Here is a 287,434-nt window from a genome sequence, read left to right as displayed (position 1 = left end):
ACTACGCTCATAAAACTCTTTCTTTGTGACAGGTACACCATTATACACTTAATTTATCAGCCGGACAGTTCACCACTGACAATAGGTCAGTCAAGCCCTACGCCATATCTCCATGCAAGAGGAGCAAGTGGTCACAACCCACCGATTTTTCAACTGCAACACGAATGCAACATTTTTTTTTCTTTATTAATGGGTTAACTTCCTTTAAAAATAATAATTCCAAAAATATCAGTATATAATGGCGCTTAATTGTAAAGATGTCTTCAAGCATTGGTATTCTCACCCATCACAATTCGTTATAGCAGAAATTTGGTCGCAAGAGTCCCATGCCGAGGTTGGACATCATCATTCATGACAAAAATGCGAGAAAAGCAGTTGGTAGAAATCCGCCAGCAAGCTGATCCAAGCGAAGCGTATCGGAGCTGGCTCGTAGACAGCAAAAGCCTCCCTTAAGATGGCAGCCATGCCGTCACTCACCTGGAAATAAAGGTGAGGGTTTGTCGTCTAGAATCAGCTTGTTTTGCAGACTCTTGTCGCAAAAGACAGATAAGCTAAGATTGTTGCAGCTTTTTCAAACTCGCTCCTTATTGCCAGTCTATGTCAGGAGATTACATGTTTGGCAACGACTAATGAATGTGTGTGTGTGTGTGCGCACGCGTGTGTATGCGAGTGTGTGAGTGAGTGAGTATGCGCGCGTGTGCGTAAATGAATGGAACTAAGGACAAGCCTTACTGATTATTCATTTCATTAAACACAAGGGCAATCATACGGCTCTCACATGAACAGTGAGGGGGTAAGAGTTTATGAGAGAGTGAATGACAGCAAGTAATGAAGAGAAAGGGGGAGGGGCTTATAGGTGAGTTGGGGAAAGGCAGGAAGCTAACGACATGCTATATTCCTCCTTCAGAACCTCCCTGTCGGCTAACGACATACTATAATATAAACTTTCTTCAGCTCCTCACTGTCAGCTCGCAGAGAGCGGATCTGAGAGCAGGCAGCGAATAAACACCTCCGAGGCCACTCCCATGTGCGTCAAACGAGTCGATTGTTCCTCCCCCAACCTCTCCACACCCTCTCCATCCCCACCTCACCCCCATCTCGTTCATGACGGAACTCAGAAAGTCAAGAAAGGACCCTTCCCTGTGGTCTAAACATAAGCAGCAACAAAGATTTATTGCCTCCTTCAGAGATTATGGCAGAAATTACTTGTTAGGTGCCCACAGAAGCCGCGCGAAATGGGTGGTAATGGTTGTAAACGACATCCGGGTATGCGAGAGGAAGTGAGGGTAGCAACGCGTATCAGTGGGGCAGAGTCTGTCACGGCCATTCCCATAGTACCTAATAACAGCTGTTGTTGTTGTTGTTGTTGTTGTTGTTGTTGTTGTTGTTGTTGTTGTTGGTTATTGTTTATTTATTTTTTTGTTTTGTTAAGTGCTTAGATTGGACAATGGTCTGTGCGCTGAAAGCGGAACAGAAGAACTATAGTCAGTGAGTCGCGTTTTTTCTCTGCGGCTTTCCACCCTTACAACTTTTGAAAAATTAATCATTAAACGATGGTTAATGAGACTTTGGAGGTCGTATGTTCGAGGCCGATCGTTCCTATGAACAGAAAACACTATCTGTCCACGCAGTAAACCTCCATGCTCACCCAGCAGACATGGCCACCTGATGTATAAGGAGAGTAACAGGATTCGGGAAGGAACTGGCTATGTTCAGCCTTACAATATAATAATTAGACACGGTGAACCACTCACAGTTCTGTATCCCGAAGCTCTGCGAATGTCACCTTTTTGCAAACATTTTTCCTTTTTCTTCAATTTATTGCAGTCGCGAATATTGTGTGTGAGTAAACAATTTTCCATTGATCGGAACGCTTTTTAAGTTCGGACCGTTGCAAGCAGACGACGAGCGATTGTGTGTTGCCGATGAGGACCATCATCGAACAAAGGTGATAGAAATGTCCTCGGTGTCCATGAGTCAACAGATCATAGCCGTGCCGAGAGAGGACGGTGACCAACTGAGCGCGTGCTGAAGTACCGAACGGACTGGTGTAACTGGATCAAGCCCACTACGTGGTCCGGTCACGTGGTCAGATCTAGGCTAGTGACGCGTCCCTAGGCAAGGCTGACATCGATCTGCCGTTGACACCATGGTGACAGCGTCTTCCTGTGTGTTGAGACCGGGCCTGCACATGTCCGCATCCAGCTTCTCTCACCTGCACCGCCAGTGGGGGACCTTTTGTGTCGTCTTGTTCTTCAGGGGCCGCAGGTATGAAGAGAGGTTAAGTCGTTGTCCTGGGGCAGCATGGGACATCAAAGACGAGGGTCTTGTTCTCGAAGTTATAAAGATGTCCTGGGACAAATAAAACATGAAGTAGTGTCCAAGAGGTCTTGGCATCGCGTTGTTATTACCAGAAACAAACCAAAAGGTTTATTCAATAAAGAATTCGTTCGTTCGTTCGTTCGTTCGTTCGTTCGTTCGTTCGTTGTTGGTTCGTTGTTTTTACCAAAATAAGCCTTTTTGACATGAGTTTCTCAATTTGCCATAGAGGAACGACTTACTCTCACTTCATAACTACTGCTCCATGTCAGGGTCATTCAATCGACTTGTTTTCAAAATCAAGCAGAGCTTGGACAACATTTAAGACAACAAAGGGACACCAGTTCATCAGATCTGAACGATAAACAGAATATATTAATTTTAATGACACATAAATAGTCATGAAAATATCCCGTACCGTATTTTTTCCCCTGTGGGAGACAGAGATAATTGCTGTGCGGTGTTTAGATCATCGGATATGTGTGTGTGGGTAAATACTTACAGTCCGCATGAGCGACGAGCATATTTGTGGTGAAAACCTCCGCTTTAAAAAGAAAACATCACCATCCCTTCTTTTCACACAAATGCACATGCAAACGATTCATTCTTCTGTCTGGCTGTTTGTTCAGATGCTAATGCACTTCCCTTTCCTAATTACAATGACAATCAGTTACTTTGAACATGCCAAACCTGTCATACTGTCTTGATATTGGTTTGATAATATTTTTAATTAAAGAGGGTGAGCGAGAGTGAGAGAGAGCGAAGAGAATGTTATAAAAAAAATAAAAGAGCAAAATGGAATTTAATCATTTTATATTTTAAGCATAAACAACAAACAATAATTGCGTCTAATGGTGAAAATTCTTCTTCTTCTTCTTATTTTTCTTTTATTTATTTATGTGCTCGATACTGAGGTTCACTTTATCGAATGCACAAAAATATAAAATCAACGACTAGATGTAGATGATAACAAAACATCCACTATAACAATTGCAAATATATGAATTTATTCATCAATTTTAATCTAATTTAGTCATTTCTTTCTTTCGTTCTTTCTTTCTTTCTTTCCTTTTAATTTAATGCTTACTTTTTTTTAATCCTCTATTTTAAATGAATATTTTTGCATATTAAGCGGTGTATGAAGATTTTTTAAGCCACCGATTAGAATGGTACCCCACCTGCCTGTCGTGCACCAGCCCGGCTACTGATACCCGGCTGTGATGACGTAGTCACCCAGTTCGATCGTCCCGTTCTGAGGCACGCGGACTGTGTCCTGCCTGCAGATGACAGTTGGTGCACGAGCAGCAGCCCCGCTGGTGACGGTGGTCGGTGTGGTCGGAATTCCTCTCATAACCTCTTTGGAATTGCTTACACCTGCTGTCAACCGACTCGACTCCTGTCGTCTTTCCCTCCATCGACATCTGAGCAAGTGGTTACCGGAGACACCAAAGACCCAGGTAAGGTGGAATGTACCCAGAACGACGAGCAAAGGTACCCGAAAAGCGAGGAACTTGGGTGGGCATGGAAACACGGAAGAGTAATGGTTACCCAAAAGAACGAGTTTCTACGCTCATTCCAAATATGTTTTTTTTTTCTTCATCATTCTGCGAAGGTTTGAATCGATGTTGTCATGGTAATCTTTGAAGGGCCATGTTTGTCCTCTGACCAAGGGACGTGCCTTGCCATATTCCATCACAGTAATTATGTCAGCTTATCGTTTTGTTTTCAAAGAGGTAATCAGGATCAACCTGGGGTTAGAAAGAAAAGATATTATCAGCTATGTCTGCTGGAATCGCTCGTGTATTTCTTCATTTACCAAAACAAGAGATCTGATTGTTGATGAAATGTTTAGCAGATGTTATCATATTTTAGTTAATCTGGTCTCGAAATAATCCATACATATCTTTCTTTTGAATAGTGAGTCTTTTACAATATAAATGCATATTTCAACTCTGTCCTTTTTGTTACAATAGATGATTTTCTTAATCCTGGATGTGTAATTATTTTTGCTTCTGTTAAGGCAAGCTAGTGTCCATTATTTTGTAGAGTACTTGCAGACAAAATAAATAAGAATGCTTGCATACTTTCGTATAACAAAGGAGACCAGAAGTAGACAGTTTAGTTGTAGCACAGAACAGTGCTTTTCTTACGGAAATAAAATTAGCTCTTTCTTATCAATTTTAATTGTTCAACACGAATAACACAATCAAAATTTAAAATTGGTTCTAGTTTTTTTTTTTTTTTTTTTTGGTTAATCTGCAATAATTATTGTGTACAACCTGTATGCTAATAATAACTGACCTCTGATTAATACCTGTACAAAATCAAGTCATAGACTAAGTCTAAGATTTCTTTGCCTGTCTCTTGTACAACTATTCGGGAGCATCTATGGGGAGTCCAGCAGTAGTCAGCCAGCATGGTAGTGGACATTTTCTCTGGTATCTTTTTTTCCATAGTTGCGATATTTTGATGAAAACGATGGCCATGTTCATCACTAACCATACCACAGTTGTCAGGAAAGAAATCCAGATGGGAATAAAGGAAGTGGATCTTTAGAGACATGTTGCAGCCAAGTTTCTGATATTGCATCAGCAGGTCTTCTATTAATTCCTTGTAGTTTTTTGCCCTAACATTTACGAAAAAATGTTGTAGACACTAGGTGAAAATCATTCCATGTTTGTCTCGCACCACCCTGCAAGCAGTTTGTTGAACCGGTCATCTTTGAACAGCTCTGGAATCTGATGATCCACAAAACTCATTATTTAATTTTTGCCTCGCTTTCAAGAGAATTTTTCATGCAGGTATCTGAAAACAGTGGCGAAGTCCGGTACATGGTTTTCACAATATTCTTCATCAAACCTAGTTTTTATCTACGAGTCCCATTCCTTCCTTGAGTAGCGGCTATCCAACTCAGATAAGAAACACACATTTTGTACATCCCTGCTGCAGCTCATTAAAAGGTCAACTATCTTCAAATCACCACACAGGTGCCAACTATACTTGCTATGCTCAATGGAATTCACTAGCTACGTCTCTTTCACGGGACAGCAATGCACTGGAATAGATGGAAGATGGTGTCCATTGCGCAAAAGCACAGCCTTAAGACACAGTTTCAAAGAGTCTACAAATAGTCTTCATTCTTGTAGGTCATGTGATTTATAAGATATTCATGAGGCCCTCAATATGCGGAACAGAATACTCGATTATCTTCCTTTCTGAAGAAAGATTCCAACTACTGGTGGCGCTTGAAGTATTGTGACATAATTGTGACATCTTTCTGGAAGATTTCATTGTTGTAGTCTTGGCCTTGTTCTTGGATAAGTCCAAATCATGAACGCCAGGTCATTTAGTTCTTCCTGTGTTATTCTGTGTGAGGTTGATGATGCACCACAGTGAAAATCTGGATCACTGCATTCACTGACCAGGAGAAGAACAGCTCACCCTCCTCCTTACCACCTGAACTTAAAAGAATATTCTGCTGGAGGTTCTGGAATAGGAAAGTCCCTCACCATGTGGAACTGGTCTCGATGCAGACCGAATGTTGGAGTAGACTGTTCTCGACTTCTTTTGCTTCATTATTCCACCGAAAAAAGGAGGACCAAAGTAGAAGTAACAGTTATTTGTGTGGTTGCTTAGCTATCAATAGTACTGGATAACTTTACAGTGTAAAAAATAGACATTGAACGATGGCAAGTATCTTCAAAACAAGAACCAATAAAAATATTTCATGGTCCTATTCGTGTTTAACCCACCAAGGTACTACAGATCAGGACCTTTTAATTCAGTAATAATTTCAGTGTTGACCATTGTTATATATATTTTTCATAATTACATGCATAAAGTGTCTCTACAATTATACCACGATGATATTTTATCGACCAAGGAGACTGTGTATAATAAGGAGTTGCAAAGGCTCCTGCAACACATCCAAATACAATATTTCTTAACACCTCCCAGGAGACTAACGCCAGGCAAAGAGATGTTTATCGTTGTTTACCTGACCTTGTACAATTTTTTTTTCGATGTTACTCATGTTAACCTCCCTCTGCAAGTTGCGAGAAACGAAGGGAAAATTGACTGCATTCTACAATTTATGCATCTTGCCTTTGTTTTCTTTGTTTCCTTTAACTTCTACTTTGACAAAATCGCACGCTTCTGCGATCACATAAATGTTGAATGTTGTTTTGCAGGTTCTCAGCCTTTGTCTGTGGAGAGTGGGCCTGTGTTGCATTGTCCCTTTCATTTTCCCTCGTCAGAGTTCAGGGCTCAGGTACAGATCGCCGCTGGCGGACATAAATGGTTGTATGTATGAATTGAGTGATTGGCGTGCACAGTCAAATAACAGTTTATTGATCTTCATCAAGCATGCCAAGCTGCTTAAATTTCTCGACATTAATTGTCACAAACGTGGCTTTGATGGAAGTCTGACTGCACGAGCGTATACAGTTATATGTTTGTATGAATAAATTTTATTCATGCATTTGTTAATGGTATTATGTCTGTTGGTAGGTGGGTGGAGGTGGGTAAGGTGCTCCAGTCATCACACCAGTTATAAACATGATCCTTTAACAAGCATGGTTCACGATCGACCCTGGTTTGATTTCCAGTTCTATTGGTTCCGGTTCTCAGAACTAGTGAGAGACATGAGCTTCTCTTATTGTAGTCTTCCATTGTGTTCAGATCCTAGTTGAATTCCGCGATGTCCCAGATACGTCTCCAAGCAACCGTATCTATGGTGATCACCAACGTCTACCACATATCACTTCTCATAAATCTGTATTATAATGTGCAGTCATGCGAAGTATAAACTTCAACTTCTAAATAATAAACAAGTTTAAAAATATAAAAATCATTGCCTGGACTTACGGTATAAAATGTTTGAGGTGAATGTCATAGAAAAGTGTCCTTTCAAATTTTTCTTACAAACAAGAGCACTCAACTACATTAATTATCTTCCCTTGCTATGCTGCAGGTTTGAAGTCACCAATCAGGAGCCAGTAACGTCATCACTGGTGTCAAAATGGCGCCGACAGAAGCCAGACAGCGATTCCTTGTCCGTGTTCAGAATTTCACTTTGGCAGCGAGCGGAAGTCAGTGAGGGACAGAAGAAGGACGAAGAAGAGTGTCGAGGATTACAACACAGTGTCTAGAACTCTCGCTGAGAGAACTTTCTGGGTCTGCACGGGTGTGGACCGGTGAAGGTTGTAAGATACACGTGGGGTCAGTGGAGGCTGCAGGTCAGCTCAGCTTCAGTTGCAGAGAAACCAGACAAGATGGATGACTTGCTGAAGAGCAAAGAGTTTCGGTCCAGGATGAAAAGTCTGTCACCTGGAATCAAGGTGAGCCACTTTCTGACTCAGCTACGTGTTCTGACTCACAATGTCACTCATGAGCTCACTATCTCACTGACTCAAATTCACTTTTGCTAGTTCACTATCTCAATGACTCACTGAATCATGCTCATTTTCCCTCACACTCACTAGTTCGCTGAATCGCAGAACCACACTAACTCGCACCATCTCACTGAATCATCAATTCACTGAATCAAACACTTTCATTGGTGTGAATGGCACACCTTTATACTTTTTATATATATAAACCTTTTTCTGTATCTCCTTCCATCTCTCCCTGTTTCTCTTCATTTCTGTGTAATCTGTCAACAGTTGATCTCATTTATCCAGAAAGTAGGAAGTCAAGTACTTGGAACCAATCAACAAACACATCCGCATCTGTCGTATCTAAACAATAAAGAATTATCATGAAATCAGTTGGAATGTAGTTTTAAATACAAATTTTGTTTTTAACAGAAATATTATAGACAGAAAATTACATTGAAAGAAAATGTTGGCATCTACAGGTAGAAATTAGGTCGATTTATTGCATCTCATCCACGCTTGTTAATTAAACCGTATGGCTGGGACTTAATTCGATGGCATTACCACAAAGGTCAGAGGTCCACTAGACATATAGGGTTCTGGCTTGAGCTTTGGCGTGGGCTTAAGAGGACCAGCACGCCTTCAGGTGGCAGGAGGGTAGATTTATTTGAGGAAATAGAGAGGTACACACACTCTCATGCAAGCCCGACCAGGTTGTTTGCGAACAAATACCCAGGATATCCGTTTCATGTGACGTATTGATTGAAAAGTCGGTGCTTTACAAAAGTCGAGCAGAAAACGCTGCAGTAAAAGGACCTACCCGATGGAGGTCTGCTGATGCGGACATCACCGCGTGAGATTCCAGGTACATGCACTCACTCACGCACACAGTATCAGTTTCCTTTCTGCCCGACGATGATAAAGCTTGGAGAGTTTGGGGGAGAGAAATCACATAATGCAGACAGTAATCACTGCATTTGCATTTCATGGAAGTGGAACGCAAACTCTCCTGTCAAGAAAATTGCGTTTAGGCAAACGATCGTTAAACGTTAAAACGAGCTAAAAATTGCTAACAGGTTAATGGAAGCGTTGTCGTTAACTTTCCACACAAGTTATTAATATTTTAGGACGAAAAAAAAAAACACGAGCAGATATTGAAGCAAATCCTACCATCTGACGCCATTGAAGACTGCAGCCAATGGGAGGCCTTGCTATGAACGTGATGTTATTGTGATGTCACGGGCAACAAATGAACAAATCAAAATGCTTGATAAAATGGCTGTATCTAGGTCTCATTAATTAATATTGTTTGTAATGGATTTACTCTAAGATAATGAGGATTAATGTCTTTACTGAAGAACTAAGTCCAGCGCGCCCCTAAGAAACAATTTATTTGCTGGTACAGAGTGAGACTCGAGCGAAGTCACTAACAATCTAAGATATCAAGTGAATAAAAATAAATATAAATACAACAAACATAATAATCGTTCCATATCACCAAAAAAATGCTGATTTCGATTTTCGATTAAGAGTTTAGTGACACTCAGTTGAACTTGCAGTAACCCTGGATAGTTGCTGAACATGGCTGAGTCCCTCTGAACTCAAATTTATATCAACAGTCAAGATGTCTTTATTGTACCTGTAGACAAGCCTGTGTTGGTCCTCATTGTGACAACAGGAAGACTACTTCTTTATTTGTGGTTCTTAAAAAGCATTCATCTTTGAAGTGTTTACAAAATCCCATCATGCTTAGAAGTGGAGGAGGTTGTGTCAGGTACTTGAAAACGTGTTTTATTGCTTTTTTTGTTTTTTTGTTTGATCGCTTAGCTTCGTTTTGGTCCTTCATGTTAGTCATCAAACATCCACCATTCGATTAATTCGCATAATGTTTCGGGATTGCAGCGTGCCTGTCGTCGAATTTTATTGTACCGGGATCAATGTGTAAAGGGTTAAGATGTTAAATACAGACTGTACTACCGTGGAAGAAGGTCAGAATTCAAAGAACAAAGAATGATGATTCTGGAGGAAAATTATTTCTAGTTGTGATAGCCAGACATAATCTCTGCTTGTCCGTTTGCCTAACTGCCTCTACTTACATCTGTCTGTCAGTTGACTTCTGTCCCTCTGTCTAAATAAAAAGTAACCTTGCAAGTATTGAAGACATAGGAGGATTATAAATAAAACTGTTGGTAAAAGGAGAATATTTTATAAACTGCATGTTTATTTGATAGTTTTATCATTCTGCTACTTCGTTAAAACAATGCTAAACTGTAAAATAAGTTAATGTTGATTCCTGTGTCCATACACAGAACAACTACAGGTGTATATGGGCAGAGACTCAGGCAATGGGTGGTTGAACTTTGGTTATCAACCTTTGAAATAGGCTGAGATATTTTATTTTTTAAATTAACGGACCGCAAAAGAATATTTTGATGGCTTAAAAACATGTTTTTTCATATTATGATCCATGTTATTAGTCATACAAAAATACTAATGAACTGATATGAAATGACAGATTATATTAAAATTCTAATAACATTTTCAAACAACACTATTCCCTGTATCCCTGTATGTCTACCTTTGTATCTCTCGCTCTATTTCACACACACAAAGACTCTGCAATAAAGATCTGACCAGTGTCACACATATGGACAGGCTGTTGCCTGATGAAAAACACAGCGAAACCATGATAGGCTGTGCTGGGAAAATGAACATTGATCAAATGATGATGAAGAAAGCACGGCAGGGGAAACATAGTATGTGTGGTGGAGAAAAAGAAAGATAACATGACATCGTGCTAATAAATATCATATTAGATGCTCCGTATGAGGAAAGAAGACACGATGCGCAATGATGCGACTATTTTGCGAAACGGCATGAGCAATGCGTAATAGCGAACAAGATATAACTGCCAGTTATGCTATGAACAAACATTTCAAAAATATACGATGAGACACTGAATAATAATTGAAAAGCAAACTTATTGCAAGAACACACAACATGAAGCTAAAAATAGATTAGGCCACTAGTCCTGCAATAAGTATTTAAGCTAGTCCGGTTATGCCTCCTCTCATGCTCGCAGAGAGCTGTCCTAGAAAGTGTGATGGATAGGCGAAATAGTCACTTATTTCATTACTCTTTCAGTCTGACCATACATCTAGTTTCATATCGCTACTTGATCGGTAACAGGCCCAGCTACGATTTCTCAACAGAGCCTAGTAGCAAGCAAACGACATCCAAACACCTCACGCGCAAGCTCGCTCTGCCATGTACCGGGCTTTCGCTCCGCAGAACGTCCGCATGGCGCTGCGTAGTGCACCTAGCTCGTACCATGCGCCTGAGGCATCGCTGTTCACCGACCACTCTCCAGCCGACGTATAGCTTACCCGCCTACGAGTTCAACCCATTGTGTAGCAGTGTCAAGCATCGCCAACTATCGACTTCGTGACCCTGGCCATCAAGGTGAATCACGCCCTGCTATTCAATGCCTTTTTTCCCTCCTTTGACGTCGCCCTAATCAAAACTTCTGGTCGCTATACTGTCGCGAGAACGGTCCTCGTAGGCTTTAGAGTCCTGGGCTTTTGCCGTTGCTGCCACATAGTTACACTTGCGGGGCCGCCTGGTCTATTGGCGCGCCACGAGTCAGCAGAGCTGCGTCCCAACGTGCACCATGGCGTTCCTCGAACAAAGGGAAAAATAGTTAAAAATCACTGGATTGAAAAAAAATTCAAAAGCGGCAGTGCAAATAAGCAATGAAAGCATCTCCTCTAAATGCCCATGAAGTACTAGTCCCGTAAAATTGTGTTTAAATAAAAATTACATTCGTGTCTAATAGGAGATTCACTCTTAAAAGAGAAATAGCAAAGAAATAGTGCAAAGTGCCCTTTCAGCATGATGTATATCAAGAATTCTCACAGACGCCTTCCCCTCTAAGAAAGCTTGCTCCTGACTTATAAACAGCAACGGGTGTTCGGCTAAGTGATTCGCGACGCATGATAAGAACGCAATCCACTCGTATAACTTACGTTATCTCAATAGTTCAGCGCTCTGCCTGAAGTGTGTGTTCGTAGTTTTCCAATGAGTACGCACTCGCCATAAGTAGCCTAAAAAGACTACGCCGTTAATGCCTGTACTCCTGAAAAGCGTTGCACACTGATGCTTGACAAGAGCGCGCCGCGGAAAGATAGTGCGAGAGCAAGCAAACATCAATTTTTAATTACAGATTCTCACGCATGAGTAGAGAATATTTACAAGCTCAAGATAAGCAAAAGGCTAGCTAGCGCTAAAGAACGATAGAGCAGAAAAACTCGAGTAAATTATGACACTTAGAGAAGAGACAAGTGTTTGGTCTTTTGTCTGCAGCCCCATCATGTGTTTATCAATCGCTACTGTGACCTAGCATGGAGTCTTATGCTACCAGGAATCACGTCATCGATTATGTTGAGAACTATGGCCCGCCTGCGACATTAGACCGCCATGAGGTTCGAACACGGTCAAGCTTTCTGGAGAGCGTGAGTCTTACGGTACGATACCAGAATGCTATGCCGTTACGCGATTTGTTATTATTATTTTTTTTTTGAAATTCTATTCATCGTTTGTTTCTTCCTTTGTGTGGCTTCCTTTCTTCCTTTCTGTTTCACGCCTCCTCCCATTATGTAATTAAGATTAATTGATCAGTTTCGAACGTGCATAAAGTCTTGTTCAGATTTTTGAATTTTTATTGAATTTCTTATTTTCATTTTACTTTTCCGTTATTACTTGTTAATAATATGAAAATAATAATTGAAAATTATTGTCATTTATTCATCGTTATCTGTTATTTATTCATCCATACCTGTAATTAATGTCATTTATATATTCAGATGGTAGTATCATTCATTAAGGTGTTAATGACATTTATTAATGTTGAGGTGCTAATGTCATTTATTTATGTGCTCGTATTAATGATATCATCCCTCTTTATGATTTATTAATAAATAATGATTTATTCCTCTTTACTTGATAATAACGCCATTTATTCTGATTTGCATGTTAATAATGTTATTTATTTATCCGTCCCTCTAAATCTTTTAGCTTTCCTCGCCACATCTCCTGGGGTACTTGAAGTCACGTATCATTGTTCCCCGTGATGTTGGGATGAGCCAGGGACCTCGGAAACTAACATTACCACTTTGGAACTAATTTCAGAAGAGAGACGAGGTGAGAACTCTCGCAGTCATCTCCGCGTGCATCACGTGACGCGGTCTCCCGCCTCTCCATCATCAACGAGAAGCCGCCACTGGAGCGGCGACGCGAAAACGACGTCGGCGGGTGGCCATCTCTGACGACGACGGACGCAGCGCCAGCTCCCTGTCCGTGCCGGCCTACCCCGTGACCCTTCGCTCGCCCTCCCCCAGCGCGCGAACGACGCGAAGCCTGCCGGTCACACCCTCGCCCCCGGACATCAAGACCATCGAAGAGGTACGTTGGTGTGTTGTCGTGTACACAGCTCGACCCACAAATAACAGCCTGAGAAAGCGTAAGTCGTTACCTGGGGCAGGGGGCTTAAATGAAATTTGGATGGAAGTCAAGGAATAACCTCTTGTCTCCTAGTTACGAGACATACACCTGTCTAGACCCCGTATTAGGTAAAAATATTCACACTCATCGAAATACATATAGACATATCTTTATATACAGAAAACTTTATATAATTTTATTTAAAACACAAACACACACCACTTGTGGCTGCATCACGTGTGAGTTGTTTGTGTTGTTTGGTTCACCGCTTCACCAGAGGACTCGGCGCGGTGCTGCTTTGGGCACACCATGAACGTGGCGACGCGCATGCGGAACGCGAGCGCGAGCGGCAGCAGGAGCGACTGGAGAGAATCAGACGACAGAAGAAGATGATGGCGGAGGACCGCACCATGCAGGCGCTAAAGCTGCTGGAGAAGGCGCTGGAGATGGACAGAATGTGGGTATCTTCCTTTCCCTTCCACTTTCTTTTTATTTGTTTATTTGTTTCTTTCAGTACAGCTAAACGGTCGCACAATATAAAGGCCTTGGTGTGGTTTACCGTGTCTATGGCATGGAGTGTGAAAAAGGATGTCCGTCCCTCTCCTCCTAACATATTTAAAAACAGGGTCTGTATGACAAGATATAAAGAACATTAAGCCATTCACAGACACCACAGGTACCAACAGTTCTCCAGAGAGGAGAAAACAGACAAAACAATATTTAAACTTGAGCTGGGAACAGAAGATCAAACCACCACATAAACAAATAATTTCCTTTCTCACCCCTCAATATGTGCCAAGAGGAAGCAGGGCAGACTACAGACATCTTTCAGGCTGCAAGATGCTTCCAAGGTCTGCCCCTCAGAATATTGCCTGGACCAGTCTCCGTTCAGGCTAATTTGCATGGACCGGCAGAGACTTTGCAGGTGACTGCATGTTCTGGGAAGATCATGCCTCCAAGTCAGTGGTTCTTAACCTTGTCTGAGGTACAGAACCCACAAGTTTCATATGCACATTCACTGAAACCTTCTTTAGTGTCATCACGCATTTACATAATCAGTCGGGTGTGTCATGGACCTCCGTGGCGGAGGCTCCACCGACCCCTGAGACCGACTCACCGAACCCCTAGGGTTCGATCGAACCCCGGTTAAGAACCACTGCTCCAAGTGAAAATACAATATGTCCAAATGATAAAAAAATCATCCATGGTTTGAGGTCACTTTTCCCCTTTCCTGCCCACTCATTTGTAACAGACTAATTGTTATCAGCCAGCAGGCTTGGCAACTGCACGCGCAGACCTTTGCATAATTATTATTTTTGTAGGGACCAACTAAATTATTAAACACAGGAAGACAGAACAAAACCACACACACACACAAAAGTGTTCTGCGTTTATACTCCCCTCCCTAGTGTCCTAGTACCACACAGATCCGGTAAACACCATCCCCCTAGTTGATACCATCCTATCGACGGAGGTTTGGACAGGATGTGGGGGGATCGGAGAAGCGGGGGAAGTGGGTCCACAAACAGAGCACCATCAAGAAACGCAAGAATTGTTCTTTAACAGCCAAATCGATGGTTTTATTGTCCCTTTCTTTGTCTTTAGAAAACTGAACCATTAGCTGCAACAGATACAATCGTTGGTTCTGTTCTCCTGTGTCAGCACGAGGCTTAAACACTCAGACGTCTGGCAAAAAACATTACCACGTGACCAGGGACTACAGCCGATCAATGGCGTCCCATCTCTTATTCTCATCCTGGCTTTCAAACCCCCGACCCACCTCCACCTTCCCCTTTTTTTCGCTTGACTGAGGTTTGTACAGGATAAATGTTTTTCTCTCAAGGCGTGCTGGGTTTCAGTGACTTCTAGAAAGGACATTGTCTTCCCGACGATGGCGCGTGCTCGGTTCCGGTGACGGCATTGTCTTTACAACCTTTACCGTTTTTTTACCTGAGAGGATGTGTTAGTGTCGGTTTGTAAACGCCGCAGCCACTAAACAGGGGCATTACTAGGATCGAATGCAGGTCCTGGGTGGAGGGGTGCTCGGGTAGGAGGGTGCTGACGCTTGGTATATATTCGGAGCATTGTCCGTTGGCGACATCAAGTAAGGAACTGGAACTGCTCAATGCCAATGTCCTAGCCAGACCAGTCACTTCTGCGTGCCCCGGAAGCTGCTTTGTTTAACAAAATGTATCCTGTACCTATTGATCTGTTAAAATCACATCCGCTCCTAAGGTCCATTTCTTCCCGTAAAGCTATTGCCAGCCGCCAAAGAATACAAAACACCAACACGAAAAAAATAGTTCCCTGGAGATGACTGAGAAAGACCGAAAGAACGTCGTTTATTTTAGCTTAATAAATAATTAGTTTTTATGCCAGTAGATGTGCATGCTCCTTCCTGCAACAAAAGGTCACAAGTATCAACAGGAAGTGCTAAGAGACCTGGCTTGTGAACTCAACATGTGTGTGCTTTGTTCAAATCAAGTGATCACTATTTAAAAGTCTTTTTGTCTTGCTTTTGTTTCATGCTTTGTGTTTTTTGTTCTTTTTGTCTTTGTTTTTATTGATTATTTTTTTAATTTATTTTATTTTTATTTTATTTTTTATTTGTTCTTATTCATTATTATTATTCATTATTATTATTTGTTTTATTTGTCTTTGTTTTTATTCATGGTTTTTATTTCTGTTTTGTTTCTTTGTTTTGTGTGTTTTACGAGTTGTGTGCTTTGTGTTTTGTGTGTTTGCGAGTTTTGTGTGTTTTACGCGTTTCGTGTGCTTTGTGTTTTGTATGTTCGAGTTTATTGTGTTTTCGTTCGATTTTGTTTATTATGTTTGTTGTGTGCACTATTTGGCGGCTTCCAACACTTTCAATTACTTTCTAGGGGTCAAAATGTTGTGAGACTCATTTGTTTTTGTAATTTGCTATTTCTTTTGCAGTTTCTTTTGTTTCTTTTGTTATGTTTTCGGTCAACATTTTACAGGTTGACAGCGGACAAGGAGCGCCAAGGTAAGCTGTTACAAGACAAGCTGCAGGAGATGAAAAAGAAGCGAAGCGGCAGCAGCGCCCAGATGGCGCAGCAGGACCAGCCCGTCATAGAGGACCTGGAAAAATACTGACCCCCGCCACCCGTGTCCACGCTACGGTCATCATGGCGCCGGCTAAATCTTGACCTTTGACACTTGCGGTCAAAGTTTGACATTAACGATGATAGAGGACTTCGGCGCTGGCGGTGCATCTTTAATGACTTGAAGTATTAATCCGAGCCCGCAGTGCAGTGATAGTGAGTTTGGATAAAACGCTGACCTTTGACACCTACAGACTAGCTCCACTCACCAACGAAGCTTCATTAAGATTTTTGATCGGATAGAGTTTCTTCCTCACTGCCATATTGGCTTTTCCCTTTTCTTTATATATTTTTATTTCTCTTTTATTTGTCCCCCTTTCTTTCTTTTTCTTTCCTTCATATCCTACTGACTTCTCTTTTGTTTTCTTTCTTTTATTGTTTCTTTGCTTTTGTTCTTTCGCTTGTCCTTGCTTTATTTAAATTGACAAAAAGTTGGACCGGAGAGACCGGTTGAAGACAGACATGACAGCAACACGTGACCTGATTACAGAAGGAAAAATTCACAGTTTCTACTTTTTTTTTTTTTAAAGAATTCTTTGATTCACTGTAATATTCAATGGTTGCGATTCACCTTGCTAAGAACAGCTGTTGGCGGCCATTCACCGGTAGGTAACAAAAAGTATATAAAAAAAAAAATTGTAAAGCTGCTGTCGATAATTTTTTTTTTCTGCTTTTCAGGAGAACGATTGTGAGTTGTAGATGGCGACATTGTTGTTTATAAGAACCAATGAGAGTACAGTGAGTGTAAGCATGTGTGGGATGTAAATGGGTTAAGGGGAAGGAGTCTTGCTGTCCTGTCATCTGATATTTTAACGATCGACGTCCAGCAATGAAGTGAGGGATGACGCTAGTGGCAACGGAAATCGAAGAGCCAAAGAAATGGCAGGATGGAAGGAGAGAAAGTGTCACAATGATTATACCTCATGGTTGTCACAGTTCTTGTTGTTGTTGTCACGTGGGCGGGAATTCAGTGTACTTTTGACAATAGCGCTCTCTTTATTCGCTTGTGCATTCCAGTGAGACAAAAATGTTTTATTAACTCTTTTCAATGTTGTTGTACTAAGTAAACAGTAAATAAAATAACGAGGCTTTTCTTATCAAAATAGTTTTTGTACATGCGTGTACACGTGCGCGCGTTTATGTAATATTTATTGTTTGCTATGAGGACGTTTCTTTCGCATTTCAAGTGTTTTGTTAACCCTCCGAAACTGTACTGCTGCAGCTGATAATGATGATGATGAAAATAATAATGATAATAACTGTTTTCTGTAACAAAAAATAAAGCTAATGACAATAGTAAACACTTATGTCGTATGTCCAGGTATTATTGCTTTATACTGAAAATATATAACACTCCAACTGAAAAGCGTTCTTGTGGGAAGTAGCACAGAGGTCTAGCAAGACTGGCATGAATACTGATTGACACTAAAATTTAACTAACAAACACAACCACAAACACAATCACCAAAGCAAAGGAAATGACAGCAGCGTCTCATTATTAATGAAATAAGTAGCTGTCCCTAACACCAAAAGACTTGAAAAAAATGTGATTGACTTTGCAACAAAGCAACAGGAAAAAAAAGTCAAATAGTTTATGCAAACCTTCCCGAGAAGAAGTAGGGAGGCAATGACCTGCATCTTCACAACAGTCAGTAACAAGCTCTAGAGAGCAGTGAGAGTGGTCTACACAACAGACAGACTCAATCACATCATTGTTCTCGCCACTCACCCAAGTAATGTTGAACTTCATACAGAACAACTGAATCATTCCTGTCAATCTTCATAGAAGAAATTCATTACTGCCGGCCTTATCAAAGTAATAGATCATTTTCATGACAAGACCCCAGGACAATCCATTTCAAGAACAGCAATAGTGATTGATTCCGAACAACTGTTAGAGCTTGACAAGGCTGTAACTCATCCATTATTCAAGACCTCATCACGAAAGAATTCTGGCATAAATCTACCTATCAGGCTTCTTTATTCTCGGCAACTTTAATAATTGTGATCTGGGTGAAGAATTGCCCTCCCTGCATGAACATGTTAACTGTCCCACTTGGCAAAAATTCGTCTGCGTTTTAATACCATTCAGCTACACGCGCAAAACGTAATTAAATTCTACAGATATTATATAAATGCCTTGTTCACTCCTGCTTCCATCTTTCTTGTTTAGGGACGACTGATAATGTACTGGAATAACAAATATCAAGAATCTTTGTCTTGCAACTGCTTTTTCAGACTTCCAGTAGCATTTTAGGATGAATTCCTTTTGTTCAAAGCTTAGTCTGGCTGGCATTAATTACTTCCAATGGGTTAAATCTGAAAAGCAAGAAACATAATTGCGTTGTTAAAGTGTGTATACATTTGATGGGACACCATACAGGCACTCGTTGACTTCAAAAACTTATTAGAGTTGATTTTTAAGATCATATTATAACTTCTGGTTTAAGAACATGCACGTATGTGGGTGACAAGGAGGGTGTGTGTGTGTGAAACACATGTAAAATCATAAACATATTAGGGACGAGTATCTGCACTAAATGCGGATTTTCTTAATCGAAGCAGTTCTGTTGCAAGGGTCCTGCTGGCGAGGTGAGCTAATCCTGTGCTTAGAGAACCGGTAAGAATGATAAAAATGTCTGATAAATTATTGATTCAATCACCTGATTGAACACAAGGCTGGTGCGACATTTGATAAAGATTGAGAGGAAAAAGATTTATCTTTACGTCAAACAGTTTTAATGGTCTTTCTGTCTTTCTTTCTTGCTTTCTTTCTTTGTTTCTTTGTTTGTTTCTTTGTTTGTTTCTTAGTTTCTTTGTTTGTTTATTTGTTTGTTTATTTGTTTGTTTCTTTGTTTGTTTCTTTGTTTCTTTGTTTGTTTATTTGTTTCTTTGTTTCTTTCTTTCTTTCGTTTGTTTCTTTCCCTTTTTGTTTTTTGTTTCTTTGTTTCTTTATTTGTTTGTCTTTTTCTTTGTTTGTTTCTTTCTTTATGTCTTTCTTTCTTTCTGTCTTTCGTTGCGTAGACGGCAGCTGAGGTCAACTCTACACAGAATTTGAAAGGCAATTGTCAAGTTGTCGGCGGCACACAGCTTAACTTACAAAGCAAGACCTCCAGCGGATTCATCTTGACAGGTCTTCACCTGATGAAGTAACATTCTTCATGTCAGTGCCTGCAATACTCCTGAAGTAAAATAAGGTTTAATACATCGTTCTTTCATTCTGTGTTTCTTTGCGATTGATCGTCTTGCAAAACGGTAGCAGGGACCCTAAGTGTTGATGGACTTATTTGCAACAAATCTCTGTTTAACAATGGGGGACACAAGACATTTCTTTAAAGCAGAGGGATCTTTATAAACGACAATATTCTAACCAACGAAAAGGATAAACACGAGGTTAGAATGCTATGTAGGTTGATACGAGTTATTGTAATAATGTAAGATGTAAGAAGTTAGACGTCCATATAATGGTGTTAGAGGTTAGATGTATATCAGACTAACTCTGTGCAATATTAACTGCCGTTCATGGTGTTTCCAGTGTGGCAGCTCTGGCTTATTTCTTGTTTTAATTGCTGATTTGCAAAAATAAGAAAAAAATACCGACAGACATTGTCATGCCTGGTGCCAACTGTGCTGTCTTTGGACACAGTGCATGAAAGGACAGGAAGTGCGGTCGGTCGTTACTTTCGATTCGGCAAACGATAAAAAGTCCAATCTGGAATGAGAGCAAGTCCTTGACCGTGCAGTGAATAGAGGCGACGACAGCTTCAGCATTGAAAGAACCACAGAATGTTCTGGAGAATTTACCCAGAATGCTCCTTGACAACAGATACGTGCACACGCTTGTGTGTTTTAGTCTGATTACATGATATATATTGTATTCATAATATGATGGAGTAGTTTGAGTATATGTGTGTATGGTTGTGACGTGCACACACACACACACAGAGATTACTGTGCATGACATGGCTTACTCAGTTCTAGTAAAATAACAGCTTGACTTAAAACACAGGCTCTCTCTCTCTCTCGGATGTAAGTAGTACTCCTTGGGAGTAAAAAAATAGTAAAGAACACAGAATATATGCGAAGAACATACTGAACGAAAGCGTTTTTATTCTTTGCTTACATGTGTTCATATCTTTTAATTTACTTGACTACATATGCAGCTATACGGGAGAAGGCTTGAAGAATTAATTTCCCTTTTATTTCCTGTTGTTGTTGTCTGCTGCTGTTGTCTTGTTTTTTTTCTGTCATAAACCAACCAGTGAGTGTGTGTATGTGATAATAGATAATATTTATAAAGATATGTGAGAACATGTATGGATATATTTTTAATATCTCATATGCCACTTAGAAGGTGACAGATTAAAGAATCTTGACTGATTGTAGATGATGATATATAAGACCCCGCTAGTTTACCTGTAGTGACATGTGATAGGTGCGAATTGTTGTCTTTTGTTCATATTGGATAGACCACTACAGGACAGACGACCTGGAATGTGATTCGTTAGATGCACTCAGGAAGGAACGGTTGACCTCACCAAAAAACCTGTCTAGCTAGTGTTCTAGGTATCCTAAGTTGCCACAAACAGTCCAATGCAGACGACGTGGTCAAGGGACGTAACACGTTGTGTAGCGTATTTCGCAATTCTCTGTTTCCCTCCCTTGAAGACATTTTTCAGGCTTTTGTTGGCACCGTGTGACCCAGCTTGTGGCACAGGGCTATTCTTTGTTTTGAATAATCAAAAATATGTTTCTGTTATGTTGCCAAGAACCTTTGATCCACCCAAAAATACAATATTGCCCACCGGAAGTCTCACAGTCGTGTGTCACGGACACTTCGCCGACCAGATCTTCATCAGTTTTATCGCCGATACCCTGTGTACAGTCACCGTTTCCGCTCCACGCAGCATGCATTTGTTTCCATACTCGTGGGTTGAAACCCTCGAGGTTCAAGACGAAGTTGCCTCCATACTCTCTCATGCACAGTGCTATGTACACATCCTCCAGGTGGAAGAAGGGTACATCCGGTGACACTCGCACCACACTGCGCGCCACCTGAGGGAGCTGGTGTAGGCCGGACCCGAGCAGTAGCGGGGTAGTGCGGGTGCGGGTACGACTCAAACGAGGCATACCACTTGGAAGCATTGTTGCGGATGGGCTCGATTTTGTGGAAACAGGTTCCCCCGATTGCCGTCTGCAGTTCTGTATCCTTCGTTTGTAGCAGATTGAGCAGGGTCGGAACATTCATCCACACGTCGTCGTCAACTTTGAGGAAGAATCTGTAGGACAGACACGAGTGACTGGTCAAGAAAACAGATTGAAGTGTTCTTGCGATTAAGTGACTGGACAAGAAAGAGAGAAACTTTTATAAGTTAAATGAAAATGCTCAATCAGCAGGACAAACACAAGTGATTAGTCAAAGCAAGTGACTGTTCAAGAGGACCGACAAACAAACACACAAACACACAAACAAACAAAAAATGAAAGGACAAAGAAAGAAAAAAATAGAAGAAACAAAAGAACAAAAATACAAAGGGGAAACAAACAAACAAACAAACAACAAACCAACAAACCTGATATTAGGACAATTTTTGAGCAGCCAGTGGAAGCCCGACAGCGTCTTCAGCGTCAAGTTCCCGTAGCTGTCGATGTAGTCATGCATGACGATGTCGCCATACTTAGCCTGCTCCTCCTGCACACTGCGCATGTGCCGGGCATCACGTGACCTTCCCAGCAGAAAGACGTGACGTAGTTTGGCCGCCGTGTTGTTTTGGGTGAAGGACGCCCACGTCTGGCGAATGGCCTGCCGCCTTTCCACAGCTGAGTGCGTGGTCAGCACGAGCATCACCAGGTCGAGCGTGTCATTACTTTCAGTCCTGCACACGGCATCGTTGGGTATCAGTTCCGGGAAGTCCGTCAGGAAGCATTTCCGACACTTCTCTGGACGGACGCCCTCGCCAGAGGACTGGCGCTCCCATCTTCAAGATCTCCAGGACGACCTTACTGTCGTTCTTAGGACGGTCGAAGCTGTTCGTCGACGAGGTGTTCAACAAGGATTTGAAGATCTTTAGGACGACATTACTGCCGTTCGTAGGACGAGGCTTCTTGGAGACGAAGTGTTCAACAACGAAGTGTTTTGCAGTGAAGAACGCTTGCCCCATCGGCTTCACTCTTGAGAGGAACTTCCAGCGTTCGCTCGCGCACAGATGTGTTCCTCAAAGCAGAAGGCAAGATATTCTGAAATGTTAGGACACTGGAAGAGACAGAGAGTAGCTTCAAGCTGATCTTCGGTCTGAAGTGTATCTCCAAGGGAAGATAACAGAGTGTGCCCAGGCCCAGCAGCACTAGAAACCAGCGCAGTGCTCTACCCGTTGTCGCCATCTTGTTAATGACTTGTTTAGCAGGTCATGCAGGTCAATTAGGCGCCACAGACGATTTGTATTCTCAAGAATCAATGAAGTTACCTTTTTGTTTATTCGTTACACCTGTACAATGCAGTGCAGCCTGTTATCTCGATATGACATAGTGCACCTTTCACACGAGATGTGTGCGCACACGCTGTCAAACACGTGTTTCACCAATGTGATCACACTTGTGGTTATAAAGACAGCCTGGAGAACACGACTAACCCTTATTTATTATTCATTTGGATTCACGTTCTGGTGTGCAGTCTTTTCATTAGCACGCACGTCAAGAGGTGCAGGGCTGACTTTTTCTGTTCTTAAAACTTTTAAGTATTTTCTTTTTTGAGGGAGGGTCGACTGGCCTCCATCTCTCTATGCCATGTTCCGAACGTTTTGAGTCTACATAAGCTTTTTACAGAACATTAAATGAAAATCTACATAATCGAAAGAAATTTTTGTGTGGTAATATGACTGGTGACTGGAGCCTGGTGTTCAACCCACCTCTTGTGTATTGCAACTATAGAAAAACCAAATAATTAGTTTTCAAGAAAAGTAGTCTCCAAAATTATTGAAGAGTTTAATCTAGTTACGAGATCAGCAGAGAGATGCATCCTGAAATTAAAGATTCTGTGCGGAAAAAGAATTCACTACAACAGACTGGGTTAGACGTCCTTCTTATATAAAATACATTAGCAGGGGAGGTAACATTTAACATTAGCAGGGGAGGTCAAAATGCAATATTCTGTGCTTGCCAGTCAGAAAATATTTCTAATGAAGATTTTCTTAGAACCGTTTGCAAATGCGAATCTTACATCAGGTTAATGACATAAATACTCTATATTGTTTCCTTTTTGACCTATATGTAGTAGGGGGGAAGGCGGGGGAGAGAGAAAAACATAGAAGCACAAGAACATACTTTCATATAGGTATCTACACAGAGAAAACACGCACGCACGCAGGCACTTATGACCGAATTCCCGAAGCTATACTGTGATAAAAGTGAGGACATGTATACTAAGCCCTCTCAAGATTGTGGATTAGGTCGGAGGAGATCAAGAGTTTCCTAGTTTTCCTAATCCTCAGGCCGGTGTGTCAGGTCGCCCCACAGCGGGTTAGGAACGCTCCAGGCTCAGGTCCTCGTGTCGTTGCCGCAGTTGTGTCTCAGCACTTTCTTCGGTCCACAACTGCAGCACCGCTAAAGGTGAGTACTGTATTGTGTGTTCTGTTATTGGAATAAGTGTTTCTGGATGTTGAAAGTTTGAGCGCCAACTCTGCGTAGAACTAAACAGAGTGTACACAGAGGACATGGTTCGTACATCAGGGTGAGACTTTGTCCCACCATTGTCTAAGCGAGGTTCATCCACAAGGGGTTAGTACCGCGCCTAACCCAGCATCGATGGTCCAATACCCTGCTCTACTCTCTAATCTCAACTCATGAGATTTACATGTCGTGACTCAGACACATCATCTTCCTTCACTATTCAGGGCCTGAGTAAATTGTTTATGTCTCAAATGATTCATTAGCACAATATTCTATGATCCAGAGGCATATTCTGCTCTTGTTCATTGTCGACACATCCTTGTGCGGGTCTTAAATGAGATTCATATTTTAGCGACTTGTTGTCTGTGTATCCCTCAGATCATTTGTTTTTTAATATCTATTTCATCAGTCACGTATATCACGTATTTTCAATGCTGTACATGTTTTATGCTGCTGTACTGCGTGTGTTACAGACTATCAGGGAGACCCACTTGCGGATGGCAGCCCCCCGGGGTAACTCACGGGCCGTGGCGAGGACGAGGGGGACCAGACGTAGACAGGAGGAGGGTAGAAGTAGCCTGGAGCAGCTGTTGGAGGAGATTAACAGAGGAAGACGGGCTGACGTCACAAGAATCGTTCGCCTGCTGGACAGCGGTGACCTGGGGCCACCCCACGAACTCCAGGACACAGTGAGTGAGACACAAACACCTGGCAGTATTTTCTAGGCAGATGGCGAGCTAACAAGAGACAATAGCAATGACTCTTTTTATTCCTGCCTACCTCTTCTCAGGTCCCATAACAAGTATGGGAGGAGGATGGACGGGGATTAATAAAACAGAACTGAGTAAATTAGGAAACAGCTTATAACCATTATTACCTCTCTGTTAGGTCCTTTGGAAAAATTAAATGCTGAAATCGGAGCAGAATAACAAGCAAGATGGACGTACTAGAAAGGATAAGAACATTACATCATGTCATTGTTACATGAATACATTAGACACTATAAATAAGTAAATAATATCAGCAACACCAAGGACTTCAATGACAGCAACAAAAAGGTCATTAAGGAAGGTGATCCGACCCTCAAACACAGGTACACAAACTCCACACCACGAAAGCTAAGAGGTCTTGCTGTACCAGAGGTCAAGTATTTTTGCGATAGCAGGTGAGGGTTGACACGAACTGTAGATCACCAGAAGCAGACAGCAGACCGTAAACAGGAAGCTTCAGGGTGTCCCTGGAAAGGGTTCACTGTCATCACTCATCAAATGACGAAAATCTCGAGAGGGCACGATACTACGTGAGATCTCACGTGTTTCTATGTCTCTGGGACAAGTTTTTTTAATACCATGTGTGATATAAAACCATATTTTCTCAGACCTGGTCTCATGCCAAGGACAGTGTTTTTCATGTAGAGAAGTTAGATGTTTGGTTTTGACCTAGAAGGTTAAAAACAGAGAAGAGTAATATTTTCAGGCGCAATGAATCTTCCTCTCTCTCTCTCACACACACTCCCATGGCCAGCACATGCTCGTGTTTTGCGGTCGTGTCTAATAATTAAAAACAAATAATTTATATTTCAGAGACGAGTGCCGATCCTAAACGTGGCTATTATGAATCGAAGCAGTTTGGCTGCACGAATCTTTCTTGACAGGGGAGCTAATCCTATGACTAGAGACCCGGTAAGCTTTCTTATCTTTCAAAGAAAAAAAAAAAATAATAAACTAATGATGAGATTACTAGTTTGTCACGTGTTGTAACGTTTGACAGATATTGAGAGGGGAAACAATTCTCCTGATGTCAAATGGAGAACTATACAGATTTAATGTTCGTCTTTGGTTTGTTGGTTTATTGGTTCGTTGGTTCGTTGGTTGGTTTGTTTGTTCGTTGGTTCGTTCCCTGGTTCGTACGTTGGTTCTTTCGTTGGTTGGTTGGTTGGTTGGTTGGTTTGTTCGTTGGTTTGTTCGTTTGTTTGTTCGTTCGTTCGTTCGTTCGTGTATTCGTTCGTTGTTTCGTTGGTTGGTTGGTTGGTTCGTTCTATTCTATTCTATACCCGCCAGCAAGGCCACACCGCCCTCCATGCAGCCGCCATACATGACAACTACCAGCTACTGGTCGACATGATGCAAGGATGTGACGTCAATGTGCAGGATGACGTAAGCTTAGCTCTCTCTCTCTCTCTCTCTCTCACTCGCACATAGAACTTTTGAACTTTTGAACTTTTGAACACGCGCGTGTGTGTAAACCCATATGCACGATGCACGCCCCAACATGTAGAGTTGTAGACAAATATTTATATTCATCTACTTCCTCTAACACTTTCCTAATCATTCCATAACCGCAGACTTTTTCTCTTTGTCCTCCACGGCCTATTTGGTGAGGGTGGTGGGATGGACTGTCACCTGACATAACCGCTATAAATAGCCTGTGACCTGGTCAGGCTGTCTTGTATGTTGTACATTCTTACTGCGTACCACAGTTGATGATCTGACAATTTTAAAGAATATTTTAATCACAGAGTGGCCAGACACCTTTGCACATCGCAGCCAGAAACACCTGTGTGGAGACCTGCAGCTGGTTGGTTTTCTTAGGAGCCAATCCTTACATTCCGACAAGGGTAATGCACTTGAATGTCTTCTTTTTAATTAAATCAAACCAGTCTTTTTTTTTTCAAAGACGGGGTTTCCGATACAACTTGGTGTAATTGTAAAAAGTATGTGGTTTGAGTATTTGTTTGGTGACTACTTAAAAGTTTATTTCATGTTTTATTTGTTTACTTAAAAATTATTATTTGCACCGTCTACACATTTTATGTATTATTAATGTAATCAGTTGTTTAATTAAACATAAACATCAATGCACGCATGTTCCGAATTAACTATTTAAATCTCACTATGACGCATGCGCATTATAGAGGCAGATTTCTGAGGTAAGGGGGACTTCTGGCACATGACACCGGCAGGAACATGTAATTAATGTGAGAATATGTCCTCGTCAGATTGGTCAGACTGCTAACGAGCTGACGACCTGGAACGTCATACATCAGATACTACGGGAATACTCCCCTGGTCGGTAAGAAAGGTAGACCTGCCGAGTACAGTTCTCCAACTTTTTAGCGCGTGACAAACAGTACACTGAGCGAGAAGATGAATTGTAATATGACTAGATGACTGACATAACAAATGTCCGACCAACAAAACGAATGTCTGTCACATTTTGAGATTTTGAACGACTCGCAAAAAAATGATTTACAATAAGAAATGAAGTTTACTGTCACGAGGTGATAAAAATGACCGACAGACTCACGAATATATCGATAGATGAATGAATAAATTGATAAATACTATGTTTAGTCCTCCAGTCACAGTAATGACACTCAGTCCGGGGTCTACATTCATGGCTGACGACCTCCACTTCTCCATTCAGCTCCTGCCGCAAAGTAACACGAATGAAAAATTCATCTTCCGCGCCTACACTGGTACGAGATGTAAATACTAAAGCTGCATAAAATATATACAATCTACTAACGGTTTATTGTTATGGTGTAAACAAATCACTAGAAGGTGAGAAACAGTAAACTCGATTACACGCAATGTTCAAGGGAACAAGCAGATTTAACTTTTTACAAACGATGCTGTTGTCTGATATACCTTGGGCAGGAATAAAGTTGTAAACAATTATTTATAAGATGTTTTTGAACTAGTGATCGCATAGTGATAAATCAATGTCAAACTAACATATTTTCAATCGTATAAATCCAGTGTATGTATGTCCTCGCATTCACGAGTGCAAGGGAAATAATAAGGGCACAAAGACATCCCTGACAGGAAGGTCGAACGGATTGCATCTGTCCATCCACATACACTACATATACTGTAAAACAACAACAACAACAACAACATAATAATAATAATAATAATAATAATAAAAAAACACGCATATTATTTAAGTGTCGTTGTTGTTGTTGCTAATATTACACGTGCCTACAGAGCTCAGCACCAACCTGACGTCACTGAGGACAGAGGACGAGGAGGTCTGGGGTCCGGTGACGGAGTACCGTGTGTTGCAGCAGCTGCGCGTGCATCTCGTCTTCCCGCTGCGCGACAGTCTGGAGGACTTCTGTGAGCTCGTGCTGCGGATGGTGTCAGCGGATGGAAGTAAGAGAGACCTGACCCTGGAGGTCAGGGACCTCCGCTTGGCTCCAGCGGCGCAGGTAAACTCACGACAGGCAGGTCCTGTTTGTCGTACACTGTCTTGTGTTGTATTTTTGGTATTGAAGCTGGTTTTCTGATGCTTTTGACTATATTCCTTTTTTCTATTTCGGTAAACGCGGTAATAAATTCATGGTGCATCAGTAACTCAACGTATTTTCTAAATTCAAGCGAGTCTTTCGTTTTATATCTATTGTGAAACACTCTTTTGTAATCTTTCTTCTGCAGGACCAAGATTCGGGTGTTGAAGATGAAGAATCACCTGCGGCGGACTTGGATGTTCCTTTTTCCGAAGGTCACGTGGACGCAGAGCTGGACTTGGCGGGAACTATCTTGCTGGTGTACCGTCCCATGCAACAGAAAGTAGAACTTGGTGAAGGCTGTAATAAAATAGAATCCGCTGTGGGCAATGGGGTAACACTCGGTGTGAACGAAGTCTTCAAAGGAAAAGTGAAAGGGCAACTTCAGGTTTGTAGGCCTTGTCTCTCTTCTCTCTCTCTTCTTCTTCTGTCTCTGTTTTGTCCTTCCTAGTGATCTGTTGTCCACAGGGTGCCACGACAAAGGAAATAGGAGACTGAAACTGTGAGAGTCGGTCTTTCCCGTTTGCTTGTATTGCCCTCCTATGTGTCACGTTCAAACGAGAGAAATTCGGCAGACCGTCCTCCTCTTCCTCCTCCTCCTTTGCTTGTCTGTATGAAAAGGAAAGAAGAACCTGAGATGTGCGTTTATTCTGTTTCACAGATCGAGCCAGTGTGCCAGTGCAAGACTCTCAAGCGCTGATGGAGTCTGGTGTAGTGGAGGACTGTGAGGTCCATTCTCAGACAGGCTACCACAAATTCCAGATGAACAAGGAGGATATCACTCCCGATATCGAAAGAAACCTTCGACTGACGGTGCCGAGTCCTCAAGGCTACAATGGCGGGGACCTTGCCGTGTGGTCCAGGTAATGCTGGTTTGCTGATTGGTCTCATTGTAATGAACTTGAAGCTCTTGATTTGGATGTTTCCTAATTACACCAGTTTTGATGAACGCACTGCTATCTACTTTTCCACAAAAAAATAATCCCATTATTTTTTTAAACCACACCACTACTAATCTGTCAGTAGCTGCGAGTTTAATTCATATTTGACTTATGACCTTTGGCCAAAAGTCATTTTATGTACTCTCCACATTACCGACAAACTTTGTTTCCATCAATAAAGATATGATGTTAATAAGCACTGAACGGGACGTTTGTAACTATTTTCAAAGGACGATATCAGTGGACTCGACCTCGGGGTCAGAGAGCGACGTTGAGGACGACGAAAGAGAGGCGGGGCGATGGCGCAAGGTTGAGGTCGTCAAACTACCGAGAGAGGCCAAGTGCTTCCAGATGCCCGTCGCCATTAATCAGACGTACGTGGGACTCCTGATGAAGACGACGATATTGATGACTTATTTTAGGGCTACTCAGAGCTACAACTATAACTACTAAATCTGCTACAAATTCTTCTTGTTGCTGTTATTGTTGTTATACTTCTTAATCTTCTTCTTCTCCGATTTTGTTTTCTCTTCTTCTTCCTCTTCTACTCCTTTCCTATTCTTTGTCCTCCAACACTGTAAGGACCTTCTGCTAACGCTTTTTTTTAACTTTTCTTGTTAAGGATGACAGCGATGGAGGTGACGAAGAACGTACCCGAAGAAAGGCTTCGCCGGCGAGTGGCTAAACAGTACAAGATGCGGAAAAACAAACCTGTTGTCTTCTTCGTTGCTTCCAGACCATGGCCAGGTGAATTGCATTCTCTCTCTTCATTTATTTCTTTAACTATTTCCTTCAGTTTCAGGAGTTTTTGAGCCACAGTTTCCATGATAAGAGGATCTTTCAGCTGTTGGTCTGTGGCTAAGCTATGTATTTACTTAGCCACTACTTTCTCGTTAGGGATCTCCAGCTAGGTAGCTTCCTGACTCGGGCTAAAGCTCTGTCCAGATATTTGTAGCCCTCGCTTGTTACCTACTTGTCATGTTAAGGCTTCACGACGAAGAACACCTTTGGTATTTTGTCGCTGCCTTTGTCTCACACAGGTTGGCGGGAGTGCCAGGAGCTGCTGGTGGTAGTGACGTCACCTGCACACCTGTCCAATCAGCTTCGCAAACACCTGGTGGGGGGCTTCATGGCTCTCCAGCTTAGTGGTGAGCTGTTTGTACCTAAGGTGACCTCCTTTCTAATCATGGTCGTTGGGGAAGTTCTCATCGAGCATGGGGTAAGACGTGACGAGAAACTGCGGGAAAATGTGAGATTTTAGATTAAATAAAAACAGTAGAATTTATATGTGTAGTACAGACGAGTGTAAACAAGCATCGGAACATTTAGCTTAAAATAATATCAGGAATAAAAGTGATAAGGAACGGTCGAGAATTTAGTGTAGATGAACATCAGATATTTAGTGAAAAATTATTTATATCATGTTTCCGCTGTTGTCGACTAGAGTTTTCAAAGAAAACGTCCTGATGGATAAATTATAACATTTGTGATTACATCACATGATATACATGATTGATTGATTGATTGATTGATTGATTGATTGATTGATTGATTGATTGATTGATATAGCACAGGATGACCATAGTGTAGATTGCACACAAAAAGCCCAAATTAACAATGTGCGGACATCATCTTGCAGGACAGAGAGGCCGTGCTGAGTTATCGCTATGGCATGAAATGGCCTTCCACTTCCGGTGGCGACTTCTGCAAGTTCGTGCTGCGAGGAAGACAAGAGGTTCGCGTGCGAGAGGGAGGTTTCTCTATTTCCAAGAAGATAAGGGGAAGGAATAGTCAAGACTATGTCTGGAAGGATATGGGCGTCCTCAGATTTAACCTCAGCACGGACAGACAGTCTTTGACAGGGGCTGGAACAGGATCTGAAAGTAAGCAAGAATCCCACGTGTTTACCTTTGGATTTGTTTTTGACAGAGAAACTATCTTTTTCTTCAATACAAAACTGTTGAAACAACAGCAGTATAGGCCGAGTGTCTGAACGAGAAGACCCAAAGCACCAGGAGCGCTCAGTCCAATCAACTAACTTGCTTTATTGGCGTCTTCAAATAATGGATAATGATGAAAAAAGAATACAAATTCATGCAATTATATCGAGTACGCCATTTCTTTTATTTTAGAAAGTAAATTTGACCGTGCTTGACACCAGCTTCACAAAATCTACAAAATACTACTGTATGTTGCTGCTTATAATTCAGTTGCAGACAGGATGGAGCCATTTACTGACGTCCTGCTGATGGACATCGCCAACAAAGTCCTGGCATCAGAAGCTCAGCAGCTCAGCATCCGCATGGGGCTGACCAGGTCCGAGGTGGATGCTATAGTCAGCGACGAGAGAACACGCTCTCCGGTCTTCCGGACATTCGAAGTTTGTACTTGTGTGTGAACACGTGTGCGTGCGTGTTGCTGAGTGTACGTGCAAGCATTTAGTGTGCATATATAGATATATGTATGTGTTTCTAGTTGAATTGTCTACTTAAAAATTATCAGGATCGTTTGAAGCATAACTAAAAGTTATACATCACTTCTATTACTGTGAACAGATGTTGGCAAGAGTGCGAGGAAAATGTCCGACACTTGTAGACTTTGGGACACGTCTGGTCAGTGCCTTGGTGTCCATGGAGTGGACTGACATTGTCGAATGGCTGCTGAATCAAGGAGGAATTAGAAGATGGTCCGGGTAAGCTTTGCACTTATATGTCTCATGCTTTTATTGTGATTGTAAATTCTTTTCATGAGTCTGTGCTCTCCCTTCTCGAGTTCGTTGTGCGTGATAGAAGTATGAACTAAAGAATTCTTTAAAGAGTGATAACTCAGTCAATAGCTCAGTGACAATCACAGTTTTTCAATACTCATGGACGAAGGGATGTTAAGACATGTTACAACATTTCCTATGCAAAAGTAATCCATGAGCTAAAAAGTATAAACAGATGAAAAAAAACTCGCAACAGGTTTTGGGAGGTCACCGGGTCGTGAACTCCTGACCTGCACCTGAACACAGTTCATTCTTAGCGTTTCTAATTTACAAAGCATTGGTGTTAAAATAACACGTGATTTATGGAGCATTGGTGTCAAAATACCACAAGTAATTTCACTTATAATAATGTCAGACATGGGGGATATATTATAACAGACTGTAAAATACACTGTAAAAGCCTGTCAAGTAGAAAATAAATTATACACTTCTTATTGTCCATCTGTCTGTTACAGGTTTGCCGAACTAAATAATGTAACCAAGCAGAATTGAACGGATTGCGTAAAAGGATTGTCACCTTATCGATGACTGATCAAAGTGTCTGCCTGAGTCACTTCCTAATAGTTTAAAAAAATAGTTTTCTTCACCGTCCATCGGAGACTCCTGAGTATTTTATAGCCACTACCTGATGAACTGCTCAGTATTTTACACCCATCCCGATGTTTAAAAAATCAGTTGTAAACTCGTTTTAATGCCAGGAAAACAAATAGATAAAACCTCGTTTTAATAACAAAAAAAAACCAACAACAACAACAACAACAACAAAAACCCAAAAAAACCAAAAAACAAAAACAAAAAACAAAAACAAAACCAACAAACAAAAACAAAACAGACGTGAGCTGGTTTCGACATTCTCTTTCTAGCTCATTGCTTCAAATATTTATAATCAAATTTGCCTATATTTTCTCCCTAATTATAGCCCTTGTCACATGTGGAGGCTTCACTTATTATACTGACTGCTAAAAATATTAAACAAGATGTTTACATCCTCATACTTTTCTTGCTTTTTGGTAATGTACTCTCTTGAGTAAATATAAGCAATAGAAAACACGGGGCAACGTTTTCACATCATTTCAGGGAAGTATTTATCCTTTTATTTGCAGATGATATTTTATTGATGTCAGAAACTGTAATGTGACCACAGAACTGAATATATTACATAAAGAAACATATTAAACTCTTGGTCTAGATGTTAATTTAAGAGTAATTTGTTGTTTTCCACAAAGTGTGATTCTCGACAGCGACTGAGACATGTCTGTATGAAAGTATGTAAAGGAGTGTGGTCAATACATTTAATTACATAGGTTTTAATTTGTCTATACTAGGTTGCCCCGTGCATCCCAAACCTAAATAATAAGGCGAAGAAATCATTATTTTTCATTATTGACACATTATATTAGATGGGCATTCATTCTGTGTGTGTATTTATATACAAAGAGACAGAAACTAACGCATACACATACACATACACATACACATACACATACACATACACATACACATACACATACACATACACATACACATACACATACACATACACATACACATACACATACACATACACATACACATACACATACACACACATCCACACACACAGCTCAGAAAAATTTAAATAAAATGTCTCGTTGGTCGTAGTAGTTGACAGAGATTAAGAACTTTCTGGTATTCCCTTCCCTCTTCGCTAACTCCGGTGTATCAGTCCTCCGTACAGCGGCCAACAGCGGGTCACAAAGCTCGGCTCCTCCTGTCGTCGCCGCCGTCGTCTCGCGCGTTGTCATCGATGTGCAGCTGATCAGCCGCACTGTGCATGCAGAAAGGTGAGTACAGTAGTTTACCTTCACAGAGAAATTTCTGGAATTTCTTCTTAAGATTGAATACCAGAGTAGATGACGAAGAAAAAGAAGTAAATGTGCACTGGTTCGTGTTTCGGTATAGAATGATTTTCTCCACCAATAAAGGCAGTCGTAAGGTTTTACAAACTTTTAGAAACAGGTTGTCAGATTCGGTCATTATTTAAAATAAATTTCTTTTCTCTCTTTCTCTCTCTCTCTCTCTCTCACACACACACACAGACACACTAACACACCACACCGAAGGTTTGTAGGGCCGCTTGAGGTGAGGCAGCGTTTGTCATGTGTAGATAGCAACGATAGATACCCGTTTGACAAAGTGCCTCAACCTTTTTACCTGTGCAAACAACACCCTGCCTTCCAATACCTTCCTCAATCCACCCGGTTTAAAGTCATGCTGCTCCTGGCCTGTTCGTACCAAGAGGGCTTACCTGGCAAACACCGGGTGTCCACAGCATTTCATTGTCACCTGCACTCAACTTCTATGGTCAAGAAATGTGGGCGTGCGTGCGTGCGGGTGTGGGTCTGTACGCGTCCTTGATCATATGATAACTTGATTTTGCTGTCTCTGGGGATTCAAGAGATCTTGTTTGTTGGTCTGCTAGGGTGTCATTCCGGATGTCATAGAAAAGTCAGAGTAGGTTATCTGTGTAAGCACACGCACGGTGGGTACCCACGAGGAGTTTGTGTACTGATAGTTTGATTACTTTTCCACCAGATGCATATGTTGGCGACCAGGTGAAATTCTAGGTTAGTATATTCCTCAGCTCATTACCTTGATTGTTTATATAGGTATGTTCATTCCACTCTAGGGTATGATTTTAAAAAAATGTAATTTAATAAGTTATCGTTGAGACGTAAGTTCGTCTATTTATTTATTTATCTAGGAGGTATGTGCATATCTATACATTTTTGTGTCCTCTGTATTATATATATTTGTGTCCTGTGTAGTTTATATATATATTTTTGTGTCCTCTGTCGTTTTGTTATTTGTGTACCTTTGTCCTGTGGATCTTATGTATATATGTTTGTACAACATGTATTTCAGACGTTGAGGGGGAGACCAACATTCGCCGGATGGCTGCCCCCCGGGGTAACTCACGGCCAGTGGCGGGAGTGAGGAGGACCAGACGTACCCCGGAGGAGAGTAGGAGTAGCCTGCAGCAGCTGTTGAAGGAGATAAACAAAGGTGGACGAGCTGACGTCACAGAAATCTCGCGTCTGCTGGACAGCGGCGACCTGGGGCCACTGCACGACCTCCGGGACCCTGTGAGTAAGCAACAATACTCTGTATTTTATTTTTATGTATATACTTCTGTTCTCTGGACCTTATGTCTTCATATATATATATGTGTTACTTATCGTTTACAATCATATCTTATAATTTTATGCTAAATGTCGGTCGCAGAAATTTTATTCAATATTTTTATAAACAAATGAATGGACCCAATATCATACCTTCCCAGTCCTATCACCTCCCACCTGTCGATTAGACCCTGGTCAGAACATATCTATCTACCTAAGACCTCGAAAATCACACGAGGAAGTTTATACCGTCTTGCAGTAGCAACGATCGAGTGTCTGGCGATAACAGACACAGGTTGACAAGTACTGCCAACCACTTTATATCAGGTAAAGGTTTTTAGGGGAGACAGCAGGAAGTGTACACTGCAGACTTATGTCCCAGGCTGACATTAAATTCAATGGTGAAAGCCTCGAAGGTAAAAGATATCTCACGAGATCTCGCGTTTTTATTTCATTAATAACATTTTTTTACACTCTTGTCGCCGGTCATACCTGATAAAGCTTGATTATAAAGCTCATGTCAAGCAAGGAGTTGTTGCCTGCATCTTCCTCTCTAAGACAGACTGACCTTCTAAAGATCACGAACACTATGAGTGGCTGTCATGTTGCACATCATCAACAAGCTAACAGCAACTCCTTTCAACATCACAGCCATCCCCACAAATGTCCTAACATCTAATTACGATGAAGACTTCTAGGAATACTTCCAGGAACAGATACAGAAGATAGTCGACCAAAGACGGATATCGGTGGTTGGTAAAGCTACAGTTGTGCTTCATGTATCCGGGGGCTGAGAACAGAAATAATCGAATTTTACAATCCAGTCCAATAAATTTTACACATTTAAGAAGAATAAATCGTTTATATTTCAGGGACAAGTACCTATACTAAATGTGGCTATTAAGAGTCGAAGCAATTCTGCTGCACGAGTCCTTCTGAAAAGGGGAGTTAATCCTATGCTTACAGACCTGGTAAGATCGTTTGTTATCTTTTCGTGGAAAATATATTTTATAAATTATTCATCAGAATTCACCACAGGCGAGGCTAGTGTGAGGTTTGATAAAGATATCGAGCAAAACGATTCTCCTGAAGTCAAACCGTCTACAATATATCTTCTTTCACATTCATAATATGAGAGGATGATGATAGGGTGATTGATGGATGATTGATGGGTGGTGGATAATAGATGATGGATGAGAGGCTATATAGCCGTTGATGTCATAACATAAGATTCAAGAGTGTGGTCAATGTTACCCGTAGTCACCCATGGTGCAGCAGGCACGTCGATATATGAATGCACTCGTAGAAGAATCTGGAAGGTTGAGGATAGTAGTAGGCAAGTTCTTTGCCTGAATCATGATTTTAACTTCAACACTGAGGTCAGTCTTGTAACCGCCAGCAAGGCCACACCGCCCTCCACGCAGCCGCCATACACGACAACTACCAGCTACTGGTCGACATGATGCAAGGATGTGACGTCAATGTGCAGGATGACGTAAGCTCACTCCCCCACTCACTCACTCACTCTCTCACTCACACCCATATTCTCCACATACAAACATATCCATGCACGTGCGTGTGTAAACCCATATGCATCATGCACGTCCAACACACACAAGCCTGTATATTTATCGACTGCCCTCTAAAACCTTCCAAAACATATTTTGACTTCAGTCTTTTTTCTTGTGCCCCCTCCCTCCTTTCTGATGGTGGTGGTGGTGGTTGTGGTGGAGAGGTGTACTGTCACTTGACATAGTTAATTATGTTGATATCCTGTGTCAGGCTGTCTTGTATGGCTTACCTTTACATACCTGCCATAGTTGACGGATATATAAAAACTACATTCAAAAGAAATTATTATTATTATTAATTAGGCGCTAGGAGTTGTAATTTATTTTGTTATGCTCCCAGAATGGCCAGACACCATTGCACATCGCAGCCAGAAACACCTGCGCCGAGACCTGCAACTGGTTGGTTTTCCTGGGAGCTAACCCTAACATTCCGACAAGGGTAATTTGAATGAACTTTATTTTTTTTTATAAAATCAGTGTGAAAACTGTTTTTAGAGAGAGATTTACGGGGTAAATATGTTTCATAATTTATAGTGAGAATCAAAGTATTCAAAATGGAGCTGAACAACTTCCTTGTGTCGTGATCGTAAAACAAAAACTTGTTTAAAATGTAATCTCTTTTCTTTGTTTTGTTTATTTCATATAAAAATTATTTTATTGTTATTTCTGACATGTATGTATGTAATGACCGGCAGAGAATCTGACTAATGTGAGAATTTTCTTTGTCAGATTGGTCAGACTGCTAAGGAGCTGACGACCTGGAACGTCATACATCAGATACTACGGGAATACTCCCCTGGTCGGTAAGACAGGTAGACTCAACACCTGGCTACTTATGTGAAAACATTATGTTTTCAGTATCCAAACTTTGTAGAAGACTTGTACCAGCCAACCGATCTTGTCTTTCGTGTATGGCTGTCTTTCACATCAGAGATTCAGAATGACACGCAAGAAAGTAGAGGTGAATGAAAGGAAATGTCACAAATGATAAACAAAAATACGACGGACCGACGAACTGATAGATGTATGGATATTCTGATGTAATAATGATCAATTGACGAATACACAAATTGACGAATAAACATGAATGTGATCAGTTCTCCGGTGACAACAGCGACACTCAGTGTGGGCAGTCCTTTCGTTGCTGACGACCTCCAGTTCTCTCTGCAACTCCTGCCACAGAGTAACATCAGGAGTGCAAAACTCTTCTACCGCGTCTGTACGGGTATGATTTGTAAACATATGGTGCGGACAAACCCTTAACGTGAAAAATACAATGCAGAAAACCTTGATCACATTTAAAAAAACTATTCAAGGAACAAGAGGAGCAGATACTTCTTCTTGCACTATTACTCCTTATTACTATTGTCTGAATTATCTTTGGTGGAGAAAGACAATTATTTTATTATTCTTTAAAGACTTGTCGTCCCATAAATAATAATAAAATAGCATAGATTATTTGTAAACAACAACAAACAACACAACAAACAAACAAACAACACAACACAACAAACACAACAAACAAAAACACAACAAACAACACAACAATCAAACAACAAACAACAAAACAAACAAACAACGCAACAATCAAACAACAAACAACAAACACGCAACAAACAACAAATAACAACAACAACTCGCTTGCAGAGATCAGCGCCAACCTGAGGACAGAGGACGAGGAGGTCTGGGGGCCGATGGCGGAGTACCGTCTGTTGCAGCAGCTTCGTGTGCACCTCGTCTACCCTCTGCACGAGGAGCTGGAGAAGTTCTACGAGCTCGTGTTGCGGATGGTGTCGGCAGGCGGTAGAAGGCGCGACCTGACCCTGGAGGTCAAGAAGCTCCGCTCGGCTCAAGCGGCGCAGACGAGCCCACGACAGGCAGGTCCTTTGTCTCCTATACTCTTCTCGTGCCTACCTTGAAGTGCGTTACCTAGAAGAGAAAGTCGTTCCTAAAATGCATCGAAAGCATTTGGTTCTAGAATCGCTTCTAAAAATAGATTTAACATTTAGAAACATGTCGTGCAACTCGGCCCTCATCTTTTATCTACGATTGTTCCGTGGATGTTTTCAACTGTTGTGAGAGAAAGAATTGTCAGGTCTCAGTCGCCGTTGAAACACGAGTTACTACTTGGAGCCTCGACTTCTTGCTCAATATGTCAGTTCTGTATTTTCTTGTTTGCTTAAGTATTTTAGTCTCTGTCTGTATGTATTGTATATAAATATTGTGTCTTTCTTTGCGTACTTGCATTTTTTTTGTAAAGTGCATTACGTCTTCTGTGGAGTAGAGAAATGAGACAAAACATTATTATTATCATCATCATCATTAATATAGTAAAAATAAGTTGTAGTAAAGCAACACATTTTCCAAAGTTAAGGGATGGTGTCATGTCACATCAATCGCGAAACGTGCTTTTCTAATCTTGCGAACTCGTCTGCAGGATAAAGATTCAGGTGTTGAAGACGAAGAACCAGTAGCCGACGTTGTGGAAGGTCACGTGGACGCAGAGCTGGATGTGGCGGGAGCCATCTTGCTAGTATACCGTCCCACGCAGCAGCAAGTGGAGCTTGGTGAAAGCTGCAGGAAAATAGAATCCGCCGTGAGCAATGGCATAACACTCGGTGTCAACGAAGTCTTCAAAGGAAAAGTAAAAGGACAACTTCAGGTTTGTGAGATTTTGCTTCTTCTCTCTTTCTCCTTCATCACCATCTTCCTCCAATGGACTTTGTTCACGTTGGCCACAATGACATCCTTTTATTTGTATTTTTAACTGTCCCTTAAAAAATCGTGAGAACTGATCTTATTTTTGGTTTGTAGATCGAGCCCAGTGTGCCAGTCAAAGACACTAAAGCACTCACGGGGGCTGCTGTAGTGGAGGACAGTGAGGTGCAGTCGCAGACAGGCTACCACAAATTCCAGATGGACCAGAAGGACATCACCCCCGATGTCGAAAGAAACCTTCATCTGACGGTGCCGAGTCCTCAAGGGTACACTGGCGGGAACCTGACCGTGTGGTCCAGGTAATGACGTCACGTGACGGGTGTCGGAGGAGAGATGAAGTCGGTCAGTCCTAAGAGAAGGGGATTGTAGCTTCTCTGTAGTTGGTGGACTTGAAGTTCTTGTATCGGCTTAATCATGCCAAGAGGCAGCACTTTGCTTTCAAAAATGAAAGTGTAGAATAATCACAGCACATTTTACAATATCTAACCACAGCACTATGCTCTGTTAGTACCTCAACAGAGTTGATTAGTTTCCTGTTTGACTCGCGATGACCTTTGGCCAAAAATCATTTTATGTACCTTCTACTCTAACGAAGAGCCTTGAGTGACTCCTCCAGTAAAGAGATAAGCTTCATAAGAGTCTTCATAAGCCCTGAACATGACATTTGTTACTATATTTAAAGGATGATGTCAGTGGACTCGACCTCAGGGTCAGAGAGCGAAGTTGACAACGACGAAAGAGAGGCTGGGCGATGGCGCAAGGTCGAGGTCGTCAAACTACCGAGAGAGGCCAAGTGCTTCCGGCTGCCTGTCGCCATTAATCAGACGTACGTGGGACCCCGGCGACGATGACGATGACGATGATGATGATGATGGCTACTTTGACTTATAACGATGACTAATAACACTGATGCTACTACGAATTCTTCTTGTTGCTGTTATTGTTATTATTTTTAGCAGTTTATCCATTCACTTTCATAATAAACATCTAACCCTACATTTATACCAGTCAGGAAATAAACAGGAATATTTTTTAAATTACCTTGTTGGTTAGGTATGTATATGTGATACAGACGTTACTATAAATAATCTGATTATTGCAATATATTTGTGAGTAATTAAAAGTATTTAGAAAGAAATTGATTTGTGTTTGACTATTTCTGTCTAACTTTTCATGTTAAGGATGACAGCGATGGAGGTGACGAAGAACGTACCCGAAGAAAAGCTTCGCCGGCGAGTGGCTAAACAGTACAAGATGCGGAAAAACAAACCTGTTGTCTTCTTCGTGGCATCAAGACCATGGCCAGGTGAATTGTATTCTCTCTCTTTATTTACTTTATTTATTTATTGCACTGTTACTATATTGTTTATGAAGCTTTTGAGTCGCTGTTCTCAGGATAAAACAGTGACCTTTAGTTGTTGGTCTGTAGGTAGACTAGTTATTTAATTAGCCACTAGGTTAGCTACACCTTGTCTAGCTGCTAGACTCGGGCTAAAATACTGTCTACTTATTTTTAGCCAAGACACAGGTAAGTAATTAATGTTCCTTTCTTTATTAACTTCTGTGACATAAAGTTAACTCCCGCTCACTAATCAAGTCCTTATATTTTACTAAGATGGGATGATTTCGGCATTACTTTATTTCTCGCCATGGTCATCGTGCTGTCTCCACCTTTGTCTCACACAGGTTGGCGGGAGTGCCAGGAGCTGTTGATGGTAGTGACGTCACCTGCACACCTGTCCAATCAGCTTCGCAAACACCTGGTGGGGGGCTTCATGGCTCTCCAGCTCAGCGGTGAGCTCTTCGTGCCTAAGGTGACCTCCTTTCTCATCTCAGTCGTCGGCGACGTTCTCATCGAGCATGGGGTAAGACGTGACGAGAAACTGCGGGAAAATGTGAGCTTTCAGAATAAATGAAAACAGTAGAATTGATATGAGCACTGTATTTCTATATTATAGAAAAGTGTGTAATGATTGATTGATAAAGCACAGGATGCCCGTAGTCATTGTAGATTCCACACAAAAAGCCCAAATCAACAATGTACGGACATCATCTTGCAGGACAGAGAGGCCGTGCTGAGTTATCGCTATGGCATGAAATGGCCTTCAACTTCCGGTGGCGACTTCTGCAAGTTCGTGCTGCGAGGAAGACAAGAGGTGCGCGTGCGAGAGGGAGGTTTCTCTATTTCCAAGAAGATAAAGGGAAGGAAGGGTCAAGATCAGGTGTGGAAGGACATGGGTGTCCTCAGATTTAGCCTCAGCACGGAGAGACAATCTCTAATAGGGACTGGAACAAAACCTGAAAGTAAGTAGTGATCAGTCAGCTCATGTATATTTCTTAATTTATATTTGAAGTGAGGAAGGGAAAAGGAGAAAAGAAAGATGACTAATCTGTTTATTTTTGCCTGTATTCAGTATTTTTTTACGCTGGCATGCAAAAGGTGTAGTTAGTTCACGTGACCACTTCTCGCAGCAAGCCATTGGCCATCGGACTATGATGTAGTTGAATGTCTTCCGGTTGCAGACAAGATGGCGCCGTTTACTGACGTCCTGCTGATGGACATCGCCAGCAAAGTCCTGGCCTCAGAAGCGCAGCAGCTGGGCATCCGCATGGGGCTGACCAGGTCCGAGGTGGATGCTATAGTCAGCGACGAGAGAACACGCTCTCCGGTCTTCCGGACATTCGAAGTGTGTACTTGTGTGTAGACATGTTCGTGCGTGCGTTTGTGTGTTGTTACACGTACTTGTGTGCGTTTTCGAGTGTGGCAAGGTGAAGATGTTTCTAAGTTGAAGCTTACTTACTATAAAATTATCATAATTTTAGGAACGTTACTAAAAGTTATGTATCTCATCAACTACTGTGAACAGATGTTGGCAAGAGTGCGAGGAAAATGTCCGACACTTGTAGACTTTGGGACACGTCTGGTCAGTGCCTTGGTGTCCATGGAGTGGACTGACATTGTCGAATGGCTGCTGAATCAAGGAGAAATTAGAAGATGGTCCGGGTAAGCTTTGTATTCAAATATGTGATACTTTTGTTGCAATACTAAATTCTTTTCTTATTAATAGGTTTCATAAATTTGTTGGTCGATAGGAAAAGCGTGAACAAAATAATTCTTTAAGAATCTCAGTCAATAACTGAAAAAGTGATAATCAGTTGTATACAATGTAAACACTTGTCAAGTGGAGAATAAATTATAGACACTTTATCGGTCATCTGTCTGTTGCAGATTTGATGAACTAAATGTAACCAAGCAGAAATGAATGGACCGGGTAAAAGGATTCTCAGTGACTGATGGAGAGTTGTCTTACTGACAACTTTTCTGAATTGTTTCCCTTGAACGTCGATGGTGACTTGTGGACTTTTTGAGTTTTATTACAACTGAGTTGGTTCAACATTTCAGATGTAAACTCGTTTTAACAACAGTTAGAATAGTATCGTGTTGACGACAAAGACACAGGTGAGCTGGTTTCAGACGTTAACGAATACTTAATTATGTTTTGATAATGTTAGCAAAACCTGAACGACTGATAATCTGATAATGTTTTAGACATAGAAATGAGAACTCCAGAATGATCGTGGACGTCGCATTCGAAAGAAAATTTTTTTTTGGAAAAACACACACAGGTGGGAGACATGCCTCCACAAGATTCAGCCATTTACTGAGGAGAGAAACGGCCGAGTGTTTGAAATGTTTGTATGTGAGAATGCACGCAGGTGAGGTAGAGAAAAGAGAGAGATGAACTCTCAAGGTAACATTTGATTCACCCGTGAGATGTATGAGAAAGCTACAGCACTATGATAAGTGCATCATTGTTCTTCTACATACGATGATATTCTCTCTTTTTCATTCTGGACCACATTAGGACCAAGCATCCATTGTGCTGTCCGGGAACGCTTGTTCTCTTTTGCAATATTATATTCCACAATAAAACTCGCTGGTTTTTGCTCTATTTGGGAATATGTTTTGTTGTTTTTCCGCTGTATGTGTGACCAGAACGATCTGACTTGCCAGGTGACACAAGATCAGACAGACTGGTTCGAGGCCGTGAACAGCACGATAACACTTTTTGCCAACGATTGACACCCATACCCACACCGACAGTAATTTCATTATTGACATTAGACCAGCGGTTCTCAACCTTTTACTTGTGACGCCCCTCCCCTCCTGACGAGCACCAGTACGTCCGCGACCCCCCTTAGCCAGCCAGGTCGGTGGAGGAGGGTGGAGGAGGGGGGTGGGCTTAGCTAACCTCGAACGCCGCGTCGGGGAAGTCAATGCAATTCAACAACGGAAGAACAAAGTTCGTATCTGCAAGAAGTATAACTGTTAATAAAATTTTACTAAAGCCAATTCTGCGGTGCTAATAAATATTATTTTATTGGACGCTCACTTTGATTAATGAGAAGGTTGAGCCTGCTTGCTGTTGCATAGAGAAGCGAACCTGTGTGCGATGTTCGTACCCACTGCTATTTGCAGCTCAGCCTCTGCGTCCACACGATTTCTGTATTTCGACTTCAGTGCTGCCAATGCTGAAAATCCTTGCTCACACATATACGAAGTTGAAAATGGCAGAAGAACTTTCATTGCTTTCTCAGAAAGGAGAGGATATTCACCGTTGATGCTAATCCAGAATGTTGGCACTGGTGTTGTGTGGAAGACCATTTTCAGGGATTGGTCACTCGAAAGGTCGACGAGCTGTTCTTCTTCTTCCGTGGACAACCCGCTTGTGCTAGGATCAGCCAGAAATGGATTATGAATCCAATCTTATTTAGTCACATCCATTTCAGCGAAGTAATGCTGAAACCTTTCTTGCAGTCCGTTTAGATGGGCAATAATTACATTCTTCACCTGATCAAGATTCAAGTTGTCAGCCTTGCACTTACACAAGCACGGAAACATATCAAAAATATTTTCTTGGCGTATCTTTTGCGTCCACAACGAATTTTTTCTGACGAAAGCATTCATCTTGTCAGTTGTTTGTAATATGGTGGTGTCTTTCCCTTGCAGAGAAGTATTCACAACGTTCAGCTTCTCAAATATGTTCGATAAATATGCCATTAGCAGCAGTCATCGGTAGTCCTTAAGCCCCCACCCCGCACTGTCTGGTCATGGCCTTCTGTCAGGGAACTAGAGTACTAGGACTGAGCACGTGCGAGGGCGAAAGGGTGTGAATGATGGACGTTTCCTGAATGCGTGCCTTTTAGATGTTAAAAAAAAATAGAGTGGTGTGACTGAGAGGGAGAGGGGAGTCAGCGATGAGAGATTGGGGGAGAGAGAGGGCAAAAGGCGAGAGGAGGGAGATTGGAGCTTAATTGTTGAGAGGGGGATTGTGTTTTGAGTTTTGGAAGTGAGAAGTCACTACATTTGCCGAGACAGTGTACTTGAATAGGGAGAAGAGATTTGGAGTTTGAGCCCCCTCACCACTCGCTTACACAATGTAAACTAATTTCACTAATACCGGTATAAGAAACTTTTAACAAATGACCACCTTCGCGACCCCCTTGTAGGCACGTCGCGACCCCCCCCCCAGGGGGGCGCGCCCCCCATGTTGAGAACCGCTGCATTAGACGCATGAAGTGATGGCTTGGAGTTCCTATCAGTCAACACCACATGTTACCTGCAATCATTGATCCCGGCTACAATCTGAATATACAATCAACTTACAGATGGGACATGCACATGATTGCAGATGCCGATACCGCTTACCTCCATTCCTTCTCGTCTTTTCTTGTTTAACTGATGTCCTACTCGCCTCCTTGGTTTTCTAGTTTAAGTATGAATTCGTGCAAACTTTGAATACTTGTGAACATGACTATACCTACCAGGGGTAAATAATTACAAATGGAGAACTACAACAGGGTGTAGCTTTTTTACCCTATGTTAACTCTTTATGTAATGCTCTTATGTTACTGTTGGCAGACACAACAATGTCCTTAAAAGTATTTATAAAGATGGTTAATAAACATGGATATGCTCTGCCAAACAGCTCACCCACAACGATTGCCACATCATTAGCTACAATGAAACTTTGCTATAGTTTGTAACATTATCCTCTGTAACACCAGCCTTCTCTAGTTCTCTAGTTCTCTAGTTCTCTAGTTCTCTAGCTCGCTTCTACCTTTCGTCACCGTGTTCTTGAAATTATCACTACACGATCTTCAAATTCATGATGATAGTGTTTCAGCGAGTTTTGTTCATGCCTCGTTGCGTAATGACTGGGTGTCCACCCCCTCAACAACACCACACCACTGGCTGACCTGCCTTTTCTATTCCCTCCCCTCGAATTTATTATCTAAGCAAATGAAAAGGATAAATTTGCTTTTCAGTCACATTCAGAGAGAGGAATGATAGACTCCTCCCATTTCGTCAACTACCACCTTCACACAGACACACAAACATCAAACGCCGTGAACGATCCCATCATACTTTCTTATCCGGGATTTACACACCTACCTGTAGAGTACAGCTGCCGCTCGGTCAAGTCTGAAAATTATGATCACCACTTAGAAGAACGATTCTGCGATGTGCACACCTGTAGCAGGTGGGACTACCACGTACGCAGGCAGAAAAGGGGATCCTTCAGGTAACACATTGTTTCACCTTCTCTGGTACACAATTTTATTATAAAATAACAAAAAATTTTCATGTTGAAAATCTAGGGAATTTATTTTGCAAAATATTTTTCTTCCCATAATTTCAATTAATTCATTGTAATTATTATAGTGGGTGCAGACGCCACGATTTTCACCTGCCAATTTCACTGACCAGTTGTAATTTAGTAGTTGTGAGAAGTCGGAGCAGAATGATGAGAAACCAGAGAAACTCAGCCTGTCAAGAAGATCAAAAAAAAAAAAAAAAAAAAAAAAAAAAATAGGGTTTGGGTTGGTCAGGAAAATCTAGTGCAAATGTTGATACAGTAATCATAGATGTGTAGAGCATATATCGAGTGATATAATCAGTAAGCTTTTCTGCGATTAGTGCCCATAAAACACACATAGGTGTAAAGTATACAGGTAAGTGGTTTGTTATCGTCAGTAAACTTCCATAAAGAATAGCTTTATACTTATAAATACTACACACCGAATAATAAGAACACGGATATTTTTAGGATACACGAATGTTTATGAAAAAAAAAAACCTGAAAAGGCTTGAGGATTTTTTTTCCAGTGACCAATAGGGTTCACGAACATTCAAGCAGCCTAAGCACATGAAAACACTTGGCTTTAAAAATATCCACTTAACTTAAGGAGAATATTTACAAATATGTTATCTATCACTGACGAAGCCAAACGACCGATCATCAAACCCTTTTTAGGTCCTTACTGACATACAGAGAAGCCAAAGAGAAGCCAATTCTTTATTCACATAAAAGTTCTTATATGTAATTATAAATAAATAATTTCGCCTTTTTCTTAGAGTACAAAGTCTAGCTTTAAGCCAAATCCGAAACTTAACTGAAAGTAAAACAAACTCATGTAAGTAACTCTCAATAAATATTTCTTGAGCAAACGAGTTGGAGGGAAAAAAACAACCCCAAAGAACAAAAATAAATAAATAATGAGTAACATCAGCACACAAAACGTTGATGATCTCTTATTTAAAATATTTTCACAAACACTGTGTCCTTGTCCAGTTTATCACTTCTCTAGAGCAAACATCCTCCCCTCCTTGTACTGAGAGCAAACAAAGTTACGTGCAGAAAGACAACGAAGATATGAAAACAGCAAAAACAAACAAAAAGATTTAAAAAACTCGCTGATAAGGTGCAAGGTGGGGTTTCAAGTATACATTATCTTTGCTGTGAGTGAAGCTTGTCAGACTCACGCTCCAGGAGCATCTATCTTGTCCGTGTCATGACTGTCAGTGTCAGTGTCAGGGTCAGGGGTCAGGACACAAACATTTCTTGGTGTTTACGTCCATCCTTTTCCAGTCAATCAAACATTTTTAAGCTTTCAAATACTTTTGCAAGGCTAAAATCATCATCGTCGTCGTCGTCGTCATCGTCGTCATCGTCATCACCATCATCATCATCATCGTCGTTAGCGTCGTCGTCGTCGGTTCTAGTGCGACGGGTAAATGTATTCTGTCTACAATGATAACAACAAACTATCGTTGGCCGTCGTTTTCATGATTCTTTAATGGCTTGATGAGAGGTTCTCGTGAGATGACACTGGATCGTCTCACGCGATAACTGTTACCAGGATAAGATGTGATCGGAGTTAGACATGACTGTTTTCTTCATCTTTCTCGTCGTTCGTCCGTCCGTCCGTCCGTCCCTCCGTCCGTCGTGTTATGGGGGGACTTCCCTCCTGGCAACTGATGTGGTGGAGAAAGTACTACACACGAAGCGATGTTAGTCTCGGCAACACAAGTGCTGTGGGAAGCACCCGCCAATAAATCCTCACCCTTTGATTGCACTTGACGTGAAGGACGTGGTGACAACCACGTGATCACCCTCAGCACAAAGTTATTGCCAGCCACACCAAGACCCAACCACTGAGTTTTTGGAGGTAGTTTTTTTCTTCTTTGGTCATGATGAAACATTATGACTAAACATTTTGGATAGAATTTTTTCACAATTAACATGAGTATACGCTATTAGAATTTAGATGGCTTACATAGTTTACATGTTTATTTTTACTTGTTAATATCATTGCTGACGCCATCCAACTGTGAACACACCTATTAATAATTATATACGTGTATTTGACTTGTTATTTTATATTGGAAGCACATTGTTTCCTAAAGCATGTCTTCCAGACCAGCACAACATTCAAACAATACCGTGGTTTTTAAAATAAGGAATTAATGAATTAATGAAGGTGACACACGTTTGGAATTTAGCAAATTGTTTTAGGGAGCCACACATGGCCAAACCTTCCAGTCCACAGAAAGAAGCACAAAACCACAAAATATTTTATCATTTCCTTTTCTGTGATAGTTGCCCCGTTCTTTCACGTCTTAATTTTAATATTTGTTTCATCAATTCATTCATAAATTACTAGAATCGATGCAGCTGTTCAGAATAATTTGCCTGTTCATTGTAACTAACTGCTTGATATTCTTTTTTTTTTTTTCTTTCGTCTTCTGTCACCTTTCTTTCTTCTTCAATCTTTCTTCTTAACAGCAGTTAAATAAAAGTCAGTCGAAAAGCACTCGCTGGAGAAGGTGAAATCAGTACACACCCGTTAAAGTCAAGCGAAAACCACAGTCACTTCAAACAAGAGTTGGCAACAAAATCCACACAAAACAAATAAATAAGCCACATAGACACACCCACACATAATGCTTCTCATTTACTTTCACGTCTCTTGTCTGCCCGCTCCCTCTTCCTTGTCTTTCTTTCTTTCTTACCCTCTCTCTCTCTCCTTACCTTTTCTTCGTCATAAAGTTTACGATTTAATCCTATCAGGAGAAAGCCAAGACCTGTTTACTGTAGCTACATTGTTGTTGATGTCGCAGTACACATGGCGGTGACACACACACAAACACACACACGTGCATAATATCGTGTCGACTAGTTTACTTTATTCCTTCTACTCCTCGAGGAGCTTAGGACCACAACAACACCTTGCCAAAGGACCCCGGTTTAGGGGTAGCCCCACTCTTTTGTTCATGGCGGATGTTTGAAGAAAAAAAAAACAAACATGAAGCGTCATTGAGTGTGGAATTTGAGATATTCCTCTCTGAAGTTTTTTCTGTTTTTTGTTTTTGTTCTGAATAGCGTATCCATATCACGTATTAGCTAGACATATTTAAATATTGCTTTCGAGTTTGGGTTAGGCTTAGGGTAATATTTTGGGTTAAATGTAGAGCTCGAACTAATATCCCTGGACTGCTGGCAGACGATTTTTTCCAGTTAACTACTAAAACGAGGCATGAAACAAGAAAGCTTCCGGTTTATTCACATTTCACATTAACTACTAAAACGAGGCAGGAAACAAGAAAGCTTCCGGTTTATTCACATTCTTTGTTTAGGCTCGCCGAGACTAACAGAGGATCACTTCACAGCGTTGGTCTCGGCAGACAGACAGACAGCGGTCCACCTATACACGCCATCGGGTAGAGTGCAGGCTTTTATTGTGGACAAATGAACAGACTCAAATGAGGGATGTAAAGTTTTTAAGCTTGCGACCGCGAAGAGTAGGCTAAGTGCATAGAGTCGCCACCAGGGGCTCTGTAAGGACAATCTTTACTTTTTCCTTTAAACTTTAGGAGGAAAAGTGTTGTGACCCTGACAGTCGGTGTGAATGACACCTTGCTTCAAAGCCATTTGACTTTCATTTTTGGACAGAATGAGCTGAGGAATAAATGAAATGATGGAAGTTAATGTTTGGCTGTTCTCCAATGGCGTCGGTGTCAAAAAGTTCGGGAGAGTATGTGGAATAAATATTGCTTTTTCTTGGCCTCGTCACTCTTGGAGGTAAGAAGGGTAGAGTGATCATGTGACAGTGGATCAAGTGTCGGTGTGGGTGACATGTTATCCTCACTACAACGACAGTGTGCAGCTGCGAGGATACTGGAAACCTGAAAGGTATGAAATGAGTTCTTTTTTCCCCTCTATTGTCGGATCACACAGGACCAACCTTTTTCTTCCTTTCTTTGTTTTTGTCAGACCACACCATGTCTCACCTTGGCAGGTCTCATTGTCTTTTCCTTCAACCACAAAAAATACAAACTGCCAAGAAAAACACAGAAATTAAACAAGTAAACGCAATACTCCATATCCTATATCTTTTTATTGTCCTAAGCCCCGACATTGAAGATGATCCTATCACGACCTTCTTCATGTCGTTAGACATTAAAGATACTTAGAATGGAAAGAAGAATGAAATTAGATATGGGAGGAGAAAGAAAGAAAGACAAGACACCAAACGAAAACTACAGATTTTTTGTTGAAGATGTTGAAAAACAATTATTGATATTATAAACAAATTATTTTGGCACATGGACTGTGCCATGTCCTATGTATTTTTGTAGACTTTCAGTTTTCATAACGGGAACACTGATATGCATGATTTTTTCCAGAATTGCATTACTACCACGCTTGATATTCGCCAGGATGGAAATACTAACACCTGTGAACTTTGGGCAGGAATGTCAAGAAATACTCAAATGGAGCTTCAATTAGTCTGTTAATGACAGGAACACAGTACTAATTATTTTCACTAATATCTCCAAGTTTGCTATGCGCCACTACCTGTTCTTATCGCAACGTTCGACACGTCCATGGTGCTGGATCGTTTCTCTCTGTGCGCCATGTCCATTCTCGTGGTCTCTCGTTGCTTCTACATAGATGTAGGTCTATGTATGTCTGAGGATGGTAAGGGATTCATCTTTTACTTTCTCCGTCAAAAACTCAAGTGGATGCCCTGTAAATAATTAGATGCTGATCCGATGGCTGTGCTCATCCATTTTCCCTGTACCACAGGTATTTTTAACAGGTGTGTGCGATGTTCAAGCGTGAAAGTATGTTTCATTGCATGTTAGAGATGCGAACTGCAGGTCTCCGTGTTCAGGTGGGTAGCAGACGATGGAAAGGCGAGGTGGGAAGGACGAGTCCCGTTCCATGGGGGTTCATGTGACAGACACTACAAAATATACCTAAGCAACTCCAGGTAACAATGTCTTTAATGACCAAAATTAGCATTAGGCTGGTTTCATTACACGAGCCCTCTTTATGCATTAGCATAAGGTTCCTTTTCGCGTGCGCGTGCGAGTGTGCTCCTCCGTATGTGTGCCGTATGTTCTGCAGAGTGTTGTGTGTGACACAGAGGACATTCGCATGTTAGTGTGCAAACACTCTTACGCACATCCTCATCATCATCGTCGTCATCGTCAGCTTGTCGGAAACCGTAAAAAAAGCATCAGATCAGTCTGTGAAAAAGCTCACCTGTGTAGCATAGGTGACCAGGTGGACGGGCCTTGCCTGCTACACCTACCCAGTACTCTTGAGGGTGAGGACGTAATCCTCGTTGCTGGGTCAGCGTCGGAGGGCTGATGTTTCGGTGCGGGCAGAGGAACGGTTCTCTGTCATCTGGGTTGTCGCCTGTAGCGGCACAGCTGCAATTTGTCGTCGCGTTGCTGCTGCAGTGGTCCCCTGGCGTCCTCCTCGCCATCGCCGTCGATGGTGGTGTTGCTGGCGTTGTTTCCGTTATCTCCGCCGCTGTTGCTGATGTTGTACAGTTTCCAACAGTCAAGACCGCTGTCGAGGGTTGCAGGACTGGAACTCGTACATGCCATCTTGTTTTGGGCTCCATCTAAGCTGAAGAAGTAGGAAGCGCCCTTCCCTGGGCGCAGGAACCCTCCCTTCCATGGGGTCTGCTCTGAACCTTGACCTTTTTCCGATTCGCCTCATCCTCCTTGTCCCGGCTGGAAGTCTCTTTGCTTTTCTCGAGAATCTTCTGCTTGAAACCGGTTTCAGGACAGTTCCATGCGGTTTCGATTTTCTCTGCCTCTGATGTCTTCCACGTAGGAACGAGCGTAGAGGCGGAAGAGGCGAGGGAGGAGGGGTTGGTGTCCCCCCACATGAACTTGATGACAGCGCGCTTGGCCTCATCGTTGAGGGGAGTCATGAGTGCGGCGCGTGGGCAGCTGACGTCAGATCCCAGTTCCAGTGACGCGTTTTGTTTACAGGTTGTGGTTGTGTTCATCCCGAAGACCTCATCGCCAGAGAGCGGCTGCTCCGGAGGAGAAACCCTCGCACTTCCGTTTCCGGTGCTGGACTTGTTCCCGTGTTTGTCTGAGTCGGAGATGACTGGGTGTAAAAGATCGTCTTTTCTTTTCCCGCGAGTGCTCTCTGGAGTTCGTGGCAAGATTGTTTTAAGGTCACCCCCTTGTTGCTTAGAAACGGCCCTGGACACGCCGTTTGATTGTTGTTCTCAAAGATGGATTGGCCAAGGACTACTTCTTTGGGGTTAATAGGCAGAACTTCGTCTTGAAAAGAACTGCCGACATTCAGGTATGTGTAATCCCAGGCATACTCCTGAAGACTAGGCGCTGCTTCGTCTTGGGAAACGAAAATTGTGAAAAGTTCAAGATCGCCCTCGCTTCGTCACTGTGCCTAACGGAATTTCGGATCTGCTGCCGTCCGAACTTTTGTTTCAATGAACCTTCGTGTGTCGTTCCTCCAAAGGAAGAGTGCTCGCTAATGGGTGGGTGTTGTTGCTCTCTGGAACATGTGTGTAGATTTTCGACATTTGTATCTTGGACTCATTTCAGACGTGTCGAGCAGTAGCCACCAAAGCTCAGTCGAGACGGACAGTTGACCGTTGGGTAGGTCCAGTCAGTTCGTCTTTTCTTACGAGCTGCCTGCACTGGGCAGTCCGACTGCGGCGTCTGAACAGATAGTATAGTGGGTTTGATGTTGAAGAAGTCAGACGCTCTTCTAGTCCCAGACAAACTTTGGTCAAATCTTAACCCACACGGCGGCGATCTGTTCCAAGGATTCCTCTCTTGCTTCTTGAAAGAACCATCATGGTGCGAGTATCTCTTTGGCTGCACGATCCTGTGGGTCATATTTTTCAAGGGATTGCTCCAGATGGTTTCTGAACTCTGACCTGGTGCCTGTTTATATCTTGACTCGATCAAAGGGGTGACCCAGTGCTGGAGCGGATCCTGGCTGTCAGGATTGTTGCTTTTGTACTGGCTTTGATGAGAACAGTATATTTTCTCCATTTCTCTTGATTTTCGACAATGCACCTGTTGAAAAATAACATCCTCCTTGTGATCAGGTGTGTTAGAAGAGCATGTTTGCGTGCTATCTGAGAAAGATTTTTGCCTACTGTAAACTTTGCTACACTTGTGTGATCCTTTATTGGATCTCTGCTTTATTTGTGGATCGTCTCTCAAATTTGTCTTTACCACTCGCCGCTAGTGTTATTCTTCTTCGTTTGAGCTCTGCTGCAGATGCTGGTAGCTCAGAGCTGCTCAGCGTGGGGGAATAACTCTCGCTGCAATTGGCGACCCCACCAGACTCTTCCCAGCGGTTCACTTCTCTTGTTTTTCTTGCCTTTGCAAGCATGACCAGGACCTCCCGTGGCGATGTTGTGGGCGGAGACATCCAGGTCAAGCCATCTCTGAGCGGAGGAAGGTCTCGGTGGACAGTTCACCAACTCCCGAGGACATGGGGACTCCACTCCTACTCCCCCTGCCTCACTTGCGGCGCTGGATTCGCATCCTTGCCCTGAACCACTCTCCAAGCTCACCTCGCAGGACTTGCAACTACTGCCGACGTTGGGGTACACAGAGATGTTGTCGTCAAGCTGGTTGTCCACCTCTCCTCTCGTTGTCTCTTCTTTTTCCGGTCGCTTTCCCGTTTTTGATGTCACTGACACGGAAATCGACTTCATTGGGTTCGTATCTTCTGCCGCACAGGTAGGCCAGGATCGGGTTTTCTACGGGACGGGTATGTGGCGTCAGGTGGAAGGGTCATCTCGAGAGGCTGAACTCGACTTGCGTGGAATCGCGAGATGCTGCTTGGCAGGGACAAACTGTCGACGGATTTCTCGTACTCGCTTTCGCTGCTTAAACTCACAGACTCCAGCAATGACTGCGGCGAAGGCAGGTGCCGGTAACTCTTCCTTAGAGACAGAGTGGTGGCGCTGTTAATCTTCACGCACGATACGTCCGGTCCTTCGACTAAGGGAGACTTATTGTAGCGTAAGCTATTCTGAGTGTATTGTTTATTCTCGAGGTAGTTCCCATTTGTCCTTAAAGCTTCCAAGATTGAAGGAAAAATTAATGTCATCCTTGGAGGAATCGGTGCTGAAAGTTGCTTCTCCGGCATCTGGGATGTTGAACAAAAAGCTGTGCGATTCCTCTTGAAAAAGTTGGCCTTTCTCGCAACACATGTGGTTGCAGTTGTTGTCGTGCAGGTTATTGGTGGTAATGGAGTTAGTGTTGAGGTAGTGGCGGTCCTCTTCGCTCTCATCGTCTGCAAACAGCGGGTTTTCCACACCCTGGTGATGATAGGAGCTGGTAAATGCAGCTTGCCACCACGCTCCGAACTCTGAAACACCCCCATGCTGCCTGAATGCAATTGCTCACCTGCGAGCCGTTTTGCTCTGCAGTTCAGGAAGGAGAGTCCCCACTCTCCGGCAGCGCTGATTCCCTTTTTTCTTCTCGAGGAGTCTGCATGGAGCTCGCTGCGTGCGCAGATGAACGAGCACGCGATGATGGTGCGGGAATTTTCAAGCAGTTGGTCAGGAGTGGAGAGATGCCTATAAGGCTGAAAGTATGCGCAATTGTGGCAGGTGCTGACCTCTGATCTCCTCACCCTGGCCAGGAAAATGGAACTCGCGTTGTCTCGCGTCACAGTCAGGAACAGGAACTGGAGTAGCCTCTGACCGGGCCATGTCCTCGTCTGGCGTGACCTTCCAGCAGAAACAGGATTGACAGGTGAATCATTCCGTCAGGCGACATTCCCCGGAATCTCTTCAACAGGGAGTTTGCCGCCAGAGGTCGCTCTGCTGTGTTTCTCTTTGTAAGCCTGATTCACATTTCCTCCATCCGTTGCAGCCGTGGTGCGGCCCAAACCGACGCCTTCGCAGTCAGAATTGTAGTTGTCGTTCCAGTGACTTCCCAGCATGCCCTCGCCCATGACCGACAACTCGTTCTCTGAGGTGGACGAGTGGTCTTGGGAATGCGCTCTTCTGGAGAACACGTTCTCGTCGTCAAGGACCCTGCTGCGGCGACGTCTGCATCGCCAGATGTAGGCCAGAAGGCTGACGATGCAGACAAAGACGACGAGCAGGATGAGTGGCGCCACCAGCGTCCACACCATCCCGCTCGTCACATCCACCTCCCCGCCGTTGCCGCGGTTGTTGAGGTCGTAGCGATTGTCCATCGGGGACCAGGTGACGGACGCCAGCCGAGAGAAGTATTCAGCGAGGGTTTTTTTGTTGTCGAGGCAAGACGACTCAGGTCATTGGCCATGACCTCCAGGCTACGCGTCGTCCATTTCTGTCCTGAAGCATTGGTCGGTACCTGCGTGCTGTGCCATTCACTGACGTCATAGTCGATTAAGTGCAGCTGCAGCATCCAGGTCTGTGTCAAGAGCAACCAAAAGATTACAAATATTATTTGACAATCATACATTCCTGCTTGTATTTGACTCTAGCTATTCAAAGTATGTGAGTGCGTCACCGGCCATTACCAAGATGGCGGTTAGGAAGGATGTGGCAAAAAAAAAATCTATAGATAAAAACAAAACTAAGATAGTTCTAATTAAAGTTTGTGTTATTAATCCTCCAGCATACAATAGCATTCAATAACAAGTCTGCCCTCTGCAAGTCTAGTGCAGAGGAGACTCAAAATAAATTGTTTCCGTGATGGACAAAGTCGATAAAATCTCAAGATTATCAAACATTCATAACAGACGATGTCATATACGTCTACGAAAAATAATTTTAATTGTCAGAATATATTTGTTGGTATATATCTACTTCCAAACGTGGAAATCCTTCATTAAAATGTGAATTACTGAGTACATGTACTTTCACCAACTGTCCTTTTTAATTTTACTTGGGACTGTTGTGTATGATGTAACAAATAACATTGCAGAAAACAGATATTATTTTGCTAACATGAAACAATTAAGAATCGATCATGGCAGAATTTAGGACGGCAGGGAAAGAACTTACAGTTTCAATCAGGAATCCCTGGCAGTTCAAAAGTGAAAGTCCCGGGTCATCAGGTGCTGTACAGGAGCCTCGTGACACATTCTGAAAACATCGCCACTTCCATCTGTCTGCCCTCATCGACGAGTTACATTCGTGATGGAGAACCTACAGAGGACAAGCATGACTGACTGTAAGATGATGACAGTCACAAACTTCAGTCCAGGAAGGCGTTGGAATGCTTGAAGACTGAACGCCCTTTGACCCTTACGGACACACTCAAAGTTAGATAACTGTGTCATGAAACGACAACTCCATTTGACAAAGCACACGTGAAGACCGCTCACTGTGAAAATCGCTTGGTGAAGATTTGTTTAGGGGTGAGGTGAGTGGGGTGGGGTGGAGACTACCCCAAACTCCGCTCTTGAGATGTTGCCTTTTGGCCACCAGTGGGATCACGTGGTCATCTCGGTCTAATGCACTCGTCATGCACGAGCGATCGGTCTGCTGATGGTGAACTGACATCTTCACATCTCAGTTCATAAACGCTCGAAGCCATGGACTTTGGTCAGGCGATGTATGTGTTCAGAAGTTGATGGATTTTATCAGACTTTTTAAACATTTTGTTTTCGTTGTTTTGTTTGTTTGTTTTTTGTCTTATTTTTCCACTTGTTTTAGTCTGGTGGTTTTTTGTTTGTTTGTTTTTTGCTTTATTTTTCCACTTGTTTTTGTCTGGTGGTATTTTGTTTTGTTTGTTTGTTTGTTTGTTTCTCTATTTGTTGCTAAGATCTTCGAGTGGTATTACATGTCTTTTAATAATTTTTATTAAGCTCTTTAGCTACTGTGTGAGTTGTCATTGGAGTTAGGGTTATAATCTTAGTTTGGGCTTGGGTTAGGTGTCGAGTTAGAGTTCTTGTTTACAAAGAATTGGGTAAACACGGGTACAAACAACCACATTTAGCTATGTTGATGTTGCTCAACCTCCATCTCACCTCATGGTGGGAAATCACTTCCAGGTCATATCAACCAATCAACCAACCAGCTCGTCTGTAACTTGGTGGGGCGGGTGGACCAGCATGCACCTGTCACGTGTTTTTAAGATGTGCTATATCAGGGATGCACAACCTACTGCCCGCGGGCCATATTCGGCCCGCGACGCGGGTGCCATCCGGCCCGCGAAACTTCTGCCCACAGTGCAGGAAATCGGCATGTTAGTAATAAAAAACCGAAAAAAAAACGATAAAAGGGAAGAAGAAGTATTTATCCCTACGTAGGGGCGTCTCTCAATCTTTTTTTCGATGGACGAACATTTCGATTCAGTGTTCCGACTTGGTGTCTCTTCATGCAGCCGGACATTCAGAAGTTGGTTTCGGGAAAACAACTTTAAATATCCAACTAATTACTACATAGTTAATGGTAAGTACAACTTGGTTCTAATAAAAATGGTATCTGCTCAATTTTTATTTTTTTTTTGCTATTTTTTGCGGTGAAGTGGCCCGCGACACGGCTGTCCGAAATGGATATGGCCCGCAGGCCGAAAAAGGTTGGGCATCACTGTGCTATATAGTTGAGTATGTTAGAATTGATCAAGTTTCGAGACATTTAAAAATACCCTCCTGCTTATCTCTGTGTCTCTGAAGTGTAATCACACATTTTTATTATCTATTCTCCCTTTTGTTATTTTTAAGGCCTCTGCCATCCTGTCTACAGTCGATAAAAGCGATGAAAGTCATTAAAAGTGGCATCTGTGATCTTCTACCTCCGGGTGGAATTTTTTTTTTTTTTTTACACTCATCCTCCAGGTTTATGAAACCTTTAACGATTTAAAGGTCTGGCGAGGTACACATTTTTAATAAAAATTTTAACTAATCACGAACAGAACGAGGTTTAAATCGTGAGTTCACCTTTGTACGTGCGTTTATGTGTCTGTCTTTTGTTACATGCATCCACGGTTGTTCATCCGTCCGTCCTACGTATGATGTCCCTATCTCTTTCGTCTTTCAAGTGTTGAGTCTGTGCCTTCATGAATGTGATCATACCGTACATAAATCACACGGCATTATTTTTCTTTTGATGACGATGGATGACGATGGATGATGATGGATGATGATTATTGGTAGCAGTATTAGTAATTTTTTCAGTTCTCTTGCTCAGACCACGACAACGTCGACATTCAAAAGCACGACCCTAAGGTGACCTCTTTCTGTGACCTCTTGTTGACCTCTTTCTATGTATGGCGATATTTGTCTCAAAAAAAAAAAAAAAAGAAAGAAAAAACGAAGGTGAGAACCACTCAGGTTTGGGGAAATAATATTTTGCACTAAGCTTTACCCCAAAACAATTTCTACCCTACTAGTCCTTTAAAATCGCTCCTTTGACTGCTGTATAAATACAGAGACCTGTCTGTGCCCGCGATAAAAGTAACAAGATGTTTTATGATCGTAGGCTGGCATGAAAATACCCGGAGGTGTACCAACTAGCCCTGTTATAATACACACACACACAGATGATATTGAAACATAGGCTCGAGGATATATTACAAACCTTTCAGCGAGCACCTCCCAGTGATGACATAAACAGTGAAGGCACCTTCCCAGCTAGCAAGGAACTAAGGTGGGAACATTTACATTTTCATTTTTATTTTAGTTTAAAAATATTTCGATATACATTTTTCCGATTTGATTAATTTCCTTGCATTTATTTCTATTAAATTATTTTCTGTTTTTTTTTTTTTTTTTTTTTTTTTTTGCTGGTCTACCATATTGTTAAAAAGGTTGCATTTCTCGGGGTCAAAAGGCAAACTTCAGGCTGTTGTCCGTGCAGACACCTGCTCGTGCATTTTGTCGTGACAAGGGATCGTTGAATCCCCGAGAAAATGAAAGCACGTGCCGTCAAATCCTCGTTTTCCGGCCGACCAGAATGGTCTCCGGCAACCTCTGACCTCGCTGTACGCTACTTCTGTTTGCAAGGAAGCAAAGAAGGAGAAATTTTAAAAAATTCTTCTTAGCCTTCCCTTTCTCCGATTTAAGCGTGATTGAAATTCTTAGTTTCCGTCAACATTCTGTTTACTTGACTGTCTCTAGCAACTGCTTCTGGGTGGTGATCTTCAAATATGCTTTCACGTCCTCCTGGACTTTCATAATCTTATGTAAGTTTGATTATCTTTTGGGGAGACGAACCTAGACAGCGAAAATCGGCGATCTCTCCAATTTTAAAAACCAAGCAAACGGTGAAAATCTTTTCCAGACGGTAAAAGTTTTAACTTTGATAACAAGGTTATCAATCATGACATTTGTTTGGCTACATTCTATGTTGTCTCTTCTCTCCTCTTCCAGTACTCTTCTGACCATTGAACATACTTTTATCGTTGCTCTCGACATGAGACCTCAGCCAGTCAGCTGTAATGATCGTCTGGCAGACGACAAGTTCCAACAGCAACCCTTTTCCATCGTTGAACTGAGTTCAGAGCGAATTAAGTTCTTTCTAATGACAAAAGAAACTGGAATCGACGATGGTCAATGATCCATCTGAACCAGATCATGACCGTTAAGGATCTCTCAATTAGGAGAATTTGATCCTTACCTGGAGGAGGTCTCCGAAGCTAAGTTTCAAGTATAAATGGGATCTTGTGTGAGTCGTAGGAACCTGTCGTCTGCTTAGGATGATGTTTCAGCTGACTACCTGAACTGAAGAAATCCTACTCGTAATGAAATGAACGGAAAAGAAATAAACAACATTATTTATCAATTAGCATTTACCTTTATTAAACATATATTGACAGCATTTGAAATTCAAATTTGTGCTAAGCAAGTTGGTAAATGAGAAGAAAAAAAATATTGTTAAATATTGTTAAAAATTTAAGTAAAAGAAAATCGTATACAACTGTATAATTGTGTATTGGGCACGACAGGTAAGAACAGCCATGTCAGTAGGTTGGCGGTGACCGAATCATCCAGAACCCTGCCCGAGACCTCCGGTCTAGATGAACACAGTTCACGATAACCCCAGGTTAAAGAGTCCAATCTGAGTTCTTGGCATGTGATTTAGAACAGCCTGTCCTTCAGAAAGCAAATAAATTCTAAAATGTATAGTTCTACGAGTTACAGCCTCGCAACCATTAAGCTCTCTGACACCCTTACCTCAGTGGGACCCTAGTCATGGGACCACAATGGCGACCTGACATGCTTCTTCTCATGTGTTACAATATGTGAATGTCACAATGATAAAGCAGGTATACATCGACTTGATTTTACTGGACAGAACGTGGTGAGAGGAAACGTGGTAGAGCAAAGAAATAACGCGAATATATTTTTGTATTAGTAATTAATCTGAAATGTGACTAAACCGGAAGCTTTGTAGTCTCAAGCCTCGTTTTAGCAGTTAACTGGAAAAAAAAATCCTCTACCAGCAGTCCAGTAATACAAGTTAGTGATTGAATATCGCCATACAGAACTTGCTACGCATTGCCTGTTACACGTTACATGTTACAAATTGCCCGTTACAAATTAAAGTTGGCGTTCAGGACCCGGATGTAGCTGTAAATTTGGTAAGAAGTAATAATTGCTACTTTCTGACGTTCCTGGGGTCCGTGGAGTGGCTGACGAGGCCTGCGCTGGCGATAAGCATTTCAATGGACGGCGATTGTGCGCGCGCAGTCAGGTGATCAATGACGTATAGAATGGCGACACCGGCGTCTGTGTTGTGAATGCGCGGCTCAGGTGGACTCAGGTACCAACCGCTGCTTTGGCTTCTGTTACAAACCTGTCGAGCTGTTGCGGTAAGGTCATTTATTCTTGGTCGTCTCGGTCTCGCGAGCCTAGTGACAACCTCGGAAATAACAAAAATAGAAAAAATTCGCTACAGAAAAGAATAAGATAAACAAATGCAGGTGTATGTATATCAAAGTAATGTCTGTGTACGTTTTGAGACAACGGCAACTAAACGACGGACATGATTTTATTGTCGGGGTATGTGTATCACTGTAGTCTGGTTTCTTCTCTCTTGATTTTGTTGCTGACACGATGTATGGACAGGAAAAGAAAATATTGACAACGACAGTAATTTTAGTATTTATGTAGCAAAAGTGTCGGTGAGAGGCTCAACTTAACCTTTCATAGAATAATTCAGACGACAACTACGTGCAAGGTATAAATGAGTATATATATATATAGAGAGAGAGCTCAAATAAGATATTAATACAGACAAAGCTACCTCACTGTGCCAAAGTTTGTCAGAATTTCGTGATCAGTTAAAAGCAAAATATTTTATTTTGTAGAACTTTTATCTGGATTTTCTAGAGAAACCGTATCTCGATCTGAATGGATCCATTTGATATATAAATATATTTTTGCTATATGCTTTTGAGTCGTTAAAAATTGTCATTCACTAACACGATACACACATTATCAGAAAACAACAACATTCGCAAACATTTTCCCAGTCTGAACTTTGCAAAATAACAGTTTCATGGGGGCCAGACACCGTATGATTCAAGTTTGTTCACCAATAATAGCTCAGTAATTATTTTTATTAACAGCAGTAATTATTTGTATCTCATTTGTTTAACATAAAAAATTTTCTTGACCAGATTGAAGTTTTCTCAATCAAATATATAACAAATAAATAAATTCTTAATTTTTTGTGTCTTCTAAAAATTTACATCAGGTCAGCAATGATACTTCAGTAAAATACAATATTGATATCATAGTAAAACACAACAATGATACTATAAGCTACACAGACAGCAAAACACAGTAATATATTAGAAAAATGAAGAATTATTGGCAGGATATTTTCAACTGATAAAATCAAAGGTTTCAAATTTTCCTTTGTTTTGCTTATCCTGCTTTTCAGTATCACTTCAAGAACAAACCATTCTTTCTTACATTTTTGTCAGTTCCTACACTAGAATGAAAACAAAGAAATTAGTTATGGTGGAGGAGAGAGATTTTTTTCAATGAAAGAAAGTAAGTTATTGTTTGTGGCTACAACTGCAGAAAAAATTATTTTGTTAATATCGATTTTTTGTTCTTTATGTGAAATATGTTTTCATAATTCACATCGACTTAGCAGACCGAAGCGGACCGCCTGTTTATTCCTGTTTAACAGACAAATCAGTCCAGCTTCCCGGTAATTTTAGCCTCATAAAACTTTTATTGTGCCATTGGCATTCACCTCCTAATGTGAGACAAATGTGTCTTTTGGAAGTACATCACATGGATTGAACATGCCAGGACAGTTAAGTGTCAACAAGGCTCGGCATTACAGTTTAATGTTCTGTGATTTCAGTCTGACCACGATATGATTGCATGTCAGGCTGTTCGCGACTTTATTTATTTATCCATCCCCACCCGAAGAGTTTGGGATGAGTGTGCATAGCATCTTTAATTTTGTTTTCTTGCAGATTGTAATCAGCCTTAACTCTAACCTCTAACCCTAAACCTCACCGCAACCCAGATCCTTAACCCAGACTAAACCCCAAAATTTCATTGTTGTTCGAATTATTGAAGTTTCAACTCGTTAACTCGCCAACCACCTCGATAGTGGCCCCTTGTGGCAAAAGTAGTTTTCCCAAGAGTTACTCCCCCTAGTTATGAACATTTCCCTCTTTATGTCGCCACCCTTGTCTCTCGCCCAGCATCTGTGTTGGCTGGACGGTGGCGAGGTAACAGGTTGTAACTCCAAGTGCTGTAGAGCTATGGGCCTGGTGAGAATTCTCGGTGAGAATGGGAAAATCAAATGTTTCGCTAAACTTTCTAGTTTGGCGGAGAGCACTGCAGCAGCTTTTCAGCTCTCGGATTGTTTTTCTTGCTAGAAGTACAAAGTTAGGTTGTCGTCCTCTCCACCTCAACACTGGTCCTCACACGGGCTGTTTCCCTTCTATACTTGCTATTTTCGTGTTCAAGTTTATCTTGCCAAATATGTTTTTGTCAAACATTATGCCGTTAAGAGTGCGTTCTAACTTGGTTTTGATGCTGCGCCTGTGAAGTATTATTATTATTATTATTATTATTATTATTATATTATTATTATTATTATTATTATTATTATTATTATTATTATTATTATTATTATTATTATTATTATTATTATTATTATTATTATTATTATGTCTATGTCTATGTCACACCCTCGTACGGTGAAACTGCGAGTGGCTCATTAAATCAGTCGAGGTTCCGAAGATGATCAATTTCTACTTGGATGATTGCAGCGCTCATTACTTGCTCCATGAAGTATTTTTCACACACCCTTTTCTCCCACCCTGTGATATTCAAGTGCTACAGCTTACTAGCTGCAAGTGAGGTAAATGGAATGACTTGTGTAGTGTGCTGGAACAGGGTTAGAAACAGAACAGAAAGGTTTAGCTTGACAAGTCTTGAAAATGCTTCTCACGTTTCATGGCGCCGAGGGTTTGGGCAAGAGGGTAAGGCATGACTGACAATGGCATCATGCATCACATTTGTGGCTACTGTTGTGGCTATTGTATCTATGGTACAATTTTCACTATTATATCGGCGCGAAGAAGCTGAACTCTAGAATGAACTTCAGCCGAGCACGCAACCCCGAGCTTTGTCACATCAGGACCACGAACCTTTTCAAGATCCTCAGGGTGTGCATGCTCTGTCGACGCTGCCTTTCCGACTAGAAAACTTTCTTTATTCTTGAATGAGATTCGCGCTTAGCCTTGTATAATGCCTTGCGGTCATTGAAACGACTGGGGAAAAACGCTTCAAATGCTTAGAAAAAAATGTAATTGATAAAAAAGAACAAAATCTCCTCTTCAGTCATTCCTGCACGGACTGACAGGACATCTATGGCCGTAGTGACGAAGCAAAGGGCAAGTCGAAGGCAACATGGGGAACTCAAGGAAAAGTTTCTTGTTTCCAAAGTTTAAAAAATGGTGTACAGTCCTCGCTGATGCTGTACCTCTGGAGCCTTAGTTATAAACCGGTGGCAAAGGCGAACTGGGGAAAAAGAACCACAAAGTAGTGTACCCGAGGGTATCGCTTTGTAGCTACGAAAAGAAAACAAACAACTACAACAAAAAATCCTTGAGTCTCCAGATTTGTCCCTGGGAAACTTCCTTTCGTTTTGTAAGTACTGCTTGAGGTGGCCCGGGGCACAGCCCGTTGCTAGTTAACAGTTGACTGCCTTTCTTAGGGTCACTTAAACTAGAGCATTCCCAGTGTTCCCGGTTCCTAGGGTCATTAAGGGCCATATAAACAGCAGTTCAGGTGACGTATTCAATGCCAAAGAAAAATATAATTGGGTATGATGGGAGATGGTGCGAATTCGTGAATGTGCCATTTAAATTTTAATCGGTCCTTTAGGGGAGGGGGAGGTAGAACGCCGTGCATTGAGCGACAGCCCCCAACCCTCCACCACTCTTTCCAACCATTTTTCATGTTTGCACCCGGAGTCTCTTACTTAGTCCCATTATAAGGATCCATTGATGGCATGTGGTACACTGTGAAATCTGTCAATGATTTGGCTGTCTGCTTGTGAGGCCATGAACAGACGTTGAGAGATCTTCTGTATCTCTTTCACACACACAGACACACACACACACTTTGCTGTTTTGCTCTCGCAACATGTCTTTTGTTAGCTTTACTGCTGGCACGAGAGGTGTGTACAGGTGCCACTCCGACTTGTCCTCAACATACGGGTACCTACACTAAATCAGAAAGATAAGGCGCCATCTTTATCATTTCAGTTCTTACACCATTACATCAGTAGAGTGATGTCACGTGAAAAGGGCGAGAGGACCGGGAGATGACCCTGGAATAAAATTACAAGCAAAATAATAATAATCATTATCATCGTCCTTTTCTTCACCATTGTCGTCTTCATCGTCAGTATCAATCATTATCTGGATAAAAATAGGTGAAGCTCACGGTGATTTACATAAAAAGAGGAACCAAGAGAAAAGAGGTCGCTGGAGATGATCAATGATGATGTAGGTGTAAGTACATGACCAGGGTGTATATACACCTACATTAAACATCAGGTGCATCGTTAAGTTTCACCTCATGTCAGAAGATCGATGGTCCGGCTGTTGCCTCAAAGAAGTGTCGGTCACCTATCGAGCACGTCGATCTCACGATAAGTCTCGAGTAAATATTCTTTAAAGAACTTTTTCCAACGGGCTTGTTTGCATAGCTTGGCACTTGTGTGTTCCTCCCACAGGCCGGGCATAAGTGTTGCCACACGTCAGCACATGTGTGTCAAACAGCTGGTCAACACGAGTGCGTGGATTCGCATACGTGGGTGCGTGCGCGTGTCTGTGTGTGTTTACTGAGCTGTTATTTATTCTTTATTTAAAATTATTGTATCACCAGGAAGGAGGAATCAATGTGTACGTGCGTGCGTGTAAAAGGGAAGGAGTGGAGTAAAGGTATGAAGGCAACTCGTTATCTCACCAACCTCGTCCTTTAGCCAGACTTTGTGGTAGAATAGATACAGCACAAACTTATGATTCACCTTCCCTCCTTCTGTCGCCATCATTGCCTCTCACTCAATATTCGTGAGGGATAGTGTCGAGATAATTCCCACTCCTACCTTTTTAAAAGTTTTCTTATGCAAGAGGGAGAGAGAGAAATTGAATATGACAATGACAATATTCTTTATTCGGCTAAATAACATGGGAGGACAAGTGTTAGTAATTAATCGCAACAGCAAAACAATGCAAGGATATATATGCAGTTGCAATATATGTATACAAATAATAAATCTTATATTACACCAGGTTCTAGCTAAAAGCTACTTCAAGAGCACAATATAACTGTATATCAAATATATATATCACAGTATAGGCAAGCTCAGGAAGAAGAGTCAATCTGTTAAAAATTTCTGGTAAAGATGAGCTTTAAGGTCAAGAGCTTTCTTGGAAGATTCATGTGCCTGGGTTTACCTCTAGTGCACTGGTTGGAAATTCCAAACTACTTCAAAAGATCTCTTGCCAAAGATGAAAAGGGAGAACTTTTATTTTAGAGCAGAAAGGCACGCCTCAGTTGTCTGCCCCTTTATTATACACACGGCATTTTCTGGTGTTAAAACATATCTAACAGTGAACTTATTTGCAGTTTTTTAATTTATTTTTTTATTTATTTATTTTTTTGCATTTGCGGTTTCTGTAGCGGGGGTTGTATTACAGGGTTGGGTTGCTAACCCCACGCCCAACCCTCCTCCTTCATCCTTCATCTCTCCCCCTTGCTGTTCCTTGATTTGGTAACCTCTATCCTCTTCAAGGCTATTTGCCCCATGCCTTGTAAAAAGAATATGGCTGATGCTAGTGTACCAGTAGCTTCTATTCTCATTGTTCTTGCAGGTGGGGAAAAAAGCAATGTTCATTTGAAACCAGCAGTGGGAAGATCATTGTGAAAGATCATATTATCAGGTGGGTACTTCCATCAGGACACTAAGCACTTCAAAACCTCTTATCATCATTAAAGATTTATCACCATTCATCTTTTATTAACAGCATTTATTGTGCCAGTCTCTCGCAACAAAATCCAATATCCTCAACAAGTCTAGCTACATTGACATGACAGTTTGATGACAAAGAAGATGGCCATTGGCCCTTCATGATAAAACCTAGAAGCTGTACAGAGGTGGCCCACATCCAGGTCCCTGAGAAACTACCTCATGAGAGCTGAAGTAACTGTATTTTATCCAGCAGTCACTATTTACATTGGAGGAGGTATGATTTGACCGACACAGTGCTTCAAACCCACAAAGTAGATGAAAGTCGTTTGCGAAAAATAACAAAATCGACAAAATCGATGATATCTCACGTTGCAGGCGGTTTCAGAAGAGAAAAAGAAATGAATACGACACCACCAAGGTCTGGCGCCCTCTAGATATCAGTTACTTTGGAACCAAAGCATTGTCAGGCCTGAACGACTTCGATAGCATGACTGAGATCATTAACCTCCACCTGGAGCACGACCTAGTTTAGGACAGAAACCTCACGGATTTTTTTTTTTTTTTTTTTTTTTTTTTTTACAGAAATGGGAGAAGCAGAGACTAGTCTGATTTTACGTCGTCAGAATGCAGGTTCATTTTCCTAAGAGGGGTTCTTATAAGTGTTTGAACAACTGGCCTCTTGTGAAGTTCTCCGCGGTCAGTCTCGGCGAACCAGATGACGACCTGACTTCCGGAAGAGCGAAGATGGAATTTAACGAGACTTTTGATATCAGCAATATAATAACCGTAAGTCCGTTGCTTTATTGCACTGTTAACTAAACGATTTTACAAATAAAAACTAATAATGATGAATGTCAAACGTTAGGTTCATTTACTCTCCCCACCAACCTCTACTCTCTGCTTCCAGTAGCTGTGGAAATCGCCCCGTGGCGATGACAGAGATACTCAGCACTTGTTTTGACGGGGAAGGGGAGATGAATGTAAACGGGGCAAGAGAACTAGAAGAGTTCAAAACTATTTGCTCTCATTTTTTTTATAGGAAGAGAAGAATAATTTCCCACAGGAAAACACTTAAGTCTCGCCAAAACAAGCGCTAACTGGCTGAAGTAGGCAGTTCACACCTCAAAAAAGCGGGATTTATTGCAATGTGCGCCTGAAAGATGCAGGTTACACCAGCGCACCTGCAAGCAATGCAGACTTCCCGACATCCTTTGTATCGAAAAAACAAAACCAACCTTAACAGTAAGAAACATTTAGTTGATGTAACAAAGATCAAGATCCACGAGTAAGATACCTTGTTTTGCCGTTGTTTATCACTCATCATCTTCCTCTTATTCCTTGTTGGTAATCATTCTTCCTCTTACTTCTTGTGGTTTATTCTTGGTCTTTATCTTAGTCATTGTTCATCACTTTTCGTTATCTCTTTACTCTTTGTCGCTTCTTTTCATTCTTCATCTCTCTGACTCCTTATTGTTCGTCATTCTTACTTCTCAGCGTTCATCATTCTTCCTTTAATTCTTTATTGTTCTTCTTCTTACTCTTGTCATCAGTCTTCGTGATCCTCTTACTCCTCATAATTAATCATTATGCGTCTTTTTTCTCCTCATTGTTTCTCCTAAATCTCTCCTCCTCGATGTCTCCTTCCTCTTCAACTTCTCTCCTTCTCCTGTACATATTTGTCGACTCCTCCTATCGGCTGGACATGGACTTAAGATTTCTGCTTTCAATACCTCTGTACACAGAGAACAAGTGATTGGCATCGCTGTGGTCCGTGGCAGTGAGTGTGTGACCAGTGCAAGCACTTCACAACCTCCAGAACGCTGCAGAATCTTCCTGAGGCTGACAAGGGCATCGCAACAAGAACGCAGTTCTGGACTGTTCGATGACCTTCCTGACCTTCTTGGTCTGATGACCTTAATGACCCTTGTGGAAACGAGATCGTCTCTAAGATGCGACAAATTAGTGACTCTTAGAGCTGGCATCGATGCAGAACATACAGAACATATTTAGAGAAAAAAGTGGCTCATCGACGAGAAAAAAATCAGTTAAAATAACCAGAAAACTACTGGACGTACGCGCTAACAAAAAGACTACAAAAAGATACCATGACTGTAAAACAATAGTACATAAGGCGTACTCGTGTTCTGGATGCTGCCCTTATTACCTAAAGTGTGATCAGGATTGGATAAAACACTTGTGTGGTAAAGTGTGTTCACGCATCTCACGTGCAAGATGTTACTAAGTCCTACGGAGCAAGAAGACGAATAAAGTAACTCCAGTTCTACTGTTCGTTTAAAAAAAACCCGATTAATCCTTCGAAAAAAAAAGTTCATTCCAACCCTGGAAAAACATGGCGGTCACTGGAAGTTTATACAGTTGAAGGATTTGGATTGCTGGCTTAGCTATGTAACGTCTGCGTGATGCATGCAGGCGGTGTGTGACGTTTACCGCCCGAGTGACGCTCGTTACTTTTATGACAATCGTGCAAGACTTGCAGGACCTGCTGACCGCGACCCAACAAGATGATATCAGCGGGAAGAGGGAGGCGCTGGCTTCTGATGTTGCTGGGTCTGGGCACTCTATGTTATCTACTCTTGGAGATAATCCTCAGCAAGAGGACCGGGCTGCAGCGACTCTCCGTCTCTCCCGGTGTCCTAACATTTCAGAATATCTTGCCTTCTGCTTTCTGGAACGCGTCTGAGCCCGGGCGAACGCTGGAAGTTCCTCTCAAGAGTGAAACCGATGTTGGCAAGCTTTCTTCACTGCAAAACACTTCCTTGATGAACACTTCGTTGGCAAGAAGCCTCGGCCGTCCTAAGAACGACAGTAATGTCGTCCTGACCACCTTGAAGCCGGGAGAGACATCCTCTGGCGAGGGCGTCCGTCCGGAGAAGTGTCGGAAATGCTTTCTCACCGACTTTCCGGAACTGATTACCAACGACGCCGTGTGCAAGACTGAAAGTAATGACACGCTCGACCTGGTGATGCTCGTGCTGACCACGCACTCAGCTGTAGAAAGGCGGCAGGCCATTCGCCAGACGTGGGCGTCCTTCACCCAGAACAACACGGCGACCAAACTACGTCACGTCTTTCTGCTGGGAAGGTCACGTGATGCCCGGCACATGCGCAGTGTGCAGGAGGAGCAGCTAAGTATGGCGACATCGTCATGCATGACTACATCGACAGCTACGGGAACTTGACGCTCAAGACGCTGTCGGGCTTCCACTGGCTGCTCAAACATTGTCCTAATATCAGGTTCGTTTGTTTGTTTGTTTGTTTGTTTGTTTGTTTGTTTGTTTGTTTGTTTGTTTGTTTCCCCTTTGTATTTTTGTTGTTTTGTTTCTAATATTTTTTTTGTTTCTTTATCCTTTAATTTTTTTTTTTGGTTTGTGTGTTTGTGTGTGTGTTTGTTTGTTTTGTTTGTTTGTTTGTTTGTTTGTTTGTTGTCCCTCTTGAACAGTCACTTGCTTTGACTAATCACTTGTGTTCATCCTGCTGACTCATCTTTTACAAACAAAAAACTTTTTTTTTAACTGACGAATTACTTGTTTTGATTGTATTAAACTAAACTATTTGACCTTTTGACGAGTCACGTGTCTGTCCTACAGATTCTTCCTCAAAATTGACGACGACATGTGGGTGAATGTCCCGGCCCTACTTAACCTGCTGCAGAAGGAAGAGAAGAACCTGCAGACTGCAGTCGGAGGTAACTGTCGCTCTCAAGCGGAACCCATCCGCCATGCCAGTTCCAAGTGGTATGCCTCCTTTAAGTCGTACCCGCAGCCGCTCTACCCCGGGTACTGCTCGGGCACAGCGTATACCAGCTCCCTCAACGTGGCGCGCAGTGTAGTGCGGGTGTCACCGGATGTACCCTTCTTCCACCTGGAGGACGTGTACGTGTCCCTGTGCATCAGAGAGCTCGGGGGCAACTTTGTCTTGAAACCTCTTCCGGGTTTCTACCACGCTCATGCAGAAGCATGCGTACTGCGTGCACCGGAAACGGTAACGGTGCACGAGGTGTCGGCAAAGCGGCTGCTGGACATCTGGTCAGCCAAGTGTCCGTGACACGATTGACAGATATTTTCTCAGCGAGTGTCAGTGACACGATCTTTTGCTCACAAAGAAAGAATGGTTTGATGAGAGCTGACAGCCTACCTTCAGCTGCAGTTTATGATTTTTGTTGTGATGTTGGTGATGGTGATGGGGATGAGGAGGAAGGAGAGGAAGGGAGTTGTTCTTGGTGGGTAATTCAGATTTTTACATAATTTTTGGATGACGGATGACTTGCAATGAATATTTGTAAAGAACCCTTACCAGGGAGGCTCACTTGTTGTCTGCATGTGAATGGGTTGAACTTTTGATTTCATCTGTCATATTTATTCCACAAATCATGACTGTATATGCATATGCCCCCGCATGTTTACTTCAAGGAATTATGTGAATGTAGGTAGTATGCAATTTTTTCATCTGACACGATTGTATTTACTGTAATTTGTTTCTCTGGTATGCAATGTTATGATGTCACTGAAATAAGATGGTGTATAGATATATATTTTTTTTTAATTCTGCAAGAGAAAAACAAAGGGCGTGAACTCTGCTGCTGCAGACGCTCTTGTCAAACGAGGTTACCTCCCTTGCCATGGAAAAATGATTTTTCTGATCTTGTCTCCCTTCTCTTGAATAATGTAGTCCCTTACAGAACCTGATGTTAGGGGGGATGTGATCTTTCTGTGATTGACTGCCTACCACCGCTCCCTCTCATGTAAATGTGATGCTAGTGAAACCTTTGTTTCCTTAAATGTTTTATAAGTTTCAAGAAAACAAAAATGTCTCGAGAGCACTTAACTAGTGTTGAACTATTTGCATTGAGATTTTCTTCCTCAACCATTGAGTAGATGTCATTTTAAACTATAAATTATTGGTTGAGATTATCAAGATTATTAAGTTTGGAGTTAATATGCAACAATATTCCTTCGACGCAGCAACAAGACAAGAAATGAAACTGTTTTGTGAACATTTGTAGTCAAGCTTGAAGCAAAGTGGGTTTTCCTGTGAAATAAATTTTTATTTGCTAAAATATTCTTAGCAAGATATTGCTCATAAAGGGCATAGAGAGCGATGGCTGGTTAGTGATAACTTATAGACTCCAATACCACCCAGTTTGTTGTGCCTCGTTGTGAATGATGTTCCAGAATGCATTCACATCGAGATTTGCGATTCCCTAAAAACCTATTTTAAAAGGTGGATATTTTCCCTTTGAACTATTTGGGAAAGAGACCTTGCTTTAAAACTTCTAGCGATGTTTTATTTATGCATAAAACCCTAAGCTTTATTCAGATTATGGCAGATGCAATGCAAAGAACAGATTTTGATTCCACATTTTTGAAGTTTATTCACAGCTGTGTGGCGGCGTGCATGAATCATCCACATTGTACGAGTGGGAGATACATGCGATTCTTTACTGCTTCTACTGTGCAATCAAAGGGTGTACATATCTCAGCTGATTTAATTAACACCGCCATTTTGTCCTACATACTGTGATTATTGTTTTCTCGGTGATTTGCCTTTTTTTTTCCTTTGCGCTCTCGTTGTCATATGTTGCTCAGTCACAAGGGGTAATTGGTGTTTTACTCCGATCCAGCAACGGTCTATATCATGGCAAGGCAGCTAACCCTGTAAACAGATGCCACATGTAGAGAAAGAACAGTATGCCCGAGACGAGAGCTGAACCCAGGACAGTCAACCCTCCTGTATTGGTGACAGGGGCTAACCGGACCGCCCCGGTGACAATGGGACTTAGTTGTCATTATCCTTTTATGCTGTAATTACTATGCAATTACCGCTTCCAGTCTTTAACATAAATATATTTTTACTAAGATATTTTACAGAGCAGTTTTTGTTGATGAAGAGAAAGCTGGGCAGAGTCCAGGTGCACAGCAGACTGTTAGGCGCTAGCTGAATGGTTAACAAGAACCAGTAGGCTAAAATGGCTTTTCTTCAAGAGGATTTTATCTGCTTGGCATGAACTCTCCAGCTAGCACCTAGCGTCTTGTTGTGCATCCAGCCCCAGGTTTTTAACCTTCATCCAAAGTCGGTGTAAGAACAGTTTCTTTTGCTACCGGTAATTCGATATTTTCATTGCTCGTCCAAAACCTACAGCCTGCCATTGTAGCGCCAGTGCTGACCCCACCCCCTTGTCCCCCAGATCTTGCACGTGCTCTCGCGGTTGCGTCTGTGTGCGTGAGTAGGAGGCGAATGACTGCAATGGTATAAATAATTTACGAAGCCTCGCAAATCCATCATGTGTCTCTACTATAAAAGTAAAAGACAATGTGCCTGCATTAAAAATAACGACGTACGGAGATCTCGTGTTCTTCCTGCCGATCATTTCCATGTCGGATTAGTCCACTCCTCAGTCAAGGGGTGGTAAGTTCCTGCGGCATCTGTGCCAGTCTTGTGACATTTAATGACCTTCAAAGACTGTTCATGACCTGTTAACGACCTCTATGCACTGGCCTTGCACGGTGTACCTAACTATTCGGTCGTCAGAAATACCGCCAAGAACTCGGATGTAACCGCAACCTGACCTTCTTGTACTGAAACGTGGACATCATGACCTGCTCTTACCTTAGGGAACCTGACGAGCACAAGCTATGACACCGTAGTGCACTTCCATTCTTGATCTTCGTGAACACCATGGGGATTCTTTCTTTGTTTTGGAGGGATTTTTTATGGACATAAACAAATTCTTCTTGTTCATATTAAAAGATGAGAATAAACTTTGACTTTTTTCATTAGAAATTTAAAAGTAGAAAAGGACTGGGTGAGTTTGTTTTTGTTATTGGTATTTGTATATGTGAATGATGTAATGTTATAATAAAGAAATATATACTAATATACATAACACATATGAAACATATAACATACAAATCCTTAGTGTATGCCCTGTCCTTAATCTCTGTAGCAGCTTCATCCCGCTGACGGTGCCAACACACGCCTGAACAATCCTACCGTTGAGTATGTAAGCCTAGTTCGTGAGCTGTTCATTAAAGACAATAAGATTTTACAGGACCCCAGAGATACTTGCGAAGACTGCACTGAGTAAAGCATTAATACGAGGCTTTGCGTAGCTAAAGACAATTGACGAGGTTCTCGGGATTCACGAGATTTTCGTGAGATGAGACTCTTGGAGCCAAGTTGCAGTGGAAGGAAATAGTCACTTACAAGAGTGATGTTCATGTTCTCCACAAGTTTTGAAACGAGTTTTGTTCACACTGACTTAAGTCACTACGCATGCGCGAGCAAACGCGGATTTTAGCTTTACGAAACTTGACCTTGAACGTTTATTCTGCTTGATCATTCCTTCCAAAATAAAAGCGAACATCAAAATCTTATTCCTAACCCAAACTAAAATACAAAACTTAATGCTCAAACCCCCAACTCTATTTTAATTACAGATGTCCACATAACACGTTAAACACACACACACAAGCTCTCCAGAAAAAAAGAGTGAAAACAAAGTATGTATGCCAAAGAATTTTTTTTAATTCGATTGAAAAACGAATCTGGAACGTTCAGACTGAAAAACCACTCCCCTTAGCAGCTACACGATGGCAGCTTCAGCAAAAGGCAATACGAATACACACACACACAACCATGCATGCGACTTCGATTTGGAATTTCAGACTTTATGTCACATGACTTAAGATATTCTGACAATAATGTAAGACCTGCCCTACATGTCTCATCAACGAAGAGGATACGTTTCATATTATATTATTCTGTCCATGTCTGAAAGATCTAAGAAAAAGTTTCATTCCCAAAATGGTTTACATTAGACCGAATAACTTTAAACTGCTGATGTCAACAACAACAACAAAAAAAATGAAAAAATACTCTCTAACCTTGCCACGTTTTTATATTTAGCGACAAAACTGTTCTACGCTAAAGATATTTTTCATCTATTGTGTATTAAATATTTGTCCTGTAATGTGTTGTATGCTAATCTTTTTGAATGGACCCAAAGAGCTCACAAAATAAACCATTCATAGACAAACAGACATAGTCTTATGTCATTTGTTTTTAGAAGATGTTCTTACTTAGATGACCAATTTATCTGTTTTATCATTTGTTGTGGATGAGTGATTGTAAAATTAATGTACTTTTATTATTGACAAACTCTGGCTGTGTATTCTTTCCACAAGGGTAAATAAATATTGTTGATGTCATTATCAAACAGATCTTCTCACATTCGTCACCCGTTGCCAAAAAAATGTAGACAGCTTTTGAATTAATGCGTTTGTTTGTCTTATTTGTTTGTTTGCTTGCTTGCTTGCTTGAACTACATGCACGGAAAGAAAGAATGCAACACATTTAGTTACAAATTAGATGAAACTAGTTAATGAAGACCAGAATTTTATTTACTCACTAATAAGCTCTCGGGTTACTTTGGTCTTTTTCTCATGTCCTCGTTCTTTTTTTTTGGCGTTTCCTCCACGGATTTGAAGCTGTTAAATGGCTAAAGAAAATACCTTCGACATTTTGGATACACATTGTTTGACATGACATGTTTGACATAGGCAATGTTGCTAGATAACATTATAACAATCATGATCAAATTACAATGTTCCCGTTAATATCATTTTCCTGAATAAAACAGTTCTACTCCACATAATCGACATTGGATTACATTATTAAAACTTTCTTTTAAAGACATTTCTAGCAAGGGCCCATTTTTCTGTCCACATCTAAATGCAAATGCTAGTCCACCTATTTCAATTTTTTCCCCAAAGAAAACGAAACGAGACAAAACAAAAGCGCTCTCTTTAGATACGACCTGCAAGAAAATGCTTTTTTCGTGTTAGCGATGAAAACGGAGACTTAATCCTCAATGTTATTACTGAAAGCAGTTGGGCATGAGTGCCGTGGTCGACCTCTTACAGCTTTAATTACAGCAGCCACGTGCCACCCGGTGTTCACTCACACAGTCCCTTCAGGCTCCCCCGACCCCTGGTAACTGATACACACTCATGCACTCTCCTTCGCTGTTGCTTGTTTTCTCTATAACCCTACCCAAAGTTCACATGAAAGAGAGTCTCTGCCAGACGATGAAACTCACTTACAACCCCATGTGTACCCTTCCAGTCCTGTTTCTTTGAAACAAACTTCTTTTTTCTTATATTATTCTCCTCCTCCAAAAAAAAAAAAAAATGCATTAGCCACACAAATCGAGACTCTCGCCATCTTCAGGTAATGCTATAAGGTGTCCACAGGGCATCCATGAGCAATAAATTAAGAATCCTTTTCTTAAACACCGCCTTCTGATTCTTTATTCCCTCCGCGTGACCCTACCATTACAATAAAACCTGAGGTAATTTATCTACAATTACCACATTTATCAAGATGGAGAAACGAAGTTGGTGTGCCCCCACCACACCTCTAATCCAACTTTCTCCCTCCTCCAAAATAAAAGCGCTCATAATGCAAATATAATTGTGCACGTCACACGACGCAGCGGGGAAGGGAGTGAGAGAAGAATGTATAGTGATGGAGAGCAGGCACGCAGCCTCAAGAGCCAGCCAGAGACGGAGGGTGGGTGGGGTGGCAGCTTTGATCTGTAAGAGAAACCACTATGGTCTGCTAATGTATTGTGGGGAGCGGTAATTGTCGGCTCAAAGGAATAACAACGGGCTTTGGGGAGAAGGCGACTGTTTCACGTTGAGAACACGAATGTTTCATTTGGACGATAGAGATTGGGCAACGGCTTTCTTCGGTGTGGTCAGGGGTCTTTCTTTCTCTCTCCTAATAGAGAAGAGAAATGCAGAACACAGCCCACACTAAGTCTATTAAAAGTTTATATGAGATTCGCGGGTATTAAGCAAAGCTTGATGATGTTTCACATGCACGGAATCGTGAGCCAAGCTTAGAGTCAACGACAAAATGGCAAGTAAAAAAATATGATTCTCAAAGACGAACATGAAAACAACTCCAAGAATTACAACAAAAAAAAAAAAAAAAAAAAAAAAAGAAAAGACAAACGTGAGGGTAAGATAAATTTCCCAGAAACGATACCGAAAACCTTCAATGCAAATATAAAAATTCAGTAATCTTACAACAATATGCATAGCGATTTGTTGTTTGTGCGCAATAAACATAAATGCAATGATTTTGCACTAAAACTTCATGCACTGATCTTGTAACAAGCATGCTTGCAATAATCGTGCACAAAGCATGCTTGTAATAATCGTTTAACAACCACTGCAACTATCATGCAAGTATCGGACAAAGACTAAAAGCCTTTCTTAACATAACAAACATGGACAAACCTTAGAACGATTCTGACAAAGTTTTGATACGACTGTCCTGTAAGCACTTTGATATTACTGTCATGCAAACACTTTGTCACACTTGATCACATGTTTGTCTTTATGTGTCCAGTTAAGAATGACCTTAACAAACATGAAACATGGTATAAACACATCATCCAATAACTAATTCCAGAGTTACAACCTTGGCAAAGTTTTAGTACTTAGACCCTGTGGGGCCGCGTCTGATTTAGTGAGCAGCGTTACCTACCTACAAATTATATTATGTCTGTTTATATCCATATAAATAGTGTAATTCCTACACGACACTGTGACAGTAACTATATATATATATAGTCTTCATTCTGCTTTACAGGTGAAAATGTCCATTATTTTGCCACATGATTTACATAACATGTAAAAAAACAATCAGCCTGTAAGATTTTAACCACGGTAAGACAAATGTATGGAGCACCTGTCTGGCAAAGGGATGCTTGGACACAATGACACACCAACGTGTTTTGTACACTTAAATGGCCTGACAACACACATCAACATGTTTTGTATGTCTAAACAACATCCATCATAACGACGGTGTTTCCACCTTTTCTCAATTCCCTTTTCGGTACATAGGTAAAAAACAAAGCAACCACCAAAATTATTTTTCTTTTTGGCTACGCTCCCCTCAAACATTGCTATCATTATATGATTAATAATCAGACACGGTATAGTGCTTGGACAGAATAATTAGCCACAATGCTATGAGTTGAAGTTGATGTTGATGTTGAAAGTGTATGGCCAGGAGAGTGACAGTCAAACATCAGTGACAAAGGTTCAAGGATATTTCTGTAGTGCAATGCTAATTCGTCTCCAACTGTCACCCTCTACGACACTACTGGGTTCATAGGTCAACATGCTCATAATCAAGACTATACGACTATCCAAACTCTACCGCAAACAAACGCAGACAGACGGACAGACAAACGGAGAGACAAAGGAACAAATCTATATTTCAAAAAACAACTAAGTTCATTGCACGTAAGGGCAGTCTCACACGGTCCGAGAAAGTCAAAGAAGGCAAGTGGTTAGGGTGGATGTAAACTAGTCTGAGGCTGCACGAAAAATCTGACCCCATTTTAAGGTCAAGTGACGAAGCAACGAAGACCAAACCATCTTGTTTGATTTTTCGGGAGGTCAAAGGTAATAAATACTTTTGCTGCAGATCCTACATTCCCTTTGACTACCAGCTTCATTCTATTCATATGAACCCTGTGAAGGGCGCTTAATGAAGCACTCAGAGGGACGCGGGCTGGGACCAAGTCTACAGAACACAGCTCACGGGCCCGCTGCATGATTAAGGTTCATGCAGTCAGCTACACCAAAAATAAAATAAGTCAAGCACTCTACCTCGCTACAGGTAAACCATCGAGACCACGGTTTATTGTCGTGCTATGAACACGACGATTGGCCTGTAGTGGAATCATGAAACCGTATATAATGGAGTACAAGTCCCCAGAGACCATCGCTTAGCCTCTTGTGAAATGGTAAACTTTCTGCGACCCCACTGGAAGCCATTATCCTGAACCGCAGTTGGTCAAGAACGGCCTGTACTAAAATTCTTGAAGCCAGCAGTATATTTACCAGAAATTTTCTGCTTGGTCACTTTCTTATTTATTTCGGCAGAAGTCGTTGATCACCACTCCTAAAACCAGATTAAAGCCAATAAGACAAAGACCCCCAGAAGCATTAAAGTATTCGATTTTAAACCTCCGTCAACGCGAGAGCTCTTCCCGTTCGTGTTGACAGCGAAATCGGCAGCTCATTCTCAAAAGCTTCGTTCTAGCATTTAACGCGCAAGCTTTGTCTACCAGCAGTCCATTCAATGTAGAGTCCAAGTTGGGGGAGGGGTCATCTAGCTAGCGGTGTACGTGTGGTGCGTGTAGTAAGTGCTGGTGAGGAAAGAGGTGCGTGCTGGTGTGAGCCGAGGCGGCCGTGTGCTTCATGTGGCTGACCGTCTCGATCACCACGCCCGCCGCCCTCACTTTCTGCAAGCTGTGGTCGGAGGGATACTGTTCCTGCACCCGCGCCAGGTTGTTCTCCGCCGTCATCTCGGGGTTGAGCGCCACGGAGGGACGGAACGAGTCGGACAGCTGCTGCCTCCACATCTCCATCAAGTGCTGCAGCATGGCTTTGGAAGACTGCAGGCCTTGCCGGTTCTCCGACGACGCCAGCCGCTCCTCCAGCCGCGCGGCGAGCGTCTCCTTAGCCTCTGCCTGCATCTTCTGCTCCAGCTGCGCCTGTTTCTCCGTCAGCTCTTCATCTGAGCTGGAGGAGGGACTGTCCTCCAACGCCATACGGCTGGCAATAGAATTATGCCGCCCACTAGTGGCGTTTGAGACCGACTTGCGCGGCGCGGCCATGTTGTGGATCCCTGTCATCTACTCTTACCTAACTCACCGACGCGTCTTCGGTCGAAACCTTCCCTGCCTTTTATTATCGGGTTATTATTATCGTTACGACGAGTGAAAAGATGAATTCCACAAAATGTCTCTTCGCACTCCTCGTCACTATCAATGTAATGGATCTCCAAGATCCGCGTGAAGCAAACTAGGATCCACCTATAGTAATACCAGACTTACGGATCTTGAGTAGCCGTCCTTGTTCACACTGACGCCAACACACTGCTGAAGATTTTTATGCTCAAGCAGGCGCTCGTCCTGTGAAAAATTCTGCTGTTTGTTGTTTTTGTTGTTGTGATGAGTGAAAATATTTACTTGTCCTTCAGCGATAGCTACAGACACGCCCGTAATGCCAGCAGACAGAAATCTTTCTCAGCCGCCTCAAGGGGAGAGAAGATCCCCGGAGATGGCAGAACCTGAAATCAGATTTAGGCGTGACGTCAGTTACTCCAGCGATTAACGTAAAATATTTCATGACGACACAAAAATGACGTTCACGCTCAAAGTAGGTTAAAGGTCAGACAATAGGCAACAAGAGCAATAACTCACTCACATCAACGTTTATCGTTTCCACGAAAGATTTGTTTCAACGCAATATCTTCTGTGTCACCATAACCAGAAAAAAAAAAGAAAACAAATAAATACAACAAAAGCAACAACAAAGGAAAGAAAGAACGAAAAAAAACACGGAAAGAACACAAGAAAAAAGAAAGAAATAAAACAAAAATCAAACGAAACAAAAATGAAAGAAAGCAAAAAACATATTTATATGAATCGAGCATATCATTGACCATTGATTTAAAAAGGCAGTAGCAAAATTATACACAGAACAAATATTAAAAGAATTTAACATACAACACAAATAATTTAAAACAATACAAGTCATGCAAACTCAGACACGCACAAATATAAAATGATATACGTAATAAATTAAATGAAGGAAAGAAAAAGCAACAAGAGAGAAAGATAGGCAGGCAAACCAGTTCTGGATGCTCCTATTTCCGTTAACAAAAACGACGAACATGCTAGTTCAAAAAGTCTTCAATGTATTCAATGCACAATATCGAGAAAAAAGTCTCAGCTTCTAAGTCGGGCAAAAAAAAAAGTCCCAGTCTTAGTCACTATGGTAACAATCAGCGGTGATGTATAAACAGCACGTTGTTGTATAAACATCGTCAGTCGTTGACACTCATCGTCTGAGCCTTTGTCAGCAGCAATCCCACTGGATGGACAAACGGACTGATGGTTTAAGCCAGTCTATATATACAGACTGAATAACAGTATCCTGTGTACATTGTACTGTAGAGACTGGACTGCGACTATTGAAACTTTAACAGACGTGCACTTTACCTTGTTACCTACTTCCTGCAAATATTACATAACATTATCTCTTCATTTGTCGACTCTGAATGTATGTTTTTCTTTTCCATTTTTTTTCTTTCTTCCTTCGTCTCTGGACGTCAATTCAAATGTTAATTGGCAAGTCAATTTCATCTCCCTTCTAATTTTTTTATTTTCCCTCCTTCGTTTGTTCCTTATTTCGTTTATCCTTCCACTCATTCTTTCTGTAACAATCACTATTTTAAAACAAACAGAATGCCTTCCCACTGCACGTGCACCAACAGTCACCTACCAAGTGCTGCTCCATGTCTGCATCATGTCGCTGACGTCGTCAAGGTTCACCAATCCAGCTGGTAATAGATGGCGTCCAGTTACCCAGGGCTGGCCATGTGGATAGGGTTAAATGCAGTCCACACAACCTCCACTTTGTCCTTCCACGCCTTTTCTCGAGCAAAAACTCTCCTCTGTCCATCCGACCGCTCGCCTGGACTTAATTTTGGTTTTCCCCTTGGTCCGAAGGTCGTCTGATAAACGTCTGCAACTGAGAGCTCTCCGCAGAACTTCCCCCGTAAATCCTCAACGCATTAACTTTTTTTTAAGAGACAGAGAGACAAACATCTGACTTCGCAGAGCTCGTGTGGGTGACTGCGCACGCGCTTGCTGCCGGGCGACGTGCACAGACGATCTTCACGCCACGTGAACACAATCGATGCTGGGGCGAGCTGGCGCTGGGCCGTGATGACATACGTCACCAGTGTACGATGAGGGCAATTCACTCATTTTTGTCTTCATTTGCCAGGCCAGACATTTCCCCAAATTCCCTTCTTTGAAGCCTGGATCGTCATGCTTCGATTGCTTTGCAATCTCCTCCGTGAATATCTCTTGTACCTGATGACCTCCTGCTGTCTCTGGTTGTCTTCTCCCACTTCCACTCATTGTTTAATACAGTTTGCAAACAGAAATTCTGTATTTGTCTCTCACGCTGCAGTTTTGTTCAATCACAATGGCTGCACTAGCTGTTCAGCATGAGCAGGAGTTTGAAGATGAATACAAACAGGACTCCATTGCGATATAGTATGTAGTCATGTTTCATGACAATATGTCCACAGCACACTAAAATTTTCCAGTTCCACTGTTTTAGCGATCACTTTACAAATTCCTGATATGAGCTCCCAATATTGGCTGTTCCTCTATTGCTATCATTTACAACCGGACACCTGAAGTCTCTTTTCATTTATGAGCGCTCGAGCCATTGTTCATTCATCTTCGCCATGTGCTGAACTCGTCCACAACACATCCTTGTCGTTAAGGGAATTGTTGAAAGTTTGATGGCAATATTTGCTCTTTCCTTTCAAATAGCTTTATGAGGGCTCTCGACGCAATGACATACGGTATTAGATATATATAGAGAGAGAGATTTGTAGAGTGCGCTGGGTTTTAGCTCGGAGAGAGTAAAAAATAAACTAGTTCTGAGGTATTGAAATAATTTTCTGCTTTGTTTCTTCATGATGATGGTGATGGATGAATGATGGATGAATGAATGAATAGAAGATGAATGGACGGATGGATGGAGGATGGATGGTGGATGATGGATGATGATGATGATGATGACGATGATGATGACTTTACTATAATAAAATATCTGTCTTCTCTTTGTTGTACAAGTGTGTGAGCGCCGGTTAGCGTACCTTCTTGCCCACATACAAAGCGAGGGTTGCTGGGATACAGCTCCTCTCTGGAGACTCCATCATCCGTAGATCCGCAGCTGATTAAAAGAGAAAAAAAAAGGATGTTTGGCCAAGTCTGCCCCTGAGGTCGATGCCAGTCAAGGCGTTGGGATAACCAGCAGGCTTAAAGCAAACAACACGAACGTCTGATCGAAAATTCCCGAACTGCATGTTGTCACACTGCATTATACATGAACAAGTCTGACATTGTGTGGAGTAATGAAATCTTGTACAACTCCATCGACGACTGTGATGAGAAACAGCCAACTTCACCATGACTTACATCTGGTATTTACAACCTTGCAAAAACTCCTACTTTACACATTTATCTGCAATTTTTGATTGATAAGATCGTGAATTATAACTAAAAAAATAAGAGGCTCGAAGGCCGGGGGGTGGTTAATAAACAGTTAAAAAATGAAAGTCACAAATGTGCTTAAGTGGCTTTGCTTGATACGAATCTCAGGTTACCACATTGTATTGAAATAGAAGCCTGGATCGCCAGAGTTTTCATTGTCCCCGACACTCTTTGATGATGTTCACGTTTGAATGAGGAAAGCAGGCAGCCATAACTCCCACAGAAGCCGCTAGGAAAGATCTGTCGTAGTCGCGCCGATGAAATATTAATGTCCAGAATAGGGTGAGGAAAAAAAAAAAACCACCAGCCGGTTATCGCTTGTTGTCGTTGTGCAACAAAGAGACCCTTCTTCGAAAGGATGCTGGCTAGCACATGCTGTATATGGCGAGATCACAGCGATGATGTGGACTAGCAAGATGGCGGCGATTGTGTCTGCGTGACTCGTTCTCGCTACCCCGCCCCCCTTATCCTCGATTGTGGAGATCAACGGTAAAGTTCTCTCTACTTTGTGAGTCTTTGGAGACCTCAGCCAGCTATGTTTATCAGCCGTGGCCAGAACTTTTTACTGGCGCTGAGTGGAATGGAGCTTTAGCCGATACAGGTTGGTTGTGACGTCAAGCCGATATCAGCCTCGTTTTCGATTCCCACTCGCATCTCTGTATCATACTCGCCAGCTCAAATGAATGTTTTAGTGAGACGGAATGTAACAAACGACTCTGTTTGACTAGTGTCTACTCCACTTCTCTAATTTGACGAGCTGGACTGTGTAAGATATGTTCTAATTATTTCCTAGATTGAACAGACCAAGTGGTAGTTAATTTAATTCTTTCGCCCACCCGACTTCCTTGTTTTAGAAAAGCACATGACACTCTAGACATGAGACTTTTGTCCAAGTTACCTTTCAAACATCTTACATACAGGGCCGTGACTTAGGGGCAGGCGGAAGCGAGTTTATTTTAATTTGTAAAAGTTTCATCTTAGGGGTGTGTATCCCCGCGCTATTGACGAACGTTACAAATAAATTAATCGTAGGCTCTATGTTAGATACGTAAATGTTGTATGCAGCGTGCTGTCAATGATAAAAGACGAGATATCCTGAGGAAAAAGTGACTTTAGATCCCAATAAAACCGTGTGATCGTGCGTGAGGGCCCGCACAGCTTGTTAGAATCCAATCTTTCTGCCTCACTTTGGAATAACGCCATTTATTATGATTTTCTCGGGGGCGGCCAAGACGGGCCTGAGAAATCTTACATATTTCGTCGTATATATTCAAGCCCAATCAGTGTTTTCATTTTTATTTGCTAACTGTGTATATAAATTCTTAGAACTTTTGACTATATGTTAGTTCGAGGTATCCACGAAAGACTCTAGTCCGCCCGGCATGGAAGGTCACTTAAAATGGCCGGCCCGTAAGATACCACCAAACAATTGTGAGCTGATGTTTTAACGTGCGTAAAAATCTAGATGCTGAGTTAGACGGGAAATTGAGAGAAAAAAAGGCATTATTGGGGGCTTAGTTTTTTGTTCTCATAGAGGATGGTGGCGGAGTGGCGTGGCTAGTCCTTGCAGATAAACCACTTAAGCCCGCAGTTATGGTTGAGTACAGGTACCGAGGGGTTTCCTATATTATTGCTATGTTTGGTTTGGAAAGGGCTATCAGTGGGTTAGGTCATGCCCCAGGGTTTCCCTTTCCGCCCACTTATTCTTAATTTTGTATTTTATATTTTTTGTTACCCCGTGTATTGAAGGCGCGACATCTCGGGTGGGTGCAGGTCGTGAAATGCTTCAGCATATACAACTGTTACCTCTCCGGTCAACATACGTAGAAATTTACACCGTTGGCAAGCGTCGAACTGGTCGACGGCACTTCGTGGGGGGGTGGGGAGGAGAATAGTGGGGAAGAGGGAGATGGGATTAGGTGAATGAGGGTCAAGGGAAGGATGGGAGGGGGAGAGTAAGGAAGGAGGGAGGGAGGGAAGGGGGATGAGGGTTAAATTGAAGATGGGAGAAGACCAGAGGGGGAGGGGGATAGGGTGGGGGGGGGAGGTGGAGGAGAAAGAAGGGAGGGAGGATTGAGAGGGGAAGGGTGATATAGGGGGTTAGGGAGGGAGGGGGAGTGGACGAGGAGCGGGTATTGTTAAGAGGGGAGAATCAAGTAAAAAAGTAAACTGTGGAGGGGAGAGGAGAGGGGTGAGTGGGGGGTGGGGGATGGGTGGGGGGGTGGATGGAGGGATAGATAAACATAGGGAGAGAGGAAGAGGTGAGTGGGGGGGATAGAGATAAGGGGTTGGAGAGGTGGTAGGGGTGTACAGAGAGGATAGTTGAGGGGGGGAGTGGGGAGAGCGAGTTTGAGAGTGAAGGACATTTGTGTTGTGAGGAGGAAAAGTGTGTTTGGGTTGTTGGAGTGTGTTATTAGGATGAATGACCGGGTTTTTAGTTTATAGGTTGTTATGTAGCTGGTGGTGGGGGTGTGTAGAGGGGTTTTGTTGTGGGGGTGATTTTAGGGTCCAAGGGGATGGAGGGGGGGGAGGTGAATTGGAGAGAGGGTAGATGGAAGGTTGTAAGGAGGTGGTTATAATGGGGGAGTTGGGAGGGGGGGGAGGTGAGAGGTGAATTAGTCGGGGTGGAGGGATGGGAGAGAGGTGGTGAGAGAAGAGGGGAGTGGAGTAAAGGGAGGAGAGAGGAAGAAAGAGGATGGGGGTAGAGTAAAGGTGGGGGTTAGGTGGAGGATGAGGGGGGGGGGTGGTGGAGGGTGGGTGGCACATAAGGCAGAATGGTGGAGTGAGAGGATGTATGGGAGAGAGTTTATGGGGGTGATAGGTGAAGGTTAGGTCGGGAGTAATTTTTTCTGTGGTAGGAGGATATGTTATGGTGGAGTGTGAGTGAGGGGGAGATGAATTGTGGAGTGGAAGAGAGAGAGGTGAATGTGAAAGAAGGAACAAGAGAAATAGGATAGGTTAGGAAGTAGGGAGGAGGATGGAGAGAAGTGTGTGTGTTTAGATTAGAGGAAGAGATAAGTGTGATGTCGAGGAGGGTGGAAATAAAGGGTGAGGAGGGGGATGACCGGGGGGGGGGATGGAGGGGTGATGGGTGGAAAAGTGAGGGGTAGTTTAGGGCTAAGAGTTGGGGTTGGGATTAGGAGGGGAGTGGGGGAGGGGTGGTGGATGAGAGGGGGGGTGAGGGGGGAGAGGTGGAGTGGAGGGGGGATTGGGGGTGGTAAGGAGGAGGAGGGGGGGTGGAGTAAGGGGGGGTGTGTAGGGGGAGTGGGGGAGCGGGGGTAAGTGGTTAGTGTGAGTACATTGAAGGTTACGCCTTCAGTAAACTGATTAAAGGGTCGTGTCAACATGTAATAAACCCTTTAACAGCCTGAGGAAGATTTTTTTTTTAATTGTATTTATCGTCTACCACATTAACTACGTTATGGATGAAACGTGTGCGTGGATTTATGATTGATTTGCACAGTATTACCATAACATCATAAAGTCTGTCTAAAGTTTTAATCAGCCATCCGTGACACACGCACTGAATCTCTAGTTTTCAAGCTTTGGTCATACCACGGATGTCTATAGGAGATATTACTTCGTGGTCATACTTTGTACACTTCTTTTGTTTTACATCCTGATACAGATGACAGTATCTACCCTCTCTGACCTTAGACAGCCTTGCGATCGTCGCGGATGAACGAGTGACCTAGGAGCGGGTGGCTAACACTCAACATTCAGAAAAAAATAGCGAGAGAGCGAAACTCGGTGTTGGCTCCTTTCCTTTCGGGTAGAAAGCGGTTCTGCCTAGAATACTGTAGTCTGTACTCATGATTCCGAAAAATAAAACCCAAGTTCCTGCCTAGTGTAGTTCCAAATCCTGCAGACCTTGTATGAGACAGCAAGTTGTAAAAAGTTTGCTTGATGACAGCTCACACCCGGCGTCATATCAATCACACACCCAAAGCGCTTATGGCTCATGGATCACCTGCATGATGTTGAAAAAGTTTCTGTGTAAAGTTTGAAGCAGGTGATCTAAGATTAAAAAGAGGTAAAATTAAGATCAGTACATAAATATTAGTAATTGGTCCTTTTTCTTTAAATAAAACTTTTGTTTACATACCTCTTCGAGTGTTTGCAAATGCTTGAAGTCTTGGTGTGAAGGGATGAATATGTTGCACCTTAAGTGAAAAAAAGTTGATACCTAATGCACATTAAAAACCTGAGCAAAACTCATAAACGTGCCAGAGAGAAGCCATTCGATCCACAGCTAACAATTAACGCACTGAGGACATAAAACAGTCTTTTGTGGACTCGAGGTCGGCTAAGTGCGGGTGTGTAGTAGGATCGGGGAAGTTGGGGGGAACACAACGCAAAGAATCAAGCAGCACACCCGACATTTAATTAGTTGAACATGCTCCTTGCGAACTACCGGCCTCTTCCTCAGAACAAAGAGGAGTGGACTGACTGGCGCCGTGGACATGTCCTACCGATGGTCCGGTTGCAATGATTTTGCTTTGGCTGGTGAGGCAAATGAGTTCGACTGATGATCACCGTGATGTTGGCTTCGTTGTAGCCGTACAGACCTGAGCAGGACCCCTAATTGATTGGATTTACTACAAGCCATGTTAGACTGCCATGGAATTTTCATCACTAGAAAAAGATGCATGTACTAACAGATTAGTAGGCCAGCAAGGACTGTCTTATTTACGGTTTGACGTTCACATGTACTTTATATTTTGCAATGCATATGCTCTTAATTATACTAAATATGTATATATTAATCTGAACTCTTTCAAGAGATTATAAATTATCTCTGGTACACTTCACTGTCTAGTTTTATATATACATACTATAAATACGTGTCAGCTGTCCTATTTCTGTGTAATCATTCCTTTGAAACCGACCTGCCAAAACTGGAGTAGGTTTTTTTCTATTTCTTGAAATTTTGTTTGGATGTGTGTGGTCACCTTACAAGTATATGTCCTCAATTGCAGATACACGCACAATCTCTTTCACACACACACAAAAGCATCGACCTTCAAATCAATCTTCCAAATTTTTTTAATATCCATTTCATCCTCAACACAAACTAAGGATGAAGAATGCAATTTTCTCAGATTACAGCAACATGCAAGCAACGTGTGTGCGTGCGTGCACACACACTATACAATTTCTAAGTACTACTATAGATGTTGCCCAACATATGTCTACCCAGACTGCCATTATCGCTTTACAAAGAGTTCTCACTGAAAGCTCGGCATGCTGCTGGTCATTTACTGGAGGCCTCATGATGCTTAATAAACTGAACTTTTTTAAAACAAAGTATCCATCTGCTTGAAGACTTCACACTTCTATCTTATTAATGTGACCCATCAAATAAATCTTGTCACGAGTACCGATATATTTAGTTTAAATGGTGGATATGGCATAAATGTTGTAATGATGTGAGCTTTGATATGTATCTGTAAAGTACAAAGGCGTTTTTAATGCATTCGTTCTGCATGATGTGTCTAGAAAAAAAATCTACAAAATAGCTCTTTGAACATATACATATCACATGGGAGGCCAGCCATGCCCTATACCTTATACTTTAAGAGTATCAAAGGTTTTTTTTTTCCTCTCTAAGGTCCTTCAAAATGGAGACAGATTACCACCACAGTAATAATAAACATAATAATTGAATAGATTTTGTCAGGCCAACAGGAAAATGAAAGCAAACGAATCAACAGCTACGGATATGCAGTAGATACAGCAGCACTATTATAGTTTGGCAGGCAAGTCATGCTGGGGATAGCAGGTTGGGTAAAAGAAATGCAGTCCTCTCAAATCACAAACCAATAGACTTTCATTATTTAATTTTTTTTTTACAGGAAAGCGCTCAAAACTTAATCAACTTGTGTGATGCTCTCTTGAACCTAATTCATTTAACATAAAAATTGGAAAACAAAATTAAACTGAAGATCTGTTCTCCCAATTTTTGATGAACTTTAAAAAAAAAAAATAATTAGGTGGGTTTTTATTTTGAGGGAAGGAGGTTCGGTCCGTTTTGGTTAGTTTGGCCGTTTTTTTTTTTTTGTTTGTTGTGGAGAGGGGGGGGGAGGGCTTTTTTTGCTACAGAATGTTCTCCAATGCTGTTCGTAATCCTAAACCTCACCTATACCAAGTTGCTAGGTGGACAGACCATGTTACTAAGATGTTATCACTAGATTGCCATTCATTACAAACACATCGTGTCAGCTGCCCTATTTCTCTGGAATAGATCTTTACATTCCCGCTAAACACTACCTAATAAGTTAATACACAGTGACAGTACTGTCAGATTGTTCTCTAACAAGCTCTGCTGCATAATGGTTATGTACAATGTGTACCTAATTCCAAAAGGTACAATATATTCACATAATAAAGAAAATTAAACCACAGTTGTAATTAGATACATCAAGGATCTCTGAGACTTCTCACATCTTAATGAAATATACAGAAACATAGAAACAATAAACACAAGTATGGTGATGGATGTTTGTAGTAGTTGGTGTCACACTTAACACTCTCATCATCATGGCACATCAAAAATCTAAGGACATATGCTATTTTACAGTTATATCTACACAGATTTGTTCTAAAATCAATGGTAGATGGTGGGAAATCAGTGCAGTTTGTCAATTTAACCTGAAATAAAAATCACAGAAAAGTAAACTTCAAAGCCATTGATAAAGGAAGAGCAAACCTTTAATCAAGAGGTTGCAGTGTGCCACCATATTTTCCTCTCTCTCTCCCCCTCTTCTGTCATCTTTAAGTACAATGTAGCATATCTCTATACATGATTACTGATTCAATTTTCAGCAAAGCAAAGCTTTAACAAATTTGCCACAGTCTTCAATCTGACTTCAGTACAGATGTCAAATCCAATAATGTTACAAAGACAGTATTTGGACTGCACCTCAAAACCGATCTATTCCTGGGACTAAGACATACATGAGACAATATGACAAGTATTTAAACTTCTAAAATCCCAAGTGGCTGATATCAAGCAGTCCATCAAAAATGCACAAGTTGAGGGTTAAAAAATAAAATCAAACAAAAAAACAAACCCTCAGCTCACACTTTACAGCAAGCGAAGTACGGAACACCACAGTCATGCTAGCTACCCATAATAAATTCCTAGGCAGCCTCTTAAAACAAGCATAACATTAACAAGGTGAAAAGACAGCTGTAGCTATCAATTTAAGTATATGATATACAGACATGAAAGTTTGAAATAAGCAAAAGGCTTGGGCAACCTGATACGCATTTACTCTTGTGACTATCTGTATAATGTGTTATTCAGGATTAGATTAATGCTGGAGTCATGATAGTATCATTTCCCTCATTTGCATATGTCATGTAAAGAATGAAAAATAATTGAAAGCTCATATAAGGTATATACATCTATCTTTCCAGTAAACTTAACGGCTGCACATTACTTTGCAGCCATCTTGTTCTTTAAGACTCTGACATAAGCTGTACATCACTGATGTATATATTACTGTACAATTCACACACACTCACTTTAGGGGGGAAAAAGTTCTACATTTAAAAAAATGTTTGCAAGTCCAGGCAACTGTATATTGTAATGCTTCAAAACTTTACTAATCAAGCTGCTATGGTTTTTTTTTTTTTAAACATCAGTTACGATCACTCAGTTGACTAGAGACATACAGGCAAAGAGTGAAACAGTTCTTAAGACTTAAAGGAGCGAGCTCAGTGGAATTGTGCAGAATGTCTATCACAGTTACATTAAGTGAGGAAGACTGGCAATATTCAGTGTCCTCTGAACAGCAGGACATCAACATATTAGTGCAGTCTCACCAGTATATCCATTTTGGATTTACAGAGAACACACCTGACAGTGTTCCCAACATTTTGTCTAAACACTTGCATTTAATGCACCTACTGTAGCTTTGAAGTTGCTCTGGAATGTTGGGATGTTAGTAGCCATGAAACCATGAATCTGTTTTCATTTGAAAGAGATCAGTACATTACTATTACGGCATTGTCATTTTATTTATAGGAATTTACCTGTACAAGAAAAAAAACATGAAGTGATATGTACAATTTGAAAACATTAAAAGAATAAAGTTAAGAAATTGAAAATGGAAATAGAATACACACTTTAAACTACTGTCATGATTTTACTACAGATATTCAATGCAATTAACAATCATCTATATCTTTCAGAGTAACCCTTTGAATTTTTTTTCTTCTAGTAAACTGACCGAAGTTAATGACAAAATGTCAGTTAGAAAAAAAAAGTCAACATCGCTATTCATTAACCTGACAGCAGTGATATCCATATAATATGTTAATGCTTCCAGAACTAGAATGGTTTTAGCATGATCTTGTCAAAAATTCTTCTTAGAAATCACTTCTACAACTTGATATGGATTAGGCTGGCACAAGGAGAAAAAAATCTACAACACAGGCTCACATTATTTACAACACTCATTATGTGCGTTTGATGGACGGTAAAACAGCATCTGCCATCTCAAAGTCCAGTGCAGAAGAATTTTAATGGCTTATTTTAAATCAGGATTATATGCAATAATTTTGAACAAAAGATATGTTTCCATGAGCCTTTCGCAAAGTTAAACAGTGGAATATTTATGCATACACATTCACTTTCTCTCTCAACTTATAAAAGATTATGTTTAACACCAGTTAATTTTTCAACCAAAAATTGATTCTTAGCTGTGCACCTTTTGAACAAGCACGACCTCTTTTGCATGTTAACAATACCTATTTTACAAAGTATAGATCAAGTTTAATACACATTGGCAAATGCAATATAAAACTTATTTCCTGTTATGTGTAACACCAACATAATTATTACTTTATAAAACAGTCAAAGAAAAGTGTATGCCACAAGACCATAACTGTTTGCAAAGCCAGAATCAAAAACTTCCCAGATAAGGACAATGAAAATGGAAGACCTTGAAGGAATTTATTTCAAATCTACTGACAGATGTTCTTTCTTTCTTCATTTCATCTTGTGCACTGCTTATCACACATAAAATAATCAAGATGCTAGGAATTTCCTTTTAAATGTATGCTTTACAAAGTGATGCTGAAAATAATTCATAACTGCATCCACACTACCACTGAGGATCTGCCAGCAGAATGGGCTGGCTTCACACAAGGCAGGAGCTCCGTTGAACAGATTTTAAAATGTCACATCCTGTCAAAAAAAAAAAAATCTACAGCACCAGCAAGTTCTCTTCCACAGCTTGCTCAAATTTAGAAAAGGCTGTGGCGCTTGATGTGAAAATTCAACAATGGGGACTGACTCGTTCAAGTCATCACTGTTGTACAAGAGCTAAATGAGCATAGTGCTACTGAAAAACCAAATGGGAGCTTTCATCACACAATAGATGTTCCCATCACTAGTATTGTTTACTTTTCTGTTTAGGGAGGTTGAGGGTGGGAAACATCAAATGAGAAACTTTTCACAACCATCATATCACCCATTTCATCGGTGGGAGGCCCACATGCAACCTATGCTTTGCAGATTACATTGAGCTAATGCAGGTACCAGCAGCAAACTGCAAGATCTTATCAGTAGACTGACAGTTTGAACACACGTGGAATGAAGATCAGCACTAACAAGAACAAAAGTCATGGTCCACAGCAATGGCAAGGATCTACTGGAATGGAATACAGTTTGAGAAGGTGAACCGCAAAGTATTTGAGTGTCACCATTTCCAAAGATTGCAGACATCTGTACAACTCATGATTTTAATCCTGATGTGAAATGTGGACTCTGCTTGCTGATACAAAGTGCAGGCATTTGAGAACAAGCACCTGAGGAAGCTGCTCCAGATCTCACAAAGGGAAAATAAAACCAAGGACTCTGTACAGAGCACGGCTGCCACACCTCTAGGACACCAGAAACAGTAGTCAAGAGGTGCAAGCTGGTCTAGTTCAGCCATGTGATCCGGCATGACGCTCTGTCTGTCTATAATCATCCTTCAGGTTACCTTCGAGAGGTGGATAGGGGTGCGGTGTCAATGCTGAGGTGGACAGAGTAGTAACTGGTTGGCAGACATAAAAGAATGGACTGGTTGTTCCATGCAGGACCTACCCACAAGACAGGCCAAACTGGAATATCTTGCCAACTGCTGCTGCCATTCATTTGTTCAACCCGACAACAAGTCTCAGCACTGACAGAACACAAAACTCCAATTAACTAACCAGTATCAGCAAACCAACATAGCTGTTCATCAACTGGTACCATTCAAGCGACAATGAATGAAATATTAATTAAAAGATCTATAGTCTAAAACAATCGATTCATACAATTTAATGTAGTGTGAAATATCCATGAATATAAATTTTCAATAATCAAAACAATTAGTTTCAGCAACTTACCAGAAGAAAATGTACTTGTGAATTGTGAACAGTACACAGCTTAACGAACAACTTTTAATAATCAGTTTAGCCTGGAACCACAAAGAGGCAGCTACATAGCCTGTAATTTCAGTGTTTTGGCAGCACAATGACTTTTCCACTTTCTGTAAGCACTCTCCCCACAGCTACACAAAAGTCAATGAAAGCAGTTCTCTCCCTCCCATCCACACTGGCCTTTTCAACAATTCCATACCAACCATATACATAAATCTCTGGACTGCTGGCAGTCTGCCTTTCACGAAGCTGTAGGCTGCCAGGTCTGTGTGAATCATCTACCAGTTTACTATCCAGAACCACAAAATTTTTAAAGTCAACAGTATACTTGCATAATAGTTCGTTACTTAGTTACTTTTACTTTCTTTTTTGGGGGTAAAAGTTGTCAACTTCTCATCACTTAAAGCCAATACATTGAAAACAAACATAAAACTTGTGCTTTTGTGCCTTGAATTTAGTCAACATGAGAGATCACTTCAACTGCTCTTCTTCTTCATGCTCAGGGCTTTTGCTTACACAAAACATTGCGTACAGTACGCATTAAAAGTTCGGAGGACCCCTTCAATTTTCGTCAATGGGGTCCCCTTCAAATTTGGGTGAAGAACAGGGACCCCTTAAAAATCTGAAGAAGGGGTCCCTGGGACCCCAAAGAATTTAGCCTTAGCAGAAGCCCTGATGCTGATAGTTAAACCAGAAGTATACGTGGAAATTTGGCCTTGTTCTATAAGTTAATGTTGAAACTTTGTAGGCAGTCCAGAGATATACGGTCCATGGCACCAACAAAAAACACTCATCATCAGCTCTCTGCCACTCCGTGAATGCACACACATTCTACGAAAAAACAGTCATACACAGCCACAGAATAAAACTGATTGAAATTTTAACTTTGATATTAAAATGCTTATAGATGGTACATGGCTACCTACTTTGAAATGTCACACACTTCTGTTCTCTCTAATCTTAAATATATAATCCTTTATTAACATCCACTTCAACCAAATGCTTTTAACTTCTAGTTTTTTTAACAGTCCAAATATTTAAAATACAGTTAGAAGAACACTTGAGAAAGAGAAAACCACTATTACTTTGTGTAGTGGTATATAAGATACTTATTTTGCAATATAAATGTTTCCCCAAAATGTGCTGCTTAATAGAAATCATCAGAATAGATTGCAAGTAATGTTAAATTTTCTTACATGCCTGTTGCAGATTTCTTTTTTCGGATACGTCACCTAAAACTTGACAAACAACATGCAACATTTTTCTGGTGTCCTATTAAGTCATATTCAGATCCTCTTCTGGTAGGATTCCAATATAAATCCTGCCCTCTTGTCTCAAGTACCATTCATCTGGATTAGTAAATAATATACTCTGGAAAATACCAACCAACAGTAAGTAATAAGATGGATTTAAAGTCGGATGTATGGATATATATATATGCAGCTGTAAAAACCAGCCATAGCAATAATTGTAAGGACACAAATATCTTTTAAAAAAAGTAAAATCCCTTTATTTCACCTAAAACATACTTCAGCTATATCTTAATTAGCATGCTCCTCTTAGAATGCTACCTTCTTCCCACCAGGAACTGGTATAAAATGTAGATACTAACAACCAAAGAAAGCTTCCAATTTACATCTCTAAAAAAACAGCAAAACCTTACAAGTATCCAACTTCTGCTGGCCACAAGTGAGGTAAAACAACAAACAGAGAATACCATAACAACCTATGACTTTTAATGTGTATATATGTCTAGCACCTGTTTGCCTATGCATGTGATGCGATGCTGTTATATTAAAATATTTAGAGATCTTATTATTTCCAACACTTACCATTGTACATTACATCACGACTATTTACAGTTTCAAGAAATGGTGAAAATAACAAAATATTGAGCTTCACTTCATACCTGCTCATCTATCCCTCAAGTTTTGATGTTCAGCCTTTATTGCTGTTCTGATTCTTCCTTGGTTTGTTTATTCTTATCATCTGAAAGAGACAAACTTAAAATATGCCCCAGTCGGAAACCAACTGCAAATTATAAATACATAATTTTTTTGTAAACACATTAGAAAAGGAATCTCCATCAAATATTTTATGCACTAATACACATTGTAATTTGAAAATAATACAAGGCACCTACAAGCTGAGGATGCAGGTCAAATATTTTTAAGAAGTTGCTGGTTAAAATAAGCAATGGTGCTTGTTTTCCATATTTAAAGCTGACTACAAATTTGTGGGAACAAAATACTGTATATGTTTAAAAGGAGCAAAAGAAGGCAATCAAAACCAGAACTTATTAAAGTCCTATCATCTGTGACAACTTCAGTTTTTTGCTTTAGCTGCCTTTATTTATCCTAATGACCAAAAATACATACTAGAATATGTGCCAAGTTTTGCACAATAAATTCTTCAGCATTTCTGAAATTTAATTATGAATTTGGAAATTATGCTGCAAGAATATATTTCAAACAAATTAATGTCTTCTATATCATGTGACTCACCAGATGGAGGTGTGGTTAGTTCTGACCCTGCCTGAGAGGGGTTCTCTTCGAATTTCCTTTTATCATCTTCTAATATATTTTTCATTCTTCCAGATGGATCATTCGCATCTGTCTTGCTCTTATCATCTACGAAGAAAATAAAAGGAAATTTTTATGCTAAAAAGAAGGAAACAGAATCAGCTGACTACTTCTCCCTTCTTAACACTGGCTCAATGACATTAATAAAATATCCACAATGCAACAGAGCTACCTATCTGCCACAAACAGATGACATGGTGCATTGTTTATGAGTAAGAATCATGCGTGCCTGATTCAGCCTGTTTTGTCCACAGAAGTCAGTGGGCATGTACAAACATAAGACAGTAAGAATGAGAATGACATTATTTTTATTAAAAAGTGTGGAATGCTCTGGAAGGGTAGTTCACCACCTGGCAAGAGCTGAAAGAGTCACCAAGTAAAATTATGTGGAAAGAGAAACTCTACCTTCCTAAGAAGGCGTGGTGAATATAACCTTTTCTCATGTTTGCTGAATATTTGTAAACAACTTTTTATGTTGTAAATAATTTCTCTGGAACAAAAGGTGTTTTAAAAATTAGTATTAAGACAGTCTCTAATCATATGTCATCTTGTCAAAAATATAGTTTGCATTAAGATGAAGGTGAGCCAGAGTCAATTTGTCAATCAGCCCACAGAAAGACTGACCAACCTGAGAGTAGATATATGCAAGGCCATCCAACCCCCAAGGGAATTTATTGATTCAAACCACCCACAGAACATAACAGCTGAACAAGACCTGAACCGTTGGAAAGGATTCATTTTTTATTCTTCTTTCTTTTGGTATATGAATGTATTTTATGAGCATTAAGTGATAATTTAAGGCTGAACGTTTAGCACTGGTTAGATTATTCAAAGGGCAGTGTTTTGGAAAGAGGTCAAGTGCTTGCTTCCAATGGTGTCACAAAAGTAGACTCAAGATTCAGCAACATCTCATTTGCTCACATTGATTGCAGCCTTCAGTAACTAGACATTACATCAATCTTTGTGTACTTTTTTTTAAAAAAAAATTTAAGCAAAAATTTACAATGCATTTTAGTGACAAACATATGGAGAGTACTATGTTCTGTCAACTGGTCATCAATTTTTGAGATTAATTCAATACATAATTGTAATATCACCTGTTTCCACAAGTGATGTTAGTTGTGACAAAACTGATGATTCATGACTAAATTTCAGCTAAAGATAAAGAATAGTGGACGTGATTATCAAAAGATATGTGAAAGACAATTTGAGACAGATAGAATGTGACAGCATGATTTAAGCAGGCACTATTATCCAAGTCTGTACCATAGCACTAAATTGTCATTCTTACCGATGTCCTGTGTCATGAGATGCCCACCATGCAAAATTCAACAAAGTACTTTTTTTTAAATAAAATATTTTAGAAGAACATGCATAATCTATGCGGAATAAAAAATAAAGTTCTTTACCATGCTCACCTCTACTCTTCTCCAGGAATGTCACTACTTGCTCCATTGATGATGACACGTTAGTCATCTGCTGCATGCTATTCTCCAAGCGAGATGTGAGGTCATTAAGTTCTAGGTTAAGAATTTTCACGGATATGTTGAGAGCTGTCAATGATGCATTCAAGGTCTGGAAATAAACCATCCAGTTCTGTTCATGAAAACGCTATGAGAATGACATAAACAAGGCCTAGAAAGACAACATTATGGCAATCTAGATAATTAAATATAAATACACCATATGAAAATATTTTAAAGGATAAAGTGAGTGTGCCACGTGTCTCCATGTAAGTATGCACCTCTACTTCTGACCTCTGTGTTTAACTCAATGCTCAGAACACTGGCTTGCTGCAGCTGGTGATGTACCTAGCTGAGGATGAGCACCCAATTTCTAATTTGATAATGGCACAGGGGAAGTAAATATTGCATTTTAAAGATAAATCCCTTTTCTAATAGTTATTTCCCTTTGTTTAAAAATTTAATGATAGCGCATCTGCTCTTTTTTCAAATGTAATTCTTCTTGTGGTGAAGAAAGCAAAACATATCCCGAAGTAGCAATGTTCCATGAAGTTTCTGACATTTTGGTGTAACAAAGAATTACAGTCATCTTTATTCCCTTTGGGATGATTTAAGTTTACTAAAGTGACTTAATAATGGGACAATTTTACATACAAAGTTTCACTTAAATGCATGCAACAGCAAATCTATAATAATCCACAATACATCTACACCCTTATTTTAATAAAAATTGAAAACTTACAATAACATAATTTTTCAACAAATTTCCTTGGCTTTCCAATGAACTTTTTTCCATCACTGCACAAGCTTTTTATACCCTCAAAAAAAAAAAAGTTTCCGGCTGAGTAGTGAGTCATCTGTGCACCACTTCCTTCAGTTCTTGGTTTGAGATGAATTGACAACCCCTTAATGTAAAGAGGTGAGATCAGGGCTATATGCATGGCGAGCCAATGTCTCAAACTGTGTTTTTGGAGGGTCTCAACAGTATAGGCAGCAGCATGCAGAAGTGTATCGTCGTCAGCCAGATGTCTGCCTAGTCAGCACCTGGTGTTCAAGAGACCGGAAGTGTATCACCATGAGCCAGGTGTGTCAGCCTCATCGACACTTGCTTATTTGGGGTACAGATACTGTATCATCGTCAGCCTGGCATGTTGGCCCAGTCAACCCCAGCAGTCCCAGATTAGAGTATTTAAGGGAGTGTATATGTGCGTGTAAGTGTGATCATGTCTGGACTTCACCGACGGTAAATGAGAATTTGGGAATTACTGAAGTAACTTTTGTTTATAGAGATGGGATGACTGGAAGACTGAGAGTCATCTATGACAATGGTGTGCTGCTATTTATGGTTTGCACTCATTTACATTTATTGATTTGAGTTAGGTGAACTTTACTGCCCTATCCTAAAATAAATACAAGCTTCTGAAAAATATAGAATTGTAAGCCCACGTACAAATCTTTGTAATCTGTTGAAAGGACACGTTTGGGACGCAGTGTGCTGTCTGTGACTTGTGTGTTGTCCCCAACACAGCAGTAATAAGATGGAAACCATGCCAAGAGATGTGCATGAAAACATAATTGTTCCCAACAGACATACAAATGCAGGTAAATACTGCCTCCCGATTGTATTTAAAAAGAAGTTACAGGTAATCTGATGAGTGGATCTTCTAAAAGAACAGATCACGGCCAAGTTAAAAAATGATTTCTACAAAATTTGATAATAAAAGCATGCATTTAAAATTATACTTTTGTGACAATAATTTTTCCTACATTTTGTAAATAGACAAAACAAAGATGGAGACAAGTAAATATTTTGCATGAAAGGAAGGTGATTGCTATAAGTTCTCATATCAGCAGGTGCACATGCACACACACACACATATAAAAAAACACTATCAATTACTAACAATAGTTTAAGGACCATAACAATGTCCAACTCACATCAATGTCTTGGAAAGCTTCAGTCCTGAAGACAAGAAAGTCCTGGTGATCACGTTTCAGTTCAGAAAGAATACTGCTCTCATTTTGCATTCCCTCAACATTGTTACTGTTGACGGCAGTTCCATTTTTAAACTGAGAAATAACCTGAATACAGATGTACAAATTAGCACCCTCTTGCAACTAGTGTAGGACCAGATAAAATTTTACAGTAATTGCAAATGGGAATTTGAAAGAAACCACAAAATCTAAAGCAGATTAATAATTTTATGTTACATGCCTGACTTGCCTGGCTCAAGAAAAAATCAAAATGAAACAGTGATACCAAAGAAAATATCAGCCAACAAAATCTCAGCAACGCAGAACAAGGTTACCTCATCTAAGGACACCAGATGTTTTTCTACATTCATCACTCGAGCAGCCAGCTGTGAATTCTCTCCACCTTCCTGTGAACTGCCTTCTTGTGACTTTTTGAAAAAAAACAAACAACACTGCAGATATACTTAGGATTTTGTTAATCAGCACATAAGCCAAAGGTACCCTCCTTTTTAACTATGCAAGTCCCATTATAATCCAATATGGCATACTACGTTTCGGATGAAGATATGCTTATGACACAAGCACATACAAATTTGGTTAAAAGGGCATGGAAGCCATGGCAGTGTGTTACAGACCTGGTCTTACTAATATGTATGCCAAGGCAAAGAATATTCTCTAGGAAAATAGTATCTCTGACAAATCAAAGAGTATTTTAGGGCACAACATGACGCACGACACAGCTACCAATTATACACTCCTCTGACATGCATCAGTTCAGTGACTAGCATATGTTAAAGTACCATGGGTAAATCTAAATGACTAACTGTGACTTGAGGTTTTTTATTTTATTCCTTTTGCTTTAAAGACATATTGGCATACAAGCCATTCCAAAATTGTATAAAATATGGCAAAACCCATATGGTTAACCAGTAACTAGTATTGTGATTAACCCTGAACACATTTACAGGAAGTCAATAGATTGGCAATAATTAAAAATGTTCAAGTACATCCATTGATCAAATTAAAATTTTCTTTGTAGTCAGTATCACAAATAAATTACCACTTCCATCTCTTGTAAACAACAAGTGCTCATGTTCTAGAAGTGTCTTGTGACTAATATGCCAGAAAGCAAAACAAAGTACATCTACAGAGAGTAAGAGAATACCTGTTGTTGATTGCTGGGGGTAATGGAATGCAATGACTGACTGATATTTTGTACTGCTGCAGTTAGGTTCTTCAGCTGCTCTTGCAAATTTGTTGCAACTTTATCTATGACATCCACATGCGCCTTAGAAATATTAAAACAAAATCTTATATTGTCATAGTCTACATATTACACATGATAACAGAACAACATTTGTATGGAATAATGAATGTTTTCAATGACACCTAAGTCACTCCTGCTGCAAATTCTGCTAAGAACAATCCCTAAATTAATTTGAATTTTTTAAAATATAAGCTAAGATTAATTACTATTGCTGTAAAACAGTAGCTCATGTCTGTTGACAACTATCCAATGGGAAGTTTGTTTCGATATGATGTCGCATTCAGTTAAAAACTCAAACAACCATGGAGGAGAGGCATGTGAAAAAAACCAGGTTGAAAAATACTAATGGTACAATGACAGATATGTTATGCCTGAGCTAAAATAGGAAGAAAACAACAAGTGAAAGATATGGAATCACTGCCAGTGAGTATATAATCATGTTGCAAACAAGCCCAAGGAAAGCTGTATGACTGAGTTTTTAAATTTACTCCTTCCCTATAAATCAATTGAATTGAGTGAATATGGACTTTAAGGGCACAATTCTGGGGAGAAAAGATTGCACACTCACTATAAATTTAGTACCAGGATAAAGAAATAATACTTGATATAGATGAAATGCATTCTTAATTTAATGAGTAAGATACATACCTCAAGTGAACTGTACCTAGCCATTACTTGTTCAAAATTCTGCATCAATGTAGTATTTAGCTGGGATATCAGGTTCTGCAAGATCAGTAGATGAAATCATGTCAAAAAAACATTACAATCTGACAAAGCTTACTACAAAACAAAATATTTCAAATCAGCTTTCTCAACATGATCCAAATAATAATGAAGCACACTCATATAGCAAACATCCCAGCCCAATGAACAAGCTCATGGTGCTGTACAAGTAATGATAATAGGGAAATAAAAACTAACTAATGCCGCAAATGCTCCTATTCACACCACTGTTAATGGATCAAAAAAAGATCCATATTTGGACCAAATACCTGGTCCTTATAAAAATGCATTTTGGAAAGAAAAAAGATATACGGCATTAACATAAAAACTGTCTTTCCCTGCAGAAATTTGTCAAACACTACCAAATAAACAAAACTGTTAACTTTCAATATGTGATGGTGCTTAGAACAAAGCAGACAAAATACATTTACAGCAAACTTAGGGAAAAAGAATGTCTCACCTGAGTGACATCTGACATGGTTGTTAAGACCCCCTCTTTTCCAATAACATTCTAAGTGAAAAAAATAAAGATATATACAAATATATCACAGCAATATTCTGAAGCAAACTGTAATAATTAATAATGCTACCTTTTTAAGAGTTGGGTGAAGACAATTAATAAAATGTAGAACAAATAGGAAAATAAACTCACGTAAGTGACTGTCAGGAATCACTATTTTACCCCTTGAATGCGTAGTATGAATGGTATGCTTAGTATGCAAGCGCGTTAAACAATTAGTGTGGGCCATGAAATCCATGCAGTAGCAGGTGTTTAGGATGTTCACGGGGAGTTCACAACACGACTTCATTTAGTGAGCGAAGTTAGCTCATTCCCTACAAGATCACCGGGAACTATTGTGGAGTGGAACTACTGAGAAATAAACTACCGTGGAGTATTCAAATCTGTTGGGGAGTCTGAGTGCTTTCCCTTTCCTGCAAACAAACTCAAGGGAATTTGCCATCACGAGGGTGCGTTGGTGTGACCGGCATCACTGGCTTTCCCCACATGGGTATAAGATGAGGAGCTTGTCTTCCTCTCATCTTCCCCAGCAAGGGGTACCTCTTCAGCTGAGGAGCAATGAATTTTCAGCGACTGGGTGTGAGATTACCTGTACCAGCATTTTAGTGGAATAAGTGTCAGTGTGATTTTCAAGTAATTGGAAGTGTGCATAAGAGTACTGTGGAACGTAAGTGCGTTTTTCCAACCTCCTATATGAGTTAACATGTGATAACTGGTTAGCGAATACAAATCCACCACTGTAAATTGTGTTTTCTCTTGACTTGTATTAAGGGTGTATGAGATAAAGTGAACTACAATGAGTGTAAGAGTGAATCTCCATTATTTTGCTTTCTCCTTGATTGGTTAAACTGGAGAATACTCGCTATGTTGTGTATTATGACCAGTGCTTTTTTTTTTTGTCATCCTATGAGCTAGGGGAGGAAGGTCAGCTTTGAAAGAATAAACAAAGCAAGCAGAATCACATGGATGTTAATAATAAACAAATAAACCCATTGGCAGGTCATTGTCTCTTGTTGAAAGAACATCGTTGATGTTGTGTGTGTATTAGTACTGTGTGCATTACATTTATGGCAGTGACCAAGAACTATGCAGGGAAAACCAAACCTAAGAGCATGAACTAATGACATGAATACTAATGCCACAGGCAGTCATCAGAGTATATCCAAAACACACACAAACCTAAAATTTCAGCAGAATAGTAAGACTGTAGTTAAAAAAGAAATAAACTTTGTTCAAAATAAATATATGAAAAGTTGTAGACAAATAATCAGCACCATTTAGTGCCATTCCATACCATCAATACAGTGGCTTTAGGCATACATCAGATGAGTGATACGCTAACAAACTATTTCGCCAAAATTTAGTGTGCTCATGCCCCATACCAGAGTGTCAGGGATGAACCATCTTGTAATTCTATCTTATAAGGTGCTTTTCTTAGACAATATAAAACAAGAACTTATTCTGGTGGTGGGGGAACTTGAAAATTAGGGATAAATTAGTCTTGTAATACTCAGGCTGAAAGGGCTAACTCTTTGAGTCCAGGCCGAACAAACATGCCTCGTCCCTTCACCAACTATTAAGTATAGACTGCACACCTGTGCCCATCATATTCAACAATTTTTTACTACAAAACTATGTAAACAGAAAGGGACAAAACCCAAGCATTTAGCTAGGTGAATCACATTTAAATAGTTAGATCCTTGAACATAAGAACAGTAAGATGTAAATTTGAAGATTTTAATTTTTCTGGAGGTACCTTTCTTTTAAAAAACAATGGCAACATGAGTGTATACGCAATGACAGCAAATGATTTTTGACCATTTCTAACCTACTTCTCTTAAAGTTGTTCTTCATCATCATAAGTTATGTTTGTTTATTTCTACATTGTGTATGACCATTAAAATCTTACAGGATTAGACATTGCAGTTATCATCAAATTGTATTTAAGACTGAATCGAAATTTTTCTTTTGGAAACACTGTTTAAAATACTTAATTTCCTTTGGATTTACAATAAAAGCATTATTCCACAATGGAATAAGGTACGAACTGATTCTTTCTTCTAACTCTGAACTTTAGTTATAATTTTTTCTTATTGTCATGGCTAGTTTATGTGATTTTTTTTTAAAAATCCTTTGTGTACCTGAGTATCAGAATCAAAAGTCAAGGCCTGGACTCAAAATGTTAATACATTTGTCTTACCTCAGCTTTCAAAAGCCTCTTATTTAGGTCATCAATCTGTTTAGAGGTTGCGTCTTTTGCAGATTTTAGCTGCTCCATATCAGTCTTCATTCTTGATACCTCACTTCCAATATCTGCTACAGTCTGAAAAGTTCAGTAAGAAAAATCATTACTAAATATCATACTATGGCAAACAGATTCCATGGTCTAATAAAGCTAAGGCTGCAAAACGAAACAGGTTTACTGTTCTTGTGCGCAAAATATGTGGAAGGTCAAGCGGGGGGTACAAACTGTAGAAGACCACTAATACATTGTTAAAAAGAAACTACCAGGGTTCAGTGTGTTAAAAGCTACAGCCAAACTGTTGCTCTCATGTGTAACATTTTAAGAGTGATGCATTACCTCTTGACCAGATGCATTCAAGTATAAGCACCATATTTATTAATATATTGGAGTTTTGAAATGCCACTTGCCAGTGGCATCTCTGGCTGTCTTTTACTGTCAGTACATTGATAACAAACCAAGAGCAAGAATCTAACAGGTTATTATATTGTCCAAAATGTTCGCATTCTGGTGCAGATACATATAATATATATACGCAAATAACTCCAATACAAGGTTCTCATAAGCTAAAGGTATAATAATCCCAAAATTAAATCTCACTTTTTCCAGCCCAGATGCTTCAATGGAGTGACTTTCTGCAGCAAGTCCATCATGATCAGAAGCTTGATTTTTCAACTGTGTATTTGACGCTGTTAAAGACTCAATCTGTAAATGGTGAAAAAAGATTTTGTTTGCAAAAGATTTCAGATCCCACCACACATTAGCATGCACACAGACACACACCAGTATGTAGATGTCAAAAGCTTGATTGCACCCACACACAAAAACACTGCATTGTAATTTGCCACTAACCTGTTTCTTCATATCCTCAATGCTCTTGTTTAGTGCAATTAGCCCATACTTCCCAGTTGACAAGTCCTGCACAGATTTATTGAATGCCAGAAGCTTGGAGTGAAAAAGCTGCAGCTCATCTGGAGTGCCCGCATTTTTGTTTTCTACTGCAAAAATAGCACATCAATATATAATCTAACATTTCATGCTTTCCATTTTATACTCTACACCAGGGATGCCCAACCTACGACGAGGTGCCATCCGGCCCACGAAACTTCTGCCCACAGTGCAGGAAATCGGCATGTTAGTAATTAAAAAAAAACTGAAGAAAAACGAAAAAAGGGAAGAAGAAGTATTTATCCCTACGTAGGGGCGTTTCCAATCTTTTTTTCGATGGACGAACATTTCGATTCAGTGCTCCGACTTGGTGTCTCTATGATGAGGCCGGACATTCCGAAGTTGGTTTCGGGAAAACAACTTCAAATATCCCACTAATTACTACATAATTAATGGTAAGTACAACTTGTTTCTAATAAAAAGTGGTATCAGCTCTATTTTTTTTTTTTTCTTTTTTGTATTTTTGCAGTGAAGTGGCCCGCGACACGGCTGTCCGAAATGGATATGGCCCGCGACACGGCTGTCCGAAATGGATATGGCCCGCAGGCCGAAAAAGGTTGGGCATCACTGCTCTACACCCTTCTTCTCTTTCAATCTTTGACAAAAAAAACAAAAACAAAAAAAAAAACGAATGGCCATCAAAATCTATCACTGAATCTTTTATTTACAATAACAGCATCAACTTGAGTTGCTAAAATGGTACACTTAGCCTAAAGTTTCACACTATAGCTCAGTGGTTCTTAACCGGGGTTCGATCGAACCCTAGGGGTTCGGTGAGTCGGTCTCAGGGGTTCGGTGGAGCCTCCGCCACGGAGGTCAAGACACACCTGCAATTCATGATGACACTAAAGAAGGGTTCAGTGAACTCTAAGGAACTCTAAGGACTCTACCTTAGAGGGCTAAATGGTAAAAAGCGCTCAGTTGCTTATTTTACCCCTTGTAAATAAAGAATTGTAATTGTAAGTGCAAGTGCCACTCAAGAATTTTTGTTTCTTGTTTGAAGAGAAGAAACTTCAATAGGTTAACCCACATAATTTTTCAGTGGGTAACCAGAATAAAACATTGTCAAATAGAACTGCTCAAAACTGGGAAGTCTAAACTATAATTAAATGAACAGAGTGCTATCTACAAGACAGTGTCTTCAAACGTACAGTTTAGAAATGTGTTCAAGCTTCTAAAATTTCTACAATGAACTAAGAAGGCAATATCTTGGAGCCAAACTGCATCATAAGGACAGAGTAAATGGGTCCTGTACAAGTGATAGATTAACATGAAATACTGATAAAATTAATATGACTGATGTTTTCTGTATTAAAAAATGTTGTCACTATATTAATTACTAAGGTAGTTAACACAAAACGATGCTTAGAGATTTATCAAATGCAAATATTTTTGTTGTAGTAATTGAAGACAATAAGTAAATATGGCATGTCTAAGCCATATGTTTGTTCTACCAGTTCCACATGGCTGACACACTAATTCCAGAAAACTGGATTTCTGGGTTCTGTAGCCTCACCCTTCAGCTAATATCAATTTGTTAAGAGCAACTAAAGTAATCACATATTTACAGCACAAAGAGGAAAAACTGTTATATCTGCTGCTATTTTATATCCTTTAAAGGCAAAGCCCATTTCAGAACACAAAAGTAATTCAGTAAATGCTCATCTGTTTTATACACACACACATAAGCACTTGAGTGTGACAGCATTTAAAACCAATGCAAATCCACACCGTTTGTCTGATCTTCCCCAAATCTATTTAAGGCCCAATTCATTAAGCAAAAATAGCTATTCACTTTTCATATTCATTAACTCTGAGCTTCAATAATGCCTTTGCTTAGCTCAATGCAATTGCAAAATAAAGTATCCCCTGGTTATCCCTGCTACCTAATGCAAGCCTTTCTTGCAGGCTGCTGAAGTCGCGCTTTAGCTCCAGATGCATCCAGATGAGACTGGCAGAAGCTACTAAGCAAGTAGCCAAGATGATAAAGAACATCAGTACAGAACATGTGTTACAGCATGAAGTCCCTGACCATCTGTTACAAAAAAAGTAAAATAAACTCAGAATGAAACATTTGTGTATTTTATATCTCTAATAGAACTACAACTTGATTCACAGCATAAAGCTATTAAAACACAAAATATTTGTATTCTAAATTCATATTTCCATTTATCATATTATTACATTGTGTGCACTTCTAACTGTGACATTGTTATTACTACATCAGGGTATTTAAATTTGTTTTCATCTCTCAATCTCATGTTTTCACTTAGCTACATATATACAGATTCTTGCATTTTAAAGTGGGTGACAGAGAAAAAGAGAAGACAGAGAAAGAGTGTGTGTGTAAAAGAGAAAAAATATCAACTGCTCCCTAAGCAAATTCTAATTTATTTAAATTTTGATTGTACTTGTAGCTCTTGACTAAAAAATATGGATGGAAGAGTAGTCAAAGAAAAGAGACTGACAGTGTGTGTGTTGTTTACTATTTAATCTAAATGAAGTAAATGGACGTATTTATGTTTTTGTTTCGCTGTTCTATTGAGCACGATTATTGTACTAACTCGTTGTGTGTGTATATATATCAATTACCTTTTCCCCAATCTGTGTCCCTCCAAAACCCTGAACTCTTCCACTTCGGACGAGTCCGAGTCGTTTGATCGTAACAGTTCATGCCCGCTGTGTTTTCTGCGAGGAAGCTTGCCGTTGCCAACCAAAGCGTCCAGTTGGCGACGTTTTTTCATCTTTTTGGCCGGTTTGAACTCGACATTTGTACGTTGAGATGCATCTGGTTTCCCTTTGTGCTCGGTAGACAAAGTCGCGAAATCAATTACGCCATTCATCTGGTCAGATGTCAAATGACAACGTCTACATCCTTTACGTAAACGGTGTTGCGACTTGCCATCAAACCGGAAGTTGTCGCATTTGCGTGTCTGTGTCACGGAGGATGATGTAAACTATGCTAGCCACGAAATTTTTCAGTTCAAATTCTTGACAGTTATTAATTTAATATTTTTATGAAAATGCATCTATTTGACACGTGTTATACAAAGAAATATGAATCGCGAACTACCCACCCAACCCCCGGTTTGGAGTTCCTTCCCTTGCATGTAGCAAAACCCACTCAACCACAGATAACCTTTATTTATATTCTGTATAATGTGTTCTAATAACACTGGCACCAATCGTAAATTATACATTTAATCATCTACCACAGCTTAATTCAACAGTTAAAAAATTTCAAATGTTTGTGTGAACATGACACTTTGTAATACCTGCAATGAAGGAACATTAACCTGGGGTTGTCGCTAAAGATGCTATGTCTTAACTAAGTTCTGAGAAGTGACACATTTGCAGTTGAAAAGACAATTCACTGCACAAAGTATATGTCTTCAAATGAATGTCTAAATTAAGTAAATTATTTAGAGAAATCCACATTACTGTCCTGCTGACTCAAAGGAACATGTCACCATGAATGTTTGCATCGAGAATTAAATCTCAGCTCAGAGAATTGCATTATCACTTTTGGAAAATTACTGCTTCAAAATCATAAACCTTTTTTTCTTTGTCCAAAACTATCTCTAGATGTCACTGCCATTTTTCTGTCAAAATGTTGATGAAATTATTGTGTTAACATGCACCTATACTAACTTCCTGCTATTGACAATTTGATTGGGATGCTATATAATAAGCTATTGGCATTAACAATTAAAGTAGTATGCTAAAATATAATTCTGAAACCCTAAATTAAGTTGTTGTGTAGATAGTTACTTTCCATTACTGGATTAGTATGTGAATGTGTAAAGTCACTAAGACTAAAATGAAATGATGGTGTACAGATGTAATACCATGACAGCTACACTAAACAGCAGGTTGAAATGCTGGTAGTACCATCAGCCATCACAGAACTGTATTCATACAGAATCATGTTTCCATGTTATTTTCAAACCAATGCAATTTTATAAATAAAATGAGGTGAAGTCATGGTTCTAAGTACCGTTTGTCCAAGCAGGAATATGGACTATGTTGGCAGGAAGATCATATGGCTAGTGTATACTGCTCTGGAGCTTATTTATTTTTCGTGTTTATTTTCTCATCGTTAAGATGTTGCCTGTGGCTTCAAAGGAAGGGGTAGAGAAGTCCATTATGCAGAGCAAATTGTGACAACCTCTCCTTCCACAGTAAGACCCACATCTTCAACATCAATGTGAAAGCTGTCCTACTGTATGGTTCTGAAACCTGGAGAGTGACAAACACCATCAACAGCAAGCTCCAGACGTTTACCAACCGATGACTACGCCATATTCTGGAAATAAGATGGCCTGAAAAGATCTTCAACAGCAGCCTGTGAAAAAGAACCAATCAGAATGCCACTAGCCAAGACATCACAAAGCACAATTGGGGCTGGATAGACACACTTTGCGCAAACCAGCTTACACCATTTCCAGGCAGGCACCTGACTAGAACCCTAAGGGAAACAGGATAGTTGAGAGACCAAAGCAGACTTGGAAAGAACAGTAAAGAGAGAGGTAAAGGAAGTCGGAACCACATGAGCCCAACTGAGGGGTGCTGCCCAAAAACCAGGTCCACTGCGAGGTGTTGTTGCAGCTTTATGCTCCTCGAGGAGTAACAAGGAATAAACTAACTCTCCTACTCAGAGAAAACTTGGAATTCATAATTTTAGAGGGTACACCATGAGATCAGAAAGGGAGCAGGGAAGGGGAAATGGAAAGCAAAAGCTAGTCAAATGGCAGCTTGCACCATTGGAATTTTTTTGTTGATCACTTCACTAGAAGTGGGCAGTCGTTTCTTTCATCCCCCTCACTCTTTTCTTCGATTTGCTCTGCATAAACGCATGATGTGCTGACCCAGCTAGTCACAAGGAAACAAAGTGCATATCATTGCCAACATACACAGCCAATGTATAACGCAGACACTGTAAAAAGGCACCTTTTAGATATACCTGTTTGTTATGAACCTTCTGCTGGTGATTTTTTTTCTATTTTTATCTGTCTCCTTTGTTTAAGCAAGCACAACATATGATTTATGTCAATGTGGAACTTACATGAATTCAGCTGATCTCTGAGGTCTTTAATCTGCTGGAGTGACCAGAATGTGACAAGGCCAAGTATGATGATGGATGCTACCAGTATCACAGTGATAACAACTTTCAGCACATTCCATACTGAGCATGAGTTGTCTTCTGCATGTCTGGACACACGCTTCCTGTTTTTGATATATGGACACAACAAAAATCACATACCCTTAAGTTTAATGTCACTTGATAAACTACATACAATTTTTTAAATCTCTGTGGTGCCTTATTCTAACATATGTAATTTTTCCTGTCAATGTTAGATAGATAAGACATAAAAGAGTTTTCAAACATTAACTAAAATATCATTAACATTACCCAAACAAATTTTCCACTCATTCCAAAATAACGACGAAGAGTGTTAGTACTATTGAAGCTAAAGGATGATTACGTCACACAACATGTCAAATAAATTTCCTATCTGTAGATCTGTCTCATCCTAGTCTACGCATGTCATCCGGGGGAAGAATGATAAGCATTCCCATTTTTACAGAGACAGCTACAGGAATTTTATCTGTGTTCTCTTTTTCTGTAGGTAATGCGCGGAGAGCCTGGCTGTAGTTGGAATACTGCGTTATAAAAAGCGTACATTATTTTTTTAAATGTCATTTTCAAAGGGTTGAGTAAATTTGTTTTCCAAAATAACGTCTCTCGAAATACGTGACAAACTTTTTATCTACAGCAACAGAAGAGTTGCCGTGCTCAAAGAAAGAAAGAAAACAGTATCTTGCATAATAAACAAAAAGTTTGCTTTTGCCAGGCATTTTGTTGACTTACATTTTCTGCCTTTTCCCTCTGAGAGGCGGAAGCTTGAGGTCCGGTACGGTATCGCTATCAGAATCTGAAAAAAGCAGATTAGCATAATCCTGGGACGACCTTTTGCCATTTTTGGGGTTCACTTTTGACATGTCTCTACTCCAACGTAATACTTGGTAATCACTCTTTGATCTTGCTCATGAATTCCACCACGTAGCACTCCTCAAAGTTTTCCTTAAGTTGCTGTGACGTCAAGGGAGATATTATTGTAATGTATTGAAAAAAAAAACTCAACAGTTTGTTTCTGTCACAGTTTACATAATAACTAAATTAACTGTAAGAATTAAAGTATCGATCTTAATTATTAACATGATTTTATTTTGTGAGTGACATATGTGTGCAAATGCACTTGCCCTTGCTTTAGTTTATTGTGTTCTCCCTACGTATAGTCTAAGGGGAGGGTACTCTAGTATGTTTCCATAATTTATCTGCTACGATGAGAATGTGTCCAGCAAATCGTGTACTCGTGTGTTCTTTTCTTCGTGTTTCATGGCCAACTATTTCAATTACATGTTTTTACACCAACCAGTGTACCTTTTTCATATGTTTAGCAATAAATTTGCTGCAATCAAGATTAGTTTTCCTCTATGTATGTAGTTCAATCGCGTGATTTAAAAAAAAAAATAAACGTTTTCTTGCAATACGTCTATATCATGAATATTGTATCAACAACGAAAATAAAACAATAGTAGACTACGTTATTGCATATATTACTGCGTGCTCCTTTATTGCTTGTCTCGATTGCTTGATTTTTTTTTTTAATTAGATGTTTATTGTACTCTTAAGATCAGTGTAGTCCTCTTCGGTTGTATATAATAATTATTAAAATAATAATCATTTTAGTAGTAGTAGTATTTGTAAAGCGCCTTTCCAAAACTTTGCTCAGAGCGCTTTGTATTTATCATGTAAAAATTGAATTTGATCGGCTGTACTGTAATGCTACGGTGGGTTCACTCTAATGTATATGTGACACAATCTAGCTTAATTTATGTTTTAATTATTGAATTCATGTACCCGAGCTCACGTTCGCGCTTGCATCAGTTTTGAAACTAGACGGCTCTTCCTCTCTAAACTAAATACTCAGGATACATGGTCATCAATCTGCAGTGGAAATGTGCGATGTTTGTGCCTCAGCTGACGAAAATAACTAAATAAACCACTTTAAACGACAAACCTTTCCCACATATCATTCGTGCATCTAATTGCAGAAAGGTCGATAAGTCCAAGGCGTATTTGCCAGGACTGTCTCAGTAAGGATTCAAGATCAGTAAACGAGCTATGATTAATTCGTATTCCTAGAGAAGGCCAGGAAGAAAACAATTAAAATTGATTGATTAAATTCCAGAAGCTTATGCCATGAGACGTCCACAGAGCAACTGGTCAAGTTATTGCGCTGTGGTCAGTTATAAGATGGCTCTCCGGTGATTGCTTTGAGATACTGTGACGTCTTAGGATGTGTCCGGTTGGCAAGACATCATTCCAACGCTGGGGGGATGACCTGTCGACTTCAGCCGGCTAATTGTCAGTGGTGCTGGGAATTAACGTGTCTGTCAAGATACAGTTTAAGGTACCGTTGGGTAGTGTAGTGCACTAGATACGGTTTTGCAGTGTTCTGTATGCAGTTCTTTAAGATATTAGAATAAAACGCTTCAATTAGTCTTTGTAAATCTTGCAAAGAATCGAGGGACAAACTGTACACTATTCAAATTAATGCCGGCGTTCAATATAGCTGAAAGGTCTGAAAGATCTTTCCAGAGTCATTATCTCAGTCTGCAGACGCAGACATCACAGAATTCCTTTATTAGATAAATTATACAAATGTAAAATAATTGTATAAAAGTCCCTGAGGGTTTTTTTCAAACTGTGTCTTCTTTGCAACTATTTCACTCTGCATAGGCTCGATCAAAGCGTAACAAATGTGACTCACGAGTGACCGATGAAAAAGCCATTCTGCCTCTCGATCGTTTCATCTCACTTGGAAGTAGACCGAGAATGTCTTACTTTGACACAAATATTACAAAGAGTTCAACTAATTAATGTGTCACTTTATTTCAAATCATCGAAAAGGACAACATAATATAAAGCATCCAATGTCAAAAACATCATATCCCAGTTGACAGTTTAAATGAGCAGTCTAAAATGTCTGATTTTTATAACACACAAGTGCGAATGTTGAAGTGCACATGCTTACTTGAGAATTCAATACCTTTTGCTTATTTATTTATTTATTTTCAAAGTAGCTAGTCAAATGGGCTCGCAAGAAGAGCGGCTGATCGAGGGATGAAATACTAGCAAAAACAACGCAGTTATTCACTTGCTCATGCAATGAGATTATGGCACATGCAGATTTATTATTATTCGTGCTGAATACTTGGTTCAATGGAAGTTAATTTTATTTTAGCAACCCTGTTTTCTTAGTTTAAGTGACTTATACATTGGCAATTCAATCGATTATTAGGAGAGATTTGTAGGAAAATTATTGCCAGGCTAAAGATAAACCGTTTACCGACAGACCAACAACCAAAGAACTGTATGTAAATCCATTACATCCTTAACTAGAATATATCTGTAAAGGGTTGTCTTAGTTTGATCACTTGATTTCAGACAAACGGAAGGCCCGATCTCTTTCTTCAAAATGTTAATCGTCATAAAAAATGAATGTGAGTAGTGAGCACCAACTATATAGTAATCTAGCCATTCATCAGCATCAAAGATAACAGCAAAAACTTATTTTTTGTTCGAGTACTGTAAGACTAACTGAATGGCTGCCTGTATTGTGCGAGGCTTTATGGCAGCATGCTGAGTTAACCTGGTCGGTGCATGAAAACTGAAAACTTCAGACAAAGTTGATGCATGATGATGATGGATGATGATGATTGATTGATGGATGATGATTGATGATTGATGATGATTATGCAGAAATCTCATTATACACATTATATGCACGCATCTATCAAACTCATATACCAAACCGTACAAACAGCTGATGAAGCATAAAAATAATATATATATCGCCACATCCTCCCTGTCACATGCCTTTAAACGCGCATAAGCTCATTTACTCTCTCTCTCTCTCTCTCTCTCTCTCTCACTCACACACACACAGATATTATCGAGCTAACAGATAATTGCTGACATTTTCTATTATGCATTTGACTGATGAAATATTGACCTTTTTTTACTTCTTTGAAAAATAACCTGTAGATAAGAAACTAAGGAAGGGAAGATGTGAATGACACAGAGAGCGAGATAAAGAAGAAAGACACATCGCAAGTAAAAGAAATTTTTGAAGGAAGAAAAAGAGAATATTAGGAATAAGACGTTATAATATTTTTATATAAAGTGCTTTGTCACAAAGATCATATTTATATTTTTAACAACTTTTGTTTTCCACTTAATTTGTTGGCGATTTCGTAATTTAAAAGTTAAAATCACAGACAGTTAATGAAATAAATAATCACTCTTGGGAAATTAGAAAGCTATCTATTTTTTTCTGGTGTAATAATAACTTGCACAAAGCTCGGCGTTTTCAGACAAGATCATCAGCCAGCAGAACTGATGTCTTAAAGACTTGCTGGGTCAACATTTTTTAAAGAAACTGAGTAAAGCTAGGTGTAAGATACAATTTCAAGAAGTCAGGAAAGTGCATGGATATGTCTACGTTAAGAAGGCCTAGAATAGTCAGGCATATCATGAAGTCAAGATTTTGTCCCGGGATACCATGGGGAATATTAGTTCGTGGGGATACAGAAGGGCAAGATGATGTTTAGGCGTATTTTGGAGAATGGAAGAAGGAGTGTCCTCTCATATTTTGGAAAATAATACCTTGCAATGAGTTTTACCCGATTATTAGAAAACAAGTTTGCATTCAAATAGTGCTTGAGAAGTCAGAAGACAGAGGCGCTGAGATAAGGGCTTTAGTCGTACGATGTTTTGTCTAAACACTGATGACAAAAGTGCTTGGATGATTTGCTTGGACCAAGGTACGGACAATACCGTCTGTCTTCAGAGGAGCGCAGCTATCTGCTTTTCTAATGATGAATGTCACAAAAATTTAACACAAACTTTTATTGATGAGAACTAACGTTAAACTGCGTCATTCTTCGGACTTCACACATGTGTGTGTGTGTGAGTGAGAAAGAAAATAAAATACGTTTACAGTGCCGATTTATGAACCCCTGGCACTTTCAGTTGCATATATTGTACATGTAAGTGTAGTGTATCTCTTATTGTTCAAAGACAAAGAAGAATGCAGATGGTGGGTGAGAAACTACTTACGCATGGACCCACCCCATCTCAGCGCTGGTCTGTATAGGCCACAAAATAAGATGAAAACAGAAACTCTAGAATGCTACAAAATACTTCTCATGCAGAATATTTTACATGTATTGGAAAATGATATAAAACGAGAGAAACGTGAAATAGCAGCAATGCAGCTGTTCTTTTAATATGTTGTACTTTCTGTCAGACTCCGACAGGAATACAAGAAGTCCTCATGGACGTGCCCGGGAGATGGAGAATAACAAATGGTCAACAAGTATGGACATTCCTCACTTAGGAACTCCAGAGTTCTCTGACCAGTTGGCATTGTATACAAAAACTTTGGTTGTGGAAAACGTCAGCGCGGTGACTCAGCTTGTACACAGCTCACTGCTATATACACATTTCAAAATATGTTAAAATATTACAAAAGATGCAAAGGTGGCATTAAAATAATATCTGAAGATCGTTTGACACAAACCCACTAACAGCTCGTTGGGAAAATACTTTCTTTGTGGAATTACATGGGGTTTCTTTTTCGAAGGTTAAGACTAAGAACAATTTTTAAAAGAAAGATGCTTTTGCACAGTGGGGGGAAGGATTGTGGTTTGAGACGATCGGGGATCTTACAGCTCTTGAGTAAATCTGTTCGATGGATAAAGGAGAAATTTGCAGTCTGTAAAAATCACGTATAGCTTTCAAAGATAAAAACCAGTTAAGGACTGATGTCAGATGATACAAAACTTGTTCATTTGAACATACAAAGAAAGTACGACCTCAGGTTTTGGTCACACAAAAAAACATGTCTCTGCCGCAAACTGCAGAAACATCGACAATCCCTATCTCCACAGCACAAATTCTCTGTACCAAAGCATTTCTCTAGTATTCACTGCTAATCAGAGACGCCTTTGATCATTCTAGCTCTGTAATGTATTAATTTTGTGCATATAACACATCCTGATAAAGTCACCGAATTATTATCCGATACCAGATAAGACTCGCTATATCATTAGCACATGACCTTTGCTATGATTGGCAATGTGGTTGGCTCTGATATCAATTATTATCTGTGCTAAATATATTTCAAGCCGGCCCAGATACACACATATCACTTTTCTTCACACCAATAAGTGAATGTGACAAGAAGTTTAAATCACATTTAACGTCCTTGAGCAAGGGCCAACCAAAAAAAAAAAAATACCATGGAAGTTACACCTATCATAAGTAAGTCATCGAAAGTGCAAGGGAGAAGTAAAAGTATACATAAAATTGAAATAAAGGCACAGCAATAATAATAATAATAATAATAATAATAATAATAATAATAATCCGTTAGAAAGTGCTCAGTTTGAAACAAGGTTCCCAAACAATTAAGAAAGTTGAAGCAGGAAACGGTCACAATCCACACATCCGTTTGATCTACTCTCAACTGTCCACTTCTATTTTCTTGAACATTTTGTGAGTTTACTGCCTTCAAAATTAATCGCTGCTTGAAGGTCTACCAAATGTTGATTTTTTTTTCGAAAACGAATGGCTCGAGGTCAGTTTAAGCCAGGTAAGGATCACATTTTTCTACAACTATCACCGTACACATTAAAAGGTTAAAGTGTGACCTCAAGAAAATGCACGGACATAAGTCGCCATTGCTATATAGCAAACGAGAGACCTATGAGTGTGCGTGTTGGTGTCTGCACACTTCTATCATCGAAGGAAATTTATTGACTCACATTTTGGAGATCTTATTTTCGGTCACTAGGCTATACTTTCATGACATAGCCCTCCAACGCTCTTTGTCTCCTTTTGAATTAGGGAACTAGATGGCCTTGTCACATCTCTGGCTTCAGCAGCGTGGCGGAGGAAGAATACAAAATGAAGTCTCTTGTATTGACACTGTCCTAGTTGTTTGAAAATAAAAATTGAGTTGTAGCAGACATGTTAAAACTGTGCTCTAGTCAGAGCTAAAATTTACAGGGTCATTTGATCTCTGTGACACAATAGTGACCTCGTTCCCAAACATGTCCATTCATACTGGTCGTAGACCTCTTCGTGTAAGGAACTTTGCCCCCGCATAGGAAACGTTATGCCCGTGGTTCATAACATGCACCCTGTGTTAGGTGAACATTTATTGTCATTTGTGTATAAAAACAAAATATACATGGTTTACAGCAAACGTCTCAAAGGGTAAAATTACATCGTAGAAAAGATTTTTAAAAATAGAAATTTATGGATACAGCAAACACGCAAACAGACAAACAATCTTAAAAGTACAAAACCTACTAGAAGTAGTGTTTGGATTTCATCTTTTTTTCTGTTCTGACAGACGTTGCTGTCCAACATGCAGAAAATAAAAGCCAGGAAAAGAAAATTTCTAATTAGGACCAAAATAATTAAATTAAATATACATTGCAAAATACTAGTGCAATTAGTTAAGACTGACTACTCAGAAGATTAAAACGAATGCAAGCGTGCAAGATGTGTTTGTATCAAATTACTCTGAGTAAAAATTCTACATTTACTTTCATATTGTGTTGTTCTGTCCTTGATTATTTATTAATAGTTTGGTCGATGTATGTATTTTATGTTCATTTATATTATACTTGTATTTTTATGAATGTTTACTTTGCTTTGTTTTTGTAACTCGCTTTGTGATTACGGTAAAGTAGAAAAAAACAATATCAAAATCAGCTTTATTATTACTGACAGCAGAAAAATCTCTCAAGTTATCACAAAGCTGTTTGTGCTTTGACGCCATCTATCAAATAAAAATTGTCACCAACAAAAATCTAGAAAGACCACCGACACGTTGATGATCTCCCAAGAAACAGCACCAAGATGCTTGCTTGGCAGACTCATTTCTGGGCTGGGCAAGCGTTCGCATCTTTGTCCGGACATAAATGTGCCCGTACAGCCCCTTTTTAAGCTCTGACATTTGTGGACACTTCTATGTTTGACAAAAGAGTTGCGAAAGCTTTTTAGTACAGCCCAGGGGGAAAAAAGTCCATGGAAGGGAAATAAAGAGGGCATGATTTGCAGCAGAATCCATTACACAGCTGCTTTGTAAAATATTCAACAGTTCAATCACCTCTTGTGGAGGCAGGCCGCGGATCCCCCATTATCTCCTCTTCTCCCTTCGCTGACCTCTTCCACGTCACGCGCTCATTGGATAAACTGTTTTTGCTTTTCACACAACGAAATGATGGAATCAAAACGCATTTAAAATGCTGATGCCGAACATTGAAACGTTTTTCGCAAATTTAGGAAAAGTTAAACCCGTGTGTGAAAGGCAGCTGATAGAACAGTAGCATCAAGAGAAAAAAAAATCACTGGGAAAAATCTTGGCTGCTAAAACAAAACAGCGAAGAAGGATCCGTTTCCCCAAAACCAGTTCGGCACAGTTTTATCCCAAGTTTCAAATGAAACCATAGTGGACATCGTCAAATGAGGCTTCCTGGTCAAAGTCGCTCAATGGCCTTGTAAACAATCCAGCTGCTTCTTCTGTTAACAAAAATGGCAGTGCCTGCAGCTCCTATCAGCTGCTTGCTGAAAAATCATGGCCCAGTCTTTCGACCTCGAACTCAAAGGAACGGATTTGAACAAAAGGGGGATAAAATTTGTGTCCTTCGTTTCAAGTAAAGACTTTCTGCGTTCACTAGCCTGCAAGGACTGTGTTAAAGCCCCATAACTCAAGCTATGGGGAGCCAATTGCTCTCAGGTCGTGACCATTTGATGAATGAAGCCCAAGCAGAAAATGGTGGCTGACAAGATCAGTATGGTGGCCGAAACCGGAAGTGACGCACTGGTAGTCAGGGAGATAACACAGCAAGGGGTCTTGTTGGCTTGCCTACGTTGTTGTCTGAAAAATAAAAAAGATGAAAAATGAGGCTTTGGGTTAGACATACGTCCAGAAAGGCAGAGAGACAGAGTGTTCAAATACTTTTTCAGAAGGTTCATATTATACTGAACTATAAATATTAACATAATGAGCTATAAATAAAAACATAATAAGTAGGGCTTTTGACAAATATTTTTATTTTTCATAAATACTGCTTTACTTCATGCATTCACTGAATACAAACCTAACATAAGCATATAGGACGAGACTCAGACGTACGAGTGTTCGATGTTCTTTAAAAACAAAACTTCACTTTTATTTCATCCCAGCGTTTCTTCCCCCACGGTTAATATAAACTAATCTATTAACTTTCCCTCTAGATAGCGCCATATTTTAGAGACACCCCTCCTGAAACTGAGAGCAGCATGAATTGTAACCATGGCTTCACCGAATAAAATATCAATTCACCTTTAAATAATTTCAACATTACCGGGGCGTGCATCATTTATAATTCAGCTCTGCAGCTTAAAAAATTTGATATAGAACAGACAAAAGAAGAATAAAGTCGTAGGGAGGCAGACAAAAAATAAAAAAAAAAAAAAAAAAAAAGAAAGAGAAAGAAACTGGATAAAAGGGATAATTAAAAGACTCGAATGTCAGCAATGTCAAGCGTGCAATGTCGGCCTTTCAAGCCTTGGAAATGTAGTCTGTGGAGAATTTATCTTCACGAAACATGAAGCTTTTCAATTTGCGGTCACAAGCGCCGCTGACTCGTGCAGTCCACGTCGCCATTGTCTCAGTCTCAAGTGGCCGTATTGATCTCACTCTCTTAGATTAACCACCTGCTGCGAAAGGATTAACCAGATGTCCGCCGTGGATACCTGATAATTGGACATTGATTCTGGACTCCAGTTGGTTTCGAGTTTGGCACGAAGGAGGACGTTTTACTGCAGGGTATAGTCAGGGTGATCATTGGATTGGACGGTGGTCAGTGGGGTAATGTGTATGGTGGTCAGTGGGATCGTTGGTCTGCACGGTGTCAGAGGAATAGTCAGATTTTGTGGTGATCCAACGCTGAAGCTTGGGTGTTGTGTGACATTAAGACGCCAGGACAATTGTCACGCGCTCCAAGATGGTGAACATGTTCTAAACGGTAACGAAATCATAGAACTAAGTGCGGCATGTTGAAAAAAAAATTCAATGAAGAGAACACACACAAGTGTGTACAGAAACAGAGCACACACAGAGGAAGATTGGAAGAATGAACATGAAAATATGCATAACAATGGTTCTAAACTTTCTCATTGCCTGCAGTCTGACAACGAAAACAGATTCGTGTGCATTGCTGATGTAGATGGGTTTTTTAAATCCTGTTTCTGTTATGTTGCAGCTTGCAGCTTTAGCAACTCATATTCTGGGAAACCACGTCCTGAGCTGAGACGAGGCAAAAAAATTAGAAGCTAGCACATCTTTAAGCTGAAACAGTCGTGATTCTTTGACGTGATTGCTGTTTGAAGAGCTCCCGTTCGTCTTCTCTATGAATATTTTTCATAAACAAACAAACAAACAAACAAACAAACAAACAAACAAACAAACAAACAAACAAACAAATATACTCGATGGAACTATCTTGTCAAAGCGTTGTTAAGCTTCTCTCAACGCTGTACACATCCTAGCATAATGTCATACTGACACGACCTGAACAAAGCTGTAAGCAAGAATACCTGTAGGCAATAACATTTTATCCATCTGTAACTACGCTAAAACAGGAACACACACACAAAAATGAAGCAGCAAAGTGGCACTGAGCTAAGGTTGGGAGGGAAATGGCTGAGGTGGGGGTGATGGGGAGAGAGGGAAGGAGGCACTGAAAAAGCGAACGTTTTACCTTGCGACACGCGCTGGCTGACGTCAACGAAGTAATACGTCTGTCTACATCATTATAACGGGCCCCGGTGATTACACACACCAACCCCAACGACTGAACACAGGTGTTGTGTTCTGCCAACCGCGGCAGCTTCTTAACATCTTCATCTTGAAAGACATTCCGAGTTACAGGCTTGGTCTAATCCCATCGACCCTTCCAGCAGCTGGAAATGTTTTTCTTGCTTGAGAAAAAGAAAGACGGGGAAAAAAGAAGTCTGCTAATCGTTACTAATTCACTCAATACTTAAGAAAAAGAAAGTAGGGGAGACGAGTGGTTAGGGCACCGGCTTTGGTAGGCTCGTTAACCGGTCCGAAACTCTTGTAGGGCAGGGTACTCCACCCTTACCCAAGTTGACCCCACCGGTTGAATGGGGTGCCTGACACCTTTATCATCATCCATTTCCAAAATTTTTGAAGACCACTTTAGACTCCTATCTCATTCGCGCATCAAGAATGAACTTAGTGAAGTGTATCGCGTTTTCTGCCGATCTGCTTTTTCTTTCAAGGAGACAACGCCAGCCTTCGATGTGGAGAATGAGGAGAGACCTCAAATTGTACCCAGTCTGAGCTGATGTTCGAAGTGGCTGGAACAAAGATCCAGCAATCAGTCCATCCATTTCTTTATGCAATGTATGCCGTCATTTTGCAGACACACGAAAAAAACTAAGATTGTCTTGACTGTCTGCCTGTTTTCTCTCCTCCCTCCTCATTCCTCCCCACAACTCCGGTCTCATTTCTCCTGACAGCTCTGTGTGGCGAGGGTTAATTCCCGTAGCATTACTCGCCCCTGGCTACCAGTCATCTGCACGAAGCCGCTCTCATCGCTGCCTGCGGGTCTCCGACCTCTCCGTGGTGAGCTGCACTCAGCCCACTGCAGTCGCGGACTGGGCTGCAGAATTGTGCTCAATCTGCGTCCCTATGCATAAAGATGCCCTAAGCTGCCCTCTGGCCCTTCTCACACTTACGTACACATTTATGTATGGAAGGCGATCACTTGTTTTCCCGGAGAAAGTAACAACTACAATGAAAGTCCCGATATCAAATGATGATATAAGGGATGTGTTGAAAACAAAGGCAACGGCACCTGTAGTGTAGGGGCCGTAGGGACATAGACATGTAAGAGGCTCACTGAATTTAGGGTATGGCCATGTGGAAGAATCCGTCCAGCTGGTACCGCTGGGTGGTCAAGGATAGTTTTCTAGGCCACGAAACGACCCTTTTGTGATGAGGTGGGAAGCACACTAACAATATAGGAATATCGCAGAGAGTTTGCCGGCATAGACATATTGCGATTGTGTGGCTAATTTTGGTTCTAGATTTTAAAAAAGTTTGTGACACTTTTGAGAGACAACCCTTACCTCACAAGCACTTACCTAACAGTTGAGTCGTAATGAGTTTGCGATGAAATTCTGACATTCAGCATGAGCTTTCGTGTTGCACCTTTCTGCTTTTCTAAGAGACATCGTCAGGGTCATTATCGCCCTGAACATGGATAATCAGGTGCAACAGAATGAGGCAATAATCAGCTCATAGCCCCTGCCACTAACAATAACTACAGCAGCAAGGCATCAATAACTTAGCCATCATCCTGTCAGGCGCAGTAAACATCAAAGAAGCTTGGCACTTCTCGGAGACCAGAAACACATTTTCTCCTTCCTCCCATCAGACTTTCTTCTTCTTTTTCAAATCCACCGCGCAGGTTTCCTCACTGCTGTAGAAGCCCCACCACTCCATTTTACTCCTTCCTTCAACATATACTGGCCGAAAAAAAAAGAAATAAAAGAACACACGCGCCTAATTTTGTCTACAAAAAAGAGGCTGGCAGGCGCCGTTCAATACTACCCCAGTCCTCAGCCACAGACATTTTTTTAGGAGTTGAAGCAATTCGTCTGGTGCCGGCTTGTGGTGTTACAGAAACAGATATTGCACCCCACAGATCATAGTCTTCTTCGTTTTGGGCCATGGTCTATCTAACCTGCGCGCTGTCTGTCTATGAACCACGTTCGCTCCATCCCAGCTTTTTGAGGTGCAATCTTTCTCGTGTTTTATTCGTTTACGAACATCTGTTAGAGATAAAAACAAAAATTTCATACATAAGCTTTCGGTAATGTCACAAAAGAGTGTTAATCTTTCCAGTTGTGCATACTTCTTACTCCTTTCGGACTGCCAGAAAAAAAAAAAAAAAAAACCTGACTGGTGTTAATTCAAGAATGGTTACCAGTTCCCAGTGCCGATAAAGAACTATTTTGAATAGATGATGAGGACTGTTACTCCTTCCCCTTCCAAACTTTTCAAGAAAGGAGAATACGCCAAGTCAGCAGAGAAGGTTATTATCACGTAGAGTCAGCTAGTCATATAAACAGATGCCCAAAGCGAGATTTGAACCCAAGAAACCCATATTTACTGCATTTGTGACAATTATTTAGCCGTTGTTCGACCAGACCGCAGATATGCAAAGGAATGGCTAAACGAACAACCGTTCGAAGGTCCAGCAAAACACGCTGTTAGCTTTATCAAATGGAGACAAAGTTATTTTAAAATCTGACACTTGCAAAAATTAGAAGCACAGACAGGCGCTTATCAGCTACGGGGGACAATATTGCTAAAGGTTCTAATTTGTCCAGCCTTTCTCAAAATTTAGCCTTTGAAACTTCTTTAAAGTTCCGGCTTACGCTCAATCTACAAAAAAATAAATTCTTCCAAAGGATCGATGGATCTAATGAGGTTTCTTCTTCTTCTTTAGTTTCATTAACTGCTTGCTTTGTCTTCCTTTTTTACACACATATACACACACACAGCCTTACAGGCGCTTCTACCATTGGCGATGAGTAAATAAGCTGGAGTTCAAAAACTTGCCTTACTCCGACATCGCATGAAAAATTTTGTAATACTATTTTATGAGCACCAACTCCCAATGCCTTTGGCCAAAATTACGAAATAATGTTCATATTGTGAATATTGCTAAATGATAGCCTATCAATCTACACTGCTATCGTAAGGAACCAAACACACGTTGGCTGCTGTTTCAAACGTGATAAATAAATGTCCGCGATCAGAAAATGCGGATTAGGGTTATAACGTGACGTGGGTGTCTTCCCAAGACCTGACCTTTCCCTCCGCGCCAGCTTCTCATCTCTAGATGAAGATCGCAAGAGCGGCAATTCAGCCTCCATTCCAAATAAGCAAATCGCTTCTCCGTGGCAAAGGGGTTAAGCACGCACGAGGAATGAAGCTACCAATCCGCCCTTGTCGATAGGGCTTCCCGTCAATGAGTTATCTGACGTTCTTGTTGGCTTGTGAAGATGAAGGTTAGCCCCTGGAGTAATAAGTTTCATGAGTCGTCGCCCCCTGCCTGCGACTAGGAAGGGGAGAGCACGCATCAGGTCCTTGTGTGAAGAGCGTTCATCAATCGCAGTGGAAGTGATGCTAGAGACTACAAAGAGGGGAGGCTACCGTTATCCGCACCATTCACCTCGCTTTCTTACATGAATGGATTTCGAGGTAAGGCACTCAGAAGAGAAGCATCTCGAGGACTAATGTGATTGATAATTGGAGAATCTAATATGTTATCTATTTTTATTCTCTAGCTGTGGAAACTTCTGGTTATAACTTACGGTAACTCACTCGTCAGACTCGACTTTCCATAGTTCACGAAAACATGGAGATCTTCTTCAGTTTTATTTTATTTTTGTTTTTGTTGTTGGTTTTTTTTTTTTTTTTGTTTGTTTTTTGGTTTTTTGCGTGTTTGTTTTTTGTTGTTGTGTTTTTTTGTTTTTTTTTATTTATTTTTTTTTTGGGGCGGTTATATTATTATTGCTGTTATTATTATTTGCATTTAGTTTTTATCCATTTGTGACACTAGCAACGTCTGTTTCTAGAAATATCTCTTTCTCTTTTTTTAAAAAAATAGTTTAATATCAAATTTTGCAAATTGGTTATATTAAAGAAACTTGAGATTGCTTAACATTTACTAATATCTTGGAATACGAAGATTATTTTTTTTAGTTTAGAACTACTAGTAACATTTTACAATAGTCAATATAAAATTTTTTTAAATGCTGCGGTACAGAAATATTTGTGTCCACTTCATTCAGTCACAGGTTCAAACCTTCCCCGAATAAAGTAAGTCGCAAGATCAGTTCCTAAGCAAGAGTTATCATGCTTTATAAATGGCTAATGACTATTTTAAGCACGAACAGGAAACTTAAAGGTTCCGTGTCCACTCATAAAATGTCAGCTGAAGGTATCGGCATGTTGGCATGTTTTATCAGAGATGACTTCTTGTAAGTGACCATGACATAGGGTATCGCTGACCGGGTCAAACGGAAAAATGTGGTGGGGGAGGACTACCATAGATGATTCCCTGCTTCTGGTAACAGATTTCGCAGGGAGGAAATATCTTAAACAAAATGATGGCAGTGATGTTTCTGGCAGTTCTCCAAGTTTTCTTTCTGGTAACCTCACACAAAAGGACGTGCGATGTAAACATACCATGTGGGTGCGTTGTGGGGGGGAGGGTGTTTGGGATGGGGCATTCGCGCCCCTCTATACGAAGGGGCACTAACTCAGAAAAAGGATTCAATTTCCCAGCCGAATAAAAAAAAGAAGATTTGCGTGATTTCTGAAGCACTCAATCAATCGATCCAGTCAGTCTGTAACGCCCAATATTTGCTTTTATGCGATTGTATGCACATTGACAAGCATGCACGAACACACACACACACTAAAGAAAGAAAAAAGTAATGCCACCCAATTTCGGTTGGTTTTTTTTTTTTCTTCGTCTGCTCACAAAATATGCCAAAGAGCATCACTTGGACTTTTTTAAAAATTGCTACTATAAATACTAACAGTGAGAAGTCAAAGAGATAAAGAAGAACGGCAAGTATGGAGTAGGCTCATTCTACTCACCTCTGCAGGCTCCCTCCCTGTCCCCAGTCCCCATATATCCCAGAGATACGTGCAGCATTGTAGAGAGAACAGTCACGCTTGGCGGAGTGTAACACACCGTCATCCTAGGCTCAGGTCTAACAAGGCTCAAGGGACGGAACTCGCAGCAGCGTCAGGTCCTAACGGTCGGTGGCTGGTTCTTTCTTCTGTCCCTCCCCTTTCCCCCTTCTCCCACCTTCTTCCTCTATCGCTGCCGGGCCTCAGCAAATCTGAGCAGCAGAGGTATGGAGCAGACGGCGAAAACGGGGAGTCACTAAACATTCCTCCATTCATCCGTCTGCCTCCCACAACAAGTAAGTTTTCTGCTGACGACCAGCTGGTGATGAGACCAGAGTTCAATCAATACAATATTGAACAGGTCACAACGTTGTGGGGTCGGATGCGTAGCCACGTCGCTAAGCGCTGGCTGTAATATTAAAGTAACAGCCAGGTGCAGTTCATACAGTTTATGCCATGAGTAGCTGACTGCTACGAACTTTACAATTAGTGTGACCTGGCCATCAGCGATGCACTTTTACAATTAGTGTGACCTAGTCATCAGCGATGCACTTTTACAATTAGTGTGACCTAGCCATCAGCGATGCACTTTTACAATTAGTGTGACCTAGCCATCAGCGATGCACTTTTACAATTAGTGTGACCTAGCCATCAGCGATGCACTTTTACAATTAGTGTGACCTAGCCATCAGCGATGCACTTTTACAATTAGTGTGACCTAGCCAGTGTGACCTAGCCATCAGCGATGCACTTTTACAATTAGTGTTAGCCATCAGCGATGCACTTTTACAATTAGTGTGACCTCAGCTTTATAGTTGCAGCTCGTGTCAGAACACTTTGGAGATGTACGATGATTGCTGGAAACAAGTGTATGGAGGACGAATGGGTGGGTACAAAGTGGCTGGAGGCAGGTAAGGAACAAACAAGTGCTTGGAGGACGGGCGGGTATAAACAAGTATGTGGAGGAAAGTAAACAAGTGTATGGAGGACGGGAGGATACAAACAAGAAGGTGGAGGAAGTGATGGTACAAGGGTACAAATATGTGGAGAAAGAGAGGATAGAAGACAGGTGTTACGATGTAGAAGACGAGAAGATCTACAAAAAAACAAAAACAAAAAAAAAAAACAAAAAACACTGAGGAAGACTAAGTGTAAGTAGGAAGTGATCATAGAAAACAAGTGCGTAGCAGATGGGACGATAGGAAACAAATATGACTCAAAGGCCGCTAGAAAACAAGTGTAGGGAGGAAGGGTTGCTCCAAGACTTATGAAGGGAAGAAGAGAGGGTACAAAATAGGTGTGCAGATTTTGAAAAGAGGGTGAAAAACGTGTATGGAAAAGTGATGATGGAAAGTGTGGAAGAAGCAAGTGCGAGGAGAAAGATGGTGGAAAATGTGTGTGAACGAAGTGACGGAGGGGAAAAGACAACTACCACAAAATAGTGCGTGGAAAGCGAGTACACAGTCCGGGTACCCATCTCACGCTCATAAAGACTCGGGGAAACTGGGGTTTGTTACGAAAAGGGCAACAACAGAAAAAAAAATTAATTAGAATAGTTAAAAACAGAAAACTTAGATTTCCGTTAAACAACATACATCGATAATTAAGTAATAGGTATTAAAAGATTTTTCTGGCGTTCAAATAAACTGCTGCACCAACAATACACTGGCAGAGATAGATGAGTTCACTTTGTGAACATTCTTGACCTCCATGATGTCACTTGGTTCATGGAAGGGAAATAATCCTGACATAAATAAAGTAGGATAAAGTGAAGTGTGACAGATGAGAGTTTAACTTTATCTTGTCCCCAAAGTAACCTGGGTTACAAAAATAAAATCCTCCTTAAATTACCTACCAATTTTTTTCTCTCTTTTTGTTTACTACGTTATTTTGTTTATTTATCATCTCTGTTACTCTAGATATTATATATATATTGTACAATATGATATGATAAATTGTATATAGATAATTCCTTCGCTTGTCAAATTGTATTATAGATAGTAAGCGGTGCAAAGATACACGTATGCTGCTTAGCAATACGCACACACAAGTATAAACAACTCTGCTGACAAACCATTTTCTACACAAAGACACATAAGCTTGCGCACGCCCACGCGCATGCGCACACACTTTGAACCCAACTCGTTTTCTGTACCGTGAAGAATGTTTCTTCTCTGGCTCTGTTTCGAAAATAACTCCCTGAGCTCGGCGCTGTAAGCCTGTCAGTCCGACCTCAAGGGTAACGACCAAACAGCTGCTGTAGGTGCTGAGAGCAGCCATTACAGCCATTACAGCCATTACAGCTGACAGACGTAAACCGGTCTTAAGGCTCTTGAGCCCGTTGTGCGGGTCCAGCGCGCTAACGACAAGCCGTAAACCGGAGGATGGGTCGTAACGCGGGTTACGTTGCCATCAAACCAGCGAACAAGCGAGTGGCATTTGCAGTTACCTTGACAACTAGGCTGGGGTGGGGGAGCACGCATTCAAAGAATACACGAAGATGGAGAAGGTAAGTTAAGAAACCTGTAACAAGCGTTGTTTGTTTGCGCACCTTTGGCGACCTTCACCCTGAGAGTTGTGTCTGAAAACGAGTTACTCTTTTTGTTTTTTTGTTTTTTTTATTTCTCTCTCTCCACGGCTATGATTTCTTTCTCCTTTTCTGACCTCGAGAAGTACCCGAAACAAAAAGGAAGCTGAAACTCGACCTAAAGCCACTTGAAGCAGGTGTGTCTATAGTTTCAGGTTTGACTTTGCCCATCAGGTCGCGTGCACTATTTATAGACACCTTTCTTACCTCTCTTATTTTTTCACACCTTCTCTCTGTTCTACTTCTTATTTGTTCACACATTTCTACTTCTTCTTCTATCGGCATGCAAGTCAAACTTCTGCCGTTCTCCTCTTTCAAGTCGGTCCGTCTCTCCGGCTTACAGAGCGGTGCCGATATATTAAATGTTACGAACTTAAATAAGAAGATATCGTCTCATCTCTTGGTTTCTCATGACCCGTTATCTCCCCGACATAACTTCCAGACACACTTGGTGGTAGTAGAATGTAATTTTCTCAAAGTTACCCCTTTGATGTACCAGCGAGATAACGGATCGCTACAGGATGTTTTAAAAAATCTTTATTTCTCTTACTCTACTGCTCAGCCTCCTTATGTGTGTGTATATATATATATGCTTACATTTTCATATCTGCACTTATATATATATCTGCACTATATATATCTGCACTTATATATATATACTCGTATAAAATGTCATGTGTCTAAATGTGCGTGAATATGGACGCGCAGTCGTTATCGATTGCGCAAACGCTTTTTTGTTTTGTTTTGTTTTTGTTTTGTTGTTTTGAAAGGCCACATATAATTCCTAAATTCATGCTCCAAAGTCGCGGAAGGTCAAAGTCAAAGCGAGAGCGAGGGATGTTATTTGTGACGTCACGACAAAAAGGTCAGGACCCCTTTCCACAAACCCTTGTGAGAGCTGTAATGCCCTGGGGCTTGTAGCTCGGAACCAAATTGTTTCCTCGGACTCCAGGAATAAGCATCCTTTAATAAACAGCATCTATATATTTGAAAACAATTTTGCACTCGGTGCACGCCTTTAAGTACGCGAGGTTCGCCCCTTTCATGCCAACCTGTTTATCATCATCATCATCGGACAAAAGCTGTACAAACAGCCAGCTTCCTTTTGCCAGAGAAAAAAACTACGTAAAGCATGCTCCACGACAAACATTGATATGTCTACCGCCTCTAGTGTAAACAAATCCGGACACACACCTTCTGACCTCACACCCAGGGTATGTACCCGATTGCCTCACGTTCGACTCAGAGATCCGATCTCGTGGCGCTTCCCCTTGTTTTCTGATTCTATCAATCCTGCGTCACTTCCGGTGTTAGCTGCGGGATGACTTTGCCGCACTGGATTTATCACAAAGCTGGGCTTAATGTTTCAGCATGCAAGAGCAAAAATAATGACCTCCCATCGAAGCCGTTCTTTTTGATGTCTCTCATCTATGTCTTTTTTGTTTGCTGATGTCGTCAGCAGGTCCGGACACGGCGTCTTACCTTTTAGCTTTGAGCACAAAGAGGCAAGGTGGGTCGTGTAACGGTTCTGTGTAGGACATGTCCGTCTGTCGAGAGCAAAATATCAAGGCATCAATTCCTTTAAGTACAATACTATGAAAGCATTTAGAGTGCGGTCGTCGTGTGGGCTCTAAAGGACGATATTGCACTCACGTGTTGATTACGTCACTTCCTGACAATGAACCTCAACACGAAAGCACTTTGCACATTACGGCTCCTTAGGGAAATGTCAGATTTGCTATGAAAATGCTTTTTTTCAAAATGCTGTGTATGGCGTGTCTCGACCTTCTGTAAGATTATAAGATTATAAATAATGCATTTTATAAATCCCTGATGGAATTCCTGACCACTAGCACGCACATTCTAAAAGGCCTACGCGTGTACTCTTTGTAATGATAGGATGAGAGAACAAGATTGTATTTCACAAAACCTGAGTTGATAGCATATTGCTATTATAGAGATACGAGCGTTCACACAGAAAAATCAAACTAGTCACGTTTCTATTTGACACACTGCCCCAGTTCCATTTATATTAATGAAGTCGTACACAGAGTTAATTGATAATATTTCTAGGTTTATATCTCAAGGAATATTTCCTTTTCTCGGAGATTTCGTACTAGGCTCAGCCGTTTGAAAAAAAATTACACTACCTAACAGACCTTTAAATTCCTTACACTGAATGATGTTTCTGCGGTCTGACAAATCCAATCCAGTGTCATCCAGGCTGTTTTATTTCTTCAAAGGTCAGTGAATCTCAAAGCATATTTTTATGGAAAAAACGATTTGTCTGCTATGCAACGCATCAAAGACAAGAAACAATATGTCTGTATTTGTAAAAACATCCGAGCCTTGCGGAAGAACAGTGAGTAATCATGCAGTTTTCTTGGAATGGCCAATAATATGGATATGAATATTCTACTGTTGTAATGCAATATGCCCGACCGCATGCAGATGGCATTGATTAGCGAGTGGGAGCTAACAGGACATGCCACATTTTGCCTGAACCCGAGGAAGCAAACTCTGACCATGACTGTACTACGGAGTTCAGAGGTCAGCGCGTGTCGTATGCAGAGTAGTACTTCAGCTTCTCTTTGTATGCTGAAAAGGTTGTAACTGTCACCAACTTTGAGATGTAGTTAGGGTTGTAAGCATCTCTTTAACCATTGTTTCTATGTGGCACGCTCACAATTGCTCAGATAAGCACGCTATTTTCTGTCTCCTCCATTCTCTGTCACCCAGGGACAAAAGCATGCACGCGCGCGCGCAAACACACATACACACAACCCGCCTCCCTTTGCTACAGAGACTCTTCAGCTGATGTACTTTCAAGATAGATTACTTCGGGGGAAAAAGAACTGCAGGATGTTGGGTCGTGTCTGTCTCCACGCTGTTGCCCGGATGTCTTAAAAGTTCACGTGACTGGCATTTTCATGAGATGATGAGGAGGACGCAGCGCGCGATAAGCTTCTCGGTGGGTTGCTGGAAAACTTATTGCTGCTTACAGCAACATGCTGTATCTAACCTTTATCTGTGGATGAGTTGAAGTAGAAAAATGCAGTAAAGAAGCAAAACATTGCTACTCCATGGGATGGTTAATCCAAAAACACATATACAACCATGCATATATGTAGTCTCTCACACACATAAGCATGCATATCTATACAATTTCTCTCTCACACACATACACAAAAATAAGAAAAAAAATTGAATACACTTCTATTTAAAGTGTACTAAAAGGGGTAAAATATTTTTCCTGATGTCTCTGTATTTTTTTTGTAATATTTAACTTAAAATATACATGTGTGGGGGGCCCTGGAGTGCCCCAAGTTTACAGAGCTCAGCCCAGTCTATTAAAAAATGAAACTGCCATTCCCAGAAAACCTTTTGTTCACCCCAGTATCCAGCTGAAAATATAATTCGTCATCACTCTCCCCACTTCCCCAGTTAAATAGATTTCTCATCGCCGAAATTTCACCGAGGGTATGATTCACCATGATGTAATAGGCTGGGTCAACTTTTGTAAAGTTCGCCACCATTACTAACACGATTTGGAGTCAAGAACGCTCAAGCATATTACAAAAAACATATATTAGCATGTCTCGGGGGAGGATAGGGAAACAATTTCTCCACAGATGTTCTCTGTAAGCCCGCGCAAACACACAAAAGCTTCTACGGACGCGTTCGACTCTCGAACCGCCAGCCCTTCACCTTCCCAAGAGAGCCACCATCCAAGAGATAAGAGACTATGTGCACCTTTTGCAACCCGTTGCTTCACTCCTGAAAACAATGTTTATGGACAGTCTAGAAATTTTTTTATCACAAAATACCCGTGTTATGCTAACAGGAGGGTTTTTCTAAACTCTTCCGAAACTTGTTTCCATCCATCCCCTACCCCAACACACATACGACCACGAGCGTGCACACAGAACAAGCAATTTTGCATTGTAACCCTTCAGTGACATTATGAAGATACCCTGGACTTGTATCATGGACGTCGGCAATTTACCCAAGAGTAAGAATGCACTACCTTAAGTATGTAAGTAGCTGATTAAGTTCACCCAACAGGAAAATGTAGGTGAATTCCCGAAAAATGGGAGCACTGCGCATGCGTTGTTAGGTCAAAAGGGGAAACAGGAGACCTACAATTTAAACAATTTACCCCATTTTTTTATATTAAAAAAAAACCCCAAGAACCTGCGGAAGGTCATATTATCATGGTGGCCGAATGTTTCCTGGCATGTATTAAACGGCAAAAATATTCAGATATTTTCCATTTGGATAATAAATCGAGGCGCATAATGTCCACTGTCATGAAATCTTATATTTACTCTATTAAGGAGCAAGTTATCGGAAGAGTGACCCTCCAATAAATTACCAGCTGATGGATAAACCTACAGGAATCCACGAATACGGGAATGTAGTCTCTATATGCAGGTAGTAGTAAGAGGCTGGGTAAACGCGCCTAATGAACACGACACTTGGTCAATAAGATGTCCATATAATCCAGCCGCTCACAGATGACCATCCGATACCTAATGTAAAAGCCTGTCGGCGTCACGTGTCTGTAAAAAAGGAGCCCTTCTGTCCATGTCATTCCCTTTTAAGAGAGATAAATGAGTTACTCGACGGCAAAGATGAGAAGCCATCGTGTTCGCTCCATCAGCAGTCTGGCGAGTTTCCGTCTGCCCCGTTCTTGAACTGCTTCGTGCCAACGCCTTCGTATCAGGAATGCTAAAAAATGCACTAGAAAATTTAAATTTAATTCCTACAACAATAAACCGACTCAGAAGTGTGTAATATAATAAAGCCAGTTAATATCAACAAACACCGAACGACCCAGTAGACATTTTTCCTCTTTAAAAAAAAGAAAGGTTTATCAAAAGAAAGCAAAGCCTGGGGCGTTGAAAGTTATCAAACCTTAATTATATTTGTTAAGGGCTACTCGCGCAAAATGAGTTTAAACTGCCCTCTTTGATCCCCAGACAGTCACAATCAGTTTCATCAGAGGAAGATCGGCCTTACTAGGTCTCTTCCGTAATTATTTCTCGCATCTCCTTTCTTCCTTTTCTTCTTCTTTTTTATTTCCATGCTGGAAGGAAATTATGTCTCCCATATCTGAATCCCCTTCGATAAACATTTTTATTTTATTTTATTGTTTTTTAGTTCGGTTCAGTCTCTTGATTTGGATATCGTTGTAGAAGAGTTGGGGGCTCAACGGGCGCAGCAGCTGACAAGGTTCTCCATTGTGGCCTTTGTTCAGCAGCAGTAGGAAGGACTGTTCCTTCTTTTTATGTTCGCCAACCCATCAAATTCCGGGTCTTCCCTTCCTTTAAGGGTGCCTTGAAGAATGTTCTCAGAATGTTGTGCCGGGTCACATGACCAGAACAAATATGTTTCCGCCCTTTTATGTTACCAGAAGGGTTCTTGGAGGTCATCGACGGAGGGAACCGTGCTCCACACCTCGTCGATGGTCTTGCCCCTAATTCAACTTTGTCTACTTTGGTGGGCATGTTGCACAAGGGTAATAGCTAGAAGACAGATGGCATCACAGCTTGATGCTTTAAAGACAATGCCGAAAAAAAATGACAGCACAGCTTGATAAAGACACCATGAAGAAATGATATCACTGTTGGATGCTTCAAAGACACTGCTGACGGAACAAATTGATTCACAGCTTGATGTGTCGGCTGCTTTTTATATGTGAAAAGGCAAAATGCGGCGAGATAGGATTGCATCTCTTTCGTTTTCCCAGGTCGTACTTTGGCTGAAGCGCCAAACTTCCGAAGAGCCACTAAACTCAATTGTATTGGCAAATGCACTGACAGTGTCTGAGCAAACAAGTTTGAACTTGCTCACCATGGTGACGAAAAGTTCTGTTTATAAACCGTTGGTTTTCTGGGATCATGACACACAGCTTTGCCACCCAAGTTTAGCCAAATGTTCGACGACATGTTTCTGGTTGAGAGAAATGAACTAACACGCTGAAGTCTTTGTTTACATTCATTTTGCATCTTAATCCCTGTTGTCAATAGGATGCCCGATTGGCTCGTCAACATCACGACATACCGTAAGGCGCGAGACTCAATATGGCGTCATCAATATTCAAGTCACCAATGATAACGTCTAAAGAACGTCTGTACCCAACGTCCACGTGGTGTCATCATGACATTTGCGGCAACATGTCAGGAAGAAGTTCGACTGTCAGGCTCCAATGTCCAGCAAGGTATCATCATCTGAGCGGCGCTTTCTCGCTTTTTGTCTGACATGCATTCCTGAGTTGAGTAGCACCTGCCTGAGGCAATGGATTCCTCTAAACCAGTACAGGTGTTAACAAATACAATAACCAAGACTCACTCATGTCCTTGTGGAAAAGCTCAGAAACCAACACTTTACGAGGCAAAACATCTCAGGCCTGAAATTGAAAGATAAGCAGAGGATCAAGTATGCAACCTTTCAGTAGGATCTTACACAATAAAGCTGCTTCCGTTGAGTGAGACGTCAGGACGTCGGCCAAGCGTTGAGAGGGTTAACATGAAAGCGGAAGTGCACGTGTTTCAGTGCAAGCGGCACGTGGTAAAACTCTTTGTGTCTAATTATAGACTTAACGGCCATGTGTACTATGAAGGAGAGAGAGAGAGAAAAAAAAAAGAAAAGTTTGCCTAAAAGGCGTCCAGGCTTCTTGATAGTTATTTTGAATTTAAAAAACTAATTCGCTGACTGAAAGCAATACAAAATCAGTCAATCAGTCTCAGTCTCTGGACGTCACTATACAGCCTCACAGTTACTGATTCGCCATAGAACTAATATCCACTGTCTGGCCCACTCACTCATTCATTCCTCGAAGTGTCTCAGAAGCAACTGACCACCAACTCCACCACAAAAACTGGTAATAGAAAACACAACTCCGCAAGCTGGCTTTGATTGGGAGACTGGTCTCCAAGACCTGATTCTCGGGAAAAGGGGAGGTTTCTGCGAGTCTCGCTCCCCTCCCCCCTTACCGACCGCCTTGTCCAGACGAGGCTTTGCTGCAGACAACCACCTTGTCCCAGTCGAGCTCCCCCGATCCCCTCCTACCCTGGCCTCTGTTTGACATTACAACGCAGCCAGTGAATGGCGAAGGGTTGGTAAGGATGCCAGCATACAGTGCCTGCGGGAGTATAGGAGGATAGCTTGACCCCGCAGCTATGCGGCACCACTCAGTGTGCCAGAACACGTCTTTTGCTTCTAGAGACTCTAAAAATCTTGAAGATTACCCCGCCAGGTGTTACGAAAAAAAATGGGTTTTAAAAAACTATGATTGCTCCGTGGAGAGTGAGTATCTTCAAGGAGATTCTTCTCGTGATCAGTCTTGTTCTTTAACCTCAAACTCTCCCACACACACACATTCATTCCATCACACCATGGGCTTCTTGTCTCCATCGTCCAGTCTGTTGTGCTCTCGGATAAAGATGTGGCCACCGATGTTTGTGGTTTTTCTGGTCATTAGCTCCGTTCACGATGGTCGTCGGCACGACAAGTATTGGGCCCCTACCTTCCATCCTCGTCCCATCCTTCCTAAAAGAATCAGGAACAGAATATGCGAGGTGCGAATAGAGCTTTTGAGACATGAATTAAAAACTTGAGAGACAGGCTCCTCTCTCTTACCTCCCCTGGATAAAAATCAGATACCCATTTCCGTTGGGTAGTGGCGGAGGTATTTTTCTCGAAACAATTTTAAGCGACAAATCTATGCACACGAACCCCTCTACCACCAAAAGTTAGAGCTGTCTTGGGTAAAATAATTATGTAAGATAGCATTATAGTTTGCATAGCGGAGCATCATGTGAAACACAAATTTAAAAAAAAACAGAACGTTGAACAAGAAATGAACACGTATCACAACACATGAATATATTAAGAAAAAATATAAAAGCACAACAGTTAAGCAAGAACGAGAGGTAAACAGCATACACTATTCTTTAATCAGAAGTTACATCAATAGATTAAAGATATGCAAAGAAAAAACGTGCTGTAAGACACGCTAACCTGCTTCAACTGACTGAGCATGGCATGTATATGAAAGGAAAGGGTTTTGTTTTTTAAAAGTTTGGATGAACACCGACTAGGGAAATAAGTATAAAGTGATGATGGACCAACAGCATGTCTGGCATCAGGCTGCATGCATCGTTGACTGCACTCTACGCAGCTTCCGCAGGGTGGGTGGGTGAGTTCAGGGTTTGGGTGAGGGTGAGGTCTGAACAGAGAGCAAGTATTTCTCGTGTGCTTCATCTCCCTTGGAGTGAGACAGCATGCTCGCTGGTCTAATCTTTTCTTTCGTGTAAATCACGGTATTCCGACTCTCGGGAGAAGGGGTGGTTTTGATGGGTGGGCGGTGGAGAGAGGGGTTCGTCACAAACACACCAAAGGAAAGAGCCACCTGCTGGATACCAGTCAGGTACTGCAGGTATCAAAGAATGTTTAGACGGCAGTACAAACGCTATTATCTGCGACTGCTGATTTGCTGGAGGAGGAAATGTTTATTGCAAATCAAGCAGAATGAGTGTCTTCACGGAAGACGAAATGCTGCTGATGGAAATGAAATGTAAAGTTAATGTCATTCTTACCTCGTTTTTAATGTCTTTCTGATATCTGGTCATAAGTTATTTTTAATGCAATTCCTCCTTCATTCACTTTAATCTTTTACAAAGTTTACTGGGTGGCATGCTGAGCGTATGGTATATGTTTTGATATAAATGTTTAAAATTTGAGATCGTGGACATGGCACCAGGACAGGATTTTGATTGCTTGAAAGCGATGGGCAAAGTGAAGGTGTCCATGAGTGTCACCTCAGAGCATCATGGGTTAGCGCGAAGTCTCATGCAAGTCTTATCACGATGGTAGAGTACTGAGAAAGTGGCCGAGCACTGGAACAGAATTCTCTCAAAAATATTGGTAAATGAAATGCTCGACCACAGAGCTTTTGAGTACCGTAGGTAACCCTGTACTAATTTTTAAACTAAATTATTCAGAGAGTTTCGTCTTCCAGTTACACAGTAATAAAGCCACAGAGAGAGGGAGGTAACAATATATTAACTGCTAAGCTTCAAATCCTACTACTCCACGTCAGTCCCCCCTAAATTTTCGAAAACAGTTGTAATATATGTAATATTAGCTCAAACAAAATATCAACATCGAAATAACAAATGAAAGAGAATTGCTCAGCTTTCGCAAGCAAACAGTATGGCATAAGTAATGAGTACTCAGGCGAGGACTGGACCAGTGCAGGATGACTCACACATTCGTATCCAGAAATTGGTAATCGATCTTTGCCGCGACACGTCACTGCCTTGCACTAACTGTATTCAGATGATAAAATTCTAGAAGCAGCGTGATGAATCCAGAAAGCATTTATGTGCATTGTGCCTAGACAAGCTGATAGTGTTTTTGCCAGACTCAGTTGCTTTCATGGTAATGTGTCATCCAGCTTAGTATGAGTAAGAGCCTGGAAATCCACAGCACGAAGATGGAAAATAAAGGGGAGTGGAGACTGATTTCAACGCCATTAAAAAAAAACAACAACAGAGCACTCACGGGTACAGCACCAGCGTTTTCTCTCCGTCATACTCAGAGATAAATAAATCACATATGTATCTGACAAGGATAGTGTAGCATAAGACTATATGATTTTCGAATATTCGTTGAATAGATGGTTCATTCAAAACCTATAAATGGTAAACAATTCTTTACGTGATAGAGACATTGGATGGACTTTACAGGATAGGGAGTCGGATGGTCAGACAGACATATACTAATAGATAATAAACAATAATAATAGAAAAAAGAACTTAGCTTATACACCATCATATTCCAGCCCTCTGAGAAAGTGTAAGTCGTCTCACAAATCATATTTGCAACAGCAGATGAGAACAAATGAAGATCAAAGATAAAAACTTAGTAGTGTGGTATGAAGTGAAAATGAGATGATGACATACAAAATGACTTGGATGTGTATAAGATTGTGTACTCCACACCAAAAGGTAGTGTCCACATATACCATAACCCACAAGCAAGAAAACAAATCCACAGACAACTCAGTTCCAGGCGGTCCACCCCACAGATGGCACCACCACACGCAGAAGTCGACTGATCGACAAAGGTCAAACGGAGCTGAAGCCCGGGGTACCTCGTCGATCGGAAAGTCTTCCCGTCAAAAGGAATCGAAGCCACAGACACGGAAAGGGCACCACATCCCAAACACAGTGGCAGACATGTCAAGACCACACACCATCATCAAGTCCAATACAACGAGGACGTCAGATGAGACAAAAGTACCACAGACAGCAGCGCCCTCCAGCCAGTTAGGTGAAGGGACATCACTCTCACTTATGAAGTAAATATTTTCTGGCACACAAACTGGACTGTGAACTCTTTATGTCGTAAACAACACTATCAGGCAAAAAGAATGCCGTGAACCTTATTCGAACATGGATTAGGTATGTCTACGAGTGGTAAAACACTACAGCACTTCTGGACGTGGAGGAATTATTGTATTTTAAAAAGTATCTTCAAACTGCTTCTCCACCCGCAAGTGTTTTGTTTGAAATGTTTGAAGCTGCATTTTGTCTCTTTTTATTTTTTAAATTTTTTTTCTGGTAAGCTCGAGAACACAAAAACAATTCTCTGAACCTCAACGTCCCAACAACTTGATCTGTGAACCTAATGATGTCTTAAGCATTAATCAGTTCACAAACAAACATAAAACGGATCAGAAAAACAATCCTGACCGCAAGCAATCTAAGCATTTTGCCGCAGACTCGGCATGCTGAATGTTGCAAATATTTCCATGCTTATTTAACTTTTCCATTTTCTTTACCAGAAAATGCTTTTACTATTTGACACTAAGCTGGCAATCTTTTATTTAAAATGCACAGCCGAGTTTGAGGAAGGAGAAAAAAAAAATAAGAAAGGTCCGTAAGCCCCTGCACAATAAAGCTAACCCAAATCGGCTCCAGCTGTAGAAGAGGAACCGGATGCGATAGGGTTTATCCCTCTCGAACTAAGAATTTGCGTCCAGATTATCGCCGAGTTTTCAGCAAAACAAGATTTTTTGCAGGACGGGGCTTCCTTATTGCACGTCTTGTCCCGTTAACTTCCTCGCCCTCGCAACATTTTCTGGTTGTTTTGTCTGAGCTGCAGCATCGCCACAAGGACTGGGCCCAGAGGATCTGGGAAAGTGCGAAAACACGCGCCGTCAATGATGTTGAACGGATTCTCTCCCCCCTGTCTAGAACATCAATGCATGGCATCAAAAAAAGATGGGGCTAGATGCATGGAACGTCGCTAGGCGCTAGCTAACGTGACGTAACAGTCAGCTAAAGGTGATGGTGACGTACTCCAGCGGTGAAGCTTGTTGCTACGCACTAGCCATTAGCGCTGCTCAGCCTCGCTCTGCAAGTCTCTTTGATCGTGCCAGGCGGCCTCTTTGGACGCCATTGTTCGCTTTCTAGAAGCATCTAGTATGCATCACTGCTTTTTCTGGTTTTTTTTTTTTTTATAAAGCTATAAAAAAAACTTAACTATTTGCTATAGATGTTTGCCGCAAGACCGTTTTTATGTTGTTTTTCCGTTGGTATTATTAAAATGAGGCTTAAACTAGATTGGAAAAAATTATCAATGTTAAGTAAACAACAATTAATTATCAACAGGACGAGTCTTCAATATTTATGACCCACTTTATTTAATCTTCTCACCTTCGCCATTTACACCGTGTTCATGTTGTGTTTTTGAGTGTTTTTGTTTCCTTTGGAGAGTGAAGGTGAGGGTTGTGGGGGAGAGGTAGCTGGGCTCTTTGCCTACTCCTCCTGTGCTTCCCTGTGATTACGACAACTGTGATACTCGAAGTTTGGAGAGTAATCTCTCCCCGAAGACGTGTAGAACTGAAAAGGATCCTTTATTTATCTAGACAGTCGCGCAGGTGGAACTGACGGGGAAGGAAAACCCATCATGGCAAGCCGCACACAGCCCTGTCTGAAAGCCAAAGACCCAGATGAACAGTACAAGAAAGGTTAAAGTGGCATGAACCCATGTCATTACACACTCTCCACGAAACCATGAGCGCACCTGCACATTAACATAAAAGGATACATCGGTGATAAAAAAAAAAAAAAAGCAATTCCAACGTCCTCCACAGATGATCATACATGGCATACGTCTTCATGTCGTAACGCAAGCGACTACATCAGAATAATATTAATAATAACTTAGGGTTAAAAAAAGCAGTAGACAAGAAATAAAAGTATGATCCAGTGGTTCAGTCAGTCGAGACAAAAAAAGACAGACAGAGGAAGAGATCAGGGACTTGTTTGTCCTCAGGGATCCCGGACACCAGCGCTCACAATATTGGTTCTGGCGTCTTTCAGCCTCTGTCCTCTGGCGGGAAGCGCCTGTCTTCGCTGATTACGGGCACAGAAGTGATGAACAGACCCAAAGTTAATTTGCAAATTTGATTTCACAAACAGTGTTGCTCTCCTCCCAACCCATGGAGATTTTTTTCTGTTGCGCTGTTATAGACTAATTGGGTCTCGGGGAGTTCCTTAGCCCAGCTTTGGTGTACATGCCAGGGCAAGGCAAGCAAATTCGATTTCTAAAGAACTCCCCGGGTGCATATTTGAGTTGACACACTGAGCTCTGACCAGGTATTTGTGTGTCCCTGCATAGCTAACTCTGAGAAAGTTTATCTTCTGCAAGAGCTCACATAGTTATAGCTTACCTTCATGCTCACTTTTTTCTTTATATTTTTTTTTTATTTTTTTTTCAACAACAACCTGCGTCATGAAATGAGCAGTTATGTTAAATTATAAAAGGACAGCGGGCAGAGATGTGTTAATTTTATTTAACATTTCGCGAAAAATGGAGAAAATCATTCTTGGAACTAACTCCAAGAAGCGTTTATGGTAGTTGGAAAAAAGTTCTTTGTTTTTTCTTTTTTTTTTAAAGAAGACTCCAGCTTACAGGCTGTAATGAACAATCAATCAAATTATCGCTAGAACATCCACGGAACTGCGCCAAGTGCTGAGATTGAGGAACGGAATGGGGGAGGGACAGTCGAGGAACAGGCAAATGCACTGAGCAGACGATAATCAGTAATCGCTTTAAGGAGGCAAAAATGAGATATCTATGTAAATAAATCGACTGGTTCATTAATCATTTCCAGTTGGTTGACGAAAATTTTAAAAGACGTGAATCATCTTTTTTAACAGCTGTGAGTTAAATCATCGTTGCCAAAGAAATACAAACTCTTGAGAGAGTTGAGAGATGGGAAAACTCCAGCTTCGTGTAATTGTTACAAAACTACTGCGTTTCGGAAAGTTCAGAATTATTATATTTTTAAATGTTTTCAGATTCTATATGCCGCGGAGTTTTGCTCTAAAATAACCATGCAAAGCAGACGACATTGTCATACGTCCCCACGAGGCTGTACTTTCGTTGGAAACATTGGTAAAATTGCTTTCACAAAACTTGTTGCTATCACAAAAGAAAGAAAAACCATAATGAAGAGGAATATATTGATTGGTTAGTTGAGTAAATGACTACTTCTGCTGTTCCTTTCGTCTTCGATTTTTTTTTTTTTTTTTTTGGTAGAGATAATGAGAGTTATTGTCGTTTTATTGGTTATCAGCAGAACGCTTTTATAAACATGTCCTTCCTCTGTCCTGTTGGCATTCATTATAGCAGACGCAGCTTCGTTATGTCCGGGTTACAAGTACTTCCCGCCTGAGTCCAGAGGACACACATTTCTGAATAAAATCTGTTCTTGGAAAAACCCTTACGTCTGCGGTCAAAACGTTGGTGGGCGCTAACATGAAGCAGCAGCTGAACTGTCATTTTATGAGCACATTTAGCTTTAGCTTTAGCTGACTGCTATCCAGATAGAGTGATAGCTATCCCGATAGCTACTTGAGGTGGACCGAACCCTCAGCAACAGGACAGCATGGCATCATGGTGCGTTATCACCTCGCGACGAACTCTCAGCACGGTCTGTAACAGCTATTGAGTCATAAAATCTGCGAACGCCCATCATTCAGCTTGCAGATCACGTGTCCGATGCTGTTTCAAAAAAACGTGAGTATATCCATCTCATGCAGCCGCTATGTTTTTCTTATATCGAATGTCCAAAAACTAACCCTTTTACGAAACATAAAAAGTAATGTTCCCTTAAACTTTTTCAACCCAGCTTTTATGTTCTATAAAACCGTTAACGCACAGAGGGTAAAGTCAACACTGCGTTGTAAACATGTAAAAATAATAGAGCAATCGTTAAGTCTTCATGACACTTAAAGGTTTAGTTCTTTTTTAACAACTGGGTACAGTTGACTACAAAAAGCTATTACCCAAAATCTATGCGACAGAGGTCAAATTCGTGACGTCACCTATGTACACAGATACACCTATTTAAAATATGGTTCCAGCACTCCCATTGGCTGCGCCGGAAATGGCTATGACTTCGACAACTTAAACGTATCAAAGTTACAATCTGAGGTCGGTGTTGTTGACCTCTTCATGATGACTGTAAGCCTGTATCCCTAGAACGGAAGGGAATGAAGAAAGTCTTCTCCCTGGGAAAATGAAATCCGACTAAGCTTTCCTCAAACACTTGAAAAAAAAACGTGTACCCCACAAGAGCTTTAACACTTAATCGGATTTTCTACTTGTGGGAATCAAGAAGGCGTTTGGTATGTTGCAACTACTCTCACACAATAGCCCGTCGTGCGCCCACTCATGAGCACGTGACCTCAAGTGCGCAAGCCCCGGAAACATACCCTATTCCGGCAGCCAAAATGGAGGCGGGGCCGGGGTAATTGCTGCTAATGGGGAAAACGAGTACTCCACAAGCTGCGACCTGGAACTTTCCTGCCCTCACATACAGAAGTTCCTCCGATGGCTCACGAAGAGAATGATGTCCTCAGTGGCTGAGTTTGAACCTGGCTGGCAAGCTGCAAGACTTGCACCCCGATGAACGAACACGGGTGCGTGCAGGTAGGGGTCTTGGTCTGGGCGGTGGCTGCAACACTTCTGTTCCCCGTTGACGTTAGTGGTCTGACAGCTCTCCGTTCAGCTAGAAAAAAAATGATTCGATCCATTATCTTTGCTGATAGCGTGGCGGTGGATTTGCATTTTACTTGACGGCAAGGAGGTTGGTTGTTTCGTGGCTTGTCCAGACACAAAAAAGTCCTGACCACATAAACTGGTGGCTGCTAGACTAGGTGGACCACTTGCAGCTCACTGCTTCTACGGCCACGTGACTATAGGGCCCATATATATGATACAAAGATATCCAGTCCCTGATCAAGAAAGCGTAAGAATGCGCCTCATCATATTATACCATTGGCTTTCCCAGTGGTGGCGGTTGCGAAGCCGTAAAATGCATGTCAATATGTTGGGATCGTGAGTTATTGGTTCACATCTCGTCTCCGACACAGTTTTTTTTTTTCTCTCTCTCTGAATATGCCACCTGGTTACGGGACAGGGCTGGGATGGTTTATAGTAATGTACCTTAGTTTAGTCACGGTGTAAAATACCAAAAGCCAGCTTGGCTGTAGCCGTGGCAACATCAGAGTTCTTGTAGAAGCTGCCTGTAGTCTTGACAACATCATTGTGTCTTGCCCTTTAGCTGTAACCTTTGACAACATTAGTTTGTCCTGTACAATATCTGTAACCGTTGCAACAGGAGTGTATCCTGCACAAATGTGATAAATAAAAATTCTGGATACATTTTAATAATCATGATAATAAGAAAGTGAATTTCCAATGCGCAGTGCCCTACTTCAAAAAAGGATCAATGCGTTTTTTTCCATAAGAAAAATACAAACGAAAAGCCAAGACAGGTAACATTTACATACATACGGACGCACACTAAAGCAAGTCAGCAAACAAACGGACAGAGAAACACCAACAGACATAAACACAAGGCAGAGATATCTACACACAAAGCATGCCGGGGCAGCTCGGCATAAATAAAGGAAACAGCAGACAGTGTGTTTATATGAATCGCCCAAATTTGCAAGATCGCGGGACTTTGAACGACAGACGACGGTTCCAGATATGCTTATGCGAATTAATCACTTGGATTCTTTTTCATACTTGTCTTCAGTGCGGATGCACACTCTTCAGATCAGTTGGGGGATTATTTATGCAATGTTGCAGTGCAGCCCCTCCCCTACCCCTTCAATTCCCCTCCACTGCCTTTCCTCCTCCTCCGATCTGATTCTCGCCTCCCATTTTTCATCCTTCCATCTGGAATGATCGATTAACCGATCTCAAGACAGCAGAAGACGGTACACGCGAAAAAAAAAAATAAAAAAGAATCGAATGTTTTATGTTCTTTGCTCTTATACTTTTGGCCACTGTTCATGTTAAGCACGAAGCAGTAAAATGTGATTTATACACGTTTTCTAGGCAAAGAGAATTAACTCTTCCATTTTAAAAAAAGGGAGATAGAATGCTTGATCCTGCTTTTCTGTTGTCAAGAAGATCAAAGCAGCAGAAAGGTCATAGAAAGAGGGGGATGTGTAGAGAGAGGGGGATGGTAGAAAAAAAAAAAAGAAAGAGCAAGAGAGAGAATGTCTGAGAACTGTCGAGTTCTCAAGGCCAGCTATGCCAGGTGAAATCCAGGATCTCCATACTGTTGTTCAAATGGTCCACATGTTCCAAGAGTCGAGAAAACCAACAACAGATGGTCGAGACACAGGTTGAGGGGGCAGTCCAGACACCGTATTCACGTGGCACGTTTAACCAGCTGTGAGTTAACCTACTCCAGGTGTAGGTAAACCTGCTACCCGCAGGTAGCGGCCAATATACTACAGATTCGTGGCTTCTGGGTAGGCCTACCCCAATCGTACTCAACCCCATCCCCTCCAGTAAATTATCCCTGACACGGTCTTCATACAACCTAGGCCATGTCCCACAGATTCAAAGCTGATGGACTACAACCACTCAATCAAGCAGACTAAAGCATTTATCCCATAATCATCTCGCTGTAAGATCCATGTCCAACAGACTATACAAATCTCAGCTAATACTGTACATCCGGGGTAATCGCACGTCATTCATACTGAGCTTTGAGGCTGTAATCATTATGTTTGTATATGTGGTTGGATTTGTGACTAAAAGAAAAATTTCTGCCTTGGACTTCTTCGGACAGACAATAAAGTTTGATTTGATTTGTTCAAGAAGTGAGGGAAAACGTTGCCCTGGGGCACAGTGGGGGGAAAGGGGCACAGTGGGGGAAAAGGGGGACATGTTTTGTCTCCAAAGTGCTGTGCAGACCCCGCAAACATTACTTCATGTAGAGACGATGGAGCAAACCCCTGCCATCTCATGCGTGGGAACAGATAACTTATGACATGCTTTCTCTGGATTAAGCCGTGCATTCATCTTTTCCGGTTTTTCTTTACTAAGTGCGTTCTATGCTACATTTATTGTTGTTTAGCTGCTTTACCAGGAAGAAAATCTGAGCTGTTTTGCGCACAAAGGTCGACACAGATAACATTGTTCCCGTGTGACTTATGAGAGGTTTTGGGACAAAGTCCATTATTTTTATTCATTCCTTTGCAGTCATTAACTTAATTAGAAAATGTTTGCTTACAGAATAATCGTTACAATATCGAAGAACCAATAATCTTCACTAAGTGAACAAATAATTGAATATAAACGCAAACAAGACATTAAAGAATAATCAAATACTTAAGTGAGGCCCTATGATCCTCAAGGGAGCAACAAGGAATAAACTAAACAAATATTGAAGTATACATCTGTTTAATAAGCATTTCATTAACACCAATAAATATCCTTAAGGTCCCGTATCCCTTAGTTACGCAATTAGAGTCTTCAAAGTGTCATCACCAATTCGAGTAGGAAGAGTTGAAATATAGATACATCCATATAGATACACCCATAGCAGCCATAATATGATCTAAGCAAGTGGCAATCGTTATGAACTGTTGTAAACACACTCGAACCTGGAAATTAGCTTCCTGGACAAAAAAACTATCTCTGTACTGTAACATGAAAAAATAATAATATAACAGAGAGCGGAAGTTGCTTGTTCACAGTTCACAGTCCACACAGACGCAAGGCCTGTGAGTGCTCCTCTACTGTGGTTATTTGTTTCTACTGTCTTACTCTCTGTTGCTTTAACCTACGGCATCTTTGCCACTGCTTTGTAACTGCAACCTCAGTGGTAAAGCTAACATCTGCGGTGTCTAGACACATTTTTTAACGAACAGAGCTTGTTCTTGAGTTCCATATGCTGCCCCAAGGGGTCGGACTTGCTCCCGCTCCATAACTACTGCCCCTCGCGCCCTCCAGGGTCTGCAGTTAAAAAACAAAGGTAACTGTCGCCCAAGGAAATCCTTGTTTCTGTGATTATGAAGAGATGTCTACACCCCGTGGACGTTCTTTTACCCATGATGCCGTATCTATGATGAGGTGGCAAAGTTTTGCGTTCTGTCTCGGGACCGCGATATACCTTCGCTTTGTGACTATGGCTCGAGCAGATTCTACGTAGCCAATGGATTTGCACCTCAAAGATTATAGCCGTTGGGGTTTTTTTTTTTTTTTTTGCTAGCGCTGTAGCAAATCGTAGCTCTCCAGGCTTTTAGCCAAAAGTCTCTCCATCAGACCCTATCTCGCCTTCAGATTCTTGTGCAACAGCTATATAGCGTTCTGTAAGCGGATATCCGCAAGGGAGATGACTCACTAATGGCGTCTTGACGGAACTTATATTACGCGAGACTCTTGAATGAGAGGAATACCGCCATGGCAACATATAGCACAGGCTTGCTTGCTTACTTGTTGGCCTGCCTGCTTGCTTATACTTCAGCCAGACATCTGAAAGCAAACATCTCTGGTCCTCTTAAAGATCAACGTGTAATAACAGATCTCCCTGATTCCTTATGCCAGAGGTGATGTACTACACCTCTAGTTACCTCCCCCTACACACACACATTTTCTGTTCCTTTTCCACGATAACTGATTTAAATGTAAAGTTTCGCTACCCTCAGGCGTCTGTAAAAGCTCGTTTTTCTGTCAGTTTGGACAGACTTCATAGTGAAGACAAAAATTACAAAATTCCGTGCAGGGCGAAGAAAACCTCAGTCAAGCTATAGGCCTGTCGATAGTAACGGCTGTTATCACGGGAAGACAGCAAAGGCAAACACTACAGGGGCTGCTATCGCCGGGTAGTCAGTTGTTAAAACCCTCTCTCCTCCTCGGAGGGGTGCCCGGCACTAACGGACAAGAGTAGGAAGAGCTGCTACCGACCTTCTCGACATGGATCTGCTCGTGCGTGCGTCTCGTGCATATGTCTGTGTATCAGGCACGGAATCCATGCCTCTCCACCACAAACAGTATGCATCAGACGCGCATGAACACCCACCCGGAATGTAATTGTAGTATGAAACATGTACACCCACCCGGAATGTAATTGTACTATGAAACATATGCACACCCACCCGGAATGTAATTGCATTATGAAACATCTGAACAACCACCCAAAGAGTAACCGCACCAGACGCGCAAAAGTACAGCCACCCAAACTGTAATCCCATCACAGGCACAGCCACGTAAACACAGACCGCCATGTCAGCTTTGCCTCTCGCACGTCAGCCTCTGGCCATCGTCTCGCATCAGCTCAGCTTCCGCACCAGACGGCCTCACTCAGCGACACCAGCGGGACCGTATGTCAAAACCTGCTTCCGATCGTGTGCGCCGTCTGCGAGAGTTAGTTGCCTCACAAAGACAGGATTATGTTCCTAAAGAGCGCTGTCTGGTGCATAAAACCAGCAATTTTCCACACGAATACGAATGTAATAAGGCTCTCAAGAACCGTCTCTCTCTCCCTCTCCCTCCTCCTCAGCTCGCATCTCTCTCTCTTGCTCGCATCTCTCTCTCTTGCTCGCTCTGGGGAAAGATTCAAATGGCGCAAGCTTATGTATGCACACTGTATTCACACACTGATACACTCACACACTCACACACACACGACGGTACCCGACCGTTGCGCAGACGCCTGCACGTGTGTATCGGCGGGGTGTGCACGCTCCATGGAAACACGCACTCGCCCAAGTTTCCAATCAGCGAAAATGATCCCACGCATCTCTCATGGCCCCAATCAATAGACCTATACCACTGGTGACAGTCCTCGTTGCCTCTCTTTCTCTTTTCCTCTCCCCTCCAACCTCATCTCTCTCTGTCTTTGCCTCTCTCTCTCTGTATATTTTACACAGCTGTACTATCGAAACTTAATTTTATTGTTCACATTCCATATTCCAGTTTATGAAGACGTTAATAATGATGGCTGCTGTTGTTTACTTTCCCCTTGTTATGGGCTCAGGCCTACTCAATAGAAGTTTGAGTTCGAGTTATCTCTCTCTCTTAACATCGTGAATGCATTTTCTCTCATATAAAGAGAAGAAGAAAGAAAGAAATAAACAAAGAAAGAAACAAAAAACAAACAAACAAACAAACAAACAAACAAACAAACAAAAAAGAAACAAAGAAAGAAAGATAGATCACACTGCTCTCACCGATGCGCGATCTCCTCCTCGGAGTTGGAGGACTTTTTCTTGTTGCTACTTCCCCGCCAGACGTTGCTGTTGGAGCAGATGTTGCTGCCTCCAGGCTTCCTCCCACCCCGCGATGACGCTATGGACGTCGACAGGCTCATCTTCGACGACGACGACGAATACGACGACGGTGATTCCCAGTTCTGCTGCAAGGGAACGCAAAGAGTCCTGGTGACTGGTGATGATCAGAGGAAATCACACAGTGGAGCAAAGGTCAGAGGGTCACTGCAGAGTGAGGAGGGAGAGGAAGAGTGTTGGGAGGAGAGCTCGTCACGGCAATGATGAATGACGAGGAGGACGATGACACGACAATCCTGCAGGAGGAAAACAATACGTGGGGCTTGCACGTTGGGGTGGGGAAAGTAGTGTTTCGTCGGGGGATGAGACTATGTCGAAGTATGACGAGGCTTGCTGACAGCGTTTTCTCGGTCCCCTGTCCCCCTCTCCAGATTCGAGCCCACCACCATCACCACCACGACGACGGCAAGTGAAAATGACAACAACAACAACAACGGCGATAGCCGCGACGACTTGTTGAAGTAATCCTCTCCTGCTCCAGTTGCAGGAAAGTTTGCTTCTAGACGGTTACTGCTGCTACTATGTGCTGCTGCTGCTGCTGCGGTTGGTGGTAGTAACGATGATGGTGTTGCAACACTGAAGTGGGGCGGCGGCGGTGGTTTTGGCGGCTGGCGGCCCCGAAGCACGGGCGAGAGCAGACGAGAAGTTGGTGGCGGTGAGATTCTGTGTCAAGATGGGTGAGTGCACCGTGGATATCAAAGTGGGACGCGCTGCGCACAGCTGCCACTTGCCGCACGTTGCCGCAGCTCAGCCTCAGACCCGCGCGATGCTGTGATCTTCACGCTGAGGATGGGGGGATGGGGTTGATGCGGTTGCTGTTCTTGGAAGCTGGACTGTCGGCAGCTTGGCATGCGACTCGGAAACATCCCCTCCTCCTGAAAGTGATTCACGGCAGCATGAGACGAAATGTTTTATGTACTCGAGAAAGAAAATAAGTACGGGACAAAATAAAGAATGAAAAGACAGACGGAGAGACAAAATAAAAGACGAGACAAAATTAAGGAGAAAAGAAATAAACAGAGTGAGTGCTATGCCGGTGAACTAAGCACATTATCCACCCCAGCTGCTGAGCCAAAATGCATACTTTATATCATCTGTCGTAGAGCTGTGAAGTACTGAGGCCATCATCCATCACCTGTTGTTCGTCCTTCCTACTTAACACTCGTGCCCCTTAAACAACACGCCATTTAGCATCCGCTTGCACAGCAACAGTTTGGTTTACACAAGTCAGCAAGAAGGATGCTGCCACTGGAGATGCACAATGTCGCCTCTTACACGTTTGATGAAAATATTTATCAACCCAAGTAGTAAACAATCCACCTACCACAACAATACTCCTAACTAAAGTAGTATTTAAATGCACTCCAACGAGTCTCAATTATTTTTGTTTGTAACCGTCCACGTGACAACACTGCTAGACACCAAAGAACATTTTTTTTTTAAACTGCACCGCTTCGAAGGAAAACAAAAACAAATGTTGATGCTCTAGATATGGAAGCATGGTGTTTCGCTGCTGTTTTCCTTTCTGCAGGAAAGGGTTTGGTAAAAAAAAAAATCTCTTCACGTGTAATAAATGTGAGGGCAGGTAAGTTTAGTTTATTCTAGACTGTCGTACCAAGGCGCGCTGGCGCGTGTCCATTTGCGTGCTTGGAAGCCGCGATGCTGTTCCTTCATAAATGCCTCATCTGGACTTCATGCAAACGTAAAGACGACAAACATCTGCCCGATAAAGACGGTTAACTTGTTTTCCAAAGCCCCATCCAAGATTTTTTTTTTTTCAGAATGTTAGCATTTAAGGTGGATGCTTTGCATTAGTCATGCAGCGCACGGTACGTCTGCAAGTTATTCGATTATTGTTTCTGTTTTTTGCTTGTTTGTTTGTTGTTTTTTTGAGGGGAGGGGAAGTAGGATAAATATTTAATTCCAGTCTCACTATGTTTGACTAAGCTGACTTAATTAGGTCGTCCCCTAGCCTTTTACGGGTAGTTTCGGGAAGCGAGGTATGAAAGACCTCGCTTTTCTGAGGCGAACTGTTTGTGGTGGTGATGCCCATCTCTCCATCCCTGCATTGCCTTCCCCAACCCTCTGCGGACTGAGGTAGGCCTGGGCTAATCAAACCTGAAAGAAATTCTTCTTTAAGATATTTCGAAACTAAAAGAATCTTCGTTGCAAATTGAGATATGTATGCACAAAGCCTCTCCCTGCAACTCGGAAAAAAGCTATAAAAATCTTTCTACCGAAATACAATAAAATCTTTACTGATGGATTAATTGACCAAATCGACCGTGAGAGCTGCAAGGTTATTTTTTTAAAAGAAGAAAAGAAACAAGGAAGTCAATTTAACCTACATTTACTCAACTTTAACTCAAAATTAATTTGTGCATCATGGTGCACACCTAACTGGGTGGGGAAGGGAAGTCTTCGTAAATGGTAAATTGATTGTTATTCATTCTCATCTGTGTTTTTTCTCTCTTCTCTCTTATTTGTTTTCATATTACTTTTCCTTTTTTAATTCTTCCCCACTCTTCTCCCCTGCTTAATATTCTTGTTCTTGTTCTTGTTGTTCTTGATCTTCTTGTTCTTCATCTTGTTCTTGTTTTTGTTCTTGTTGTTATTGTTCTTCTTGCTGTTCTTCTTGTTGGGTTTGTTGTTGTTGTTGTTGTGTTGTTGTTGTTCTTCTTCTTCTTCTTCTTCTTCTTCTTCTTGTTTTTCTTCTTGTTACGGTTCTTCTTGTTCTTATTCTTCATCTTGTTATGGTTCTTCTTGTTGTTCTTGTTCTTGTTCTGCTTCTTCTTCTTTTATTTCTTCTTCAAGGAGCGTTCAATGAAAAGCAATTAAATATCCTGAGAACAGTGGATCTTGCTGTAGCTGGGGATGAGCTCCTGGCTTGACTGCAATGCTCGCTATCTGGTTCGTCAAGTCGGGTCTCCCCGAGCCTGTGTAAGACCGCAGACAAGAGGCAGCTCTGACGATAAGCAACCGTCACTTGTCCACGGTTCCAGACCTGATGGCACAGACCCTGGCGTGACACCGTTCGCCACCAGAAACGAAAATCGATCTGAACACAACAACGAGCCGACTCCATTTAAAGGAAGTAGATTTTTGTCGCGGTCACTCAACCTCCATGGTTCCTGTCGCTTCTGCGCCAGACCTGAATCCCTGTTGCAAGATGCAAGCAAGAAGAACCACGCCCTCCTTCTCCATTCATAACTGTTTTTCTGCCAAACTTGTCTGCAGATGAATTCCATCGACCATCGGTATTCGTTCTTCTCTGGATTATGCGAGTTTCTCTTCAGCAACATCACTTGACAGCGTATGAGCTCCAGAGACGGCAAACATCTGCAGTTTAATTATTTATGAGGTCACTGGTTTTTTCTTAGACCGTTATTTTTCCAGCCTGCGATCTGAACTGACTTCCTTTTGCATTAACGGCACGCAACTTTCTGTGTGCGTGTTTTTTTTTTTATTTATCATTGACAGAGATTGACATTTATTTTAGCAACTCTTCTGATAAACATCGATGGTGTCGACAGAGCAGTGAGCTTGCCCTCGCTATGGGTATAGCGCCATGTACATGATTGTTATCATTATCCTTCTTAGTATCATCGCCACCTTCTTCTTCCCTTGATCAACAGAAGCTAGCCTTTTAACATACGCCTTCGCTGACGTTCCTTTATCCTTCTGCTGGTCGGCGCAGCTGAAAGTTGCTCTACTCGTATAATGTTTGTTTTTTTTCTACCAGCCAAGTCCAGCATGTACCATTTTTTCTTGTCTGAAATTTGTTTCATGTCTTGTGAACAAGACTTATGTTGGCTCTGTACCCACATGCCTTACAATGATTATGCTCATTCCAGTAGTTTTGTCACAGCTCTCTCTCTCTCACTCACTCTTCTTACCTGGCCTGTCATTTTCATGTAACCATCTCGATCAAGATGTCATAGAAGTAAAAAAGAGCAATAAATCTTTAAGGCAAGAAGTGTGTAAACAACAAAGCGCGCCGAAATTGTACCATCATCAGATTGCGAAATTTATCGTGTTTCTCTTTTTGAATTTTTTTTTTTTTTTTTTTTTTTTTGAGGGGGTGGGTTGGTGGTTGCCTTTGAGGAAGGTGGAGGTGAGGATGTGTCCTCCATTAAGTGTAAAAACTTTAGAGAATTGCAGCAACGTCTCTCTTCACTGCATTACTGATGTGTGCAGACTTCTCTCCTCCCCATCCACCCACCACCATCGCGACCTGCGTGCAGCGGGGGTTCGAGCCTGACCTGACCTGACCTTCTACCCGCAAGGTCAAACTGTTTGCCTGATGACGGTGATAAACAAGTCAACGGTGCCTTAGCTTGCGGTGCTCTCTCGTTCACTTCCTCTCATCATACCACTCTCAGCACGGTTGCAGATCATCGCATCCCACCACTCCTCCCACTTGTCCGCCATCTTGCATCTTTTGCTGACCAGTCTCGCCCAGCGCGCGTTCTTCGTCAACACATTATTTACATGATGCGATGCCGGTGCGAAAAAACATCCAAACGAAATCTTGAAAAATTGTCAGACAGTCTTTCGTGTTTATTTCGATTCCAGGACAGAAGGAAATAAGCTGATGCTATCATGGGCAAGCTACCAAAGACTTACCCACGGTAGATTTTTCAGGGTTTTTTTTTTTTTTCTTGAAATGATGGAGGGAAAAAACTGACGTTGTGGGCTAAGTCGTGTGCTCAGTGAATGTATTATGATCAAACCCCTCAGCATAACGCTTGAAACTGGTTCGTCGTAATCGTATGGCATGTCAGGAAGTCGTGCTTGATGGGTCTTCTTGATGGAGAATTACGGTGGCCAGGCGCCGGGCTGAAGGAAATGCTGCCATCTCATTGGCTGTAAATGGTTTCATGATTGACGATTCCCATCCCCCACCCCCCTACCACCACCCAGTCCCAGTCCCGTCTGATACCATTACCCAGGGCCATAGTAGATTCAGAATAACTTTGCTGAATAGACCATCGGCCTGCTTCAAGAGGGAGCATAACAAAACCATCATGTAAATTGTATCGTAGGCAATCGGATTGTCATCAACGCATACATTTTAACAAAACTCTCACAGGGTTTTGTTACAATTACAGAAGATGTTGCAAGTAACTTATGATAAACTTACAGAAGATGCAAGTACAAAGAGAACACACACAGACATACACTTAAGAGAATTCTCTCCGGTCCAATACTATGAAGTCAAATGAAGCTAGAGGGTTAGAAATATTAGTTCTAGTGTCTGGCATCTCACATACGAATGAATGTTGAAGGTACAGCGTCCACATTCACTCTAGACCAATGTACTAGGGGTTGTATTCGTTGCATTAAGAAATGTTTATAGAAAGCAAAGAAACATTTTGAACAATACTGTAAATACCAATTCTCACCCACCCCCCAAACTTCGCACATCAAAAAACAACAAGTCTTTGAGTGCAAGAAATTCCGAAAGTGTCTGAAACGTAAAGTCATGAACCAATCAACCTTTCCGGACAGCACGCAGAGCACAAGAAATACAGAAAGAAAGGATGGATGAAGAGAAGTCAACGTTTCTGTGCAATTCAGTCGGAAGAAACCTTATTCTGCACTGGACATTTATTTGCTGCAGTCAGAATACTATATTGACCAAGATGTCTGTGAAAGATACTGATACAAAGGTGGCGTGTTCAAAGACGAAATCTAAATTGAGAACTTCTTCGTTGGAATTGCCGTCTGGAGAGAAGCTGAGAAAAAAAACTGAGCAAAAGCAGAAAAATATAAAAACTGAGTAAAGAAGGTTACGAGAATGTCTGGAAAATGTAATGGCAGTAAATTCTTAGGGCATGGAGGGCATCACGTGCCAAAACTGGAAAGGAAAATGGTAACGGTTTATATCAAAATGAGGAAAATGGCTGAGGGACCGACAGATTGAACGTTGAATAGACAGATTTATAGACATTATAGACAGACAGACAGACAGACAGACAGACAGAGACAGACAAAAATTTCCTTACATAATACGATAGTATAATGTCATCAATGTCGCTATACACGATGGACTATAATGGGTTTGTGACATTTGCCTGAATAACGACAAGGATTGCTAACACTTTACTTATATAACTAGTCATCCTAATTGTCTTTCTCTAAAGATTTATGTCGTTCTCCATCTTTATTGTTTGTTCCATGATTCCTCTTTGTGTCGTCTCCGTTTATCTTTTCTTACTTGTCTGCATAGTTTTTCTACTTTCGTACTTTCTATTTTATGTCTCCTACTTGTCTTAAGCGCTGAAAGCATGCTCCTTCGTGAGCGTGATTATGTGTTATATAAACCATACCGCTGCTGCTGCTGCTGCTGCTGTTGTTGTTGTTGTTGTTGTTGTTGTTGTTGTGCGGGAAACGTCTATGCTCTTTCGACCCTAACACCATCTACCAGAAGTCGCTAAATTGAAATTTCAAACCCTGTGAATGATAAAGACAGTTGCGTGCCATTAACGCAATCCTTCTAAAACAAAATCTGAATATAAATTACAGTCTTTGAATTTTAAAAAACCGGTCTTTGTCAAGATCAGGAGAAACTAATCGATTACCTCATAAATTATTAAAGATTAGTTTTCCCCGGAGTCTCGTCACTGTCGCCTGAACACTGTTGCTGTGACTCAACCTAAGAGCACTGAGGCTACCGTTGAAAGACATCCCACCCGTCCTCAGATCTAGTGCAGAGGCACATAAAAAAAAAAAACCCCAGCTTACAGCCGAGCTCAAGACAAACATGCAAATCCGTCACTGACAGCAACATAGCAACACATCCACAACAGAAAAATACAAATACAAATAAAAAAAGCTTTCAAACTCAGCCTCTTACCGTCGATATCTCTCTCTGCGTCTTCTCTGTCTCCCTCTCGCTCCAAGCTTGAAGTTGCCTCCCTAGGCTTCTGTTTATTTATTGTGTTGTTTCTGTTATTCGCCCTTTGAAAGAGTTCTGTCGAAAGTGATTTTCAAGTGGGTTGCTGCTTGAAGCTGCGTCAACACCAAACACTGTATCCAGGTTGCGGGTGGAAAAGGGAGTAAACGACTACTGCCAAACCCGGATGTAAAGTTTGTGCCAGCCATGACAGACTTTGACGAGCATGGTAAAACATAGATCGGCATTCAAAATGTAAGAGAGAGCGGGGAAAGACAAAAAATACCGCCACAAGGGTAAACTGTAAAATTTGTAGCGAAAATGAGAAAAAGTTTACACACCTTAAGAGTTACACTGTAAAACTAGGAGCAAACTTTGCCAGAAGGAGATTCAGATCCGAGAGACCGAACCGATTCCCGCAGTAAAGTAAAATGGCGGCACTAGGGGGATGTGATGGGAGAGTACTCGAAAAAAAAGACATTTGTGAAGTAACAGGCGGAAAAAAATGTCTTGCGGACGTTGTTGAGCACTGAGAATATACTTCTGTTGCTAGTCCTTGACACAAACAACGAAAAGAGAGGTGGGGAGAGGGCTGTTTGTCTCCCCTGAGAAGGAAAACAAATGTGTCGAACTGTTACTTAGTTTAAGGCGAAAGCAAGGCAATGCAGGTAGAAGGAGCAGTTGTGTTACAACAGATGGTGCATGCCGACTTTAAGAATTTTTCGTTGTTCGATCGTAAACTGTCAAATGATTCACCGAGGTCTGACATCCGTTACATTCGTGAGAGGCTAAGAGTTGGTCTCGGCAAACAGGCAGAAGTCCAGAGATATATTTATACCTCCCTGGTCAAAACATGCTGAACTGTATTGAGGCATTTGCAAACAATCCAACTAAAGACTACGTCAATTCAGTCTTTCTGTCTTCCAGCGCTCAAAAGGAAGATCGACACCTCTGATCATCCAGCAATGTCGGAGTACCTTTTCATTTACAAAAAGTGTCTTGACAGAATAATGATAAAACATCACTAGACCCCAAGTAGTCAGATGTTCGTGCACAATTAAACTTATTCGTGATTCTTCAGTTTGCCGCTACACTCATTTTTGTTTGTATGATGCAGCAGCGCGTGACGATGTAAAGATAGAACTGAAGAGAACAAGATTTCTGTCAAACTTTGCAGGAACACCTTTCGTTTATCTGCGGTTTTAAGTCTTCATCTCATCTAAGTGTGCATGCGTGTGCACCCTGTCGGCCCACTTCAGAGGCCTCCTCTCGCCTATCTTCTCCAGCTAATGATGTTTTAAACTTGACAGCAGCCGCAGAACTTTCTGCATGTAGTCTCAACACTGCAGATCCTCCGCGTTCTTCATTTTTTAATTTTAGGAGCACTTCGATCGCTTGCCTAACAAGATAATTACTGTGCTCCCTACGTCGCTACGATAACAGTCTTATTCAACTGCAAAACCGAAGTTTCTAGTTAGCCTGCTTGCCCCATAAAAACTTCAAAAAAATTCTCCGGGGTTTTTTTTTCTTTTTAACGTATCATTAGACATCGCATGCCAAGTGGCCTGACGTGTTGTGGGTAACAATTTTATTAAAGATACTGGACGGACGTTGTTTTTGCACCCCAACAAGTTTCCACTCGCAGTACATGAGAGGCTGAATGGTGAAAGGGGTGAAGGGATTGAACAGGCATTTATGTTGAGCCAGCAAAAACAGCCGGTCCTGTAAAACGGTGCCACGTGAACAGAAAAAAGATTGCAGAGACAAGGCCACATCATCTTCACTGTCTGAATGACCACTGATGCTTCGCCGGCCTCCTAAGCTTCTGAATGGCTGGTTGATGATGGAGATGCACATTACTGGTTGGTCGGTAACCTTGTGGATAAATACAGTTTCTGTCACTTTCGCACCCACTACTATTGATGACTCACATTCCTGCTTTATAAGCATTCGAGGGCAAAAATCCTGTCCGACGACTTCCCAAGATACAGTTTATACAAGGTTCTAATCGCCACCTTGTAGATCAGCAATCCATACCCGGCTAAGTAATCAACTCTGAGGTACAGACATGGACCTCTGGGAAGACGCCAAGTTTGATTTCAACTAAGGTCCTTCTGGAAGGTCGTCTCTTGTCTCTCACCATATCTTTGAACGAGATTCTCGCGAGAATTCTTGAAAAATCTTCGACAATGCTCAGAGAAGGAAACTTCAAACCTCGTTTGCAGTCTGCCCAAGCTTTAAGCAATCGATCTGGACCACAAAAGCAGAACACTGACAGCGTCGTGTTGCCAAGGGAACTTCGAAAAAAAAAGACCTCCCACACACGCCAATGGCACCTTCGCAAAATTGACTTTCTGATATACTACATTTATGCTTGCCATCATCCATTATGCAATTCTTTTGAGGTGGACGACATTGAGTTGCAGTTAAATGACAGCCGAACGATAAACCGGTCGCTAGGCTTTTGTTGCCAAGAAGAGACCGACCTGATGCAGCAGAAAGGGACAAACTGTCGATGCGTGATCACATTCTACGACACCTAAGTTTCCAGGGTAGGGTTACCAGGGACCAGGACTAATGCCAAGAAAGCCGTTGGTAAGACCATTACTACACTTAAGGACACAGAAGATAGTGTTAGTGTCTCAATGTTTCAAATACACAGTTCTTAAGAGATTGGTTGGTGGTATTTAACTCCATGTTGCCAACCTAGCTCTTGTCGTATTGAGAAATCCTCAAGCAGCAAATGAGTTAAAGGATAAAGATATAATATGAACGTATACTTAAGAATCTTCAATCTTCTCTATATTCTGTATTAAGAGAGTTACTAAGATAATAACAGTGGAAGAGCTATTCTTGGTGACTATCTGCCAAAGGTAAAATCCCTCAAAATATTTATAACGTTTTTGGTGCTCATACACTTTTTTTGTGGAAAAATGTCAAGGCTATGACCTTTTTAGAGTTTCAGTGCTCAGCCTGTGACGGCGAAAAAAAGTGTGCGGCACGTGAAAATGGAGTGCGGGTTGCGTGAGTGATTGGAAGTTTCTGGGAGGACGAATAGTACTCTATTTTGTAAACGGGTGGCCAGTCGTTCACTTCCCGAGGAAACACGTAGGTGCCGAGACGCTGGGGAGTGATGACTGTGCCGCAGGAGGCGCAATTTTTCAGTTTGTAAAAATAAGTCCAGTTTTCGAAACTTCGTTTTGAAGGCACAACTTGAATGTACTAGAGTTTACTATTTGTTATTACACCCATTTTTAAGTGTAGGCACAGTTTTTGGAGGGAGAGGGAAAGGTCAGTTCTCATTCGCAGAAGGAACCGTTGGCACAAGACCAACCCTTCGTAACGGACGCACTCAGGACAGCATCTTGCGTGTTTTGTTAATCGAGTAAGTGTTTCAGGACGTTGAAAATTGGGGTGCCCCATTTGCGTCAGCATGAAGTGGGAGAAAAAGAAACCTTTGTTACATATTCATAATTAAAAGCATGTTAATTCACAAGCACCAAATAAGAGTAATGGAACGTGGGGCTGCTGTGGAGAAAGCTTTGAAATTTAAACGGCGTCATAGCTCGAGGTACGACGAGAACATGGGCTCCCTTCGGGTTTCCTCCGACTTGTTGTTTTTCATTTATCTATAATCCTGCAGCTTGCACATTCCTATGACTCCTGCATCTTTAATTGTCTGCATTCCTTTCGGTACACAGACTGCTTCGGTACTACTTACAGCCTGTAAAGTCCAAAGCCCATGTTGCTTACAGTCTACACAGACTACATTTAACCGTCTGTAGCCCACGGGACAAATGATGGTAATGGGCGTGTGCGTGATCTTTATATCTGGGTTTGTGTGTGTGTGTAGGTGGGTGGATTTATTTTTTAAATCTGATGGACATTGTTTACATTACTGCTGTTTTCATCTGCCTGGAGACCTCTTATTACACAGATTTATTTTACGCTAGCTCTTTTACCTTTAACTTCTGTTATTCACGGTCTCACTCCCAGAATTTACTGTGTCAATGTTTGTTCTTTAGAAAATGCACAATTAACCACAAGTATACATATTCTCACACACACACTGAGGAATGCCCTTTAGAATGTAATGAAATGCCATCCACATTTTGTCATCGTTGGCAGCCAGAGTGAATCTCTTAGAAGCTTGGAGAAAGGTTGCTGGAATTTGGCCTTTGGGTAAAATGTCTTCCGGACAAAATGCATTAAATCTGGTTTGCTGGAACTTGGCCTTTGGAGAAAGTCTTCCAGACAAAGTACATTTAAAATTGGTTTCCGGTTTGAAACCGACCTTGGGAGAAACTGCTTTCTAAATAAAATACGTTAAAACTGGCCTAATGATATTTTCTTATAAGGTGATAAGTTGTGACTTTTAATTCTTTGGAGGACTATTAATATATTTTTATTTTGTCTTTTTAATGCGCAAATTCTGGTACAATCAAATTTTATCCGATAGAAGCAATCTGGTTTTTTTTGTGTTTAGGTGCCCTTACATAAACAGCAAATACAATAACAGCCACAAGAAATAAGTTCTCGGGATCGAAGCTCGGTAGGGCTAACGATTGCAGACTTCCCTTCTGGCAATCTAGCACTGTTCAGTTGCGTTATTTTGCTTGGCTCCGCTGTCCACTTGCTGTGTCCTTTACATAGTAAACTACTTACATGGCGTGGTTTACCTTTACTTTGTTTGTCTCTTTAAACCCCTCCTTAACTCCCGATGCCGCCCATAACACACCCTCTACTCACCACACCTTTCCAGCAGCAGATCGACAGATAACGTAACCATAGTATTCTTGCAGCTTATATTACTTTGACAGGTAAGACAGACAAAATCATGATTTTGAACATGAACCTTGACAGATCTTCACGACCCGATGCAGTTCATCTAAGCCATCGTTACTTTGTCGCGTTCTTCCTATAACTTCTGTTCTCGTAATTATCACTTCAAGCGTTGCTCATTTAATTCATCTTCTTTCTTATCCCCATTGAATAAATTCAGAAAATTGATACCTTCCACTGAAAACCTCCAAAAACGATTTTCCGCCAAGAAGTAGCACTCCCATCGACTCCTGCTTTCTGGAGTTTCCCAAGTCGAATAAATACTTTTCACTGCCTAGTAGAATGACAGCCAATGTAACGTTTCTACCGGCTACAAAAGAACTGAGAATGCTCATGGCACTCGACAAAGTCTCATTCAAACGTCTGCCCTGCATGCAGTCTTGCAGTTATAAGCTCCGTCTGCTGGATCCGCTGCCTCGAAAACCAAACGAATGCCACGTCAGGCCCTGCACAGCTGCTCTGATTCCTGACGTTGATTGCAACTTTCTGTTGCCCACGCAAGAACTATTCGAGAAAAGCGAAATCAACAAACGAAAGCAAACAGTTGTTATTCTCCTCGCTCTCCATTTTCTAAATATCGTAAAACACTTGAGCGAAGCCTGTTTTCTGGGTTCTTTGCTACAGCAACAAACATCGCAAGATCGCGTCTTATCACTAGTCTGGCTTAATACGATGTATAAACATTTTGTTAAAAAAAACCAACACAACTCTATTGATGCTCATGACTGATCTATAAATCTGTAAACTACCTCGAAAATGGTTGCCTAAAGGACAGGAAGTAGGGAGAATAGGGTTGGAGGAACAACGAGGGATGCTTTATGACTGGCAAGCGGCGGTCAGGGCCACCGAAATACATAAGGACTAGGTGCTTCCTGGAAATAGTTTTAGGAGAGGTAGGGGGTACATCATGTTTTATCCTACCCCAGAAACGGAAGGCTCATATCACGGAAAAAAACTGACGGCCCTGATAACAGGTGCCACTCTCAGAGTAAGAACGCCATTCCTGAGACAAGATGTGAACCCAGAACGTCCTATCTGACAAGTCTGCAAAAAAGTTATGCATGAGGCAAACGGATGCAAACTTTTGGCCGATAACCCTGAATATGTCGCTGTATATCGTCCCGTCCATGGCTACAACTACCTGGGGCTAAAGCTAACCCCAGAGGCACTTTTGTTCCTACGATCTATAGCTGCGATTCTGAGGATAGTGGCGGGCTATCGGTTCTTGAAGAACGTGTCCAGAATGCCGTGATGTCCGGGGTCACGTGAGTGTCTGAGAATGTGCCTCCTTTTCATAAACAAGTTGGTGTTGATGGTGAGACTTTAAACACCTACTAGCGAACAAAACAAGATATCATATTCAAACACTCTCTGTTCGCAGCACCAGAGATAAACAAACATCGGTGACCCCGTAAACCTACATCTGTGTTTCTTTGCTCAGGTTCTTTTTTCTCACGGATGGGAGGGTAAGTAAAGATGAGAAGGCAGTGGAGTGTCCGCGACCTATTGCTGTTTGGTACTTGGATACTTTCTAGTGTCAGACTTGATGAAAAGCTCGATTTCTGCTATTTCTCTCCGGAGTTTCTTTCCGACATCTCTCATTACGGCAAACGAAACAAAGATTAAAGGCATACTATAGTCGAGCTGGATTAGAAAATAAAGGTAGGAAGAGAGAAAATACTATTTCCATTTTTTAATGGATTTGGTGGAAGACATTTTTAAAGTGGGTTGTATCATAATCGTCTGACTGCACCAACCGAACTCTTCAAATTGCTATTGATGTTATTTTTTACCAGCTAATCCCCGAGAGTTCTGAAATTCTTGTTTTACACTTTCATCGTCGGTTTGTTCATCGACTGTGCAGCTGGATCCTCTACCTGAGGAATGCCGCAAACCTTGCAGTTCATCAGAGGTCTTTCGTCTGCTGCCTTGCAATGACCACCCTTACTCGTCCGGAAATATAAAAGGAAGAAGAAGAGAGCTGGCAAAATCCGTGATGAAAAAGCAGTCTAGTTCCGGCTAGAATCAAAGAGTTTACTAGAATAAAGTGAAACTTGTACAACCTTTCGAGGATTTTAATGGCTTGAGGAAATGAGCCAGCCGTAGATACGATCAGCTGCAAGGCGCAGATAAAAGGATCGTCTGAGGCTTGATGCAAAAAGGGCGGAAATAAAATATGCCCTTTGACCCGGCTTGAGTCAGCACAGCATGACCTCATGCAAGACGGAAAAACATGTCGATAATGGCAAAAACAATCAGGTTTTTCATTAGACTCTCTCTCTCTCTGATAAAGAGTTAATGGGTCGATGACTAATGTGTGTGTGTGTTTGCATGCCTACGTTCACACACACACACCTGACTGATTTTTATTTTACCAACAGAAAAATCACTTCGCTAAAAACACTTTGACAGCGAAAAACATCTGCTGGCAAACATTTCATCCGGTTTTCCATCACGCAAGATGTTTTGTGTTAATGGCTACAGCGGTCGTTCGGTGAGCCCCTAAGGATGTAGCTCATCATTTCATTTTTATTTAACTCACAATCATCACAATAAATAAAAAAAAATGAATCGCAGCTGGTCAAAGTGAGGTGACAAAATAACGCACTAAAACTACTAATTAAGACAACACATACAAAAAAAGCTGTTGGACCAGGCGGGACTGATCAGACGCAGGCGATAACAAAGAAAGGACGACGACAGGTTGTAGTCACACGTTAGGTCTGAGACAGGTAATCTGTGTTTACCTGCCCTGAACGCGGTTAGCACACCTGTGTTCTGCTGGCTGACTGAGGCACGCCAGAACGAGCTAGGTCTGACGGGGAAGCCCTTGCTGTGATCCTGACTACTGTTGCTGCCGCCGATGATTGGGCTGATACGAGTTCTACTTGTTGGTATGTCTGATGACGTCATAGCCAAGATAAATCATGACAGTTGAATGACAAAGAGTGTATTTATGTCTGACATCGGGAAGAAACGGTCTCGACTAATGATTCCAGGCGCAGTCTGAACAAGGGGCAAATATGAGACATGCATGTACGGTTTGAAAGAAACCGCATGTTTACAAAACTGAATGTAGAGTATTTTGCACGGAACATGGTATATAGTCTATAATTATAATGTGTATACAGAGTGGGACTTGTGTAAGCGCCCCATCATTAAAGCCTACTCATGTTACGGTGACTGAAGATAACGCCAAACAATACAATTCTTGCACCTTCTCAGACCCACCTTTAGTCCATGAGACAACAGTCCGGTCAACGACAGGACATCGGAGGACTGGAGAAAGGCTGAAAGGTACAAATAGAATGGAAAATGGAGGTGGACACATGGGGTGAAAACGTAGAACAAAGAGGACCGCCGGCTCCAACAGACAATGACAATTTCCATCGAGCAGCCAGTGTTGTATTCGAAAAGACGGATTAACTAACAGTCAAACTCGAGGTGGTTTTTTTTTTTTTTTTTTGTTTTTTTTTTTTGTTCCTCTCATGTTGATGATGATGTATATAAGCAACATCAACAGATGTAAATGTTTTGTTTTTGTGACACATTTTGCAGGCAATCTTCCCCTGCGTAAAAGGCGAAAACAAGTTTTATTATTCAATATGTGCAAACCCTTCCAAACGAATGGTCAAAAACTCTTCGAGTTTACGATCCATTTACATAGTCGCCTCTCTTGACACGACAAAATGGAATGACTGTTCCGGTGGGAAACCTGGGCTGCACGTAGTTATGGGTCAATAACTCTGCGCTGGTAACATTTTGTATCAGCTATATGTATGGTAAACAGGTCCTTGTGACCTTTAGAAAATACAATGCCTGGACTTGTTTGATGCACGGATTGGCTGGACAGGAAATAAAGAGCTAACCTAAGTCTACTTTATGTCAAGAAAATTTTTTGAAAGTGTGGTTTTCTCCATCCATGGGGCAGTTTTGTGGACAGTATATGCAGACTCAGTCTTACCAACAACTGCTTCAAAATATTTTGGTGTCTCATTTATGTCATCGATGAATTATTTTTTAATTAAAATCACATCCAATGCACAATTTTTCTCTCTTTTTTTCAAAAATATCATAATGTGAAATACAGCACACAGAAAAATTACAAAAGTTGTCCATTTAGGACACACAACTTCTCTGGAAATAATGATGGCTTTGTTGGGGCATCGTTGGAAATAAGTCAGAGACCATAGCACATACATATATAGAAAAAACATGCATCAAATAATTCAAAACAAATGAAAAAAGTCTGTTATTTACAAATATAAAAATTATATTTCATAGGATTAAATATTATTGCTGATTCTTTCAGACATGACAAAACTCATAAAATTCAATTACTACTATCCTTATTTGTATTGTGGCAGCTGATGTATCACCTGATCCTCAATTATTCAGTTGCACTATCTTTAAAAATAGCTCTGTACAGATAAAGATTTAAGATGTTAAAAGTTACTAGTAAGCTTTAGTCATCATTTAAAAGGGTAAAACCTTAACAGCAAGAGAGGCTACCTATAACAAAAAGCTGTGTAAAAGATAATTTTTGAAAATTGAAATTTAAGTTTATCTGCTCATAAGAGCTCCTCATAAAACAAGAATCTATCAGACTTTTGAAAACTCTCGAAATATCTTAATTTTTATTAACTTTTATTACAAGCATGCTTTCTGGCAACTCAGTCAACTTGTAAATTCACCTCAGGTAAAAAGGTAAAAGTTTTAATGGCTTAAAATGCAAATGTTCAATATAACCCAAAGCTGCTGATTTCTTGTTCGTTAAAGATCTGCCTCGTCATCAGCATCATCCTTCTCTCCACTCAGATTTGGCAGCTGATTAGCGAGGGATGACTTGATCACCTTGCCTAGTTTACCACTCTGAAAACGCAAACAAAAGTTGCAATAAGCCTACTCTTTCAATTGGCCTGTCTCTCCCTCCCTTTCTTTTACACACACACACATGCACTTTTTACTTTTCCTAATTTGTAAAACTTGCTTCTCTTTCACATTGTTGAAGAACTCTTGAAATGTATCAATACGAACACATGATGCACAACACTTTTCAACTGTGCAAAACTTATTTACCTTCTCAATCTTTTACAAATCTTCAGAAGCAAGCTGCCTAACCAGTTATCTATTGTGCCACTTGGGAAAGCCTAGCTGACGACACCTACTTTGTAAAACAAATGGTAGCTACACTATTACCTGATCTTCTTGTGGTGGTGGTGGTGGCATGCATCGCAGCAGATATACAGTCGCCTGCCCTTCATTGTCGCCCACCAAAAGGCACTGCAACAATAGACAATCTAGTAGGTATCATCAAGATACCAAGTAAAGTCCAGTCCAAGTAGGTCCAAAGTAAACACTTTACTACCATGAAGCTAGAAAACGTAATAATAATGGATGCTGGTCTCAAAAACAGTAGAATCACTGAAAAATAGCCGAATTCTTGTAGTAAGATCTTCAGGTTAGTTTTACAATCACTTAGAAATATCCAGCTTTGGTTCAATAATTTCCAGACTGAATACTGGAGGCAGCCATCAGCATGTTGGGGTAGCCATAGAAAGTTCACAGGCGCTGGCCTGCTATGACTGTGGAGAGAGAGTTGTAAAGGCTAATGATTGAGACACCTGTCCGCTAGCTGATATTAAAACAAGGCTAACCTTCACACTCCTGTATCTAACACCTTTGTTATTCAAGTATTCCAGAGCATGCAGTACACCCTGCAAGATATAATATATCCGGCAGATCGCTGTGAAGTAGGCAGGCAGCAGGTGATGGCAAGGACCATAGCCCATAGCAGGCATGACTGTCCACTGTTCATGGCGATGGACGAAGTTACAGTAATGTGGGAGAACAGTCTCATGTTGCAACTGCTTGGTTAATACAACTTTAACTTTTTTCTGTACATAAGAGAACTCGTGATCTAAGTTTTCTACATCAATCCGTTTAGCAGCCACCTGCAGTCCTGTTGGTGAGTGCTGAGCTAGATGCACTGTGGTTGTGTCTTTGTGACCTTTGTCTATTCCTATATATAGCTGATAGAGACAGGCCACACTGTCAAACTGCACAATGACCACTTCTGATGACAATATGACTCATTGATGTTGAGAATGACCTTCATCCTGTTTTCTGTCAATGGTAGGGAGGTGATGTCGTGAGGCTGACTTACTGGTGGACAATCAGACAGCTGAGATTTGGAACAAGCAATGTTTTTACTGATTTGTGTGACATAACTTTTGTCTGTCTTTAGCCTCTGGTCACTCTTGAATCTATGAACTTGACCAGCTACTTATTTTAGCAAGTCGTCTGACACAGGGCCTGTGCTGGCTCTCAATGACCCTGAGTTCTGATCTACAGCTTGGAAACCCATTGTATCATTCAATAACCAGTATCCTGTGTATGCGTGTGTGCGCACCTGCAATGTGTTCAACACAAAATGGCATTTCCTCTCCTAACAATTGTTGGTTACAGATAATTTTTGTTTACAGATTTATAATTAACATCTTGAATAAAATCTGCAATAGTTATTTTCATTTCTTACCTCTGCGTTTCTGGCAAAGGTCAAAGATGTCAGTTTGGCACCTGATGTTGGGGTAGTTGATATCACAGCATCCAATCTGTTAACAAGGCAGTTAAAATTTTAGGTGCACTATAAGTCAAATAATGCATAGAAGGAAAGTCTTCAAAATAAACAAATAAACATATGTATATATAATGTCACTTAAACAGAAAGGGACCAACAGTACTGTCCTGACTTTCCAACAAAGCTAAGTGAGAAAATGTGGGGAAATCAGAATCAAATGTTCTGCATTCATTAACTATGCACCAATCTTTTATTTAAAAGATTACCTGACCAGATTCTAGCAGTGGAGTTAGCATAAGTCATAGGACAAGTATAGTCGCACGCAGGCCCTGCTGCGTTAAAAATAGTGAACCTACTACTAAAGATGGCAAAACACCACAACAATGAGAAAAATATGACATTAAGGGTGATAACCTGAGGTCAGATGCAAGCTTGGCTGCTATACTACATGTATTCTGGACAGCTCTCTTAACTCACACCTTTTACGGCAAAATAAGAGGTCAATGGACCATCAAGATTAACAAGGACACAGAAGAGCTTTAGTCAAAATTCAAGAATTACAAGTTTAAAATGACCACCTGAAGAAAGAGCAGTTATTAAATAAAGTCCATTAAGAAGGGAGTACTCTGGAAGATGTGTTGATAGTGCATCACAATTTGAAATACACATTTTTTTTACTGTCAGTATGCACATGCATAAATGGGAAAATAAAATTGTGTAAAGAGCATGTAGGAGAAGATAAGATGCATTCAGGAAAAAATAAGATGCCTCCTGTGTCACACTTGTACGTCTTACATGCTCTGAGCCAGGTCCCACACTTCAACAGCTCCCTCATTAACACAAGCAAACACTGTGGATGACCGAGGTGACCAGCAAACATCATGCACCTGCTTCTGCAGTAGAGAAAACAAGAAATATTTTTAACAGTGCAATAACATTGAATCTTATAAATGTTATAATCTTATAAAGTTTTGCAATGGCTTGATGGGAATGATACCACAGTGTGGTTATTTGTGTCTTGTGTGTGTGTGTGTGAATGAGTCACAGACATGCAAGATTTAATGATGTCAACAGTAACACTCCTAACAAAATAATCAGAAACATGTACAGGTGTGTGCTTACTGTTGAAGAGTAAAAAGACAAGATGGGTGATGTACAATCCTGGTGCCATAGTCGGATGCTCCAGTCAGCACTGCAGCTCAGGAAAATATCCCCATCAAATGGTGACCATCTGATGCGGTATACAGGGGCCTGCAAAATGGGAATCTTAATATGGTGAGAAAATATGCAAGACTTTTATCTACTGGACTGCAGATTTTTTCATTTCTGCTCCTCACCTTCCTACCATCACACATCTCTTTCCCAGTGTAATGTAGAAATTAAGTCTTTTAATCACAGCCAATAATCATCAATCTATATTACTTTTTGTAGAATTTATGTGAAAAATGCAAAGGATATTTTTATAAAATTACTGCTTCATTTATAAGAATATTAAGTGTTATAACTATCACGACTATGTGAAAGGACTACTAGTTATTTTTACTGCTATGATTATATCAAAAGAGTATTAATTATTATGACAGAGTCCCTTTTATGAATAATCATGCGTTTATTGTCTTTAATACCATTTTCTTAAGTCCAAGCAACCAAGTATAAGCTTCCACTGTGAAGAATGAATATTTTGTTTCTTATGATTTTCTAAGATACTGTAATAAAAGTACAAATTTTACAAAAATTGTAACATTTATAATCATCATAAACATCACATAAAAAGACTGTTGAAAGCCCAGTCATGACTGAAACAAATTATCTCCAAATATTTTTAAGTGATACAGATCGAGCAGAGCATTTCTTCCAGTCATCATCAATTCAAATTGCTACAGAGGTCTGCAGATATTTCTGCTATTCTAGCCCTGAAAATACTGACCATATGACCTGAAAATGTCTCAAAATACTGACTGTGTGGCCCGAATAAGTCTCCAAATACTGTTCGTTGTAAGAGCAGGAGCACTTGTGGATGTAGCCATCTTCTGTTCCCGCCAAATATCTGATCACGGTCATACACAAAGAAAAACTATCACATTCACAAATTTTCATTCAATGTCTTATGCTTTGGGTTTTGGTATCATCTGTAAAGCATGAAAAGATTTTCTTTTTTCTGCTTTCCAAACAAGTACTCCTCTCATCTTGGGCACACTGTTCTTTCTCTGCATGTGACACCTGTTTACATGGCTAGCTGCCTTTCTGTGACATATCCTTAGTTGCTGGCTAGGCGAAAAGCACAAGTCACCCCCTCCATTCCCAATATTCTGGAATGGCACATTGCCATCTTTGTATCAAAGCATATCTTTCAACAATAATTATTTAGATGCAACCATTCCTCATTATTTGAGAAGTTTTTTTTTAGCAAAACATTGATGCCAAATACTTGGAACAAAAGTTCTTATCTGCTAGTACTTACAATACTTACATATTAGTGTCCTGTGGATGAAAGTCAAAGCATAGGCCTCCTGCATGTCTTGATATGAAAGCCTCGCCTTTCTTCTCCCGAGCTTTGCCAGCCATTCGAGTAGGCAGCTTCTTAAGTTTCATAATGTCTGAAAAATCATCAAAGCATTTAATATCTCGTTTACTGAAAATATGTGACTATAGATTATATATAATGTGGGCCAGTAATAATGTATGTAATGAGATTATTAAAATCTAAGAATTTGATGATGCAACATGAGAAACGAATCCAGTATGAAAACAAGAAATAGATACTAGTCAATTGAGCTGCTTATGTTGAGCCTTACCATAACTCTCAAACCCTTTTCGTATAGACCACTGTGTGACACGTCCATCTAAGGAAATAGCTATGATGACTTCAGCTCTCTCCTCACCACTGCCTCGTTCCTTCTCTATCCACTGAATCTGCCAGATAGGACCCATCTGCTTTCCATGTGACTCCCTGTCATCAACAGAATACAAAATAGTGATAGATTCTGTTCAGTCTTTCAGTCACAGATATATAATGTGTGCAACAGAAATAAAATTTGTAATGATTGGTTCTTCATCTTAGTTTTAGTGTAATAAATGCAATAATACCAGCACAACCCAGATAAAGCTAAAAATTAAATTCCATTAGTAGGTGAAAATAGTAGTTAAAAGTTAAAGTGTTACCAGGTTTCAACAGATTGTAATATTCAAAATTTGTTATGACCTTTTGTAAATTAAGAAAACAAAATGAACAAAAAATAACTTTAAATGGAAACAGAAATTTATATTTCTAATACTGCTCACTAAATCTATTTGATAATGACACCATTGTAATATAAAGTAAACACTTCATGCAAAATTAAAAGAGAAAAAAATTGTATATTTTATGGATGCAAATTATCAACAAAACAGAAGAAAACTCTGAATAGGTGATTAATTAAAAAAAGACAATAAATTCACTATTATAATAAAAATAAAAAGGAGTTTATAAATTGGAGAAAAAAACACTACCTTTGGCTTCTTATGGTAATTTGAAAATATATATGGGTACTGAAATCTATTTTCATTTTTTTAAACTAAATTTCAATCATAACTTTATAAGACAGAAACTACAAAATATTAAATATGATAAAACACAACTTGAATAGTAAAGTTGAACTATATATCGTTCTCATACAAAAAGAACATATAAGATTATAGAAAAGAAAAAAAAAAACAAGCAACAACAAATTCATCAGAAACAGCATGTACTGCTCTCCCTGAGCATGCTCTTCTGCTGACGAGCGGCTGAAGTGGTCCAAATCACTGTACAAATAAACATAATGTCGCATTTTCCTCAGTGCTTTAACATCAAACCTATCTCCGCTGGGCTCACTCTTAAAACCCAGGATCGAGAGGGGCCAGCCATGCAATTGTTACTTGCACATGCTTCAATGCACTCTACCCTGTGTTCTACTGCCTTCAGCTTATGGGATATTCCGCTACTTATAATGACCCAAAGTTAGCAATGGGAGGTGAAACTCAAAATAGTTTCAAATGGATTTATACATTTTTTAAATCTCTTGTGACAGTATGTGATCAGATAATAACCTGTACTCACTGGTTGTCTAAAACAGGTTCATCAACTGTGCTGCGAACATTGTAGATAGCCACAGCACCATCATAAAAACCTGCCTGTAAATGAAACAGATATATACATATTTACCTTTTACATTTTGTTATGATTAATAGAGGTGTTCAAAATTAAGACTAAAGTAAAGATTGTATAGTGATTAGAGTTATCCTGTCCCAGGGTCTTTTCTTAAGTCAGTATACCCTTTTGTGCTTTGGGCTGGTGAGTCACCCACATTGTGTTATGTTAAACAAATACAGTTTTCATCAAACTTCAATAGTGTCCGGTGTTTGTCGGCTGAAAGCATGCAGCTTAACACAAAGAGTAAAATTCCATGTTGTTTGGTTTCACGGGGATTTAGTAGCTTCAACTTTAAGTTCAAGCTGTGTTGTGCTTAAAATGTGTTTGTTTTCCAACTACTAAGACTTGCCTCCTTTTTCCTCGTGTCTTTAAACAGGAAATTTTCCTAAATGTGAGATTAGCGTTCAATGGGAAATAATCCTAAATGTGAGATTAACATATAAGAGTATAAAGGAGATAATCTGGTTAAATGAGAAGTTAATCTTTTTTCTCTTTCCTCTTTTAAAAGACATGACATACACAAGTTTTTAATGTCAGCATCACACCAAATTATTTCTAATGATAAAAATCTCCACCTACAAATCTATGATTCTTGTCTCATAAGAACTATGTAAAACAACACTGGCTTAGATGTGTGTGTTACATAGCAAAGAAATGCTAAACTCACAGCAAGAAGATTTGCATTGGCAACAGAAAAGTCCAGTGCTGTCACTCCTTGCTTTGAGGTGTACATTCTTTCTGGGTACTGCAATACCAAAAATAGTCTTGGTTTTCAAGAAAAATGTATATAGTGATCATTGACTGCTAGACTTACTTGACTGTCAGTATCATTGTAAAAGCTGACTGTTGACAATTGTCATCTTAAGCATCATCATCTAATGAAAGCAAAGGTTTAACTTCCTCAAGAAAATAAATTGACCATTAATTAGCAAGCTATAGTTCTGTAAATAAATATGGTGTAAACATTGTTTTGAGATGAACATAATGCACAGATATGGAGACATGGCTAAGACATGGCACGTAATGTACAAATGGTGTAAAATGTTATAATCTGCTAGTACCTCAGGGTTCTTCAAAGACCAGCAACAGATTAAACCACTCTTCTGGTTGGTGAATTCAAACTGCCCATAGCCCACAGCTATGAGGTCCTGCAGAGAGAGTGCTTACATTTGTTTACATATGGTTTACATATAGTTTGAGTGGTAAAGAAAGATAACATATTGCACCTCCTCGAATTACCCCAGAATAAAAATTCTCTAACTGCTAAAAAGAAAACAGCTAACACATATACAAAAAAATGAACACTTTAAATGGAATGCAGTTTTGTATATATATCATTTGATAACTCCTTCAGCATTACATATCTTCATAAAAAAAAATTTCAGATGCATGCAGATTCTCTCTCTCTCTCACTCTCAGATACACACACGTGTATGCACAATTTAGTGAGGAAATATATATCTACAAGGATAAAACAAATGATTAAACAACTTATAAACAACCAATATATTAGCATTATATATGGTTATTTCATAGAACTGATTTAAATACGGGGCAGAAAAATTAGATGTGAATAATAAATATATGCTGAAGAAATTTTATCTAGAAACCTGAACTAACTTGATTTGATTTGTTCCACGCCAGGCAAGAGACGTTGCGTCCTTTGGTCAATGAACATGAGTAGGACCACAGCCGGTCAAGGGTGGGACCAACATCTGGCACTTGAGCTCCCGTGGTTGATTCAGGTTCTGTCTCTGTGACAGGCATGAAAACATCAAGTGATAATAGCGCTGTACTCTACCACTTCTAAAGTATTACATCAACAACACTTTGGTTTTTACTTTTTTTCTGAATTCAATACATGTTTTGAATATCACTCTACCAAATATATCTTGACTGTATATGTCAGATGCAACAATTTTTCATGAAGAAAGCAGTGGAAGCGGCATATCCTACATAATATTTTTAAAAAAAAGAAAATTAAGTGTCCAAGCAAGAAACTTTTCTCCAAACTTACCTTCTACAATCTGTAACCCACGGTACAGGGCTTGTTTGGGCTGGTATGTATTTAAGTTAATCACTCGTTCCATGATGAACAAATCTTTTTTCAAAGACTCTGACTGCACACATAAAATTATATTGTTTTAAGTATATGTAATTTAAGTATATGTGAATTTTTTTATAATTAAGCTACCTTTGTGTGAAGAAAATAAATGAAACTACTAATGAACAATGATGTATGAATGGAGACATTTTGGCATATGCAATCAAATTTACACAGAGTGAATAGTTTTAAGTATTTGAATTGCCATGCTCTGTTCACTATAAACATGTTTCAAAACAGGGCAAATATATTGTACAGATATGAACAAGTTTAACTGCTGAAGACAAGCATAATTAATCAACAGAATGTACTTTGTTCTCTGATTAGATATCAAGCACGACCCTACAGGTCAAAGAATTGTGAAGGGTAAGATTTACAAGGATGAAGATATGACTTCCTATAGATGCTTTAATTCTTTCTGGTCAAGTGATAAGTGGCTAGACTTGGAGCAGATTCTTGCAGATTTAAAGCTTACTTGAATTAGCAGCTTGAACACTTACTCCTTCCATCTACCTGCATGACTTATCATGGAATGTATAAAAAGTGACGAAAAGAGCTCCTTACACTGCACCCACTAGAACTTTATTCTTTACACACTTTGTTATTATACCTTCATTATCCTCTCCTCAACATGAGCTGACACATAGCCTGTTGCACTATCCATACTTTTTGAGTCTACTGTTCTAGAAGACATCTGAGAAACTGCCAGTGATGATTCTTCTGTTGCACGGCTCCCTGTAAAATTAATTTAGTTTCAAGACGATATTGTTGAAATGCTACTGCAGTTGAGCACTGGTGCAGCTTGCATGTGTATTAATCCAATGTTACAATGGTAACAATTAATCTAATATTACAATGGTACAAAGTACAATTATTTTTCATGTCAGCAGCAAGACGCTCTATATAACTGAGGATATTTTCTTGTCTTGTAGAATCAAAGTTTTTATTCAAGACAAAAATCTTGACCATCATACATCCCAATACATTCTTACAAAAGTTTTTGTGCACTACAAGTCATCCTTTGCAACTATCCAAAATCAAATAAATCAGTTATTCTAGTTTTGAATGTCCAGGTTACTACAGATCGATCCTGCAGTCTAGTCTGCCACCAATTTAACAATTGAAAAATAATTCATAATTATTGCTATCTGGACAGCTGATTTCCTGCCTCACCCTAACTTACCTTCAGCCAGATACTGCACTTGTACATATACAAACTTTTGAGTATTATAACACTCAAAAACCTCATAAAAATTTCAGTTGAAACAAACATGATTTAACTTATTCTGAAAAAAAGCTTTTTTATGTACAATATTTAATTATGTGACCGTGAAAGGTTTAACCTCTTTCATATTAAAAATATTTTTAAAAAATACAAGTATAATAAAAACATAAAAAAGTGAGGAAAGAGATTTTGAGACTGAGAACTTTTTTCTCACAGTTAGCAGCTAATATATGTCCAACTCATTAGTTCATCCTTACATGGTTAAAGGGAGAATAGAAATATATATGAAGACAAAATAAGGCAGAAGTTGTCTATTCGTATTATGCAGTACTTGAAAAGGGTAACCGATCTGTTTGTCCACATTTTCAGCACAAGGTTCTACATGTCCTTTAAACTGTTAGTCAGCAGTGTATTCTGGTTACTTGGCTGGTGTTTTAAGTTAATGATTGTTAAAACAATAACTTCAACATCAATCAATACCACATGGTGAAAAAATAACCACTTCAAAGCCACAAGAAAATAACTTTGTGACGAATGTATTTACTCTAACTATAAAGATTTTCTACTTGATAAAAAAAAAAAAGATGAAAAATATTTAAAACTATTACTGACCCCCACTTACTGCCTTGAAACTTTCAGTAGAACTGCTATTTTCCTGAACATCTGTTTCTGCTGTCACTTCTGTCTTTTCATTTGCATCTGTCTCACTATCTGAGGCTTCATCCTCTCCTTCCTTCTCTTCTTCTGCTGTAAAACAAATACTGTTTGTAAGAAAGAATGTTTATAAAACTGTTGTGACATACACAAATAACTTTAGCAGAAAAACAGCTTGATTCACGCACTACACCCTGAACTCTACTTTGTCATGATCGCTTTGAACTGAATCACCTTCACAATCTTGTCCACTGACATGGTGTGCATTTCAATCCCTTTTAAGTACCACTCTCAATCTCAAACCCTACAACAACAAAATCCGTCCAAAATAAAGGATATATTTTAGCAAAATCAAAAGCACAAAATAAATAAGTGGTAAAACAAAAGGTTTCAATTACAAATGATAAAATCAATGTTTGATAAAAGAACTTGAAACATTACTTATTAACACGTACATTTCAACTGTTGCTTAAATGGCATATATATATTTAGAGTTTGTAAATATCCATTGTTGGAAAAGGTTTGATATTTATTCAAGACATGTTCTTCTACAAAATAGTGGTTCAGATGTATTTAGTTCACAAGTTCTGCCTTCCTGAAAACAGGATGCATTTATCACAGTCCTTTTATAAATAGTTCACTTGTACCATTGACACCTATATACACTTTGCTGATATCATCAATCTGATGAAGGTACTGGCAGAGAACTAGGGGCCATGAGGGCATATGGAATGGAGAACAGCACTGGTAAGAACAAAGCTATAGTTAATGGCAATGGAAAAGCAGAGATCTACATGAACGGGATACAGCTCAAAAGAGGTAAACAGTTTTGAGCATTTGAGAGCCACCAAGTTTACTATGAGGTATAATCTGTAAAAGTTCCTCAATCACAGTACTGATCCTATTTTACAGGTGTGAAGTAGAATACAAGCATTCGAGAACAAGTGCCTGAGGAGGCTGTTCTGGATCTGATACAGAAAACATAAAACCCATGACTTTATATGAAGCACAGTTGCCATACTTGTAGGACACCAGGAACCCCTACTTGCAACAGTTCAGTGACATAAGCTGGTCTAGTCTGGTGTCACAGAGTAGAAATTGGAGTAGGGGTAGTGTCAGCAGATGTGTTTAAAGGCCCACCTGCATTTGAGACCCTGGACAGGTGAAGGGTCACGCGCTTTCCTGGGTTTCATATGCAAGCCATGTAAAGTTCCTGGCCAGGGTGGGAATTTAAGGCACACAGCCTTGGGGGTTGGTTTTACTTTGAGAGCACCTGAATGCCAGGAGAACACTGACATGCTGGAGAGCTGACAGTACCTCTGCCAAGACACAGGATAGCCATCAGGCAATAAGGTACAGTTAGAAGCAAGTTTGAGAATAGAGCAACAGGGCACCAAGCTAGCCGGTGCTGCACAGAAGAAGGCATGAGAGGAAGGCCATGCTGCCATCTGAGACAGAGGGGATGCATCACAGCTGACATGCATTGTTTATGTGATACAAGACCACCACCTTGGGGCATTGGGGCAGTTGTGTCAACTCAATATGAATAGTTTTATTGGCACAGCACCAACACCTGAACTAATGATAAAGCCTTTACTGTGGGTGAGAAATTCTATCTGTCTTTGGAGTATTAGGGCAAAAGTATGAACATTTCAATTTAATTTTTTAGTGGTAGGATAGATGGAGGGAAAGGACTATCCCAGCCACTGAACAGCCTGTTACAGGAAAAGGAAAGGCCTTGCAATAATAGGTTGATTTCTAGGCTGATGGTAATAGTTATTGCTGTTTTGTTGTAATGAACCTAAAACTGTACTATCAACACTAAATGGAAAAGCTTATCACCAGAAAGGTTGACTGGAAAATGTTTATCACTCTGAGAGCATAGGAGAAGTAGGAGACACTATAGTTTTTGGTTGACAGGACTGTCAGAAATGACTTCTTTTAAAAACGTAAGCTCTGTTTAACAAAAATTCATAAAGAAAAACACAAAAGAGTATACATTATAAAGCTTTGTAAGCATTTGTATGCATATGTAGGCATCTATGAATGGAAAAGTACAAAAATGCAAACACATTTACTCCACATAATCATAATTACTTTATCATACCTGCTGTCAATTTTTCTTCTGCAGCATACGTGTCATACATGTCCCAGTTGGTACAGGTAAAACCATTTTCCTGAAATTAAGCTGTTTTGTCACTTCAAGAAACATGCAGTCTGTGACATTTTTTTGATGGTTATGTTTATGATTTGCTTGTCATTGGTGTACTGCAAGTTACCAAAGATGGTTTTCTGTAGTTATCAAATAACTAAAAACATTTGCCAACATGGTACATTCTGCTGAAAAGTTTTGTAACAATAAAATATTTTGGCCTCCCCCTATCTCCACCACTGCCATTCCCAGATCTTTGACAGCAACTCCACTTATTAATTCTATCCAGTGTTTGGGTATGAGTGGTGGAACACAAATGTTCTTCCCATTTTCAAAGATATATTCTGTCAACCAACTACACATCATATTTTTGGATTTCTTCTTGTTCGAGGCATTTGGGGGCAAACAAAAGGTTAGAAACAGAGTATTGGTAGGAACAAATTTCACAATCCTTTGAGCTGACTCTCTGAGCATCAGAAACCCCTGGGATGCCAGTTCTGACCTGATGTCGACCTCTGACATCTCAAAGGATGACCCCCTTGGAAGAGTTGAGGGATCTGTGCACAGTCACTTTATTCAGACGATCTACAAACTGGTTTCCACCTCATCTGCAAAGGACTCTGAGGCTTTCTGGGTTGCGCTCTGGACTAGATATTGTCCAGAGCACAAGAGCTTGATAGAAGTAAAACCAGTAAAAGATTTGTTTTTGAAAACCTTGGGAGAGTTAAAGAAGGCCACAGAGAAAAGAGATACATCAAAAGAAAGGCATGATGGAAAAAAGACGACAGGGGAAAGATCAGTCTAGACAGAAGACTGGAGAAATAAAACTGTATATGTGACAGGGAAAGGGTTTATTAGAACTAGAGTATAGGTGAAAGGCCCATGAGAGAAAAAAAGGATACCAGAAGAGAAATGGGTGGACCAGCTCAGTCACCCAGCCCTGGCACGAGAAGCCGGGCTAATGAATCACGCACGTGTGTGTGACTGTCAGAGAAGAAAATATTTCTAAATGTTATTTTGTGTCTTATTATGTTCTTATTAGTTATACTTAGCCTAGTAAGGTAAAGGGCAGTGTGACCACACACTGATTCTGTGCTATACAAACATCTTATTACTACTATCGTTATTATTCCCTGCCCACTAAAATTTTTGTTGTCTTGAAATAACTCTTGATAATACATAAAGAACGCTACCACAATCTGCTCTTTATTTCTTAACAAAGATTCAAGGCTGAAGCATTACCACAAGCACAATCTTTTCTGTCTGGATGGCCTTTAACTTCGGTGGGTCATTGAATGTGGTCATTCCCCTCTCTGCATATAGATCGTTGCCAACACGTGATTTGCACAGCTGTCAAAAGAAGAATTTCTGTCAAGAACACTGATTGGTGAATCAGCTTAAAATGAATTATTACAATTAAAATGAATACAAACTATAATACAACAATAATACAGCCCCGACTCGTTATCTTGCCAACATCTGTCCAACACAAATACTGAGCAATAAGATTGATAACATAAAAGGGTATGATCCATAATTATGGATAACTCAGGAGGAAAGCCGTTCTACCATAATGTCTGGCAAAATAATGAGTGGAGATTGTAATTTCTTAAGTTGGCTTTTAGAATTTATGACTCAAGATTATGAGATGTACATAGATCAGTTCTTTAACATACAATGAGCTGACAATTTTATGTATTTTACCTCTAGATACTGGCTGTTTTTCTGATGTACATCAAGGGCTTCCTCGCTGTCAGCAGCAACACACACAGATGGCAAGTCCAACATCCAAAGGTCTCTGTTTCTTCCAGCATCAAATCAACTGTCTTTTCTAGGTCAGCTCCTGTCAAAATCTCCTTCACTTCTTCCCTCCTGTGTCGGATGTCTGGTTGATTCAGCAAAAATGAAATTTAAGAAATCATTAAGTTTATCTTCTTTAGAAGTGAAAAAAATTAGCTGCCGATGGGACGGACCTAAACACGAAAACAAAGAGCCTGCTGTAACAAAACACTGCTGGTAGATACTCTGGAAAGAAGGAAAAGTAATCAAAACAGTAACAGTTTCTCACACCAATGACAAACTGGTGGGGCCTCACCTTGTAAGAGGTGCGACTGCATGGCGTAGGTGTATCCTAACATTAATATAGTGAGAACTTCCTCCTCCTACCGCACGGGACGGCATGGAGGTGGGTGGTCAGAAAGACAGGTAAGGGTGGCGTGTAACTTGTTCTGGCCCAATACTCTGATACGGAGACGACTCCTGGGTGACGAGTGTCTAACGAAGTGTTTCTCTCATGGGATTACTGTCAACTAGAAAAAGTCCAGGAAGGAACTGGGAGGGATTCAATGTATATATGCCATGCATTAACTGTGTTAGCAGGAAAAGGATGAACTTTCTTTTGTTTGTTTGTTTGTTTGTTTGTTTTGTAGGCCGTGCCAGCAACTAAGGCTATATCATGGCTGGAAAAAAGTAGTGTTGCATAAAAACCTAGGTTACATGATAACATCTTGAACAATAAAAGCCAGCATAAGGAACAAAATTATACAACAGTAGGTATAGTATGTAAAGAGGGGTTGATTGTGGTCTAAACAGAAGAGCAGTTCCACCTGAAGGTTGTCAGTCTGCAAGTCCTGACGTAAAACTCAAAAGCTTTTGAAGGAAAAAGAGGAAGAAGGTATAAGAGAAGTCTCCTGTAGAGCTATGATTTCGGGAGAGAAACGAGATGCTAGGCATCGGAGTTATTCAAAGTTGGCTCAGATCCCTCGACAGTTCAACTGAAGGATTGCAGACATACTTTATCTGTGAGAAAAAGATGCAGAGCGTCTCACAGAAGCAGAGGGAGAAGGAGATGGCAGGTGACAGAGGGATATGGAGAAGGCGATGCTAAACGTCGCCTATCCACATCCATCCCTTGCTCGCCATAAGAAACTATATCTAGCCATGTGCTTCCCAAACAACTGGTACCAGTCAAGGGAAGAATAAATTAATGTTTTATGAAGTATCATGCTTGAATAAATAGTTTGAATAAATAAATAGTTTTGAATAAATAACAATTTTACATAATACATTCACGCCTCTACCTGCCTGCCTATTTATATTCTACTCTATATACTACACTAGGCATAATGACTTGCCTACATGCTTACAACATATAGCAGTGTTGGTTTATTGTGATAAACAATAGTACTGAAATGAGAATCAATATCATATAAGTTTCATAAAATCAATTAAATACAGTTTCTTATTCAAAAGACTCATTGAATGGCTATTAACCCACTCTTAAAACACTTTAAAGTAATGCACATTTTCAAACTTATTCAAAGTTTAGAATGATAAAGAAAACAGGAAGGAAACAACCAATAACAGAATGATGTGAAACAACTTTTGAACACACAGAAAGCATGAAGATTTTTTCTGATCATATAGCTCTTTGATGTATTATTAAACATAGTATAGGAACAAAAATGTATAACATGAAGTAGGACAATGCTAGACATCATTTCCCACACTCTTTGAACAAGACTACAACTGCACCAGGAAGGCCATTAAGGCTGATACAATATGTCAAAAACTAAGCTATGCTAATTATCTGTTCTTTAATGGTGGTTTATCAGACACACGTACATAACTTCATGTCCTGCTCCCCTCTTTCAGTCTGTTCAGCTCCACTCCCCCCTGTTTAATGTAATCATACCCAATACCTGTTTTCAAATACCTAATTTTCATAATTCCACCCCTCCTCTGCTTTTGGTGTCAGTATAGCATTGAGTGCCTAGGATTTATATTTTTGTATGATAATTTATCTATACAAATATGCCAGAATAATTCCTCTCTGGTGACAAAGGAAAACTGCATTCCTATTCATTGAGACAGATATAATTTTCTCTTTTCAAGTAACAAAAGCACCACCTCTTTATAACTTTCTCAAAAGTTCCCTACAGTAGTTTGTTTTGTAAATTATGTTAAAAGATTTCGATTCTACAACATTCAACTTAATTAAAACTGAAGATGAGCCACTTATTCTGAAGTCTACCTCCAAACCACTATTTCCATACAGCATATACTACAGTTTTTCCATAAGCAGCGATGAGATTGGTGTTCCAAATAATCAATATTGACATTAAGGACTGCAATGTTCTCACAGAATGTTTTCATTTTTTGTTTTGCTTTTTTTCTGGGTTTTCTTTTTTGCTTTGCTTTGTTTTTCTCTTTTTTGTTGTTGTTTCGGGCTGTTTAGTAACATTTTTTAATATCAAAACATGAAACTCTTGCAATTTTTCAATGCAAAAAACATATATATATAAATAAATGGTAGACTTAAATTTAACAAGTCAAATTTCCAAACCAACAGAGACTAACTTTTTACCTTGTGATGTTGTATCAGTGATGCCCGCTGCAATGTTCACAAGATTAAAACAAAATTAAAACTTATGTATGTCTTCAGCTAAAAGAAAATGATGCATTCTGTCATCAAATACTAACATCAGGAAATTTGCCTCTATGTGTGTGCATGCATGAGCATGCATGTGTATTATTTTCACATATGCATGCATGCATGGTCGCATCTTACCTGACCAGGTCGATGTCATCTCAGAGATACTATCTTCGTCTGGACCTGAATCAGTATCATTTGATTGTGTGAAGACTGACCTAAAGAATTAGGACAAAGGTAAAACTTCCACTATAAGTTGTTCGCCAGCACTTCATTAGACAAACCATATATACAAACTTTTGAGTAAACGAACTAAGGATGATGTGTTGTTTCACTAAACTGGTAAAATTTTGAACAAAATTAGAAGATTGCTGAACTACTGAATTAAAGAAAAGAAAAAGACAAATATTTACCAGTAATTGTGAAAAACCAGTTTATAAATCATCAGAATACACACCGTGAGAATGGGCCTCCATACATACTGCCTGTCGCAGACAATCCTGCTGCTTGGGATGCAAATTCTGAAGGCTAAAATACCCAAATTAAATTATAAATTAAATACTGATGGTGGCAAGAACAAGACATTACTGGTCCTTGAGAAAACTGCACTAAATAAAAAAAAAGCCACATAAATATCACCAAAAACTCATCCACTCAAAACAACAAGTTATAATATCAAACCAGTTACTCATCCATTTATTAGATAACAAATTATGATAACAACTTGTCTCTGGGCTAGGTCAGGGTAAAACAATGCGGGATAAAAGTATATGTATATTGTGGGTATTTTCTCTCATCACGTTCATAGTGTTGATAACTGCTTTAGGACATGTCTTTCTTAATTGTTTAATGGTAACGTAAATCATTCCTTTGTTTAAAGACATGGTCTAATAGTTGGTACATATTAGAAAAGTACTTGAAGTATGCACTGCAAATATCAACTTACTGTTGTTGTAGACCCTTCACCTAGAATGCTGGTCTGGTTTTTGCGTACCAGACTAGGGTCCAGTGTCAATAGTGGTAAAGGTGTAACATCATTACCTTCCTCATCATAAATCTGCAGAATATTGTCAAAACTACATAATATAAACATTATTAAAATTAATATTATTAATATAATGAAGAGAATTGCATAATGTTTATTATAATAACAGGGAATGAAGTGTTTCTTTTATAGTACAAAAGCTTGGCTTTTGTTTTTTTTATGTGCACCTATTTCCAACAGTTTAAGAGTGCAGTGCTACCAGCTTTAAAGTAGAAGCTAGGCTGTGATATTAATATATAATATTAACCACATATGCGAAAGAGATTGCTTTTACAAAGCAAGATTTTAAAAAAATTTGCTTGTTTGGCTTATAATTCAATTTGTTATAATTTTTGGTGCGATATATATGTCGCATGCACACAATTATGTGTGTGTGTGTTGATAGAGATGGAGAGAGACAGTGTATGTTTAACCTGTATTCCTCGGACAAAGCTTGGTTTCTCAGAAATTATCTTTTCACTTGTAGTAGTCTTCCTGCTACCAGAAGAAGTTAGCTGATTGCTTCTGACACTCTGAAGCATCCTAGTCCCTTGCTTGCTTTTTAACATGTTTCCTGGCATTCCCCCAATACTTCTCTTCATCATACTTTGGTTGGTCACCTGTCTGTGTAATTCCCACAAAGATTCAATTCATCAGGCAATTATCAGAAATTTCTAGACCAGATTCTGACAAAGATGGATGTTTATATTATATTTTAAGATAAAGAAATACACATTATTATTGTATTACATTGTCGTTTAAATCTTTATCTTTATCTATTGTATGAAGATATTGTACAATCACATTAATCAAGCACACATCACAATGATCCAGTTTTAGTCACATGAAAACTGTCACAACTCATGAACCCTTAATAATATATACTTTTCTGTTTTCATTAATCTTCATTATTCTTACTAATGTTTGATGAATATGCAGCCTTTTCTTCTATAATTCCTAAACAAGGACTAGACGTTTAAGCTAGCCAACACAATCAGCGATAACTGTTTGGAACAAGTTCATTTTTTAACTAACATTTTAATATTCAGCAGTTGAAGGACAGAAATTATCCAATCATATAAAATTTCATTGGTAAATATTGTCCAATTGAGATCTTGCACAGCCTCATTTTGTAAGTAGTCTACAAATCTCATCAGAATGGTGGAAGTTTTAAATGCTTTAAGAAATGCTGTGTAATTTTCTTTAACTATAATTCTATATATGGTTAGATAAATATATACGAGGTAAAGATTATATAATAATTACGCTTTTAACTTGATACATTGTTTTACATGATATGGCCAAAATATAGAAATTTATCAGCATTTAATGAATACGTAAAATGCTTTTTTAAAAAAAACAGTAGGCTGAAAAATGATATACTATTCAGTTATTTCATGTACTTGGATTCATTAATTCCTTTTCAATCAATAACTCCGTAAATGTTTATTTTATTAGTATTACAAGATCAAGATGCTTACAACAATCATTCTTCCAGTCTATTTACTATTAAATTTAGTAAATATAATTATAAATGTTATTTTAAATGTTTTAAAGTATGAAGCATCGTATTTATGTCATGAAAAAAAGAAAGTCTGGCTATCATTTCACCACACTTTCACTTTGGGGAAGCTAAAGCCAAGCGTAAATTAAAATTGTAAAATGAAATCTTCGTTTTCTTTATTATTTTTAAGTTAACTTACCCCGAGGGAACCTGCAGAGATTTTTTCATTTTTGAAAATGATGTTCGCTAAGGTAAGCAGACAAAAGCAAAAACAATTCTAGTTATCTCCTCTCTGTTGCGATACGTTGTCAAGGGAACGTCAGGTCTGTTTGTTAAATCGCCATTGATTGGACTATATCTCTACTCCCACTTCAAAGATATTCTTCTTGCTTATTTTTAATGGATCGTTTCAATAGCCTTTCTTGATGTAATTACTAAATGAGCTCTAGTGGCTTTTGCTGTCGAACATAATTACATATAAAACTGTATAGAAGAAGTTCCTTTTTTCCCTTTAACATTTTATTCAGGTTACACGACAACATTGTCCAATCATATAGAAGTTCACATGTAGGAGTTGTCCGGTCGGGATTTCGCCCAGCCTCGTTTTGTAAGTAGTTTACGAATCTCATCAAAATGGCGGAGGTTTGTAATGCTTAAAGAAATGTTGTGGAATTTCCTTTAACTACACTCAAGCGTGTGTTCATGAATGTAGTTATCAATGGATTTTGATACATAAGGTCTTTACATTTCGTTTGTTGGTGATCGAAATTGCCTAAGTCATCTTGAATCGCAATGCAAAAAAAATTCCCGATTTCTGATGTGACTTTTTGCGCATCCCGCGCAACAGAGCCGTCGCCTAGTGTGTTTTGCATAACCATTGGATCGTATCATATTGTAATTTAAATCACATCTTTGACAGTATTTTTTTGTACTTATTTTGCAGAATGCTGGAAGTGAATCCAGTAGTCCAGGTAATTTTTTTTTTAGTCCTGAACAATTTTCCTGTGGGGTATTCCATTCTCGCTGCATGCAAATTAGGTCAATCGGGGATATCCCTTTGCTATAGTGTTTGCCATATCATATAGTGCATCATTTTAAATGTATTTCTCTTATCACGGAGAGACAGAATGGAAAGAGAAAACATGTCCCAATGTTAGCTTATTGGTTGGGTGCAAAGAAGAGAATATTATATCTATAATAACTTGAATATGTTTTTATATTGACCAGAAAGTGATAGTAATAAAAGTGCAGATGGACTTTTTAAATGAGAAATGCAAAAGAAATTTAAAAATCTTATAAAGACTTTTTAGCTGTTTGATAAAAAAAATTCCACCTCAGGTGTATTATTTGTTACTGTTAAATTTAATGATGTTTCCAGACACAGACAGAGACTTTGATCCTTCAGCAGAAATGCTGATTAATGATTATGATGATGAACGAACACTGGATGAAGAGGAAAATATGAGTGGGGAGAGTTTCACTAATGAGTTGGATGAACTTGAAAAGGTACTTTAAAGGATTGCTGTTTCCAGCAAAAATGTCTTATGTGTGTTTGTAGGCGTGTACTTTGCTGATCTGTTGGGAAGGGGCAAGCAAGTGCAGTTAGGTGTTATAATGCCGCAGAGTGTCATATTTTGCACATTTTTAACGTGTTTAATATACTTTAAGTCCAAGCTATTTTTCTTTAGTTGTTTTGGTTTTTGGCTGGGAGGGAGGAGGTTGCAGCAGGTTGAGTTTTGTAGTCTTGTGCTTTCATTGTTTTTTGGATATCCAAAAATTTGGAAGAAAAAACAGTCATCCCTCCCATAAAAATTTATCAGTAGAGGGACTTATTTTGTTGTTTGTACCTGAAAATTTTAGATCCATGATACAATACTTTATTAATCCTATATCTGATAGCGTGTTTTTTTTTCCCAAATTCTAGGAGGGTGATATGCCTATAGACCAGCTGTTGGCCATGTATGGCTGTGGTGAGGCCACTGGGGGATCTAATGGTCATCCAAGCATCGTCAGTGGTTCAAGCCCTGATGATGATGGAGATGGCACCATGATGAGCACTGGTTCAGGAGACAATGATGGAGGCCATGACAGCACCCGATCTAGCAGCGAGTCAGAGATACTGGAGAACAATGACCTGACCTTAGATAAAGATGAAATTGCCCGTGATTTACTTGCTAACAATGGGCCTGGTGATGACACAGAGACAACAGTAACAGATCTGCTGCATGCAGTGTCATCATCTAGTACAGCACGCCTTTTGAGATGTAAGTAATTGATTCCAGCTGCTTTCCCTTTTTGGAAAAAAAACATTTACCATCTGGTTATTAGTGTTATTTATTAATACCCTAGTTTCAAATTCCAAAGGGTTTCTAGATATGACGCACTACTTCCAGCTGTATTTTGACACTTGGGATGTAAAGGTGTCACGAATTGGTCTTAATCCAAGTGAAGCTCTGTATGTGTGTGTGCATGCACATGTAAAAAAGTAGTTTGATGAACTTTTGCACCACAAGATTGAGAAAACAATTTTGTTAGCAGATGTATGAATTTTGTATGCCAAAGAATGTGGTGTGTTAGAGTCATTGTGATGACCACCCCATAAAAATAGTGCAGTATTAGGTTTTAGAGTTGGAAGAAAATTGAGTACATTCAGATGATACTGATACTGAGGACATTTTGTATTTGTAAAACCTGGTAGTTTTTACTTTAAAAATGATTAAAATTTGAATAAAAGTGAAGATGTTTATCTGATTTGTATCCATTCTGTAAAATAGCTAACAGTCGTCCAGGAAGTGAAGCCTCATCCGATTCAGAGGAGGATGTGGACTATCTACCAGAAAATGATGAGGATGGAAAGAAGGTCAGTATATGTGTGTGTGTATATATATACACATGCACTCGTGTGGGTGTATGTTGCCAGTTGGCGAATGCACAGAACATTAAATATAAGACATAAGACAGCTGTTAAGGGCTGCAGGAAAGCTGGCTTTTGAAACATACTGCAATCTTTCAAGTTACACTAAAATACATTCATAAATTGCAGGTTTTTCAAGCCTGTTGTGCTCTGAAAATTAGGGTGTAGTAAATGAAACGTTTTAAGGTTTTTAAATTCTGTTACAATTTTATTGTTTGTAGTTTTATTGTACCATTATATTTCTTTATTTCAGATGATTCAGGTTGGTCATGATTATCAAGCTACTGTTCCAGAAGGACTTAGTCTGTATGGTGATGCACCAGGTATGTACAAAGCATTGACGTATTTTAAGATCACATCTCAATATTTTATAAGTGATGGTGGTCATTGTAGTGCAATGTTACCGTTAAAAAATATGACCAATAACCTGTTATCTTTTGTTGGATTGTTTTCGCTTGTTATGATCCTTATTGTATTTTTGTGAAGTTGAAATATTTTGGCTTTTTCAGCTTATGAGAATGAAGATCGATTGTTATGGGATCCAACCAAAATTGATGATGAAAAATGTGAGTAACTGACCACGGAAGTGAAAAATGTCGCATAAATTACCATACACTTATCGATTACTTTTGGAATGTTCTTGATAACCATCTTGTAATGGGTGCATATCTATAATGAGCCCATGTCCTTAAAACATTTTTTTTTCCTTTTTGAAACCTGGTAAGAAACATGTTTAGATAGAATAATGGTATTTGGTATAGGAAACTCTTTTACAAACATTTTTTTTTTAAACCTTTTATAGTGGAGGCGTATTTGCGAGATGTCCATGCCCAGACAATGATGAATGCAGTTGGTGTTGGTATCATTCCCACTGGCTGCCATGTAAGAGATGATGAACAGGTAAGATTTTGAAAGATTCGTCTATGTTGGTTCATTGACCATATAATTTTCTTTTATTTTTTTGTCACAGAGGTGTTCCAGAGCATACTCAGTTATTACAGGGACATTCATTTTCAGCTGCTTCACAGCAGTTAACACAAAAATATATCCTACAAAAGAATGAAATTATCTTTTCTAAGTTTTTACAATTTCGGTAATAATGACATGGAGATTTTTTCAGGAAAATAAAATCATGAAATAATATTTGTTTTGTGGGTTATTTAGTTTTTATAGTGGATATTAGTTTTTTTTAATTACGCTGTCATATTCATTAATGGTTGAGTTAAATGTACTTCAGGATCACATGCCTTTTATCCAAAGAGAAAGAGTATTAAGATGGCAACAGTTAGAAAAAGCATGAAAGGACAAAACAAAGTAGTAAATGTAGGGCAAGTGTTTGCAGCATGGGCTGGTTTCCTGTTTTAAAAATCAGGAGACAGGCATAAATGAATGCTCTGCACTTTATGCCTGCAGGCTTTGTACTTGCTTCTGCAATGTGGTCACAATATAGAGGAAGCATTAAGACGACGAAAAATGCAAGCTGTTCCTCCCTCAGGTGAGACAATAGATTCATCTTTTTGAGTGAGAACAATTATATTGTGTTTGAGATGTTTGCTTCGACAGTAGAAAGTGATACCCAGTGTGAAGAATATTTCGCACACTTGCCCATTTGCCTTTCTTTTGCTTTCTCTAGAAAAAAAATTAGTTTTTATGTTTTGAGGGTTTTTTAAAAACAATTTTGCATTGAAATTATGTTCTAAAATTTAGATCTTTTTTTTCCCCCAGATCCAATGAGTTTGTGGTCAGAAGAGGAATGCAGAAATTTTGAAAATGGTCTACGATTATATGGAAAAAACTTTTACTTGATACAGCAGAATAAGGTAGATTTCTTTATAAAGAAACTGTACAGCCAACTTTTTGTAGTTTTGTTTCCACAAAGCTTTCTTATCTTTTATTGTGTCGTATGCCATTCTAGATAAATCATATGTTGGTTGTGTACTTTCTTAGCAGTTTATCAGTACTTTGCTTTGCCATGTTGCAACCTGCGTTGGAACATTCCTCTGTTAAATGTCAAAAGGAAAATAATTTTTTCTGCTAAAATATTAAAATACAAGTTTTTTGGTTTGTTTTTTAACTTAAAAATATTTGCATGACACACAGTGAGCACAGATAAGTTTCAGACTCAAGTGCTTTGTGATCTTCAAACCATAAGATGCAATGAGCCCTTCCAAAATCCCTCTCCTCCCACCCAACCTCACAACTGTAGGGCTTGCATTGTAGAAGTGTGTAATTGTTAATGATGGTACATCCCCTGAAACATCATAGTATTATTCATGTGCATGGGCATATCACATTGTAATGCATCACTCTTTTCCTCTGGAGAGTTTTGCATTGTCAAATATAGCACATCTTACTCTATGAGTGCACAGCTTCCTTAAAATGTGACAAGTATTATTTTGATGTGACAATAGCATTGCTGTATACTGTTCAAGTGCTGAGAACAAGGTTATAGCAAAGAATGAATTAACTGTAATGTATCATCAGGTGCGGACAAGATCGGTGGGAGAACTTATCCAGTTTTACTATCTGTGGAAAAAGACTGAGCGCCATGATGTATTTGCAAACAGGAACAGACTAGAAAAAAGGAAATACACGCTGCATCCAGGAGTGACGTGAGTGCTTTCTTCATTTGGTGAAAGCTTTTTCTTTTTAATTATAAAATCCTAGAATAATGTAAGTGGGCCCCCACACACACACAGGTGGGATGGGTGTGGAGCAGAGAGGTGATAAATGTGTACATTTTATTACTGGCTTTAAGGCATTATTGTCCATATGGGTGTTAAGGAATTAAGAAAAACTGATTCACTAGTGTTTATATATAATAGCTAGTTCTAGATCCACTGTACTGAGCCAATCAAGGGCTGGGATACAATGCAACACTCTCTGGTTCATCACTTCTCTTGTAACCAACCAATCATGCGTTTTTTACAATTGTGAGTAGGCGCATAGCGTCTCAGGAAAGCGATGTGGGTTCTCGTTTCTGAGTAAATACATGCGCTGTTTAGTGTAATTCATATTAATTTTATTATTTATAATATTTGTTTATTGTTAGAATTAATATTAGTCATATATTTTTATACACTTTGGGCTTTTTTCATCTAAAAATTCATAAAATATATATTTTTTGTCCACTGATTGAATTTCGCTGAAGAAGCGTAGATCCGCAAATCATTTATCCAATTAATTTCTTGTAAAACCCCGCAAAATAGTGAAGCTGCAAAAGGTGAGGTGTGAAGTGGCGAGGGATTAACGTATTTTGTTCCTTGCCATTTGTCTGTGATTTGTAGCAACAGTTTATTTTGGGGAAAAAAAGGGTTAAGAAATTAAAATAGAAAGTATAGGGAGTAAAGGGGGGATGAAGTCGTGGGATTTTTGTTTCATGTGCATTTTATTTTTCAAAAAAATTTTTTTTTTATCACAGAGATTACATGGATCGGTTCCTGGATGAACAGGAAAATGGAATTGTGCCAGGTACTATGCCTGGTCGAGATCGCTCTGCCAGCCCTCTCACTTCTCTTATTTATGGGGATCCAAAGCGCACACACCTGAAGCAAGATGCTGACGAGGCCTCTGCTGCCACCTTCGATCCCATAGACCCACAACCCATCACCAGCATTGGCACGGCAACAAACAGTGTTGCGCTAATGCCTGCTGGTGCAAGCGGTAGCATCACTGCAGAAGCCAGCTTCAGCGCCAGTGCTGGAGCCAGTGCTGCCTGCCCTAGCAGCAGTGACAACCAGCATTGCAAGCGTGGACTGGAGGAAATTCAGGACCCCAAAGGAGACGCTAGTGTTCGTGGTGACATGAATGGCAACACAGAAGACTCTGGCACAAGTGCCACTGAGCCAGTGCCAAAGAAGCTGAAAAGGGACAAAGGGGATGTGGGGGTTGAAGGGAGGAGTCTAGAACAGCCAGATGTAGCACAGCGAGCAGACTTAAAACACTTGGACACCGTTTCTCTCCCTGCTTTGCAGGTTATACCTGGCAGTGCTTTAAGAACGGCCGACCTCCCAACGTCCACTGACAGTTTCTGCAGGGGCAGTCGAGCAACAGCTGAATCATTGAGCCAGTGACAGTGGACAGTGTGGTATCCATTCCAACAGAAGTCTAATGTTTGTGCTACATTTGAAAAGGAAAAGTATGCTTCATTGTGCAATAATGGAAGAGCATTGGGGAGAAGACCCGTTGTGCCCAAACATCTCCAGAGATGTGAGCTGGCCGTGTAATGGAGAGATGGGAAGCAAACATAGAAATTTGCCAAATAATAGAGTTGTGCCTGCCCTGGGCAGGAATCGAAAAAAGTCTGTGCAATCTTCAGAATTTATGGTGGCTTATACTCCCCTCCCACCCCACTCTTTAACTTCCTCTCCAATCAAGGCAAAGGTTGAGACAATGGGAACCTAGTGGAAGTGTGAATTCTTTATCTGGAAATACGTTTACCTGTAAGTCATGTGTTAAACACAGAGGAGGATGTTCAGCAATGCAGCACAACACCAAGTCAAGATTGTGGCTGTGAGATCTCCAGGGTGACACTGTCATATACACTGTTCAAATCATGGTCACATTCACATACGTTAAGTAGATTTTTATCTGTTTTCACTTCTTTTATGGGACAACATCATTGGGCATACAAGGACCCTTCCTCTACTTTCTGTTCCCTCTTCCCTCTTCCCTCCATCCCACTGTCACACATCTACCTGATTTTTTGAAAATATGTTCATGACATATAGTTATTTAGTTGCCTATAGTTACAGCTCTGAAAACTGAACTTGTATACTTTGGCTTATACTTTCCCCAAACTAACCCTTTCCTTCCTATTTTGTGATGCTTTCAAGATGGTTCTTTAAATCAAACATTACAATTTGAAAATCAGAGTGGGAAATCTTAGAAAAGGTCTATATTTATCCATTTTTACACAGATACAATTAAGTTATAGTGATTTTTTTTCTATTTTTACTGTTGTATTAGATAATTATTATTTAATTCTCTAATAATCTACAGTTTAGCTGTGCAGTTGCCATATAGAAAATTTGTGACAGAAGATGTTCATCCTACACTTTAGCACAGCGCCTAAGCAGTTTCTGATTGACAGGATACTTATGTAATCAATATTGAATAACTGGCTCGATGCTAAGAATACTAAACTGTTAAAGAGCATTTGGTATGTCCAGCATTGTGGAGGTATAGGGGAAAATTGTTCTGCAGTCTTGTTTTAGGATATGGTAAAGCTTCACATTGAAGTTCACACCCTACCTTCTGCCACATAAACTTACTGTGTACATAACAATTATTTCCAGTTGTTAATGGCATTGGCACTTTTGACAGCAAGTGCATGATTATTGTGTTACACTGAAAGAGTGGGCATATCTGCATTTGTGCACAATATGATGTGTATAGGCCTTAATATTAGCAGGTCTTAGGAAATGGCAAAAAGAGTGCAGACATATTGTAGAGGCCTTCATTTCTAACACTGCCATTTAGACCTTGAGAGAACGAAGAAGAGTTGGGCTGCTAATGAGCCATGCATCGTGCAATTTGCAGGAAGCACAAGCTATTCGAATCCTTTGGGTCACATGATGACAGACATAATAGGAAACTGTTTCTTTATCTGCTGTTTGAACCTGAAAATGACAGGATGTTTACATTTAGTGAAAGACAGAAGGACCGTGGGATAAAATTGGATGCAGAGGTTGATAACCAATGTGAATAAGGTCTTCTATGGTCCATTGTTTTGAGAGAAGACAAAAAGAAAAAACTGTTATAAGTGGTTGTGTGGTGTGTGCATCCATGTTACATATGTGATCATTGACACTGAGTTATCCAAATGCCTGCATCCAATTTTTTTGTCTGTTTTTCTGGAACTTTGTTCCTTACCATAATGGCTGGGAGTGGTCTGGGGTTTACTAAAGAAGGTTTACAGTTTTGAAGGGAAGAGGATATTTACAAATTCTTAATCAGAATTTGAGAAAATTTATACTTTTGTTTCCCAGACAAATCACTCTTCTCATAAAATGAAATGGGATGGGTATTTTTTTTTTTTTTAAGGGTTTGTTGGAAGAGAGGGCAAGTTGACTTGTCTAGTTATCACATTAATTGAATTACTGTAGAAAGGGAGGGAGACTGTTCACCTTACTCATCTTACCAATATTTGACACTACGATTAGGTGTATTCATGCAAATGTGTGCATATGTATGTACACACATGCGTATGTGCATAAATGAATATATGCCTTTGCTAGTCTTCGATATACAGATTGCAGAGGCTTAAGAGTCATGATGCTATTTATCGTTAACTTTATAAACACCATTTGAGTCATCCCATCATTTTTATTGTAAAACCAGCAAAGAATGAAATTTTCAAAATTCTCTTCAGGGTGACAGGGGTACAATTATCCAGTAGAAACCATAACGGTTATAAGACTAGATGATAAATAAGCGCCCTGTCTTTTTTTTTTTTTTTTTTTTTCATGAAGAGATGTATCCTAGGATATAATGAAATTGAATCACTGAGCATGATTTTTGTGGCATTGTAAGATAAGTGTGCATGTGTGTTTAGTACTTGCATTTGGAAGACAACATTCATTTGGCAGTGCCAAGTCCATTTTATAAACAGAGAATCAGCAGCCTGTATTGAATTTGAAATTATTGCATCATATATTTTTTTTAACTCCTGGTGTGTAAGAGCTGATCAATAGGCACAGGCACAGGCACTGGCATGGGCAGGTATGTATAAGTGGTTCAAAGGTGGACCATCATTAATTTATAACATAATTATGAATACAGTATTCCACTGCCAGACATTTGCCTTAAAAATAGTTTCTTGCATATTTATACCGCATCTTCAGCTATTTGTGATTATTATTAAAAGAGATTATTGTTATTATTTTTAAGAGATATTTTCAATAAAAGGATTTAAAAATTTTGTAATCAGTTAAATAAGTCTGTCTCAAATGCCCTGACAAGCTCCATTTGAAAAATTCATTGGAATTTATCATAGCAGCTAACTGATGAAATATTTAAACTTCTATACTATATTGTTCCTGGGTTTAGTAAAGTCTTCATTATATTATTTTTGGGTTTGATGACTGAAAGTACAAGTGACGTCTGCCAACATTCCTGATGTGAAGATTAGGTTAACGTTACACCCAATCAAATATCATTTGCTTCAGTCATTGTGTTAAGAGGCTTGATGAAAAGTGAATAAAATATCTGTCATTAGTAGGAAGTTAATGGCTCTATAATTTGCAAAAGTATATTTTGACACTTGTTATTGATGCTAATACACAAGATATATAGGATTCAGTACAATATTGCTTGTCAGTTTTGTTACCAGCCAGATAGCACTGAAACAACAGAGATACAGCAGTATGTTTTCTTTATATAGAGAGAAAACTGTTCCAATACTTTAATTACTGTTTAAAATTTAACACTTGATGGTTATGGTTTTGAGGGTCTATGCTAAATATTACCTCTAGCAGCAGTGTTTGTTTATCCTGGCCTAGGGTGACAACTTCATGGTAGGAAAACTTTCACAGGGCTTCTGCTTACGCAAAAAATTGCGTACAGTATGCATTAAAAGTTCAGAGGACCCCTTCAGTTTCCCTCAATGGGGTCCCCTTCAAATTTGGGCGAAGAACAGGGACCCCTTAAAAATCTGAAGAATGGGTCCCTGGTACCCCAAAGAATTTAGCCTTAGCAGAAGCCCTGCTTTCAATCTGTCTCTTCTGTGATGTTCACAATCACCTGTATTTTATGCACATTGTGTGTGTGTGTTAAAGATGCTAGCTGGCTTTAAAGTAGTTCTGGATTTTTTTGCTCACATCTCAGAAGGGTGTTTGTCCACAAAGCAGAAATGCAGCAATGTGGAAACACATATCCTTCAGTAACAGCTCTATTCTTGTGGGACAGATTAGTGGGGAATTAATTGGAAAACAAAAAGTAGTATTAAGGTATGATTTAAATGGAGTGTACCATAGAAAAAGTAAAATTTGGGGAGAAATAGACAAACCAAGTGTCATTTTAAAATTTGTTTGCTATCATTTGCACTGCTTTTTATTCTGATTTTCTTGTCTGTTAAGTTTAATATTGCTCTTTACTGTGTTTGTTTTTTACTGATTTAATAGATATTGCCTTTATAATGATAAGTAGGTTAAAAGAAGTGGTGCAACAGATTTAAGACTGGTGAATATTCAGATACTTTGCAAAGAAATCACCCTGTCGTCATCAATCATGTGTCAAACACACTTATCTGTTAACTCACCAATGGTAAGTAGAATTTTAAATACTCAAAGCTGTAAATTACTGAGGAAGATATTGTCTGCCAGTTCTGTTGTGGTCTGCATTTCTAACAAAGATTTTTGAGGCAACCTGATGTTAACTGTTAAGCATTTGTTTCACAAAAAATTGGATCAGTCTGTTTCTGTGTGTTCCTCTAGCATTCCCATCTATCATTTAAGGTTTTGTATCTTTGTGGTGGGGTGGATGAAGAGGCTTGTTGCGTTAATACTTTTATAGTTGTTTACAAAACAAAGGACTGTCGATGAGATAACAGTACTCAAAATGTTGACTACCAAGAATCAAAAGTTGTTTTGTGCTAATATGTGTGTGTGCATGCACTCTAAAACAGTGAAAGAATGTCAAAGATACACAGAATGAAAGAGAAATCAGGGAAGCATTCAGTTGTTAGGTTAAGGTTTTGTCTTAGAGCCTTTGTATGAAATGGAATGGTTTGAAAATGAAGGTGGCATATTGATTATATTATGTGGATGATTTATCTACTGTTTTAACAACTTGTCCTCGTAATATCATTGAGGTTAGTTATATGACTGAATCAGTCTCAGAATAAATGACTGAAGCTTGCTCATCTGCAATTTGTTCCTTTTGTTGGATCACATGTAAGTTACAGGCCAAACCAATTGAACAGATGAAACTAGTTCTCTACCACATTAATCTGATTAGGTTAAGTAATGGTTCACAAACTGGCATAATTGGTTTTCTCATAGCTGTTGTGTCTTCACTAGCCCGAGCACCGCAACATGGTATTGAGAAAGTTTGTAGGCTTAGCCAAGGCTGCCTGTAGTAGTCTCACATGTTTTTGTTGTGGCCATTTTCTACCACAGGGGAAAATGACAAATTTGTGGATGTCTTTTTTTTACATTTTTTTAAACAACCTGTGAACTGCAAGTGTGTGAGTGCATGTATGCCATTGGGGAGAGAAACATGTAAGATCTAAATGAAAGGAGAAAATATTCATGCCTTTAGTCAATGAAGCAGAGCAAGAAGGAAGACGAGAAACTGCATATGTGTGTGCGTGAGAGAGAGTGTGTGTGGTATTTTCTATAAGTTTAGCACACTACTTACCATGTATTCTCGCTTCCAATCGCGCTGTTTTCGGATGTCCAGGCGTCCTGGTAATGTCTGCTTCATACACTCAGAAAGTGCTGCCTTCGATGAACCGTAGAGACCGTTGCTGACGCACCGTGGGCGTTCATGGCTGACGACACAGGACACATCCTGCTCAACCAGATGAGATGTTGAGTGCATGGTCCAGAAGGTAAAGCCGACAGCTCTTGTCATGCGTGTGTCTCCCGGCTGCATGCATGTGGCATGTGCCCATGTACCGTTGTACGCAGGACGGAGGCCAAGAGCTTGAAAGCGCAAAGACGGGAGGAGGTAATTTCAGACCTGCAAATTTCAATCGTGCATTGTGGTGACAGACATCTACTCATTGCAGGTCTCTCGCTCTTGAGAGATTAAGGCTTCATTCTATAAATCTTTGTATCCTTGTCGAATATGATCTTTGACACTTTCGAGCTGAGAAATACATGTAGGTCGAAAGCCAGAAGTGTTGTCTGAAAACCAGCATCTCTGTAGGAACGACGGTTGGAAAGCCAGTGGCTTTGCAGTAAAGGGTTCAGCACTGCTGTAAGAAGGGTTGTTTGAAATCCAGGGTTCTCCCACTGTCAAAAAGCTGGTACTGGGTTTATTTATCCAGTTGTTCTCGACTTCATGACCTCGCTGGGTACGCCACCCTGTCCTGCTTTGACTGACATCATCCTTCATGACAATGTGCAAGTGTTGCTTTGTTTACTCCCTTTGGATGAATTGCTGCTTTATGGTATAAAGTTTGTGTGAAGGTGAAAGGTCATATATCCTGAAGGTGCAGTAAGCAGTTCATCTTGTCTAGGACATGACATGCAGGAAGGCGGAGACCTAACTTTATTTTTCCTCCATCTTTGACGTTGCCTGGTATATCAGGTGGCTATTTGGTGGAGGTTTCCACTCACAGGTCAAGGCAAGTCCACGGTCAACGATCTTTCGCATTAGTCAGGGGACTTGTCGGCTGTTTGTGTACATACAGTAAGGGGCGGGAGTTAAAATGAAACTCCACATGTCATGTCATGCACTGGGAAATAATGCTAATGATTTCTTGCTTGGATGGTTGGTTGATTTCAGCTAAAAACAAGTGGGGTTGTCAGGAGGAATCCAGCGAAAACAAATGCATAGCTGTGCGTTCAACTGTCTTACGGCTTGTTGGTTGTTAAATTATTTTCTAGAAGTGCTTCCCCCGTTCAGATGTCGGGGGAAAAGGGGATTATGAGTTGTGTTGATTGGAGTGAGGAGTGAGCAAAGATGTCGGCAAACTAGAATACCAGGCCCAAACTGCCAGAAACCAGTGAACTTAGGTCACGACCACGTGCAACACTCCGAGACCCGAACCCCAGAACCTCTGTAGTCTCGCAGGCGCTTGCAACAGCTGGTCCCTCTAGGTCCAGGGTGAGATGCTGAACATCTGGAGCCAGTCACGCGTGTCATCGCCTGTGTCACGCTTGTGTGACACGTGTTCGCATCCAGTTTGTCAAGACTTGTGTTTGTTCCTAACTGGTGTGACTTACGTACTCTCACCTGTGACCCCCACTTGTGTTACCTGCGGATTCGTCAGAGGCGAGAAACTGCCACAGTACGTCACTACTCGAGGACGAGAATTTTCTCAGCTGAAAAAAACGCGCTCCCATTCTCGCTTTTCAGACAGATCAAATGCGCAACAAATGTAAAATAATTAAAAAATAGGAGCTAAAATCATATGCTGGCTTTAATTGCATATTGTGATTTATCACACTCAAACAATGATTAGGCACAAGCATCATAAATGATTATTTTTTCATGTCACGTGACTATGCTTAAGACACGTCCACATCAGATGACTTTCCCCATGTTCAGGCGCGTTCTGGGAGGGTAAGAGGTGGGCGAGGGTGAGGAGTGGCCATGCTACTGGCGCCTGATGGTCAGGAGACGGGCGCCGGCGCTTTGGGCTTCTGGCGGAAGGTGACGTATGTGTATATCAGGCTCCCCGTGACACTGCCAACATCGACAAAAATACGTCAAGTGACGCGCGTGCGTACATCAGGATTCCAGCATCAACACAAATACATCAAAGTGAAGTGTGCATACATCCGGCAACTCTACCAACATCAACGTGCCGTAAATGGACCTCCGGCTGCCTGCAACAGCGACAAAGAAGAAGGGAGGAGTGACTAAGCTTTGTTGCGAGTCCATATTGCAAGTCTGCACGGCACGGAAGGCAGATCTGGATAACCAGGTGAGAATACTGATATATAAACTGTGTCCCCAGGAATCATCACGGTCCGTAATGCGTGATTCAATATAAGGTTTACACCTCAGTGGTGCAGGCTCTCAAACACGTGTGCTAACATGTCGATGCTTAGTTACTGATATTCTTAAACAAGTAACCTCTATACCACCTTGTACACTGAGTTACCTGACGTTGATGCCGATGAAGTTGACTAAAGAGAAAACATAGTCACCACCAATGTACATCCCCACATAGGTAACGAACAGATTCTGCAAAGAAAGAGAATAGCCTAAGGTGTCTTTCTTTCTTTTTTCTTTTTCTTTTTTTCATTTTTCTTCATTCTTTCTTTCCTATCTTTTTTCTTTCCTTTTCAACTATAGTTTACATTGACAATTATCAACCTTACTACACAAGTAAGTCATAATAAGTTTCTTTACGCTCTGTTCCAAGTCATATTACTACCATCATACCCAATCCCTTCTTCAAAAACCAAACACAAAAAAGACTAATTGATGTGACTCCACTTTTAGTTTTAAACAAAGATCAACACATCAGCTCTAGGTCAAATGTCACAGAATGACTTACGGCAGAACAGTTGATAAGTACCTTGATGACCCCGACGATGCTAGTGGTGAGGGCCGAGTTCAAGTGCGTGGACACGATGATGGCGTAATTCAGGACGAACCCCATGACACACGGACAGCAGGAACTCACCCAGAAATACGGGCTCACCCCACTTCCCGAACGCCATCGCCTGAACAATAGATGCCAAGCTAACTTAGCAATAGTTATAATAACAACAGCATCACGGGGTTTTCCCTTTCATTGTTCTTGACATCGTGATCATCTTTGAATGCTGAGCCAGCTCCTATCATTAACCGAAATTTAGGATAGAGAAAGAGCAGTATTCCCAGAATTTGTGCATAACAATAAAATCCCCAGCAACAAAGACAAGTTTTACCTTTTTACCTAGAGGTGATAGGGTAGGTTGGAGTGTGTCGGAGGCAGTGGGGGAAGAGAGAGATCATGTATTGAATGACTGTGGAAATGTCGGATTTTTCCCGGTGTTGGTAACGGGTGGGAATCGGGGTAGGCGTCTTTGCGTTTTGTGGAAAGCTTGACATTAGTGCAGGTACCGACCTTGTCGAGTTCTCCGGTGCAGTAGGTCAGCGCAAAGGCTGGTCCCATCATGATGAGGCTGTTGTAGAACATCAGACCAGTCTGACCCAGCTCCTGCCAGCAGACACAACATGTTTTAGTTCTGTGGCTTCGTCTGCCCCACAGTCATCAATGTCTCTTCCGTCACACCTTTGTTCAGCTTTAAAAAGCCAAAATAAAGCATTTCTGTTGATTATTTTTTCCATTTGTTTTGGCTTTCATGACTAAAAAGTGAAGATAGGGGCAGTGAATGTGGGTGGTTCAGTGTGCCTAGAGCTCTCTTTTTGCCGCCTTTACTTTATGTCTTCCATTATAAATCTTGTACCCATTTCTGCTGGGTGAACAGGGTAAGTTTTCGAACTACAGATCCAAGCAAGCCTAGAACTATGCATTCTATAGCTAAATAATCATTTAATTGTATAGCTATATAAAAAAGTACATATATCATTCAATTGCATGATTGCAGAATGCATTCGAAAGCTAGAGAGAAACATTCCCCAGTCTAGCGGACTAACCACTCAAGCATTATTCTTTGGCATAAGTAAAGCTTATTTGTATCGATAAAGGAAACAACGACTATAATCAAGACGTTGACTGTTATACTCTCGTGCGTCTGTACTTGTTTATACATGATTTTGAGATGGGCTGTGGGGGTGTGTGAACAGACAGACACACGGGTGACACAGAAGGCTACCCAATGTTGACATCTTTAGTTACTTCATTCTCTACATGCGAATCCCACAATCCACAGTGAGTTGCACAGAAAGAAGGAAACGGATTCGAAAAGAAAGGAGGCTCGTTCCACCGACAGCATGTAAACAATCCGTTGGACACGAATCTTCTGACTTCACCTTCGCGTCCAACTTCTTCTTCGTGAAGACTCCGTTCATGCACGTGCAGACGTTGGCACACAGCACAAAAGCATAGCCAGCAAAATCGAACGACATGTCATTACTGAAACACAGAGCATGACAATTGTAGTTAGCAAACACAGGAATACAGGCTTTGCCTTTACTAATGAGAACATCTGGTGTCTGCTATTCTTGTTTATTAATTATAACCCGGCGCTATTTTTTTTAGTAAACACGCACACAAGCGAGCAGACTCCCACCTCAGTCTTTCTCCACTGCCTCTTTTCTTCTCAAAGATAGTTGTGAATGTGTAGAATAACAATTACAATCGCTACAAGTGTTCTGTCCCTGTTAACACAATCGTTTTTCTTTCTCTCCACAGTGGTATTACAATGTTCTGTCTTTGGGTACTGCAGTCTCTAGTATTGCTCTGAACTCAACTGTGCTTAGTGTTGCTACGTTATGTTTGTACAGTTGTAGTGAATGTGGTTGGTGAGGCTGTATGGTCGTTGTGGATGAGTGGTTGATACGGATTGATATGGATACGTGGCTGTTGTGGTTGATGTGGCTGTGTGTTCATACCTCGCAGCGACGACTGCGCCAGCGATCATGAGGAAGACAGAGAACTGTACAAAGGGTGTTGCCACAACCCTGAAATATGCACACATATATACATGTACATAGACCCATTCTTATAACAATACCCATTGTATGAACCTATGCAACCTGTGATATCCTTGCTGAATGCCTTCAAGTATCCAAGCTCTGTCTGAAAAATGCTCCCGACAAAATCAGAATATTTGAAGAAAAGAGCTAGTCTCATGATGTATAACTGTATCGTTCACAACAGAAATTATTGATGTTTTCCATTACTATAACTTGTTATTGTTGTTGTTCTTCTTGTTATTTTCATTCAAAAAAAATTTCATGCAAGTGAAAAGTGTATTGGGTTTGTGTCAACCACTTGAGTATATTCAGAGAAAAATTCTTTCAAACTGGAATTTTTGTGAATAGCTTGCTCGTAATGACTTACCCAAGAATGAAATACTCGGCGATCATTATGAAGAGGTTGGTGAATCTTCGTAGCACAATCAACATGGGTAAACTGCAAGAGGATGATTTAACAAGGTCAACATCAACAGAATAGATATTTTTCAAAGGAAGATAGAGAGATGCACAAAGACAGGTGCACACACTCACACCCACATACCCGTTCATCAACACATCTTCATCCTAGATGCTGCTGGAATCGCAGCATAAAGTTGTATAAAGTATTACACAAGATATAATAGTAACGAGGTGTAATGATTACTCCAGAAGATATAACGGTAATAACTATTCCACTAGGTATAATAAAATGTGCATGCCCTAGACTGAATGATGTTTTGCTGTTCGCGGGTGGTTTGTTGTTTTTGACCGGGTAAAAACCCTCGTATTAATATTTTCCATGAAATAAGAGAAAATACCCCCAAAATTACTTGTTAAAAAATCATCGGGTTTTTTTTTTTTTTAATCTGTCTAAAATTCGTCTGGTGATATTATTTGTATGCATAGGAAGTTGCAGTACCAGAATGCTTGAAAAATGACATACCTCAGACTTTTGGTACCACCCAGACCGAACACCATGGAGCCAAAGTAGAACAAAGGAAGTGGCCATATCTACAGAAATAAGACACAATGGCAGTTCTGTATTGAGTTAACTGCATTTTTATCTCCTTTTCTTGATAGTGTTCTTTGTGCGTGTGTTTACATATTTAAATACACCGCGTATATGTGTTCTACTTGTCAGAAGCAATATTTCAGCCAATGGGAAAAGCGGATGGAAGTATGTTAAAGGACTATTTTTTTTTAATGATGACTTAAAAATCATTCGTCACCATGGATTTTCTTAAGGGGAGAGGGGGTAGCAAAAACTACAGGTGGAAAGTATAGGGTGTTACCACGAACTTATATCCCCAAGTTCATGGTGTTACTGTTAAGAGTAAGGTCACAGTGCTGTGTTCATTCTGTGATCAATTTTCGCCAAGCTGCCGCTGTACAGTTTGATATATGGGACATTTCGTAGACAGGGTTACCATGTTTTAACTGCCACCCTGATTTCTCTCTCTTCTTTTCCTACCCCATCTCCATCCCAAAGACACAGCGACAACAGCAACAACAACAGCAGCAGCGTGTTACCTGCAGCAAGACTTTGGTTGACGGATTGGGAAAGCGGACGAAGTTGCAGATCTTGGCCAGGAGCAGGAGCACGAAACCCACGACCATCTGAAGAACAAGAGCGAGATTTAGTTGTGTTTCTTTTGAATTTTTCGAGGCTTTGTGAATGTGTTAAAATGACAAATCTTTATTAACGAGGATAACAGAATAAGCAAAAGTTATGTTTTTTGCATCTATCTCGATCTAATTAGAAGAAATTAAAAACACTACATTATTACAAAACAAAGGCATTTAAATCACAAAAAAAGAAAAACTAGAATAAGTACACTGATGAGAGTTGGTGTCAGAATTGGCATGGATTCTTAATATTATCATGGATCTCTTATTATTTTGGTAGAAAAAAAAATGTAGAAAGTGTATGGAACATTTGAGAGAGAATACGAAAGACAGTCTACAAGCGTTTGCTTACCTGTCCAAGTCCTAAAGTCAAATATGATGGAAATCTGTTTGGAAAAGAAATGAAGAAAAACTTATTAGAGTCGAAGTCATTTGATTCTTTACTTCTTGGTCCAGTAAAAGTTTCTCATCACCAGTCCTGCATGACTGTCCTGTCCTGCCAAAAACGTTTACGGAATGAAACAAAAGAAAATGCTAAATTGAGAACAATTTATAAAGTGTACAACTTCAATGCATATTGTCTGTGCATGGTATTACAAGTCTGTGATGCCTGTTCTCCTCTTGTCATGGATCATGTACTGCTGCTGACGACATCGTCGAATTGCACATCCGATGAAAGAAAAGATTCCATCTAAACTTCACAGGGCATTCATCATGGTTTTTTTGCCCCTAAAAAACACTTGAAATCATGATTTTCTTCCACAATGTCGTCATCGGCAAGTTAAAATGTAATAATGGAATTTTAAAATTTAATAATGTTCCGGTTAAGTTTTTGAGGTTTAAGTCTAAGAAACCTGGTCATGTATCCGACCTGTGAGCGAAAAAGTTGCAAATCCTTCCCTGTTCAAGCTGATTTCATTAACACAGATAACTTGATAACTGTTATCGCAAAGGTTTCTATTTTTGTGTATTAAGCTCTAACCTTAACGTTAACCCTCTGTAAGTAGAGGGGACGGAAAAGACCCCTTAGAAGAAAGCAGATCAAATAAATGAATAAAACGAAAGAAAAAAGCAGAGTTGGTGTTGGCAACTATTTACCCTTGTGACGTCAGAACAAGCTTGTTGGTGATCATGATGATGATGGAGGAGAAGCCGTAGAAAAGGACCGCCAAAAGGCGATGCAGCATGGGTCGCTCCGCTGCAGCATCTTGACTTGCTGCAGCTGAAGTCGCGGTCAGTTCGGCCTCTGACCTCTTGCCGTCGCCCACTCCTGACGCGGTCATCGCAAGACCTGGACGCCCTCACGCCCTCACACACACAAACACACACGCACACGCACCACACACACAAACGCACCACACAACAGAGCGAGAAGTTTGCTCTGTAAGAAACCTGGCTTCTGTCACTCCAGCTCTAGAAATCTCCGACTGGTGTTCGTTTCCAAGCCACGTTAAAGGTTTCTTTCTCCATCTGATCGTAAACTCTTCGACATGACCAGGTGCGGGCGCGACCACGACCACAGGCGTGACTCGAGCTGTTGCTCAGAGGAAGGTAAAGACGGTTTTTTTTTTACATATTTTGCACAGCTTGCGAGATATTTATTGCCCAACTCTGTCTCCCTCCCCTTTCCACCTCCACAACATCGATTCCATCCTGCAGTCGATTCGAGGGTCCTGTTACTACTTTAACGGGCTTGTCTCTGTCGTCCATCACTCTAAATCCATAGGTGTCTATATCCACAGGTGCGCAAAACCAACTCCTAAAACCAGCGATTCTGACTTCATTACTTCCAAGTATCAGCAAGTACAGGTGCTCAGTTCTGTAAAGGAAGTCCGTTCACACTGTTTATATAAATTTTGCTCTTATATCATCTTACTCCCTAGTCTCAGATTCCAAAGGGCTTTGGTGTTGTTTGTTTTTAATTGCAGGAGGTCTCTTTGGGTGACATTCCTTTTCCCTAGTTTTTGGTACTGCATTAATTAAAAGACTAGGTGGGGTGTAATTTTTACTGATGATTAAGTTACGTTCAGTGGAGAACACTTAATTCCCCAAATCTGGTTGAATACCCCTCATTCGTTCCAGAGAGGCAGGCCTACAACAAGTACCATGTACAAAAAGAGGTTCAAATCATGGCATCCCAAGATGCTTAACTAACATATGTTTCCAGCTTTCCCGTTGGACGTCCTTCTTGTTGACCTCTTCCTGTGCAAGATTTTTGCAAGAGTATATTTCGAGAGCGAAAGATGGACTTTTACCAGAATAATATAGTCAAACAGACGTGCAAACACGCATACAAACACCAATACCCAACATGTACTGCAAAAGGGGAAAATAGTATATCTCCAGTCTCGAGAAGGTCTGCTGCAGCAGCTGTGTCCTCCTTCGCACTCTCTGATGTAAATCAGCATAAGTGGCTTCACTGTAACAGAACTGCATCGATTTGTTGTTATCCGAAATTTTACAAAACTCCAAACCGCATACGAGTGTCGATATCACACAGACTTGTAGCAAAGGGAAAAGAAAGAAAGACAACATTACCGTTTCGTGCTGCTTTCAGCCATCAAATACTTCGATACCGTGTAATGTTCCCAGCAAGATGCATTAGGCAAAAGAACAGAAAACTGTCATGGCTGGAGTATTAGACTCTGAGTGTGAATCAAAACACAAAAGCCCCGGATCTTTTCCATAAGGCGCAATGATTTATAGAGACATTTTCCTGCTTTCGTGTGAATTCATTACGCTTGGGCAAAAAGAACAGTAAGAGAATAAATACAGTAGAACTAAAGAGAGAAACAGGGGATGAAGACAATGTCAGGAAGAAAGGAACCAGCCTACTGGAGGTACTCGCGAAAGAAATGAGTCTTCAGGCCAGCTTCGAAGATCGTCACTGTCGTAGATGATGAGGCAAAGGTATTCCATAGACTAGCGAGAAAAGATATAGGGGCAACTCTCATCTGGTGCAAGATACAGAAGTGCCAGATGACCAGATTGGAGAGGCCAACATGGATAGTAAAATAGTCTTCAACATGTCAGACAGGGGTTAGGACCATGAAGACAGCGATAGCAAACCTTTGCTACTTTGAAGTCGAGGTGGACCCCAACTGGCAGCCAGCGCGACTCACACCAGATATTTACTAACAGCAGTCATTTAGAACAGCTAAGCATGATTCAGCATGCTTTCATCCTATAGAAGATAAGAGTATATGAGAGTAAATAAGTATGTGGAGAGGTAGCGGAGTGAAATGTTTGCTGGGTCAGACCTCTGACTGGAACCCTTCTCTCCGCCAAATCACTGTCCACCCACCAGTTGTTCTGTCGGAATGGCTACCTGATTAATCAAAGGAGAAAAGGGGTTGCATTCCAAGTTCTAGAGACAGTGGGCCACGTTCACTGCCCCTATGACCTCTAGGCTAAGAAGTCCTTTACATTTACCTTTTCACCTTAAAACAGTTTATATCTGGCAATAAAGGAGGGACTACCCTGGACCCTCCGCACAATAAAAAAGAATATCACAATGCTAAGTATGCCAAACTATCTTCGAGGGGAAGTAGTTTTCCACTTTAAGTATCGACATTAAAAAAGTATTATAAAAAAGGAGGTTGAGCACTCTAAGCTGTCAGACTGTGCAAGCCTGACACATCATAATTATACTTGCGAGAAATAAACTGTTGACAGGGTGTGCAGTGTACCATAGCAGGTTCACGGTGCCCGCTGTCTCGCTGTTATATCCACTGAGTTATTACATTAAAAATCTTATATCGCGGACATCAACATTCTGCTCTATGTGATCGCGACTGTGGCAGAGGAACCGGGGAAGGCAAGGGAGGGCAGCCCTCCCCCTCAGAAAGATACTAAGAATCTGATTATCGTTCACTGTCAGCATGAAGTTTGACCCACCCCACCCCTCTACCCCCAAAGTTGATCATCTTCCTGAGCGATTTTAGGGAGTCGAGGCTTCAGAAACTTATTTCGCCTTCTGCTTGCTTCCCTTTTCGTGTGTCCGTCCGTTTATTGTTTTGCTTGTCTTTTCGGTTGCCTGGTTTGTTTGTTTTATTCTTTTGTTTGTTCTTTTAATCGTTCATTTGTATGTTTCTTTGTTTATTTTTTTCTTATTGCTGTTTTGTTTGTTTATTTGTTCGTTCGTGAATTCATTTTTTATGTGTTTGTTCATTTATTTCTTAGTCTTCTTGTCTTAGCATTCGTTCGTGTGTTTGGTGTTTTTTGGTTGCTTTTTTTTTTATTGAGATCAATGCAGTCATCACCCCACCCAGTAACGCCAGTGTAAGACAACCTGTTCCCATGGGGTTTCGACACCGACACAGGAAGCGTGCTGCCACGCCTTGCCGCCTTTAGCCCTGTCAAAACAGGTCACATGGGGTCAACGACTGACGACATGCAGCGCTGCGGTTGTCACCGCTGACGTCACTATGTGAACCGCCGACGGGTGCCACCCGGCCAACGACTACAGTTGGGCTCTTTTCTGCTTTGAGAGCGGAACGACTCGCCACTTAGGGTGGTTCTGCTGGTGCATATACTTTCCCGGGTTGGTGAGGACAGGTGAGAAAAGTACAAATCACGTTCGGGTGTCTTAGCGCACCTAACCGTTACAAGGGGGACCGTGCAGGTGTACTGAAGAGATTACGGGTGTTCGACTCGGCATCGACAAATGAAAATGGTTGTTAAAAACGTTCACACACAGAAACTTTATGGATGCAGATTTTTTCGGGCAAACACCGTCATCCTGAACTGGTCTCTCGTCAAAAGTACCCTTGTCGTCTGCCTCGTACACGCTTTAGCGGCTGCCTCAGGTAAGCATGCAGTCTCACCTACGTGTGACAGTCCTTTCTGATCTCCCTCTTTGTGTGAGCCTCTTTGTTTACCGGGAAGTAGCTTTGAGTCTGGGAACTTGTGATTCACAAAGGTGGGCATGAGTCGGGGAAGGTGTGAAGGATTTTATCATTATTATTTGCTGCACGTTGAGACAGGGTGACTTGAAGCCCCACTTCAATAGCGAATGTAAAGTAGTCGATTTTGGAACTATACTAACGGTAACATCGTGTGTATTCGATCCTTCACATTATATGTATACAAGTCTATATAATTGTCTGTATACGGACCTTCACATTGTGTGTATATGGGCTTTAACTATATGTTGTGCGAACCTTCAAATTGTGAGTAAATAGACCTTCACGTTGTGTGTGTATATATATATATATGCTTTTACTCTGTATGTATAGCGGTCTTCACATTGTGTATATAGGCTTTCACATTATGGTCATACTAGTATTCTTCTTTGATAATCCCAACTCTCTCTGCCTTCCTCGCTCGCTCTGCGGAACTTGCATGAAGAGAGAGAGCAAGAGAGCGAGAGACTTGACATCTTTAATTTTTTTAACATCGTCATTATGATATGAAAGAGATCAAATATAATATTAACCTACATGACAGATAGACAGACAGAGGAGAGAAACAGTGAAGGACTTTTAACGAGACTGATAGACGAATACTAGGAAAGAGAGAAATAAAGAAAAGGCGAGGGAAGGGGTAGAGAGCACGAAGGAGGTTTTGAAAGACAAGCAGAGAGAAAGAAAAATAAAGGAACTGAAGAAGAAAAACCTGAGAAATCTGAGAAAGAGATTGAAGGGGGAAAAATCGTTAACGAATGGACGAAACGCTTTATGGTTAGGTCATGGATTGTCAACTTTCGAGATACAAAGACAAAAACCCAGACGCAGCTTCTTAAAATATTAAATTAGGTATAAATATCACCCCTCAAGGAGTGGCACTCAGATGTTTTTCTTCGAGCCAAACATATCGCCGTATCAATAATAAGCTTCTGACCTGAATTAAGAGTATCTGCGAACTTCTCATGCAAGTATGAAAGGACGCTGGTGCTTTCAGTAGCTTGCAAAATAGCGCTGTGCGGGACTTGCAAATTCTGAAGCTCCCAGCTAAATGTAAACAGGGTCACATTTATTCTTCTAGAATTACCTGCTGGACTTGAATGGTGAGTTTGTTGTCAGATCTTTCTGTGACTCCAGTAAAGGGTCAAAAAAACAAGCTAAAATCTCCTGCAGGCAGGCGTCAAGACCTGCGTGACACTGCATGTCACAAGATCGCTGAATTTAGCCCGGGGGCAAGAATAGGACCCTCATCTCTAAGCCACTTTCTTTCCTTCACTCCGTCTAGAATCTCTAGATCAACCACCAGCTAGGTCACATGCCTTGCCTTTTTGTGCGTGCCTCCGACTTCAGACGCCCATGCTCCAACACTCGACAAACTTTCTCTTAAGATTGTTTTTAATCAAAAAGTGCCGAACAAAGAAATCTTCGAAGATCCCTAGAATCCCATTGTACTGGCAAATGTGGTATTGCCAATGTGTATGCAACCAATTTTAGACTGAGACAAAGCCCCAAACATTCTCCCCCAAACCATTGGTTCACTGTGTTCTCCCACACACACACAGCTAAACCGTACTTGGAAAAACGTTCGACGAATTATGTCTGGGAGGGCCTTTTTTTTTAAGATGTTCATCTCAATTCCACCCCAAAAGTGGTATATAAGTCTTGTCTGTTGTCTGGCCTGCGAAGAGTACCAAATTTCCAGATTAGCCCATGACTTCCAAAATGTTGATGAGCATTTATCCACTTCTCCTTATACGTGAATTCTTAGCATTTCAGGAAAATGTACGGCGTAACACCGATGTCAACATGATCCAATAATAATAACAACAACAACAATAATAATAATCATAAGAAGAAGAAGAAACTTTATTTGTCCCAATGGGCAATTTAAGTGGGAAGTGTGCTCTGTATTATTATTATAAAAAAAATCATTACAATTACGATGCAGTGGAATAGAGATATTAACATTACCAAGAGCAATGAGAGAAATGAGCAAGACATAATTATATTATATTAATTATAACATATATTATGACACAAACTGTCGCCGCATTGTGTCCTGTCTGCAGATTTGCCGCGGCTTGTAGAACAGCGCCATTACGCGTGTGGCAACTCCACGTCGTGCAGCGTGGCGAACCTGACATGCAGCTCTGACCAGCGGCTAGCCATCCTCAGCATGCGCCACGCCCATCACAACTCAAGCGGCATAACTGATGGCGTCTGTCCGGTCAAGGGAAACAACTGCTCCGCAGTTCCGGTCAACCTGACGGTGGGGGACTGCGGAGAAAGCTACAGCGAGGAGACGCTGGTTGAGATGTTCAGCAACTGCTCGGCAGCGCGCCGGCAGGCAGCAGGCGACCCGGTCACTTGCAGACTAGCGCTTCCTTCATCTCCCGAGGAGTCCGGTGGAGTGTGTGAAGGACAAGGCTTTCAGAGTGCCACGAGTTATTCCTTGCTGGACTACGCATGCATCGATGGTATATATCCAAGCTTATCTACACACTGTCACACATCACAAAACCTATAAATAGTGTTAAAAATAATATGGACTTTTTAAATGACTTTTTACTGCAGTTTCCATGTAGCATTTTTTTCAGGCTTTCTGTGGTTATAAATAACTCGAAACTTTGGCTGATCTATTAATAATTTTTTGGTGATCAACAGCGTAAATCGAAGTAGATTTTTGTTTATGGTTTTTGTGCAAGCTTAATCTATTGTCGAAGGTTTTGCATGGAAAAGTTTCCTAAATTCAGCAGTCTGTTGACTGCTTGGATCTAAAACTAAATTTTCAGATCAGTGGTTCGCTGTGGTACGTAAGCATTATTGGGAATACGTTTCTGAATGCCTAAAATCCTTCGTGGTGACAGGCATGTCCTGTCGGGAGAATGTTTTCCACCTCCAATCGGACCGCCGATTCTGCGTGCAAGACCAACAGATTGAAGTTGTCCGTTATTTCGACCGTTCGACTTATAAATGTTACTATGTGCAAATGAATGAATGAAGCTGTCTGAACCAGGAATGTATCAGTCTGGCGAATATGGATATGTTGTGGTATTATTTTGTGATTTCGTATCGAATTGCTCTCTGTGATAACCGAAATCTTATCTTTCAACGTTGACACTGGAAATAAACATTATTATTCAGAACTTGTTTCCATGCTCATGCGGAGTTTATTCACACTATTTTATTCAAACAGTACGAATAATATGGAAGTCGAACCAGAAGATTGAGTATTCATTTCGCGAACTGAAACGTCATGTGTGGCTCTGGACGTTTGCAACACGTTGAAAAGATTAGAGAGGGTGGAAACGCTGTGTTCGATAACATTGCAGCCTGTGTTCGTATTCTAAGTAGCTTACTCTTTGAAGCTCTCGTCTCAGCCTTCTGGTTTTAATCTATTAAGATCGAAATTTTCTAATTAAGTATTCTCTCTGCCAGAATCCCAGATCATGCCAATGTGCACTAGCTCTGCCAGTAATGGCACGCTTCTCTTCGCGCTCTGGAATCCCCGCGAACAGTCGGAGGACATCACCAACGTCACAAGCCGGTGTCAATGTCGAGTCACGTCAACAGACGACGCACAGATGTACGTGTACGTCAGGCCGATGGACGTGCGTTTGCCGCCGGCAGACACCGATGACTGTTCACGTCTGACGCTGCAAGACGTGTCGTCCACCATGCTTAACTCCTCGTGCAGAGACTCCAGTCCTTTGCTGTTTGGAACGCATCTCTTGCAGACAGGCGAGATCAAGGCGACGACGCCCATCGATCTAACGCTGCTGCTACACCAGAACCAGTTGCCATATATGGCCTGGATAGGCTTCAGCAGTACGTACAGGCTACACCTTTCCAGCCTCTATTGTCATCAGTATCCTGTGAAGTAGCCTGCCTCATAATATTCAACTTCTTCCTGTTCTATTTCTATTGTTTTTGTTTGTGTTTTGTTCTTGTTCTGACTACTACTTGCATGCTTCTCCCTCTACTAAACTAGCATCAGGGCTCTCATTAAAGTTCTATTTATACTGTCTGTAAGACTAGACCACGAATGCTCGTGAATCAATTTTGATAAATATACAGCAATATTGTTATTATATTACCTTAAACATCATTGGGTTTTGGGGGGGGGGGTTGGGATTGTTTTTTTTTTTGGTTGTTTTTGGTGTGTGTGTGTTTCTCGCATGTTATAAAACTAGTTTGTTTAACGATTATCTCCCCCTTTTAGTGCGAGGGCTTCATGAATATAACCCAGCTTGCTTATGTTATCGGCCTCGTTAATAAAGAATTGTTAGTGTGTCGTGGCTAGTCTCACACCACAGTGTTTCATTCCATAACTGTACATGCTCTTTCGCTAGTTTGCTTGTTTTTTGTTTTTTGTTTTTTTTTAGTCTTTTAATAAATGGCCTAGCAGGTCTGTTAGCATGGAGATCGCTGACTTGAAGTCATACCACTGTAGGAAGCGTTCACACTGTGGAACAGACGCAGGGAACTGTCTCTGTGCATGTCTCTTGTTTTGACTCGGTGTTCCTGTTTTTCATTTAAGGTTTCAGTGAGCGTCCGCTGAAGCTAACCTGCTATTTACAGGATGAGCCACTAGGTAAGTGGGTTTTCTCTTACACATTCGGTAATTTCAGAAGTACTTCTCTTGTTGCGACTCAAGGGTGTAATCAGAGAGTTTAGATATCTAAGCTCTCTCAGGAGGTCGTCTGCTTGCGACAGGATTGTCTGACGGGGGTAAAAATGCAGAGCAATGCGATCTCACTCAAATATTCAGTTAGAAACTTTTGAAAACAATGGAGAGAGAGAGATGAAGACACGTGGGAGGAGGCACTTGCAAAGAAGAAGAAAACAACACAGAACAGAAAATAAAGCAAAGGCGTCCGAAGAAGCGAAGAATGATTAAAAATACAAAAAACAAAAGGAAGAACTGAACTGGGTGTTTCTGTGGATGAAGCGATGTTTAAAAAAGCAACAGGGGGAATGTGTTATTTATGCCAACACAAATGTACAGACTGAAAATGTTGAGACATCCTTTCCAATTTCTGATGCTGTTTTGCTGCTGGTGCTTATTCTGTTAGTCTTAAATATCGCCTCCAGTAACAATGGAAACAAATAATGACAATTGTTAATTTTCTGTTTGCCTGAGTAGAGCCGCTGCGACGTGACGACGTACTCTTAAACAAGAACGACAGCGGTAAGAACCAAATCTTTTTCCAACACCTAGTCTCTCCATCATGCGTGTGTGTGCGCGCGCACGCGCATGGATGAGTGAGGTTGTGTGTGCGCCTTCTTCTTTTCTATGGCCTCGTTTGATCACCGTAGAAAAAAAAAACCCTCTAAGGTCAAATGCGTGGAGCTGTAAAATAACTCCTGAACTAAGAAAAAACGATGTCACAAGCAAAAAAATCGTGTTGAGTATATCACAGGGCGAAAATAAAATGAATACACCTAACCTGCTGAACATCACAGCTTAGCCTTGCCTACCTTAAACGTGCTTAGAAAACTTACATTAGGGAAAACAAGTAAACTATTTTATAATAAAGTGTTGAATATCTCATGTAATTAAATATTTTACAGAAAAATTCAGAATTCGAAGCACGGATTTTTACTAAATTCTTATCGCTTTTTTATCATCGTAAAATTTTAAGTCGAATAATTGTTAGTCGAAGACTGCATATTCTATGTATGTTCTGATGTTTTGTAATTCTTGACATAATGACGTTTCATTTTTTTTTTAAAGAAGACAATGAGAAGATGATAGGGGCTGTGATAGGCGGCTGTCTGGCGAGTCTCGTGTTGATTGTCATCGTGGGTGCCACTTGGTTCTACCTCTACAGCAAACGGTAAACAATGCGATCGTATTAAATGATAACGATACCATAACAATGAGCACCAGCAAGCATGATACATACACCGCTCTCCTCCACCATATTTATCTTTGAGTGTTCATTCAAGTCGGTCATCTTAAATTCTTTTCAGAACATCAGCGCACTTGACACGTCTCCGAAACGTATATACATTTAAAGAATGTTAACGATAATCAGTATTTCACGAAGTGTGCCCGTATCTACAATGCTTCTAAGTCCATTAATATATACCGTTGGTAAAATTTGCGACTTGTTGAGTTCTATAGCTACAAGTGATAACGCACGCACTCTCCCTCTTATTTCAGGGAGAAAGATCTGAAAATGTTAAGCAAGAGTTCCATGTTGTAATTGTCTGACGCTGCACAGCAGAGCTAGAATACTTTTCTTGATGTTTTATTGCTGTCTTATCGCAGAAAGCGTCAAATGACCAAAAGCAGCCGCGCCTGGTGGTCCAAAAGGCGGCAAGAGAACGACTTTGCCCGTTCCTCTGCGTCTAGCCGCTCCTCCAACGTCATCGTCGACACGGGCAAACACATGGGTTACGGGGCCAAGCCCCCTATCCACAAATCCTACCCTGTCTCGCCACGCAACCAGCACCTGGACATCGTGACTGGTTCCGCGGCTCCACAACCCAGCGGATGATAAAGAATGGATGAGGAACAACTCAAGAAGGTGACTGAGGACTGCGCCACCTGGCGAGGAGTTCTTTAATGAAAAACGCAGTGATATAAATGCCGCCCGGAAAAGGGGAGGGTAAGAGTATAAAGGTAAATGTGTACCAATGGGAAAGAAACTTTTTAAAAAATGGAAAAATCATCGAAGTACGACTCTTCACAAAGGTACGTCTTGCGCGGCTATAGAAGGAAGGAACCAAGAGCACAAAGGTATTACTTTTCTGCGACCTTGCAGCGTGAAGTCATTGAAATGCGACTTTACTTCACAGGGTACAGTTGCTAAAGACTAGAGACAATGAAACAAAGACCACGACAGCAGCAACTACAAAAATGTAACACTGTAGACTGTCTCAGCAATTTAAGTAGCTCATTTCGTTTGTGTAATACACGTACTAAGTACAGTATATCTTCCGACACACATGGGCTACCAGGAAGGGAGTGGGTGAACACATCTGGTACCATCTTCTATCATTCTTCAGGTCTTGTTCAGCCGTCTGTAGGAAGGTCGGGATGAATTGGACCTTGAATGAAAATAGTCTCTTTTCATTCAGACGATTGACCTTTTGTTGATGGCAGTTTCCTTACAATCGTCATGTGTGTGGCTCGTGTTTTATACATAAATGTATAAAAGGAAATCTCCAGCTCGAATCAAGTATATTTGAACGATTGTCAGGAGCACAAGTGACTACTGGTTCAAACACCACAGGCAGGAGACAAGATGCATTGCACTCATTGGTGCAAGGTATATGTCCTTCACTTCCACAACTGTGTACAGAGCTTTCCGCATACCAGGATGGTAAAAAGTTCACGAAAGATCAAGAGTTTAATGCGAGATACGTTAGTTGAAGGTGCTTGATTATTGTGAGTTTGGCTTTATCAGGTTTTTAAAAAAATCGTTTAATATTTTACAGTTTATTTCCCATTTTAAGGGACAAAACTCGAAAACAGCAGGTAGCCTTCACTATAGGAGACCTCTCAATTCGAATGACGCTAACTAGTAATTTACTGGTGCACATTTCAAGCTCGAGGTGTACCCAAATGGAAAGTTAGCTCCCTTTCTTCAGAAAAAAGGAATACGTCGGTGTTATCATGTGTCGCTAACGCTGAACGGCCTCAAGAAAGTATACTTAGTATGTTTATCTCTAACGACTATAAAATTAGATGCTGGGTGACATGCTGATATGATAATACTATGATTTTTAATGTACAGATCTTTTTTAAAAAAATGCTATAAACTATTAAAGATTGATGTTTTTTTATTCATAATTCCACTTCAAGGCCTTGAAGGAAAAAACAAATATCGATCAAGCTATCAACAGTAAATTATGAGTCATTCAGTTAAGAAAAACTGCAAAGTAATTTCACCAAAAGCAGACTGATATCCATGCATACACACAATCAGTAAAGTAACAGTTATTTTTTCCAAACAGTTATATTCTCATCAACACAATAAAGATGAATCCCTCAAGATACTCATCTCTAAAATGTCTGCATCAGTAAAAATTATACCATTCATGAAGATCTCATGCTTGGAGACTTTATTTCCCTGCCAATTATGATAATCAGCTCAAATTTGACAAGACTGCAGATTAAAGTTTTGTCCAACACCTTCCAGCTTTTCATGAATGCACATGAAGTGGCTCTAGTTCTTAATATCTAGCTCAAACCATTTCCAACAGGCAGGGCAACTGAATCTGGCATATCACAAGGTCCCCACGCTGTCAAAAATTGCCCCTTTTACAGAAGTAACAGCAGAATGAAGAATCTGCTCAAATACATAATTCCAAAGAACATTTAAAATGCTGAAGACGTTACGCATTTGTAGACAAACTGAGTGCCTTGACATTCCTGTGTAAAGCCGCCATCTCTTTTTGTTGTTTAACATGCTCAGCTCTGAAGGCCAGTCTGTTTGCTTTTTTTTCCTTTCTCCTTTCCTGAAAAACAAAAAGATTTTTTTGAAACAAATTTTCCCAGATGATATTTCTAATGCCCAACCAGGTATGAGTCAAAAACTGGAGAAATCTGCCCAAAATCTGATTACCTGCTGTTCAAATTTGACGGCCTTTTTGCGTGCCTGTCTCTCTTCATGTGTCTCTCCCTTCGGTCGAAAAGTGCTTGCTCGATCTGCACGTCTGTCTTCCAAATTTTGTTTCATCACATCTTGAAGAGTCAGATGCCCTTCAGCTTCACCTGATTCTGCAACAGATTCTTGCTTCTTCCTCTTTTTCATTCTATCCTGTGAATGCAAACACATTAATCCACAAGTGAGAGCCTAATTTGAAAATAACATTCTTCCTGAAAAACAAAAATTTTTGTCAAAACCAGTTTACTACTGGCAAATAAACACAACTTTTTTTCCTTTTTGTTGTACTAAAAAAGAAAAATCAAGCTAGAAAGAATATTCCTTTAAAAAATTTTGACTAAAAGACAATTTTGCAAGAAATCTAAGACTCTTATGGTGAAATATTGTTGAATACAAATTTCTTCCACTTTACTGTCCTAGCTGACATGTTTTGCACCTTAAGTGCGGGAAGAGAGAGAGAGAGAAAAAAAAAACGACACACCTCACCTGTTAGATAAGGGAAGTAGTTGTGTAATTTGAGATTAGCGAACAATAATTTACCGCAAATTATTGAAGATGGTGACAACCACTTCTAAGGCATGTTGCTACACACTATCTGGCAAACATTTTAAAGAAGTAGAGAAGGAACACACAAACAACGGAACACAAATATAAAAAGTAGATTGTTAGGAATTAACTGAACATTTACCGGGTCATGGTAGACTGTTGTTGGCAAATTTGATGTTGTTGAGTACAAGCCTGTGAAAGAAAAAAAAAACGTTAAAAATGTAATGCTATTTTTTCCTTTTTGTGTCACCATCGGACAAGATAAGTCTTGTTAATTAACTGAATAAATTGCAAGTCACAATTTAAAAGCTAGGAATAATATCTTGATAAGTTTAGCTTATGCCCATAAAAGGAATATTTGGCTCTGAAAAAGAAACAGTTAACAAGATCAGTGACAGCCCATAAAAACAAAATCTTGCCCTTATTAAGCTATAAACGAGGTCACAATAAATTTTGCAAAATCCAACAGATCAACAACTTGCTTCGAATTGATTCGCAGTCCCACTTAGGTTTGTTGGAAGGAATCTCTTTCCACTCATATTCTTCTTCACTATCGCCATGCCACTGCTTTGTTATTGATTTTGTATCTTCATCTACAGAATCAACAATATCCCTCATGGTTCTGAAAAACGCATTTTCAATTCTTTAAAGGATATCATGACAGAAAGAACATTTATTTATTTTATATATTTTACTTATGAGTGTGTTTAGTTGTGCAGTCATTAGTGCATTTTTATGGTGAGTACAAAAAAAAACATTCAAAGCCATATATAAACATGGTGAAATCTCTTTACAACTAGTCACAAGTCACGCACATAAGCTAATATAATTTTAGTCTTCCAATGCTTACGTCACTTCTTTGTACTTTTCCAAGTCTTCCAAAGCCTGTTTCATGAGATCACTATTAGCTGTCAGCCGACCATTCAGCTCTTCATGATCAAGGGCTCCAATGCTTTCAGGCCCATACTCTTCATATAACTGAAACATACATGGAGATGCCAATTGGTTTACGTTCTCACAAGTGGTTGTAATGAATCTATGTTATTACATCCCTAAATGTCTGTTTTTTCCAAGCACTTCATAAATTTTAAAATAGAAAATGTTGTGAGCATACTCAACTGGAAAAGCCTTAAGTAGATGTTTCTAGTCTATTGAGTTTCTCTTTCCCTGGAGTGCAAAAGATATAAACATTTCAAAAGACAACTTAAATATATATTTTTTGTTCAAAGAATCTGAGGTAAAATATAATAAAAAAGCAGTTTAAAATGTGGTATCTAAGGCTCTTCAGCATATTTCCATAACTGCCACTGAGATCACAGCCGCTACCTAGAAAAAGTGGCATTGAACTGGTTTCCTTTAAAAGTCATCAAAAGTGAAAAATCAGTAAATTCCATGAAACAAACCTTTTCAAACCTTGCATCCAACAGCTGAAGCTGTTCATTTCTGGGCAATACAGATGATGTAAGAGAGTATTGGGGAAGAGCTGTCTTGCCTTCTTCAAATGAAAAATCTTCCGGATCAAAAAATTCCATGTCATCTGATCCACTAAAATCTTCATCTGTTTCATTTGTATCCTCGCTTTCATCTTCTGCTTGCTCTTCTGTTTCTTCTTTATTGCCATCTCTTATAATATTAGGGTCCTTACTGTAAAAACAGAAAAAAAGATACCATACCCTCTTACTGTTATTTTTTTAACCCAGCCCAGACTACTTTCACTTAATTAATGACAGGCACTAACCATTGCATCATCACATCACCCTTTAGTGTCAAGAGAGCTTTTTATTTATTACTTATAGTGTGAATGTGCATACTATGATGATTTACTGTTCTCTATAAACATTGTCATTACCCCAAATGGGGTTAGTACATTTCTTAGCATACCTCTGTAATCTTTCCCTCATCATCTGTGCAAGAGTAAATCCGTCATCAAATGTTTCATCATCATCTCCAGAAGTATTAGCTTTCAAGATAAAGTCATCTTCAAGCTCAGTTTCCTGATCAAAGTTGAAATCATCTTCAAGGGCTGCTGCAACATCTGGGTCCCAGTCTACTGCCAAACCTGTTTACACCACATTGCTAAATTTACAAGAAAATAATTATCATCTAAACATCTTTATGTGATTCAATGTCATACAGTGAGGTGTACCTACTACACACTCCCTACTCTTACACAAAGCATGGAAAGATACTTTTCATGTTTTTGCTAATTATAACTTTGAGGGTTTTTTTTCAATTTAGCGAGTGACTTTTAATGGTGCATAAAGAAAAAACAATTACGAGTTAACAAACATTCATGCACACCTGTACCCATATCCAGCTCCATATCCACAGCACTCTTCAAGCCTGAGCCTGGTGAATGAGATCTAGCCACAGCAGCTGCCTCTTCTTCATAAGCTGACTTCTGTGTTTCCCCTGAAGCCTAGCAAAATACAAAGTCAGCCATATAAATGTTGACTTTCGTCAGCTCTTTTAAAAACAAATACCTTTATACTTGTTTAGATTAAACACTCGACCTAATTGTAAAATTAAACTATTGCAGAATAATGAATTTTTCTGTCGAATGATGATCATGTAAACTTCACTAGCTGCATTTCTCCATAAAACTGACTTTCACCTTAGGAACCTGGGCCCACTCATGTACTTCTGACAGGTCTTTCAGATGCTGCATGTAATCATAGTCATCATCAAAGTATACCCCATACTTTCTTTGTTCTTCTATTCTTTTTGCCTGTAAACACAAAAAGGGCATAAGTTAACAAGGGTGTTGATTTTCATATGATGATGATATTTCAAACAAATAAAATGTTAATGTAGACTTAAATATACATACTTTGTCATCTGGATGCACCACTGGAGAAAATTCCTCGGGGTCATCTTTATCAAACTGAAGAGAAGCCCCCTCTGCTTTAGGTACCAGATGGTAAGTAGTGGCATTTTTCTTGTCAATGAATTTCTTTCGATGTTTCGGCTGTAAGGAAAACACTTATCTTTAGTTTAAACAGCTAACGACATTACATAAAAGAACTTAAATGATTTTTTTAATAATGAACAGAAAGCAATGGAACAAATTAATGACAGGAGGCTTACAGAATATTTTGGTTTAGAGAATTACTTAATAAATTTGTCCCCTGCTCTAAGATCAAATTTAATAAAATTTACAATAAGCTGCCACAAATTGCCTATTCAGCAATTAAGATATAGTGATATACCTAAATATTTAAGAACATGTTTGTGGTGTAATCTGGAGGTAGGTGAATTTCATTGTATGTTAACATTACTTTGTGAACTATTTCTTGGAAAGTGCTGCTTCCTGTATATTTTGTGCATCATCCAAATGAATTTAAATTTCACCAGCTGATAAACATCAAATCTAAAAGTTTACTTATTAATTTCAGCAAATTTATTCAAATTGCATTATAGCTGTTTACATTATTTCTCTCTATATATATTTTTATTAGTATCATATATTCATCTATATATTACCATATTGTCACCCTATTATATTGTTATTGTGTGATTGTTATTATCTGATGTTATGGCTAAAAATGCTCCTAGGCTTATAGCCAATAAATTAAATGAGTTCATCCCACTCCTCTCTCGTTCGCCATAACCTGATACCTCTGTTCGATGTTAACAGGATGGTATGCAAGCCATTTTGAGTAAAGGATTTGTACCGAAGCAAGCGTGCTAGTCGCACTCTGGTGACTACAACAGTGTGGATAATCTAGTTTATAAACATACATATTAAAGTAAAGAACACTTGACGACTGGAACAACCTACCGTACCTAATAAACGTGCAAGACAAGATTAGGCTAAAACAAGAACCAAATGAATTTTACAAACAGCCACAAACTTGAATAAGTCTTGACACAAATCGATTGGCTATTAAGGAATCTAGAAGAAAGTTTTAAAACTGAGAAGAACAGCCAAAAGCCTGCCTACCATTCTGCGTTAATTCCCACACGCACGTGTAAACAAAGTACTAGCTGCCCGGAAGTTGATGTGCAAAGTGGGGGTCGATAGGAAGAATAATGATTAAGCAAAAAATTGCTTATGTTTTACGTTTTATGTTTGTATGATTTTCCTATGATTATTTGAATAACAGGAAAGTTTATACTTGCATTTTTAGGATTTATTTTTCAAGTTTATTATTTCGGATTTCCAGTCTTGTTTTAATATATGCACAGGGAGTTACTTCCCCTCCGTCACATGACAAGTTGACGAACAGGATCGAAAGATGGGTATCGAGTCAATGCCAAAAGAACCGACCAAAACGGTGTATAAACCGGTTAAAATAGTTTATTGGTCGATATTTTCAGCAATACTCTTAGCGTACCTCATAGTGGGTGAGTAAATTTTGATTTATTTTAAGTAAATTGCAGAAGTCTGGTTAAAAAAACCTACTACTGTCGTTCCTAGTTTTCTGACACTTACGTCTCATTTAGAAGTAAGTAGTGAAGATACCATGATCGTACAAGGCATCCGTCGTTTGCCATTGAAGCCTAGTGAAGAAATAGTGACAAGTAAAACTATAATAGTAAGCAGAAAGTTATGTCACAGTGTGGATTTTAAATTGTTAACTGTCATAAAAGCGATTTTTCAGTCGTAGCGCACTTAGCTTAAGTTCGTGTACTGGTAAACAAGCACTGTTATAATCGGTGATCTACTTTAAAAAAAAAAAATTCATCTTATGCATGGGTGTATGGTTGTGTGTGAAAGAGAGAGCGAGGATGAGTATGTGTTGTAGTCTATGAATATACACAGCACACTTTTAATATTAGAAATGGTAAAGACAAAGCAAACCTGTTCTCAAAGAGTGCAGAAAGTAGTGTATTTTCAAGTAGTTTCTTAAAAGCCCCAGTGATCTCTTAGCTTATGTTAGTGTACTGGTAAATAAGCACAGTTATGATCGGTGATCTATGTAAAAAAAAAAAAACAACTAGATTTCATCTTATGCATGTATGTGGGCGTGTGTGAAAGAGAGAGTGAGGTGGGGTATGTATAGTAGTCTAAAAATATATAAACAGCACAACTTTAATATTTGAAATGGTTAAGACAGTATAAACTTGTTCTCAAAAAGTGCAGAAAGAAGTGTATCATTAAGTGGTTTCTTAAAAGCCCCAGTGATCTAGATTTAATAGTTTCTTTTTATTTCAGGCTTTTATTACCTTCTGACTGGACAAGGAGCAAGAGTTGATATAGGATGGTAAACATTTTGCCAATTTTATGTTGGTGATTTTCATGTTTAAGTCCTGTCACTCATGTTTCAATGCATTCAGTCAGTAATAATAAGATGTACTTACTGGTTTTGGGGCATATACACATTTTAAGAAGATAATGTTAACAAAAACAATCTAAGGATTTTTCCTGAAATTAATTAAATGTATAGGTCGAAGATATGACCTCTTCAACTACTATAGTTAACTGCCAGACAGAGTTGTTCATGCTTGTAAGTAGAATATTCACATGCAATGAGCAATGAGAATCTCCGTGAAAAAAGGCTCCTAGCATTTCTATAACTTGGATTCCATGATACAAACCAGAAAATGATATGTGAATTGTTTGGTCCTTTCATGCAATCAAAATAAGGAAGGTACATGCATATAGCCTGCGGTTCTCTTGAGTCACCATCATTATAAACACTCTTTGAACCAAGTGAAGTATGTACATATGCTTCATAGACAACAATTTTTTAATAGGATTTGTAAACAAAAGTTTTTAAGTATAGTTTTTTATTTGACTTGTTAGGTTCCTTATGTCTACTTCCCCATATATGTGGGGGCTGATCGGTACTGGCATGTCCATCTCCCTGTCTGTTGTGGGAGCAGCCTGGTGAGTTCTATAAATTTCAATAAAGTAGACAGACAAAAAGAACAAATAAAGTTGACATGTTTTAATTTTATACTGTTGAAATAAAACTGTTTCATCTGTGAAATAAAGCTGTTTCATCTGTAGCATGAAAGAGCCAAGGTGGTATCTTTGTGTAGGAAGTGAATTCTTGTAAATATTACTCATGTTCATACTATATTACTCAACAAACGATAACATAGTCCGGGAGTGCAACCGTCTGTCACCAATACAGTGAAGTTGGCTATCTTGGGTTCAGTTCTTGTGTCGGGCATATGGGGGGTTGGGGTTCCTGCATGTGGCATCTGCTTTGCCATGATATAGCCTTAGTTGCTGGCTCAGTGAAACCACCCCTCCCTCCACCAACGAAAGTCTTTTAACAGGCAAGTTAGTGATTGTAACCATACTTTATTGCTTTTAATTGTTCTCATTAAACTTGTATAATTTAGGGGCATCTATACTACTGGATCCAGTATTTCTGGTGGTGGAGTCAAAGCACCACGTATTAAGACTAAAAACTTGATCAGCATCATCTTCTGCGAAGCAGTTGCCATCTATGGAATCATCATGGCCATCGTCATCAGCACAAATCTTGCAGTAAGTACTAGATAGTTCTTAAGTTTATTGCATGATGTGGGCAAAACAGAGCTGCCCAAGACAGAGCTGTGGGCAAGACGATGTTGCTACAATGGGTGGAGCATCTAGAGGTTAATTAGAAGAGTTAAATGAGATTTGGCTTTCCTGCTTCTGGAAGATGGATATTTAAAAACATGTTTTATGTTTCCCAAATAGATAACACTAACCAGTATAAGTGTATATGTGATAAACTACCACTTCACAATAATGAACCAAGATAGTCATTTGGTATGTTGTTCTTATTTCAGTACTTTGACTTCTCAAAGATTACTTCAGCTGATGATGTTCGAAGAAATTATGGAGCAGGTAAAGTGATATGAATCATTGTATGTTATTTCATTTTCATTGTTTTACATCATCTGCATTGGTGTTTGTGTTACTTTGAATCATACCCTTATTATTTCTGAGTGCACCACTTTAAGGGAAAAATGACAAAAAGATGAATGATAATCTTGCCAATACCTTATTTTAAATTGCAGCACTGCAACATATTCTTAAACATTAGCAAATTGGAGAAGTGCTGAAGTGTTTCATCATTTTCTAATATTGTATTTAGACCAGTTTTATTAACATCCAAAATTTTGCCCTTTGTATCTGGTAAAATAAAAATGCTTGTGGCTATTGATGTTTGCATGTACTCATAAAAAAATAGACATAAGCTTCATATTGTGTTTTCCTTAAACCTACTGTTTTCAGGTTGCTCTGTGGATGCACAACAATTATATATTTTTTTTTAACAGGCTTCAGGATGTTTGGTGCTGGGCTAACAGTTGGCTTCAGTAATCTGGCATGTGGCATGTGTGTTGGCATTGTGGGATCTGGTGCTGCTTTGGCTGATGCTGCCAACAGCTCCCTTTTTGTCAAAATTCTTATCATTGAGATTTTTGGCAGTGCCATTGGCTTGTTTGGCCTCATCATTGCTATCCTACAGGTAAGTGCTTTTTTTTCATCACTATCCTTCTTGCATAATTATTCCACTGTGTCACCAGGAAGATAAGTGGTATTCTTTATTTAAAACACCATCAGTTCCTTAAGTCTATCATGATGTCATATAAGAAGTAAATATCAAGGTAGGTAACTCTAATAATGAAGATTTAGATAGTGCTTTTCCAATGATTTGTTTAGAGTGATTTACAGAAATGATACACAAACTGAATCACCAACAACCATGCTTCCATATTTGCATATAACACGTTTGCATCTACAACAGACACCTGCTGTTGCACAAAATAAATTACAGATGCATTGTTTGCTCATTGTCAAGACAAGGGTCACAGTGAAGTCGCCATTGTGAAAAGATGCATATTAAATCTTAAGGAACTACAAGAAATGACAAAGAAATAATTGTGAGGAATTTATGTTGCTTTGAAATGTGATGGTTTTATTTATTTTATAGAACTGTAGCCAGTTCCTTTTATCAGGGTTGTAATCAAAATCACAAATTCTGAATTTTCTTTTTTTCAGACAACAGGAGCCGGTATGATCAGCAGTGCTCAGTGATTGACATGCAGCTGTCTTTTTCTGTGGAATCACACGCACAGATATTGATGAGAAGGCCATTTTCTCCAGATGAACCACCATGTTACAGCAAATCCCGTTCAGAAATAGTAGCTTTTGCAACAGAATATGATAATATGTGCATAGACTCTGCGTTTCTGATTAAATTCTGTGATACTCTTGTCAAGGAATGCAACCTATATATAGTAAGAGCTAAACAGAACAAGGTTGAAGGGTTCATAATGCACATTTCATTCTTCACATCCATTGTACATACAAAGAACAATTCAGTCAGCATTGCCAGCAGCAAACCAATATATTAGACCTAACTTTTGGTTTGTGCTTAGATAAAAAAAATTAAACTCTTTGGCTAACTCTTCAAGTGTAGTGCTATATGGTCATACTGTTTTAAAACCCTTGACAAAGCTGGGATGACATGGCTGTGCTGTACCATAAAATTCAATTTGTTTACTCAGATTAGTTTCTTTGGGGGATGGGACTGCATTACATGCTAGTTGCAAGAAAGGATGCTTGGTAGACAGTAGTGTGTTATGTAAATGTTTTAATGAAATGTATTCATATTTCAGCTTGCTCACCCAGTTCAGGTATAATGAAAAGCTGGTAGCAGTGGTATGTTCTGCTGGATACATTCCACATCCCTTCAAAAGCAAAGGCTGTGACATGAATCTTTTGCGTGTTTGCTAATATTTGTGTTCCCTGGTAAGAAATACCGTCATTGTAGGACCAAGAGAGCGTGAGACTCCCATTAGAATATGTTGTACTCCAAGTAGTAAGACATCCAGAGGCCTGTGGATTTGTCTTTTCACCTAAACTATAAAGATCATCAGTTTGAAATATAGCCACAAAGAGTGCATGCTATGTCTGTTGTTCCCTTTACATTATTGTCCAGAGAATATGTAAATATAAAGTTGTATTTCAAGGTCAAAGAGTTTTTAAACCTGTGTGAGAGAAAAAGGTGCAAAAAGGGAAGGCTACAACATAACTAGAAAATTGTATTTGTCTTTGCCATTATGCATAAGTGCAGTTTTTTCCCATTTTCTTCTGCATTGAGATTATGTACACAGTGTTATGCATTTGACAACTCTGCAGTCATCTTGTTGAGAGATGCCACAAAGCTGGCAGTGTAGCTGAGGTTGTTTCAGCCACAGTTACAGGTGGATATCGTAGTCCTTTAAGATTTATTTTGGAATCTGCTTTAAATGGCAAACTCTATGACAAGTCCTTTAAAGAAGTGCAATCCCTTTTTTTTTCCCAACACAAAGCAAGAAAAATGATAAAGAAATTCTTAAATGTCACTGCTTTTTTAAGACTATTTTTACCACTCGAAAGTTCTCAATTTACAACTAAAGATTTATGATGAGGGTGATTTACAAGAGCTCTCTGCTAGTACTAAGCTTCATCACTCTGCATACATTCATAATTTTTGAATTTTTTAAAAATTCTTTTTCCAGGAGAACTGAACAGCTTCATACAAACATCAATAAATCTCGTAATCTTGCGAAAACAAGAACCATGATAGAGAAATGTTTTAACTATCTTTTTGTATCTGAGTCTTTTCTTACTACTTTCACAAAATCTGCACACAAATTATCGTGCTGTGCTGTTCTGTTCATATAATGAAGAAGAAAAACAAACCATAGTTATAAATAATATTCATTTATGGCTTCATTGTGGTTTAGGCAAAATCTACCTTAAAATTATGTACACAGTGTCATGGACAACAGTAAGAAATGGTGTTTGTGTTTATTATAATCAAGATTTACAGAAACACTATATCTTGCACCTTAGATTTAACAATGACAATGCTACAGTAGTGTATCAATAGTATGTTAAGGCAAATTGTTACAATGTATACACACCTTGAAAACAGGAGTCATACCATTACAAATAAAAAAAAAATTAACAGGTGGCCAACAATAGGAGTCTTCGATGATGCAAGAAAAAGCAAACTACAACTAAACCAAATTAGAGACCTCAAACAAAAGAACTTCCTTGCTTTGAAGACAAACTCACCAGACTTCAAAATCCTTCTTAATGCATGGAAATACATTGTTTCTACCCTGTAAACTGCATATCCCACTTGTTCAAAAGAGTTATTTCACTCGTATAATTTACTAACCACTGTCCAGGACATAAGATGGGAAGAATTTTCATCATGGTAAAGCAAGCGAATAAAATAAGATTTCAGACCAACACTAAACCTTGTGATATCTTGAACCTGAGATGTACAACCATTAAGTATCCTCTCAACACACTACATCCATACTTTCTGTTTTTTGAACATTACACCAGCTCAAAATATATAAATAAACATAAATAAATCTTTTTTTGGCCAAGATAAAAGTCGCATTTCTTATTCATATGCATTAACATCCAAAAAGGAAACAGCCTTCCGAGCATTATTTCTAGCCCTTGCTCTATTGTGATACCACTGGGCATCTGTAACAGAATCTCAAGCCTCTCACATTAATTGAAATGGACTCTCCATTGCTGTTTCTAATGTCACAAGATCCACAAATACTTTTTAATGGAGATTTCCAAGATTTATTTGGGGATAAAAGTAATTCACTCCATTTTGCATAAAGGAGAATCTGCATTTCTGTCTTTACATAAGAGATCAACAATAAACAATGCCTTGAATCTTTGATCTCAAGGGTGCACCCTGCACACAACAGAACTATTCATTTTATGGTGGAGGGCAGCTGGTCACAGCATGTTTGCACTTCAGACTTCTGCATAAAAAAATATAGCACTAAACAGGCAATACTTTTCAACAAATTCAAATAAAAACTATGGAAAACATACAGATCTCTTTTGAAATGTATCATCAGCACATTACTATATAGAAAAAAACCCACTCATTTTACACCAAGGACCAAGCCAAATGGAATAATACTGTAACTTTATGTATGAGATCCCATATCATATACCCAAATCAATGAAAAAATTACTTATTACTGACCAATAAGACAGTAAAAAATGAGGATTCAAGGATTTCAGAATGTACTTAAAAAAAATCATTGACATTCATTGTTACCTCTAATACATCAAATACTCATCACACAGTCATACTTCCCAACAAATCTTTCACAGATAATAAATTAGGAAAGATACCAACAAATACCCCCTCATAGCACTTTCAATGCAACATCCAAAAATGTGGATATTTAAAAATATAACAAAGACCTGTTGCATGTGAACATATTTTGCAACTCTGAAGGAAACTTTGTGGACATGAACCATTACCTGTTCTGCTAAAAATTTATTGATAAGATAAATGAGATGATTTGAAAAAACACATAAAGACACATTTCATAAACAACAGCTATTTGTCAAACGGTTCTTACAAATCTGCAGCTAAAAATGAAAGCAAACTTGCAAACCATCATTCAAAATGGGCTAAAGCTATAGTTATACAATTGTTAAGAGTTAAAAGTTATACAATTGGCCATGTCATCCACTGGCATTTTCATCATAATTTTCTCAGCTGTAAAGAGTTGACAATGTGGGGGACTTTACACTCTGAATAGTTAATTTAATTTGGGTTACTGTGTTCTGAATCCAGGTCAATATGACAATGTTCTGAGGTAAAGATCAACGTGAGAAAAAGTTTTCATGAAACTCTTCACATAAAAGATGATGAATATAACTACAGCTGCCATTACTCTTTCAACTGCACAAAACAAGCTCCTAAATTCAGATCTTAATCTGTTTCTTGGAGTAATCATAGAGAAGAATCATTTCATATGCAACAACTTATAATCAGCCACAAAATTCCAATATGTAAGGGTGTGCACAAGCACATGAATGCACAAAGACTCATTCTGTCACAGGTACAACAGTCCTGTACAAATGGATATCAAGGCTTTATGCTACAGACTACATCAAACATTTTTTTTTTAATATTCTTTGTGGATGCTACAATGAATTTAAAAGCTCTGGAAGAGGTGTATTTCTGGGAAGTTGGGTAAATAAATACTTAGACCCTTTTAAAGCACTAGTGGGGTGCAACATTGTTTTCTGACGATTGAGTAATGCTTAGTGAAGAATCCTACTTACCTAGATCTGGCTGAATATACCCCTTCCACTCTTTACATGTTACAAACACCTCGATACGCAGAAAGAGGCTAGCAAACACAGAAGTCAGGATTGCACTTAGATAACATTACAGTTCCCAGTCAACAGGAGAGCTGGGATCCCACTTTAATTAAGCATATCTCAGTACAAACGTGACTTCGAGATTTTGACCTCTTTCTGTGCACAATGATGTTTGCAGGCATGCGTCTCAAGAATGTAATGGGTGAGAATTCACCCAGATTTGGGGAAATATTATCCTGCACTGAGCTTTAGCCAGTCATAAAAAAAAAATGGCTACCCACTAGTCCTTCAACATGCATGAGACCAACTGCATCTAATAGGCGTTTAATAAATAACTATGCCTGAAACGGATTTCAGACTGGAGGTATATATTTCTACCTAAAAAATTTTCCACCAGCCTAGAAAGAACAACTTACACATCAAGCATACAAGAAATGCATGTAATACTTGTAATATGTAATATTTGTAAGTATAGGTGGCAGGTATTAGAAAGTGATAAGATGTTCTCTCTCCTCCTCCCAAACCACTCCACCTACCTGACCCTCCACACACTCCAGCACATACATCTGTCAATAATAGTCATACAATTTGTTTGCCAGTTCCAAACACAACAAAAACAATCCAGCCCACCATGCATACCCCAGCTGTCTGGTTAAAGACAGCACTCCAGCTCTTTGTAGTTTCTAGTATGTGGCCTGCAATGTACACACCCACAAACCCTGCAACAATATGGTCACAGAAAGCACTCAGCGGCAAGTCCTTACAATAGTCTCATACACAAAGACGGAAAAAAAGCATATCCAACTCACCCCATTAAACAATCAAGATATGGAAAGGAGTAAAACTGGTGTAATCTATATCTACATAAATATACATCAGATACCTGGAACAACTCAATAAGGTCAGAAGGCTTTCCTAGAGACTATGTACAGGAAACACACCAAAATTTGGAAATTGAAAAAATTGCTTCTGCTTCTCTGTAATATGAACTCACCTGGTATTGCACCTGCCATATTCATGATACCTGAAATGAATCAACAAAAAAAATTATTAGCTCTTTATTAAGCAATTTTATTCAACAATTATCAACTGAGATATTACAAATGTCAATCAGAACACTTTTGATAAAAGATTGTTCAGGTGTATGGTTTTTCTCAAATCTGTTTATGCCATCATCACTACTGCATGTTTTCATTAGACCACATCAACTGTTCAACACTAATTGAGAATCAATATCTTAATTTACCAAAGACAGCGCCAGCATGTCGTGGGGCAATATCTTGAGGATTTACAAGAATGCCACTGTTGTGAAAACCGCAGCATGAGACTGCCAAAGCCATGCATATAAGGGCACTGTGGTAGCTGCCAGTGAAGGAGATCAACACCAGAAACAGTGCAGTTCCACACAATGCAATCGTCTGTGACAAAGTAATTTTTAAAAACTTGATATATTTTTCATATCTTACACCATCAGTCAGGCCAACAACGACAACAACAACAGCGATCTATGTCACATTATTATTCACTATAACAGTTTCTTTCATTTTACAAAATATATGCACAAATATATAGAATTCTCAATGAATCTCTGATTTCATGAACAGATAATGTGAGAATCTCAATTAGTGAAAAGAAATTTCTCAATTTGTCAAAAGAAATCAAAATGAAAAGAAAAACTTACTTCCATTATTTTCCTCACTGCAGTTACAGCGTATCCTGATGTAGAAATAAAAAAATAAACACTCTGACATAATCAAAGTATCCTCTAAAACTAGAAATAATCCTGTGAAGCCAAAAGCCAAAATACTGAAGTAACCAAAGTTTTTTTCCATGTATGGATTTATTTATTAACACAGGAAAAAGTTTATTTTGATTGAATGATTAGCAGGTCAGTTGACTGGCTTACTGATGGATTGATATTTACGCAGAACAAAATAAAGGAAGAAAATCTACAAGAACAGGAGGGGAATATAACATACAGACAAATAAAGCTTTGGAACAACTGCATTTGTTTCTATAATGGACATTATGCTGCTCCTAAAAGTTAACAATTTTTCAAGAAAAACTGATCATCCACATTAACATTACATGAACAGAAGAGAACATTATGACCTTTAGCACTCAATACTTATATAAGCATGAAAAAACTCCAAAACAGCCAAAAATGTACAATTTAAGTCTTACCCTTTCTGATCATATGGTCTGCCAGCCAGCCACTCCCAACAGAACTCGGGATTGTAACAACCCAAGGTACCACATTAAAAACCCAACCCTGTAATCAGAAACATTGCAATGTCAATTCAAATATATGCTCAGATAAGTGGGTTAGGCTAACTCTAATCTTAAAAGATGATGATAAATCTCCTATTTTATGAAAACTGCTGTTTCTCCTTAAAAAAGAAAAAAACTGACTGCAGTCGTTTCATACCAGTTTAGAACTTCTCTTCAAACATGTCATACCAGTATTCAGACGTCATAAAAACTGATCCTACAAGTTAATGAATATTGTAGTTCTAGTGCTCCAAATGTAGACTATTTTGAGCAAAGCTGAAAGTTAAACATCATTTGTACACCTCAGTACAATGGGGAAAAAATAATCTCACCTTTGCGGATGGAAAATTTTCATGGAAAAAAGTGGGCAGCCAAGACAACAAAATATAAAATGCATTGTTTTCACAGAAGTGACCAACCAGCAATGACCTATACAGAAAAAAATCATAAAAGCATCTGATCAACAGCTGTCATGAAAAACTAAATATGTGACTATTTAATAAATGCCACCACATAAGAAAACATGACAACTGACTGAAGAAAAGTTAACAAAATACATAAGCTTATCATTTTATTTTTTTAAGTTATTATTTCTTTAACAAAAATAATATGTTAAGCTTTTGAGTTGGAAATTTTATAGGTATACATAATATCAAGTAAATAGGGAAGATAGACAAACACCAAATGTACAAATTCAGACTTTGTTCATATGGAAGTGCTTTTTAAACTTAACTGATTCTCAGTTTTGTTTTAAAAATTAGAAGTGGTCCCATAGCATTTTTGTTACTGAGATGCACTCTTTAAACCATTTTCCTCCATAAATTTTTTTAACAGAGCTTTTATTCTTTTATTTGTGAGGGCAGTTCTTATCTTCCCTCCTTCACTGATTTTCATTTCCCAAACCTATTTCAAGTGCCCATTTAACAGATGAGTCATCTAGGTAACAGTATGCTGTTTAAAAAGAACCAATACAGGTCTGTCCTAGTTTAATCTAGTTGTTTGAAACTGAAAAAAATTCTCAAACAATTAAAACACATCAAAATCAAAACAAAATAATTAAACAGTTAAATCCACATCAATGATCATGTATTTAAAAAACTACCTCACCAAAAAGCAGGTTTTGTAAGAAGAGTAATCCACGGCACAGTCTGATGTTCTTTGACTGTAGCAGGTCCTGGCAAAGGACTAACAGCTCCCACAGTAATATAGCGTTCCCGATGTTGAGCAATGAGAAAATATCTTGCCACCAGCATCCACAATATTCCGAGCATACCTAAAATCAAACTATAGTCATTTTTTTCCCTCCATATATTCATTTAATATTATCTGTGTATACCTTTCACATTTCAAAAAAGTGCTGGGGATGTTTATAACGAAAGCTTTAACATCACAAAGTCAAATAAAGGAACAGCAAAAAAATAGTTTGGTGGTCTTAAAATATATGTCTGCATTATGCAAGGTCCACAAAAACTATAATAGTTTCCAAAATATCAATAATACAGGTCAACTTAAAAAAAATACACAAAAAGACCTAATGTAACTTTGATTTTAAACCAGGCAAAAATGATTCTACTCTTAATCTTACCAATGGCATAAAATGGGATTTCCCACCCATAATTTTCCATCAGCAAAGATCCAAAGCTGCCTGTAAGTAGGGTTCTACAGAGTATATAAAACCAAAAATGATATTCAGAAACTGCATGACAATCACAGGCTTTTTTTCTTCAACATTACTGCATTTGAGAACAAAAATTAAAAGGAAGAGTGATTTGTTTTAATTAAACTGCTCTATCCTGAGTGTTTTGCCATTACTTTGTCATTATGGTACACTGATACACTCACCTAGTCACACCTAAGCATTTTCTACAACTGCTAGCTCTATGATAGTAACCCATCTATGTGTTAATGTCGCAAGCATATTTAACAACAGTGCCTCATCAACATGTAGTAATTTAAGTCAACACAGATTTCATAAGCAACAAAGCCCATAGTTAATTACAGTAGCTGCGAATTTTGTAAATGACCTAATAAAATGGAAAATCCAATATTAAAATGAGCAAAAAGTAAGCTGCCAGCATGACATATTAAATACTAAGTCACAAGTGTTTTACATAATCTTTTCCTTTTAAAAGACAAATAACAACATATCAAAGCAGGAATTATATATGAAATGGTAGTCCCTAAATCAATATTACCAACAGAGCTCCCTACTTTAATTTTTTTTAAAAGTAGTTACACCCTTCAGAAATTTTACTCTATTATCACTTTCAAGCGAGCTGCTGATTGCTTACCATTTCTTCTGCTGCATTTTCATAAATAACCACCTTTACTTCCATCAATTATAGCTACTTATCAGTAAAATAATTCTTTTGCTTTCTCAAATATTTTATATTTTTAAAAAGTATATTTTTTAATGTAATTATTAGACATCATCATAGTTTTGCTTCACAACACTTTCTCTCACTCACATAAATACACAAACACGCATGCAGTTTACTAAAATAAATAAAACTGACATTAGGATAAAATGTTGTCATTATCAGAAAAACCATGGCAGAAAAGCAGAACCCCACATGCAATAAATAACACAGTGCAAATCTTGTAAAATGTATGTGCCCAATATATGTATATATTGACCTGTATAATTAAACTTTGAAAATAAAGCAACAAGAGCAAGAATCTGACTTATGGTACCTAAAAAGCTATACCCTACTTTCATTAAAAAAAAATCACTAAGTTCTGATCAAATGTCAAAACAGTAGCACTGATTTCCAATGAAATATATCTCAAATCTCTCTCTTTTATTTGAGGGAAAAGTGCTAGAAATTGTAGGGCTGGTTGTTTTGTGTAAAGAAGTTGTGTCGAAAAACGGAAACACAAAAGGACAAAAGGAACCTTCATTGAAACTTTTAAGTTCTTTCTTCAATGTCAATTTAAGTAAATGCAATCTCACTTACTGGAAACATTTTCTAGTATTATGACAGTGTAAGAACCAATAATATTTGTATGATTATGTTTGTGTTGCAAATATACTGCAATAAATAACAAAATATGGAAACAGTGGGGTGCTCAATGTAAGGAAAGTGTAAATATTTAACACATATTAAACACATAACTCTAAGTTTTTACAAAAAATGTACATACTAAGTAGCAAAAGCATTATGACAATTTTATTTTGTTCAATTTGCAATTCTGATCTAAAATCCATTACTTATTAACCAAATTAAACTATTTTTGATGAGGGGATTTCACTTATTTGTTCAAGATGTCAAATAAGGAAAATAATGAAAATTGAAATGGTGAAATTTTTTTTTAATACAAAGGGCACTACACCCATTTTGTCACATCTGACAAGTTATCAGATTCTTGGCCAAACACTAATAATAAAGTTTCCTTTCAAAATTAATTTAAAACCTCCTATCCACACCATTATTACTACAGAGGATCAAAAGATCAATACTGCTTTTTCCATGCAATGCTATTTGAATTAGTCCCATTATTAAGGCAACGAGGATGAAGCCCCATACATTTTCATCTAATTTAGGATAATTTTATTAATGCCTCTGAAATATTTATCCCAGTGACCACAACTAAGGTGCCTAATAGCAATCTTACCCAACATGGGAACCTGTTGACACCACGCTGTATGTCAGGGAACGTTCTTGCTCATGTACCTTGCGGGAAATAATACTTGTCATGCCTGGGTAGTGGAAACCTGAAGACCATAAGGCCAAGCTGCTAGTGCTTTGTTGTAATAAATGTTTCAGCACTCTGTGCTTAGGGCTTCTCTCCTCCGATATATCGTGTGTGAGTGTGTGTGTCCAGGCGCATGTGTCAGAGGATTAGTTATGCACATGCACATGAGTCTCAAAATTTTTTTAAAATCAAGTCTTTTCCAAGAACAGCTTTGCTATTTACGTTGTCACTGGGTTTTTTTTTCCCCCACACCCTACGAACTTTGAATACAACTTTTAAGTTTAATGCCATCCTCTATTTTGTCCAAACTGCCACTTTTATTACCCTTCATCTCCAAATGCAAGTCAACCTCAGTATTCGTAGAAATGCCAGCTCAAAACCTTATGTGACTGACCTGGCTCACTAAAACAACTGTGTTCATTAATGATTGCCATGCCACTTTTGCTTCAGGTTAGCATACTAGGAAATGGCAAAGCACAGTATTCTACTACTTGTACTAGTGCTCATTATCAAGTGCATTTATAAGCTAGTCTTAACTGACAACCACAACACAAATTATTTTTAAGTATATACTGTTGCTATTAGCTCCGAGCCAATGTGGTGCAAGCACAGATAGTTTCAATAAGCAGTAGGCTATAGCAAATGTACTGCAATTGACACGCAAAATAGAGCAATTTGAAACTTCTTCAATGTAAATGTCTAAATTATAATTTTTACTTTGAAACTGGACAAATGAACTTATTTCCAAAAGAGAATTTTGAAAAAGCATCATTCTTTATGTTTACCACCTAACTTGCAATGACCTTGACATCAATAATCTCTTTTCAGTTTAAAATACTCTTTTTCTTAGAAATCAAGTGTGAAGCCACATTTGCTAAAGCAATTGTGGAACAGTTTTTGAAGTATCTGAGGGAATACATATATATATATCCATTCTCCCAATATACCTCAGTCCCAAATATTTTTGACTGGGAGCTCAACAAAAATCATTTTTATACAAGTCCATGATACCATGAAGTGTTAAGGAATATTAATGTGATAACAGAAGCGTGTTCCACAGCAAAGTGCATTACACATACAAACCAGTGTTGGACCTGAACCCCAGGCACCTGTGGATGACCTCCACTTACCCCATATACTGGCCTGAGATGACTAGTCCACTGTAGGCAGAACGTTCTTTTTGCGGTACAAACTGACAGACAATGCTAGTCACAGCAGGCATCACCCCTCCTGACATACATTTGCCCACGTACATGCAAACAAATGGACATTTGGTGGTGGTGATGGTGAGGACAGTTTAACTACAGAATATACTCATTCCACAAATATTTTATATATTAACATTTTAATCTTAATAAATTTATGGTGGCAGAAAAACAGCCAAAATCAATCACAGACATAGTCATGCAATGCTTTAACAAACATAAAGTTACTAATGAATTTATCAATGATAAAAGTGTTCATGCACCGACTTAAAGGGATCCACTTTGCAAGGATGAAGGAAAAAATTCATTCTTCAAAATATATTTTCTTGCTTTTATTAAATAAGAAGATGAATGACAATCTACATTCTTCTTCAGCATTTTCTCTTAAAGAACTACTAAAGCAACATAATTTGCAATCATTAATTGACACTCATGCAAACAAGGTTGAAAAAAGTAATAAATCTAACATCCATTTCTACACTTACATTAATTGCAAGTTTCATTCATTTCTTTAAATCACATTTAGCCCAAAGCCAAATCATAAAGGTGTTAATAGAGGTAAGAGGGCAGAAAACTGAGGTTGACTGCAGCATTTGGCAGGCAGAAGACTTACAGTACTACTTCCATTCATGTTTTGAAGACAGGAGCTGGATATAAATATTGAATAGAAAAACCCAGCTACAGTTTTCCAGTGCTTTAAAACAACTATGGCCATGATTGTTTCTCTTTACTGAGCCAACTTAAAATATATTATGTGAACAGACTAGACAGTGAATGTAAGGGCACTGACTCAATCATTTATTGCTATTCTTTCTTATGGAATGTGGGAAAAGGGGTGTGGTTGAAACAAAGGTTTATTTTTCTGTTATGTCCATTCATTTGTTATTTATTTTCAATTTAAAATTAATATCTAGATTTCAAAATGTAAAAGTATCAAAAAATACAGATACAGACATAAAAAAAAAACAATGCCAGGCTTACAACATAAAATAAATACAGTACTTACCTAAACACTATTGCTTACCTTGACACATTCCAAGCATAACTCGAGAAAGAACAACAATGTATAATGCAGTGTGCTTATCATTTGAAAGAAAAGCCAGCTGTGGTGTCCAAAATGTGATCAAAGACCACATACAGGCAGCAATGGGGAGAACAACATCTCCCCCAATTCTGTCACTAAGGTATCCTCCAAGAAACTGTGTCATGGTGTATCCCCAAAAGAAGGCAGACAGCACAGTACCCTTTACAAAGAATGGGTAAATAAGTGCTAAGGTGAAATTATGGCTGTAATTTCAAGTCTGATAAAAAATTAACCCATAGTCTAATAGTCAGAGAGGCAATAAACTGTAATAAACATATAGATCACTATGCATGTGCAAGGATGAGGCCTATCCTCTCATTTTATGATCGTTTATATTGCTTATAAGGTTAGGCACCCATTCTCTTCTTAGTCATTACAGTAAGACCTCTACATACGAGTAAATCGAGATAAGAGCCAAAAATTCATGGAAATTTAGTTCTTACATACATGCAGAAATTTTATATACGAGCTCATTGCATTAATATGTTGTAACATAAAGCGCTTGGCAACTCTTGCTCACTCACTAGCATTGCCAATCCTGCAAGTACAGTGTTGACAAGGAGAAGCATATAAGCTCCATGGAACAGAAACATGAGATCATTAAAAAGCATTGGCATGGTATTAGGGTAGTGGACATTGCCCACGAGTACAGTCATAGTACATCTACGATATGTACAATTTCGAAAAAGAAGGACCAGATCATGAGCATCACACTGGCCAAAGCGATCACCATTATCTTGAGGAGAAGGTAAAGCGTGAATGATTACTGTTATTGTGGGTAAAAGAGAAGCTGTTGGCTGGAGACACAATAACGGAGACGATCATTTGCAAGAAAGCTCACATCATCTACAAAAACCTGAAGGAGCAAATACCTGGTACTTCAACATATTCTTTATTATTGTATTATCTATATTATTTACATCATTGTGCCATTAACATTTACTATACAGAGCTGTATATTATACCATTTTACATATATGTTTACATATAGTGTTGTTGTGGGACGGATGGAAAGCATTAATCCTTTTTCCTACTTTTTAGCATGCAAGCTTGGTTGTGGAATGGATTAAACTCATATGTAGAGGTACTACTGTAGTCCACAAATGTGCCTTAAACCTGCAATCTCCTGTTCCAGGATTGAACTTCTGATTTTAGTACCTTAGCAATATAATTTTTGAATGGCAGTCTTGGCAATCTATTAGTGGCTAAAAAATGCATTGACACAAAATTTATTATAAAATTAATTCAAAGACGAATGATAAACGAATTAATGATTTACTTTAATAATGTTTAATAATGTTTCTACCTAAATAAAGTCTTACAATGATCTATTTTCTTAAGAGGGACTTGAGAATAGTCATAACCAGGTGAAGGAAGCAAACTTAATGTCTATAAAATCAAGGCTATTTTTATACAGATGTTGAAAACTATAACATACTGATTCTGTCTTGTCCCAGTCCATCTCCTTAGAGACCGTCACCACACACATTGGCATAATTGTTCTGGATGCATACAACATGGCTGTGCCACAGAACAAACCAAAAGCCCATTGGTTTTTTTCAGACCTGAAAATAAGATTTCACGGCTGTCAAGTCAAACCAAACAATCCACTATTCTCAGACATGTATGCTTCTGATCAACTGCTTGATTGAGTCTGCCTGAATCACCCTCAGAGTGTAGTCAGTGCCAGACATGCAGAAAAGTACATGTTGTAAAAGTGTTAATCCACTATGGCAAAACTACAGATTTCTTGTAGGCTAATTTTTAAGTTATATGGCCTCCAAATGATTCTCAAATGACCCTTAGCACAAAAAAGGTTCCAAACCCTCACTCTAAAGGATATGTAAATGATCTTTCAAAAATAAACTGACATGCTATATTTACGTCTCTGTTACATTTGGAAAAAAACGTGGGCACAAAATTTACGAGGATGCATCTTTTTGGAAGATCTTTGGTTGTTTTAATGTATGCAATGGGTGGGAAATATTACATAAGGGCGTTGTACACCACTGCTATCGTTGGAGGTTATGTAAATAATTTCATTACATTTTCTCATTTTTAAAAATAAAATATCTTCTAAAACTGTATCAAAGGCAGTGGCTTCACAGAAACTGTCGTCATGTTATCATGTTTTCTGCTAAACACATTTGCATCGCTTTATGAATCTAATCTAACTGACGATCACTGGTTTGTGTAGTATCGGATTTGCTTGTGAGTGCTTTGCTATACCTTTATTTTCGTCTTCTCAACCTACAGTCCCCTAAAGGTAATTCCACGTAATCTTCGGGAACATTTGTGCTAAATTAGCTCGGTCGGAGAATCTTGGTAACAATCTTTGCACTTTTTATTAAAACCGGTAAGAAAAAAAAAGTATTTTGTATGGTTCATTGAATGCGTGAAAGAAATCTTAGTTTCTGTACAAACAGACAGCCTTTCAACCGAGAACTGTAAGTCTTTTTCATACTTTGTCCAGTACTTTCCTGTTGCTTGCACTTCTTTATCTTTGAGGACAACTGTTGCTGGCGTGTTAACGTCACCGCGGACGCCATGTTTACTGTGTCACACAACTGGAGTAGTTTCCCCTCAAAATACTTCTCATCTTGAGAGCACATAAGATATTAGTTCGTATCGCTCACGCTCTTAACTCCGTGCATTGTGGTTTGCATGTCTTTCATTTAGACTTTTCCATTTTTTAATTTTTTTAACGTGCGTGCGTACACAATAAAATACGTCTTTATCGTCTCCTGTCCACAACAGAGAGAGAGAGAGAAATTCTGCTGGGAGCCGTCGACCATAAAAAAAACCATGGATTTTTATAGTGTTGTAACGAGATCCAACGACCTAGCGAGAATCGACGACTCTTCGAGGTCTGAGCATGGACGTGTATTTAGTTCGTGGTCTGAGCTTGAACTAACGTCTCCTTATGGTCTATCATTGATTTTCGCAAGGTCTTTGGGTCTCGTCACTGGGTGTATTTATTACTATCTACTGTACTGTACAATTTTATGCACAGACGTGATTTTATATACGTGAACTGCTATGTGTAGCCGCATTCAACAGCAATTACTTCGTACAGTATTTTCTTTCAGGAGCCACCAGCCACAATTCATCAATACTTATGCAGGCAATTTTGTTCACAGAAACACATTTAATACTACTCCCTCAAAATCAAGACTATACTTTTTTTTAATTTTATTTTTATCCAGAATGAATGGTATCACATGAGCCAATCATTTTCTCCATTATCAATTAACAAGAATGTTAAAACATAAACATTTCATGGAAAAATGATCTTTTTTCAACAATACAACCTTTCAAATGAAAGAAAATTAATCTGCTCTGTAAGTGTGATGACACATCAGTTTTTAAAAAAAGTTGTTTATATTTTTAACACATTTGTGCAATTTTTGAATAAATACTTAAAAACATATTTCATCAACTTTTAAAAATAAATTTTCTGAATCTAGATCATTCACATTCATCACTCTCATCTGTTGCTCTCACCCAGAATATACTCATATGCTGGTGATGTTTAGAAGATAGGTAAATATAATTACAGCACTAATAAAATTATACGCTATTAAGAAAATTAAAAGCACTTTTATAGCACCTTTCCCTGGCTGGCAGTGAGCTCAATGTGTACTGAAAAACAAAGCAGCATAAACAATACTCTCCTATACTCTGCCACTTAATCCTGAGAAACAGATGAAAAAGCAGCAGTGTTTAAGAAGCATTGATGTAGATGCCAATGCAGGGATAAGAATGCAACGCCTGAAAATTGAGAAGCTTAACATTTTAAATGTACAGAAGGTATTAAATGTTTTCATTATCTTTGACCCTAGGTAGCTTTGTCCCCCTTATCTTCTCTTATATTTGCATCTAACACTTGTGTATGTGTGCACAAAAATACTCTGAATATAAAATCTAAAAGAATTCAAAGGAACTTGAAGGTGGGAAAAGTTACAGTTGAACAATCTGAAGTATGATGCAACTTATTCAAACAAATGTGTTCCTCATACACATAGCCACAAAACTGTCTCTCCAGTGTACATTCCACCAATCATATTACGCTGTATATTTTCTGGCTGGCACTGCCAGTGACGACATGCCACTCAAGCATTGTATGCACTTTTAAAACGTGTGAATATTCAATGCATGCTCTTTCTCACAGGCAGCATCAGGAAAAGTGATGTTTGAGGGCTTCTAAATATATTACACATCCTTATTAAACCCAGTTATATAAATGGTGAATTGAGCTTCCACATAAATTATAAATGTTGATTTGTATAGCGCTTCTTCCCAAATTGGGTTCAAAGCTCTTAACGAAAAAGAAAAACACACAAACATAATAATGATGGATGCTGGTCTCAAAAACAGTCGTAGAAAAAAAAAAAAAAAACCCTGTTAACAGAATCTCGATGAAATGTCATAAGATATATGAATACTTGTGAAAGCTTGGTACCACTTTCATGTACATTGATATATATTTTAAGTACTTACTTTGAAGCCTAATCTCTTTAAGCAGATTCCATGAAATAGAATATTTAAAAAAAATTATCTGAAAACAGCTCTGTTATGAAAGCGCAAAACTTGAAGCTGTCAAAAAGTGTCAGGTATGGCCATTGGCTTACAGTAAAACTGTTTTAAGAAATATTTTATTTTAAATAATGAATTTATGGTAAACATAAGGCCAACAATCTGCCAATGATTTGCAGTAAAGAATTCTGTTTGAACCCAGAACTCTTTTCAGATGACAGTGAGTACAAAACAGATCTCCTGTGTGTTGTTATTTTAAAGAAATATTTTTATCAATTGATACATTTCCATAACATTTCTTCATTCTTTCCTCTTTCAAAACCTTATCCTTACATAGGTGGCTTTATTATCTGTATAATTAAATGCCCTTAATTTTCAAGAAAAGCTAATTTGTGCAAAATTTATGTAGACAAAATCAATGCATATACAATATTTCACAAAACAAATAAACAATGAAATGCACATATAATTCCAACAAAATGTGGAGTCAACTTTTTTTCATATCACAATGACACTTTCTCCACAAAGTAAGAAAACCTGGAAAACAATGCAGCAACGGTATGTAGAATGGGATCTTAATCACCAAGTGGGTCAACTGATGGTGGAGGAGGTGTTCCTGTCTATTTCAGATCTAGAGATTTGTAGTCTCTTGGGCAAGCATAAGAAGGGAGCGGAAGGGAAATGATAATATACTTTCTGTTCCCCCAGCCATGCTCCTTTTTCCAGTATAATAACCATATGTATCTGTGCTTATCCAATCTGTTGTATGAAATAAAAAGTTTTAAAGTTCAAAAAATCCTAACACTCTTCAGTTTCCCTCATTGTGATTCCGAATAAAGCACATAAAAAAATTAAAAATAATAATAATAATTACAATCACATTTTCTTTATTATTTCTGGTCGTGACAGTAAATAAGTTATTAACTTAACCTTTCAGCCTTTGTTGTGGATATATTGCAACTTAATATGATAACATAGGAAATCTATAGCCTGGTAATGTGTTGACCTTATAGTAGAAAATCTGTTTTAAAGCTTCCCTGGACATATAGCTAATAAAACTCCGCCTCGCAGAAATTGGTGAAAGTGAAAAAAGAATGTTGGGCTTCATCTTCCACATGTCATAGAAGATATATTGAACCATTTGCATTTATTGTATCTAGAGCTACTAGTTAGTGTGACCGTGTTTTAGGACCAAACAAACTTTCCCTTTCCAAAACTTCAAAAAATAATGTGGTTTTATAATCACCATTGATGATCAGGCACATAGCATGTGGAAGGAACGAAGAATTAAACTGTTTTGCCATACTCTTAAACATCTTCCTAGATGTGAGTAAACAATCACATTTTTTTTTAAAAATCACAATCAACAGACATAAGAGAACATTTCAATAAACAACATCTCAGGACACAGCATGCAAGAATGAATAAATTATACTCAACTGCACTTGTGTGACAACACCAGAACAAAATAAACACATACATGGACTAGAACACACGTCATGTATGAGCACATAAGAAAGCCCATGGCCACATACACCACGGATCTGCAAAGTGTTTGTGAAGGGGCATATGCATACAGACATATTTGTGCAGCCAATATTCATCTGATATGTCACATTTTTTTTTCTAACCATTCTCTATCACAAATTAGCATCAATAACCAGAGTTTAGGATATATACATGATTTTCAGATTTTAAATCTGATCAGACATGAAAGTAAAAAATACTATACAATAAAAAGAAATATAATAAAAAATATATATACATTTCATAGGGTTTACACTGATAAAATGTTAGAGCACATGCCTGCAAACACCATGTGCAAGGCAAAATGTGGTTGAGAAGTTTTTGCAAAATATGTAAAGTACTGTATAGCATACAAAACCTTCCTGTTCTGCAATCTCCATACCATGTAGTAAGGTTAGTTACACACAATTTTAAAACCATATTGTGACTATATTCATGAGCAAGCTTGGCATTTGAGCACATGAAGCAAAAGGAGATCATCTGTGTGCAAATGACCAAAAGTTTTTTTTTATACTTAAGTACAAGATATGTTTCAATAAGTAATTAGATGGAGCTTTGAGGCAACACTGGTAAAGATTGATGATACTGGTAAATGTTAAAAACAAGCAAGTGGTTGGATGACAGTCTTGGCACTGCCAATAATGCTGAAATAAACGCAAATGAGGAAGTCACGAGAGATTATCATATCCATCAACATTTTCAGTATATAGCCCAATAAGCAAAGCCATAAGTTCCAAATGAAAACACTGTTACTTGAAAAGACACTGATGGCAATTATAATTCATACTAAGTTGCTAAAATGTGGTTTTAAAAAATTATCTTGTCAATTTCTTAATTATGGCCTTTCATAAACTGAAAATCTGGTTTGCAATTGCCTTATGATACAACTAAAATTTTTTTTAAAAAAAAAAACCACCAAAATATTCAAATTATATTCAGAGCAACATTGAATCAGAGGCAAGTCCAAAATTAAGATCCTAAAATATGCATTAATCCAGTATTTTCAAAGATGTGCAATATTAATTTTACAAGACTGGATCAAGACTACTGCAGCATGACAAATCCCAAATTTAAGATAACAACTTTGTTGCTATTATACCTTGATATATCAGAAGATAGAATATTTTCCTTCCTCTACATTTTCAGTTACTTCTTAAAATGGTCTAAAACCCACTTTCATAATTAGAGGAACCTAAATGTCATGGCAAAACCATATTAAGGTTATTCAAAGCTCTATAAATCTGACAGAATAATTTGGTTCTCTTCACAAGATGCAAGCCCTTGAACCTTAAAATTCTTGTCTGTGTCTTGGAATGAAGTCAGAATCTTATGTTCTGAAATGTTGCAAAAGTTGGCTCCCTTTTAAGGCAATACCTTATTACCAGGTGTGCAAAACTCTCACATGGACTGCGTCCTTCAATTGCATCAAAAGTTAGAATTTAGATGTCAATCTTTATGTGAATTTTCCCTAAAGGTTAATGTAAAAATTGCCTCTTAATTTAAATATAGGAAACATATGTCCGATAATGACAGTTTATGTTTTTTATCTCTGTCATAAACCACCAAAAGGATTGCTTCAAGATCGGTGACTGCATCTCTCTGAACAGCATTCCTTAACAGAGATTTTTAAATTCCTATATGCCCAATCCTAACCCTGACCAAAATCTTAACTCATACTTGACATCTACCTTCACCCAAACCCAAAAGCAAATCTCAGAAATGAGAGGCTGACTGATCAAGAGAGTGAGTGATAAAGCCATTAAGCACTTATGAAAGTCATGTTTAACTGAGAGAAGCTACTGATGCGCTTATTCATAGGCATATAACATTTCACATGCTGCACTATGGTATGCTACAGTTTTAAGGAACTGACACTTTGTCATAAAAGTTATATTTTGTAAAGTGTCCATTTCTGTCCATTGATAAAATGTTTAGGAGGCAGTCTGTCAATCAAAGTCCTGGTTACAGTTCTTTAAAAAAATGCTGACTTTACTATTAAGTTTGTACATTGATTGATGAAGATATCATTTGACTAAACAAGATATCATTAAACCAAGGACGAGATAACAAAACACTTTTGTTTACATTTGGCAATAATAAGGGAAGAATAAATAAAGATCTATATGTACAAACATTAATTTACACTTGCATGTCTGGACACATGCACTGACACACACATTTCCTTTCCCTACCCTCCCCTACACACAGTACCACATTTACATATACCCCATTCCAGTCACCAAACATGATCTGCCTTTGAAGAACAAATAAAGTTGTAGTTCTCAAGTAGCATAACCACACTGACTGTGAACTCTACATAAAGTTTTGATTGAACTTTGTCAACAACAACAAATATACCCATAAGGTTTCTGAGTTCAAATGGGAAATAACAAATGAACTTTGCCATTCAAGGTGTCCATTTAAGACTAGAACTGCGACTACTTTGGTATACCTTAATGGCGGAATGCATCAACTGAAACTTTATGGATGGGATGCTGTAGCCGCCCTGCTGCATTACTGCAGATTTTATAGTTCTGCTTGTCAGTTCTCTTTGTTTATGTAACAGCATTTGCCATGTAGGCACTGCAACTGTCAAATGTTGGATCTTTAACCTGACAGTCACAACACTGCCACAGCGCCACTCAACCTTCCACAGCTGATTTGGTGTTACACATACACAATGTTGCTTAAAGAAGTTATAAAAGTATTAATTATATACTGCGTCCGTGTAAAGGCTCATGAATGATGTGGAAAGAGTTGATTGTTTAACTGAGAACTCACACGGCTTTGAAATTCATGGAACTGTACTTAGAATGTGACTATGATGTCAAGATTGATTACTTTTTTTTCTGACTGCTCAAGACTTTGCCATGAAACTATGAAACAAATGCTTGGCCAAAATTTGCATTTTCTGCAAATGATAAAGAATGCTAAGGAGTGAGACTATGTACACAATGACTATCTCCCTTAGCACAGAGTTTCATATAGTGCTATAATTTCTTGCTGTGCCAACTGATTCCTTTCCACCATTCTAGGTATAGGCAGCTGTATCAGACAAATACCAAATAAAAATTCTGTTTTGCTTGCATTTTAAACTTCAAAGGCAAAATAAATGAATTTTCCAGAGTTTTACTTTATGTACTTAATAAGTTAGCAGGCTTCAGTGTCGTCATTTGCATCAACTGATGTATAGCAACCACCCTTCAGCGTTGAAAAGGCGATTTTATAATAACCTCAAATGATTGGTCTGGCTGTGCCCAACAGGAGAAAGACTAACCAGCCAGTTATATTAATAGCTGCTGTTTGGTTGAATACTGCACTCCAGCTTTTTGAAGTTTCTAGGATGTATCCAGCCATATACACTCCAACAAATCCTGCACAAAATAATGAAAGTGACTATGACAGCTGTTTGGTGCTTAGAGGCAGCAATGCATGAAATTTAACAACCGTTTCTTCAGAGATTCTTCGTTGTGTAACCAAGCAAAACTGCAGTACAAATTTGTATATCAGTATATGAACACTTCAAATGAATGTAAATCTGCAAAAGGTATGTCTTTGATTTTAGCTCAAGCATTGCATTTCCTGGGGGTTAGCAGACAGACGAGTGTTCTGAGCACCATCGTACACACTCGAGGTGTACACACTAGCACTGTTCAATATCTTGTGGTGCATCACACTTTCCCCAGCTGATCCTGTTGTTGAATGGGTATTAAGCCTCTTCAGATGATAACCAAAGAAAGGCAGAAAAAGAGAGGTAATGGATATTTCCTTCAAAATAAAAAACTGCCCCTACGTGTGGTCTCTTAACAATCTCAACAACTACACGGTTACCTTTACCTTTTATTATCTTTTTTGGCATCTTAAAATATTTGACAAGACAGCTTGAAAACTTGACACCCCTGACAGCAACTACTCCGTGGCTTTTTTTTTTCAAATTGAAGAAAACAATAGTAAGCAAGACTCCAGTTACTTCTGCGTCAGAGAAAGATTGTATTATTTATACAGGAAATAAATGCAATTTATCACACACAAACCAGCATACTTACCAGGAATTGCACTTGTCATATTCATAATGCCTGTAAAACCAAAGAAATAACATGAAATACAATTCAGGTCTCAAGAAAAACATTTCAAGTGATTACACAAAACACTTCAAACCATACCAAATCAACAACTATTTTCATGGCAATAACATGTGCTCAACTTTATCCTCTATTATGCCCTATAACTCCTTGCTCTCCTTTTACCAACTTAAGGACAGAAGTGTTAGTGGTCATGATGGTTTTTCCTCAACATCTTTTGTTAGTAGGAAAGGGTGATAATTTTTAAGGTGGCACAAATGAAGAATTGCTGCACAAACTTTCATTAGTTAAGACAGTGCAAGCATTTTCAAAGGCATTACAATAATAATGATATAAATGTACAGCACAATATCCCAGCTAATGGCCAGGCTTTCCATGCTTTACATCAGGAATACAAAAATATAAGTTGAAGAGAAAGGCTTTTAAACAAAATCTAGTACTCTCTCACACACACATACATACATATTACAGATTAGAGACAACAATGACTGAATGCAAACTGCAGTGAAACAGGAATTACTGCAGGGAATATTTCTGGAACAAAAAAGTCCTTTATACATAATCAAAGCAAAAGCACCTGGCAAGTGTTAATAGGTGCTTATTGCAAGATTTTGAATGCTGTCTTCTGCTCCTATTTAATATGATAAATAATCTTTAAAAATAAGCCTTGAATTAGGACAGGACGAACAAATAGATCCTACTCAAGCAAAAGCACATAATGAGAAAAAAAAATTCTGTTAAAAAACTGTTAAAAAATAATCCATCACTGACAAGATATGTGAAATAAACTGCACCAAAGGATTTCAAAAACTAAACATACAGACATGGCCATCAGACTTTCCAAAGCAACTTGCTTGCATAAACTCCATTAATTTGTGTGAATCTGTATCATTTAAAAAAATTAGATGCAGTAGACTTACCAAATACAGCACCTGCATGGCGTGGTGCAATGTCTACAGGATTGATAGCGAGGCTGCTGCTATAAAAACCACATGAAGCAACAGCCAGTGTCATGCACAGAAGTGTGCTGTAGTAATCACTCACAAATGAGATGAGTAAAAGGAACAGCGAGCAGCCACAAAACAGTACTGACTGCACACAAAAATAATATCAATGTTTAACTGCAAACAAATAAACATGTGGACATATTTGGATTTCAGGGTCAGTACAAGTATTTCTTCATACCTCTTGATGTTACTCTTAATGTTACTGAGCAGATAAGTCACATAATATTGATGATCATCACTGATATTTTCAACATCTCTACCACCACTTTGAAACTTTCCCACCCACTGATCAGGCAGTCCAGTGGCATAATGGTTAGCGCCTGTCATCAAGAGAGAGAAGGTCAACTGTCCTGGGTTCAGCTCTCATCTCAGGCACTCTGTTCTTTCTCTCCTTGTGACATCTGTTTACAGGCCTGGCTGCCTTGCTGTGATATAGCCTTAGTTGCAGGCTCCCCCCCCCAGCCACCCACAATAACTGGTCAAACAAGTGCAATTACTGCATATGTAATAATGAAAAGATATGTATATATATATACTTTATAATAAAATATATTATTTTTAAAACTATGAATGAAATGTATTTGGAAGACAAAATAAAATGATGAAGAACTACGTTATCAAATGAACATAAAAAATTAATGGTAACAAGTTAATGGTGGCATTCTGAAAAAAGTATTCAGTTGTCAGAATGCTGCAATATGACAAATGTCATAGACCAGTCCATGTCAGACCCAGACCTGACATGTTATATGCTGTTTTAAATAAAAAGTTAAGGACTGTACTATTGTAGGCAAAGGGTTGAGAAGAACCTTCCCAAGCTTGGCCAGGGACCTATTCTTATGATATTGAAGTGACTATAGATGTAAACAAATATATCTGATGCTGTTTGGGTTTATCTTCGTAGCTGGAGTTTCCAAACTATGTGTTTAGTGTATGTTTCAAACATACTTTGAGCATAGATGGGAGTTAAATGATGTTAAAAGGGTGTGTTCCGTGTTGTCATGTCCAGGAAACTTTACATGATCTACACTGCCAAAATAGCTGTCATTTTGTTGTTGATAAAAGAAAGTGCATAGGTTCCAAGTCAGCACAGTTTAGCGACTCTTTAATGTGACACAAAGTAAAAAGTTATGTTTCTTAATGCTAAAAATTATGATTGCTAGTTTGGAAACTGGTAGGATTTGTCTTCAAGTATCAGCATTTTAGTCTCTGTGTTCACTTTCAGTGATTTCAGCAATGGTAAATTTTACTTACCACCAACATTTTTCTGACAGCTGTCACTTGGTACCCTGATAATAGTAAACAAAAAGATCATGATACATTTATATTTTTTAAAAACAACTTGGCATAAAAATGGTTTGCATACAAATATGGTTTAGACTGGAATTAGAGTTCGCACTGCCCATAAAGCCAAAGTTTCTCATTTCAAGAATCTCCTGTCCTCTAATAACACTTTCTTTTTCCAAGGATTGGCAAGAGAGCTACCTGCCACTTTTCACACAAAGAAAAATAATTTTTAAATATGATTAAGGCACAGATGATAACTGATATAGTAAAACAATGGCAAAGTGTCTTTTATTTTTCATTTATACAAAGAAGCAGATAGAGTGCAACTAAAGCATAGAACTCTTCATGATGAACTTATGCCCTCTCTCCACCATCTTCCAACAATAACTACATCAAAGTCAGTTGTAAAGCACAATGAAGCCTTCAGGGAAGTCAGTAAGACCCAGTTGCTGACAGTCTGGGACAAATATTAGCTGCTTCACCTGTGTCCGATTTGTCAGCATACCATTTAAATCAGAAATGAGGAACCCCCTGTTGGATCACCACCTTGCCGCGGTCGGGGGGCTTGCGTGTCTCGATGACCCTAAGAGCTATGCCGACAGGAGCATCAGCTCCTAGCAGGGTCACCCAAGTCGGACAGGTCGAAGGGTAGAGACCAGACAAAGAGTGGTCCATGAGTGCTGAAGTCGGAGGTGGTGGGCCGCAAGGCGCACCCTGAAATAACCACACCACCACGCAAAACTGCCTATGCCACTTGAAGACAGTATTGATAGAAATGGTGCTCGCCCTGTGAAGATCCGCCAGGCAGGTGCAGTGCCGGGCTCCGTGCCTCAAAGGAGCCCACCCTCAGCTACTGGAGGTCCCTTCAACTCGTCTCGTGGAGCCAGGGGACGAGGAAGGAAAGCGACTGGCCAGAGTACCACCAAAACCAAGGACAACCCATCAACATCATACATTGGAACGCAGAAGGGTTGCCAACAAGAAGATAGAACTGGAACAGTTCCTGTACCAGAACAGCATTAACATCTGCTGTATACAGGAAACCCATTTACAAAAGAAAAGCCCTTCAAGATCAGAGGGTACCAGACATTTAGGAGTGATCGTCAGGGGAGAAAGAAAGGTGGAGTGTTGACCTTAGTCAGAAACAACATGAATGCAAGCGAAACGAAAAGATACATGGACGAGGCAGAATACATAGAAGTCAAGGTCACCATCACAAACAGCGTCCTCCATGTCATCAACTACTACTGCCCCAGTGACAAGATGCTGTCCCTTGACACTATCCAGGTTCCAGACAGCGGCTTCCTCATCGCCGGAGACTTTAACAGCCAGTCCCAGAGTTGGGGATACAACATACTTGACAAGCGAGGAGAAGATATCGAAACTTGGCAAGACGAGAACCATCTAATCCTTGTCAACGACCCCACAGATCCACCAACCTTCTACTCGCGCCGCTGGCACACAACAACAAAACCAGACCTGGCTCTCTGCACAGACGACATCCACAAGAATTTGAGCAGAACAGTCTTAGACCAGCTGGGAGGAAGTGACCATCGCCCAGTACTCCTTACCATCACAGGAAGTACGACACCTGAACCCCCGCAGCACGCCAGATGGAATCATAAGAAGGCACAGTGGGGGCTGTTCAGAATACGAACAAATGAGCTCACGAAAGACATCAAGGTGGAAGGACTAAACATCAACAACGTCGTCAAAGATTTCAATGCCAGTATCATCAAGGCAGCCAAAGAAACTATCCCACGAGGGGTGCGAAAGGACTACACTCCGTACTGGACAGCAGAACTTCAGAGAGCTCACGATGACCTGACAAAAGCCAGAGAAGAAGCAGAAACCAACCCCAGTCAAGAAAACAACATCAAGCTGCAAGAAACAAATGCCAAACTGCTAAGAACAAAAGTAGAGTGCAAGAGAAGAAGCTGGAGAGAAAAGACAGCAGGGCTGAATATGGAGAGAGACACCACCAAGCTGTGGAGGCTGACCAAGGCACTAAATGATGAGGGTAGCAAGGGACAGAAGATCACCCTTGAAGAAGATGGACAGACACTGACAGATAAGGCAGCAGCAAATGCATTTGCGCAAGCATATGCAAAGGAGAGCAGCATCACCATCCCACCGCATCTGCAAAAAGAATTCAGAAAAGAAGAGAAAGAAAGGAAAACAAATGGGGATGTCCATGAGTCAATGCAGCAAGATATCACCATCCAAGAACTGAAGAATGCCATCAAACAGCTGAAGAAGAAAAAATCTCCAGGTCCAGACAACATAACGAATGAGATGCTACAACACCTTGGCAGCACAGCCCTCACTAAACTACTGGACATTTTCAACCTTAGCTGGAGAGAAGGCCAGGTACCTCAGTGCTGGAAGGAAGCCAGGATGATCCCTGTTCTGAAAAAAGGGAAGAAACAAGTCACGAATCTTGAGCTACCGCCCCATCAGCCTGATAAGCTGCGTCTGTAAAACCATAGAGCGCATCATCAATCAGCGCCTGCAGTGGTACCTGGAATCTGAAAGCATCATCATCCCAGAACAAGCAGGCTTCAGAAGATACAGAAGCACCGAAGATCAGACAACGCACCTAGCGCAGGTCATAGAGGATGCTTTCCAAGCCCAGAAGGTCACCCTAGCGGTCTTCATTGATATGCAGAAGGCTTTCGACAAGGTCTGGAAGGATGGACTCCTGGTCAAGCTCCAGCGAAGCAACATCAGCGGCAACATGTACCGGTGGATTAAGTCCTACTTGCACAACCGAAGAGCCAGGGTGCTTGTAGACGGACACTGTGGCCGTAAGGTGCTGCTACGACACGGAGTACCACAAGGGGAGTACTCTCGCCGACCTTGTTCATACTCTTCATCAACGACCTGGTACCAGAGCTTCCAAGGGGAGTCCAAGCAGCACTGTATGCAGATGACCTGGTCATATGGTGCTCAGAAGAGTATGCAACAACAGCAACCTACAGGATGCAGCTTGCACTAGACAAAGTGGCAGCCTGGGCAGATAACTGGTGCGTTACCATCAACCGTGACAAGACAACAGCCACTCTTTTCTCTCTCTCCACCAAAGCGCAAGCTGGCAGACTAAAGTTGGGAGACACTCCACTGACACTTGAAGACCAGCAGACGTACCTGGGAGTCACTTTTGACAAAAGATTGACATGGAAGCAACACATCCTAAACGCAGAAGCAAAAGCCAGAAGAAAGCTGAACATCATGAGAAAGCTGGCAGGAACACACTGGGGCGCCAACGAAAAGATCCTGAAAGACCGTGTACCAAGGTACTGTAAGACCACACCTTGAGTACGGATCAAGCACCTGGATGACAGCAGCCAAGTCACACCTTCAGACTTTGGACAAGGTGCAGAACCAAGCACTGAGAGTAATAACAGGCGCCATGAGATCTACGCCAATAGACAAGATGGAGCAGATAACAGGCATACCCCCATTAAACAAGAGAAGGGAATGCAAAGCACTCGTGCAGGCCACCAAGTACAGGCACAGTGAAGACCACCTGATGAGTGCCAGACAGAAACAGCTGTCCTCGGGAAGGCTGAAAAGATCCAGCTTTGTGCGAGAGACGCAGGCACTACACAGAAAATACCAAACAAAGCTTCCTGCACAGGTCCAGGTACCGACTCTCTACCTCGATCCTCCTCCTTGGAAAGACAGAACAGGGAACATTACCATCTGCACCACAGTTCCTCACCTCACAACAAAGGATGAGCATAGCGACGTGAGCAAGAGAGCCCTGACGCTAGCCATGCTAGAAGAAAGGTACCCCCAGGAATCATGGATAAGGGCCTACACAGACGGGTCAGCCACAGACGCTATCCAGAGGGGAGGGCCGGCGTGTACATCCAGTTCCCAAATGGACAGTGGCAGGCAGCAGCAATACCAACTGGCCTCCACTGTACAAACTATAGAGCAGAAGTAGAAGCCCTGGTCCACGCAGCAAACATCATCAGCAGCAGAGCAGACCATGACAGCCAGGTCGTCTTCCTGACCGATGCTCTGTCGGTGCTGCAGGCAGTCAACAATAACAAACTGCCAGACCTGGAAGCCGCGCTGCTAAACATCAAGTGCCTCAGAACGGCTCTGCAGTGGATCCCATCACACTGCGGGATAGATGGGAATGAGGAAGCTGACAGGATGGCTAAGTTGGGTGCAGAGGACGAGCAAGAAGACAATGCAGTCAACATGTCAGAGATGAAAACCATCATTAAGTCTCTGTACAGGCCACAGCAACCACTGGACAGTTACCATCAGCTGTCCAGACCGGACCAGGTCGCTATCTTCCGCCTCAGGACTGGGCACAACAGGCTGCTTCACCACCTACACAGGAAGTTGCACCTAGTGCCGTCCCCGAGATGCTCTTGTGGAGAGGCAGACCAGACTGTAGAACACATCCTACAGGACTGTAGGAATCTCCGTACCCTGAGGAAAGAGACGTGGCCACAGTCGGAGACCCTGCACAACAAGCTGTACGGGCCGGAGGAGTCTCTGCAGAAGACCACCGATTACATATCAAGAGCTGGTCTCCAAGTGTGAAAGAGGCGAACGACAAAAAAAAAAAAAAGAAATGAGGAAATTCATTTAAGGGGGAATGGGCCTCAGAAAACTAAAGCCCTTTGGTTACATGGAAAGTTTATAGCAAAGTGAAGTTGAAATCTGGAAACTGCTTAACAATTTGCTACAGCCACAATTTCATCTTTCAGATCCTGATGCACACACTTACCTCCCTTTATGAGCTTGTCTGCAAGCCAGCCTGCAGTGATGTTACATGGCACAATCACAAGCCAAGGCACAACATTAAACACCCAGCTCTGCAGAACACCATTTACACAAAACAATTATCTAACTGCAGCATCAACTTTCAAATGACTAATAAACAGTATTTTTTAGGCATCTCTCAAATGAACCTTAATTAAAGGTAAAGGGAAATTGCAAGAGAAATGGCAAGACAGGCTTAAAGGCAGAACTTCTATCTTATGGCAGGAAAGAATGGTTCGATCTCATGGAGAAAGGTGAGAAGCACATGAGGTTTAGGGGTCATGATTCACTAACTGCTTCTAGTATATCACCTCCCTCCTCCAGGTCAAACCATTCTTTCCTGCAGGATGGTGAAAGTTCAGCCTTTAAATGACAGAGGTGACCCTAATTCATGATGTAGGAGGTACAATTTAGCAAGAACACTCCGTGTGTTTAAGACCCAGGTGAAAAGAGGAGTTTGCAATGCCTTATGGAACAAAATAATGTTTCATATCATCTGAAAAATTTATCCATTTATAAAGTAGACTTCACTGTTTAAACTAAAGCAAGGCATACCCGGGCTTCTGGAAAGTTTTCATGGAAAAATGTTGGAAGCCAGGATAGGAGTATGTAGAAGGCATTGCTCTGACAGTAATTGGCCACTAACAATGACCTGAAAAAATAAATGCACAACAAGAACAACAAGCATTAAATGGTAAGCAAATATTTTTAAGTGACTATACCAGAGTCCTTGCAAAGACAGGCAGTTGCCTATTTGATGCAAAATCCAAGTCAGATACTTTCCATCTGTGTCATCTCTTATTACAATACATATCACTTCTGTTATATTAACTAATACATATTGTATGGTTTCTAATATCACTTCTGTTATATTAACTAATACTTATTGTATCGTTTCTAATACCAAAAAAAAATCACTCTAACACTTAGGCAAACTTTCACTCACCAAAAAGGTACTTTTGTGAAGAGTGTTTTCCAAGGAACATTTTCATGTACTGTTCCTTGGATGCCACTTTCACCATCAGTAGCAATCAGCTCTAAGGTCTTGCCATTGTAAATTTCACTTTTTCGTGACCAGTAACGTAAGCAAAATGTCCAAAGCAGCCCACCAAATCCTGAAATTCAAAAAAGTATTTAAACATTGTAAACATTACATTTCACAAATAAGCAATCCTCAAAAGACTTTACATTAGCTCGGACATGCTCTCTTCTGGGAGATGGAATATTCTTATAACATCAATAAAAATAGTAATTAGTATTATTTAAACATGCACCACCAAATGACAGTAGCAGAAGAAATTTTAAATAAATGACAATCAGAAGAGCAATTGCAAACAAAGTGTGCAGAACAAAGACAGAGAGCAACAGAGAGAGAGAAAGGGGAAAGTGTCATACAATTATGAAAGGTCTTCTTAAAAAGAAAAGTATCTTTATATTTTCCTTTACTAATTATATTTTACTTTAAGCATACACATACTGACCAAAATAAAGGTTTATGCAGCTGACCAGTTCATTGCAAAACCACAGAAACCTCACCAAACAAGAAGAAAGGAGTCTCCCATCCAAAATTTTCCATTAGGTATGATCCAAGGCTACCACTCAGCAATGTTCTAGAAGATTAAATTAAAATAACCTTTAAAATAACAAATAAAATGAATGCCAAACTACTGTACACTTAAGCAATTAAAAATATATCAGTGCTCTTTTTTTATTACCTCAAAGAGTTTAATATACTGGTTATAAAATTACTTAATGATAATTTGTCTTTTTTAAATCTATGTATATTTTTACAAGACTAGAATTAAAAAAATCATAAAGCATGAGATTAAATGAAAGGTATCAAACGAGGAGATAAGCTGCACATTATAAATCAGAGATGATCCTATAAATGATGCTTACCCACAGTGAGCACCTGTACCAATCAAACTGAATGTCAAAGATTTCTCATGGTCATGAACTTTTCGTGAAATTAAGCTTGTTATACTGGGAAAGTGAACACCTGTGGAAAGCAGTTTTTAAGACAATTACTACAGTAGTTCATTTCCAAAAACAATTAGGAATAAAGGTAGCTTTCTTTTTAAGCATGACCTTCCATGCATGCTGTGATGTATTATCATGAATCATCCATAGAGTTTGAAACCTCATCCATATAGCTTTATAGCAAGTTCAATGTACTTGTTATTTATAAATTGTACTTATATATTTAAACAGACCATGCCATAGAAAAATTAGCGTAATAGTTTTTTTTTAAATAGTTACACCTTTCCTGAGAATTTCGATAAAACCATACTCTGAGCATGCTTTTTATCTATACACAGACAGACAGACGGGTAAGCATGTAAGCGAACAGACATTTGTGCCCTTCCTCACCTTGTGATAATCCCAACATCATCCTAAATGCAAACACTGCTGACAGAGATTTGTACATCACAGCTGATATGTTGATTACTGGTGGAGTGAAGAGTGTGAAAACAGACCACAGAGATGCAGAAATAAACAAGACCACCTCTCCACCCACATGGTCACTGACATATCCACCAATAAATTGGGTCATAGTGTAACCCCAGAAAAATGCAGATAGCACTGTACCCTGTTAATGAAAGCACGTAAAAGCATTAAATATTAAACATACCTTCATGGCAGTGCAAACTTTTTAACACAGTTAACAATGAACAAATTAATACTACATATCACAAAAAGTAACTGTTTGTCTCAATGCTATCAAAGCGAAACTTCATGTTCTCATGATTAAACAAAATCTTCAGAGATTAAAACAACAAAGAACAGCTACCATATATTATACCGACAATAATGACTAAAAATAGGTTGTTTTGAAATAAATCATACCGATTCTCTTTTGTCCCAATTCATTTCCTTTGCAACCACAACAATGCAGACAGGCATGATGGTTCTAGCAGCATACAACATGGCTGTGCCACACATAAGCATGACTGTCCAGTTCTTCTTTTCTATCCTAAATTTGTAAAAAGATCATTTAAAGTAAACAAGTATAAATCAATGACAGTACAAAATAATAATTTAATCATCAAACAGAATTTTGTATTGTCATATGCCTGTTATCCACTGATTACCTGTAGATTTTCAGGTGCAATTTAACTAACATATAAAGAAAGATTAACAACAATAGCAATATTGTAATCATTATAATGTCAAGTGAGCATCCATTAACTCCAGAAATTACAAAAAAAGTTCGGAATCGATATGTTCAGTTTCCCTCAAAGTTTTAAGTTATTTTCAAACTACAGCATCAGATTACCCTGCTTCTTCTCTCATTACACTTTAAACTTATTTTTTATCATCATTTTATACATTAATTTGATTGCTCATTCTGTTTCATACTGTGCACATTCCATCAAAAAAGCATGAGACCTACACCAATATAGCATCATATTCACTTTGTGATCAAAATCATTATTATCTTGGTCATTGCTTACATACTTAATTCTAACTTAACATATTATAACAAAGGTTTTAGTCATCGAAGCTATATATAGCGGTCCATTTTCTCCAATATAAAAAAAAAAATCTGCCTTCTAAACTTCCAAATACTTTCAGTGCTTGACAAAATATCGCCAATATGTATTCATCAATTTTACCGTTCTCGAAAGAGATCAAAACATATCAATCTCGTTTTTAAAAATTTAATTCTCATGTCAGCCAAGAACAAACCATGGGGTTGTAATCTGCAAATTAATGCTCTTAACTCTGAATACAGAGTGCCTTTAAACTTACCGAGTCCAGTGATTTCGATCTATGGAGCTTGACATACTCGGTACTCCAAGCATTTTCTCTTCTTTAGCCATTGTTGTGTTTATGACTTCTCTCCCCCATCTTTGTTAGCGTTACCTCCCCTAACTCCATATAGGAGTCTGTGATCCACACATTGTCGTCCACGCCTTTGCAAAGATTTTGAACATTCGTGTGCAGAAAAAGGAGATGGTGCGTGTGACTTACGTCATTTACATGGGCAGTGTTCCGATGTGCAGGATAAATGCACTGGATAATATAGCTTTACTTAAAACCGACCCTCGCATTGAAAATAAAAAGAAGGCAACAACAACGTACGTCATTACGTGGTACGATCGACATAATCTCAAAATTAGTTTGTATTTGGACAAGCATGTACAAGGGAAAGATCTGTGCAGTAACAGAAGTGATCCACCAATTCGCAAATATAAAACAAATAATTGCTGCAAATCTGCAATGCAGGTTCTTAGATATAATTATGTTCTGTCGATTGAACTCGTGCGCGTTATCAGCATTCAGCAACTCTTGCATGCTTTTTAAGACAGTCACTTTCCTATACGAAAGGCATCTACTGGATCTACTGGATCTCACCAAACTCAAGTACAAGAGGGCGCAACGATAGTAGAATATGCTTGACTGCAGCAGAAACAACCTTTTAAAAGTGGCTCTGGCTGATGGTGCCCTCATTTTTTCAAGTTAAAAGTGAGAAGAAAAAAAAAACCCACGGAATCAAACTAAGATGATTTTTTTTTTTCTTTTGCGTGGGGAGCTTTAACAACCAGTAAAGTTGGGCATTTTCATCGGCACTATTTTTGGAAAGAATATAAGAGCTATATAGCGGCCTTTTCGGTGGTTTGCAGATATCGTCCCAGATCAGCCATCAGCAAGACAACATTTATAAGTGGTCGGCAGATGAGTACTGAGAAATACGTCAGTAGAAATTAAGCTGCCACTTCATTCCGAAACACACACACAAAATAATGGTCTATGAATTAATGTCCTCCAGCAGAAGATTAACGACTGACAGTCCTACGAGAAGAAGTCAAAAGAGCGATGCGCTGTCTGGAGGGATGAAAGTCACCTGGCGTAGACTTGTTCACCTGTTCAACCACAGTGGAGATGAAACAACAAAGGGCCTTTGTGCCAATGAGTCATGAAACCCAAAGAGATGACTCGTAGAGTGGACGCAGTTACTAACTAAAAATAAATAAAACAGAAAACAGTGTCAGAACTACAGAACCAATTATAGCCTTATCATCCTGCCAAGCAAAGTTAAGCAGATTTTGTTTTGTTGATTTGGAGCCTTAATACGTTATAATCGGAGAGGTCATGATTAGGAAACGCCGATATAAAGCATCTGCGATTTACTGAAGCAGCTATATATAATATGGCCAAGACTGTAATCATGCGATTATTGATCCTTCATTAAGATTTAGGGCACCTGGTGATCCGCTGGTGATCATTTGAAACTACAATCCACAATTTCCTTCCGACCTCATGGTTTAACCCATCGTGTTCTGCGTTCGACGATTGTGCAGGCAAATCCTCTTTCCGGGTGATGCCACAATTTAAAGCTGGCAGTGCGATCGACATAGGTCGTTTCCCGTCTCCTTGAGTTAGGTGTGATGGTCACCAAGGCCGTGCTTAGGGGCAGGCGGACGAGGCATCTGCCTAGGGTCCCGCGCTATTGACGAACGTTACAAATAAATTAATCGTAGGCTTATGTTGTAATGTGTATGCAGCGTGCTGTCAATGGTAAAAGACGAGATATCCCTGAGGATAAAAGTGTATTAGATCCCAACTAAAACCGTGTGATCGTGGCGTGAGGGCCCCGCACATGCCCTTTGCCTCGGGCCCCGCGGGGGCTAAAAACGGGTCTGATGGTCACCCTCTTCGGCCACACGTTTGGCGCTTTGTTTTTAATCCTGAGATGTCGTTTTCTGGATTAACTCTTTATTAATAAGTTGTTTTTTTCCACCAGCATTGTGATGTTAGGATTAAATGGCACCAAAGCGTTAGGCTAAAGGGTAGCGGCAATATTGTAACAACAGTTCTCGACTGTTAGAGTCATTTAGACATAGAATAGTTGTGAATGGTCACAAGAACTGTAAGAACGTCAAAGTACTCCCATTAAAGCGACCTCCCTTACTTGGGGTTAGCAAGTGCATCTCCCCCACCCCTAGACATATGAACAAAGATAGTTTTAGTCACGGTTCCAAAAGTAAGCATAATAGGCGTCCTAGGGTAATTGATTAACTTCTACCAGTCTTGACGAATGTGAATGTTTCTGTGTGCTAATATGAAAAGTAAAATACATCATGTGTCAGAGTCTAATGTATCGACATACGAGCTTTTTCTTTCTCTAGACTTTCCACAATGGTTCCTCAGATATGTTTACTTCCGTGAAAAATAAAGGCCAAGTGTTCTTGAGGCATGACTGAAGAATTATATTCGGCGTGGAAATTGGCTGCTGGATGGTGCGATCATTCACCCATTCAACGAGATGACCGGAAGTGTACTGGATTCATTCTCTACCTCTAGTATAAAATCATAGAAGTCTGAGATTATAGTACCTTGCACCAAAAAGTGGTTAGCATTGTGGAGATGTGGAGGATTTTAAGTCTTCAGACAAGTTCATTTTACCGTAAAATGTGTCCGTTTGTCGCTTTAAATGCTCTCGTCTGCAGCAGCTACTTGCTCTTTACTTTGTCGGGATAGCAGATTCATCGTTGAATGTTCTATGTAGCTTACAACTTGTAGAAAAATAAAACTGTATTTTAAAAACAATGACGTATAGAATAGTAAACAGACAACTCTCTCTCTCTTCCCCCACTTCGCTTCCAATATCGTGTCTTCTCTATCATCTGCTTTTTTTTTTTAATTGTGTCTTTCTTTTTCTTTTCTTAAATTAATATAATGATTATCTTCTTTTTCTGTCCACCTCCAAAACTGTAAATTACTTATCAACTAAATGAATTTAGTTTCATTTTTTTCCGTTTATAACGGCATTTTGTTAAAGGTGATTTCGATCCTTTCATGTGCAGATGCATATTGTTTAGTTATTTAGCATAATTTAGCCTATTGTAATGCTGGATGACCACAATTAAGGTTCATGCAAGCTTTTTTTATATGTCGAATGAAAAGCATCGCTTCCAAATAAATAAAGCAAATAAATTCATGATCAAGCATCAAGTAGCATATTGTTCGCTCTTTATGTCACGACTGCAGTTTAATTGTGATCAACAACTTCCTTCTTCGACATGCTGTACATAAAGTTCTTGCGGCACCTAGATGATGTTATTCCTCTCGTAAATTGCATACGTGGAATGCTTAAGATAACATCAAGGAGGTAATATATTGCAGTTGTTTAGTATCTAGATGCGCTACTGATATATAATGCTGTTTATGCGATTTGCAGGCTACCAACTCCGTCACATAAATAAAAATAGAAATGATGTCATTGACCTATAGGTCACACATGAAAACACACACACACATGTATTCGGTTTAATAAACAATACTACATACAGGGCATTTGGCCGCCTGTAATGAGCTCATTGTGCTCAAACGAAAAAATTAGCATTTCAAATAGCAGGTGCAAAAGCTTGTACAATTCAAGACATGGTTCAGTGGGAGTCAGTGAAAGGGGATGAGAAAAAGGGGAAGATGATCAGCAATTGAAAAAGCCATGTGCGTATGTGTATGTGTCAGTTCTTAACACTCCATTTCAGGATGTGGCAATGATTTATTCTGTTTTCTGATTGCTATCTTCAAACAAAAACAAAATTAAAAAAAAAAAGCGTGGTGTGTTCATCGCCTCCGGCTATCGTAAAGCCTTTCGAGCGTAACGGTTGTCACCCACCTGCACCAATGGGTGCCACCCACCTATCTCTTCAAAAAAAAAAAAAAATTCTTCCTGTTCACCTTCTGTTTCGCCATCAAGGACAAAAGTGCACTCGCTGCCTCTGGGGTGTCACCGCCAACACAGCGTCAAAGCAAACAGCGGCGAAGAAACACATACACAAGGTTGTGTGCTTTGGCAAGTGTGTGTGTGTGCTTTGGCAATGGTGAGCATCACGTTTACGCCCTTCGCTAGCCACTGCCGCAGACAGGCCTTGGACAGGGCATGACTGTCTGCACTGTTTCCTGAAGGACGGAGGGACAGGTTGCGTGAGGGAAACACCAAGGCAGCATCTTGAGACATGTCCATAGCTGTGTCCGCTCGCGATCGCAAACTTTGACGGGCGTGTGTAGCAGCGGCCTGTGTGACGTCACCGCCGAACAAGCTATAGTGAAAACGTGCAAAGCAGGTAAAATTTGTGTAAAATTGTGTATCCCAAACTACAGAGATATTACTAAGTTTACTAGAGAGAGTGGAAAATAGAGAAATAAGAATCTACAACGACAAAAATTTGGAAAAAAATCTGGTGACGTAGCGGTTCTTGTGTCACAAAGTTTGTGTTTCGTGTGGTAAGGCGCAAACAGCGCAGAAAACCGACCACCGACATTCCCGTGTACAGGAGGAAGAGAAGGATTATCACCTTAAGTGCAAGATTTGCATTTTTTTATGATCATCGTTTCACCTCGCTGTCTCGGTTCGTAATCTTTGCTGTGTGTGCTGTGCAAGGAGACGGAAGTTGTTGCCCTTGTTACTGGGAACACAACCGTTTCGTCATCCAACTCTCGTCGACTCCATGCTGAGAACAAAACAAAACTGTGCGAACAGCTTCAGGTTGCAAGAAGACAGCAATCACTGTGTCTGACTGAAAGTTTCTGCGCAGAAAAGTCGACCTGGTTGAAACCCGAGATCCCAGATCCGAGAGCAGTTTGGCCTATAACTATAAGACACACCAGTCAGCGTGACACGCTGGTCCTACTATGCTCGATCTAATGACCTGGAGCGAGATTGTTGATAGCCTCCGCACGGAGGGCAACCTAAAAATGGCGGTCATCTTCGACCTGGAGGGCGAGAAACTGGCCGCGTCGTCCGGCATCACCATCAGCAAGCCAGAAGCCTGCGGCCTTCTGAAGAGCCTGTCGACGCCTTGCAGCGCCGTCTTCGCTCTGTTCCTGGGGGGCACCAGGTTCAGCTGCCTGCGGGTGGACGAGGTGACGCTCATCGGGAGGGCAGGGGACGAAATCTTCGTGGCTCACCGCAGCGACAACGTTCTCATCTGTGGCTACAGTGACGTTGGTGCACCCAGCTCCTGTCTCGGCTGCGTGCGTAGCTTCGCCCTCAAGCTCAAAATGCAGGCCGTTCCGGATGTGGTTGCTGCACCCAGTCTCATCTAAAGACTTTACCTACCAAGAACTTTAAGTATTCGAAGCAAACCTTTTCCTGCGTCTTTCCTTTTGACCTTATCATGCTTCGAGATTTCTTCCTACAAGGGTCGAGAGGTATTTGGCATTGCTTGTATGAGGTGCGTGGGTGACAGACTGTTATTGAACTGTGTGACATCGTTTGATGCTGTACACGGGGTGGAGTATTGTAAAGTGACAGCAAAGCGTCCTGTCGGTTTATGTCATGTCTGAACAGATGACAGTACCCTCTGTAAGTGCCAGTTACAGGATACTCAAAATATACGAGCCTTATTTAAGATCCACGTTTAATTATCTATGACTGTTCTTTCCTACAGCACAATTTTTAAATCGCTTAACATGTTTATATTGCTGACAATAACAAAAAGTGTGACAGGTCTCAGGGGTGCCGATGTAAATAACTCAGTGATCGGGAGTCAGGCAGTGATTGTGCTCACGACTTCAAGTTTGCAGTAAAATGTTTCATAAGTAGTGGCGGCACGTGGCTGTTCGATTCGCAAGCAAAAAAATTCACGACGAAACAAGCAATTAAAAACAACCCCTTCAATCTCAATGGATCATTATCGCAGCCATCCGACATGAGAGGAATGTTTTGGCCCATGACCTCAATTATCTTAGGGTCAGGCCTAAATGCAATTTATTATTTTTTTAAAGCTATACATGTACTTGGTTTTTCATTATTGTACTAATGACATCTATATTCCTGTTCTGCTTAGCCACTCTCGCCTGTTTTACACGATTCTCTTACTTTAGGGCCATTAGTACTTTTTTGCTTTTGTTGTTAGTGGAAGACGTGTTCCTGTGGCTATAAAATGGGAATTCGAAGCGTTTTCAATAAAATAGTACACAGCTGGTGTAGGGTGATACGATGTTGAGGCATGATCATTTCTGAACTCGTGTTTTTGGTGAGATCTGACTGCTACTCTTTATTTCAACTTCTTAGTTTGAACACTTGTATCGTATGAACATAAGTGTATAATTATAACTTGTAAAAGAACTGCAGTTTTGTCGATGTTTCACGCCAATTTGTGTGTGTGTGTGTGAAATCACTTATCGAAACTAAAGATAAACTACGTACATCACCACCAAACATGAATAGTCCTCTACCCCATTTCTTAGCACTCAACTCTAGGTCAACTGTTTTATATATTGCCCGAGATTTATTATTCCACCCCCTGTAATTTTTATTTGCCTAGAAGGGTTAAAAAAAGAAATGTGTCATCATTTTACGGCACTCCTACTGAGAGGACGGGCTGTGACATAGCGCTGCATAATCCTTTCTAAACATCCCGTCAAGTGTGTAGAGACAGCCGTATGTTATACAACATGTCGAGCTAAAAGTTACAGGATAGGATGTCATCAACCCCCTTTCCCCACCCATACCCATTGTCTCAGACACCACCCTTCACACATTTATCATTTGCGAATCGCGAGGCCATTGTATGTTAAGATGATTGTGTCCGCTCATGTAACGGATTCCCAGGCTGAAAATGGCTGGGAAAACCCGGCTGAGGTTGTGGAAATCCTGTGAATTGCAGAGAGGTATTAAAATGTAATTGAGTTAGCTTTACTCTCGTGTTTGTAACAGGAGTAAAATAAAAAGAATATAGAAAGAATAATGTGAGGAAGGATTGTATAAGGACTTAGACATTCAGTATATGATAAATTTGCTTAAGGACTATTAAAGCTTGGTTCAAACAAAAATAAGCAAATAACTGAAATTGGAAAAGCAAAATTGCTAGCCTCTGTAATTCCCAAGAAAATGTGTATAGGTAATCAATGATAAAGGAACATAAATAATAACAAATGAACAATCGAGTCTGCTAGAAGGTCCATTTCACAGTTGACATAGCCTGCAAATCTACCGATGTATCTGTAAGTAATCACCTTGAGCTCAAAACTGACTGCTCCAGCCACTTGTCAGGCATAGGTAAAATATAGTAGTAGCAAGTATTTAATCTCCTTTCGATAGAATCAGGATTATTCGTAAAAATGCTGACTTGGAAATGTTAAGCAGCCTGCGAAAGGAAGAAACCTTCCACACAATCCAATATTGCAATTATAAGTTAATGGCAGTTGCATATTTTTTCAACGTGACATTTCATCTTTCCGTTAAAGGACAGGCAACACAAAAAAGTGGTACACCTGTAACAGGCGGCTATTAATTATTCGCCAGAAAAAAATAAAACTAGTAAGGGAACTAGAGTTCTTGCCGAGAAAACAAAGTGAAAAGACTTTACTAAAAAAAAAAAACCAAAAAACGGAAAGTGTTAAATCTCCTTGAACCTAATTTAGAAAGAGGCTCCATATAAATGAGGACGCTCGCGACCACCTGCGCAAGCTTTTCTCACGACATGGAGCACAAATAAACCTAAAATTATCTTAATGTTATTATTACTCAAAATAATAAAAATAATAGAGTATTTAGAGCGCATTTCCATCTGTGGAGTGAGTTCAGTGTGTTGTGCATGAAAGATCAGGAACCGACAGTCAATGATACCACGAAGAAACCAGCAAATGGATTACAGTTCACCGTGGCAAACAGGACGTACAAGGAAATAGGAGAGAAATCATGTCCTCGCAGTAGTAAGCACCACTCAGGAACTAGAATTTGCTAAAAAGCACGAACTTGAACACACGTGTATATGTTGTGGGCCATCAGCCCCGGTGCACATAACATTCAAAATCCTTTCAAGTAAAGGTCCATCTAAACTGGGCCGTGCAACAGGACATTTCTAATGCTCAACTTTTTGACTAGTCAATTTTTCGTTTGGCATTACTGTATGAGAGAGAGAGAGCAGAAGCAAGAAACAGTTTAAAATGTGTACATGAATATATGTTTACATGCGAAAAGATTCCTGACTTTATGTCCAGTTTTTCTAGATGACGCATGCATGGGAATTAAGCATCTTTATGAGACAAAGAAATACAGAAATGTATTTGCAAAAAAAGAAAAAAAAAAACCGGACCAAAAAAAAACAAAAAAACAACAGAACACAAACAAACAAAAAATACAAGTCTGATGTCTTTGCTACATGATCACACTGAAACAAAATGTCACAAAGACAAGTGGATATTTCGAACTTGAGGAAGTTCTACACTGTGAAGGCAGAGGGCTAACAATAATAAAGTGGGAGAAACTGCGAAGACAGCCGTCTCTTCCTTCGATATTCCGACAGATGAACATTGCTAAATTTGCCCGACTTCCGAGTTTGCTTTTGTTTGTTTGGTTTTTTTTTTCCTCCCGTAATGTTCATGTAAATGTACGTGTGACCCTGAAGACACAATATCTCCCGATCACCATGGTGTCTTCTATTACTAGGCTGAGATCACAATAATTGTTTCCGCTGCTGAGAGTTTTCTTGAGGAAGTATTCCATTATACTTGTAGCTGTTGGCTATAGATAAAGATTAGCACACTTACTGATCACCCAGTAAGACTACCGGCTGGTGAATGACGTGGCTAAAGACGACTGGATGATCGATGGACTCATCTGTAGCTCGACTTTCACTGTCATCCCCACAGTTACTCCAAACATTTCAAGCGAACTGGACGCACAAGGTTCTCACGACACCAGCCATCACGCTCACACCTACAACACCTGAGGAGCACAGTGATCAGTCAGTGCCACAGGACGACAGGTAAACTATCCGTTTGAACTTTCAGACTGACTCGCCTAATACTTTGACAAATGGTCAGTGTACACTGACAGAATCTTACAGGTGTGTTCTCCCATACGTGAAGAGGTGCGTCGGTTTTCTTTTTAAAGAAGATTCTAGAACAGTTAAAGCGATTAATAAATTTCTAGACGATATTTGGTTCCTTCTTAAGCAAACATTTAGGAGAAGTCATTTTAGAATGAGATGTTGTTGTTGATTTTGAGGGAAAATGCTTCCACTTCGCGGGGATTTCGCACTGATTGAGAATGATATGAGGCCAAAACCAATTTATGACCACCTACAAGTAGTTTTGAAACAGGTTCTTTAATTAGATCGTGAAAAATGTGCACTAATATAACTTTCTAATGTATATGATACATTTGAATACATGAGATTAAAAAGATTTCTTTTCAGACAATACATGTATATATTTGAAACATCTGTATCTAAAAATAAATCACAAAAACTTGGAATGCATTGGAGATATTAACTGCAAGCCCCTTCCCCCCAACACACACACACTACTTTACTGAAATCTTTTCTGTCCACACTCCTGACCGAAACCTTCGCTCCTTATCAGATTCCTGCATTCTATCCTCCCTCCCACAAAGACAGTCACACAGGGACAACGGACGTCCTCCCTCTGTGCTGCTAAGCAGTAGAACTCTCTTCCACATCACATTCACCACTCGGACTACAAGGCTACATTTAAACGCTTTCTGCAAACATATTTGTTCACAAATATCCCTGAATTACTATTTAACTCCCTGGGAATACTGTCATGCTAGCCGCCATATAACATCTTACACTGTTTATATTATCTACATCCCTTCATACCTTCATTGCTTTACCTTCTACTCTTGCACCTCATCTTTATGTTGTTCGGTGTGCCTATACGTACCTCACTGTCCACTGGCTGTCATCTTTTATGTATCATTATTTGTCTGCGAAGAGCGTGCGATCTATCTTGGCAGTGATGCTGCGCGTTATGTTTACATTATTATTATCATCCATTTATTCAAAAATGCATTAACAGAAGTCCTTTCTGTCTTACATGTCTGTCTGTATATGTAAGGTCGGTCAGTCTAATTTTGTAAATGTGACAAGGAGACAAGTAGTTAATGTGTTTGTTATAAGGAAGTTCCTTAAAATTAAAGATTAGCACTTCAAGTCCCAACATGCCTGGCAAAAATAACGAATTACCTGTCCGTCGCTATACACAGGCTGGAAAGTGATTTAGGTGCTCTAGCATAGGCTGAAAACTCGTATATATGCATCCTCCTTAAAGAAGATATCAGACTGCAAGAAAAAATAAAATATACACCGACATAAGCTTCTCTTCGTCATCGTGTCTTTTTCCTTTTAGTTCTAGCTACTCTCATCAGCTTTTAGTTTCCCTGAGGATTAGTGGTTGGTCAAACAAGTGTATTTTGACAAAGTAGCACTAACTGCTGAAAGTCATGATCTGTAACTGCCAGTCGCAAATATTCAGGTCATTAATTTGGTGTCTGCCTAATCGGGCAAACAGAGTGTTAGGTCTCCCTGGGCTGGCCTAGACCTGTTGAATGATCGCAGGGTTTTAAACTTCAAGCTAAAAGAAACTGTCATGTTGAGAAATGCCAAAAATTCTCCCGACTGCTATACTGTTGAAGTCTGTTGTAAGTTTCCAGATGATGCTTGTTTAGTAGCATCGTGATTTGATGGGCCTGCAGCGTCGAGATGACTGTGTGACTGTCCAACTAGGATGTCGCGCTTTTTGTTACCTTCCCTACCACCACTGACAAAGATATCGCAAGGATGAGAATCAATTTTACAATTTAATCATTTTTCACTATTACCACTCACATATTTGAAGATCGACAGTGCCTCATTGATCCAGACAATAAAGATTAAAGTTATTAAGTTGAGATAAGGGAAATAACCACCCTATGATAAAGTTATCCGTGTGCTACAGGTGTTTTCTCCCTCTTTTATCCCATCCATACCTATCAAGCTTTCTAGCTCTCACCCGTTTTTCCTCTGAATCAATTTACGATTCAGTTAAAAATAAAAGCGAACAAAATTAACTTTGTCTTCCCACCATGAAGTAACACAATACACCGAGACTAAAATTAATGTCACGAGATTGACGTCGATCAACAATTCAACGTATACTTTATTAAACCACAGACCGTCGGTTGTGGTCTATAGTGTCTAGATCTGTTCAAAACATCGGAAGATACTAAAATAAGAAATAAAAGAATACACTGTTGGTGATGCATGTTTTTCGGATGTCAAAAATTCGTTGACAGCACGATCCCGGAAGGTCGTGGGATTACATTCATTTCCACACAATGGAGAAAAGCCATTCACGCCACTTAACACACTCCAGACCCAGCTTTTGAAACAGGAAGAACTTGCTGGTACGCAAGTCTCCAACGCCCACGTACATCTCTCTTTGTGTGCCAGTGCGTGTACAGACTTAATTACAGTCTGCTCGATCCTGTTCCAAACGGTCTCTTTTAAGTCTCCTTTGCAAGGATGCACAATTAACTTACAGCAAAGAAAATAAACTCAAGCTAGCCTTTCATATCTATCCTCATCTCATCACACTTGCCGGATGCCGTATATGAACTGTGTGTTTGTGTCAGTGGCATAGGAATTAAGATGCTCAGCTCTCGGGGGAGGAGGGATCGATTTAGAGGGACAAATTCCATGATTGACCTTGTTTTTTATGACCTGCAATATAATAATTATGTTCACAACTACTGTCGTAAATTACTTTACCGCAAAAAAAGTAGAGCTAAAAAATGTACGAATATGGACAACATATACAACACTGACAGGCTTATACATACTTTGCCCAAGTTCACATTAGTCTCTTCCTGAATTAATGTCTTTTGCTGCTCTTAAATCCGATAGTAACAAAGGCGCATTCTGTGCATGGTCAATATAACGATCGAAAAAGCGGCGGAGTGTATTACCATACATATTAAATATAAGCTATAATAAATTTACTTCTGGAAATAAATGAATCGATCGTCGGTGCACAATGGTCCAGCTTGGTCAACTTGTTACAATTAGCACACAATTAAGTTCTGATCACAATGAAGTTGCAAGCCATGCAGCTGCCCTCCGCCTACTGATTAATTACCGTCAGTATAATTCTATAATTTGGTGTCGTATGCTCACAATGGTGCGTATCATATGTTGTCACTTCCTTGGTGGCTTGCCGCTCCTCCCCCTTCCACTGCATCCCCTTCCACCACGGGACCAGAAAAAAAATGTGCTGGCATAAATATGTCGACAGATGTCGACACACCATATACATGGCTTTCAGAGGAAAGAAGGAAGTGAATTGCTGGTCTGCTAGGCGCAACCCTCAACCCCCTAACACTAGTTCCTGGTCAGACCAACTGAACCTTCGACTGAAACGTCAGTGTACAGTTGGTCGCCAGGGATTAAAGTTAATCGCTTTCGATTTCGGATTGGTTTATTAACAAACCATCCACTTGACATTACTATATTTTGTGCACGAGAAACATACAATGTAATATTATTTAAAGACCAACAGCCCTGCTGGTTGGGAATAATGAGGTAATCTAAAACGATAGTGTGGTGCGACTGGCAGGTCAGTGTTGAGTACGGACGACCAGCCACAAGTGTCATCAGTCATTAGATTTGTGCACGCTTTCTGTGTTAACACAAGTATAACTTCCGTGTTTGGGGAAGGCAGTATTTTCTCGCTGTGTAAAGCTTGTGAGATGTGAAAGAATCCGCAACAAGGCCACCTCGACAATATCCCACACTAACAAGCTCGAAGACTTAATGAACAAAACATGTCGGTAAGTTACTGCAGTAGATGAGTATCTATTCAATGCAAACATCGTGCAACTTCTACATCGTTTAACGAGGGGTGGTCTAATGAATTTATGCAACTTGTTAGCGTAAAAGTCAAGTACTATATCTGGCTACAGAGTATAGATGAAAGATGTTTCATCGCCTGTTTGACAGGCATAGTACTTAGTTGAACCTGAAGTCGTGTAATGTTTGTTTTCAAACTGGTGATGATTGCTTAAAGTGTTAGTGGGTTCATGCTTGTAAGATCTGTGCACACACTATTCTCTCTCTGAGGGAGTGTGTATGAGAAAAAATTATGAGCAGCTGTGTGTGTAATGGTGTGAGAAAGAATTGAATCTTTATAATGAGCCCACTGACCTATACCTATAGGATTATACAATTAAAAAAATGGTGGTAAATGTACACAACACTTTATATATAGCTTCTATACACCAGTGTACTTACCTTTTCTTTTTAAAAGTTGCTACTGACCTTGTAATAACAGTGGGGTGGTTTTGTAGGGATAAATTTAATGTTGGTACGTTATAATGTATTTATAAATATATAATGTATAAAAAATAAAGCTAAATTTGGAGAATATATTACTAGAGTTACTCTGTGATACTGTTATAAAATTGTAATGATCAAGTTGTCACTATTAAATAATTATGCATTTTATAATATACATATAACGTCAGTCAAGATGTTTTAATCCTTTGAAATAAATCATTATTTCAATCAACAGGATATGTGTGTACAGTATATTTCATTTATAGGAAGTATAAGAACCAAGATTTTGTCTTTGTAATTTATTAAGTAGCAGAAGCAACTAAGAAAAAAGTAAATTTCAAAATAGCAAAAGAGAAAAACAAACTCATTTCATATGTATATATAAATCTGTATACCTAATCTGAATTCACCCAAATACACATGCACAAATGCACACAGACAAGTGTTAAAAGTCAGAGACATGGAAGAATATAGAGATGAGGATACAGTGGCACTAGGCAGAATGATTCAAGAAGGAGAAAGAAAATCTAAAAAAGTACCGTGTGACATATGTTATTCAAACTTCTCGATAGATAAGGACCATGTTCTCGTTGCATTGGTCTTTGATGGTGCTCATAGGGGGGAGGGGTATTTGGCTCCAAAGTTCAACAAACTTGTTCCTTTATCATCAAAATGTCTCTCATTGCTTTACTAACTTAATTTATTGCCACCTTCATGTACATCATGTACAGTTTAATGGAAACTGTAAATTCTTTTTTGTCTGTCACTGTCAGCTTGCCAAATATAGCACCGTGGTATGTCACAGTTTTCTGCTTTTACAAGATTCACTGACATGGCTATCGGGTTCTTTTCCATAAATTTGTTGTAATTATATTGCAATTATGATTTACTGGGTGCTGAAACTTGGTTAATGTTGGAGAGAGTAAGTGGGATAATCTGATTATCTGTTTAATGTTTCAGGTGAATGGTGCCTCCTTGTCTGTGAAAGAAAGGCTGGCTTTACTGCAGGACAGCAATGCTGGCAAAAATAAAGAGCTTGCAGGACCAATGAAAACAACATTAAGACCCTCAACTGCCACTAAACCGGAAATCAGCACCACACAACCAAAGCCAGTGCATCCTGCTTTGAAGCCAGTTAAGCCTCATACAACAGATTCAGGCGGAGCTGCCAGTCAGGATGGTTCTGACGCTATCCCAAAGTGGCGTAGGAAAGATATAACACCTGTTAAACCTCTTGCCAGTGACACAGATGTTACATCATCTACAACCCCTTCATCTCCATCTGAAGAACCAGTGCATGACAAGTCCACTGCCCGGCTCAGTATCAAAGAAAGACTTGAAGTATTAAACAAAAGTTCAGGTGGCAAAGATGGTTTACCATCCATGTCACCTGTCCAATAGCTCCCAGAAAGCTTTATTTCCTAAACCTCAACAGAAGGAAAATCTCACTTCGCCTTTAAGTCCCAAGGGAGACAATGCAGAATCAAAATCATCAAAGTGGCCCCCTGTACTCACCAAAAAGATTGGTGAACACCCTGTCAGTGTCCCTTCTCAGAGTGTTCCCAAAGAAGACAGTGCAGAATCAGCATCATCATTATCACCTACTAGTAAAAAGTCAGAAAATGAAGAGCAACAAGCTATTAGAGGAGGACATACAAATTTACCAGACAGAGGATTAAAACCACTAAAGCCACCACCTGGAAAACTTAAAGTCAGCTTTCTGCCTAATGAAAATGATAAGGCAGATGATAGCAAAGGAGGCAGCACCAATTTGCCAAAGCCACTGAAACTGCCTGGTGTAAAACCTATCATCAATGGCACAGTAGGTGCAGCTGAGCTTTCAAAAGTACAGCTAAGAAAAGCACCTGGAGCAAGACAGTCAAGTGAGCTGATTGTAAGGCACACAGATGGGAAAAAATTTAGAAAAATTGATTCTGCCTTATCAAAGATCTCCTTGCCAGCACCTAAAAAACCTCAAAGACTTGATAACATCAATCTAACAAATTTCATGCAGGAATACCAAGAAGAAGTTGAAAAAATGAGTATGTTTGTTCTACTGGCTTTTCAAAAAATTGATGATGCAAATTTTCCTCTTTTTTAATACGTTATCAGAACAATTTTTGATTTACTTACTCATCTGTCTAATAGTTTTATAGGAGCCTTTTCTGTCACCTGTTCATGCATTTATTTTAAAGAGGGTTTGAAGGACCAACAGACTGAAGCTGCCCTTCAGTGTTTTGGCTGTGGGGCTTCTGAATGTTATTGTGTGCAAAAGAATGCAGCTGTTTAAAACATGAATGCATGAGTCTGTTTGGCAGATATTAATAGGTTATAATATTGTTTAATGCTTTTATATTGAGCTGCCCCAAAGAGCCCCTTATTACTATCTATACTATCAAAAAAAGAAATTATCACTTTCCTAGGGACTCTTAAATCCTCATCACTGCTGCTGCATCTTTCTTGAACTGTTACAATGTTACATAAATATTACCATGTTATGATCTGAGAGGCATTTAAAAATAAAAAAGATTGAAAATATGTTAGTCAACTGCGTACAGCATTTAGTGTAATTTTCTTCTCCAAACAATTCAGAGAAAGATCTGATGAGTGAGAAAACTGGAGAAGAGGAGATGGATGAGGTTTACGATGATGCACAAAGTACAGATGTTGTGGTCAGACAAAGCGGAGGTGCTGCACGACAAGGTGGTGCTCGGGTTTCTGCAATGTAAGACCACCTGTTGTAAGAAAATATGTTTAAGTGTGTGATCATGGTGTATAAATATCAGAGAACCAGAGTAAGTCTGTGATCAATTTTATCAGATTGCACTGAAAATTTTAACTTATACAATTATGCTATGTTTAGTGTATTACATAAATGCTGAGGTTTTTTAAATAACGTTTCAGCCATCATGGACATAGTAGTAAATATTACTCATATGTTTTCTTTGACAGCCCTGAGTTTACAGAGGAAGAAGAAAAACATGAATTCTATGATGACTGTTCATCAAGTAAGCAACTATTTAATTTGGCTGCATTAGTAATATTTAGTAAATATGTTCACAAATAGTAAATAAATGTATTTTGTTTTCTATCTCGCCTACGTATGTAACAACTGGTGATCTATAAATAACTATTTGTCCTCGTAACAAAGAATTGCCTGACATCATATGCTCATAGATCTGGCATGCTAGAAGCCTTATAGTCCTCTGGTCAGCATTGTTTTAGTAGAATTTATGTGTCTCATAATAACTAGATATTATTTTCGATCAAACTTCTGCATTGATCTCTTTATGTGTCAGCAAAGAAATTATAGTCATTGTCCAGAAGGAAACAGATGGGTGTTTGCATTTTGCACAGCAGCATAGATAAATACATTTGCAGATGGAAAAACATATTCCCTACCTACAAAATGTATTGGGATTTTCAGAAAACATTAGCCCTAAAAAGTCTTAAATTTAAATCTTTTGCTGAGTTTAAATACTAGTTTATGTTAATTGGAAACTACTGAAAAATATATCTGAAGTAGGTGGAGAGGTGTTAGTGAGAGGGTCAGTGCTGTGAATATTTCAAGCAAGTAACCAGTTTGCCAAACTGCCTCATGATCATTGTGAATAGTCTCTAAAGATAAAATGGGAAATCATGATGAAATCATGATCTTATATGGTTTGAATTTTTTTTTCTCAGAGCCTGCTGAACCAGAGGAGAACTATGATGACTTTTCTGAGGTAATAGAGCAAGAGCATTTTTTTAATTTACATTTCAGAGCGTTTGTGTGTGTGTGAGAAGGATTAATATATCATGGATCTACATTTTTGCCTTTTAACTGTAGAGGTGAATTAAACTGTGTTGTCAAATTTCCTTTTTTAGGAGGGGCCACAAGAAGAATATGAAGCAGTTGATGAGTAAGTTTAATCTTTTTTTGTTTCACCACAAATATGTAGCACACCTCTAGCCATTAATTTTTTCCTTTTTTTCTTCTCTTCTAGAATCTCAAAACAATTTATGCAAAATCTGAATGTATTAAACCTACCTTTTCATGGAAACTATGTCATCTTGTTAGTGTATTTAGCTGTGGAGAATGCTTAGATAATATATTTTTTTTTACATAGACCCTTTGTAAGAAACAAAAATTTAATGATGATAATGCTTCTTCCGATGCAGTTGATATCTGTGTACTTAAAAAATGGCAAGTAAATGGTGATTTGGAATTTTACTTTTTTTATATATCACATGGAGTGTATAAATTCATTGTTTTCTTTTTTAGAATCAATAAACCTATGTCACCACCCCCATCAGATGGCAAGCAAACAAAGAAAGAGAAGAAGGAAAAAGAGAAGGATAATGAGATGCAACAAAATAAAGAGAAATCTACCAATAAAGACAACTTGAGCAAAAAAGAAAAAGTTAGTTATTTGTCAAGCACCAAAAAGTGGTCTTAAATTGCCATTTTGGTATTTTTTTTCCTTATGCTATTGGACTTTCAAAAGATGCATTATGCAATATGATAGCATTATTAAGTGTTGAATGTAATTTGAAATGCAAGTAATGTGACATTTACCCATACTTCTAATTTATTTCATAGGAGCAGAAGAAGAAGGAAGAAGAAAAAAGAAAAATTATGGCCAAGTTTGGGGTAAAGTATCATGTCAAATAAATTATTTGTGCATAAGAAAAAAATCTATGGTGTAGTTTTTTTTATGACAAACATCTTGGTATGTTATTGAACATAGGTGAGAATTCATATAGTCTGACATAAATAGATCATCCTTCTCGGTCATTTTTCTGTTCCTTTTCCTCCTTACTCTCTCTTTCTCTCTAGGTGATATTTGCTCTTAGGAATGTTTGTAAGCTGTTCAACGTTCATTTTAAGGTGCAGAAATACCTACTGATTCCTGATCATGATCGATTTGCAATGTATGGAATTTCCCATAAGAAGAGTTATAGTGAAATATTCAGTATTAACATATTTAATCATCTTTTTGAATATGTACTCAGTGGGGAACAACATTTGTTTGCAGATAAAAGACATGGACCAAAAAATAGGGGATGGAGTTGTTTTGAAAGATTCAGGTGGAGGCGCATTTAGAAAAGATCTACTAGCTGTCAGCAAAGGGGAGATAGTGACAATCCTCAAAATGACTGACACTCCAGCTGGAAAATGGCTTGTACAAAATGCAAATGGCAAAAGTGAGGCTTGCAACACTTGCACTATTGTACACTTTTTTGTTACTTGTATTCCGTCTGTTGTTTATCCTCTCAAACTTGAACTCAATACCAATATATCAATGCAATTGAAATGTAGCTATGAAGACGTTTGCATTCAAGAGTGCAAACTGTGTAAAAGGAGTTAAAACTTTATGTGAAAGAATTTCATGTAATGCATGGAATTTTTACAACTCCAGTTTCTTTCTGAGATATCCAGGAGATGATTTATTTAATGTTTGTTAGAATAAAGAATTGTAAAGACTTAATTAAAGCATATCATTATTTGGAAGGCTATAGGACTGTGTGTGTGGATATTAGAGAGTGAGAGAATATGTGAAAATACATAGTTGCATGTATTTGTGGATGATGCATGCACATACAAATTGCATCCTTATCTGCAGTTGGCCTTGTTCAAGCAAGTAACATTGAGGTGGCTACACCAACAATTCGCACTGTAAGTAATGCACTTTGTTTTTGTGTCTTGAAACAGCAGCTTATCCTGAACACTTTTTGAACATGTGCATAGTAATCTATAAGGTCTAACAAATCTTGTGTTTAGTTGTAGATATACACCTTTAATGATGCTTTAGCAACCCAGAGTTATTGTAAAACAGATTTTTTTTTTTTTTTTAGTTAGGTAAAGACTATCTTTAAATAGGTAACATAACTTTTGTACCATTTTGCTCCAGATGCCGAGGTAACTTCTGGCATTTTGACCAATAGCATAAATATGTAAGCCTCTTCACTTCTGATAAACATCCTTCAAGATGTATTGCAGTATAGAATTATACAATTACCCATGATAAATATATACTTGGACTTATCACCAAATGCATTTTAATAGGTTTTGGAATCAATATCTGCAGCTACAGCCAAGGGTACTGAATTAAGTGTAAGTTTAATCACAGACTGCACAAAAAGGATTTTGAACAGATGCACTTTAAAATTGCACCAACAATCTTTGCGATTTAATTGGTTAGGACATGTTATTGAATTGCACATTAAAAAAGGTATTGCAAAATAAGCCTTTGTTCACATGTTACATCTCTTTAATTTTATATCAGTATACGCCAAAATAAGGACAGGGACTTAAGAGATTTGCTACAGCATAATTCTTGCGTGCTGCTTTAGGCAAAGACTTTTTCTTTTTTAAAGATTTTTTGACTGGCTGGACTCACTAAAAGGCATTGTAAGGTCATTCTGATTGCTTCATTCAAGAGATCTTGAGATCTGAATAATGCTTTTGACTGTTTTAGTTTGTAGGCTTTTGTTCCATTGTCTTATTTCAGTTCACACTTAGAAACATTATATTGCTGGATATAAAAAAAAGTTTAAAATTGTTGGAATGTGGTTTTAGTTATTTTTTATTAAGGTGTGCTAAGACAAAGCTCGTGTTTTTAGTATCATTCTTACTGGACTTATATTAGAAAATGGTTATAGAATAAACTGGATCTTTTGAATTAACAGAGATTTTTGTGTCTGGGTAACTGGATGGGGATATAACAGCTAGGGGGGAAAAAACAAGCTTTTCACAAAAAAAACAATCAATTGATGAAGGACAGAGAGGAGACAGAGAAGGATTAGTGGTGTTAAATTATGAAATGAATTAATATTATTTCTTTTCGCCTCTGCAAGGTGATGCTGAAATATATTTTGGATGTAAGCAGGACTAGCATAGACATTGAACAGATCCATATGGTTGGAAATGGACAGTTCTCTTCTGTATGAATGTTTACTTGATTGTTTGAGGATTTTTATTTTGGACTTCTGGGATTTATGACTTTATATTTTGTCCTTTGTATGTTTTAACCATCACAACCATTAATTCCAGATGTTCTAGTTTCAAACTTAAATTTGTTTGGTTTGGGTTTCAGATCATAATGTATAATCCATCTAATTAATATATTTAATAAATATAGCTATCCAATTTACTTTTTAATTTATAAGACATTCTGCATATTAAAATTTCTATCTTTAATATACCTAGAGAATAATGACTGTCATGTGGGTGGTGGGAAAATAGCTGTAGGAAGCACGAGAGACATTGATGTATAATTAATTCCTTGCAATGTTTAGGGAGCATGCAGTTTGTGTCAATTATGTCAATGTGCCAATTTATTTCTTCTGTTTTTCTCTCCTTTTTTTCTTTGATTATGCAATATTTGTTTAACAAAGAATTCTTCCTTCATAATGTACTCAGTTAAAAAAAATATTATTTTGGAAATATTTTAAGTCTATATCTTTTATAGTATCACAACTCGTAGTCTTTAAATTGTTTACTGTTTAACAGGCATAACCCAATAAGTAATTCGAAGTGGGCTTCTTTTCTTATGAAATTACTGGGCATTTGTCTGATATGTTATAGATCTTTCTAACAGCAAATTTTAGATTACCTAACTTTGTCTAACAGGTTGCAGCAGAAATGTCATCAAATGTAAGACAGTTGTACACTTTAAGCTGATGCCTTATAGTATATATATACACTGATTATAACATAGGTGTCTTCCTTATATACAAAGTGTGTGTAAAATCATGTTATCTAGATGATGCATAGACTAATGATAGACTTATTATAGTGTGATTTTCTTGAACCAAGGCTAAGAAATGTAACTTCAGACTAGTTATACATACACTCCTATGAGAAATATTTTTATCATTATGGTATATGTATTTCTAAATGATAGTAGTGATACAAACAAAATTATAATTCATTTGCTTGATAAATATGTTACAAATATATAAAGCAATTTTTCACTTTACTGTTAAATTCATCGTAAAACATTCCAAATGGTGACAAATGTGTAGTTTTATTCATCAGAATTCATTAATGCTTGAAATAATTATAGGAGTACACATTTTCACTTTCTTTTCATCTTGTGTACATGCACTCAGTGTGTCGCCTATATAGTCTTATTGGAAGTACAATATAGAAATGCTTATGCAAGAGATGTGAGGCTTGGTATACTGTGCTTTTTAAGTTAACAGAATTTTAAAAAAACGGTGTTACCATGCACAATTCATGTCATTTCCAGTGCTTTGCCCTTCATTGATATGTTCCTTACTTGCCATCACTACTGCCATGCTCACTTAGGCTTTTTGTGTACAAGCTCATCAGCATCTGTTAGTTAAACTCCAATGCTGCATAGGGCAAACACTAATGCCAGCATGACTTGTCCAGATGTGATAAGCCTAGAATACTAAATTTGTGTCAAGTTGCATCAACATTTGAACTCATGATTACCTTTGTCAGGTTTCTCACTTTAAAAAAAATTAAGCCATACTTCTTCATGACATTTTAATGTTAAAATCATAATAGATTTTATATTAAACAAAGGTGGAAAAGCCATTACAATATTTAATATGATGAGTGCTGGTAAAGTTTGTGTTAGTGCATAGTAAACATATGCTACTTTTGTATACTTAACTTTTGCTTTCAGTCCGTGTTTGGTTCATAACATCTAAATTTTAATGAAACAATTCAAAAAATGTTTAGTTTTGAGATCAGGTTCTGTTCATTATCGTACTGTAATGATTCAGATTTTCTTCTTCCTACTGTATCAGATGACATGACTGTATGGACTAGCTATCTCAATTCCAGCTGTCCATTCCTGATTGGTCAGAACTGATCAATGAACAGGGAGAACATAAATTCAACCAACACACACACACATCTCGCCCCTGCCAGCCGCTGGGAGTGAGCCTGAAGGAGTACCTAGCCCAGTGGGAGAGACTAGGGACAGATCCCTGGGTATTTGCAACCATCAAGGAGGACTGCACATGTCCTTTACCAGCAGACCCACATGTACTTAGATGCCAATCTGGACTCCAGTTCCCATCAGTGTGAAGAAGGCAGAAGAAGGATATTTAGGAAGTACAAAGCCAGGACCTCCCTGGCTTCTACTCCATCCTATTCCTGGTTCCAAAGCCAGAGGGGAAATGGAGACCTATTCTCGATTTCAGTCAATTTAACGCCTTCCTTTATCCACCGCACTTTTTCCATGGAGACCGCCAGGCAGTTGGAGATTTAGTGGTAAACATCATCTTAGCTGATGCCTATCTGCATGTTCTGATGCACCCTTTAGCGTTTCAATTCCTCCACTTTACCTTTGAGAGGTGCCTGACACGGTGGATGTTCACACGAACCCTGGATGCAGTGCTCACCCATTTCAGGCTGCTCCATGCACAAAACACCAGGCAGATGAGCTCAGATCTTCAGGGCCTGATCTCTATTCTGACCTCACTGGGATGGAAGATTCATCCAACCAAGTCAGAGGTGGAGCCAGATCAAGACTTTGTTTACCTGGGGATGAGATTCCAGACTCTTCTCAACCGTGTTTCCCTCTCAGAGACTCAAGTGGCTTCCATCCAGGACACTATGTAGTTTTTTACCTTGACCAGCTGCCTGAGGCTGGCTGCATCTTCTGTGGCTTTTGAATGCAGCTGACTTGCTGCCGCTATGAAGACTACGCATGCACCCTCTCCAGATGGTGTTTTTTTTTTTTTTATTTCATTGTTGTCTTGCCTAGGGTCAGCTGGAGGACCTGGTGGCTGTCTCTGCTTTTGCCTTACAATACCTGCAAATCTGGAGCAACAAATCCTGCCTCCTGGAAGAAGTTCATCTTCAGATGCCTCCTAGTTCCCTCACGCCTCCTTGCTGTGAGTCTCTTTCAGTTGACAAAAAACTGGAAAAGTAAACTCACTGGCCGGCAGGGACAGGATGGGAGGGGGGATGAGTTGGTTGAGTTTGTGTTCTCCCTGTTCATTGGTCACTTCTGACCAACTGAGAGTAGACAGTTGGAATGGAGGTACCTAGTTGGGATAACTTCCTATAGTCATACCATCTGGTAAGTACTTAAAGAAAGGAATTTTGTCCCATTCTCATTTAAAATATTTTTCTGTATCTGTTTGCAGCTCTGGAGTTTATGTATGGGTTGTTTATAGTAAAAATATTTGAGCTACTCCTGCCTTTTTTATGCGGGGAACTTGTTACTAATATCGTCTACTTCCCCGTGATGAAGGAATTTTTTTAAAGCTTTATCTTTATCTAATTATTTCTCCAAGGTAAACTCTTGAAAACATATTCTTTTCAGATGATGTCTGGCTTCAAAGATGAAAAGACTTCAACTAAGAAGCTACCTGAAGATGATGATGATGAGTAAGTTTAGCATTGGACATTTGTAGAAAAATCATACTTTCATACTTTTTTCCAAGCATTCTGCATACAGACAAGTGTTTTGTTGGTGTATTGTCTTCTAACACTGGCAGAAAACTTTTAACGGCACTACAAAAAAATTAACTGTGAACTCCGTTAGTAAATCTAATAAATTTTTTTTTCAGACCAGGTGAAGTTTATGAAGCCCTACCAGAAGAGGAAGGTGAACTAGATGGTAACTGTGTCTTGTCGGTTGTTTTAGATTAACTGTCAGTCTTTGAATAACTAATGCCCCATAATTATCAAAAACTCTTCTTGGTGATAATCATCTAGTCATAAACGTAACATTGAAGATTTCAAAATTATGTTGCACAAGAAGCTTGGAATTAAAAGGTACTCTGCTTCTCCCATATAAAAGGATAATTGGAAAAAATCTTATCTTTTATGCAATAGTCATGTCATATTAAATTCTTATGATATTATAATATAAACCGGAAAAAGTGTGTAATAAAATGTTCCATGTCAAATGTTAGTCAAAATGTAGATGTTACACATTTTTCTATTACCAGTCATGCCCAACAGACATTTGAGATACTAATAATCTTTCAGTTTTAAGTATTGCAGAATATCATACAAATTTCATTTTTTGATGATATTATTCTAACAGATATCTATGAAGAACTATGAGACTAAGATGATGAGAGAAGACAAGATGAAGTTGGAAGGATGGTTATACATAACAGGAGGATAATTAAAATTTACATTTGTAAATTTGTACATAATTTGTATTAGAAGTTATGTAAAGTTGTTCTATTAAGTGCATTATATATGTTAATTGTGCGAAAAATAGAGTAACAGGAGTTTATCTTTTTGGTAAGGTTGTTTGCATGTTATATGTGTCTGTGTGCATGTGTATGCACATACACTGAAGACAGCAAGATAAAATAAATTTTAATGCAATGTTAAAGTTGATCAAATAATTTCAGGTCCATGTGGATTTTGTCTCTTAATATCCTTATGTAAAAGCCAAAGAAACTGTGTGGGAAATGGGGATATTTTTGGGGGGTGGTTGGGGGAGGTTGTATGTAGACTAAAAAACAAACCCACTTTGCCTGTATATTGTCATGAAAATATTGTGCTAGTGGTACCCATGTATGTGTTTGAACAAATGGTGTTTTGAAACGAGTAAAACACATCTAACAAACACTTTATGCCAAAAATTGATCATTGTATTTATAAGGCATGTTTTGGAGTATACATGAATTTGAAATGTTTGCCTATCAAGATCAATTAGAAACAGTCTTTTTTATGATGTACTGTAGTTGTTTGTGGATCACAGAAGCTGCTGTTGAACCGGGCATAAAATTTCCTGCTTATTCTTGTTTGACCTCCTGTCAGCTTCTCTTAACTTCTACCCAGGCAACTTAGCAGGCTAAGGTAGCCTTGGTGAACATGGAGTATGGAGTTGTAAGAGTTTCTTTACTTGCATTTGCCTGTCACAATTAGATAGCATGCACTCATTCAAGGATCTTGAAGTTGAAGAGCTTTCATGAGCAGCAAGTGCAGGAGGGCACAGGAAAGACTGGGAATATCAAGATAGGGTGAAAAGGAGGTAAATCTGCTTGTTATCTATTCAGGCATCGTTATGTGCATGCTTTCAAAATGCGAACTCTGAGCATTTCTTGTTATTCTGTAAAACTGTTTTTGTCGCCAGGTTTCTAATTATATGCAATACATTTACTTACAACCTATTCTGATTTGATTATGGACAATTGTTTGTTAATATTGAGCTCAAAATCAAGGACAATAAAACTTAAACAGAAATGTGTAAAATTATGTAAAATAAGGAAGTATTGAATTTATTTTGTCTGTATAATATTTACTTTCATAATCCTCATAAGATTTTATTTTTTACTTTGGAGTATTGTTGCACGTACATATCCAAGACACTAAAAGATAAAAAGCCGAACTCATAACACAATCCAGAAACCCATTCAAGTACGATGTCTGGCAAATGTCAACACATTAACACAAAATTTCCAAAAGTAAGACAACAAAGCACATTAAAACAATAACCGATATTGTTAAATAATTTTTATTCGGTCCATGTAAATTGTAAACTTAATCCAAGCCCACTAACTACAAACTCATCATCATTTTATCATAAACAGGTAGTTTATGCCAAGCCAAAAACCATGAAGGCTTTTTCATCATAAAAAAATCACACCTTTGGTTTTTGCTTTGATTTTGGTGTCATAAATGGCTGCTTATACAAATGTTTGGCTCAGTATTCAAAATGTTCAGTATGTAGATGTTAAAAGATAAGTATATTTATTTATTTTCTTAATATATTTCTACAGCATTTATCCTTTTAAAATGTATTATGTGTTATGAGTAGCTTTATTTTAATAATGCTTGACACGTAAAACTTCTGTATGTTCATTTTAATTTTTAAAATATAAACAAGGACATTGTTTGAAAACACTTTTCTACTATAATAGTCTTATTCTGACTCTTTGATAGGGTACACAATGTTTAAGACCTCTAAAAGCCAGTTTCCTGAGAAAATTTTGAAATCTTTTGTGCATGAGCAGTAGTGATTGTCCTAGTATTTAATATTGAGACCTGAGAGACAGTTACAAATTTGGGGTTTAAGTGTTTCATTATAGCATGATGTTTGCCTCTTTGAGAAATGTGTTTAAACACAATGATCTTACTTTACTTTTCAACCATGAATCTCTCCTTGAGAAGTAAATGTTCAGATATAATTATGTAAGTGTTTTGGAAGATTATTAAAGCCACAAAAGTGCCATTAAATAATTTGTTTGCTATTTAGAACAGTTTATAGTCAAGAACTTTCAACAAAGATAAATATACACCGTTGAAAAACTTTCTAGACAGTTTGATGTACATGTTGAAAGCATACTTGAGCCAGTTTGAACTGTGTATTTATATATTGGTGGTACAAAAGAACATTTATTTGATGTGCTTGCTTAAACCTTACAAGAAAAAGCAAGCAATACATTCTTGGCACGACACCTTCTCAGTTTAGTTTATTCCTTGTTACACCTTGAGCACTTGCCTCACTCTCTGCTGTTCTTTTCCAAGTCTGCTTTGGTCTCCCAACTCTCCTCCTCCCCTCAGGGTTCTAGTCAAGTGCCTGCTTAGCAATGGTGTAAGCTGGTGTGTGCATGGGTGTGTCCTATCCAGCCCCATTTGTGCTTTTTGATGTCTTGGCTAGTGGCATTCTGGTTGATTCCTTCCACAGGCTGCTATTGAGAGCAGGGATGGGGTTGTGGAGGTACGCGAGGGGAAATTGGTTTTGAAATGTAAATGAGAGAGCTTCTCTTCAGTCTGAGTACAGATGGTTTGTTTGCAGCGCTTGATGATTTGGAAGAATGTGGTGTTTTGTGAGAATACATAGCTTGTTTCTGCAAATGTCACCATTAAGATGGGTGGAGAGGAGTAAAAAAGAAATTAATGAAATACTTTTAATAATTTTCCTGCCATTTTATTGTACAAAATAGGGCCAAAAATGTGGTAGCTGCTTTTGCCTTCCAGATACTCTTCATCATTTCCCTGTATTACAATATGCAAATAAAGTCACTAGATCATAATTTTTTTTCATTCGCCAACCAGGAATTTTTCTTTAATTCAACACAATGTTTGTTTCTTTCAAATACTGTTCATGAAGACAATGCCACCATGCACCATTCCCATGTCTGAAGAGAAAGATTTGTTACAGAAGAGAAATGCCAGATAAATGGGCAGTTACCCAGCAGTTGATTTGGATAAGAAGTCTCAAAAGTGGAGAGAGACTTCATATGGTGTAAATAAATGCCAGCTCAATTGGTTATCAGCATCAATATATTATGAATAAAATTCTGAAAACTATCAGCGCATTTCATAATGAAATAAATACGACATTAATATTAACACTTTTTTGCATGTCAAAACAAGTACATGCCATATAATAAATTCAAGACTAGTTTAATGGATTCTGTATTTTTTTAGGCAAGTATGCTAACAAGGTCTAGGGTTCAAATTGTACCAATTGTTATTTAAGAGTCAAAATTAAGGAAGTCTAGCTTCCCTTTTACATTTTAATATCTGTGAAATAGCTTATTATTTTCATTACATTTCAGTGGTGGGCTCTTTAAAGTTGCTAATTTTTTAACAAATTTTTGTTCATATTCATTTGTAAAGTATCAGGAGACACCCTTTGTTCTATTAACCAGACATTTGATTTCTCTATTGACATCCAAATGAAAATTTGTAACATTCCTCTCATATTAGCATTTTGTGTATTTACTTACTGATATGCATGTTAAATGGCAAAAATGGACTTATAAAACAGCTTTGAAAAATGGATAACATTCAAATGCATTACTGCTACTGTGTGCATGGGTGAGTGCCTGAGAGAGAGAAATCAGAAAATGTATAAAATCAGTTTTTCTCAACTCATAGTTTTACTTGAACTGGCTTGGATAGTAATTGTTAAATGATTTTATGCATTAGCCAAATAAAATGCACCAACATCAAACAGGTAACAGTTAGTTTTGTTTCTTTGGTTACTCAAATTATAATTATCAATTATAATTATCTTTGTAAAAAAAAAAAAGAAATAATGACTTCTTTGTGATTACGTAAACATTTTGCAACTGAACAAGAAGAACTTTAACAATTCTATGGAAATGACTCTTACGAAAACATCAATACTAATTTATTTCTTGGAAGAAGCTCTTCATATCCTGCTTGAATGCTTCTTGTTCTTCTTCCAGTTTTTCAATTCGTTCCAGACATTGAAACAGTTCCTGTATCTTTTCATTGAAAATAGGACCCTGCTTTTCATAAACTTGATACATACGCTGCTCCAATGCTTGGCTCATTTTCTCTACCTGCATTGATAGATATTATATGATATACAGAGTTCTCATAGCTTCATTTAAGCATACATCAAACCCCCAAGTGTTCTCTCTCTCTCACATGTGACTACATGCACGCACACCCACCCTTCATTTCTT

General features: G+C 39.5%; 17 protein-coding genes and 3 long non-coding RNA genes across 40 annotated transcripts; 11 read left to right on the top strand and 9 right to left on the bottom strand.

The window, feature by feature from the left end:
* The first annotated feature begins 13,492 nt into the window (after positions 1–13,492).
* On the top strand, positions 13,493–17,415 carry LOC112574505. Its single transcript, XR_003101446.1, has 2 exons — positions 13,493–13,650; positions 16,175–17,415. It is a non-coding gene; the product is annotated as an uncharacterized LOC112574505 (long non-coding RNA).
* Positions 17,416–20,769: 3,354 nt separating this feature from the next.
* Positions 20,770–22,479, bottom strand: LOC112573711 (beta-1,3-galactosyltransferase 5-like). Its single transcript, XM_025254292.1, has 3 exons — positions 22,475–22,479; positions 21,892–22,296; positions 20,770–21,597 (listed from the first exon to the last, which is right to left on the bottom strand). The coding sequence occupies exons 1-3, from the start codon at positions 22,477–22,479 to the stop codon at positions 21,204–21,206; spliced, it is 804 nt and encodes a 267-aa protein (XP_025110077.1). The 3' UTR covers positions 20,770–21,203.
* Positions 22,480–24,441: 1,962 nt separating this feature from the next.
* On the top strand, positions 24,442–28,974 carry LOC112573710. The gene is made up of 9 exons (XM_025254291.1): positions 24,442–24,672; positions 25,567–25,665; positions 26,044–26,139; positions 26,502–26,600; positions 26,982–27,055; positions 27,337–27,461; positions 27,973–28,196; positions 28,423–28,662; positions 28,936–28,974. The coding sequence occupies exons 1-9, from the start codon at positions 24,481–24,483 to the stop codon at positions 28,972–28,974; spliced, it is 1,188 nt and encodes a 395-aa protein (XP_025110076.1). The 5' UTR covers positions 24,442–24,480.
* Positions 28,425–33,178, top strand: LOC112574445. Its single transcript, XM_025255525.1, has 9 exons — positions 28,425–28,662; positions 28,936–29,137; positions 29,446–29,589; positions 29,838–29,962; positions 30,256–30,434; positions 30,855–31,098; positions 31,426–31,595; positions 31,771–31,907; positions 32,438–33,178. Exons 2-9 carry the CDS (start codon positions 28,974–28,976, stop codon positions 32,472–32,474), a joined length of 1,200 nt encoding a protein of 399 aa, XP_025111310.1. The 5' UTR covers positions 28,425–28,662; positions 28,936–28,973; the 3' UTR covers positions 32,475–33,178.
* Positions 33,179–33,618: 440 nt separating this feature from the next.
* LOC112574444 lies at positions 33,619–43,374 on the top strand. 3 transcript variants are annotated; one of them, XM_025255522.1, is made up of 17 exons: positions 33,619–33,805; positions 34,887–35,107; positions 36,016–36,114; positions 36,543–36,638; positions 37,055–37,153; positions 37,444–37,517; positions 37,812–37,939; positions 38,362–38,591; positions 39,152–39,376; positions 39,529–39,731; positions 40,115–40,258; positions 40,614–40,738; positions 41,119–41,297; positions 41,493–41,736; positions 41,956–42,119; positions 42,300–42,436; positions 42,662–43,374. In XM_025255522.1, exons 1-17 carry the CDS (start codon positions 33,796–33,798, stop codon positions 42,693–42,695), a joined length of 2,412 nt encoding a protein of 803 aa, XP_025111307.1. In that variant the 5' UTR covers positions 33,619–33,795; the 3' UTR covers positions 42,696–43,374. The 3 variants fall into 3 exon arrangements, with proteins under 3 accessions (XP_025111307.1, XP_025111308.1, XP_025111309.1); XM_025255523.1 differs by lacking the exon at positions 33,619–33,805 and adding an exon at positions 34,105–34,588; XM_025255524.1 differs by lacking the exon at positions 33,619–33,805 and having other exon boundaries at positions 34,974–35,111.
* A 2,526-nt stretch (positions 43,375–45,900) lies between these two features.
* On the top strand, positions 45,901–69,003 carry LOC112574001. Of its 8 annotated transcripts, none has more exons than XR_003101325.1 (4): positions 49,559–49,970; positions 66,383–66,451; positions 67,063–67,266; positions 68,223–69,003. XR_003101325.1 is itself a non-coding variant. In XM_025254769.1 (3 exons), exons 1-3 carry the CDS (start codon positions 58,562–58,564, stop codon positions 68,488–68,490), a joined length of 444 nt encoding a protein of 147 aa, XP_025110554.1. In that variant the 5' UTR covers positions 57,525–58,561; the 3' UTR covers positions 68,491–69,003. The 8 variants fall into 8 exon arrangements, 2 of the variants coding, with proteins under 2 accessions (XP_025110554.1, XP_025110555.1); XR_003101326.1 differs by lacking the exon at positions 49,559–49,970 and adding an exon at positions 57,525–58,668; XR_003101327.1 differs by lacking the exon at positions 49,559–49,970 and adding an exon at positions 60,777–60,832.
* Positions 69,004–69,565: 562 nt separating this feature from the next.
* On the top strand, positions 69,566–74,744 carry LOC112573999 (beta-1,3-galactosyltransferase 5-like). The gene is made up of 2 exons (XM_025254766.1): positions 69,566–69,735; positions 70,089–74,744. Exons 1-2 carry the CDS (start codon positions 69,647–69,649, stop codon positions 70,543–70,545), a joined length of 546 nt encoding a protein of 181 aa, XP_025110551.1. The 5' UTR covers positions 69,566–69,646; the 3' UTR covers positions 70,546–74,744.
* A 134-nt stretch (positions 74,745–74,878) lies between these two features.
* Positions 74,879–81,442, bottom strand: LOC112574000. 2 transcript variants are annotated; one of them, XM_025254768.1, is made up of 3 exons: positions 80,877–81,422; positions 78,855–79,659; positions 74,879–74,987 (listed from the first exon to the last, which is right to left on the bottom strand). In XM_025254768.1, exons 2-3 carry the CDS (start codon positions 79,220–79,222, stop codon positions 74,924–74,926), a joined length of 432 nt encoding a protein of 143 aa, XP_025110553.1. In that variant the 5' UTR covers positions 79,223–79,659; positions 80,877–81,422; the 3' UTR covers positions 74,879–74,923. The 2 variants fall into 2 exon arrangements, with proteins under 2 accessions (XP_025110553.1, XP_025110552.1); XM_025254767.1 differs by lacking the exon at positions 74,879–74,987 and having other exon boundaries at positions 78,623–79,659; positions 80,877–81,442.
* A 6,255-nt stretch (positions 81,443–87,697) lies between these two features.
* On the bottom strand, positions 87,698–110,923 carry LOC112573384 (EF-hand calcium-binding domain-containing protein 14-like). 4 transcript variants are annotated; one of them, XM_025253694.1, is made up of 14 exons: positions 110,680–110,923; positions 109,873–110,033; positions 104,712–104,857; positions 104,460–104,564; positions 103,818–103,940; positions 101,558–101,608; positions 101,023–101,097; positions 100,273–100,395; positions 99,443–99,535; positions 99,072–99,215; positions 97,080–97,245; positions 95,593–95,718; positions 94,998–95,077; positions 87,698–94,459 (listed from the first exon to the last, which is right to left on the bottom strand). In XM_025253694.1, exons 1-13 carry the CDS (start codon positions 110,808–110,810, stop codon positions 95,034–95,036), a joined length of 1,488 nt encoding a protein of 495 aa, XP_025109479.1. In that variant the 5' UTR covers positions 110,811–110,923; the 3' UTR covers positions 87,698–94,459; positions 94,998–95,033. The 4 variants fall into 4 exon arrangements, with proteins under 4 accessions (XP_025109479.1, XP_025109477.1, XP_025109476.1 ...); XM_025253692.1 differs by lacking the exons at positions 109,873–110,033; positions 110,680–110,923 and adding exons at positions 106,694–106,842; positions 107,400–107,831 and having other exon boundaries at positions 87,698–94,437; XM_025253691.1 differs by lacking the exons at positions 109,873–110,033; positions 110,680–110,923 and adding exons at positions 106,694–106,842; positions 107,400–107,790.
* A 1,825-nt stretch (positions 110,924–112,748) lies between these two features.
* LOC112573141 lies at positions 112,749–155,826 on the bottom strand. Of its 3 annotated transcripts, none has more exons than XR_003101175.1 (3): positions 155,808–155,826; positions 148,832–149,823; positions 112,749–118,831 (listed from the first exon to the last, which is right to left on the bottom strand). It is a non-coding gene; the product is annotated as an uncharacterized LOC112573141 (long non-coding RNA). The 3 variants fall into 3 exon arrangements; XR_003101174.1 differs by lacking the exon at positions 155,808–155,826 and adding an exon at positions 150,033–150,196; XR_003101173.1 differs by lacking the exon at positions 155,808–155,826 and having other exon boundaries at positions 148,832–149,907.
* LOC112573142 lies at positions 127,049–135,988 on the top strand. The gene is made up of 3 exons (XR_003101176.1): positions 127,049–128,189; positions 128,402–128,404; positions 134,300–135,988. It is a non-coding gene; the product is annotated as an uncharacterized LOC112573142 (long non-coding RNA).
* Positions 155,827–164,669: 8,843 nt separating the features above from the next.
* Positions 164,670–184,868, bottom strand: LOC112573139 (WD repeat-containing protein 78-like). Its single transcript, XM_025253227.1, is given in 26 exon segments — positions 164,670–165,560; positions 165,888–165,971; positions 167,227–167,302; positions 168,064–168,161; positions 168,391–168,519; positions 169,228–169,315; positions 169,739–169,865; positions 170,064–170,218; positions 170,998–171,051; positions 171,347–171,420; positions 172,107–172,184; positions 172,501–172,587; positions 173,060–173,193; positions 173,457–173,559; positions 174,154–174,278; positions 175,381–175,515; positions 177,530–177,599; positions 178,817–178,924; positions 179,279–179,364; positions 179,367–179,459; positions 181,941–181,967; positions 182,145–182,224; positions 182,464–182,534; positions 182,953–183,063; positions 183,465–183,654; positions 184,734–184,868. Coding segments are annotated over 26 exon segments (2,511 nt in total). The 5' UTR covers positions 184,763–184,868; the 3' UTR covers positions 164,670–165,461.
* A 282-nt stretch (positions 184,869–185,150) lies between these two features.
* Positions 185,151–196,308, top strand: LOC112573140 (mesoderm induction early response protein 1-like). 2 transcript variants are annotated; one of them, XM_025253228.1, is made up of 12 exons: positions 185,151–185,176; positions 185,478–185,505; positions 185,913–186,040; positions 186,459–186,798; positions 187,309–187,394; positions 187,702–187,771; positions 187,958–188,014; positions 188,251–188,348; positions 188,862–188,943; positions 189,174–189,268; positions 189,933–190,060; positions 190,870–196,308. In XM_025253228.1, exons 1-12 carry the CDS (start codon positions 185,168–185,170, stop codon positions 191,519–191,521), a joined length of 1,773 nt encoding a protein of 590 aa, XP_025109013.1. In that variant the 5' UTR covers positions 185,151–185,167; the 3' UTR covers positions 191,522–196,308. The 2 variants fall into 2 exon arrangements, with proteins under 2 accessions (XP_025109013.1, XP_025109014.1); XM_025253229.1 differs by having other exon boundaries at positions 185,171–185,271.
* Positions 196,309–198,522: 2,214 nt separating this feature from the next.
* On the bottom strand, positions 198,523–204,988 carry LOC112574422 (UDP-sugar transporter UST74c-like). Its single transcript, XM_025255493.1, is given in 12 exon segments — positions 198,523–198,806; positions 199,228–199,310; positions 199,648–199,737; positions 199,739–199,795; positions 200,182–200,274; positions 201,051–201,153; positions 201,633–201,701; positions 202,084–202,155; positions 202,642–202,709; positions 203,229–203,315; positions 203,677–203,710; positions 204,423–204,988. Coding segments are annotated over 12 exon segments (1,014 nt in total). The 5' UTR covers positions 204,608–204,988; the 3' UTR covers positions 198,523–198,733.
* A 2,652-nt stretch (positions 204,989–207,640) lies between these two features.
* Positions 207,641–216,025, top strand: LOC112573305. Its single transcript, XM_025253534.1, has 7 exons — positions 207,641–208,132; positions 210,298–210,705; positions 211,667–212,056; positions 212,769–212,822; positions 213,375–213,419; positions 213,966–214,068; positions 214,506–216,025. The coding sequence occupies exons 1-7, from the start codon at positions 207,991–207,993 to the stop codon at positions 214,732–214,734; spliced, it is 1,371 nt and encodes a 456-aa protein (XP_025109319.1). The 5' UTR covers positions 207,641–207,990; the 3' UTR covers positions 214,735–216,025.
* Positions 216,026–216,179: 154 nt separating this feature from the next.
* On the bottom strand, positions 216,180–221,471 carry LOC112573304 (protein LTV1 homolog). The gene is made up of 11 exons (XM_025253533.1): positions 221,339–221,471; positions 220,226–220,363; positions 220,010–220,123; positions 219,697–219,814; positions 219,277–219,454; positions 218,799–219,039; positions 218,246–218,373; positions 217,878–218,017; positions 217,538–217,587; positions 216,808–217,002; positions 216,180–216,700 (listed from the first exon to the last, which is right to left on the bottom strand). The coding sequence occupies exons 1-11, from the start codon at positions 221,339–221,341 to the stop codon at positions 216,578–216,580; spliced, it is 1,428 nt and encodes a 475-aa protein (XP_025109318.1). The 5' UTR covers positions 221,342–221,471; the 3' UTR covers positions 216,180–216,577.
* Positions 221,472–221,583: 112 nt separating this feature from the next.
* Positions 221,584–226,323, top strand: LOC112573306 (V-type proton ATPase 21 kDa proteolipid subunit-like). The gene is made up of 7 exons (XM_025253536.1): positions 221,584–221,742; positions 222,554–222,602; positions 223,145–223,228; positions 223,693–223,840; positions 224,128–224,185; positions 224,620–224,810; positions 225,344–226,323. Exons 1-7 carry the CDS (start codon positions 221,634–221,636, stop codon positions 225,377–225,379), a joined length of 675 nt encoding a protein of 224 aa, XP_025109321.1. The 5' UTR covers positions 221,584–221,633; the 3' UTR covers positions 225,380–226,323.
* A 315-nt stretch (positions 226,324–226,638) lies between these two features.
* Positions 226,639–240,686, bottom strand: LOC112573709 (solute carrier family 17 member 9-like). The gene is made up of 13 exons (XM_025254290.1): positions 240,667–240,686; positions 240,216–240,305; positions 239,190–239,316; positions 237,692–237,911; positions 235,382–235,481; positions 233,352–233,425; positions 232,874–233,039; positions 232,099–232,195; positions 231,680–231,767; positions 231,177–231,211; positions 230,742–230,913; positions 230,490–230,519; positions 226,639–230,214 (listed from the first exon to the last, which is right to left on the bottom strand). The coding sequence occupies exons 1-13, from the start codon at positions 240,684–240,686 to the stop codon at positions 230,075–230,077; spliced, it is 1,359 nt and encodes a 452-aa protein (XP_025110075.1). The 3' UTR covers positions 226,639–230,074.
* A 242-nt stretch (positions 240,687–240,928) lies between these two features.
* On the bottom strand, positions 240,929–258,851 carry LOC112573990 (solute carrier family 17 member 9-like). The gene is made up of 12 exons (XM_025254752.1): positions 258,732–258,851; positions 257,826–257,952; positions 257,349–257,568; positions 256,878–256,977; positions 256,515–256,588; positions 255,925–256,093; positions 255,534–255,630; positions 254,944–255,031; positions 250,158–250,192; positions 248,817–248,988; positions 247,861–247,890; positions 240,929–247,188 (listed from the first exon to the last, which is right to left on the bottom strand). Exons 1-12 carry the CDS (start codon positions 258,800–258,802, stop codon positions 247,049–247,051), a joined length of 1,323 nt encoding a protein of 440 aa, XP_025110537.1. The 5' UTR covers positions 258,803–258,851; the 3' UTR covers positions 240,929–247,048.
* Positions 258,852–267,561: 8,710 nt separating this feature from the next.
* Positions 267,562–286,960, top strand: LOC112574375 (FYN-binding protein 1-like). Of its 5 annotated transcripts, none has more exons than XM_025255409.1 (15): positions 267,562–267,706; positions 273,014–274,095; positions 274,646–274,778; positions 275,006–275,061; positions 275,738–275,778; positions 275,921–275,955; positions 276,318–276,456; positions 276,636–276,686; positions 277,072–277,240; positions 277,660–277,712; positions 278,103–278,150; positions 279,669–279,692; positions 282,349–282,413; positions 282,596–282,645; positions 283,078–286,960. In XM_025255409.1, the coding sequence occupies exons 2-15, from the start codon at positions 273,423–273,425 to the stop codon at positions 283,095–283,097; spliced, it is 1,557 nt and encodes a 518-aa protein (XP_025111194.1). In that variant the 5' UTR covers positions 267,562–267,706; positions 273,014–273,422; the 3' UTR covers positions 283,098–286,960. The 5 variants fall into 5 exon arrangements, with proteins under 5 accessions (XP_025111194.1, XP_025111193.1, XP_025111196.1 ...); XM_025255408.1 differs by lacking the exon at positions 267,562–267,706 and adding an exon at positions 271,131–271,548; XM_025255411.1 differs by lacking the exons at positions 267,562–267,706; positions 278,103–278,150 and adding an exon at positions 271,132–271,548.
* Positions 286,961–287,434: the final 474 nt, after the last annotated feature.

Source organism: Pomacea canaliculata, linkage group LG10 (assembly GCF_003073045.1).
Source record: "Pomacea canaliculata isolate SZHN2017 linkage group LG10, ASM307304v1, whole genome shotgun sequence".
NCBI lineage: Eukaryota > Metazoa > Mollusca > Gastropoda > Architaenioglossa > Ampullariidae > Pomacea > Pomacea canaliculata.
The sequence above is the reverse complement of the archived record's forward strand: the minus strand, read 5'-3'. Positions and strand labels throughout refer to the sequence as shown.

What these genes read in the sequence shown, in the direction of transcription:
- LOC112573711 (XM_025254292.1), bottom strand. An exon ending in AAAAATTGTCCTAATATCAG is followed by an intron (nt 21,598 to 21,891) that starts GTTTGTTGGTTT and finishes TCTGTCCTACAG; the next exon opens with ATTCTTCCTCAAAGTTGACG.
- LOC112573710 (XM_025254291.1), top strand. Translation starts at nt 24,481, where the DNA reads ATGGCAGCCCCCCGGGGTAACTCACGGGCCGTGGCGAGGACGAGGGGG. An exon ending in CATCTTCCGCGCCTACACTG is followed by an intron (nt 27,462 to 27,972) that starts GTACGAGATGTA and finishes ACGTGCCTACAG; the next exon opens with AGCTCAGCACCAACCTGACG. An exon ending in AAGTGAAAGGGCAACTTCAG is followed by an intron (nt 28,663 to 28,935) that starts GTTTGTAGGCCT and finishes TCTGTTTCACAG; the next exon opens with ATCGAGCCAGTGTGCCAGTG.
- LOC112574445 (XM_025255525.1), top strand. Translation starts at nt 28,974, where the DNA reads ATGGAGTCTGGTGTAGTGGAGGACTGTGAGGTCCATTCTCAGACAGGC. An exon ending in AAGTTCTCATCGAGCATGGG is followed by an intron (nt 30,435 to 30,854) that starts GTAAGACGTGAC and finishes ATCATCTTGCAG; the next exon opens with GACAGAGAGGCCGTGCTGAG. An exon ending in CGGTCTTCCGGACATTCGAA is followed by an intron (nt 31,596 to 31,770) that starts GTTTGTACTTGT and finishes TACTGTGAACAG; the next exon opens with ATGTTGGCAAGAGTGCGAGG.
- LOC112574444 (XM_025255522.1), top strand. An exon ending in TGCACGACCTCCGGGACCCT is followed by an intron (nt 35,108 to 36,015) that starts GTGAGTAAGCAA and finishes TTTATATTTCAG; the next exon opens with GGACAAGTACCTATACTAAA. An exon ending in CGGGAATACTCCCCTGGTCG is followed by an intron (nt 37,518 to 37,811) that starts GTAAGACAGGTA and finishes GAATGTGATCAG; the next exon opens with TTCTCCGGTGACAACAGCGA.
- LOC112574001 (XM_025254769.1), top strand. Translation starts at nt 58,562, where the DNA reads ATGATATTGAAACATAGGCTCGAGGATATATTACAAACCTTTCAGCGA. An exon ending in CCAGCTAGCAAGGAACTAAG is followed by an intron (nt 58,669 to 66,382) that starts GTGGGAACATTT and finishes TTGTTCTTGCAG; the next exon opens with GTGGGGAAAAAAGCAATGTT. An exon ending in GTGAAAGATCATATTATCAG is followed by an intron (nt 66,452 to 68,222) that starts GTGGGTACTTCC and finishes CTCTGTACACAG; the next exon opens with AGAACAAGTGATTGGCATCG.
- LOC112573999 (XM_025254766.1), top strand. Translation starts at nt 69,647, where the DNA reads ATGCATGACTACATCGACAGCTACGGGAACTTGACGCTCAAGACGCTG. An exon ending in AAACATTGTCCTAATATCAG is followed by an intron (nt 69,736 to 70,088) that starts GTTCGTTTGTTT and finishes TCTGTCCTACAG; the next exon opens with ATTCTTCCTCAAAATTGACG.
- LOC112574000 (XM_025254767.1), bottom strand. Translation starts at nt 79,222, where the DNA reads ATGACAGGGATCCACAACATGGCCGCGCCGCGCAAGTCGGTCTCAAAC.
- LOC112573384 (XM_025253692.1), bottom strand. Translation starts at nt 107,650, where the DNA reads ATGAATGGCGTAATTGATTTCGCGACTTTGTCTACCGAGCACAAAGGG. An exon ending in CCATGTCAGATGTCACTCAG is followed by an intron (nt 101,098 to 101,557) that starts GTGAGACATTCT and finishes CTGATCTTGCAG; the next exon opens with AACCTGATATCCCAGCTAAA. An exon ending in ATCTGGTGTCCTTAGATGAG is followed by an intron (nt 99,216 to 99,442) that starts GTAACCTTGTTC and finishes ATCTGTATTCAG; the next exon opens with GTTATTTCTCAGTTTAAAAA.
- LOC112573140 (XM_025253228.1), top strand. An exon ending in AGTTGGATGAACTTGAAAAG is followed by an intron (nt 186,041 to 186,458) that starts GTACTTTAAAGG and finishes CCCAAATTCTAG; the next exon opens with GAGGGTGATATGCCTATAGA. An exon ending in CAAAATTGATGATGAAAAAT is followed by an intron (nt 188,015 to 188,250) that starts GTGAGTAACTGA and finishes AACCTTTTATAG; the next exon opens with TGGAGGCGTATTTGCGAGAT.
- LOC112573305 (XM_025253534.1), top strand. Translation starts at nt 207,991, where the DNA reads ATGAAAATGGTTGTTAAAAACGTTCACACACAGAAACTTTATGGATGC. An exon ending in GGACTACGCATGCATCGATG is followed by an intron (nt 210,706 to 211,666) that starts GTATATATCCAA and finishes TCTCTCTGCCAG; the next exon opens with AATCCCAGATCATGCCAATG. An exon ending in TTCTACCTCTACAGCAAACG is followed by an intron (nt 214,069 to 214,505) that starts GTAAACAATGCG and finishes GTCTTATCGCAG; the next exon opens with AAAGCGTCAAATGACCAAAA.
- LOC112573304 (XM_025253533.1), bottom strand. An exon ending in AGTGGGCCCAGGTTCCTAAG is followed by an intron (nt 219,815 to 220,009) that starts GTGAAAGTCAGT and finishes GTATTTTGCTAG; the next exon opens with GCTTCAGGGGAAACACAGAA. An exon ending in ATGAGGGAAAGATTACAGAG is followed by an intron (nt 219,040 to 219,276) that starts GTATGCTAAGAA and finishes CTGTTTTTACAG; the next exon opens with TAAGGACCCTAATATTATAA.
- LOC112573306 (XM_025253536.1), top strand. Translation starts at nt 221,634, where the DNA reads ATGGGTATCGAGTCAATGCCAAAAGAACCGACCAAAACGGTGTATAAA. An exon ending in CTTAGCGTACCTCATAGTGG is followed by an intron (nt 221,743 to 222,553) that starts GTGAGTAAATTT and finishes TTTTTATTTCAG; the next exon opens with GCTTTTATTACCTTCTGACT. An exon ending in TCTGTTGTGGGAGCAGCCTG is followed by an intron (nt 223,229 to 223,692) that starts GTGAGTTCTATA and finishes TGTATAATTTAG; the next exon opens with GGGCATCTATACTACTGGAT.
- LOC112573709 (XM_025254290.1), bottom strand. Translation starts at nt 240,686, where the DNA reads ATGATAGACCATAAGGAGAC. An exon ending in ACAGGAAAGTACTGGACAAA is followed by an intron (nt 239,317 to 240,215) that starts GTATGAAAAAGA and finishes TCTTATTTTCAG; the next exon opens with GTCTGAAAAAAACCAATGGG. An exon ending in ACATGCTGGCGCTGTCTTTG is followed by an intron (nt 230,520 to 230,741) that starts GTAAATTAAGAT and finishes GATTCATTTCAG; the next exon opens with GTATCATGAATATGGCAGGT.
- LOC112573990 (XM_025254752.1), bottom strand. Translation starts at nt 258,802, where the DNA reads ATGGCTAAAGAAGAGAAAATGCTTGGAGTACCGAGTATGTCAAGCTCC. An exon ending in ATTGGGACAAAAGAGAATCG is followed by an intron (nt 257,569 to 257,825) that starts GTATGATTTATT and finishes TTTCATTAACAG; the next exon opens with GGTACAGTGCTATCTGCATT. An exon ending in AAAACTTTCCAGAAGCCCGG is followed by an intron (nt 255,032 to 255,533) that starts GTATGCCTTGCT and finishes GGTGTTCTGCAG; the next exon opens with AGCTGGGTGTTTAATGTTGT.
- LOC112574375 (XM_025255409.1), top strand. Translation starts at nt 273,423, where the DNA reads ATGGTTTACCATCCATGTCACCTGTCCAATAGCTCCCAGAAAGCTTTA. An exon ending in GAATATGAAGCAGTTGATGA is followed by an intron (nt 275,956 to 276,317) that starts GTAAGTTTAATC and finishes TTTCTTTTTTAG; the next exon opens with AATCAATAAACCTATGTCAC. An exon ending in ACTTGAGCAAAAAAGAAAAA is followed by an intron (nt 276,457 to 276,635) that starts GTTAGTTATTTG and finishes TTTATTTCATAG; the next exon opens with GAGCAGAAGAAGAAGGAAGA.